General features: G+C 42.5%; 11 protein-coding genes across 48 annotated transcripts; 6 read left to right on the top strand and 5 right to left on the bottom strand.

Annotated features, from left to right (window-relative positions):
• The first annotated feature begins 7,486 nt into the window (after nt 1-7,486).
• Nucleotides 7,487-12,383, top strand: pex16 (peroxisomal biogenesis factor 16). The gene is made up of 11 exons (XM_028955711.1): nt 7,487-7,735; nt 7,944-7,979; nt 8,875-8,951; nt 9,805-9,938; nt 10,083-10,183; nt 10,286-10,363; nt 10,449-10,598; nt 10,735-10,807; nt 10,883-11,002; nt 11,416-11,480; nt 11,575-12,383. Exons 1-11 carry the CDS (start codon nt 7,609-7,611, stop codon nt 11,631-11,633), a joined length of 1,020 nt encoding a protein of 339 aa, XP_028811544.1. The 5' UTR covers nt 7,487-7,608; the 3' UTR covers nt 11,634-12,383.
• On the top strand, nt 12,072-18,890 carry LOC114765545 (para-nitrobenzyl esterase). Of its 5 annotated transcripts, none has more exons than XM_028955702.1 (10): nt 12,072-12,211; nt 12,409-12,572; nt 14,998-15,696; nt 16,204-16,311; nt 16,443-16,639; nt 16,707-16,906; nt 17,075-17,133; nt 17,244-17,411; nt 17,490-17,711; nt 18,189-18,890. In XM_028955702.1, the coding sequence occupies exons 2-10, from the start codon at nt 12,530-12,532 to the stop codon at nt 18,329-18,331; spliced, it is 1,839 nt and encodes a 612-aa protein (XP_028811535.1). In that variant the 5' UTR covers nt 12,072-12,211; nt 12,409-12,529; the 3' UTR covers nt 18,332-18,890. The 5 variants fall into 5 exon arrangements, with proteins under 5 accessions (XP_028811535.1, XP_028811536.1, XP_028811538.1 ...); XM_028955703.1 differs by having other exon boundaries at nt 12,101-12,211; nt 12,467-12,572; XM_028955705.1 differs by lacking the exons at nt 12,072-12,211; nt 12,409-12,572 and adding an exon at nt 13,637-13,827.
• Nucleotides 18,800-29,536, bottom strand: arfgap2 (ADP-ribosylation factor GTPase activating protein 2). Of its 4 annotated transcripts, none has more exons than XM_028955708.1 (17): nt 29,433-29,536; nt 28,711-28,829; nt 27,894-27,966; nt 27,667-27,798; nt 27,451-27,531; nt 26,739-26,844; nt 26,587-26,643; nt 25,981-26,025; nt 23,858-23,910; nt 22,303-22,439; nt 21,998-22,129; nt 21,784-21,912; nt 21,546-21,701; nt 21,310-21,436; nt 21,108-21,198; nt 20,888-21,009; nt 18,800-20,734 (listed from the first exon to the last, which is right to left on the bottom strand). In XM_028955708.1, exons 1-17 carry the CDS (start codon nt 29,502-29,504, stop codon nt 20,714-20,716), a joined length of 1,653 nt encoding a protein of 550 aa, XP_028811541.1. In that variant the 5' UTR covers nt 29,505-29,536; the 3' UTR covers nt 18,800-20,713. The 4 variants fall into 4 exon arrangements, with proteins under 4 accessions (XP_028811541.1, XP_028811540.1, XP_028811543.1 ...); XM_028955707.1 differs by having other exon boundaries at nt 21,310-21,469; XM_028955710.1 differs by lacking the exon at nt 25,981-26,025.
• On the top strand, nt 29,152-38,637 carry LOC114765544 (uncharacterized). Of its 2 annotated transcripts, none has more exons than XM_028955700.1 (15): nt 29,152-29,312; nt 29,904-30,102; nt 31,129-31,328; nt 34,191-34,319; nt 34,405-34,540; nt 34,749-34,941; nt 35,056-35,197; nt 35,322-35,477; nt 35,565-35,632; nt 35,720-35,895; nt 36,465-36,865; nt 36,995-37,091; nt 37,193-37,367; nt 38,037-38,085; nt 38,541-38,637. In XM_028955700.1, exons 2-15 carry the CDS (start codon nt 29,980-29,982, stop codon nt 38,575-38,577), a joined length of 2,082 nt encoding a protein of 693 aa, XP_028811533.1. In that variant the 5' UTR covers nt 29,152-29,312; nt 29,904-29,979; the 3' UTR covers nt 38,578-38,637. The 2 variants fall into 2 exon arrangements, with proteins under 2 accessions (XP_028811533.1, XP_028811534.1); XM_028955701.1 differs by having other exon boundaries at nt 37,193-37,342; nt 38,541-38,635.
• Nucleotides 38,638-42,317: 3,680 nt separating this feature from the next.
• LOC114766416 (mucin-5AC-like) lies at nt 42,318-51,749 on the top strand. 4 transcript variants are annotated; one of them, XM_028957188.1, is made up of 26 exons: nt 42,318-42,433; nt 43,127-43,192; nt 43,287-43,310; nt 43,557-43,613; nt 43,730-43,783; nt 43,879-43,938; nt 44,234-44,290; nt 44,526-44,579; nt 44,676-44,735; nt 45,031-45,087; nt 45,323-45,376; nt 45,473-45,532; nt 45,866-45,922; nt 46,292-46,351; nt 46,669-46,725; nt 47,044-47,073; nt 47,277-47,336; nt 47,546-47,602; nt 47,840-47,878; nt 48,435-48,512; nt 48,645-48,683; nt 49,680-49,801; nt 50,084-50,362; nt 50,638-50,730; nt 50,827-50,986; nt 51,233-51,749. In XM_028957188.1, the coding sequence occupies exons 2-26, from the start codon at nt 43,141-43,143 to the stop codon at nt 51,265-51,267; spliced, it is 1,755 nt and encodes a 584-aa protein (XP_028813021.1). In that variant the 5' UTR covers nt 42,318-42,433; nt 43,127-43,140; the 3' UTR covers nt 51,268-51,749. The 4 variants fall into 4 exon arrangements, with proteins under 4 accessions (XP_028813021.1, XP_028813022.1, XP_028813024.1 ...); XM_028957189.1 differs by lacking the exon at nt 44,526-44,579; XM_028957191.1 differs by lacking the exons at nt 42,318-42,433; nt 43,127-43,192; nt 43,287-43,310; nt 43,557-43,613; nt 43,730-43,783 and having other exon boundaries at nt 43,907-43,938; nt 44,234-44,295.
• A 10,384-nt stretch (nt 51,750-62,133) lies between these two features.
• ppfia1 (PTPRF interacting protein alpha 1) lies at nt 62,134-96,791 on the top strand. Of its 19 annotated transcripts, none has more exons than XM_028955982.1 (34): nt 62,134-63,025; nt 64,650-64,910; nt 75,419-75,520; nt 77,079-77,243; nt 77,591-77,665; nt 77,923-78,024; nt 78,627-78,839; nt 78,917-79,063; nt 81,052-81,186; nt 82,879-82,938; nt 83,772-83,855; nt 84,038-84,169; nt 84,288-84,350; nt 85,579-85,661; nt 85,790-85,940; nt 86,131-86,136; nt 86,253-86,476; nt 86,779-87,010; nt 88,658-88,687; nt 89,213-89,337; nt 89,437-89,606; nt 89,702-89,792; nt 90,409-90,420; nt 91,167-91,248; nt 91,357-91,557; nt 91,953-92,015; nt 92,242-92,268; nt 92,895-93,070; nt 93,144-93,241; nt 93,326-93,501; nt 93,897-93,965; nt 94,068-94,236; nt 94,478-94,550; nt 95,342-96,791. In XM_028955982.1, exons 2-33 carry the CDS (start codon nt 64,650-64,652, stop codon nt 94,522-94,524), a joined length of 3,771 nt encoding a protein of 1,256 aa, XP_028811815.1. In that variant the 5' UTR covers nt 62,134-63,025; the 3' UTR covers nt 94,525-94,550; nt 95,342-96,791. The 19 variants fall into 19 exon arrangements, with proteins under 19 accessions (XP_028811815.1, XP_028811816.1, XP_028811819.1 ...); XM_028955983.1 differs by having other exon boundaries at nt 95,364-96,791; XM_028955986.1 differs by lacking the exon at nt 94,478-94,550.
• Nucleotides 96,792-97,401: 610 nt separating this feature from the next.
• On the top strand, nt 97,402-109,001 carry cttn (cortactin). 2 transcript variants are annotated; one of them, XM_028956979.1, is made up of 16 exons: nt 97,402-97,544; nt 98,301-98,381; nt 98,723-98,796; nt 100,194-100,323; nt 101,064-101,174; nt 101,366-101,420; nt 102,315-102,425; nt 102,969-103,079; nt 103,562-103,672; nt 105,749-105,804; nt 105,961-106,030; nt 106,163-106,311; nt 106,827-106,895; nt 107,140-107,299; nt 107,371-107,439; nt 107,611-109,001. In XM_028956979.1, the coding sequence occupies exons 2-16, from the start codon at nt 98,301-98,303 to the stop codon at nt 107,745-107,747; spliced, it is 1,494 nt and encodes a 497-aa protein (XP_028812812.1). In that variant the 5' UTR covers nt 97,402-97,544; the 3' UTR covers nt 107,748-109,001. The 2 variants fall into 2 exon arrangements, with proteins under 2 accessions (XP_028812812.1, XP_028812813.1); XM_028956980.1 differs by lacking the exon at nt 102,315-102,425.
• A 2,119-nt stretch (nt 109,002-111,120) lies between these two features.
• shank2a (SH3 and multiple ankyrin repeat domains 2a) lies at nt 111,121-205,010 on the bottom strand. Of its 6 annotated transcripts, none has more exons than XM_028955920.1 (25): nt 204,832-205,009; nt 183,211-183,438; nt 179,184-179,387; nt 178,022-178,093; nt 175,568-175,676; nt 173,236-173,387; nt 172,929-173,096; nt 170,212-170,328; nt 166,569-166,646; nt 162,156-162,222; nt 154,515-154,800; nt 150,636-150,775; nt 149,964-150,077; nt 145,961-146,042; nt 142,837-142,919; nt 141,421-141,545; nt 128,300-128,435; nt 125,562-125,642; nt 125,377-125,385; nt 123,966-123,989; nt 122,692-122,751; nt 122,263-122,384; nt 122,049-122,160; nt 119,028-121,440; nt 111,121-114,433 (listed from the first exon to the last, which is right to left on the bottom strand). In XM_028955920.1, exons 2-25 carry the CDS (start codon nt 183,412-183,414, stop codon nt 113,884-113,886), a joined length of 5,508 nt encoding a protein of 1,835 aa, XP_028811753.1. In that variant the 5' UTR covers nt 183,415-183,438; nt 204,832-205,009; the 3' UTR covers nt 111,121-113,883. The 6 variants fall into 6 exon arrangements, with proteins under 6 accessions (XP_028811753.1, XP_028811755.1, XP_028811754.1 ...); XM_028955922.1 differs by having other exon boundaries at nt 113,884-114,433; nt 122,049-122,142; nt 204,832-205,010; XM_028955921.1 differs by lacking the exon at nt 125,377-125,385 and having other exon boundaries at nt 113,884-114,433.
• A 9,134-nt stretch (nt 205,011-214,144) lies between these two features.
• On the bottom strand, nt 214,145-218,112 carry LOC114765894 (actin, alpha cardiac muscle 1-like). Its single transcript, XM_028956414.1, has 9 exons — nt 217,974-218,112; nt 217,068-217,218; nt 216,359-216,487; nt 216,155-216,265; nt 215,984-216,068; nt 215,544-215,705; nt 214,795-214,986; nt 214,533-214,714; nt 214,145-214,427 (listed from the first exon to the last, which is right to left on the bottom strand). Exons 2-9 carry the CDS (start codon nt 217,194-217,196, stop codon nt 214,284-214,286), a joined length of 1,134 nt encoding a protein of 377 aa, XP_028812247.1. The 5' UTR covers nt 217,197-217,218; nt 217,974-218,112; the 3' UTR covers nt 214,145-214,283.
• A 708-nt stretch (nt 218,113-218,820) lies between these two features.
• On the bottom strand, nt 218,821-247,216 carry LOC114766102 (golgin subfamily B member 1). 2 transcript variants are annotated; one of them, XM_028956716.1, is made up of 30 exons: nt 246,778-247,216; nt 244,994-245,054; nt 244,014-244,169; nt 243,565-243,711; nt 243,293-243,421; nt 242,744-242,905; nt 242,253-242,438; nt 242,035-242,157; nt 241,797-241,910; nt 241,285-241,567; nt 240,735-240,850; nt 240,526-240,643; nt 240,344-240,435; nt 240,103-240,262; nt 237,140-237,243; nt 236,876-236,999; nt 236,008-236,141; nt 235,578-235,625; nt 235,127-235,236; nt 234,825-234,993; nt 234,612-234,716; nt 229,776-234,497; nt 222,337-222,494; nt 221,626-221,695; nt 221,406-221,531; nt 221,123-221,275; nt 220,873-220,973; nt 220,619-220,753; nt 220,357-220,471; nt 218,821-220,063 (listed from the first exon to the last, which is right to left on the bottom strand). In XM_028956716.1, the coding sequence occupies exons 2-30, from the start codon at nt 245,036-245,038 to the stop codon at nt 219,905-219,907; spliced, it is 8,364 nt and encodes a 2,787-aa protein (XP_028812549.1). In that variant the 5' UTR covers nt 245,039-245,054; nt 246,778-247,216; the 3' UTR covers nt 218,821-219,904. The 2 variants fall into 2 exon arrangements, with proteins under 2 accessions (XP_028812549.1, XP_028812550.1); XM_028956717.1 differs by lacking the exon at nt 235,578-235,625 and having other exon boundaries at nt 237,140-237,287; nt 240,102-240,262.
• Nucleotides 247,217-247,730: 514 nt separating this feature from the next.
• wt1b (WT1 transcription factor b) lies at nt 247,731-258,127 on the bottom strand. Of its 2 annotated transcripts, none has more exons than XM_028956718.1 (9): nt 257,395-258,127; nt 256,813-256,935; nt 255,889-255,991; nt 253,251-253,322; nt 251,704-251,806; nt 250,274-250,421; nt 248,726-248,815; nt 248,478-248,570; nt 247,731-248,327 (listed from the first exon to the last, which is right to left on the bottom strand). In XM_028956718.1, the coding sequence occupies exons 1-9, from the start codon at nt 257,798-257,800 to the stop codon at nt 248,206-248,208; spliced, it is 1,260 nt and encodes a 419-aa protein (XP_028812551.1). In that variant the 5' UTR covers nt 257,801-258,127; the 3' UTR covers nt 247,731-248,205. The 2 variants fall into 2 exon arrangements, with proteins under 2 accessions (XP_028812551.1, XP_028812552.1); XM_028956719.1 differs by having other exon boundaries at nt 248,487-248,570; nt 257,395-257,800.
• Nucleotides 258,128-264,372: the final 6,245 nt, after the last annotated feature.

Below are 264,372 nucleotides of genomic sequence, written 5' to 3' on the forward strand. Positions count from 1 at the left end.
TTGCTCAGTGGCCCCTCAGTGGCACCTCGGGGATCAGGATTCGAACCGGCAACCTTCTGATTACGGGGCCACTTCCTTATCCACTAGACCATTAATTTTTTTTAAAAAAGTGGTAGAGTAGTATGTCTTGTGTATGTGTCCTGTTAGATGTCTGTAGAGATGGTTCTCAAGTAAGAATTTGATTATACATGTCACAATAAGTTATATAAACTATGTGTGTGTGTGTGTGTGTGTGTGTGTGTGTGTGTGTGTGTGTGTGTGTGTGCGTTTTTTTTTTTTAATCAATAAAATTTGACCACAGTAAATAATTTCAAAACTTCTCCAGATTTAGCCTATGTTAACCTTGTGACATTCAACCTGTACAAACATACTGAGGGGCAAAAAAATATGTTACAAGAAAATAAACAACATACAATAAGCTAGTTGTATAAGTGTGCACATCCCTAAACTTATACTATGTTGTATAGATATGAGTCTTCTCAAAACCTCAATGAAACCCAAACTGATAAGACCCTCCTGGAATGGAAAATTGTTCTAAATGAGAAAGACAAGCTTTTTGCAACTTTCAAGACAAAGTGTCTTTTTTCGTGCGACGGCTAGATCAATAATCGTCTCCTCTGAGCCTTAAAAGAGAAGCACAAATCTACGCTCCTTTCAGTGCCTGTGATTATCAAATGGCTGCGCTCCTACTTAAGACAATTTCCCAATCACACGTCGACTCTTCATACAGCCAGGCGTTGTTTATAAGCCGTGATCCCATGCCGAGAAGGGCTGTGACTAAACAGGTACAGTAAATGCCCCAAATTCCCTATTGTAAAGGTGTGCTTTTCAAAGCCTCCTGCGGCATGTTAAAAAAGCAAACTAAATCTCTTTACCAAAAAGAAATAGCAGGCAGGGCACGGGGGAATCCATTTACATGGAAATTGTATTTCAGAATACATTATTTTAAGATGAACACACACATAAAACATTTCTTAATGTCTCAGCTATTGACCTGCTAATAGGAAAGGTAATGGAGTTTCCTGATGCTGTTACTTGAGCCCAGTAGAGAGAAGAAAAAAAAAAACAGAACTAAGTGCATCAGGCGAGCTTCGCTGCTCTTAACAAGCAAGCCTGCAACCAGAGACGGAGGATGGAATATTTGGCGAAAAATAATCTCTGCCCCGAGGGGCACAAGGAAATAAACAAGATGGAGAGAGAAAAAATTGAAATTCAAAATTCAAATGCTCAAATGTTCCTTCCGAACAGAAAACACATAATTCTCGCTCATCTCACGTAATGGCACATTTAGCAGTTCTGTTGGTGAAATGCATAAAGAACACTTTGTCGTTTGCTCCTCCACAGACATGGCATAAAGCATACTGTATATACGGTGTTCTTCAACCCATAAGGACTTCTCTTCTCTTAAAACGATTCTGAACCCTTGAATCCCCGCAGATTCAGCTTCAGCCAACTGCTCCTCATCCACCAGAGCTAATTACTTAAGGCACAATAAAGTTATCTTAAAAAGCGTCGCTTTGATTTATTTGCCACACTTGCGCCTGCTCTACAGAATTCCCACGCACTAACACTTCCACATTCCACATGCAGACATTCCGCCTGGCGGTCCAGACACATAAATTCATCAGAAAGGGAACAATGAGTAATTGTCTTTCTGGGAAGACTTGCTTATCTTTCACCTCCTGCAGCCGCAAGGACACACAACCCATGAAACACAAGCACAGTGAAACAAGCGGAACATTCATGGCCAATGTGAATTGCTCAAACCCAACCTGACCACTTTTTTTTTTTTGTCTCAGGGTGACCTTATGACATGTGCGTCTCCTCTCGGCTCGAGACGAACATTTGACTCGCGCTCTCCCTTGTACGGCAACAAGTTACTGATAATGAGGCATCTGAATGATTAATGAACAGTTAAAGGGAAATTTTTGCACTCGGAAAAATGCAAATGCACCCCCTCCCCACCCCCAGAGAGCTGTGCGGCTGCATGCGTTCCTGTGGGCGTGTAGTCTAGTAAGATTCCTATAATGGCTTCTGCACATTTAATGGGCTACAATAATGTGCTGAATTAATGACGCCGCTGCAGCTCGACGTCTATTTTTCCTTCACATTTGTTTGCTTCTGATTAGGAGGCGACTGTAACAATGCAATTAAAGGTGCTAAGGTTATTAGTCTTAATTAGTGGCATAATTGCTAGTTAATATAGTTCTTTTCATGCTGTCTACATTAAAATGTTGGCATTTCTACAAGCACGATTACCTCTTGGACGAGTCCAGGCTCCAATTTTCTGTATTTGTTCCATGTAGACGCTGCATTGATGGCCTAGCGGGTAAGAAAGTGGACTCGAAACAGAAGGGTTGCAGGTTCAAATCCCAAACTGCCAATGTGCCACTGAGGTCCACTTTATTTTCCTTTTTTTCCATTTAAAAAAAAAGAAAAAAGGGGCCTAGTGGTGGCCTAGAAATTAAAGAAGCCGCCCCGTAATCAGAAGGTTGCTGGTTCGAATCCTGATCCACCAAGGCGCCACTGAAGTGCCACTGAGCAAAGCACCATCCCCCAACGCTGCTAATCCGGCGCCTGTCATGGCTGCCCACTGCTCACCAAAGGGTGATTGTTAAACGCAGAAGACACATTTCGTTGTGTCACCATGTGCTGGGCTGCAGTGATGACAATTACTTCACTTTCTTGACTTTATCAAGGTACCGTCCCAATACACTGTTCCCCGGGCGCCTGTCATGGCTGCCAATTGCACACCTAAGGGTGATGGTTAAATGCAGAGGACACATTTCGTTGTGTCATCGTGTGCTGTGCTGCAGTCTATCACAATGACAAAAACAATCACTTTCGCCTTCCCTGCTTTTATGACGGTGGGGGAGCTGTCAGTGGTGCTGATGTTAAAGGGTTAATCTCACAGGCATTCTCTTTCTCCTACAACGTGGTAAAATGCCTACTTTCGCAACTTTCAGCCCATATCTGTGTGTGCAGGCCCAGGTGTATGCGCGCAGGGCTTTGATTACAGCAGGATTGGCCAGATGCGTGTGTAGCGGCGGGTTTCATTACCGCCAGATTGCTTTCCGAGACACGTGTCACGCTCTAACACAGACGCGCACACAGAGGCTGTCCTACTGATCGGACATGCTGCTCCATTTCCATTTCCCCTCCCAAAGCAGAGCTGGTGAAGGACCAGCACCTCCATCTGCACAGGCTGTCGTTCGGTGAAGAGAGTCACAGCAGACGAAGGGGGCACTTAACCGAAAATCAGCGCCGTCACTATGGCCCTCCTGATGGAAATCTATCAGGGGCTCCGGTTAGATGGGAGCCATGAAATATCTAGACCAGCACCAAGCAGTCTGAAACAAACATTCTCTGTTTTTTCTGTAGAGAAATATTTTTTTAAATGATTGACTGGACTGTTTTTGTAGAACTGTATTCCTCTCAATCTCTCACTCTCCATAGTCCTACTTGCAGCTGCCAGAGTCCAGCCCGGCAAACTGGGGCGACTACAAGGTGTACACACACACACCATGCATTCACACACTCACAGCTGCAGTCAATTCAGAGACGCCAATATACCCAGTGTACATACCTTTTTAGACGACAGGAAGAAACCAGAGAACCTGGAGAAAACCCGTGCCAACCTGGGGAGAGCATTGCAAACTCCTCACACACAAGGTCCGAGGATTCAAACAGTCTAGGAAGTGTGAGGCCATGTCACTGAAGGCCACACCACCATGTGGCCCAGAGCTGCACTAAAAAAAAAAAAAGGCAAACAGTGTAAAGTTAATCACTGTCTGTCCTCCAGAGGAACGTTATATAACATCGCCGACCCACGACCTCCCACAAAGCTGGTTGTACAGTCAGAAACGGTACAGATGTGTTTTAAAGCAAATAAACACAGAGAGAGGGGCAGAGTGAGAGGAAATGGTCAGCGCCCACAAATCCATCCTTTCAGACAGATATGACTCAAGAGCACTTCTCACCCATCACAGCTATCACTCATGGCTGACACGTGACCCCAGACTGAGTTCTGAAGGGACAGAGATGTCATCAAGCTGCTGTCTTCCATCACAAGGCCTATCCTTCATCTTTAAATCTGTAGGCTCCGGGCCAATAGCTCAGCTCCTGGGGGGAACCCCTACTGATGGAGCCAAGCATTTTTTTTTAAATGATCTAAAATGTCTTTCCTTATCTTACACAAGTTCTTTTTTTTACTTCTGTACTTGTCAGAAAATGATTTTTCTATTTATAGCAGATTTAAATACTTATCATTATTATTTTAAGTGTGTGCACTATTAATATATTTAGTAAAAGTGTCAGTAAAATTATCAAATTGCTGTATAACAGCAATGTGCAGGGGTTAAATTTGGTCATATTAAGTCAACATAAATTAAATACACAATAAAGCATATCCGTATTGCAACACTGTATTTATTTTTATAATGAATGAAAAAAAACTTTTGTATTATTGGAGTTTTGGCCCTTGACATACCTTAAAACAGACAAAGACTGCCTGACACCTAACCTGACCTAAATTTAATCTGCAGCAATTGTCCAATGTGAGATTCATTATTGCTGGTTTAAATCTTCTTATGGACCATCGCTACGACAAAATTGTGATAGATCAGAATGAAGAGAGCTGGCCCTCTCAAGCATCCTGTCTCAAAAAACTGTAAAGACTACAAAATAAGCAAAAAAAAAAAACATTTACAGAAAAATATGTCCCCAATCAAGCAGCCTGTCCCCCCCTACCAGAAACCAAAAAAGAAAGAAAACCATACCTCCCTCCAGAGGGCTAAAAATAGTTCCATGTCCCCAACCACCAAAAGAGCTCAACTGCTCTTAATCTAGAAAAAAGCACATAAACCATACTGTCACAGCGCTGGCAACGTGGCAGAGACTTCACGAGACAGGGTTTACTAAAACAACATGGCACAAGGACAATACCCACCGACGTAGACAGGGAAATACATTCAATGACTGGGCAGCGACAAAGCAGAAACTAGGGTGTCCAAGATACAACAGGCAAACTCACATAGGAAATCCAGGGCACACATACACACAATACAAAACTCTGGTCCGGAATCAGAGACCGGAGCACCTCCCAAAGTCCGAGTCCTGACACATACCTTTACCTTACATTTTGTGGTCTTGGTGCATATGGTTCTGTTTACCCCATTTAGGGGGTTATAGGAAGAGTCTATCTTGGGCTGGTTACAGGTTGGTGTTCCTGCCTGAAGCAGGCTCTATAAAAACCAGTTCGGGTCCTTTGACCTTTGACCTGGAGGCCCTGCAGCAGAGAAGACAACAGCACACACCGTTCCCACCCACACAAATGAGGCTAAGTACAATAAAAACAAACTTACACCACGGCTTGTGTTTGTGTGTGCTGTCGTATAACCAACTGCTGCTGCTACCACAACCTGCGTGAAAGTGAAAAGTTGTCACATGTGACACGCCTCAGCACAGCATGCAGTGCACACAGTGAAATCAGTGTGTGGGGAACGTACTGTGCTCACAGACACCTTTATGGTTCAGGATTCGAACCGGCAACCTTCCGATTACGGGTCTGCTTCCTTACCCGCCTGCTACCGCTACCCCACTGCATGCGCCTGTTTGAATAGCCTTAACACCATGAGCAGTATTTGTTGGACAGCTAACCCCTATGTCACAAAGAGAATGAATCATAACTAATATACCATTTTAATCTCTGCCTTTGCTCTGTGGTGTTGCGTTTTAACCACCTAGTATGTGATTTAAGAAGGAGGAACCGTTGTGTTCAGGCTGCTGTCTTGAATCCACAGACAGCTCCACAGTTGGCTATGTTTCATTACGATTTACTCTCTTAATGCATTACCTCAGGTAGTATAAATACATTCACTGGGTATCTTTAGATTTAAGTCGGGTCCATACTTCCCTTTCCAGCATCATGAAAAAACGGAACTCTCAATAAAATATTTTTGTCCACTAAGAAAAAAAACTATGTATATTTTGGTTAATATCCAGTACTGAAACCTTTAGTGACTAATAATTTTTTTCTTTTTAACCTCCAAACATTAACTGTGAAACTGTTCAGGAAAGGACAAATAATAAGGATTAAAGTAGTCTACTAACCAGAAGACCATAAAGTCCCAGGTTCAAACCCCACTATCATTGTGTGCCTGAGCAAGACACATAACCCTGAGTGTCTCCATGGGGGACTGTCCCTGTACCAACTGATGGTAAGTCACTCTGGACAAGGGTGTCTGATAAATGCCATAAATTTAAATGTAGAGATGCGCTACAAGAACTGGAAAAAGAGGGGGAGATTGCTTGAAGCATAGATTTGTATTGGTGCCTTAGACTTGTGCTCAGTACTGCATAAAATTAACTAAACTGAATAAACTAAACTTGCTAGTGGTTATTTTTAGTATAAGTTTAGTTTAAGTAATTACAGATGTATTATTTATTAATACATTGTTTATTAATACATTTTCGACTTTTACTGCAACGTTTGGTATGCAGAGGACAAAATAATTCCATGTCTATGAATGTTATTCTTTTTTTAGGTGACTCTAAGACCAGTTGGGCAGTGAATATAGTCATGGACACAAAATTCTGATTTGGATTTAGAGTTTCTAATGCTGCCACTGCAAATCAGCCACCACATTTGGCGTATAGAGATATAAAACTCATGGATGTTTTTATACACAGTTCCAGTGAAAATTGTGGATGCGCCTACTCTGTGGCGACTAGGATGGAGGCCAAAGCAAGAAGAATCAAATGCAAGAAACACACACAGTACAGGCCAAAAGTTTGGACACACCTGCTCATTCAATGGGTTTTCTTTATTTTCATGACCATTTACGTTGGTAGATTCTCACTGAAGGCATCAAAACTATGAATGAACACATGTGGAGTTATGTGCTTAACAAAAAGGGGAGACCTGACCTCCACAGTCACCGGACCTGAACCCAGTTCGAGATGGTTTGGGGTGAGCTGGACCACAGAGTGAAGGAAAAGGGGCCAACAAGTGCTAAACACCTCTGGGAACTCCTTCAAGACTGTTGGAGAAGCATTTCAGGTGACGACCTCTTGAAGCTCATCGAGAGAACGCCAAGAGTGTGCAAAGCAGTAATCAGAGCAAAGAAACTAGAATATAAAATATGTTTTCAGTTATTTCACATTTTTTTGTTAAGTACATAACTCCACATGTTCATTTATAGTTTTGATGCCTTCAGTGAAAATCTACCAACGTAAATGGTCATGAAAATAAAGAAAACACATTGAATGAGAAGGGGTGTCCCAACTTTTGGCCCGTACTGTACTTATGTATTTATACGAATATTTACTCTTTCTTTGATTCTTTATCTGACTTTTGTTAATGTCTCTGCTATCATCAAATTGACAGAGATTTATTTTGCTTTTTACGTTTAAATTCTGTGTGAATTTACGTTTAAGTCTGAAACAACCGCCTGCGCCTTTAAAGGAGCTTTGACGCACCGGAGGAAGCTCGACGGTCCCCGGAAGTGTTTGTAAGTGCGGAAGCGTGTCCGCCCGCGGAGACTGGGTCGGTTGGTTGGTGCTTTTTATGGCGTCCCGTCTGTGCCGGTGAGCGGGTGTCGTGGCGCCATGTCGGCCCGCTGCGTGGAGAAGGTGGCCCGTCTCTATGAGCGGTACCAGGACTACGTCACCCAGAACCCGGCGGCCACCGCGCAGCTGGAGAGCACCGTGCGCACCCTCTCCTACATCATAGCAGGTCCAATTTTCCTTTCTTTTTTTTTTTTTTAAATTGTCATCTTTTTTTGCCCGTAATTATGCTTTTTTTCTGACTAGATCTGAAATAAAATAAAAAAAAAACCCTACAGCTTGGTCGAGTTGAAGCAGAACCCTGTCTGGTTCTGAAGAGATCTTTGTGGCATGGCAGCGTGTTGAATGGATGCACCCTCTCCTTTCTCTTTTTACAGGTCGGTTTGCAGACTCTCATGAGCTGTCGGAGTTGGGTAAGTACCGTACTCCCCAGCCAGCAATTATTCCTCCATTCGGTCAGCCCTGTTTTTGGGTGCATCGCAAGTTCTCCGATGTTGTGTAAAGCATCACCTACAATCAATCATACAGTACGGGCCAAAGGTTTGGACACACCTTCTCATTCAATGTGTTTCCTTTATTTTCATGACTATTTACGTTGGTAGATTCTCACTGAAGGCATCAAAACTATAAATGAACATGTGGAGTTATGTACTTAACAAAAAAAAGGTCAAATAACTGAAAACATGTTTTATATTCTAGTTTCTTTGCTCTGATTACTGCTTTGCACACTCTTGGCATTCTCTCGATGAGCTTCAAGAGGTCGTCACCTGAAATGCTTTTCCAACAGTCTTGAAGGAGTTCCCAGAGGTGTTGAGCACTTGTTGGCCCCTTTTCCTTCACTCTGTGGTCCAGCTCACCCCAAACCATCTCGAACTGGGTTCAGGTCCGGTGACTGTGGAGGTCAGGTCTCCCCTTTTTGTTAAGCACATAACTCCACATGTGTTCATTCATAGTTTTGATGCCTTCAGTGAGAATCTACCAACGTAAATGGTCATGAAAATAAAGAAAACACATTGAATGAGAAGGTGTGTCCAAACGTTGGCCTGTACTATATACTGCTGTCAGGTAAAATGTTGGGTCTATGTTGATTGATTTGCACTTAATGCACTCAAAAGGATTTCTAGTGGTGCTGCCTGGCTTGTGTTGTAGATAATAGATTTGTTCAGTCATAAAACATTCTCAGCGTTCCTTCTTAGTGGTCCCGAAATAGGCAGGCGCCCTAACGTAACTGAACTATCCTGCTGTTCCGTAATAAACAATAAATACTTGTGTATTACAATCAGTCTTCTTTTTCCTCTACACACGCAGTGTATTCTGCATCCAACCTGCTAGTTTTGCTGAATGATGGCATTTTGAGGAGGGGTCTCTGCCGGACACTCCCCATGGTGAGTTGGCAGTGTTTCCTTCGTCTCTATGGAATCAGATCACAATCTCTTCATCACTACGAGACGGACGCGCTTGCACAGTGATCGCAGACTGAATGAGATTAACCGGTTGTCAGTATTGACAATTATGTTGATCATTGATGTGATTTCTACGTGATCGCTTATGTCTTTTAGAAGAGTTCCGGCAAAAAAGCCTGCTGGCAACTGAGGCGAAGCCCCGCCCACACAAGAGATCTGTGCCACAAGTGCAAATTAATTCTCAGGCAACGTAAACATGAAAAAACAGCAGTGAAAATGAAAAAGAGCGAGATGTAGGCAAAAAAAATAAATAAAAATTCCATATTATTTTACATTGCAACATCTTACTTTTCTTTGTTAGTATGAACGTTTTGTTTCAAAATTTTGGCACAAATCTGATTCCAAATATCTCCACCCATACTCACAATTGTCTCTTCCCTCTTCCCTCTTCGAGAGGACAAATCACATTGAGCACTGATCTGTGCTGTTGGCATGGTAACAGACATAAAATTATTTATTATGAAGACTAAAAGATGGATGTTTCCCCAGAGGGTGTATAAAGAACCTTGTTCCATACTGCACTATTTATTTAAACCATCATTATGATGCACAGCACACGGTGACACAACGAAATGTGTCCTCTGCGTTTAACCATCACCCCTGGTGAGAAGTGGGCAGCCATGACATGCGCCTGGGGAGCAGTGTGTGGGGACAGTGGCACCTTGGCAGATGGGATCTGAACTTCTGTTTAATCTAATCAATAATTTTCAAAGTTATTTTTGTTCTTTTGTGTGTGTGTGTGTGTGTCTGGAATGTTTGCTCGGCTGCACCTCAGTCTGTGTCCCATCGGAGGATCCTTACATGGCTGTCAGTTCTGGAATATGTGGAGGTCTTCACTGAGATGGGGGCCAATAAGCTGTGTGGGGAAGGGGGCCGCTGGCTGGTCATTGTCCTCATTCAGATCGCCAAGTAAGAGTATCTCACCGTCATCACTGCACAATTTCATATCTCAGTCTCTTCTCTTTATAGTTTGCCATTTGTGTGTAATATGATGAGAAAAAGTCTTTAAGAAAATGTAGTTATTTTAGTTTTGTTAACTTTTTGACTTCTCAGAGCTATTCTACGGATCCTTTTACTCTTTTGGTACAAATCAGGAATTCAGACGTCCCCACCTATCGTTCCCCTGGACAGAGACTCCAGTCTGCACAGCAGAGGTCTGATCCAAATAGACATTTTATGACTGATGCTTGTAAAGCTTCTTCATAGGGTTTCACCTCCATGTTGGACTTTTTTTTTTTTTTTTTTTTTTTATGTAGAGCAAGAAAGTGAGGAGTGTAACGAGGGGTCTTTTGTGGGACAGCGTTCTGGAAGGGTGATTCGCCCACTGAGCAACAGTCAGTCCCTAAAAACCTAAAGAGCTTTAAGCGAAGAGCTTTACGACAATCCGTTCTCATGTCCCTCCCTCGCTGTCTGTCTCAGCCCCGGCTTTGCATGCACGTTTGTGGGGAGCCCCCCAGAAGGAGAAGTCATCACACAGGCAGGACGTGGAGCTGCACCCCAGTCCCACCCCGCTGGGGCTGCAGGAGACGTTAGCAGAATCCATCTACATTGGCCGGCCAATAGTGCACTGTATCCGTTCATGATCATGCCCCCACAAACACACACAGTCACGTGCGTTGCGTTTGTGTGCTTTAAACGGACATTGTGTTGTTTGCGCTGGTTTTATTGGTAAAACTGCAGTTTTCCTGAGTTCGAGGCATGCCAGTACTCTCTCTTGCAGCGTGTGGGAGGCACTCTTGGAAGCCGTGGCTTATTTCCGGAATCCTGGAAATAAGCAGGTGAGCGATTGATGATGCAGCGGAGAAGGTGGGCTCCGGGGGGGGAGATGGGTGACGTCTTGTCTGCTCCCGCAGTTTCAGCCTGCTCAGCGACATGAAGACGCTGAACCGCAGGGAGCGTGCCGAGATGAGGAGGCGGGCCTTCCTTCTACTGTACTATTTACTGCGCTCGCCCTTCTATGACAGATACTCAGAGTAAGAACCCATTACCATTGACACTCACACTTACTCTTAGTACGACAGGCCTATCATGCAGCATGTAATTTTATAAGAAAAATTATTATTAAGCCTGTCAAAATTAGTGTTGCTATGATTGGGCCTCTTTTCCACAGTTATTTCTGTAATAGTTTTAAATGTGCATCTATAGAATGAATCATGTCACCAAATGGGCAATGGATGGAATTAGTGGGAAAAGGAAAAAAAAATAATAATAATTTTTGGTCTGTCGCTTTGGTTTTTAAAAAATTCTGAAAAAACATGAACATAAAATCTTTAAAAAATAATTGATTGGAAAATACTGAATATGACCTGAGGTGCTGGACTGGTGGCATTGAAATGGTTTTAATGGTCACAAAACCCACTGTAAAGGCATACACTTCTCTTTACAGGACAAAAATTCTCTTCCTGCTACGGTTCTTAGCAGATTACGTCCCAGGCGTTGGCTTGGTTGCACGTAAGAGAACTTTACCCTGCAACTGAACAATAACCCAATAAATGCCATGCGGCTGATAACTGATTGCCGCACACTCTGCTTTTCAACCTTTCAGGTCCTCTGATGGATTACCTTCCTGTTTGGCAGAAAATTTACTTTTACAACTGGGGATGAAATCGGCGCCCATGTCGTACGAGTCGAGTGGAGATTCTCAACAACACATGCACACAGTGTTCATGCACAGATGCAGTACCAGTGCCAGATTGTTCATTTAAGGAACCTTAGATGAGTGCATCACATTTTCACAAATTCACAATTTCAAGTCTTGTATATTTCTACCCGCACTATGTTTTTGTACTGACTGACCATGATTTTTTTTTTTTTTGCTGTTAATATTTGATAAACTGTTTAGCATATTTCACATTGCTTACATACTTTGTCAATGACTCATTTCAGCGTACGTTTTCCGTCACTGCTGTCCTTGGTCTGCGTTCTTTGCTTCGCGTTCTCATGTCACTGACTATTTGCCATGGTTCATTTTCTAAAAGTTCTTTGAAATCACTCGTGATGGAACGTTGGAAGACTCGTGGTGGCTTTGTTTGGTCGGCGCACTCTCAATCTGCACCAGCCCTGGACCCAGGAGCAGGATGTGACTTGAATGTCCACACCCCCCCATCCTTCTCCCTTGTACTGTGTGAAATGACAAATCGCTCCTTTACATCTGATGAAGTGAAAATTGTACTGGGAAGAAGGTATGAATTTGATCATAAATGCAATAATTAATACTTAATATAAACATTTTTATTGTGTATGTTAAATGCGGGTAGCGTAATTTATAAGAATTTGTGTGTGTACTTTTTTTTTTTTTTTCTCATTTTTGGTAAAGCCTTTAGCGAAGGTCTTATAAATAAACTGGTGACTTTATAAAGCAATTTTGTGGCGCTCACAGGTCTGGCAAAGATGAATGGTTTGTTCTCAATGGTCTAAAGAAGTCTAATGATGTTTAGAGGCTTATAGGAAGAGCTCAGTGATAACCCTAAGAGGCAAAACTGCATCAGTATGCAGAGGGAATGGGCCTGAGACGGACTGGAATAAAGATGATCAGCCCAGGAGGTAAATATAGAGCCTGCTTCACTCAAACTCTTCTCCACCGTGGCCTTCACTAATCAATCTCTCTGATAGGTCTCAGACTTCAGCTCAGAAGACTGTGGATTTGAACATTGAGCGTATCCCGTTCAGACATTTATATGCACTTCACACATATTTGCTCAGGATAGTTACATTCAGTAAACTCACACGGAGGGAGGAGAAATTGTCACAAGTTAAACTGGACCGCAATCTGGACCTTCCAGCTCTAATCACTCAGGCCCAATGCTGTATCATTACTGTATCAGTCATTATCTGTTAATTTCCATTCCCAAAGGCTTGGAGGAGGTTCAAACACACAGAGAACACAGAAACAGATGTGGAAGGGCAGGCATAAAAATTTGGATGGGGTATATATGGGAATTTAAACAAGTGTTGATTATATATATATATATATATATATATATATACACACACACACACACACAGACATACATACATACAGTACAGGCCAAACATTTGGACACACCTTCTCATTCAATGTGTTTTCTTTACTTTAATGGCCATTTACGTTGGTAGATTGTCACTGAAGGCATCACAACTATGAATGAACTTATGTGCAGTTATGTGCTTAACTGAAAATAACTGAAAACATGTTTTATATTCTAGTTTCTTCAAAATAGCCGCCCTTTGCTCTGATTACTGCTTTGCACACTCTTGGCATTCTCTCGATGAGCTTCAAGAGGTCGTCACCTGAAATGCTTCTCCAACAGTCTTGAAGGAGTTCCCAGAGGTGTTTAGCACTTGTTGGCCCCTTTGCCTTCACTCTGCGGTCCAGTTCACCCCAAAACCATCTAGATTGGGTTCAGGTCCGGTGACTGTGGAGACCAGGACTCCACTCCACAAGTACATAACTCCACATGTGTTCATTCATAGCTTTGATATGTTCAGTGAGAATCTACCAATGCAAATGGTCATAAAAATAAAGAAAACACATGAGACGGTGTGTCCAAACTTTTGGCCCGCACTGTATACACACACACACACACACACACACACACACACTGAGAATGTAATCCACAGTACCAGTATTAAAATAATTATTTCTTTCTTCACGTTTTCTCACGTTGCTTTTAAATGCTGGGATTTGAACCAAATAATAATAAAAAAAAAAAAGTTATTGACGTGGGTTTTGTGGCTTCGGGCCACTTAAAGCGACCCTCGTCTCCCAGGCTGTAAGGAAGCAGGACGTCGCCCGTCTGGGAATGCTAGAACTGCCGTAGTAAGTCCAAAAAAATCATTACTCCACCCGCGTCCCCCAACAACACCGCGCAGCGCTGTTACGAAGCTCTTCTTCCCCGGGAGGTCCGGTTAAAAAGGCCTTTTATCACCGTCCTGTTTTATGTATATATGCATGTATTTAGCCGCTTTCCGGCTATTATGCGACTGTTCCACGGGGAAAAGGCGGTGGCGGGATGGGCTGTGTTGTCACCGACCAGCATAGCAGCACCGCCGGAATAACTGGGGGGCAGCAGTGAAAATTGGAATAAAAAAAAAAAGTCGCAAGTCGGTTCCGCACTCAGTAAAGTTTGTTCGGTGAGTTCAGCGTTCGGCCGTATTCACGGAACTTCGATGCATTTCCTATCGCTCGTTAAACAGAAACGCAGAAATCTCCACTTTCACAAAATCACGTACGTGGGTGAACTTACACACACACACATTGGTTTTTCAATCGCTGCAGCCGATAAATTGTGAAAATGCGAAATAACAAGTCTGAAAAAGTATTTCAGACGAATCTAACACGCACATGCACACACGCTGCACAAAAAAAATTGCTTGTGTATTACAATTACAAAAAGTAAAAAACATTTTTTTTCCTCGTCTAGCACTTAACAATTTCCGAGCATGTTCTTTTTCTGACAAGTTAGACCATAACGGGGCTCTTAGTTTTGTAAATTCAAAATCTATAGAAATCGAACGAGAATTGCTGGTGTCTTCCTCTTCTAAGTCGCTTTGGATAAAAGCGTCTGCTAAATAAAGTGAAGTAAAGTAAAGTAAAATAACGCAGCCGCTCGCTGCGCTTTTGACAGTATGCAGCGTTTCAAAATAAAACCCCAAACCCTGCTATCTACGGCTTTCACAAGCGTGAATGTGCATGGATTTACACATGCAGTTTGACCCCAGCTGAAAGGCACGATATTATTGTAAAATAACAAATTCCCTGTCGTTCCATTAGGAACTTTTATTTTGAAATGTCGCATTTACACCATTTGTCGTCTTCAGCAATTGAGAAACAAACGTGTGTGTGTGTGTGTGTGTGTTTGTGTGTAAGATTTCCAGAACTCACTGCTAACTTTACTGAGCTCTGGTGTAGCTATTCGCACTGCGGACCCTGTATAATCTGTACAAATGACGAATAACTTGTGATGAGATGACAACTCTCCTTTCACAGAGAAGATGAGCGAGGACGTTTACGAGGTCCCAGAGGTGAACGAGTACCGTTACTTGGTGCACGAAGGCGGCGAGGAAGAGGTCCAGTACTGCAGACGTCACTATGTCAGCCCCTTCCTGGTGGTCTCCCGGAAGTGCATGTTTCTGATTGCATTGGGCGTGGCCTCTTTGCTCGCCCTTGCCGGTTACCTGGCTTACGTGGCCCAGACCCCGCCCCACGGCCTGGTGGAGGTGAATACGGATTGTGGTTGGCTACGTGGGCACTGGAAGGATGGGGCTTATTCCTTTAAGGGCGTACCGTACGCTGCCCCGCCCGTGGGCGGAAGAAGGTGGCGGCCCCCAGGTGACATGCGTGACGAGGGTCTCTGCTGGAGTGGCGTAAGGGATGCCACGCGCTTTCGAGGCGTCTGCGCACAGGTTCAGCCTCTGAGGAAGGATGGCCGGGTGATGGGGCAGGAGGACTGCCTGCACCTTAATGTGTGGACCCCCTCGCTGCGCCCTGCCACGCCCCTGCCGGTCCTGGTGTGGATCCATGGGGGATACCTGCACATGCTGAGTGGACAGGAGAAAGGCTACTCTCCCACCGAACAGCTCGCCGCCGCCACTCAGGCCGTCTACGTCAGTCTGAACTACAGGCTAAACGCCTTCGGCTTCATGGCCCTGGAACTGCTCAGAGATGGATCAACCTCCAACACCTCAGGTTCATCACAAAACCAGAAACACATGCCACATTTAAACTCTCGCAGTGCTGCTCCTCATATCCTCCAATACAGATAAAAGATGATGGGGTGGTATAGCCTAGTGGGTAAAACACTCGCCTTTGAATCAGAAGACCACACAGTCACAGGTCCAAACCCCACTTACTAAGTGAAAGTGAAGTGCTTTTCACCTGTGATACACAGCACACAGTGCACACAGTGAAATGTGTCCTCTGCATTTAACCTATCACCCTGAATGAGCAGTGGGCAGCCATGACAGGCAACCAGGTAGCAGTGTGTGGGGACGGTGCTTTGCTCAGTGGTACCTCAATGGCACCTTGGCGGATCGGGATTCGAACCGGCAACCTTCTTATTATGTGGCTGCTTCCTTAACCACTAGGCCACCACTGTCCCACACCACCACTGTGTCCCAGACCCAAGACCCTTAACCCTATGGGACTGTCCCTGTAATGACTGGATTAGCATTTAGCGTTGTCATTCTGTCACAGGGAACTACGGTTTCATGGATCAGATCGCTGCGCTGAAATGGGTCCAGAAGAACATCCAGGTGTTTGGAGGAGACCCGGGAAAAGTCACCATATTTGGGCAAAGCTCAGGTAACAAAATGGCAGATTTAGCTTTATAAGTAATTGCATTTCATTCATATTCAGTTTATTGATCAATAAGTAATCATTTAATCATCTAATTGTCCATTGAAAACCCACATATCTGCTTGTCCCATCTGTAGGAGGCACGTCAGTCTGGGCTCTCATGGTGTCACCGCTGGCTAAGGGACTGTTCCACCGGGCCATTGACATGAGTGGCTCTTCGTTGTTCAAGGCCTCCCTAGAGTCGGCCGAAAGGGACAATTTAGAGTTTCTCAGAAGGACGGGATGTAAAGACGCCGCCTGTCTCAGAAGGCTGAACATTAGTGAGGTCCTCAGGGTAAGACACCCAGGTTAGTGACACCTATAGTGACAGCAGGGAACACCACTTTGACTCTCCTGTGCAGGCTGTTCCATGGCAGGAGTACCCATCCTGGGCGTCCGACGATCTCACCAGTCTGCCAACCAAGGGGACGTTTGTAGGTCCGGTCGCAGTTGTAGACGGACACGTCCTGCCGGTCCCGCCGTTCGCAGCGTGGGAGGCAGGCAGCGGCTTCAGCGACGTTCCCTTTCTGATCGGAACCACTGAGCAAGAGGCAGACTTCAGGTAAAGTTCCCCCTTCCCCTTATTCAATAAAATCCACGGACTTCCTCAGCTGTGCGACGGATTTGTTCCGTCTGCGCTCTCGCTATCTTGGAAGAGAAGCCAGAGAAGAACAGTTTTCATTTATTTTTTTGCAATTTAACGATTGTTCTTATTACTCGTTCTCCTAAGCCCCCCCTATGATAACATCTCCATGTGGACGTGGGGAGATTACCGCTGGCACGTGACGGGTAAGCGCCTTGTACCGTGACCCCTTCCTGACCCCGAGATGCGCGTGCTACATCATTCAAATTATCCCTTACATCCCACAAACCGGGTGAATTTATGTAATGCGTTTTAGAGAAACTGAGTCCGTTTGGAGCCGGGATCCTCCTGAAGGCCCTGAAGCTGTACAACAGCTCTGCCCCCTGCCCCACCAGCGACCGCTGCCCCGAGAGGCTCTACACCACCATGGTGTCAGACCTGAGAGCCACCTGCCCCAACAACGACCTCGCCGCGAGGGCCGCAGGTACGAGACGCGCTTATCACTGTTTTTTTGTTTTCCTCATCGTGATTAGCGGCTCTCGCGTTTCAATTCCGAACGCAGGCGCGCTGCGGAGTCCGGTGTACCGCTACGTGGTGAATTACACTCCGTCCAGACAGGCCAGCGTCTCATCCCTGTTGCCCTTCCCAAGCCGCTTCTCCTTCCATCTGCTGGACAGCCTGGCCTTTTTCGGGGGACTGACAGAAGCCCTGGGGTCCCTGTCTCCATCAGACAGCGCCTTTCAAGAAATGCTTACCAAGTACTTGATGCATTTTGCCAGAGAGGGTGAGTCTTAAGTCTTTTAAGTTGCATGTCAGTGTTGCAAATTAAATATTATGAATCTAATGAAACATATGAAGGTGCTAAAATGTTGACAAGATGACATTTTTCAGCGGTTGAAAATTGGTCCAAACACCATTCACTGAGGAGCGAAAAGTCTCCTATGCGTCATATGTACCCCCTTGATGTTTTAATGCTAAGGCCCTCTAATCAGAGAGGACGTTCTCAGAGCCAATGTATGTCTCTCCCTGTGCCCTGTTTGGATTGTCCAAAATAGTACAATGGGTGGAGTTTGGCATCTCCCAAATGTACAAACCACAGCTTTGGTGTTCATGGGCCCGTGCCTCTAGAACCAAAACCCACTGAGCGATACATATTCCCTAAATCCCTGTGCAAGCACCAGCAGAAAACGTTCGTTTCGCTGAATTCTGTGAATTAAGCACTCATTACTGACCCAGTTTATTATTCCCTCTTCCCCGACAGGTAAGATGCCAGATGATTGGCCGGAGTTCCCTGCGGGAACAGCCCTTCTCTCCCATAACCTCACTGTTGCCCGGAACCCATTTGCTGAAAGGTGCAAGCTCTGGGAGGAGAATGGGTTCTACCAGTACGCTTGGGTCAACTAACCAAATGGTTCGAGGAGGAAACGTGACTTCCCATGAGAGCCACATTTTTTTGGTGTGTGCCGTACACGCATTCTAAATGTGAGGCATGAATATGCTTTGAACGGACAGGTGGGCGAGATATATCAAGTTATCATTATCAATATCTAAAAATATCAAATTGTTTCTACTGGTCATGTGTCACAAAGCACACAATGGTATTTGGAGATGGACGAAATCATTCCAAAAATGTTAATTCATTATATCCATATCATTTTGTATATTATAGGCCTGATATGTTCAAATATCAATCAGCAAAAATAACTACTTTTAACAGCACAAATTGCATGCTAAGAACCAGCACTCTGTTGACATTAATCATGCAGAACAGAAAGAGCCAGATGCCATTTTGTACATTGGGATTGATGGTTAATATGGAATTTTATGTGAATGCAAAAGAATGCGGACAACCCTTCTGTTGATTTACATGGGTGGGTTTAAGGTGATGTTTTAATGCACTTTTCTTTCTTTACATACATTAAAAGGGAATTACATTTGAATGTGTAAACACTGAAATTTTAAACTGTGCGTTATGCCTTAGTCTTTGAAGCAAATCTGTGAACCCCAGTTCCCAGGAACACATGAAAGGGTTAACTCTGTTCTTCCTGTGGCTAGGGGGTCATCTATACATTGAACACAAGCATTCATCTCACAACCATTTTATGATTCATACTAATACTCATTGAATGATGCACCAGCTTGAACTCACACCGGGACGCTTTACTGGAGGAATTACACCTTTATTGACAAATCTAGATAAGTTTTTTTTTTTGTCCCTGGATAGCTTACAATAAATATCATAAAAGGGCAGTCTGATAACATTTCTTTACTTAAAATCACTGTGTGACCAAAAGGACAGGCAGGTCAGTCTGTCATCGGGGAGGGAAGGAAGAAAAAAAAAAAAATAATAATAATAATACAAATAAAATCATCCCTAGGCAATCAGGCATAATGCAACAGTTCAATAGGGAAAATACAACCAGTCGGGAAATGCTCTCATTCCTGGTACCGGAAATTTACTGTGCATGCAGTATTCAATGAGTAAGTTAAGTTTTTCCCAAGTCTTTGTAGAGCTTACACTGTGTGTGCTTGCTTGTCCGTCACCTGTATTCAGCACTCGGATTTCACAACTTGCATCAATATACAATCTGTCCTCTGATCAAATGCAAAGCATGACTGAGAGAGACACTCTTTATTTGCACATGGTCGCAATGAATGTCATCAAAATAAAACCAGAATACAATATGGATATTAACACCAGGAGAAATACAAATGCAAGTTTACAGCAGTATTCAACAAAACAAGATCTCCATTGGTATGATTTTGGATAATTAAAGACAAAATTCAGGCGTTCGGGTTGCCATTCTTCTAGCTTCAATTATCAAACCAACCTGAGAAATCTTGTTGATGTGGACCCCACCCCACAACACACATTATGCAGACACACATTTTGGGTTAATGCAAGATGTTGATTCTGACAACACTGTTTTGGCAGTGCAGGAAAATTTAGCCTCTGCCAAGGTACAGAGTTCACTACTGCAAAATAGGCAAAAAAAAAAAAAAAAAAAGTGAAACAAGTGTGGACCTGCCCGATGATCGTATGCACGCATAACGCACAACGTCTCTGCACATACAGAAACCCCAGGCTCATTGCACAAGTTTGTTGTATAGATTTAAAAATTAAATTATATTGACAAAATAAAACTGGATTTTTCTTAGGATATTCAGATAATGAAGTAACTGCTGACTGCTTTCATCTGGGCCTGCTCCAAAATGTGTACATATATATATATAATTTTTTTATCATATGGGCATTTTAAAATATAAATCTCAGCCATGAGAATAATCCAGAATTCATTTCCTGGTGAAGTAAATCATTGCCGTGCTGCTCGGTTCATTGAGGTCACCATTGAAATACAAAATAAACCCATGAGAACATGGTGCAGCTAAAAACACGTTTGCTGATACATCTCGTACAGAACACTTTCAGATCAAATCAGCTTTTGAAATATGAGACCAGGGTAAACAGTGCTATTTCTGTCAGAACGTCAAGAACCATGGTTCTGAAAAATAACTTTCACACCTTTCAGTGCTTTTGTTGTTGAAAATTGTTGAACACCAGAAAGAGAAAAAGAAAAAATACTGTCCCGAGTGCCTGTTAACATCTACAGAAGTCAGGGTGGCCGCACTGTGACCGTGCCAACCGGTCCATGATTAAATTTATCTTTCCTGCGTGTCTGTACCTCGCTGTAAATATGTAGGTGAGCAGACACGTAGTCAGCAGAGTGGTACTTTCAGAGTGAATTTCTTTTTTTGTCCCCCCCCCTTTTCCTCAGGGCTGTCCTTTCAGTATGAACCGTAGCGATCCTGAAATAAGAAAAAAAAAAAAAAAAAAAAAAAACTCAGCAAATCCCCTCCACATCAGATACGCTGCAGCGGAATAACAGCGGGGAGTAAAAACAGAGACGAACACGCACTCTGCCACCAGAATAAGAGGAGGATATCCTCAGCATCATTTACCTGAATGGTGTTCATGACCCCGTTGGCTAGAACAGCCATCTTTCCAGCCACAGTCTTCACACCTTGCTTGAACTGTGCAATGTCAGGAGCAGAGGGCAGCACGCTGTCGAAGCCAGACGCTCCTACGGGAAAACCAACAGAGTAACGCCTTTACTGGGTACGCCACAGGGGTCCAGGTCCATTGTTCATGAGGGACAAAGATCTCACCACCAGCACTTACCAGAAGAGCGGTCCTGGCCATCTCCAAACAGGTCGGCTGAGCTAATGGAGGTACTACCAGCCATGCCCTCCAGACGTGTTTTTGCCTCGTACTGAAATTTAGAGAATCTAAATGTCACTTTGGCCTCTTCTCCCCTCCCTAGAGGTTACCAGTAAACACATTGAACTTTCCAACAAGGCTGAGAACAGCACTCGCGAAGTACCTCTGCATTGGACTCCCGGCCGAAGAACATGTCAGACGAGATGGCCTTAGCATTGGCAAATTTCTGCCGTGCCTCGCTAGATTCTGCCACAGCAGGAGTGGCTTCGGGCTTCCGCCGGCTGGGCAATCTGGAAGTGTCATACCTTACGTCAGAAGGTCTGCTTTCAAAATATACAGAGAATTCTAGTCAATTGAGATCTTCTGGATGTGTCGGGTGTATGCGTGTGGGTAGCCAACCTCTCTCCTATTGGCTGGATGCTAGAGATGGTGATTTCCGTTTCTTTGGGCTCCTCCTTTTCTAGAGCCCAGGATGTGGAGAAAGATGAGGAGCCTCCATCTGAATCCCACCGTGACCCGAATCCATCACCTGTGGAGAAAGGGTTGTCCTTGTACCTAAAAAAAATGATATAATTACATTTCATTTTATAACACTCTTTCAACAGTTAAAAGTTTTAAATAGTCCGAAAAAACGTACTTGGGAGGCCCAGAGGTGAACCCTGGCTCATCAAACATGTCCAGTTTGGAGCGTGGTGAGGACTTTGATCCAGCTGGGGTCTCTTGTTCGATCACTTGCATCTCTGACATCACCGAATGGGACACCGCACTGGGGGAAAATAGAACTGGCCTGTTGCTGCACATCCCATGTGTGTTGCAGTGAAGGTGAGACACTTTCAGGCTCCTCATCTTACCTCCTGTTGCCAAAGCCCATGCCCAATCTCTCTGCCTGTTCCTTCTTCTTGCCCTCCAAGCTTTGCATTTTCTTTTCCTCCAATTTTCTGTCAATCTGCAACTCTTTGTAGGCCAGGCGCATGGAGGCCACACTGTCAGTAAAAGCATTTTGAACAGGAGTCTAAATTAATATTTCGTTCGTTTTAACAGCCTCAGAATCAATGAGTCAAACTCCGATTTGAATTTTTCCGACACATAACAGCCCTTTGGCCAGCAGCCTGGTTTTACAACTCCGATCATTTTCTAAGGTATGTCTTGATCTTACATGGACTCCTCAGCTTGCTTCTTGGCTTCGGCTGCTTGCTCCTCTCTCATTTTTTCGGCGACTTGGGCCTGTTTCTCCACCTCCGAGAAGCTCTTGCTGCTCACTTTCTGAGCCCCCAAGCCTTTCTTAGCGCCAAGCTGGTGACAAAATTGCACTTCCTTTTTACTCGATAACAACCACAGAATAAAGCACACACACACCCCGAGATAGTCTGAGCTAAACATTTCAAAATTAGCTTAGCCTGCCACCTTGTGGTCAAACACCTCACAGCACTAGTTAAATAATGCCAAGTCAGAGCTGGCAATGAACATAGATTTCAGTTGTCCATAAGTCATAACCCTTACTCTGTGCATTAGGTAGTCATTAGCACAGCTGTTAGATGTAGCTTGTGACATTTTGTGGAGGCCAAATTAAAGACCTGTAAGGTCACTTTCATTGAGTGAGTTGTGAGGGCCAAATGCTCTTCTAAAAAAACACTATTTTAATTGTATTTTATCTTAATATTATTGTTTGATATTAATTTTCCTTCCAAATATTTGTTATGTTAACCTGACTCATATCACCTGTAGTGCAGAAAGCCAGAAGATGGTAATATTAAAGAGCCGAAAGTTATATTGCGATTATTGGGATCAAGGTTTCGATATGCGATATGATAAATGGCACTTGCTTGCCTAGAAATAAAAATGTTTTAAAAAAAAAAATCCATAAAATGAATAATACATTACATTACTAATACATTACGGCAAATGTTATTTTCCCAATGCTGAAGCTTAATAAAAATAGATAAATCCAAAAACAGGTAGAATGTTAAAATAGATAACATATATATATGTATATAGGAACTACTGGATATTAATGAGATGTTTTAGGTGCTGATACAAATTTGTCGTGTTTACTCATTGCATTTTTAACTACAAGTTCACCGTCGCCCGACAGCAGGGCTGGGTGTGGCTTTGAATCTGGCAAGAACTGAGGTGTGGTGTTCCGATAAAACCCTGTGAAAAGTAATAACCCCCTGCAATAAATAATAAGAAATAAGTAAGTATTTATTTGGCACACCACCAGCCACGAAAGAACAGGAGTTAGCTTCAGTTTTTTTTTTTTTATTGTCACTATCACCTGACGTAACCTAACTATCAATACATCTATTTACAACATGCAAACAAATTTACAAGCAGCAAGGACATTCACTATAGACCAGAAGCTTGTGTTTGCTGACCACGCATTTATGGAGCGAGCTTGACCAGATTAAAATCATAGCAATTCATTTCCCGCTGTACCCTGCCTTCCCCGACACGGCAGGAACGGTTAACAGATTAGAAGTCTCAGTTTAGTCGGTTGGTAAAATTATATATATATATATATATATATATAGTCACTTCAGTCACAATATTAAATCTGACATTGCGATTGCGTGGTGCTGCACTTTGTGAAACCGGAAGTGTGCAGCGCATTGTGACCACTGAATTACTGACAGATTGAAGGCTTGTTTCATTTGATTTAGATTTTTTTTTTTTTTTATTTCAGGAACATTTTTAAAAAGGTGGTGGCTCACCCCTTTCTTTGCTGTGGTCGGCTTCTTCTTTCCAATGATAGAGGATTTCACATCTGAACAAAGACCAAGAAATCCACATGAATGCACAATCCCTGTACAGAGCCATGGAGCTTTTCAAAATTGGAGATGTAGGAGGAAAAGAACACACACAGGAACAGGCAAGAACCCTGGCAGAAATCACACCTCAGGCAGCAGAAATCAACAGTCACCATAATTGCCATGCAAACCCCTTAGCTGTGCGGGGAAAGGGTGTGTGGTTAAGCACAGTGAAAATGCAGCTAATCACTGGTCGGGGGAAAAATAAAAATAAAAAATTCACACACACCTATAATTAAACCTAATGATTCACGTGGGCGAGAAATTTCAATTTCTGACACCTATGGTCCACACAACCAGAACCAAATGTAGTTATTCACCATCTAACCTCTCAGGGAGACTTGATGTAGGTAAATTTGTTTAAAATCTATCTTACTACTGAATGGGTGAGCGAGCTGCACATGTAATTGCATTGAGGTACTCAAAGTAGGTGAGGGCTGGGAATAGTACAAATACTATGGCGAAATAGCTTTTCTTTGATAGGAAAAAATGGATAAAGCCGATATAAAGTTGAGAACACTCACTCAGTCCACCAACAATTATGAAACAATTATGCCAAAATCAAAAGTTGTAGCTGTTCATGTTGTTGGATGGATACTGGGGATATTTCGGCTAGTGGTGCACCTCAACGATCAAGTGGGACTAGGTCCTTTTTTCCCCCCCAAACTGTATTTATTTACTGTGCAGATTCACTTTAAAACAGAAGAGACCTGCGCCATTCCCTTCTTCCTGTCTAAACACACAAGTCAACTTGTTCCACCCCCAAAGCAACTCAATCTCTCACAAGGCCGTTCATGCTTAAAACGAGGCTGTGGTTGGGAGAGGTGTCATCCCTTACAACTCGCACAAGGAAAGACTTTATAGTCCAGTCCCAAGTCTTCCCAATAAAACTGCCTCCATATCATATAGTTTACACTTTCACTAGTGCCAAAAAAAAAAAAAAGATTTCACAAATGCAAGTGCCTACTTTTAGGGGCAGTGGTGGCCTAGCAGGGGCAGTGGTGGCCTAGCAGTTAAGGAAGCGGCCCTGTAATCAGAAGGTTGCCGGTTCGAATCCCGAGCCGCCAAGGTGCCACTGAGCAAAGCACCGTCCCCACACACTGCTCCCCGGGCGCCTGTCATGGCTGCCCACTGCTCACTCAGGGCGATGGGTTAAATGCAGAGGACAAATTTCACTGTGTGCACCGTGTGTTGTGCTGCTGTGTATCACATGTGACAATCACTTCACTTTACCACAACAGGACCAAATGGAATTATGGGTAAATTTCGACATCATTTTCAAGGTTGCGTATTGTTACTGCAAGCCACCTCTGGTGTTGTCTTATGCACCTTCAGTACCCCACTGCATCAGCACATTGTTTCCATTGCACCCCTAATAATAAGCATGGTTGAAAACTCTACTTTCAAGCAACTGATTAAATTAATTACATTTCTTACTGTGGTGGTCCTATTGTACAGTTCTGCTCAACTTCAGCCAATAATTAATGCAATAAATAATATTTAAAATGAAAAAGAATTTTGTAGTTGCATCATTCTACAAATATTTATTACACAGCAATATGGACTTTGAACAAACATACCACCAAACATAGGCCTGAAAGAACCTCAAAGATAAAACAGCCAGCTAAACAAGTCAAACTGGATGCTTCGTAGCTAAAAGCAAGATGCGTGATGGTTGCACCAGCCCGAGCACCGCTTCAGATGCAAGAATGTGCACGCACAGTCACAACTCATTAACAGACCTGTTGGGAGTTCTAGTCTGCTTTGACATCGAAACTGGCGTTGAAGGTAGCAGTTATGTTTTTAATGTGCGTTGCTGCCCCGCAGCCAACGACAAAATTACAAAAGCTTTCTTTTAATGATCAGTAAGCTAATCAGTGGCTCGAGCAAAAGAAAATGGAAGTGCTGTTGACAGCTTCTGGCACATGTTATGAGACAAAGGGATCATTTGCACATAAGCAGAAACATGCTGATCATATCGCGCAGGCCATTGTGCCAAAGTCAAGAGCTTCAAGTGTTCAAATCACCTTTGGAAGGGAGTGGCTTGTCTGATGCCAAACGCATTGCCTCATCTACATGGCAAAACAGACAAGCGATGTAGGATAATGAGTTGAACCAAAACTCTACACCGGGATAGTACAGCCATGAAACGGTCCCCACACGTGATCGCACACTTTCACACATCATGTAATTTATCCTCTGCTAGAAGGCATGTACGATGTGAAGAGCAAATAAAAAAAGGGGTCTTTGATCAATGTGCATTTTAAAAAGCACTTTGTGTAATACGTAACAAAACCACGTCAAAGCCACAACATGACGCAGCTGCACCCGGTGGAATGCTCGGTTTAAGGGGAAAAGGAGGAAACCTTGATGACTGAACAAAGTTATTTTACTTGAGGGAAGACCTGCCTGAAAACAAATGCCACCTGCTACGTAGCCTAGTGACATTTTGAAAATAATAGCCTTTCTAGCTATTCTGTAATAAGCAGCTGGGCTACATCACATGACCAGGATGTAGATGCTAAACTAAATCAGTTTAGTTGGCTAAGTTTAAAAAAAAAAAAAAAAAAAAAAAAAGATATTCTTGTTTTAAAACTCATTTGAAATATTCCTGCACAAATATCATAACTTACCCAAAGCTGCTTTAGGAGAGGTGCTCAAACCTTCAATACTCGGACCATCTTCCAGGTCTGGAATAAAAAGAAAATTTGTAAAAGGGCACGTTAAAAAGCGAGAAGAGTGTGGAAAACGAATACAGGTGACTGTGCAGAAATATCCAACGCACGAGTGCTCGCACTCCCTGAACTTTTGGCAGAGTCTTCCTCCTGGACAGTGGTGGCGCCATTTTGCTCTGACAACGCAGTGTTTGAACTGCCCCAACTATCATCAGCCTGCATCAGAAATAAGCAAGGATTAAAGCAAAATATGACATTCATTCATTTACTTATATGAACGCAAATGCTCCATGCCACAGGCGCAAAATGTAGGCGTGGTTAACACCATAAATGAGCACCACCCTCACGATCCAGTCACATAATGCATTTTATTACTATACCTTATTATTTCAGTAAACTATCTGAAATGTAGGTATTATGTGCTATTTCTACACGACCAACAAAAGCAACTTTCACTGTTAAAACACACCTGGCAGACCTACAGCATCCAACATTTTCCTCCTTCCTCACTGTGTCGTGGTAAGACGATAAGAATTGAATTACATCACTAATCACTGCTATAAACGACCTCTCCTCCATCTTGGCGTGAACATCACTACAATACTTTGTTTCTATTGGTAGTGCATTAAAGAGTCACTAGGTGCAGGTCACCATGGATTTTGATGAAACTTTGAGAGTTGCTTTGCAGAAGAAAACTACTCTTCAGTCAATCACAGAAAACAATGGGATTCAGAGCACAGCACTGAGCTGGACAAGTTAGGACTGCATCCTTAGACGCTGAACCAGTTTATATTAAAGACCAGAGAGGAATATAGTGCATACCAATGAATGCTCCTCAAAGAAATCCGCCTCTTTCTTTTCAGGTGTTGGATTTTGAACACTGCCAGAAACGTCAATCCACAACTATTATCAAAAAAATAAATAAATAAAGTGAAACATGGAATTACCTTTGAACACTTCCACATGTCAAGAGCACAACATTTCAAAAGAACTGAACCATGAACCATCCACATGCAGAAATCAGAGCATGATGTTCACCTCAGTGCCATATTTAGAGAGCGCCGCATTCGCTTGCTGACGTATCTTCTCTCTGTACATCTGTGCAGCACGGCTGTTGTACTTTGCGTTGGTGTCATTAGTGGCGCAACCATGTTGGCGGAAAAATGCCGTCTGGACAAAGGAGCAGGAGCCAAGGGGGGGTGAGGAAAATTACTACAGGATTGTAAACAAGAGGAAAAGGGCTGTGGGGAGGGAAGAGGACTTACAGCATTGGCATTTCCTCCAACCTGCATGCAGCGTAGCTGAAACCAGCTCCAGTTAGAATCCAATTCAGTAGATCTAAAAATAAAGTAATTGACATCAAAATACTATTGCGTATAAATATTGGGGGAATAATGTGATTACGGCTGTCATTTGAACGCAATAACGGAATCCTTTTATGAAATTATTTTTTTTGCTTTTAAATCAGTTTTAGTGGTCCCCTAATACTGTATCTGAGGCCTGTTTGCGAAATTCAGATGCAGAATTAGAGCCACTTTGTCCCAGTCCCTTAATGATATTAGGGTGGTACTAGCCTAGTGGGTAACACACTCGCCCATGAACCAAAAGTACCAGGTTCAAATCCCACTTAATACCATTGTGTCCCTGAGCAAGACACTTAACCCGGAATTGCTCGGAGGGGGCAGTCACTCTGGATTTTTACCAGGAAAAAAAAAAAATGCTGATTTTTACATCCGATCACTGAGCAACTGCAATGCTTTGCACGTTTTCAAGCCATAATGGTCGGTGGAGCTACATTTTTAGGGGAGGGGTGGGAAATTCTATAGAAATGCTAAGCATGAGAAACAGGATGTAATCTTTCCCTTTATGACAACATATGGGGAGAAATTCCAGATCCGACTGTCTGAGCTGCCGCCCTCTGAACAGTGAAGAAGAATGACCAAAGCACGCTTTACACCTATCGCCATCTCTAGCCACTGCAGGACCATAGACAGGCCAGGGGAACTCGTATTAATGTTAAATAATCTCACTTTGTGAGATTTTCACAATAGTGGACCTTTAAAACATTCTGTACATTAATACCTGATGAAACTGAGATGGACTCCTAATGAGCGGTGAATCCCGGAGCAGTCAATGCACAGGAACACTCCATATGGAATACTGGCCCAGCTTGGGTTCTTAGCAGCACAGTCAAAGCAGGCCTGGACAGACAACAGGGGACATCACACACATCAACAATTAGCTTTACAACTTGTACACAGAAGGAAAATCTGATGAATGTGTTCTTTTCGGTCCCTAGGGCACAAGACAACCAACATCTGTCCCACTGGACATGTTTGAGAGCAACTAGTCCCATAACATTATTTTGGCACACGTTTAAAACGTAAATGAACATAATACATTGCATTGTCGTGATATAAAGCAGGAGAAAAATAATTGGGAAACTTATTGACGTTCAACGGCGCTTTAATTTCCGATCAGCCGCGTTTGGAAATGATGGGAAATGATGGCGTCGCGTTGCGCGCAGCGGACGTGGCTTCATTAGCGGGCCGACGCCGGAGCCGGACACACGGGCGCAGCAACGCGCTCGTCGACGCGGGCTGCGCGGCCCTGGCGCCGAGCTAATGGACGAGATCGAAACGACACGTCAAACGCGGACGCGGCGTTTATTTAGGCGACAGCAGGTGACCAAGGCCCCGCCGGCCGAGTTTATAGTCAACGCTGCCGGCTTAAACACACCAAGGGCAGCAACTCAAAAACAACGTGACACTAACACGGACTGGCACAAGACACAATTCCGTTACCTTGTTGGTAGGAATGGACCGAAGTCGTTTGAAAATAGTGAGAATTTCGGTCTTATTCGGGTCCGCCGCCATCTTGCCACCTCTCCATACGATTAGGAAGTGGGCTACGGGGGCCCGACTGGGTCTAAAAAGGCGAAGCGGACTTCCGAAACGCGCGGCCAAAACGACGCAGGCTGTATTTTAATCAGAAATGTTTGTACGTTTACAAGCGCCACTTCTCTCATCTTCACCCCTTCGTTGTAGATGTTCTGCCAAGCTGATGTCCAAACTCACAAAGTCATGATTAACCCAGACAGGCCGCTTCAACAGTCAAAATTAAACTAGAATAAATGTAACGTCGAAAAAGTTTCAATCGACATATTTACATCTGTACATTATTAACCCTCTGAACCCAACAAAACGTGACACAATGGTAAAATGGTACCATTGTAAATCCACCCTCCACATAGCATGTTGCCTAAATACTTGCAGAACCTGTTGCAGAATTGCCGCCTTTGGTTCCTTTCCTGTAAGAAGACTCGCACACGGGCTGAGAAGATCATTTACCATGGCCATCTCTCTGGATTTGTTGCTGTTCTGTACAGTGGCTGTTCAAATTGCTTCTACAAGTTTCTATGGTGGATCTATGACATTTTTCCCCGGAGAAAGACACCAGGATGGAACACTTGAAGTATGTAACATATCTTCATAACATATCTTCATATGATGTTCATGTAGGCTATGCATTTACACACAGTCACAGAAATGTTATCATTTTATTAAGTGAACAAAAAAATAACAAGATCAATAATATTTGTTATTACTAGGCAGATATTTTACTTTGCTTACTGATAGCACAACATATTTTGGGTCAAATATAAGAATGAAATACAAGAACATAAAAGTACAGCATGTATAAATAAACTCGAAAGAAACACATTAATTGTTAGATGTATTTTTAATTTTCGTTTGACCTTTGGTCTGCTAGGGAACACCTTGAACTAAGTTCTCACACAAAAGAAGGCCCTTAAAGCAGAGAATGTGTTTCTTTCTTACAGTAATTGCCTACCCTGCAGGCAAACTCATGGACGTCATTCGTCTGTTTTTGTATAGAAAACATCATTTTTGCATGAGACAGGATGCAACTGTATTCATCTAAAAAATGTTGTACCTGTTGCATCCCTTCCACAACCCTGCACCCCACCTGCAACAAAATATTTTTGCTATGAAATGCAATAAAACCTAAAACATGCCCTGTGCCCTATGGCTCTTACAAGCCATCTGCTGATCCCTCCCAATCTGTAATATGCAACCTTGAAAATACATCATAAGACACAACTTAACAATAACCTCTATATGCCATATTTCCTGGATAAACCTCATTGAACATCCCAGGGTAATATAGTGCTGACTAGAGGGTGTGTTCCCTTTGCTGAGCCCTGGTTTCTCTCCCCAGGGCCTTGAGCACTGTTCTGTACATTGTAAACAGCGCATTATAAATACAATTTGATTGATTTATTGATTATTTGTGTTCTTTTAAAATATGTAGGTCTAAATGCATAAGAGCTATTTTTTTTTCATTTGTTTATTCTGTCAGTACTGAACATGTATGTTCTGTACTTTTACACATACCCCATGCTCAGGTCAGTTCCATGGTATATTCTTATTGTTGTGCAGCAAGATATGAAATGAAACATTTTGACTTCTACTTTGGCAGGTGAGCGTCTACTACAGGGAGTCCAGCAATAAAAGTTGTGGGGGGCAACTCAACTGGGACTGTCTACATGGGGACTGTGGCAACCTCTTAAATTCTGAGGCATTTGTAACAGACCAGGGCAACTCAGATCTTTTCCCATGGTGCCAGTCTGAGGGCCACATGGCCAGAATCCTTGTGAATGATTCTCCCTTCATTTTGGGGTAAGTTAAAGGTCCCTTGTGACGCATTCAGATTGAACTGGTTAAGGCAGAATGACATCAATTATACTAAATGTTATCAAAAAATGTGGAAACAAATACACCTTGTCTTACCAGACAAGGTGTATTTGCTCTAATGGATAATAAAACAGTATGGCCAACATTGAAAGGAGTGAGGACATCCACGACTTTGACACCTTCACATTCTCTCCAAACTCTGTAAACCAATAAATGATCTCCTACAAGCAAAGGTCTACAAGGGGACAACATCTTTTGCTCAGAGAACAACAGGAGAATAGAGTCGCTTTCTCTACACACATTATGCCATTGATTTATGAAGATTAGGAAATTCTGCAATAAACACTTGCTTAGGTAATCAATAGGTGCTTAGGTAATCAATATTTGATCAGTGTTTTACTTTTTTGTTTTGTTATGTTAAGAAAATTGCATAGATAAACAGTGGATTTGTATTGGTGCCTTAGACTTACACAAGTCTGTCTTCAATAAATTAAATCATGCTGTATTTCAAGGAGGCTATGCCCTCACTACTGCTGAAGGCGCATGCATGCATCTTTTTACAACTGTGTGTGATAATTACGCCAGAACATCTCCAGTTTGGCAGGGTTGTTTTGTGAACAGCATGTCACATTGTGGATTTGGGCATTTTCTACCTCATTGAATACAAGTTAAATTTTTTGGAACCAAAAATATTTCGCATTCTCTGCAAATCATTCTTACGTCATGAAATCAAGACACATTCCACTGGGGTCAAGGAACAATGTTTGGGAAAAGGATGCAAGCCATGCTATTAGACCAGAGCCTTGGTCTTGTCTGCAGAGAACTCAGCTGTTGCCTTTTTAAACGGATACAATACTCAAAAGCACGCTGACATGTTGCGATAGTCACCTGCAGACAAAGCAGTCAGATCTGTCTAGACAGCGCATCAGGGGTGGTGATCCGATGTGTTTCTACCTCCTACACTAGTGCCACCGTTCCACAATCATTTTAAGTAAGTAAGTGAGCAAGGAAGCAAGTAAGTACAGCTATTAGTCCATCCATATACATAGTCCACAGTGAGACAAAATTGTTTAGGCACAATGGGTTTAGGGAGGTGCACCTTTCTTAGCCATTACAGAAAGTACAGGTGCTGCTGAGCACTTATTAGGGAGATCTTCAATGTTGAGTAGAAGGTGGCCAGCCTGGGTCTTCCTGAAGTCAACCATCTTATCAACAGTAAGATACAGATTATTATTCTCACACCAGACCCCAAGCCATCGCACTTCTTCTCTCTACGCCCTGTCATCATTGTCCCTGATAAGTCCCACAACTGTGATGTCATCTGTGGTGTGTGATGTGGTTTGTGCTGGTCGTGAGTTGCAGTCGTGAGACAAAAGCGTGAAGAGCAGTGGACTTGGTACGTGTCCCTGTACTCAGTGTGATGGTGGCATTACCATTCTGGACTCTCTGAGGTCTTCCAGTAAAAGAGTCCAGGATCCAGTTGCAGGTGGAGGTGTTCAGTTTGTTCAGGTCCAGTTTACTGATTCTAAGATGATTTTTGGGTTGACCCTGGCACGAGTCTCTCACGCTGATCGGATGGCAATAAGGCATTAAGCCAATCAGATATAGGGGCGGGACTTAGAGCTAGACCTGCCACTTTCGGACTGGAGTCAGGAATGCGGGGTAATTTCAAAATCATCATTGTTACATACAGCCCTTCATGGTCAGTCCCGTCATTTACAGTCCCTCAGGTCAACGAAATCACTCACAAAAATCAATGTGTGATGGTTAACTTTTTGCAGCTCTTTGGCCCAAAATTGAGGTGGTTAAAAACCCATTTGTTCAGACAAACATTGGGTATCTCTGCATCAAATATGCATATTTGATGTATCTACTGTGCTTTTCTGCATCAAATACTCCTGTTTTGCCGCATGGATTTTTACTACAAAAGGGGACATGGTCCTTCCTCCACTCATTCACTTTCCATAACAGCTTTGTCCTGCTCATGGTTTGGGCTGCTGCAGCCCATCACAGGACTCTGGGCACAGGGCGGGCACTAGGGGCATGTCAACAAGGGTACACAAATCTGATTATAAACAGTTGTTTGTTAATAAGTAAGTTGTGTAGAGTTTGCATAGAACTGCTAAGTTAGGGTGACCAGCTCTGCCCTTTTCCCCATACAGTAATGATTAAACATTCGTCACGTCATCGACTTCTACACACATATTCATACTAGTAATAAAATGGTGTGAAAATAACAGCATTCAGGCAGTGTTTACCCCACACTCATCCGCACACATGCAATCATCACAAACCCCCAGGGATGCGGCGCCAACAAAGCAAATGCCAGGAATAACATCAGGCAACGTTACTAAGATAAACCACATTTAGTCTCAGTTCCGCTCTGCCCTCCAGTGGTTGAGGCCCATTAGGTCCATGATGCCCTAAAACTACATAAATTTCACTTATTTCCTTACAATGTTATAACTATCAGTCACTTTTTAATGCAATAATAATACAATAATAGAGTTAAAAACTTAAAACATTTATTGTTGTTTGATTAATGTCATTTTGGTGTGACTATTAATGTCTTCACAGTTAGTTGGGACCTCGCCTGTAACTGAATTAATGCAGTAGTGCTAGTACAGCATGATCACTTCACTTTCACTTTGAGTTGTTCATGTAACTGCTGATAACTCTGGATAAGGCTCTGCTAAATGCTATAAATGCAGATTCACAGAACTTGTTTTATTTTCTGTCATAATGGGAGATCATTGTGTTAAGTGCTGAGCAGTTTTTTTCTGGCATAATGAAGGCTGACCCATAATAACCTAATACTGGGACTATTATTTTACTTTATATGGAAAGATCTTCAGGGTGCTGCTGGGATATTAATGCCACAGGATGGAGACTGGACACTCTTGTTGACATGGGAACACGCTCTGACACACAGCTTCCAAATTCATCCCCCATCACTGCTACTGTTCCAAAACTAAGGTACTGTATGCAAAGTGCATTCAGTTTAATGGTATACATCTAAATATGTAATTTACGTGTGTGTTCTTTTCACCACTTCCTGTAGAATTCCACAAAACTGCTTTTCAAATGTTAGCCTTCTGGCCTACGACCCAAATGGAGATGATGTGAGGTGCAGATTTGCATCAGATGCCGGGGTCAATTGTTCATTCTGTTCACATCCAGATATCAGCCTTGACCAGGTGCAACATTTTAGATAACATTGTTGATTGGTTTATTCCAGAATTTCTGTGAATCAAAATTTAATTTAATCCTTACACAGAGACTAATTATTATAAGAAAAAAACATTAATTCAATTTTGGACTTATACAGACATTACACATACACAGATGCTTTGGGGCATTGGTCAGTAAATGTTGCCTCTTCATGACCTTCGTCTTTTTGTGTAGGATCTGTGTAGTTTGAATGCAATTAATCCCCTGGCATTAGGGGTGCATGTGTTTGAAATGGTGCTGGAAGATTTCCCAACTAAAGACATCAACAGTACGTACAGAGATGGGTCATCTGTAGTCAAGCATTCTCCCAAACAGACAGCAGACCCCACACCACTGAGCAGAATCCCCCTGCAATTTGCTGTTGAAAGTAAGAAATATAGAATACAGATTAAATAATGATATGATGCACATTAATTTCTACAAAATAAATGTTGCTTTTAGCCAATGTAATATTAATAATAATAAATGGGCGGTACTGCAGTGCTTTCCCCAGTGGAAAACTGTACCTCTGGAGAGGTACAACCACGCTTCCTCACACCAACTCCTTCCCATGGGGATATTCAGAAGGCAACAGTGGGACAAGTCCTTGTCATCACCCTCCGAGCCCAGTTTGCCCACAGTCCGTATGTTCACTCTCATATATCTCTACGGTTCCTTACATTCATATTTTAATGGTTAAATAGCCATAGATCAATTATAGCTCTTGTGCGTTGACAGTTGATTAAATGCATGTTTTTTTTTGTTAAGTATCTTGGACTTCCAGGTGAGCGGGCCTTGGAATATGAGCAAGACAACGGTGAATCAGAGCAGTACGATTGCCATAGCAACAATAAGATGGACGCCTCAGGAAAGCGACACGGGACGTTCTGTTCCGATCTGTTTCACTGCTGATGCATTAACAAGGTGAGGAGGTGTCGACATGGCATTATTACATCACATTCATTCACACAACATTTACAAAGAATGCCAACGCGTTCTGTGGCCTTTCAGCCAGTCAGAGATGAGGTGTATACAAGTGAGTGTAAATCAGTCACCGATGCCTGAGCAGTCAATGACAGGTGAGTTTCACATGGCACATAACATTAAATATGTTTTTTGACAATAAGAAGCAGAAAGAAATGGTGATTCTTGGCTTTCATTGTCAGGTGAAGGTGCAGTGTCATGTAAGGGGAACCTTATAAATATTGTCCTGAGTAAAGCCTCCCTGCAGGGTGTAGACCTGAACTGGCTTCACCTGAATGACCCTTCATGTTCCCTAACTGCCAATGACACCCACATCATGGGCACCGTGTCACTCAACACCTGTGGCACAGTGATAGAGGTATCGCTGTATTCTCTATGTCTGGTTTTATTATTAATAAGTCAGTCATTGATGAGGGCATGAAACTATAGTCAGTTTCAAATTTTACGGTCAACTTTTATTTTAATTAAATATGTTTCCTTGATTGCTTGTTGCTTGGTTGTTAAAAAATACAGTTATTAAATCATTATGGCATTATTATTAAATTATTACATGATTGAGCATCTGTGGCTGGACATGTAAGTATCTGGGGGGGTTTTTTTTATCATGGAGTGTCAAACCTCAAACAGCTCTACGGAAGTCCAATTCTGCCAAAGTCATGAAAATTGTGAAAACCAATTTTTTTTAGCTAAAGCTTCAGCATTTTTCAGCAGGTTCAAATGCAGGTTAGAATGTTATTGTCTAAATTACCTTCAGGCTTAAATTTGTATTTATAATTTTGATCCTTCCATCTTTGTTACTTGGCAAGAAATTGGTTTCAGATCTGATACCTTTGTGAAAGTGAAGAATAATGTTTTTGAATCATATCAATAAACTTTTAATATGTTGCCTTGATATTCACCATAAATTCCCTTTCCTACTCTGTCTAGGACTCAGGTGACTTCATTGTCTTCAAAAATGAAATCAACACCTTTGAGGTGGCCAGTGCAGTCATCAGCAGGCGAAGTCACATCAAGATTGGCTTCTCATGCCAGTACCCTAAAGAAGCCAATGCAATAAGCCGTTACATGATTCCAGACTTCAACTATGTATTCACTGAGTCCAGTTTTGGTAGCTTTGGCTACTCCTTTGATATTTTCACCGACCAAACTTTTGAAACTGTGGTGGGACCTTCCAATTATCCTGTGAAGACCAAGCTGCTCGAGAAGATCTACATGGGTATCGAATCTCACTCTTCATTTCCAAACACACAGCTCTTCGTGGAGTCCTGCAGAGGAACACCAGACGGCAATCCCCAAAACCCAGTCTTCTATGACTTCCTCCAAAATGGGTAGGATCTCCTTTCTCCCTTTTAATTTCCTCAAACTAATGCTTAACTTAGTCCAGCTTGTGCTTTCAAATGAAATCATGTGTGTAAATCCTACTCTTAATGTTTATTGGTGCCATTTATATTCTTCAGGTGTTTATTGGATGAAACTATGATGGAACACTCTGACAACCCGAACAAATATTACTTTGAAATCGAAGCTTTCAGGTTTAGTGGAGATCAGAATCAGGTGTGTGTGTTGGTGTGTGTGTGTGTGTGTGAGATAGCCGGAAAATGGAATGATGTCGAGTCTCGACCATGATCCCCAACCTGACCTTTGACTTGTGGCAGGTGTTCATCAGCTGCTCCGTCATCTTGTGCGCTCAAGACGAGCCGAACTCGCGATGTTCTCTGGGATGTCTGCAGAGCCCATACAGACGCAAAAGAGACGTGGCCATGGAGACAGGAGTCCACTACTTAACCCAGGGTCCGATCGTGGTGGTGAGAGAAGACATGCATACTGAAGGTCATTGTTCACATCAAGAAATCTACAAATTTCGTGAATATAGTCTGTGTTTTTTTCAATGGTAGTCAAGTTGAAGATGTATTTGTTTGAGGTGAATGTCATGACTGAGAGCTGAAGGGGAATGGAAGCGCAGGAGAAAGACATTCTGGACCAAAAATGTATTAAAACAAAAAAAAATACAGAAAAGGCATGAGGGCCAAAGCACAGGAAGCAGGGACTAATAAGGCCCGATTCATATTGGCTGGAACAAAAGCAACAAACTTGGGTAATGCAAGTCCACATTAATGCAGCTGCATTCTCCTTCCTTATAACAGGGCCCTAATCATGGAATCAGTGGCACCAGTGCATGATTAGAGCCCTGTTGTGAGGGTGATTGGTGCAGGCTGGGAGACCAGTAGCACCAGCCGTGACAGTTTTGTGGGTTTGTTTTGTGTATTCAGTTACAACTTGATAGTTCTAGACAGTTCCCGTCTTCTCTGTAACAATGCTGTAGACTTATATTTTTAAATGATTTATATTCAATGGTAAAAATATTTGTGATTAAGTTCAGTTATGACAACATTAAGAAAAAACTATTTTGAATATATGTAACTCTGTGTATATGTACTGTAACTCTCGGGTTGATCCCTTATAGTTCTGTAAACTGTTCTTTTTTTTTTTTTCATGCAGGGAGAGAGCAACTGACACCAAGGATACAACAGACACTCAGTTTAAAGAGGTATATGAACACGAATGTGCAAAACATTGCTTTATTTCTTTTTTAGTTTGTTGGATGTTTGTGTGCTTGTTAATCCACACAGTTATTTTGACTAAAAGCAGAAAATGTCAGAAATAGGAGAAAGCTGAATTGAAAACATCTGTCCAGACCTAAATGGCATACTTATTTTACTATTTTGTTTACTATTTTCAAAAGGCTCTGAAATTATTATATATTTATGTGTACAGTAGTCTTTTACTTTTCTATAGAAGAATGTTAAGTGCTGTGAAAAAGCTGAGAAGAATTCAATGGCTATTTGGTGTCATCGAACATAGTCATTAAGAACCCTTTGTAAAGTTTATGGGGTAACAATGATTATTCAATGACCCAGTAAGTGAGTGAGTGTTTTGCATCATTTTTATTTATAAATTCTGAGCTTTGACAGTAAAAATGAGTTGTTTGATCTTGTTTTGTAGACGAAAATCTGGAAGAAAGCTTCGAGATGCCCACTGAATCTTGGATCAGCACATTTTTGTTTTGTTTCTCTTCTGCATCCAGTTTCCTACAAGTGAAGGAAGTATATAGTTTTCTAATATGCAAGTGCATAATTGCGTTTGAGTATTAGAGGACAAATACTACTCGTACTGTTATATTAAATTATAAAATAATATAAATAAATTTATAAACTGTTTTGTTAAGTAAATTCTGTTACAAATACATGATGTAATATTATATGCAAAGAACACTATTTAATCATGCATTTTTGTCTGGCCATTTGTTTGTTTGTTTGTTTTCTGCATGCAAAATGAATGTCAGTGCACTAAAAACACACTTGATATCTCATGTTCCAAGCCAATAGTTTGACTCATTGAACAGTGCATTACTACATGACAACAGGACAAGTGACTTTGCAAAACACATGGTTTCACATTGCAATTTTCCTGGTATGCAGTGATAAATACCTACCAAAGGAAGGCCAGTTGTAGAACCAGTTATTGTATCATGGGTTTTTGAGACTCACCAGGGACTCACCCACACTGATTAATAAATAAATGTTCAATGCATTTATTAGTATTGAATGAGCATGAACTGTGTGATTGCACAAATTTCTTCTCCAGAGCAACTTGGTCAAGGACCTGATCTGCAAATACCATTGATTTTTACAATAACTCAGTATCCTCATCCTGTTTTTAAATATAGAAATATAGCCATATTTAAATCAAGTTTTTCCTCAAAACAGGGGATCCTTCAAAAGTTTTACATTGAATTTTATTATATTTTATATATATTTATAAATATTATTGAGAATTACTAGTAATCCTTAAATCCAGAAATTAAAAATACTGCAGACACAATACATTTTTTACTGGTAACGTCGGAATTAGTGGAACCGGCAACATTTTCCGATTGTGTGTGGAAGGGTGGCTTGTTCAGGTATGCACATTAGCAGTTCGAAGTGTTCTTCAACTTGCAACATCTGACCCGAAATGGAAAAAGAATGGACATCTATGGAGCTAGACGGCTTAATATTGCACTCGCCAGCAGATATGTTCTGAGAGTGGGAATTCTCCTTATTTTATTTCTGTGATATCACTCTTGGATAAAATGTAGTTGACAACCCTGATGCAGGTCTTAAATATAATGAAAGTGGCCTTAAAAAGGTATTTTAAATTAGCTTTTTTACAGATTCCCTGTAAAAAGGATGGCTTTTGCTCATGTTTGAAGATGACTCTGTGCATTCAGTAAGCTGTTCGAACATCTTGTGGAAGTTTAATTCCACCACCCAGGAACCAAGTCAGAGAAGAGTCTAGATTAATGCTTTGTTAATAAATCTGCAAAAATTCTGTGTTTTTCTGTCAATGTGGGGTGCTTAAATTATTTGAGCAAATGCAATAAAACAAAGAGAAAAAACCGTAAGAAGGCCTGAATACCTTCCCAACCCACTGTATATATGTGTGTAAAGAATTCTGACGAGATATGAAACATAAGCAGACAATGTGAGTGTGTGAGTGGGGGGGAGTGTGAGTAGTGGTTAACACACTCGTCTATGAACCAGAAGACCCAGGTTCAAATCCCACTTACTACCATTGTGTCCCTGAACAAGACACTTAACCCTAAGTTGCTCCAGGGGGGGACTGTCCCTGTAACTACTGATTGTAAGTCGCTCTGGATGATGGCATCTGATAAATGCTGTAAATGTGTTGCCAATTTTGGTTTCATATGTTTGTTCATATGTTTAGGGACAGTGGTGGCCTAGTGGGTAAGGACTCGTAATCAAAAGGTTGCTGGTTTTGAATCCTTCCAAGGTGTCACTGAGGGGCCACTGAACTCCATCCCCACACACTGCTCCCCGGGCGCTTTTCATGGCTGCCCACTGCTCACCAAGGGTGACGGTCAAAAGCAGAGACACACATTTCGCTGTGTGCAGTGTGTGCTGTGCTGTGTTTCACAATGACAATCACTTAACGTCACAATTGACTTGTTAATCTTGTTGATTTGATGTTAGTATTTTTGTGTGTTATTTCCTTAACTGCCATGTTTGATAACCAAGAGCTTCCACTAGAGGGGATCATAACATTACCCAAACCCTTTATTCTGTCCTGACTCACTTTTGACTTTAACTCTCATCTGTCTCCTCAGTCGGCAGTCTGTGTGAACCCTGCCCACTGTAACGATCCTCCACTGAGTACAGGCCCCACCCCTTCCCAATTACCTTCACCAGAGTTCCAGGTCCGGTCTGCTCATTCTGTCCATCACTGTGTGTGCAAGCGTGGTATCAGAGTGTGTATGGTGTGTGTGTTTGGTGTTGTTGACAACCAAACTTCCCTGTGTGTTCCCATGTGGCCCACACCAGCCAGTCAAGTCACAGTCGGTGGGACTCTGGGGGTCTGGTTTGTGGAAGGTTGTGTTTTGAGGTGTTATGTGTGTGAGGGGTGTCCCCCATGTGAGACAGCCTTTCCTTTCCCCGTTTCCACTTCCTCTTTCCCCAAGCAGAGTCCTATGTGTTTGTTTGTCCCATGTTACAATAAAATTGTTACATTTACATTTACAGCATTTATCAGACGCCCTTATCCAGAGCGACTTACAATCAGTAGTTACAGGGACAGTCCCCCCCTGGAGAAACTTGGGGTTCAGTGTCTTGCTCAGGGACAAAATGATAGTAAGTGGGATTTGAACCTGGGTCTTCTGGTTCATAGGTGAGTGTGTTATCCACTAGGCTAATACCACCCGGTTGTTCAAGCACCTGCATCTGGGTCCTCCCTTTTCTTGGTGTCATGACACCCACACACATTTGCTCTCTTAATATTCAATATTTTTATTTTTAGTATTATTATTATTATTTAATGTCCTTGTCTTGCTGCCATAAGTGCACCCAGACCAGTAACTCCTGGTCACGTGAACTGGTTACTCCTGCACTCATTCCTACCCAAACCAGTGCTGCAATAATCCCAGAAACCCCAAACACAGCGGAACTCCCTTTGCCCCTCTCTCCCGACCTGCTCTAGTCTTTAAAAAATGGTCAGAAGGATCACCCTGATCTAGCATGGGGATGTGGTGGCTAAGTGACATCCTTAGTTTGTGCGTCTATTCATTTATCATTGTAACTGTCACAATTAATTTTGTCACACGTGGTTAATTAACTGAAAAGGAGCATAAGGTCCCTGTTATGTTGGTTCTGAAGTGGAATTGGACCTGAATTTCGAAGATTAAGGTCAACTGGACAAAATGTTGTGCTATCTGTTAGACTTGTATTTAGGCCTTTACGATCTTTTCCATGCTGCTTTGCATATGTTTTGTTTATGGTTTTCCTGGATGTCAAATGATGGTAATTAACAAAGAACTGGGTTGAACACACCTGAGTGCTGTGCATTTTTTCCCAGATGATGATCCACAGACAATACTCTAGTTTGTTATCATATTATTAACGTTAAACTATTAGGGGCATATGCATTTTGCCCAGTTTGTTTAATGTGATCTCTCCAGCCTCATAAGATGTGGCTCCACTGTCTGTAGATTATGAAGTGGAATTTGGTTTTGATTTTGGTATGTTCAAGTCTGCCAGGGCACATGCTAATATTAAACACTTTTGTTAAACTTTTTGAGTGGTCTGGTTCCTGTGAATTAGAAAATGCCTTTGACCTGGATGCTTGGTATTAAGCAGGAAATCAAGATGTTGATTTCCATACTGGTTTGCATATGTTTTGTTTCTGGTTTAAATTCCATTGGACGGGACTATAAATGTAGTTTGTCCAGTAGACTGCTTGCTGTGGTTACTAAATAAAGGGCATTTGTATTGTTGGAACATAACAAGAAGGTGGAAATTTACACAGCAGAAGACATCTGAAAACATACTGGATGCACCATCCTGGTAAGAATGAAAATGAAATAAATCATTTAGACACCTTGTACATACTAATGAACCTTGTGCATACTTTCACTTGTCTGTGTCTCAGTGTGTTTAAGTCTGCATTCTTCATCTGTAATTGATTCTTTCGTTGAGTATTATGTTTGGTTCCGGGTTCAAATAAATGGTCTGATTAATTTCCATTATAATAAAGTTCTTGTTATATGATCCAAGATAAGTTTCCATGATGAATAGTCAAACAGACATTTGGGGACCTTATACAAATTTTTTAAAAACATTTTTTTGTGGTCTAAATGATATGACGTTTAGTCCACCAGGTGTTTGAAGCATACAAACAGTGAACAACACAATAAGAATATTGAAGAAACATACATGCTACAGGAGACATTCCAACAATAACATAGCAATAAACCATTAAATATTAATTTGCACATTCTAACTTTCCAGTGCGGAGGTGTGCTGGAATGAGACGCAACAAGATTAGCCTGCTTGTGCTTTTCAAATGATAATGATATGGTAATCATCTTTGTGAAAAAAATATGCAGTTATTTTAGGCATTTTAACTGTGTAATATCTAAAACTTTTAGATATTACACATTTATTGGTTTTATTTGATTCCTGGATAATAATGTCCATTGTGGAACTGTAATAGCTCTCTCCATATTTTTTAGCTAAGAAAATGTTATCTTTTCACAGATCAATTAATTTGAATGACTATGGAGAGTAAAGCAGCATATGCAGTGGTTTGCCTTGCACTGCTTGGTAAGTTCTTTAGAACCCATAACATAACTCATAAACATATAAATAACAGTTTTAAGCATTTTTAACAAGTTTAATGTCACTTCTTCTTTAACAGTTTGTGCTTGTACAGTACAATCTGGTAATTATTCATTTTTGTATTTTTCACAAGAGATTTTCAGCTACCAGCTGCAATCTCAAATTTTAATCAAGGAAAAGATAATGTGATCAGGACAGGCATTGTTTTTCATATGTATGTAAAAGGTTCCAGTTTGCGGAATAAAAAAATATTAAGAACTGCATAATGAATGAACAAGAAATGGTCTAGTTCAAACAAATTACATTAAACAAATATTAATATTGTCCAATCTCGCCATAAATCTCATAGCTACCACCACAACAAGTAAACCAACAACAACCACCAGCACAACCATAAAACAGTCTGGTTAAGTATTTTAATTTAGATTTTTTACATTTAAATAAATTGCTAAATAAACATCAGATGAAGAACAAGTTTCAGTTTTAAACAAACATTAAAGGTTTCCATTGCAAATCTTACAGCTGCTATGAGAACAACGTCACCTATCACCATCACAACTACCATGCAGGCTCCTGGTAAAGCATTTACATTTTTTGTAGTTATATTTTAATTAAATATATTTTAAAAAGGTAATTATGTTTTCACTTGATGCTGTCATATGTTTTCACAGCTACAAACAAATCCAAACTAGCTACCGCTACCACCACACCCCCAACAATGCCACCTTCTGGTAAATTGTTGTAATTTTTGTCATTTAAAATGCCAGTCTTGCGTCTTACAGCACAGAGGACAATGAGGGGGTTGGAGTGATGAGCGGATGTGCAGTGCAGAAAGGTGTACAAAGGAGAGAAATAAAACATGCGGTCTTTCTGTATATGAGTTCTACTGAGCATTGAAATTTTGAAATAGTAAAATAAAAAATAATTTCAATGGATAAGTATTATTATTATTAGAACCCAGCCAGATCCTTAACCAAACAGCAGTTTCATTTTCAACCAAATATTAATACTCTCTTTATCTCACAGCTACCACCACAACCAGTAGAACACAGAATCTCACCACAAATGCCAAACAATCTTCAGGCAAAGTATTTTTATTTGACAACTAATTAACCGAATGGGATTGAATATTTAAAAAATATCATATACTGTACCATGTATTATCTGTATTATCTTATGAGAAACATTTTATAAAGCAATCTGGTTAAGTATTTTAATTTAGATTTTTAAAGACAACATTTATATAAATTGCAAAACAAACAGCAAATGAAGAATGGATTTTAGTTTTAAACAAACATTAAAGGTTTCCATCTTACAGCTGCTATGAGAACAACGCCACCTATCACCATCACAACTACCATGCAGGCTTCTGGTAAAACATTTACATATTTTTTTAGCTATATTTCAATTAAATATATTTAAAATAGCTAAATATGTTTTCACTTGATGCTGTCATATGTTTTCACAGCTACAAACAAATCCAAAGTAGCTAACGCTACCACCACACCCCCAACAATGCCACCTTCTGGTAAATTGTTGTAATTTTTGTCATTTAAAATGCCAGTCTTGTGTCTTACAGCACAGAGGACAATGAGGGGGTTGGAGTGATGAGCGGATGTGAAGTGCAGAAGGGTGTACAGAGGAGAGAAATAAAACATGCGGTCTTTCTGTATATGAGTTCTACTGAGCATTGAAATTTTGAAATAGTAAAATAAAAAATAATTTCAATGGATAAGTATTATTATTATTAGAACCCAGCCAGATCCTTAACCAAACAGCAGTTTCATTTTCAACCAAATATTAATACTCTCTTTATCTCACAGCTACCACCACAACCAGTAGAACACAGAATCTCACCACAAATGCCAAACAATCTTCAGGCAAAGTATTTTTATTTGACAACTAATTAACCGAATGGGATTGAATATTTAAAAAATATCATATACTGTACCATGTATTATCTGTATTATCTTATGAGAAACATTTTATAAAGCAATCTGGTTAAGTATTTTAATTTAGATTTTTAAAGACAACATTTATATAAATTGCAAAACAAACAGCAAATGAAGAATGGATTTTAGTTTTAAACAAACATTAAAGGTTTCCATCTTACAGCTGCTATGAGAACAACGCCACCTATCACCATCACAACTACCATGCAGGCTTCTGGTAAAACATTTACATATTTTTTTAGCTATATTTCAATTAAATATATTTAAAATAGCTAAATATGTTTTCACTTGATGCTGTCATATGTTTTCACAGCTACAAACAAATCCAAAGTAGCTAACGCTACCACCACACCCCCAACAATGCCACCTTCTGGTAAATTGTTGTAATTTTTGTCATTTAAAATGCCAGTCTTGTGTCTTACAGCACAGAGGACAATGAGGGGGTTGGAGTGATGAGCGGATGTGAAGTGCAGAAGGGTGTACAGAGGAGAGAAATAAAACATGTGGTCTTTCTGTATATGAGTTCTACTGAGCATTGAAATTTTGAAAGATTAAAGGAAAAATATTTTGAATGGATAAGTATTATTATTATAAGAACCCAGCCGCTGTTGAAGCATGTTATAGAGTGTTTGTTTGTACTTGTAGATCCTTAACCAAACAGCAGTTTCATTTTCAACCAAATATTAATACTCTCTTTATCGCACAGCTACCACCACAACCAGTAGAACACAGAATCTCACCACAAATGCCAAACAATCTTCAGGCAAAGTATTTTTATTTGACAACTTATTAACCGAATGGGACTAAATATTTTTTAAAAAGTAATATAGCCTGTACTATCTGTATTATCTTATGAGAAAAAAAATTATAAAGCCATCTGGTTAAGTATTTTAATTTAGATTTTTATTGACAACATTTATTTAAATTGCAAAACAAACAGCAAATGAAGAATGGATTTTAGTTTTAAGCAAACATTAAAGGTTTCCATTGGAAATCTTACAGCTGCTATGAGAACAACGCCACCTATCACCATCACAACTACCATGCAGGCTTCTTTTTAGCTATATTTCAATTAAATATATTTAAAATAGCTAAATATGTTTTCACTTGATGCTGTCATATGTTTTCACAGCTACAAACAAATCCAAAGTAGCTACCACTACCACCACACCCCCAAGAATGCCACCTTCTGGTAAATTGTTGTAATTTTGTCATTTAAAATGCCAGTCTTGTGTCTTACAGCACAGAGGACAATGAGGGGGTTAGAGTGATGAGCCAATGTGAAGTGCAGAAGGGTGTACAGAGGAGAGAAATAAAACATGTGGTCTTATTATATATGAGTTCTACTGAGCAATTTCTACTGAAATTTTGAAATAGTAAAAGGAAAAATCCTTTGAACGGATAAATATTAACGGATAATATTACAGCCGCTGTTGAATGTTAAAGAGTGTTTGTTTGTACTTGTAGATCCTTAACCACACAAATATTAATACTCTCTTTATCTCACAGCTACCACCATAACCAGTAGAACACAGAATCTCACCACAAATGCCAAACAATCTTCAGGCAAAGTATTTTTATTTGACAACTAATTAACCAAATGGGAGTAAATATTTTTACAAATTAATAAATCCTGTATTATCTGTATTATCTTATGAGAAATTGCAAAACAAACAGCAAATGAAGAACAAGTTTCAGTTTTAAACAAACATTAGTAAGAGTTTGACAATAAATTTTACAGTGTGTCTAAAGTAAATAGTATATGACTAAATATTCAAAATTTCCCATTTTATCAAGTAATTTTGATAATTTAAATTTAATTTAAACAAAAAAATAATATTTGTTTTAAACAAATATTAACATTCTTTCTTGTAAATGTCACAGCTACCACCTCAACAACTAGACCAACATCAGGTAAAGTATTTCAGGTTCTAGTACTGGGACACTTTAGGGGCCCAGGTAATATGGGTCCAGAACGCCCTACATTAAACATCACCTGATCACGTGATGCGTGACTTTTTTTTTATTTTATCAGACAAATTAATGTTTCAGATTGTGTAGTATAATTTGAATCCTTACAGTAATGACAGTTTTAAAATGTTTTAACACACTCACAGCAACCACCAGAACATCCACACTCTCTAGAACCTCAACGACCATGCGAACATCTGGTGAAGGTTTGAAATTTGACTTTCATTGTAGAACAAATTAATAAATGATCAAATGAATGAACAAATAATGTATGCATTTATAACTCTTAGATAAAGTTTTAATACTGAAGTATAACCTAAAATACAATGCCTAAAAAAGATTGAAAAAGACAAAAAATATTGAAAATGCTGCAATTAAACCTTACAGTCAATAATCTTCCATTTGAATTGTGCAGCTTCTACCACAACTGCTGCAGAAAGAAGCACTTCCACAACTAACTTACAACATTCTGGTAAAGAATTTATAAAACTGTAAATTACTTGTAAAGTAGAACAAATACCTTTTTTTTGTACCTTTCATTTTGGGAACCACCAGTAGCTCCACAGGTTTATGTGGACTGGTCCAACAATTTGGGGGCAGTAATTTTTGTAGTATAGTAATTTTTAGTTTTTATTTCCAGTTTGTATGAGATTAAAAAATGATTGTGATATGTCAGTGACAACATGCATGTGAATTTTGAATCTCACAGCTTCCACAACCTCTGATTTCCCCACCGTGGATCCTTCTGGTAAAGTATCTGAAATAGCATTTATTCATTTGGAATGGTGTTTATATAGAGATTAAGAACCATCTGTAGGTTCATTGACTTTCTAACTCTCATGTCCATGTCGTACTGGAGCAAGTCATGGACCATGAGGTACTTTACATGCAGCCTCTCCTTAACCTCCATGGCCTGGCCCAGCAGTATTTAGAACTAGAGGAATAACAGTTTCTGTAAAAGGTTTTTTAAAAGGTGCTAGCCATGTGATGCAGCTCACTTTCATCTCAATGCAGCACCCAGTCTACAGGGCAGTCTGCAGGGCCTTATCTGATATCTGATTTAATTTGAGCTCATCCTACAACAAAGAAATGTATGGGTGACATGCATTTAGTTTATAATCTGAATTCATTCATAATCTGTTATGGAGGAGATAGGAATGAGCACAAATTACATTTTGGGGACAGGTACAGTAAGAAGTCATTTCTGAAAGAGAGGATCAAACCAAACCCTTTCTTGCAGATTAAGTGTTTGAGTGGCACAGAATTCTATTATCAGTTTACATGACACTTTTTTCATGTTCCAGTCTCAATTTTGGATCACTCAGATAACACCACCAATACAACTTACGCTGCCAGACAGTGTGACAAAATGCCATATTCTGGTAAAGTATTTACAGCGTTTGAATTTCTAATAGATCCATCAGTTTATGTTATTATTATTCTTTAAGTTATTACCTGTGGTTGTCTATGTGTCACATTCTTGATAGTAATATTCTACATTTTGAATCTTACAGCTTATTCCACTGTGAATATCTCCACCATGCAGCCTCCTGGTAAATTACATTAATTAATAACAAAAAATAAGTAAAATAATGCAAACAGAACTATTGAATCATGGGAAATGTATCAATGTATGTTGACATGCATCCTATGTCATTTCTAATTAGTTAAATATATATAGATCAGTCATTAAACCTTAAAATTGATCTGCATGTTAGAATGGCCCCTGGCAAGGGAGAGGTTTTTAGACAGCACATTAATATTAAAGATGTACATCACATCAGTTACCCAGGATCCAGAAGGCAGTGTTGGGAAGATTACTCTGGAACTGTAATTAATGACAATTTGAAGTAACCCTATTTAAAATGTAATAGTAGAGTAACTTTTCAATTACTAAATGAATGTAAAGTAACTAAATGGATTGCTTTTTGATTACTTTTGTAAATTACGAGCAAGTATTCTAAACCGTTAAACATTTTGAAATTTTGGAACCTGGCAGTGTACCTTCCAGAACCTTACATCTGTTCTAAACTTTGACTACTGCCAAACTCCTTAAAGGTTCCATGACTTTGTGAGATTACTTTACATTAATAAAAGTTCCCTGAGCCTGTCTATGTTCCTGCAGTGGCTAGAAATTGTGAAAGCGTGCTTTGGCCATTCTGCTTCACCATTCAGAGAGCAGCAGGTCAGACGGTCGGATCTGGAATTTGGCCCCTTATGTCGAGAATTTAGCACCCTCCCCTAAAAAGTAGCTCCACTGACCGTCATGGCTTGCAAATGACTTGCATTAAAGTTGCTCAGTTATTAGATCAGAAAATGAGCACAAATGTATTTTTATAGTTCCGTCACGCAAGCCTCTGAAGAACCAGCGGCTTAGTTTCAGTTTTTCTGGAAAAACGCAGACACGACTTCCTGTCCAAGCCAAACATTGTTGTTGGTGAATGGTGTTGATGACGTAAATTCCGTGAATGCCCACTCAACTCCGATAGGCTGCTCTCCTCCTCATCATTACCATTTAAAGTTACAGACACACAAATTCTTTCTTTTAGGTGTTTTTTATCCATTTGGCCCTGGTGACTGTTGGTGTAGTCATACAGATGATGGGAGCTGTCCTTTGATCCCTCTGTCAGAGTCATTCCACTTCTTCGGACTCACATACAGACAAATATTTGTACGTATAATGAAACTGATGTCACACTTCACACTGAATCAGGTACTGAGCAAAAAAAAAGATAATGTTGCAGAATATATACAGTATATACACACACACACACACACACAGTGCAGGTGTTTAAGTTGGTTGAGGTGGTGATGTGAGGTCTTGGTGAGGTGGTCAATGTATGTAACCAAATGCAAAAGTTAAGTTTTAAAGTTGTTTTCTTTGCTCTTTTATCTTTTTTCTTTTTTTATTTACTATAAATAATATCATAACACAATATTTCCTCTGTTTCAGGTGAACAACAATGGTCATCTGACATTTAACACAGCTTCAGGTGCCTTTAGACCTGATTGGTTTCCTTCTAGTCCTGTCAGAGACATCATTGCTCCGTTTTGGACAGATATTGACACCAGACAGAATGGGAACGTCTACTACCAGCAGTACACCAGTGGGGATGTACTACAAGCTGCTACACTCAACATCAACCAATACTTCCCTAACGTGACTTTTAATGCCTCCTGGGTCTTGGTTGCAACATGGGACAGGGTGGCCTACTATCCAACTACACCAACAGTAAGTTATGTTTCTAACATTAAGTACAATTTTTTAATTATTTGAATTTGTCTGCACTGATCAGCCACTCTTGTTATGAATATATTTCTTTAGACTGTAAGAGTGATCATGAGCAAATCATGTATACAGGGTCTTTACCTATTTTCAGATCCAGTAGGATGATTTCCTAAGCTAAAATATGTGGTACTTCCTAATAAATGATTTATTAGATGCTTTTTGATAAAATATTTAGAAAAGAAGACTTGCTGACAAATAAATGATCTTTTGCCTTCTAGGAATCCTCTTTCCAGGTGGTTTTCATTTCAGATGGCAGTCGCTCCTTTGTTCTGATGAACTATGGTGACATTGCTCCAGCACACAATGTTGAGGTAAGAAGTATGTTCTGGAATTCCAGTGTTTGCATGTGTGTTAGTGGTGACAGACTGTAGTATGAGCAACTTGCTCTTTTCTTTTGTTGTGTAAAGATTGGTTATGACACAGTTGGCTCCAGAAGCTATTGCTCACTTCGAGAGACCTTCTCAGGCAACTTTAGTTCTACTACCCTGAAGAATGTCAGCAATGTGAATGTCCCAGGTCGTTTTGCCTTCAGGACAGATCAAGGCTCAGGACAATGTCCAAAACAAGGTAGATAAAACATACTGACAAAAAAAACTAAGAAAAGTACATTATATTCTTATGCATTCTGTCTATATTGCTGTTAGCATGAGAAATAAGACTGTACATATTATAAACAAATCAATAAAAATTACTTTAAAAAATGTCTACATAACAATACAAATTAAGCACCAGACTATGAATGTCAAATCAGTGTAACGCGAGTGCAGACCTGGCGCTGCAGTGGCTCACTATCTCACTATTCTCTTCTCACAGGTAACACCACAACTGTCCCATCTCCTACACCCTGAATATATCTCAGTTTATGTGGTTTCCACGGTCACTGACTCTGACCATGTACAGATTGTGTTTCTGTGTGTATCCCTGTTCTCCAGACATGCTTGTAGATATGAGTTTTGTCTTTTGTGACTATTAACCTTAGACACTGATATCCGCTCCAAATGATGTATGTGATGTGTTGAAGCATAAAATCCACTATTGAGTGTCTTACATATATTTGCTCATGGGTCAGCTCATGGTAATTAGGAAAACTTAACTTCCATGCCTTCCACAGCTGAAAATAGGTCATTTTAGAAATCATCGAATTATAACCACTTTTATGTCCTTATAGAAGCCTCCACTGCTTTTAAATAATTTACGTTTTACATTTGCATGTCTTTATATAAATGTAATTAGTTTTACTGAACAGTAACATTTGTCTTTTATATCATTTCATTTCATTAGTTTCTCTTGTAATGTACTAACGAATAAATATGCTATATGTCTATGAAAATCGGTTCATTGATTCATTCAGTTTTATTATTATTATTATTATTATTGTTTTCATGTCTGAAATTAAGGCTATAAGTCGAATTTTTCTAAAAGCATCCACTTACAAGGAATGTTTTTAGAATGCACAAGGCATTGGTCCCTAGTACCCATCTCTTTAGTTGGAACAGTGAGATACAGTTAGGCTTTATGGGAACAATGTATGACAGTGGAATCTTCCTCAAAGGTACTTCAGTATCACCTGGATGACCTAACTGGTGTGAAATCTACCAGTTAAAATGTTTACGTGCATTCGGCATGTGGTGCAGTTGCTGAATTTAGACCCTGTCTGTATCTATCAAAATCACTGAAGGGAGAAAACAAGTGAACCACCTACAGGGTCTATTACAATTACAGTCTTTAACAATTTTAGGCCAATCTGGCCTTTCTGTTAAACACCATGTTGGACAAATCCATGATATTTACCAGTCTTATCTTATTCAAATCTGTCATTCAGTCAAATGTGTCACCTTGTGTCATCAGTGGGGACCCCTGTCCTGGGGTGTGAACTCGACAGAGATGGTGAAGAGATTTCTCAGGGAAAATAGCATCTTTCAAAAACTGCTGGTGTCCTTCTACCGCTTTTGCATTGAGAGCATCCTGTGCTACTGCCTCTGCGAGTGGTTTTCTAGCTGCACTACAGCTTGTGAAGACCAGGAAACCATCGGTTGTTCTCTACCCTCTCCGGACAAACAGCACAGCTCACGCTGCCTCAAGAGAGCACAAAACACCATAAAGGACTCCTTACATCCTTCTTGGCAGTGCAACTTTTGTTTGGTCTCCAGACTGGGAGGAAATACAAGACAGACACCCGGTTCGCAGTAGCAGTCTACCCTGCGCTTCTCCGTGGCCTGAATGCTTTGTATGTCTTTGTGTCAAGGCTTAATTGTATTTTATTTTTTACTGAAATAAAGAGAAAATTCCCCTCCTCTTTACCAGAGCCATATTTAAACACAATAACCAGTCAGTGTGTAACAGTGGAAGAACAATTTATTGCAGAATTTCAAATAAACCAGACACACACAAATCCTGATAATTATTTTACAGTTTTATTTGACAAAATATTTGTCAGATAGGGATTCTATGAGCATAAAAAAAAACTCAAACCAAAATTAACATTTCATGTGTTTAAAGATATTCATATTAATAAATAGTTAAATTAAACACAGCAAAAATATAAATAAAGTATAAAAAGGCCATTTCAAAAAACAATGAGAACGCTTTACATAAATTTACAACAGTTTAGACAATGTAAACAGGACAGAGCTATTCTTTGTCCACTGCAGGACAGTTGGCTCTCAGTCCCAATCTGCCTCTCTTCCTCCTTCTCCTGGTCCTCGGGAATGACTGTCTGCCTGGTTTCCCTAGAAAGGATGGCAGAAAAAGAATTACTATGAACACTGTATTATTTGATAATTACTAAGAACAGGTTTTGGATGTTCTCTTGTTATCTTCCACATATTTTCTGTGATCAAGATATACAACACACTGGACCATATGAGAGAACATTTTGCTTTAGCTCCACATGCAAAGGTATACATTTGTTAACAATGTTCAAATTATCCACCCCACACCCACAGAACCTACTTCTGTCAATTCTACTACCACAGAATTATAGCAGAACAAGAGGACGGGACAGACGACCTGTTCAAAAGGATAAAAGCAGGTCTGGACAGTTTTAGTCAGCAGACCAAATGAAAGCCCATGTTCTAATGAGTGTCTCTCAGTCCCAATCTGCCTCTCCTCCTCCATCTTATCCAGCAGTGCCACCATGTGGCTACAGGATTACTGAATGTGTGTAAGAGTTGGAGGTTTATTGTTATGTTTGCTGTTGGTGAATAACCATGCGGACTCTCGACACGCGGTCTGATTCTTTTTCTCTTTATTTCCGTATACCCAGAATCCCTTACAGCAACACCCACAACCTGGAACATATGTAACATATGTAACATACGAACCCTGACCCAATCATGGACTGCCAGACAGGAAGGAGTCACCTTCCGTCGGCGATCAAAGGACTGCTTCATCCGGCGCTGAGAAGTCGAAACCCTGTGGCGCAGGGCCGCTGCAGTAAGCGGAGGAGGCTGTGGCCACAGCCGGTCTAATGGAAGCTGCAGCTCCCTACCCAGCATGAGGAGAGCTGGGGAGACGCCAGTGGTGGAATGGAGAGATGATCTGTAATGAAGCAGGGAGACGTAGAACAGCCTCCACGTTAGAATTTAAGGGTGTGATTCCCTCTCCAGACAGGCGAAAGCCCACAAAATCGACCGCTGACACAGTGAAGACACATTTGTCCCCATTCAGTGTAAGATTGTGACCTGCCAGGATCTTGAAGACGCGGTCCAGGTGCTCATCATGTGATGCGAGGGTTGGACCAGGCACCACAATGTCATCCAGATAATTCACTACCCCCGAAACTGCAGCAAAGATGGTGGACATGATTTTCTGGAAGCAGCTAGGGGCAGAGCTGAGGCCGAAAGGCATCCTAGTATAGTGGAAGACGCCCATGTGTGTGACAAAAGCAGTCAGGTTGCGGCTCTCAGGATGCAGCGGAACCTGGACATAACCCTGTCGAAGGTCTAGTTTGGAGAAGACAGTAGACCCATGGAATTTAGTGGCCAGCTCCTCCACAGTAGGCAACAGCTGTGTTGACCGACCTTAGATCCACGCACGGCCGCAGAGTCCCGGACTTCTTCCGTGCCAGCACCAGGTTGGAGACCCAGGGTGAAGCATCAATCCGCTCAATTATGCCCAGCTCGAGCAGGTTGTTGAGTTCCGCAGTGACTTCTTCACGAAGAGCCAGAGGAAGGCGGCGCAATGGCTGAATGGCCGGTCGCACGTCTGGTTTGAGCAAGGGCTGGTGGTTAAATGCGGTGAGGCAGCCCAGGCCAGTGAACAGAGAGGGCCAGCTTTGCTGCCAGGGTGAGCCCACCGTGAGAATGGTGGCACCATCCACATCAATCAGTGAAAAGCCCAGACTGCTGAACAAGTCCAGACCCATTAGGTTAGCCCCGTGGCGCGAGACGTGAAAAGTAAAAGACGGTAAAGTTACACTCTGATACTGAAGTGGTAGGGAAACTGTGCCTACTATGTCTATTTTGGAATTCCCATACCCACTCAGGGCTCACAGTCAGGGTGGAGACGGAGAACAGATCTTGTTCAGCGCCGTGCGGAGGTGGAGCAGCAGCCGCCGCGTTCCACTCACAAGGCCGCGCGTCACCATCATCCTTCTCGGCCTCCAGGGCTCTTCAGCCCGGTGGAGCCCGAATTCGTCTCGGGGAGGAGCGCTCATGGTGATGAAAAAAGGGTTAATAACACAACAGTGATATGCAACAACAATATCCTGAAAGAAAAAGCAAGTTAAAATTATAAGTTATAAGATGCAATAAAATTAACAATAAAAAAGTAGCAGTTCGTGATGAAAAAGTCGTGAAAAAAGCCTTGAAAGCGAGCAGCCGCAAGCAGTCAAGTGAGGTTGGCAAGCATCTGAAACTTTTTAACAAGTTTTGTTTAATTAAGAGCTCCTCGGCCAATCAGGATTCTGTGTTTTTTTTTACAGTAGTCATGGTAACCTGTCATGTCTGAACATGTTGGCGGGGTTTTTTGTTTGTGTGTTTTTTTATAAATTCATTTTTTTGCCCATCCACAGTCTACTTTTTTCCCCAACTGTTAAATTAGTGTACATTTAGTGTACATTTGCGCCTTCTGCTGACACAGTTTTGTCATGACTTTAGTTTAATAAAATCAGGAGCTGAGGTTATGACATATAAATACATATATATATATATACACACACACACACACACACACACACAGAGACTACAGGCAGCTCAGCAGACGGCTCAGTGTGTGTGTATATATGTGTGTGTGTGTGTGTGTGTGTGTGTATATATATATATATATACACACACACACACACACACACAATACAGGCCAAAAGTTTGATCACATCTTCTCCTTCAATGTGTTTTCTTCATGAAATCTTTCACTTCATGTGTCACTTAATGACATTTTTCAAAACAACACCATTCCCGTTTCAACCCCGAAGGCTGTCAGCAATGTTAATGTCCCTGGACGATTAGCATTCAGGACAGACCAAAGTTCAGGGAAATGGTGAAATCTATTTATCCTTTATAATTTTTTACATATAAAATCTAAAAATACTAAGCCAATCTACATATATTTAGTTATGTAGATTATGTTGAATTCTCTCATTTTACATCTACAAATACAACAGCAAGCACTACACAGATGACCAGTACCACCACCACATCTGGTAAAGTATTTTGAGTTTGAGTCAGAATAGCAACATATTCACCTCATCTCTGTTAAATGAAAACAAATGTTATGAACAGACCAAACAAATGCATTATGGTTTATAATGAAATACTGCATTGCAGCATTGTATGTGAATTAAATGAAGAAAGGTAATCAAACAATTTAAGGAACTGCTAAAGAATTGCAATGATAGAGGTGTTTAGCTTCTTTACTGGAATGAAGTAGTTGGCTTTCACTCTTAAGATTGATGTCACGTATAAAATGTTATATTAAGATTTTGTTAATCACTAATCTTCCACCATATCCTCCAGTGCAACATCTACCACCAGTTTGGACATATTTCAGAGCTGCAACATCACTCGAGTGCCCAAAAGCACAAGGTGTGCAATACTCAGAGACATGGCCAAGGTAAGAAAGGCTGAAAGATGACCACCACTGAACAAGACACACAAGCTGAAACGTCAAGACTGGGCCAAGAAATATCTCAAGACTGATTTTTCTAAGGTTTTATGGACTGATGAAATCAGAGTGAGTCTTGATGGGCCAGATGGATGGGCCCGTGGCTGGATTGGTAAAGGGCAGAGAGCTCCAGTCTGACTCAGACGCCAGCAAGGTGGAGGTGGAGTACTGGTTTGGGCTGGTATCATCAAAGATGAGCTTGAGGGGCCTTTTCGGGTTGAGGATGGAGTCAAGCTCAACTCCCAGTCCTACTGCCAGTTTCTGGTACAGGAAGAAGTCTGCATCCTTCAAGAAAAACATGATTTTCATGCAGGACAATGCTCCATCACATGCGTCCAAGTACTTTACTTTACTTTATTTAGCAGACGCTTTTATCCAAAGCGACTTACAAGAGGAAGACACCAGCAATTCTCGTTCGATTTCTATAGAATATTGAGTTCACAAACTAAGAGCCCTGATAAGGCTTAGACTTGTCAGTGAAGAGCATGCTCAGAGAACTCCACAGCGTGGCTGGCAAGAAAGGGTATAAAAGAAGAAAAACTAATGACATGGCCTCCTTGTTCACCTGATCTGAACCTCATTGAGAACCTGTGGTCCATCATCAAATGTGAGATTTACAAGGAGGGAAAACAGTACACCTCTCTGAACAGTGTCTGGGAGGCTGTGGTTGCTGCTGCACACAATGTTGATGGTGAACAGATCAAAACACTGACAGAATCCATGGATGGCAGGCTTTTGAGTGTCCTTGCAAAGAAAGGTGGCTATATTGGTCGCTGATTTGTTTTTGTTTTGTTTTTGAATGTCAGAAATGTATATTTGTGAATGTGGAGATGGTATATTGGTTTCACTGGTAAAAATAAATAATTGAAATGGGTATATATTTGTTTTTTGTTAAGTTGCCTAATAATTATGCACAGTAATAGTCACCTGCACACACAGATATCCCCCTAAAATAGCTAAAAATAAAAACAAACTAAAAACTACTTCCAAAAACATTCAGCTTTGATATTAATGAGTTTTTTGGGTTCATTGAGAACATGGTTGTTGTTCAATAATAAAATTATTCCTCAAAAATACAACTTGCCTAATAATTCTGCACTCCCTGTATTTATGTTTGCCTCATTTGTTTGTCTCTATTTATGCCCCCCAATTTGAATCACACAGCTTCCACCACATCCACCAGAGTAACATCTACACCCACTACCACAACCACCTTGCAGCCTTCTGGTAAAGTATTTGACATTTAACATTTTCATGTCAAACTATTCATTTAAATTATATGTCTGACCCCGAGACATCCTCATCGTAAAACTCTAGTTTCTGTGTATTTAAGGACAGTGTAATTACTATTCTGAATGTGAGGCGACGTTGCCCCTGGCCCATCCGGGTGGCCCTAGTTCACTGTTTGGCTGTCCTAATGACCCACATGTCTTTTCTATTTGGTTTGGTAATTAGAACTGATTTGCTTTTTAGCTCAATCTCGTGTGGGTTTCTTGACCCTGCTGTACGCCACATATTGTGTGTTTTACTTTGTATTTCCAGCCCATGAGTCATGTTCACTTTTGTTTATTACAAGTCACCACTTTGCACCATGTGCTTCCTCCTTCAAGCATAGTGGCATGGTACTTAATGTTCTCAATGTAACACTATGCAATACAATGTTATCGATTAGTTGCTTTTTATTATTTTCCGTGGTGGTCCTCTGCCTCTAAGATGTCATGTCCAACCAATTTGGCTCTGGAACATCCCCTGGCATACAATGTTGGTGAGATGATTTCAACATCGTCTACCCCCAACACTGAGCTGTTCATCGAGTCATGTAGTTCGTCTCTGTCATGATCCGGTCCGGAAGGGGTAGACGATCCGGTTTCACTGTTGTCCTGTGTCCTGTTCTGCACCATTAAACCCCTGTATCGTGACGTTGTGCGATTGCGTCCTTTTTCCTCATCATCTCGTCACCTCTTCGTCCTCCTCTGTTCACCTGCCTCGTCATGCCTAAAGGTTGTTACAGTCTCCATATGACAGCTCCAACTACCCAGATTCATACTACTTCATTAATAATGGGTGAGAGAAGCCAACTTTCAGACTACTGTTCTCTTCAATATTATGTACAGTAGCATACGCTAGACGGAGAATTCAGAATCATAATATGCTGATCACACAGATGCATCACAGACAACACTGCACAGATCTACACCTCCAATCTCCTTACCAACAACGACCAGGTAACACCTTACCAGAACTATTGTTTTTTACTCTAATTACTGTGTATAGCAGAGTTAGTTATCACCAGAGTGATGTTTCAACAAATAGGTGTTCATCCAATGCATGGCTGAGAATCCCAACAGCAGGTGCTCCCAGGGTTGCATCAGTGCCAATGATCCCTATTCAGAGTATCTTCACAAGAGACAAGCACCTCTTCACACTACTAGTCACATGATCTCTCAGGGGCCTTTGAGAATCAGGCGGAGCATACCCAGTTCTGAGAAAACCATTTTCAGGAGGTTACGTTTTAACAGCAAGGCTCTTTGGCTCATAACCCTCATGGGTTCAGCCTTTTATGTACTGGGGGTGTAAAGCCTCTGTTGTCAATCAGAAAATCAGAGTCATTAGTCAGAGTCACTAGGCTGAACATTCCTTCAAAGACAGAACTATTGTGAAACTCAGTTTTATCATCATAAATGAATACTCATTCACTTCTGTTATGTAGCGTCTTGCCCAAGACTGAACCTGGACATGAACATTGTTTTTGTTGGAGGATGTCTTGTGGCAGCCATTGCTATGGAGTGGTAATCTACAAGACAAGAGGCTCATATGCCAGCATTCTACCTAATTCTATGCTTTCAGTGCTAACAGTCTAATTTTTCTTTATTTCTGAAATCATTTATTCTGACAATAGTTTGAATACAGCAATTAAACTGCATCAGAAGAGCCTCCTGCATCGTGCTCGACCCCTCACATCCATCACATGAACTTTTTACACTCCTCCCATCCGGCAGACGCTACCGCAGCATCAGGTCTCGATCCTCCAGGATGCGTGATAGCTTCTTCCCACAAGCCATCAGGCTCCTGAACACACTAACTGCGCTCATACTTCCCCCCACACACACTCGCACTGTGGACTAACTCTGTTGCACCTCTGCACTTTATACCTCATTGCTGCAAATATGCACACGCTGCTATACGGACTACCTCTTCTTGTTGCACTGAAACCAATAACTGTACTATCACTACTGCTGTTTATTTGCACAGTCTAAACATGTATATATCACTGGTCACTTTTTAACACTTCATTTTTAGCTAAATTGTATATTCTGTATCCTATTTATTTATATATTGTATTTCATGTGACGCATCTGTTTTCTGTTTTTTTGTTGTCTACTTTTATGTTGCACTGTAAACTGGAGCCACGTCTTCTCATCTCTCTGTATATCTGCACAATATATAGAAGAGATGACAATAAAGGTTACTTGAACTTGAAACCATTTGCTGTTAATTGATTTAGTTTACTTTGCTCCATAGAAGATTTGGATAATTATTTAGATTATCTTATTATTTTATGTTGTGTACACGTACCTACAAATACTTTGTATTTTATAGGAATAATTCAACTTATGTCTTGTTTAAGGATAGACTTTATAGCATTTATACTGTAGGTAACACTGAAATGAAAATACAATGGCAAAATTATTGAAATCTGGTCTGGTTTCCTACATCAAAGTTTCACTCCTCTCTGTCAATTAATGAATGTTAATTTTGAACCAGTAATTATTACATGAACAATATGAAACAATTGAAAATTAATAAACAGAAACTAATTAAAACCATATTTGTCAGTCTGGTTGATACAGCTGGTTTGTCCTTTATTATAATAAATAATGACTTATTCTCTACTATGTAAAGTAAGCATTGTTGTCTATTTTCTGTTATCTAGAGGCTAGACCATGTCTGAAAAGGGACATGAGCATTTTTTGGAGGATGTCTTTTGGCTGCTAAGTTCCCTGCATCAACTGATTCCATGTTAGAATGTTAAAGAATTCATTCTGTGCGTGTTTTGGTTAAAGTTGTAATTAAGTACAGATATAGCTATTCAATCCTGGCTTGTGTGCAGACTTAAATGCTCTTGTCTAAATGCTGTTGTCATGGGTTTCCTCTGGGTTCTCTGTCACCCAAAGTCATGTGCACTAGGTGAATTGCCAGTGGACTGGCAAACTGTGCCCAGTGTACCAGGATGGGCTCTGGCAGCTGCAATCCTGAGTAGGACTAAGCATTTATGGAAAGTGAATGAGAACGGACGTAATTCCTATGTCAGCCAGCAGAAGTCACTATGTCAACAGTATTAAGGCTCTGTTCTTCCTGAGGATTCTGGGTAATGGGTATCTAACAGGCACCAGACATTAGAGAACGGTGGACAACCTTTTCAGCACTATAAAGGGTTAAATTAATTACATTCCATCTTGCAGTCAGTCCCATGTGGGTCTTTCTGCATGGCCAGGTCACACAAAATTATCTTGCATTGCAACAGTCACATCATATGCTATTTGACCTTTGACTCAAATAAATTGATTTTTGGTGATTTTGTAGTGCATTTGTCAAAGTAATGGACCTTCAACCAACAACAAATTGAGTGTTTTAAAGGAGATTTTAAAGTGCAATGCAATCAGAACTGAACACAGTGGAATCCTTGAATATTTAGAAATAACAGCATATCCTAATCCCCTCTCAGCTTCATAGCTGGAAAAAAGCTGTTGGAGGGATCTCATTAGAAACTGTTTAGGTAGAGATGAAAGGATAGCAGGTGACAGGGCAGGGGGTTAAGAAGGCACATCATGGCTGCCTGCCATGGCTATCTGCCAATCATATTGCACATGATAAAACCTTTGCAAAATGTTATACTGTATATAATTATTTTTTTTTTAAATATCACTCTTCTCCGATCCTCATACCTGTAGAAAGCCATCCAGTGTCAGAAAACAATAATAATCTAAATAATTCTAACATGTGCTTCTATTGTGCTGCTAACTCGGTAAACTGTAAAATCAAATACAATTGTATAAATAATATTTAACACTGTAAGGCATGCATGCTAGGTGCATTGGCAACTCTGAAAAATGAATAAATTGGGATGTTCACCTGCCATAAATTTCAGATTGAACATATTTCTGTGATCTCTCTAGCAGAGATCACAGTTATACTGTATATGATATTTGTGTATAATTAAATATATTAAAAATTGTATCTTATCTATCTACATCTATATTATACACCCATTTTCACACGTATTGTGCCAGTGCTTGAGAGGCTTTGGACCGGATTTTTATTTGATTTTATCTGAACCTACTATTAATAATAATAATAATAATAATCATTAATGTGGGTGTGCTAAGGTTTAGGCTCATGTTGAAATGTCCTTGTTTTTCTACTGAAGAATTATTTAAAGGGTTTGAAAAGAAAAACGAAATACAGAATTATAAATAGTCACCGACAACGTTTGAAGTAATGTTTTATTTATCTGTGTGCTGTTATTACACCAACTCACGCGCATGCGCGCTGTTCCGTGTTGATTTAAAGGGGCGCGCTTTGCGTGCGCTTTCCGCCCAGGCACGTACCAACGTCACCGGCGCGCACCGACTTTCCTGGGGAGCAGGAAACGGGAGGAAACCGGGAAAGGGACGGCTTCCACCGAGCCGGGATTAAATGCAGCCCTTGTCGGATATACTCGCCGCAACGCGCCCGGAAACGATGTGATCGCGGGAGGGCGCGACTCCGAACGTGGCTTTGGAGAGTTTTTTTTTTTTTTTTTTTGTCAGGGTTTATTTTGGCCACCGGTCAATCCGCTTCTCTTCGGCTTGGTGACGCGGCTCGTCGGCGGACAGGAAAACTCCGAGAAGTTCCGTCCGGATGCCTAATTTCTCCACAACTTCGCCTTAAGTCCCGAAATACGCTTCGGGCCGGGGCGTCCTGCACACTTTCGGGCCCGGGAGAATATTCCGGCCAGGTACTGGCTAAAGAGTTAGCCGGTTAGCAGCCAGGCTAACCTCGGGTAGCCGTTAGCTTGGAGTTGAAGTTAGCACTAAGCTACGCCTTCGCTCCCTTCCAGCCGTTCTCTCGGCGGCCGGCGTTGCGGTCGCGCTGCGGGCGAACGCCGCGCGTAATTATGGTCGAAAGTTAACGCAGGTCTCGCACGTCTGCGCCCGCTCAGCCCCCGCCGGAGTAGAATGCAGCGCGTCCCGATAGCAGGCTAGCCGCTCCGGACCGGGGTAATTGTCTGATGCTGGTCCGCCTTGTGCGGCCTTTTCGGGTTTTTTTGGAGAACGCTCAGCCTGCCCGGCGCCTCTCACCCAGCTGCGGGACGCCGCCGTTGCATGGCCGGGAGCTCACCGTTACTTTCGAGGCCGACGAGGCAGTAGGTAAACTGGATTCCGATCAGTCCGGAGATTACAGGACTGCCGGCTGCAACAAAAGGAAAGTGGACGCGACTGACATCCCCGCTATTCTGTCAAGGTAAACGGGTCTATAATAAGACTTCGGTGTGTTTTTGTATATATTCTATTCTGTTGCATATTGTACGCTGTCAATATCGAAATGGTCGCTGTCGCTCGATTTTTCAGTGCAATTGCTTGTTTAGGAATGAATATAGATCCTACTTTTGATTATGTAGAAGCCACACAACAATGGCGTATTGTGTTATGCCGTCGTTATTTCATTCACCCTACGTGTCAAAACCATAAAAGTTTGGGAGGGAAAAAAGCAATCGCTTTGCTTTGGGTTGCCAGGTTATAGAATAATTTTTGTTCTTTTAAAGTAATTAAATTTTGTGTTGTTGCTGAACTATTTCGAAATGCAAAGCAAGGTTTAAAATGCCGTGGAGACACATGTGGCCATCTCTAGATTTCAAAGTAATGATTTTGGGATTGATTTCACCTTTGACCCTATTGACGCGACTGAACAGTTCGGCCCCCAGTTGACCAATCGTCGTGTGTGTGGTATGGATTTGGTGGCGATAAGGGCAGGTAACGGTAACGACGTTGGATGCGATGCGGATGGCAGGCATCCTGCTAGTGCCATCTGTCAATCCGTCTCGTGCCTTCCAAAGTAAACCCCTCCCCCTCCAGCCATTTCTATTGTAGAGCTGTTGTCGCCTGACCTGGTTATGAGCGCGCACTTATGACCCAGACCATCTCTCTCTTGTGAAATGAGTTTTTTTTTTTTTTTTTTTTTTTTTATTCCTGCAGCTTTGTAACGCTTTGTTACGTTTTTGTTTGGCTGTCTGAAGGCTGATGCCAGGCGTTTTGGATCACCCTCGGCATCCTAGACTCACTACCTTCGTACAAATCTTTGCAGATGATTTGAGGATAGTCACCTGTATGGTATTGTAAGAGGTATTAGTTATGAATGTGGTGTCTTATTATAATTAATAAGTGTTGTATTACAAAAAATGATAGCAAAAATTTGTGCGAATTGGAGACACTGGTTTGGAAGGATTAAGTAAGAGCTTATGAAATGTCAGGTTTGTGGATGGCCAAGGGTTGTTGGTGTGTGGGACGGTTTGAGCCAATGTCAAACAAGGTGCTGAAAAACTTGTTTGTGTCAGAAAAATGAGCACTCTTGACTGCTGAAAGCTCCAGATGTCAAGCCTAGACCATGGAGCAACTGAAGAATGTTCTCTGACCCCCCCCCCCCCCCCCCCCCCCCTACCTGGGAATGGCAGTGGAATGCACTATTGGCTGTGCTGGAAAAGTTTGGTCCTCTCATTCAGGGCCGTGCCCTCAAAATTCATATAGCATGCTGCTAGATTATATTTTGTCCCTCTGTGCTTCACTTTTCCACTACTTTTTGCTGTACTTATTAATTAATTATTACTTATTAATAATTAATTATTCATAAGATGTTTATAAACATACAAATAGTCTTTATGTGTCTGCTGTGATTCTTGCATTCTTGCACACTACACACTCATTCTACAATAATTTTACTGTTCATGAATGATTTTTTGGACTTTATAAGCCATTGACCACTGCAAAATGAATTCGTTTTTATTCGGTTTTTGAGGTACATCCTGATTCACATCGTGTTTTCAAGCTTCATATTTCTCCCTCCCCCATAACTCTGCTTTTGTTTGCTGCAGATGATGTGCGAGGTGATGCCCACGATAAGTGAGGCGGAGGTCGGCCCAGGAGGTGGTGGACGCGGGTCCGGATTACCCCTGCAGTCGGACTCTGAGGGCCACTTTGAGTCTCTCATGGTGTCCATGCTGGAGGAAAGGGACCGGCTGCTGGACACACTCAGAGAGACCCAAGAGAACTTGTGCTTGTCCCAGAGCAAGCTTCATGAAGTCAGCCACGAGCGGGACTCTTTGCAGAGACAACTCAACACGGCCCTACCCCAAGTAAGTGTTCGCGTTGAGGCCATTTACGGAGGTGGGGGGGTTTACTCCATTCGTTTTCCTCAGCAGATGGCCCAAATGACTAAGATGCAATCGGATCTACAAGGGGGAGGCTTGAATTGCATGTATTGTCTTGACTTGTGTCCCTGAGGATTTTCAGTTTAAAGTCAGTCACCTTTGCTTCGCTCAACTTGTCCATCTTGATGCTTAACTTCTGTGGATGCTTAGGTCTTTTACGTGCACAGAAATATCTGCTCCCATCACAGTGATTAGATAAGCGCGATAAAGGGATTGCAGAACGATGATGAATAGCTTTAATTATCTTTCCAACTGCTGCTAATTGCATCACATAGCCTGCCAAAATGAGCCCAGTGACTCTTATTCCTGCTGCCTGGAATCTTTGGCGCAACACAAGAAGTTGCTTTTGAGCTGCAGGCTTTGCTATTATCTGTAATCACTCACTCCAGGTAATAATTACGATTCAGTTCCATCAATGCGAAGCGTGCACAGCAGGGATTCTGGACCGTTCAATCGCACAACCGGCGAATAGAAGATCGAATGCTATTCTATTGTGCGCATACGCTGTGATCAATGAGCGCAGACATGATGCCACGTGAACCCAAATGCACTGCGGTACGAGAGTCGGAAGTATATTTTCACAGGAGAAACCAAAGTATATTTTCAGTTGGTTTTTCAAGAGTCTCCTCTTTTTACCTTTATCAAGGCCACTTCATGAGCTGCTCTTTAACGTAAAGGAATGAAAAGTGAGTGTTCAGCATAAACCTTCAGGACTGTTTGCAAAGCCATCCCCGCTTTCTGATGTACGGTGGTCCTGACGCCTTAAACATTTTGCTTGTTTTGTGAACACATTCACACACCTTTTTCCCTTTATAGCAGCAGGTTACTGCTTGTTTTTATTGCAAAGATAAGACCAAGTATCTCTGGAATGTAGAGTTTGATAAAGCAGAAAATTAACGGGGTGTTGTCATAATTTGCATGTCTGATTAGGATTTTATCACTTGCATTATCCTTTGTGTATGTGTAGGATTTACTTAACAGATGGTTGCAATGATGTAATCTTATTGAATGAGGCATCTGAGTACCTTTTGAGTTCTGATAGTCTAAGCTGCTCTTACACAGCGTTTGACATGTTGCTCTTGAACGTCTTGGTAACGTCTAGGTGTTGTGGTGGAACGGAGTTCCCTCTCGTGTACTTGCATGTTTTGTAACCATTTTATATTGTGCGACTCAAACATGAGTGCTTATGGGAATGCTAATGAAAGCCATTTGATTACAGCTGTAAAGTGTTGCTTGGAATAATTTCTGCTTGTGGTTTGGATGTGTTTGGCTCTTGGGTCTGTTTTGGAACAAGGTTGTGTGATTTAGACCTGTGCAACAGAGAGCAGCTTGACTCAAGTGGGACATGAAAGAGCTGAATCAGGTGTTGTGCTCAAACTTGGGCTGCAACTATCGAATATTTTTGTAATAGAGTACTGATTTTTTTTTTTCCATCGAGTGCTCTGATAAATCATGATAGTTTCTTTTCTTAAACAACCATTTCAATAGTGTGTAATGCAAAAAAAAAAAGTTTTTGTTAAAAAAAAACACATACATCTTCACAAACAAAGGTTAAGTGTCCTTTGTTTTATTTAAAAAAAAGAAAAAAAGTGGTGTACACCATGCTATGTACAATGGTACAAAAGAGTAAAAAGAAAATATAAGTATTTCTTCAACAGTTTGTTTATCTGTATCCAATTTCCAACAGATTTTGAAATAATCAGCCTTTGAATTTAAAACACTGTTTCAATACCAAAAGAAAATCAATTTTTAAATGCCCAGCCCTATAACACAGGATACATATCAGTAAGCAATCATAACAATATGATACCTTGAAGCTTGAATGCAGTTCAAATGAGGATGCTTTTTCGGATGCTGCATCATTTTGCACTCCGATATCTTCATTTGCCACCATTGCCAGAAAGCGTAAAATAAAAAAGAAAAGTAAAAAAAGTGAAGTGATTGTCACATGTGATTCACAGCAGCACAGCACACGGTGCACACTGTGAAATTTGTCCTCTGCATTTAACCCATCACTCTGAGTGAGCAGTGGGCAGCCATGACAAGTGCCCGGGGAGCAGTGTGTGGGGACGGTGCTTTGCTCAGTGGCACCTTGGCGGATCAGGTTTCGAACCGGCAACCTTCTGACAACAGGGCCGCTTCCTTAACCGCTAGGCCACCACTGCCCCAAAACGCCAGACTGCGCCCGGGATTCGAACCTCATGCCCACGGACTGCGAGACTGGAGACTGGTGATATTACCCCTGAGCTACCCGAAATGTGTGTGTGTGTGGGGATGGTGCTTTGCTCAGTGGCACCATGGCGGTTTGGTATTCAAACCCAAAACCTTCTGATTATGGGTTTGCTTCCTTACCCGCTAAGCCACCACTGCCCCTAAAGTGCATCCAAGGTGATAATCAATCCCAGGGTCCCTCAGGCCAAAGGCTCACATCCTAACAGCTCGACTACAGAAGAACCGTTCTTATAGTCTACAAAGCTAGAGTGATACGATAGTAGATGACTAATTGAGCGAAGCCTCGAGGCAATGAATTTACCTCTAATGTTTTTTGTATTCGAATCATTCAAGTTACTTGAGTAATCATTTCAGCACTAGCTCAAACCCACAGGCATTATTGACTTCACTGTTTCATGCAAATTGCATTTCCAATACAAGTTGAATGGCGCTCACACGTATTTTGGTCCTTCTTGAAGGGCTAGACTGATAAAGCTCTCAATCCAAAAATAGATATCTGCTCCATAGATATTTCATAGAATCCCTTTTGTTTTGCATTTCAGGTTTAGACACACACACACACACATACACACACAGTACAGGTCAAAGGTTTGGACACACCTTCTCGTTCAATGTTTTTTCTTTATTTTTATGACCATTTACATTGGTAGATTCTCACCGAAGGCATCAAAACTATGAATGAACACGTGTTATGTACTTTTTATGTACATTTTTATTTGTTGTAGAATTAACTAATAGTAGTATTTCTTTGTGCAGACAGTAACCTTTTACCTTCTTGACTTTTTTTAAATCCCCCCCCCTTCTTCACTTTGTCCTGAAGCTTTTTGTCACACGTTCTTCAATTCTGCCAACAATCAGATTCCCTTTCATTCCCTTCCGCAACGTTGCACCTCATGGCCTTAATATAGTTTTGCGGAATGTCTGGTATTATTTAACAGTAACAGTGATATGATTTGACTCTTAAATTACTTTTGACTGGTGCATGCACATTAAAACTGATTGACCTAATTAAGAGAAGTTTGCATTTTTGAGGATTCTTTGTTTAATATTTCTTTTCCTGTGTCTGATTTATGTTTTAGCCTCTCCTGTACTTTACTCTGGACTGTCTTGCTTAATATGATCGCCCAGGGATTTTCATGATTTGATTCTTTATCTTTTGTTGTTATAGGTGAGAACAGGAATGACGAGTGATTTGTGGACAGTGTTAAAAAATAATAATTAATAGGCACCTTATCAACTCTAGTTATTTCAAGCTATTTCAATCAAAGTTTATGTTCACTTATATAAAATAATACTCAGAGTATAATGTGCAAAAAATGTGAACATTCCATCCTTTTAAACTAATTAATGGCTATAGGGCAAGTCTATGGAAAATGAAACCAAAATGCTAAAATAATTCTGCAATATTTGCACTTTTACTTGCCCTAATATTTGATTGGTATCGGAGATGGGTACTCAGATGATGTTAAACATTTAATTTCAGACATTTGAAACAGTTCCCCCTTTGTTGTAAGATTTTTACTTATTTCAATGCAATTCTATGCAAACGTTATCATAACCCAGACATTAAAAGTTCCGCTTATAGGTGTTATATTAAAGAGTGCATCAGGCTTAATTAAAATATTCATACAATGGATCATATTTTATCTCATAGTACTGGCTATCCTATGTTAAACCTAACAGCACTCGTGTAGCTGTTAGACCAGTGACATTGTTGTCCCGTGCATCACGTCCTGTGAATCACACAATCTTGGTCATTTTAGTTGCATATATTGGTATTGCATAAACATTATTGTACAGTTTTGACACCATTATTCATTGAAATATTTAAAAGTAACTATCAAAATGTCCGTGCATCGTGTAGAGAATTGTCCACTTTTGTTAACAATGTCAATTCAGTTCACCCCTAGCGTGTAGCTGGGTCTTATTTTTGCGGGGTGAAATCTGTACCAGTGTGTGACCAGGGAGACAATTTTAAAAAATATTCTCAATGAGCTAAACCTATGTAGTTGCTCATCTCTGTAGGTTTGTTAATTTTTTTTTTTTTTTTTTTTTGGTAAAACATTGCTGTGGATGCCTTCTGTGTAAATTGACCTCAGGGGGAAATGTCTAGGCTGGTCCGTGTGTGAAGCATGTGCATGATCTCAATCATCCTTCCTGTTCCGCTCTGAGAGACTTTTTTTAAATACGTTTTTGAAATGTTTCCCCCTTTCTGGCTCCCTTCCGGAGAAAGTAAGGTTTCGTTTAAAGCCTCCCTCCGTCTCATCTGCCTCTTTTTCTCCCCCTTCCTTGTGTTCCTCCCCTGGAGAGAACAGCCCTCGTGTGGAATGCACAAACATTCCAGGGTGGCATGCTGACACGTACGGTGCGTCTGATGCATCCCAGGCAAGTCTCCGTGGTGGGGCTTCGGTTCATCCTTTTTTCATCTGCTTTGTCTTTTTATGGGCTTCTTTTTGCCCAGTAGTCCCTTTTTAATTTTTCCTTTTTCCAACCAGTCACAATGTTTACACCAGGAGGTGGAGGTGGCCAGTTCCCAGGGTGGACCGTGCATGTTTTTTCCACCCCTCTTCTTTTGGTTAGGCTAATTTGGCCGTTTGCTGTGTTTAATTAATTTGTCTGATTTGTCTCTCTGTGCTGGTGAATTAAGCTACAATTCACTATTCTTTTGATCCAGAAATAACGTCAAGTGGTAATAAAGGACGAAATAAATCAGAAATGTCACAGAAAAATACGTCCCCTCTCCTCCACTTTGTCCACCTTTCTTCAGATGTTCTCACTTCCATTTTTACCAGCATTCCCCTCTGATTCTCCCTGGTTCCTTGTTGAACACACATCACACTAAATGGAAAGTCTGGAAAGTGCAGTCCCCTGCTTTCTCCAGGGTTTGGAAGAATGAGGAATGTTTGCCAGGGGTGAAGTAGGTGGGGCAGTGGTGGCGTAGCGGTGAATGAAGTGGCCCCGTAATCAGTCCGTCAAGTACCGTCCCCACACACTGCTCCCCGGGCGCCTGTCATGGCTGCCCAACGCTCACCAAGGGTGATGGTTAAAAGCAGAGGACACATTTCACTGTGTCACCGTGTGCTCCAGTGAATCACAATGACAATCACTTCACTTTCACTTAGTATGAGAGCTGTCAGCGAGGAACACGTGTTCATCCTCTTTTCTGAGTGCTTTTGAGACCTTTTGTGAAGCCCTTGTTTATTTAACATTTTAAGCAATTAATGATCATGATCAATGTAGTATATGTATTATAAAGCTTGAATATTTGGAGTCAGTGCGTGCACATATATTTGCACGCTTGGTGTGTCTGTGGTCTGATGACAAGACATGGTTTACCAGTCACCCTGGTTTAATTAGGGATGCTAGTAGTCTAGTGGGTGACACACTCGCCTCTGAACCAGAAGACGCAGGTTCAAATCCCACATACTACCATTGTGTCCCTGAGCAAGACACTTAACCCTGAGTGTTTCCAGGTGGGGACTGTCCCTACTGATTGTAAGTCGCTCTGGATAAGGGTGTCTGATTAATGCTGTAAATGTAAATGGAACGGTCCCAGTAACTACTGAATGCAAGTCTGATAAATGCTCTAAATCTATAATCTTACATTTGCCTTGACATAGCAAGTGCTGTTTAAACCATTATAAACTAAATAGAACATTGTGTGTGTGTGTGTGTGTGTGTGTGTGTGTGTGTGTGTGTGTGTGTGTGTGTGTGTGTGTGTGTGTGTGTGTGTGTGTGTGTGTGTGTGTGTGTGTGTGTGTGTGTGTGTGTGTATATATATATATATATATATATATATATATATATATATATATATATATAAAAAATATACACACACACAAAGTTTGGTGCAGCTCTGAGTTTTGCATGTTTATTGAACTTGGGATTTTTTTGCTCTGTGTATCATTTCCAGATTTACAAATGCATTCATATGTAGGTGTATTTACCCAATTGTCTAAAATTTCATGAAGTCTAGTTACTTCGTTGAACGGTGATAGTTTAAAACTCGTCTCCACAAAAAAAGGAACACAGGAGTGCATTCCAGAACTCTGAGACGTTTTTTTATTTTTGGCCTTTTCATAAAAGTAATTATGATGGAATGTACTACAACGAATGCTGTACTGCATTAGAAATAGTAACAGGAGACGAGGAAAGACACGAAGAAGTTGCCATACCTTGTATGTTCAGGAATTTCTTGAACAAGGTTTTATTTTTTTATTTACTTATTTTTATACGACTGAAGTCAATAAATGAGTCTGCACTCTGGCTAAAAATATGAACGAGAAGAATGAGAAGGTGTATGGAAATAGACAAAGGCCAATTTGTTCCAAGTGCTACAGCAGTTTGCCAGTGCGTTTTGCTGCCAGATGTGCATTTAAGTAGCCAGCGTAGAGCAGTGCCAGTGCATGCCGAGGCGGTAGCAGCAGCGGTGATGGCTGTGGGCCCACACCGCCTCAGCAAACCCTCTCTGGGCCCCTGAACTTGGGGCCTGGGCCACCGTTCCCTGTGTCATCAGCCCAGAACTGTGCAGAGTTGTGGATGTGCGTTTGTGGGGGGAGAGAGAAGTCCGCCATACGCTCTCCGTAGTGCATGAAGAGATTTCCCAGAGGCCCAGAAACGATGTGGCGCTGCGGCAGATGGGGCCAAGTGGTGAAATCCTGTCCGTGGGTTTTCATGGGGAGGAAGTGGACCTGCCGGCAGAGCGCCTGTGGTTTGAAGTGAACAAAGTCATTAGCAGTCAGGCAAAGTTGCGGGGGGGAGAATATTGTTAAAGGAAGTTATCAAATGCAGCAGTGTTTTAAAAGGTGTGCAGGGTGTGCTGTGATACAGTAAAATACGAATGTAGTCCATGTTAATGACTGTTTCTGATATAATACAAGACAATACTATATGATAATATGGCTGTAACTGAAGAGTTTATTATAATATTTGACATTTGGAGCAATGGAGAATATATTTCCTGTCTTGTAGCAGCCTTAAGTTAATTTATTATGTATTTTAATGTGTTGAAGGAATAAAAATTTTTTTTTTGTCCTTTGATCGTGCTCGTGGCGTTGACCCTGGCGAAGCGGTCAGAGCGACAGGCAAGCTGTCCCTCTGTAACCCCATCCTCATGCTTTTACCTGCTGAACATCTGCCCAGCGAGAGAGAGATAGATGCCCAGCATGCGCCAAGCTCATTAGCGCTCTATGCACTATTGTGCATATTTTATGAGCAGGTAAAGGTGCGCACGGGCTGTCGTAATGTCTATACTACTGCTCTCCTTATTACAAGCAGTCGGTTGCAGTAGGTTGCATGAATTGCTAAAACAGCTTGGTGATTCTTGTCATCAAACCAGGCTAAAACCATTAATTTTACAATTATTTTTTGGCAGTGGGTAGTGTTAGTTGTCATTTGAGCCGTTTTCAGCCCTCGCTGAATTGATGAGATCATTATGTCAATTGCCTGGCATGCAAAGGTTGCGGATCTGTCAGTCAAACGGCATGCTGTGACCCCCACATACCCCTTGCTGTGAGGAGAAATGGATCCACCGTGGTGTGTGGCCCCGCTCCAGATGCGGAAGATGCAGAAGACTGTTGCCGATGTCACCTCCCCATGCTGTGCCTCAGATCCCATAAACCTGACACCTGTTAACGTGTTTGGAGTTCGGAAACGGTCAAAAGTCTGAATACAAATTGTTTGGGTCTCTTGGTGCAATTGTCTGATGGGCATTAATTTATATATATATATATATATATATAATGTTTTTTGATATCATGTATGCACTCATTGGGTTTTCTTGAATTTCAAAAACTAATTAAAGAAATGTAATTACTTTGTTTTTTTTTTTTTCCATTGTTCCAACCTGATGAGATGAGCCCTTGTGGACAAGTAGATATCACGTTTTGCATAAAAGCCCACCCAGGACACCTGAGTCATACAGGAGGTTGTGCAACGACGCACACAGGGTTTGCGGCATGGGCTTGAACAAACAGGCTCTGTTCTTCCCATGACTGAGATAAAATGATAGGAGCAACACGTGTAACGATTGAAATGACATCGAGGCGGCAGGCAAACCAGTCTTTTTGTCTCTTCTTCTGAATCATCCACTTTTGAATCAGTTTGACTCATCTGAATCTTTAATATTTGGAAATGTGACGAGCACATCACCAGTAGCGAAGTACTTAACCTTGCTTTGTTTCAAGTCAGTTTAAATTCAGCAGTCTTTTAAGAACTTATTTTTTTTCCTCCTCACAAAATGCCACTGATGCTTAGAATATTTTCCAGAGCAGTCGCAGAGCAGTTTTTTATTCATTTGTTTATTTATCTTTTTATTTATTTATTTTTTATTTACATAGTCTCATTTTGCCCGAATGAAATTACCTGTTTTTTTTTTTATTTTTAATTTTTTTTGTTTTTTTTAATTTTTTTTATTTACATATTTCATTCGGGACTTACCTGTTTTTTTTTTTTTTTTTTTTTTTTTTTTTTTTTTGGCTGGCGCAGTAGCCCCCCCCCCCCAAGTTGGTCCCTATCATCCAATTACAGACAGGCTGCCTGGCACAGGACTCATCCCCCTGCATTTCCAAATGAAGCCTTCATGAATGGGAGCCATTGTCCAGTCTAATTAGTTTCTGCGTCTGAGTCACTGCCTGGTGACCTGGACTTGCAGAGCAGATCCTTGCCTGATTGTCGACAAACAGGGTTTCTGAAATTGGATATTGCCCCCCAAACTGGTGGGGCAATTATTTCTTTTTTTCTCTTTTTATTTCCCCCCCAGGGCAATTTGGAAGTCAAGTGTTTTTCTCTACGTCCCTGCGGAGTGTGGGATTTAATAGGGCACTGTCTCTTTAAGAACTTGGCACACATATACGTTTCCCCTTAATACCCCTCCCCCTCGCTCGCTTTAGGATTACTTGTCATCGGAGCCCATGTCCAAATCCAGCACGGTATGGTGATCTTCAGACTTACTGGCTCGCTCGGGCAGTGCGGCAACACTGCTGGATGTTCAGTGTCACCGCCCCATGGCTCTCATGCTATTGGAAACTGGTGACAGACCCCATGTTCACAGACCACCTTGCCTGTTGAGGTCTCTGTTTGGAGCTCACGAGACATTGTCAGCGATGGAAGAATTTTAATTTTTTTTTAATTAAATTTTTTCTTATCGGTGTTCCCACTCCTTTTGGTAGGTACTCTTTGTGGGTGGTAGTTGCCTAGTGGGTAACACACTTTCCAATGAACCCTAAGTTGCTCCAGGGGGGACTGTCCCTGTAACTACTGATTGTAAGTCGCTCTGGATAAGGGCGTCTGATAAATGCTGTAAATGTAAATGGTAGTGAGGCCTTGTGGCAGTGCTGGAACAAAACTAGTGAGTTCAACGTGTTGGGAAACATGCTTACAGAAGAGGCGCTGCTAATCACATAGGCGTACCTTTCAGCGAATGAATCATCTATTCACTAATGAAAAGTGAAGTAATAGTCATTGTGATGCACAGCACACAGTGACACAACGAAATGTGTCCTCTGCTTTTAACCATCACCCTTGGTGAGCAGTGGGAAGCCATGGCAGGCGCCCGGGGAGCAGTGTGTGGGGACGGTGCTTTGCTCAGTGGCACCTTGGAAACCTTCCGATTACGGGGCCACTTCCTAACCGCTAGGCCACCACTGCCCCGAGTAAGATGAATCTGTAAGATTGTTAAGATACAGATACAAACTCACTGCCCTGTTCCTTTTTATCTGGTTAAAGAACGTACATTGAAGTGAAAAAAAATGAATATAGTGTTTAGGTTCTCATGTTGAATTCTGGCCTCTTAGCATACAATTTGTTAAAAAGGGTTGCAGAATTCGTCTTCGTTTTGGAGTTGTAGTTTTACTTCTGAGTGTAATAAAATCCATGTGTTAAATGTGGCTGTTATTGCCTGGAAACTTTCACAGAGGTCCCAGCCCTTGTATTTTAATGTGCAGTACAAAACTGCAAATGTTTAAAAGTTAATTACTCTCCGGGTGGGCCTCTTTTGTGTCATCTATTAGATTTGTTTTAAAATTAGTACAACAAAAATACTGTAAAATCGAAAAATCGTGAATTTTTGAGGTGAATATCATACAATGATGACCATGTCAAAACTTTGGAACAGTTCCTCATCAGTCAAGACTCCTGGTTTGGTTCAACCTTACTGTACATGGTGGTGCAGAAGACTGATGTGATTCTTCTTTTGTGTGCAGGAGTTTGCCGCGCTGACGAAGGAGGTGAACATGTGCAGAGAGCAGCTACTGGAGCGGGAAGAGGAGATTGCGGAGTTAAAGGCAGAGAGGAACAACACACGGGTGAGCAGTTGGACCTTTTTATTTTCTATCAAAAGTGAAATACAGACACAAAGCAGTGTGTGTGTAAAAATTATAGTGAAGACCTTTTTGAGGTTAATGTCATATTTTCAGAAGCGTGTGAGGTTGTATGTGCTTAATGGTTGCACCCATTGCCCTGCGGGGTTTTTCCTAGCCTCTTGTTCGTAAACTTCATGAATTATGAAAAAGATGCAATGTTACGCGGATTAGCCTACCTTATTTCACTTGACTTCATTTGCAACCCATGTCTCAGCTATTTCCAGCCATAACCTCAAAACGTCGTTATAACAAGTAATGTAGTCACTTCATGGAACAGAACCATAACCAATTGTAACATATTTGATTTTCACCATTTCTGACATTTTAGGTTTTACTGAGCGATTTCCCAGGGTATTTCTTGTGAGACAATTAGTCTTCTTAAAAGGCCCTAATGAATCAGTACTTTGCAGTTTGGCTTAAATCTCTAAATATGTAATTAGGCTCCTGAGTTAATTGGTTCCTGCTAAGTGTTTTGATGTATTAACATTTGAAATTCTGCCCTCAGTCTTTGTCAGTCCGAGTGCGTGGAGCTGCAGCTCTCCTAGTTTAGGGGTGTGTCTAGAGGAACCAAATCTTTGGATGAGTGATCCGGACTGTCTGTGTTTGTCGCTGACCTCCACCGGCATTTGCTGTGTGGATTTATGGGGCTTTTTTTTTTTTTATCAAGAAAGTGATTGAGCCCGTGCAGGATCACAGCACAGTCCAATACAGGTTAATCTCCCTCAGTTAGATCAGAATGCGTGGGCGGGGTTTCCCTCCAGTGTGTACCCGGTATGAGCCCAATTTCCCCCAGGTTCAGAATTTCTGTGGATTTCCAGGCAGCCTTTGCGCCACTCCGAAGTAAAGGGGCGGTGCTTGGCACTCAGGCGTATTTATCATGGGTTAGTGCAGCTGTCACTCAGACGATTTGACACAGTTGGCTGTGGCCCAGCTCGAGAGGCGCAGGGAGGATTAAAGCCAGCCCGGGGAGAGGATGAGTTTGGGCTCTGTCATTCTGTGATTGGAATCCCACTGTGATCCACCTCAAGGCAGGGTGATGCAATGTCGCTCCAGTACTCCACGTGTTTCTTCACTCTTAATGTTGCACAGGCTATTTTTATGTGCAGAACATAATGAAATTGTTTTAGGATCTGCTCACAATGTTGAATTGGAATTTGTGAAGATATGCAGTCTTTAGTCAGTGTTTACTCTACACTGGTTCATGCTGCGTCATAAAATTTCTGCTGATGTGCATGTGCAAGGGTATCTCCATGGTAACAACAAGGATGGTAATATGCACGTGCATCATTTTATCACCTGCTAGTTGTATTAATATCTTTGTCCCAGACTATTATGCTACACAATTGCTTTGTCTTGACATTTCTTGCTGGTAGTATGACGTGCAAGCCGATTGGAATGGGTTTCATTTTGAAAACATATTTGCTTACCCTGCACGATGGAAAAAGCTTGTGATTTATTTACACTGACTGACCTTGATGTGCTCTATACTTACTGTCTACAGTTGTTGCTCGAGCACCTGGAGTGTCTGGTGTCCCGACACGAGCGTTCTCTGAGGATGACTGTGGTGAAGAGGCAGGCCCAGTCCCCAGCAGGCGTATCCAGTGAGGTGGAGGTGCTCAAGGCCCTGAAGTCGTTGTTTGAGCATCACAAAGCCCTGGATGAAAAGGTGAGTTGATCAGCATATGGTTGATCTACATCTGTATCCCACTACTAAGTGATTGAATCGAATCTGCAACAGTATTTATGTTTGTAAGAGCCTTCTCTTAAGTCACCAATTTTTCCATTGTATTGTGTAGCACTAATGGAAATGTATAAATGCTATCAAATTGTCACTTTGTGTAGGTGTGCTTGTCAACATATAATGTCTATACTTCAGCGTACCTCCAAACGTTCGATAAATTGTTCAACTGGGAATGAATTAGCTTCTGTTTACAGGCACACTTTACAGAGAGGATTTATAGGTTAGTTTGACATAAGTGTGTTGCTAGCTTGTCTTGCCCTTGACTTTTGCAGGTCAGGGAGAGATTGCGAGTAGCTCTGGAGCGATGCAGTGCATTGGAGGAGCAGCTTACAAATTCTCACAAAGAGGTAAACATACAGAACTTTATTACATCGCAAACCCGTCCCCCTCTCAAACCCAATTCCAAAAGTCCTAAATGTACGCTGAAATTGGAAATTCCTGGGATTTAACCTGTTTTGGTGTTTTTTTTTTTTTTTTGGTTTACATTGAAATTAAACCGCTAATATTAAGTCATCTGTCACCATCCTTCTTACTGGTAAAGTTAATTACCATCATACCACATATCAGTCACTCGGTTATTGTGTTCTTTATGACCGTTTTCTAGCTGACCTACTTAAGGGAGCAGAACAATCAGAAGAAGGTGATAATGGATGGAATTACTGAAATCAACCACAATTCAGAGACCATGCCCAGCACCAATGGCAAGGTAGGACCTTCAGCCCAGAATCCATGTTTGCCGCTGTTTTTTTTTTTTTTTCCTAATGGTTACTAAAAGAAGTTTCAAGTCTAGATGTCCGTACCAGCACCTGTAATTCAAGTCGATACAATGAAGTCTAAATTGGATCACCAGCTCATTAAATTAAGGGGAATGTAGGGGTTAACTGTTGCTTACAGTGGGGGTTACTGCTTTAGATCAGATTTTTTTGTGAGGGTTTCCACAGGTAAGGGAATTTATGGAATATCAGTGGGAAATAATTAGGTGATTGCTATTAGAATGGCAATGAATTTCTTTAAATGAGAGTTCATGGAAATTCAGTTTTTTGGTCAGGAAATTTTCAATCTGATTTGGAGTGGGAACCCTGTTTTGTAACCTTTTAGCAGGGGTTATACTGTCATTACCTCTGGTTAGCAGCATTTCAGCGTTTGTTCTGTGTGACGCACCCTTGTGGTCATTATGCATGTTATCATCTAGCACAGACATTAGCCTCACTGATTCTTCAACACAATGTTCATTCTGTAAACCATAAATCCAGCAGGTCAATAGAATGATTATTTTGATAAATCGGCGCCTTTTTCCTGTCTGGGTAGCGGGTGTCCGACGGCTCAGAGGACGATGCTGTAAAGGTGTCTGAGCTGCAGGACGCAATGGAGCGACAAAACAAGGAGCTGCTTCAGATGAAGGAGCGGGTTGTTGCTCTGACCAGTCGGGTGGCTGAGCTGGAGGAGGACTTGGACACCGCCCGCAAGGACCTCATCAAGTCAGAGGACATGAACACCCGCTTCCAGAGAGACATCAAGGAGGTGAGGGAGGAAAAGATTCCGGTCTGTATAGTTTCGTGTGCTTCTGTGCATGTGTGAAGACTTTGTCTTTTTTTCAGTCCATGGCTCAGAAGGAAGACATGGAGGAGAGGATCACCACTCTGGAGAAGCGCTACTTGGCGGCGCAGAGGGAGGCCACCTCTGTACACGACCTCAATGACAAACTGGAGAACGAGATCGCCAACAAGGACGCCATGTTCCGCCAGGTCTGTTGTCACCCCTGTTGTTTTATATTAATCAGTCTAATTTGGTTCAGTTTAATGATGTTGTTTTTTTTTTGTTTTTTTTTTTTAATTAATCTGTCAGGCTTCTAAAACTCCTAGATTTAGATGATTCTTTTTATTACATCACATGTTTCTAATTTTCCAACAGCAACTGCCGAACAGCATCAGGAGGATTTGTTTGAGAGGAGAGTGTCTTCTGTAAACAGTGTTAAACACGGGGGAGTGATATTAGATGCTGTTTGATTAAATATTAAACCGGCGGACCTCAAGCTTAATTTGAGACTTCTGTGTTGAGTTATACAAGCCTGACCACAAATTGGCGTACTTCTCAACTGAAACAACTTTTTATCCACTACAAAATGCGTTTTATCATAAATGGTTTTACCGCTTTAGTAGTGGTGCACAAATTCTTTTTATGATTTTTTTATTTATTTTTTTTTTTCCTCCCAGTTTATCTTTTTCATCCTTCTACTGTTCTTTCTGTATGGAGTAAAGTGGTGTTTTCTTTCTTAAACTCATTCTAATTTCACAGAAGCAATATTTTGAAACAGGAAGTGAATTTTACAACCGCCTATGCTGGTGGTCAAATGCGCCTGTGCATAGCATGCTATTTGTATCTTAGTAGGCCTCATTGTTGAGACCCTCTGCCCCCGTTACCCTAGCCTCTCCCTTTGTCTTGGGCTGAATGAGTACACTGGGACAGGAACTTGGCTGGACTACAGGAAGAGCCTGCGGTGCTCTGGCCATGTTCGGACCCTCTCTGTGCATTCACAGGCCACTCACCATAGCAGGCACTCAGTGGGATGCCTGCAAGACATGTTAGTTTATGGAGATGCTGTTCTTAAGAGTCATGGACTGTGGTCAAGGGCCCTGAGCATGTTAGCACATTTTCACCGACTACTTCTGGCCCTTTAGTTTTCTTCCCCCTACCCTTTCTTTCACTGATGTCAAACTAAATAAAGCTGCATGTTTCAAGGCTAGCTGCAGTGCATCACTCCCTGAAGCATCTCTGAATTTGAGGTAAACGTGTATTAACATTTGCATTTACCCTGCAGTGTCAGACATGATTGATTAAATGCAGTGTAACAGCTTTCAAGTGATAACCTGATGGTTATGATATATATATATATATTAGTGCTGCACGATTAATCTAATCGCAATCGTAATCGTGATGTCAGTCTGTGCGATTATATGAATGCAAGAAGCTGCGATTTAAATGATTTAGTACATGGATTGGATCGGATATGTTGCTGATCCATTCTCTCAAAGTTTGCAAGCTGACTGAAGTCTCACATCTCACTTCTCAGTCGGATGTGACGTGTTTGGTCACATGACTTTCGATTCGGAGACATATGGTTAGACGTCGCATGGCGCGCTGCATCGTACCTCAACGTCGCCGCCATATTGCGATTGGCTCTGCAGTGGCGTGAAGCATATACATGTCTATGGAGAGAAGTGCATAAAAATGACTCACTCTTGTGCTGCTTGGGGCTGTACAAACCGCTGTACGCTCCAAACCAGATCCCAGGGGATTACATTTCATAGGTAAGGCTGGACAATTGATTTGAATATATTTGGCCATTATAAAATCCCATTTTATAAGTCTTAACCTTAGCTAAGCTAGGCTAAGTTAGCGAAGCTATTCATTCCTGTGTTCAAGTCAGCCTCCAAACAACATTTTGGTTAAACGTAAGAACTATAATACGGGATTTTATAACAGCCAAATATAATCAAAACAGTTGTTTAGCCTTACCAGGGTTTGTCGTTCGACAGTAATGTAAAATAGTTTTTGTGATTTATTTAATTTTGTAGAATATTGTATTTTGAAAGCACTGGGCATTTCAGGTTGTTTATAAGTAGTTTGTATGTTTCACTTTGAAATTAAACATTTCACTAGTTTGCGACTTTTCATTGATATACAATGTATTTTTGCATATGTGTTTGTCTCATGCTTTGTGTTTGCTTAACAGACTGAAGACAAGAACAGGCAGCTTCAGGAGCGTTTGGAGCTGGCAGAGCAGAAGCTCCAGCAGACCATCAGGAAAGCAGAGACCCTGCCTGAAGTGGAAGCGGAGCTAGCACAAAGGGTGGCAGCGCTCAATAAGGTAATCCCTGCCCAAGCTGGGATCTCCAATTAAGCACAATAGCTCGGTTTCAGTCATGTGGTTATGATTTATGTGCGGTTTCTAATGGATTCAAAAATGGAGATAACGTCTATGGAGGAAAGCGTTGCAGAGAGCCTGAATTGAGCGGATTTAGACCCATCGTCTAGACACCAATATAAGCAGTTAATTGAAAAATGTGTAACATGACCCCTGATATCATGAAGATGAGTGAGTTTTTGACAGAACCCAAAGATTTGTCGCTGTCCGAGGCTTTTGATATTACATACAACTCCAATGCTTTTGTTAATCGTTTCTTTGACCCGTGATGTCCCTGCGGGTGACCTTGCGCATTCAATGTCGGGTGAGCTATTGGTGGAAACTCGTCTTGCCGCATACCGACCTGCTATTTGTGGGGAAAGAAAACAAATCCAACAAACCTTGTGAAAAATGCAATTTTTTTTTTTCCCCACTCTTGCCACGACAGAATTATTTTTGATGTTTAAGTTGCAAGGTGTAACCACTTCTCCTTTTCTCATTTAGAACGATTAGAGCAGGCGGAAACTACATTAGCTACATTTCTGATAGCAGATCCTCACTACTTCACTTCCTGCCCTCTACCTGAATTTCACACCTTGGCATGACGTCACATGTAATCAACCTATTGGACAAGCACGAGTCATATTTTGTGCTTAATGCCTGGGACTCTGAAGTAAAACATTTCCAAGTATGCAAAGTGCTTCAGTAGCACATATCCATCAACAGGAAGGGAAAACTATTAACACACCACACGCGTTCTCAGTCACGTCTACCTTTTTCTTAGTGGAATTTTTTTCCGGGCTTGCGGCCTGCTGTGGGTAATGTATGTCCGCTCGCCAGAGAGGGAGGGGCTGCTGGTTCAGCCATTGGCAAGGACGTCTTCACTTCAATTAGCATTAGCACGCTGGAGAGGCCCCTGTGGTGTCCGTTTGTTTGTCATTCCTTGCCACGCTCTGCCCTTCTCCGCTTTGTCCCCCTCAGTCAGGCTCTTTCTGGGAAGTTTTGTGTTTTTTTGATTTATTGGTAATAATCTGTGGGTCAAAAGCACCCGAACCTGCTCACTCAGCACTCGTTTGTGATGAATCTCGTCTTCTCAGTGCAGGCTCAGCCATTTTTGAGGCGCTGTGGAACGAGGCAGCAGCTTGCCGTTTTAACCCGTGACTAAAAATTCCCCCGCTTTTATCCGCTGCGGCTGAACTTCATCGCTTGGTCCTGCCAGGTCTCCTCCTGCTCTGAGTTCTGTTGTCCCGCGTCCTTCCTTCTGTTGCTGTGTTTAGCCTAGTGACTGTGCTAAATTCTCGTGTGTCCCTTTTCTCTCCGTAAAGTTGTGTTGTCTTTCACCCGCTTTCTTAAATGGGGTCGGCTTTGTCTATTAAGAAAGTCCCTTTCTTTCTCTGCAGTTACGTGAAGAACGCCAGTGTCTACAAGTATGCTGTTTTGTCCCTTTTTTTTGTTTTTGTCCACACTTGTCGCGCCTTCCCTCTGTTTCGGCCTAACTCCAGCTCCACACCTTCAGATCCCTTCCTCTGCCTCGTTCTAACCTGTTGCCTCCTTTTTTTAAATTTTTTTTTAATCTTCTCTCCCTTTCTCTCGATCACTCTCTCCCCCTCTTCCTGACTCCGTTTGTTTCTCCCTGCTCTTCCTGGTTGTCTGTAGCCTGAGCGCTCTGTGTGCACTGACTCTAAGGACCCAAAGGACGCTAAAGCACAGAGGAAGGTACACCGCAAAGCCCTCCTCCTTCTTTCTCCAGTGCCATGCCTGCCCTTTTGCCTGCTGACTCATTTCGTTTACTTGTTTATCTTCTTGTTTTCATCGTTCGTTCCTCTCACTCCATCCCTCGCGTCCCCAGCCCCTCTCAAAAGTTTGCAATCTAACCATAACAGGAAGTGTGGCTGCTCATTTACGTTCCAGGAAAGGTCTGTCCCGCCTGCAACAGTCAGGGGTGTGGGACACACAGTTGGCATGACTATTCCCAGAAGGCCTCAGGGGCGCAAAAGTGCCCAGCCACGATGCCGTACGGCCACCCTCCAGAGAGTTTTACCATTTTAAATCCACCAAGCTTAAAATGTATTTATAGACTCGGTCGTTAAAATGTGGCAAAGGTTTTTGGAGACTGGCCGTTCATACATTCGTACGCGCTCCTGGGTTTTAAGGGGTGTCTGCCATGGCGCCGGCAGATGAGCGTTTTACCATCGGCCCACATCCTTCTCCAGACCCTTTGAGGAGTCTTTTGTTGCGTGTGGGTACGTTCATGTGGGGATTTTGTTTGTCTTTGTGCTTTCAGCCGGCCCGGCTTTGTGCAGCAGCTCTGGTTTTGTGTGTGTTTATTTATTTATTTGTTTTATTTCTCTGTCTGTGCTTCATGGCGCATGGTTGCCTGTGTGCTGGCTGGGTCTTTTTTTTTTTTTTTTTTTAACCGTCACTGGTTCAATTTGTGGGATGGGCGTTTCTGTGGTTGTCGTTGTTTTTGTTTGCTGTGTTTTATTGGAACGTTGTGTTGCCGACAGCTCTTTTACATGGTTCTCTGCTCTTCCCCCCTCCCCTGCCAGGCGGAAGAACGGCATGGTAACGTGGAGGAACGTCTGAAACAGATGGAGGCTCAGTTGGAGGAGAAGAACCAGGAACTGCTCAGGGTGAGAGGGCCATATTTCACCACCTGTCAGTCACTCGGCCGACGTAGAACATGAATCAGTGCTTTGACTATATTTTTAGCAGTTCTTCACATGCTCTCCTTATGTTGTCCATAGTAATATAGAAAAATAACATGCTGTCTGTTATGCGTTTGCATTTGTTTGTGTTTGGGACATTTTAAAAGGCTCGGCAGAGAGAGAAGATGAACGAGGAGCACAACAAACGTCTGTCCGACACTGTGGACAAACTTCTGTCCGAGTCGAATGAGAGGCTGCAGCTCCACCTGAAGGAGAGGATGTCTGCTCTGGAGGACAAGGTGCTGCTGGGTTACCATCTTTCTGGATGTATGCTGTGGATGTGTTTCCATACTAATTTAGTAACTTTTTTTTTTTTTTTTTTTTTTTTTTTTTTTTTTTTACATTTGTGCTCTTCAGAATGCCCTCATTCGTGACCTGGAACACACTAAAAAACTGATTGAGGAGTCTCACCATGAGAAGGTTTGTGAATATGGACACCTCATTCCCACAGACGCACTGAAAGATGTGTGTTGTAAGATGGGGAATGCCAGGTCCATGACCCCCAATTTCTCTCCAAGTCTTTTGGGGGGTGGATGACCACTGTATTTCTAGATCATGAGTTCTGTATGGACAAGGCAGAAACATCAAAGGACAATCTGATTAGTCTGTGGCAACCTGAAGGGAGATGCTCTCTTCACTGTTACCGTATCACTCTTACATCCTCCATCGGGGCTCTCGCCCCCTCAGCTTCTGTGCTTTTCTAAGGTGTAAACTCACTTTCTGGAGCTTGGACCCCTGCTCTCTCTTTCTCTCTCTTTCCTTTAATTTAGTTTTTTCTTGTAGCATTGGTATCAATTTTTCCATTTAACTACAATAGTAAACTACCTGTGTTTTATTAAATTAGAAACTCTTAATTCCTGTAACTATTGTGCCATGCCTCTGTACATCCAGGTAACATCAGATGATTTAAATATATTGCTATTAATTAATAGTCAGATTAACAAACTCAACGTAATGTCTGATGTCTACCTTACCCTTCATCGATGGATTTTCCTTTTTCCTGCACCATTAGTGGTGTTATTAGCATGTTGATGACATAAATCCAGTGAGGAAGTATTACTCATTTCATGTTGGTCACTAGCATTATGAACATGCTACTGAATTATAAATTATCTGGTCATGAATCGGTGTCTCAGGATTTAAAAAATGTATATTAAATATTTTGTTTATTAAAGGGACTAAATAGTATATTGCTTGTAATCATTGGTGCTTCCTAGCAACCCTAAGCCATTAAATTAATGAGTTTATCACATGTAGGAACACAAAAAAAGTCTGTGTTATTAGTAATTCATTAACCATCGTTGATGTGCTGAATCATTGCAGACCATTACATTACATTTACAGCATTTATCAGACGCCCTTATCCAGAGTGACTTACAATCAGTAGTTACAGGGACAGTCCCCCCCTGGAGCAATTTAGGGCTGAGTGTCTTGCTCAGGGACACAATGGTAGTAAGTGGGATTTGAAACTGGGTCTTCTGGTTCATAGGCGAGTATGTTAACCACCTTTATACTCTCCAAAGGTTATGCACATTCTACATTAATAATATTTTGCCAATATGCCCTATTGTCCTGTATGTCCTAAGCTGGAAAAAAGTTAAATATGTTAGTTTAAGCTTTTATTAATAATTTTATTTTATTTTCTCAGGAACAGCTCCTCATCCAAATTGAGACCCTGAGGGCAGAGAACGATCAGGGCAGGAGCCGCAGTAACTCCCTGCTGCATCATGGGTAAGATGTTCATTTGACCTATTTTTTTTTATTTTTCTTCTCTCCCATCTCCTTGTTAAATCACATGTAGCTTCCTGCAATCATGCTGCTTCCATTTCTATGCGCTAAATTGCTTTTGTCATTCACAGGCGGTCCCATATGGGCAGCACGCCAGACTTCAGGTACCCAGTGTCCGCGTCCTCTATGTTGGACAGCCACTCTGACCACTACAGTGGGGCACTGGTGCTGAGAAGGCCCCAGAAAGGGCGGGTTGCTGCACTGCGTGATGAACCCTCAAAGGTTTGTGTATTTTAGTACCCGGAATGGTTTATTTTTATTCATTCACTAATGGGATTTATGTAAAATTTTCCCTTTCTCTGTTAATTTGTGTCCTCACAATTAATTCAAATGATAATGCAAACAATATTTGTCTCCTGCTTTTCTTTCTTTCTTTGCCTCTGTCTGTCTTTGCTTCCTTTGTGGACTACAGAGGCATGTAAGTTGTGACTGCAATGTTTTTCTCTGCGGTTTAGTGTCTCTGAGCTTAACAATCAGCAGTGAATTGGTTGCTGTCTCGTGCATACATTTCTGATTAAACCTTTTCTTTTGTAGGTACAGACCCTGAACGAGCAGGAGTGGGAACGCGTTCAGCAGGCTAACGTGTTAGCGAATGTTGCCCAAGCTTTCGAGAGTGACGTGGACATGTCTGACATGGAGGATGACCGGGAGACCATCTTCAGCTCTGTGGATCTGCTATCCCCTGCAGGCCAGGCTGATGCCCAGACACTTGCCCTGATGCTGCAGGAACAGCTTGATGCCATAAACAATGAAATCAGGTCAAACTTTTCAATTATTACTTTTGTTTTGACTATTACAAGAGAAATTGAGTGACCCAATACATTGTTGTATACAGTATCACCTCATGACAAAATATTTAGTGCTCTTTTTGAACTAAGCTGTTAAAACCCTGCCCCCTGCTGCCTGCAGGAGGTTTTTCAGCAAGTCATAAATAATGATATTAATAATAATAGAAATGGAAGAACAAATTCTGGATAAAATATAAAAAAAAAAAAAATTCTTAAAATAAAAATAAAATCAAACTTTTCTTAAAATAAAAACATAATGTTAATTTTTGCAGGATGATCCAAGAGGAGAAAGAGAACACGGCACTGCGAGCGGAGGAGATAGAGAGCCGGGTGGGAAGTGGCGACAACCTTGGGGGGCGTTTCCGCTCCATGAGCTCCCTTCCCCCCTCATTTGTGAGCTCCACCCATGGTGGCTCCTCCCCACCTGGCTCTGGCCACTCCACGCCCTGCAGGGTCTCTCGCAGCCCCAACCGAGACATGGACCGCATGGGCGTCATGACCCTGGTGAGGACCCTGGTCCTCATAATTAACCATCCATCAATCATCTGTCAATGCAGTCCTTACTTGTCTTCATCATTTTAATAAAACAGCAATTTTTTTTGTCAGTGGTCAAGTCACCATGCTGCTAGGAGGACCAGTTTAACACCCCGCATCAAGCGGATGCTGATTAGCTGGATGAGGAGTGTTAAATTTGTCCTCAATGCGTAGTATTTCTTTAATTTGCTTCTGCAGTGTGTGTGTTGTAGTAAAAGCCTCGTGTTTGTGTGCCCCAGCACTATTGCTATGACCCCTATGTGATCCAGAGCTCACTGTCCCATCAGACAGTAGCTTACCTGCCCTACCACAGCGCTAGCATCACCCCACTGTATAGCTGTCCACCATACTATGTCCAGGTACACCTCTCACGTGGCGGCCCAGGGATCTTGCTCTCTCTTCTGAGGCTGGGATCTGACCATATTACACAGATCTGCTCTACTAAACACTATGACCGTTTGCCCCCTTTTGACCTTTTTATTTATTTATTTTTATTGAATGGCTTCTAAATCTCCCTGCTTTTCCAACAATCTCATTTCCTGCCCAGTGACCATTTTGATTGACGACGGAAACGAGTAATTAGGCCACATTTATTTTAATTTTTTTTGCCAAAGGGTTGGGAAGCATGTTTTTGCGGAAAAATAGCTGCCCTTAATGTGATAAACATGCAGGCGCCTTCTGTTTATTTTTCCACCTAGGTATATCATTAACAAACCAATTTACAAAGAACTAAGGAAGAAATAATACCTAGTTCATGGTAAAGCATGCAGATCTAGAGGATAGTTTCCGTAGTGTTTTTCAATACTTAAACCAGAACAACACTTACTTTCCGTATTGTGCCGTAAATTGATTATTACCTAGTGTAGATCGAAGGTGCCATTTTTTTCGACTGCATTAGTAGTGATGCCTTGTGTTATAATAGACATGACTGTGCAAAGTTTTACTTTGAGAGGAATTCAAGTGTTTTCGTAAATTATTAGTTTTCTTTCAATTTTTAGTCTGTGTTTGGAGCTCTGATTGCGATGTGACTCCATGTGTTTGTGTGACCTTTGTTATGCAGCCAATCACTTAAGATCTGTACTTTTGTCAACAATATTTATAAACACGATATTTGAATTTGACAAACTATAATTATTAGATGTTTGGTAAATTCTGAGCTTCTCGTTTGCTTCCCAGCCCTGTGCATATTACTGAACAGTCTCAGAGTTGAGAGCTCATTTCTTGGACCGCCTCCCTGTGTGCTGTGGACCTGTCACCCTTCATCTTCACCTCGTCCATCTGCCTTTTCGTCACCATGTCTTAATGTGTGTCGGTTGTGAGTGCTTGTAGGCTTGTGTCCTGAATGTACTGAAGGGCATATCCCTTCAAGTGTGTGCGTGTGATTCTCTTTCTGCACTCTTGGTGCTAAGTGCAAACGTGTCCTCGTTTGGCACAAATGAATGTGAGTGAAGTGACTATGGGAAGTTATAGGAAGGCCTACTAGATGTTTTTATCATTGCCCTTTTAACCTTTATTTTGTGTGTGTCTTTTGCTGTGTCTGCTCTTCCTGCTTTTGTCGTCTCTATGCCACTAATGCTACTCCTTTTGTTCCCTTTCGGTTTCTTATGCTTCCGACAGCCTAGTGATTTGCGGAAGCACCGTAGGAAGGTAATCTAGTTGGAATGCTATTGGGTTCCTGCCCAAATGTGTTCATAGCCTCACCCCACACACCCTTACACTTCGCTGAGACTTCTTTAATAGCTCAGTTTACAGCAAAGGGTGCACTTCTTTCCTGCATATTCTGTTATTCTGTTTGTCTTTTATATTAACAAATTGTCACTTGATGCTTTTTATGACTTTAGTGCAAATTGTGCCCAAAGTCGCTGTGCATTTAATAAGAGTGCTGTAGCCTTAAAAGACTCTAATCCCACACTAATTGGTTTAGTCTGGATGCTCAGACTCGTGTTGAACCCCATTTTTCAACTCCTCACATTTCACCAGAGCAATGTTTTTGGAGGTGATAAAGGAAAATGCAATTTGCTTGTACATAATCATTTTGAGAGACCAGATTATAATGCAAAATTGCAATAAATCCAATGTTATGTTCATTGACAGATTTTATTTATTTATTTATTTGCTGACAGATATCTGCAAATGTAGTAGTGGAGATTTATATGATTGTTATAATTTCAGTCTGACCAGGATGATAAAGCAACCATCAAATGTGAGACTTCCCCTCCCTCCACCCCACGTTCCATGCGTCTCAACAAAGGCGCGATCCATGCTGCAAGCCACGAAGACATCCGTGACATTCGGAGGTAAACCTCCCATTAGCTGAATATGGTTTCATTTTGGTTTGATTCATTTTTCTCTGTTTTCCAAGTGCTTCTTTTTTTTATTCTTTCTACATTCTGCAGTTTTGGAGGACTGCAGGACAGTCAGGGCAGTAACCCCAGCAGCAGCAACAGCAGTCAGGACTCACTCAACAAGGCAGCCAAAAAGAAGAGCATAAAGTCCTCAATTGGGAGGCTTTTTGGCAAAAAGGAAAAAGGGCGGCCCAGCCCCCCCAGCAAAGACTCCAGCCTAGGTGAGACCCTTATAAGGCACCTTTAATCAATGTTCTAGTTTCTATAGAGGTCTCCTTTAATGCACATGGGCTTTCACATTTCTTTCTCTAATCAGCAAGTACACCTGAAGGAGACAGTTCCCAAGATGCACTAGGCCTCAGCAAGTTAGGAGGCCCCGGCGAGAAGAACAGGAAGCTGCAGAAGAAGTAGGTGTCCCACTTCCTGCCGCAGTGATATACCACTGTTTCTGTAACCACAGATACCACATTACAAAGAAAAAAGAAACACTATAGCTATAGCTATAGTAGCACTAGAGTAACTAGCTCAAACCCAGTTACAGACTTGTCAGTATAGATGCAGATTTTGTGCCTGTTGCTTCACTCCTTCAGCCAAAGCTCCATCCTATCAACATGACTCAACCACGCCCACTCATTGTTTGCATATAGTGCTAGATTACCTGAGGATGCCAAATGTGATTTTTTGCATTTGTTTGTTTATTTATTGATAAAAATGTACATGAGCGTTACAGTACTAGATTACAATCATCTTTGGCCTTTCCTCAGTTTTAATTTCCTGAGCATCTTAATTTAGCGCTTTTCACTTTTTTTTTTTTTTTTTTTCTTTTATCACATTCATTCAAGCCACATCCTTTCTAATCTGATGTATGTGCATATTATTTATTATAGATCAGTGTGCCACCATGCAATCACTAGAATGCTCATTTGCTCCTGTTTGTGCTCTTGATCACCTTTTTTGTTTTGCTGATTTATTTTTTCCCCTCCCCCCCTTTTCTTATTTCATCTCCTGTTCATGTAATTATAGTCCTAAAACTGGGTAAGTAGCTCCATTTTTGCTTTTCGCTTTGGCTTCCTTTCACACGCTTCTCCCAGACTGCCTACTCCAGAGTGTGGTTGGCACGGTATCCAGTTGCCTGCATCCTCCTACCAGTATACTAACATGAATGCTGCACAAAGACTTCGTGAGGTCTGGGTTCATTTCACATACAGTGGCTTAAAAAGAAGATTGTTGCCTGTCTGCCAAGCAAAATTTGAGGCTCTAGTGACCTATCTTTTCATAATATGAATGCATTACAAGAGATTTGTCTATACTGTAATGTGTTTGGTTTCAGTGGCAAAACCTTTTGTCATGTGCCCGGTTACTAACTTTATCTTGAGAACTGTCTTCTGTTAAATTACAGTGCCATCGTGTCGGCCACCAAACACAGATTTCTGATTTGTGGTTACATGAGTTGACATGGATCAGTGTAGGGTCAGTCAGCATCCTGCTCCTCAGCCCTGATTGGTGCAGGAACTTGTTTAAACGTGCCAGTTTTCTGGTCGTTCTGGGCCATGTTCAGTAGTGTTGTGCAGTGCACAAGGGACTGTTAATTTTGGACGTAGTCCTTGTTTGCATGAGCGAATGGGGTGTCACTGTCTCAGCTGCCGACATGTTTCTCTCTTTCCTGGGACAGTTCAAGCATGCACTTTCCTCTCTTTACTGTCTGGATTGGATTTTTTTTTTTTTTTTATGTGTTTAATTCTGTTAAAGTCTATGCATAACCTGACGTGTGTGTTGTTCAGACACGAACTGCTGGAGGAGGCTCGTCGACAAGGCCTGCCCTTTGCTCAGTGGGATGGGCCCACTGTCGTTGTCTGGCTTGAGGTAGGGGCTTCACTGGCTTAATCAGAATAATGACTTTAGCTTAGTTATGAAGTGAATCCAGCATGTTTTGGATTTTGATGGGAACTACTACTTCTCTCCTTTTAATAGCTGTGGGTGGGCATGCCAGCCTGGTACGTGGCTGCGTGCCGAGCCAACGTAAAAAGCGGCGCCATCATGTCCGCTCTGTCGGACACTGAGATCCAGAGGGAGATCGGCATCAGCAACCCGCTGCACCGCCTCAAATTGCGACTCGCCATCCAGGAAATAATGTCCCTCACAAGTCCCTCAGCTCCTCCTACTTCTAGAACGGTAGGATGGACACACTCACACTCAAACTCACAAAATATCCAGAGACAGCAATTCATTTTTCAATTCGCCTCCACGTGACAAAGCAGCCCGGAGAGATATTATAAAATATCTACGTAAAAACATGTTTTCTAATTAAGGTTTAAACTGGAAGCCATTCCTTTCTCTTGGAGCATGTCTGTTTCCCTTCACACTAACCACGAAACCGACACATTACTGCACGGTGCACACAGACTTACTGGCTTTAATTTTACTATTAAAGTCATAATTATGGCTGCTGCTCAGTAACAGTTTCTTCTGCTTTCGTTCCATTTTTTTTTTTTTTTTTTTGCACTCTAAATTATTTTGCTTGACACTCACTTGGTGGCTGGTGGTGCTCTGTCCGCTCATGTGATTAGTCCACCGGGAACGTATGGGTGACTCACGAAGAAATGGAGAGCCTTGCAGCTACACCTCCCACGGTTAGTTCTCATTGCTGCGGTTGGTGCCAGTGGACTTGAACCCTGTCCCATTTGTAAAAGAAATAGTTCTGTGACCTTTTTTAGGATTTTCATTTTTATTTTTTACCCTGTTAATTTTCATGAAACGTAATTTAGATATCAGCCTGGATTTCAGGTTTCTAACTACTTTTGACTAACAGGCTTCTCTCGATCTTTTCCACGCTAACGCTAACCCTGCTAATGTCAGGAGGATGACGAGGGCAGCTGGGCCCAGGTTTGCACCTTCATCCTTTCAGCTGACAGCTCTGACTTCTCTCATTTCCTTTTTAGCAGTTTTTCTTACCTTTTCACTGTGGTTTTCACTGTTTAGTTTGTGTCCTCTTATAGATTGTGGAAAAGGCTTCAAATGTAAATATTACTTCATCCTGCATTCTATTTATCGAAATATTGGCCGTGCTTGCTCTGCTTTCTATAACGCTTCACCATGACACTTTATTTGGCATTTGTAAGGGTTGCATAATTAGCACCAAATTGCAAGCAAACTTACAACTATTCCGTGACTCATTTACATTTTTAATAATGCAGGTTATTCACTTAATGTTCACATTCACTTTTTTTTAAGATCACTTCTATTTGTTCTCTGGCATTGAGACGTTTAAAACTGATGATTAGGGCTTCCAAAATATTCTTCTTGTGTTCTCACTACATGCACTATACGTTATTTTAGCCATAATGGTTATGGGATAGAAATGCCGTCCCTTTGTCCTTGTTTATCCCAGGGTGCACTTCCTCCCTAGTCCACCTGTAGTGGGTGTCTCCTTGTCTTCTGTGTAGTAAATCTCCTTCCATAAGTGCTGTGTGCTTTTCGTGAGCCACTAACAAGTCATGTTGTGGGTGCAGACGCTGGCGTACGGAGACATGAACCACGAGTGGATTGGGAACGACTGGCTGCCTAGTCTGGGCCTTCCTCAGTACCGTAGCTACTTCATGGAGTCTCTGGTAGACGCCCGCATGCTCGATCACCTGACGAAGAAGGACCTCCGCGGCCAGCTGAAAATGGTTGACAGTTTCCACAGGTTGGTCCTTTCGCCACCGGAGCACTGACGTGAGGTATTGGTTTGACACACACTGTGTGTCTGTGTCCTACAGAAACAGCTTCCAGTGTGGTGTCATGTGCTTGAGACGGCTAAACTATGACCGGAAAGAACTAGAAAAAAGGCGAGAAGAAGCCCAGCTAGAGGTCAAAGGTAATGCTAGTATTGTCATGAATCTATTAATGGTCCTGGTCTTTCTGCTCATTGCTCGAACCCTAACAAAATGTCCGCTTCCAGATGTGCTTGTGTGGAGTAACGAGCGGCTGATCAGCTGGGTTCAGGCCATTGGGCTAAAGGAATACGCAAACAACCTGGTGGAGAGCGGCATCCACGGGGCCTTGCTAGCACTGGACGAGACGTTCGACCACAACACCCTGGCACTGCTGCTGCAGATCCCCACACAAAACACGCAGGTGCGCAGCTGATAAAGTGCGGAAAAATGCGTCCTGATGCCGCTTTCACACCATAGTTCATACGTTTTGAAAATGTAGCACGTTTATGGTCTCAAAACAATATGCTAATGCAAAGGCACATAACTAGATAGGAGGTGGAGTGCGTTAATCATACGGAACTGTGTGGGGGCGGGAAAACTACATCGAAATTTACCCATAATTCACTGTTCTCAAATCGGTACTCCGTACTCGTTCTCATCAGGCGGACCACACCAGAGTTGATTCGAATCAAGACCGCCTCTTTTTGTGGGTCTCGGTGCGGCTGTTTTGACGTGCGCGTGAAGAGGAAACGAACCTGAACACTAAAGCCTGTAGGTGTGAACGCGCCCTGAGGTTTTTTCTGCTTGTGTCCACAGGCTCGGGCTGTGCTGGAGCGCGAGTATAACAGTCTGCTGGCCATGGGCACGGAGAGGAGAATGGAGGAGGTGAGTTTCTTTCTAATTGTATTCAGAGGGAAAATCCCTGATAGAGACCCCTTTTGTATAGGTGCATAGGACTCTTTAAGACATGACTCTTCTCCTGTTCAGGACGACGAGAAGAACTTCCGGAGAGCCCCGTCTTGGAGGAAGAAGTTCAGGCCCAAAGACGTGAGGGGGATGAGCATGGGCTCTTCTGACACGCTCCCTGCCAACTTCAGAGTGACCAGCAGCAGCACCTCCTCACCTGCCATGCAGCCAAAGAAACTACAGATGGACGGTACGGAGAACAACAACGTTCTGCGCGTGCCGTTTTAAAACTTTTTATTAAGTCATGGTCTAAAGTTGCTGTGAGCGTTTGATTGCCGGTGTGAAGGTTGTTTGTGTGCAGCGTCTACATGTGTGTCCGGGCGGGCGGAGATGCTTAGATGCTGTGCTGCTGGCCGTGCCGCTGTACTGCTCTAACTCTGTGCTGCGTTGTGACTAACCGCACGTCCTGCATGTTGTTTGCTGGGCTACAGGAGCGCAGAGGCTGGACTCTGCCGCAGTCAGGACCTACTCCTGCTGACCGGCGTCCGAGCTGGCAGAGCTACGGTGAGTCAGACCAGCAGCTGTCTGAGGCTCCCATGTCAAACAGTCAACAATTGGTCTTTGTTGGACTCCAGTATCTTGATATTGATCTAATTGTTCAACGGTATATAAGCAGTAATTAACAGTTCATTATTTTGCTGCATGGCTTACTAAAAAGAGACTAAACACATGAACCCGCTGGGTTGCGTGGTTTCATTGACAAAAAAAAGCATAAACCACATTCTCTGTAAGACCAAATAAAGACCATGATAAATATGTATTTTGCACATATTTGTTTCTGAGAAGTTTTCATGCATCAGAAACATGGTGGTGTTTTAAGGGTTGTAAGTGATTTCATTTGTGACCATGAAGGCACCACTGCTACCAGTTCCACAAGCCTGGTTTAAAAATAAATAAATAATATATATATATATATATATATATGGAACTGCTATTTTAGGCCTGGATGTCAGAACAGAAATAAGACTGACTGCATCCTGCTTTAAGATGAAAAATGAAAAATTATAAAATACGATTGATTAAAATACCAAAGAACAGTGCGAATACAAGTTAAACAAAATGCTGATTGTATTTGAGTGGCTGATCATGTGTGGTAGAATTCGTGGCAATAACCCATCTCTGTCCCCTGCCCCTCTCTCTTTCTCTCTCTCTTTTTCTCTGTCTGTCTGTCTGTCTGTCATCCCCCTTTCTTTTAACATGATATCTTTCTGCCCTGCTCTGTCAACATGTTTGCTTGTCATCGTCGGCCCTCTTCTCCCTCTCTCTCCCTCTACACCCTTCTCTTTCTCTCTTAGTTTATCCTCATTATCTCTATAGGTGATGGCGTGAAGAGGTGGACTCCTCATGAAGCCGGTATCGAAATGGAAGAGGACGACTGAGATGTTTTAACAAGGAAGAGTAAATTCAAATCCCTCAAGTACTCTAGAGAACTTATTTTAGATTTATTGATTTATTCTATTTATGTAAACCAATGGGACATTTCATTTATTTTCTGTTTGTTTTGTATCTTTGCTTTTCCTTGCTTTTTTCTGATCTTGTTCCATATCAAGCTTAACTCTTTAAGATGTAACTGAATGTATAATTTGTCTGAAGTTTGTATATTTATCTACAGACATTATCTAATCTTTTATAATCTTCACCTTGTTATTGACCAGATGTACTTTTTCTCCCTCAGTCCCTTTTTTTAATCAAACTGAAGCTCAAGTGACTTTAATGTGTGATTTTTAACTTAATTTTGTTATCCTTTTAGTTATGATTTAAACATATCGGTGTTGTCCTTGTTTTTAAATGCAGCTCTTAGGTCAAAGGTATTATGTGAATATCAGAAATGGTGCAAATCCTTAGACTGACATTTCTTCTACAAGCTGATGAAGCACAGATGTCTGTTATCTGAGCGTGACCCTGGGACGATCGTGTGAAATGTTCAGTCCCTGATGTTTCTCTCTCTCTCTCGCTCTCTCTCTCTCTCTCTCGCTCTCTCTGGTAAACCAAAACCGAACTCTTGAATAAGCCATAAACTGTAGCGACAATGAGGGCTACTTTTTTGATGCAACTTTCTTGCAAAGGTGTTACCACAGAGACCAGGTTGCCTGGCAGTCCTCGTGTGCTGAAACCCTCCATTCCTCCCGCCTTTATCTCCCGATTTACCGGAGACACGGGTGAAGGCAGACGTGTGACCCTGTCTCTTCCATGGACCAACCCCACTGTGGGCCTCAGCTCAACCCGCACGCCCCCCGAAAAGAGACGTGCGATCAATCAAGTGACTTTCGAACACCTTTGTACCCTTTATCAAGCCTTATCGTTTTAACTAGTTTTTATTTATTCATTCTCCATTGTGTGGTGTCCTCTGTTTAGGAGCTAACATGCATCCTTTATTTTTCTTATCATTTAAAAGCCTGGATTTTTTTTTCTTCTTTCTCTCTCTCTCTCTGATGAGATCCCGGTTTGGTTCTTCTGAACCTCATAAGCGTGTAACTACTTTAGAAGCTCCCACCCGCCCACTTCCAGTGAAGTGCTGAAGTCACTAGTATTTTTTTAATGCACAATTCAATTCATGTTACTGTCCTGTTTTTAAATTGTCTCTTTATCCCAGTTCAAAATCTCCTGATCTTGTAACAAATTATGTACAGTCTGAGTACTTATGAATTATTTTTATCACAGTATTATTTATTGCTTCCTTTCAATAAAATACTGAAACTTATTTTCCACTGCCAATAAAAAAAAAAGACTAAGTCTTTGTGTTATAACAACAAAAAGCCTCTTTTTCCTCTTACGGGGTCTAGCTGCCAAGTTGGAAGATCTTCAGTAGCACCTTCACTCTCCATTCCCTGCACCAAAGACAACGGGAGCCCAGAAACATGTATACAATTATTATAGGGACCATTCCCCCTGGAAGTGTCTTGCTATTAACACAGCTATTCGTTTTTGGGTTGTTTGATTTTTTTTTTCACATTTTTATCTGAATATATTGAAGTTTGGTGCTGAATGTGAACACACAAAGGATTACGTGACACGAATGAAACCCATGCCAGGCCTGTCCACCTCAGCAAGATGAGACCTTCATTTCCCTCAGTAAATACAAAGAGGAGAAACGCTTAATCATAACCGTCCTAAGGAGTTACAGGCAGAATTGCATCTACTGGGAATACAAGGAATCTGATTCTCTCAAGCACAACAGTATAAAATCCTGTCTAATATGTGCAGGAAAATACAAAGATTACAGAAACAATACCGCGCGGTGTTCATCAGCGTGACCGTTCGGGATTTTTAACTAATAATTTGGACGTAGTGGCTTTTAAAACGCTCACGCCGCGGCGCGGCCTCTCCCACGTTCGGGCACCAGGTGGCGCTGTGGCGCCCGGAGCAGGAAGTCGGGATGGGACGGCGGGAGAGCCGGAAGAGTGGGGAGCAGGAATATTCCACTAAACGTCGCCTGACGGGACGGGCCGCTCCGTGTCTGGTGTAACCGCGTCGCGAAGGAACGAAGCTCCGGGGAACGTAAGTCGGCGACGCGGCGTAGTGTTCGTGCGGGTCGGGGCTTCATTTTTTCCGTCCATTCGCCTCCTTGGAAGCGTCTTGGAGGGACGTGAGGTGCGGGAACAGGAAATGCCTCCACCAGCAATTCCCTCCTTTCCACGTTAACGCGCTCCTCCCTCGCCAGAAATGTGTATATTTCTGTATAAATATTGGATGCCGACAAAGAAAAGGCGGACGAACCGTGGCGGCGACCGTCCTGTACGCGAAGCGGGGAAATCGGACGTCGCGACGTGTAAAAATGTCCGCCCCGAATCGGAACCGCACCTGCGTGGAGTCCCTGGGATATTCCTCTCTGTGTAATTTTATTCGTTTATCGTTTATTTTATTTTTTTTGTCCACTCGGGAATGTGTGGTCGCGGTTCCACGGGAAGGGAGAAGATCGTATTCCGTCCCCTCGCCTTCCACAGGCCACGGCCAACGGTAGTGTCTTTCCACAGAGCCTGATGGCGAATAGCGAGAAAAACGTGTGGAATGTCAGCAAGGCAGGGAGGGAGAAAAACGAGCCGGGAACCCGGGTTCCGAGGCCCTTCGGCCCGCCGACTGGATGCAGATGCGCCGGGCCTGTTCGGTTCCGCTGACATGGCCACGCCACTGCCGTTCCATTATCATCATCATCATCCTCCTCCTCCTCCTCTTCTCCCTCCCAGAGAAACGTTCATGCACTGAATAAAAACGCTGACGGCTGCATGTTGCGTGATGGTTGCTGGTTTGTTGCAGATGTGGAAGGCGACCGCTGGCCAGTCGGTCTCTCTCAGCGTTGATGAAGGGGAGGACTGGGAGACGGACCCGGACTTCGTGGTAAGTTGGGGTCCAGACGTGGCCTGCAGGCCTTCGTGTGAACTGCGTTGGAGGTCTTGGTGTGGAGGGGACGTATGTGACGTTTCGGCGTATTTGTAGGGGGGGTCCAAAACTTCGTCAGAATTAGTGTCCTGATTTATGTAATTAACTTGAACTCTTCGTTTAAACCTGCTGGTCAGTAATGGGCAGTAATTTAGTGGAAATACCTTTGTGACCAGTAGTTTTGTTCTATGTCTCGACGTCGTGATCAACGTCAGTCTTGCCAATATTCTGAATCCAGAATTCCTCCTGGTTTTGTTTCCCTGTCTGATCTGCGAAAAACCCGGTTTCCCTGGTAACAGAACGACGTGTCGGAGAAGGAGCAGCGATGGGGTGCCAAGACGGTGGAAGGATCGGGGCACCAGGAACACATCAAGTGAGTTCGGCGTTGTGCGTAGAAGCAGCGTGCTTTTATTTAGGACTCATCGGTCAAGTAGACGGTGAGAATCTCATGAACGGACAAGGATGTTGTGTTTGGACCGCTAGTCACAAAACTGAATTGAACACGTTTGCTGGCACTCGAGACACAAAGCACAGGCTCCATTACAGAGCTGGCATTCTACAGTCAAATCCAGGTATGGGCCAGTCACATGACACTGGCTTTCGTCCGTCTGTGGTTTAATTTAAATGAGTTAAATGAGTCCATACGTTCCTTTTATCACAGAGTAGTCTGTAAGATGCCATCACATTGGGGCAGTGGTTGCCTGGGGGTTAAGGAAGCGTCCCCGTAATCCCGAGGTGCAACCCCACACGCTGCTCCCTGGGCGCCTGTCATGGCTGCCCACTGCTTACCAAGGGTGATGGTTAAAAGCAGAGGACACGTTTTGTTGTGTGCACCATGCACCACCACTTTCACTTTCATCACAGGAAAATGCTAATTTGACAGGCAAATCGGAGCAGCCTAGTGGGTGACTTACTACCACTTACTACCATTGTGTCCCTGGGCAAGACACTTAACCGTAAGTTTCTCCAGGGGGGGACTGTCCCTGTGACTACTGATTGTAATGCTGTAAATGTACTTTGCTCAGTGGTAACCTTGACTGATCAGGATTCGAACCGGCAACCTTCTGATTACGGGGCCACCACTGCTCCAACCCTGAGTTATAATGACTGACTGGATAAGGGCACCTGCCAAATGGCAGAAATGTAAATTATTCTGGAAAATATGGAAGTGTTTGCTACCATAATCAAATGTAAAATAAAACATTAAATTTTGAAAAAGAATGTATGGAAGCATTTTCCCATGTACATTGCATGAGGGTGGTAGTAGCCTAGTGGGTAACACACTCGCCTATGAACCAGAAGACCCGGGTTCGAATCCCACGTACTACCATTGTGTCCCTGAGCAAGACACTGAGTTGTAAATACTGTCCCTGTAAATACTGATTGTAAGTCGCTCTGGATAAGGGCGTCTGATAAATGCTGTAAATGTAAATGCATGAGGAAGGAGTTTGAGTCTTGGCTTATCAAGGTCAATATGGAGATATTGTAAACTGGGCTTCGGATGTAATTTTTGAAAACCCTATGACTCGCAGAAATGCCAGATTTTTGACAGATTTTCGGGTTCTCACGCCGTGGGGTTTGTGTTGCTTGTATGTGGATAAGGTGCGTTTGAGTTGCTATGGTTTGGCCGTGTGTATCAGGGCCGGGGATAATGAGCTGTGATGAGATGTTTTACATTAAGGGGGGATTATAGATTGCGGACTGAGTGCCCTGGCGCCAGGTAGAATCTGGGTTTGATTGATTGCCCCTGTCGAACGCACGCTGCTGCAGCATTCATCATCTGAGGGAGAAGGTGTCCACGGAGCACAGCGACCTGAAGATGAAGGAGCTGGACGACATGCCCAAAGCCTCACATGGATACGGTGGAAAGTTTGGCATCCAGCAGGACCGCATGGACAAGGTCGGTTCATTCTCAACCAGAACAGTTTACCCATTCCATACATTCCATCTGTGCAATTCCTTTTTTTTTTATTTATTTTTTTTTTTTATATATATTTATATATATATATTCATCCAGAAGGACTTTCAATCGGTAGTTACAGGGACATTCCCCCTGGGGACACTGTTTTTCTTGTTAGTTGTTAAATTCGCACACTTGTCCATTTAAAGTACTACGATTTCTTAAGCGTCATATAAGAAAGCACAACTTTGACTTGCATGATCGGGAACCTGTAAACTAGTCAACTGCCCCCTTGTGGTCTCCAAAAGCTACTATTCCAGACTGGAGACCAACTGATGGACATTTTGTGCAATAATAATGTGCAGATCACTAATCAGTAGTTTGCATGGACTACGTGCCCTAAAAAAATGCTGATACGATCTGCTCGGTGTGAGGCCAATTGTGTAATCTGTATCATAGCGTATCCTGTGTGTCTGCTGCTGACTGTCCCCTCCCCAGTGGCCTGTGCGGACAAGTGTGAACAAGTCGAGGCAGAAGACAATTTGCTTGTGCATGCCAATCCCGCCGTTCGGTAAAGGCCAGCCATTGTTTCCGGCTCGGTAGAGCAGGGCCAGGGTCAGCACATTAACTGGCAAGCGCACACGTTGGCAGGATCCTACACACAAACACCGCCCGAGCAACACTCCTTCGTCGTGGTAACGATGACGCGGTGACACCGCTTTCTCTCCTTCCCTGTCCAGTCTGCTGTAGGGCATGACTACCAGAGTAAGCTGTCTAAGCACTGCTCCCAGACAGACACCTCTAAAGGCTTCGGTGGGAAGTTTGGTGTGCAGGCTGACCGCGTCGATCAGGTACCACCACCACTACCACCACTTCAGAGTTATATTATTCTAGAAATGCATGGAATATCCTGGTAGCACGGTATAATACATGAGCCTTTTATACACTGGACATGTGTAGTCATATTGTGCAACACTGCATTGTAATGTTTTAAAAGTTTGTCTTTTTTCGAAGTAACCAACTTCCCGTCCTTTGCTTCCAGTCAGCCGTGGGCTTTGAGTACGCAGGAAAGACTGAGAAGCACGCCTCACAGAAAGGTACCGGAGCTGCCTACTGTTCATGTGACATGCCACGTCTGTTAATGCACATTCTGCAGTACTCCCTTGTAGCCTGTCTTCAAGCAGCTGTGGCTCAATAAAACTAGAAACCTTTTTTGAAGGTTTCTGCCATGTTGTGCTCCCAAAGCCTCCCAAACAGTGCAAGAATCTTCACATGTGACTATGTGCTGACGTGATGAGCACTGTTGGGAGCACTGTTGACACGTTTGCTGTGTGCTGCTACTTAAGCCAGAAATACACTTGCTGTGAGCTACATATGCATATCCGTACACGGTTGCAATGTTAACATTTTGTTCTGATATACTTGTTGTCTGTGGTGCATACTCCTTACCACCAGGGGTCAGTGTCGAGGCCACAAACCAAATAAATAAATGAATACCAATATCTTAAAATAGTCATCTGTTGAGTGCAACACTGCCCCTATAAAATTCCACAGGCATTGTTTCCGTATCCGTATACATTCCATTACAAAAACCGAGGCAAAGAACGCAGGATACGGAACACGGCTGTAAGTACGTACGTACGTAGTTAACAGCAAGTATGTTTTTGCCTTTAGGCGTGCTTTCCTCGAACATATGCCCTTACCATACACGGCCCTCAGCTCACATTCACAGACTATATATTTCTGTATAGCAGAGTTCAATATTATATATATAAAAAAAAAAAAAATTCACAAATGCATCTTATTACAGGTACTCCATACATGCAAATATAATGGGTTCGAGTGGCCAGGCCCTGCTGCTGCTGCTGCCTGCCGTGCTCAGTTCCTTTTAATTTTTCTATTTTATCATGCCTTCTCTTCCCTCCATTCATTGATCCAACCATCCCCCTGCTACCTTGCTTGACCCTGCTGTGCTGTATTGCCTCATCCAGACTACTCCACGGGGTTTGGGGGGCGCTATGGGGTGCAGGCTGATCGAGTGGACCAGAGTGCCCTTGGCTTTGATTACCAGGGCAAAACCGACAAACATGAATCCCAGAAAGGTTTGTTCCCAACTTCCTGCCACCCCTCAGACACATACATACACGATTCTACAGACACAGAGGCAACCTGGGCATACCAGTCCCACACTGGATGGAGGAATTTGGGAGAGCAATGTGCCAATCCAACCCACTGCCTTTTTACGTTCTCTTGCTTTTTTATTTAATTTAATTTTTTACGGAACAGCAGTTCATGGCTTTATCTTAAGGCAGCTATACACTTCTCAACAGCCACAGAAGAGCAGTCTCAGGCTTCAACATGCACGGTGTCAGAGATTTTTTTTTTCACGGTGGTCCTATAAAATATGTGAACATTTGGTCCTAGCCACTGCCACATTTTGGCCCTTGTGTCTCTCAAAATGGCTAAATTATGACTGTTCAGTGCCTAGCTGCCTTTAGTAGTTTTAGATGCTTGGCTATGTAGCTGTGACTGCAGATATAATATCCAGCATTGCAGTGCTGTAGGTGCTGTTACAAGATCCCTGTTTGGTTTCAGAGCTTCAAGCCAGACATCTGTTATACTCTCTGTGTTGTGGGATTGTACAGATTATGCCAAAGGTTTCGGTGGCAAGTTTGGCGTTGAGACCGACAAGGTGGACAAGAGTGCTGTGGGCTTTGAGTATCAAGGCAAGACTGAGAAACACGAGTCCCAGAAAGGTTTGTTCTTGCTTGTTTCAAACGTTTCTGTAGCAGTTAATGCACGAGGGTGGTGGTAGCCTTGTGGGTAACACACTCGAAGAAGAACCAGGTTCAAATCTCACAGGGGGACTGTCCCTGTGACTACTGAGTGTAAGTGGCTCTGGATAAATGCTGTAAATATAAATACAGTTCTAATGATAATAAATCATAATTACATGTTTTTAATCAACTCTGCTAACTGTGGCATGAACCATGGCGGTCTAAATGAAGCCATTAAATGATAAACTACTGAACAGGCTATGCTTGTTTTGCATGACACTGGAGGAGAGACTCGTTCTCATGTCTGGGTCGTGTTGCTGCTGAGACTGAGTGCACTGTGTTCAGATTCATGATGCTGCTTTTAATTATATATAATACACTCACACACACTGTTCTAACCCTGAATGTGGAAGGGTGATTTGCATAAGATAATCATCTGATTGTACTGGATATGTTTGAAGACTATGTCAAGGGATTTGGGGGGAAGTTTGGAGTGCAGAGCGACCGACAAGACAAGTCAGCTGTGGGCTGGGACCATCAGGAGAAGCTGCAGCTTCACGAGTCTCAGAAAGGTATTTCTCTTTTACACACACACACACACACACACACACACACACTACACTCACTACTAACTCATTTCACTCACTCTCACACACCCACATACACACAAACCCAGTTCCTCCTCCACCAATGCTATGATTAGAGCACTTCCTCATCTGTGATGTGTTGCAGTTATCTGCCCTGATTTTGTGTTTTTTTTTTTTTTTTTTTTTTTTCCCTCCTCCCATTTCGGTTTTACAAATGATGTACGCATGTCTAACTTTGTTCAAAAGAGGAGATGGAGTCCACTTTTTTTTTTTTTTTTTTTTTTTTTTATAACTACGTTTCAACATTTTAAGTGGCTTTCCCTGGTAACTACTTACTTTTATAATGCTGAAACTAAGTAAATAGTAACTAATAATAAGTTTGTTTGTGTGAATTTAAATACATTACCTATGCTTAACGTGAGAATCAGGAGTGAAACCGCGTCCTCCTTACGGAAGGGAAACCAGTACCGATACATCTTTTCTCATGTCGGGCTTGTTTTGGGGCAGTGGTGGCCCAGCGGTTAAGGAAGCGGCCCCGTAATCAGAAGGTTGCCGGTTCAAATCCCAATCTGCCAAGGTGCCACTGAGCAAAGCACCGTCCCCACACACTGCTCCCCAGTTTCCTGTCATGGCTGCCCACTTCTCACTCAGGGTGATGGGTTAAATGCAGAGGACAAATTTCACTGTGTGCACTGTGCTGCTGTTTATCACAAGTGACAATCACTTTTGTCATCTATCTGCGGTCTCTGGGTGTGTTTTATCAGTTCATGTGGACTTGTGATGGGAATAACTGTGTTATTGGGGGGAAGAAAAGTAATTACTGTTCCATCTTTACAACTCCATTATTGACATTAACGTATGACACTTTACTGTAGCTGTAGCACTTTAGCTGTGGACTGGTTTTGTTTCATTTAAACAAAAATACACAGTAATGGTGGGTTCAAAAGTAGCATTTTAACTGTGGAAATATAGACATGACCTAGCCCTTGTTGGAACTAAAGGTAAAGATGTATGTGGTAAATTCTTTATCCACGTCAGTAACAAGCAATTCAAATCTGATGAAGCTCCTCATCATCTCATGCTTCGTTAAAACTAGCTTCCAACAACATGGAATCTGATCGCAGCCCAAAGTCCAGTGTGGCTAACATGAGCTCCACTAACAAAGGAGTAGATGGAGTCACACCATCATTTTAAGTGGCTTACCCTGGTTACTAATTACTCTTATGAACTGTAAGGAAATTATTGACTCAGTTACTTCTTAAATAAGTTCTAAGTTGTTTTTTTTGTTTTTTTTTTTAAATATATAAACCCAACACTGGGTTTTAGCTTCATGCAGGGCACTGTAGCTTTCCAGACAAATCCCCTCACTGGCACGCCGGACTGGGTTTATCCAGAGCTTTGTGCTGTTCGGACGGGGGCCCGTGGAACAGGGGGTGGGAAATTCGGTTCAGTGAAAGGCTGCTTGTTTTCATTGTGTTGCCAGGGAGGAGGCAAAAGAGCCCAGCCCCCTCACTGAGCCTCAAGAAGGACAGAAACAGGTCGCAGGTGTAGTTCTGGCTCCTAACTCCCTTCACAACGACCTTACTATCTGGTTTATTTACAGCCGGAACCGCAATCGACGTGTTCTGAGCCCATCCAATTACAATCAACACACAGAAAACTCTGGAAGTGACGATAATTAGGAAATGGTGTGCAGTAAGCAGACATGCTCTTTTCTGTCCTGTTGTCCCCTCCTCTTTTGAGTTACCTTATGTCCATCATCTGCTGCTGGCCACTTTGTGTGCAGACATGCCCATATGTGCATGACGCAGAGCCGCAGTGCATCCTGCCCGCCCCCCTCTCGCAGAGTCATGGCTGCCAGAAATGGTCTCTGCAGATCATAGATGGATGTAGAGATGTTGTCTCTCTCGCTGTCCTGTAAAGTGACTTAAGTTCTTAAAGGATTGCATGGGCTTCCTTTTTTTTTTTTTTTTTAACTATTCATAATTTTATCCAAAATCAAGGGGATTCTATGAATGATTTTAGCACTGGTTAATTTCTGTGTTTCGACTCTGCTTCTAGATTATTCCAAGGGATTTGGAGGAAAGTATGGTGTCCAGAAGGATCGGATGGATAAGGTCAGTTGAAAGTTTGGTTAACCCTTTAACCTTGTAACATGACCTTCTAAAAATGTGATTTCTGTCTTTCACACACGTTTCTGCGTCTGGCGATTCGGGATTAAACCAGTGAGATTAAAATTTAGCTGACAGGAACTGTTTTCTTTCATCTTTTAGTGCGCTGGGACCTTTGAGGAGGTGGAGAAGCCAAGTCCTGTGTATCAGAAAACTAAACCTGTTGAAGCAGGTGCTGGTTCTTTTTTTTTTTTTTTTTTTTTTTTTTTTCCGCCTTAGTAAAGTCAGAATCTGATATTCGGTAATAGTGCATATTTAGTCAATGAATACGTTTACTTTCTGTCGTTCTCTTTTTGTTCTCCAGCTGGTGCCAGCACGGGCAGCATAAAGGCTCGCTTTGAGAACATTGCCAAGCAGAAAGAGGAGGAGGACCGTAAGAGGGCTGATGAGGAGCGGACCAGACGGCAGACCAAGGAGAAGCAGGAGCAGGATGAGGCTCGTAGAAAGATTGAGGTGAATCCACTGCGCTCCCGGTCTGCGGTGTTGCTGTTTTCAGTGAAAACTGCTCCCCGGGCGCCTGTCATGGCTGCCCGCTGCTCACCAAGGCTGATAGTTAAAAGCAGAGGACACATTTCGTTGTGCCACCATGTGCTGTTTCTACACAGCTCCATTTTCCGGATGATTAAGTGTCTTTTTGTAGGCTGTGAAAAGTTATTGTATTCAGTGACATACGAGGAAGTACGATGAATCTGTCTAACTTCTGTCAGGCAAACAAGCTGAGATTGTGTGATAACCGCACATGACGGATCTTTCAGCCTGGAACTGATATACTGATCTGCGTGTTATTTTATGATATCAGGGTTTTATAACATCCCAGGTGTATATGTAGTCTTATTTAATGATTTTAAACTTTTTTTTTTTTTTTTTTTTTTTTTTTAAATACAAAGCGAAAATATATTTTTCTGTCTTTACAAATGTTCCATGTATTTATCTTGCATCATGGTAAAACGACCATCGTCTGTTTTCAGGAGAAAGCCAAAGCCAAGCCGCCGTCTCCAGTCCCGAGCCCCACTGCCACCGCTCAGCCTTTGTATGAGGTAAAGGCTGCATTACAGCATTATTCTCTCCCAGCTTCTCAGGTGCAAAAACACAGAAAAATATCACAGCATGTTTACCAGGCACTGGGTTGTAGCTCATTAACACCATTTTTAGAAGATTAAGTAGACTTGGTACATTCATCTAGTCAGGTAAGTGGTGTCCAAATGATCTTGAGGCGGATCTCTAGGCGGATTTTGTCCAGTGTTGTGTAGCTCTGACGCCCTCTGCTGGTGTGAACGTTAGAACTTCGTCCAGGATGAGGAGCCAGCCCGTGAACGCGCAGAGAACGGCTCTCACCACAACGAAGCCGAGTCTCCTTCCTCCGCCAAGGGACCGAGCTACGAAGAACCCACGCAGGACGAACTCTACCAGAACCCAGACGATGGCTACCAGGCTGGTGGAGGTGAGGAGATGAAAACCTGTGGGGAAGGCGCAAATAACCTGCGTCCGGACTAATGGCCCCTCTGTGTCTAGACTCCCAGGGGTATGACTATGGAGAAGACCTGGGCGTGACCGCTGTGGCCCTGTATGACTATCAGGCTGGTGAGTGGAGTAGAGCTGTGGTTCTTTGAACAAAAGAACTATGTTCAGATTTTGCATCCACCTTGGGTGATGAGACGATTGTGACCGACAGCTATTGATCTGAAGGGACCATTGATGATGGGATGGCGTATATTTCTTTATGCTAATCCCTCCTCCCCTAACTTGTTTAAGCTGGCGACGACGAGATCTCCTTTGACCCAGATGACATCATCACCAACATCGAGATGATCGATGAGGGCTGGTGGAGGGGCGTGTGCCGAGGGGCATATGGACTCTTTCCCGCCAATTACGTGGAGGTCCGACAGTAAAGCCGCTGTCACGACTACCGGCCTGCCTCCCTGGAGGAGAGAGGTCTCTCCTTATGCCTTTCCATCTACTCCGTCTTTTGGTTTTTAATCTCTCCCCTATCGCTGCCCATCACCGTGCTTCTGACGAGTGTTCTGGCATTCTCAGGCCTTCAACTTGCCGCATTTTCCGCTCATGCCTCCTTCTACTTCCAAGAAAGCTCTTCGATTCAGCCCTGTAGAAAAGCTGAGAACAAACGGCCATAGCCGTTTGAAAGCAGCAGTACTTATCCCACACGTGAAGCGTCGTTCAGCCTTGCTGGAGTCCTGCGGAGTCTTCACAAGCCATAGCGAGAGATTAGAATCACCAAAGAAGTGCAGAAATTTCAGGACAGAGGAGGCACACATTTCTGTCACGCAGACACACCAGGTCATTCACTGACACCAAGGCTTGCTTCATCCAAATCATGCAGTTCATGGACATTGTAGCTTATTATGTTGAGCTGGTCACATTACGTAACACTTATAGTGGCTTTGGGGTTTTCACTAATTTGCTGTGATTTGCAGGGAAGCAGAATTATGGTGTTCTAGACCTTTATCTGAATGAAATCGACTCCCATTAATGTTAATGACAGATTAGATTATTGATATGGGGAAAAAAAATGATTTAAAAAAATCTCTATGGTCCAATGAAGGCTAAGAATTACATATCAGGACTTGTGTAATGTGTATAAAAGAAGTATTATGTTTTAATCATGTTTTTCACGAGACTTAAAATGTATTTGGCAAACAGCACATGCTCTAATGTCCTGTAGTGTCCAGTATAGAGGCGATGTGTGTTCCATGGGCATGCCATGATTTGTGTTCAGTGTCCAGTTCTGTTCTGTATTTTTTTTTTTTTTTTTTCTCTTGTATGGGGTTTATGGGAAAATCTTTATTTCCTACAATGAACAAACCATTGAAACACAGCAGATGTATGGTTTGATTGAACCCATCTGTACCTGTGGTCATATGAAGAAGACACCATGGCTGTAATGCTTATTGATTTTCCGGCATCTGCAAATCTTGACAATCCCCAGTTCTGATGCCGTGGGGTTCTTCTTTGGTAGCACTGCTTCTATAGATTAAGTGTATGAGTGTTATAAATTGGGTTGGGTTTTTATAATAAAGTGACCTTTACAAATACTTTTGTTTATGTGTGTAATGCCATGCATTTCTGTGTGTGTGTGTGTGTGTGTGTGTGTGTGCCCATGTATTTATATACATGTACAGTGTTAGTCAAAATAATTAAGTCGGTTTTCATCTTCCCAACAGTAACTCTTACATAGTCCAGGAAGGGGTGTAAAACACACAAATGATGAATTGTGAAAGTGGTAATGTTCATGTAGAGACGGTGCAAGACGAACTGGGCGTCTGTCTCTCCCAACTCCATAAACTCAAAAATGATCTCCCACAAGAGGGTAGGAGATGAGGTAGGACATCAAGAGGGTATTGTATTGCTGCTCAGAGAACAATAGACACATCATGCCTGTTTCATGAAAATAAAGAGATTTCTGCAATAAATAGGTAAATCAATATTTCATAGATATTTGACAGTTGTTTTTCTTGCTTACTTTTGCACAGTTCTCTGTGTGTGTACAGTACAGGCCAAAGGTCTGCACATACCCTCTCATTTAATGTGTTTTCTTAATTTTCATGACCATTTACCGGTGGAGTTTAAAAAAATGTACTTAAAAAAAGTGGAGACCTGGCCTCCACAGTCACCGGACCTGAACCCAATCCAGATGGTTTGGGGTGAGCTGGACCGCAGATTGAAGGCAAAGGGGCCAACAAGTGCTAAACACCTCTGGGAACTCCTTCAAGACTGTTGGAGAAGCATTTCAGGTGACAACCTATTGAAGCTCATCAAGAGACTGCCAAGAGTGTCCAAAGCAGTAATCAGAGCAAAGAAACTAGAATATAAAACATGTTTTCAGTTATTTCACCTTTTTTTGTTAAGTACATAACTCCACATGTGTTCATTCATAGTTTTGATGCCTTCAGTGAGAATCTACCAACGGAAATGGTCATGAAAATAAAGAAAACACATTGAATGAGAAGGTGTGTCCAAACATTTACATTTACATTTTACATTTATGGCATTTGGCAGACGCCCTTATCCAGAGCGACTTACAACGTGCTTTCAAGTTACCATCGATGAAGAGATCAATTCTGGTTCACTAGGACCCCAACTATGAATACATCTATTTAATTCACTCTGTTGTAGATTCTGTACACAAAGTTTGACAACAAGAAAATTACAATTTAATCTAAATATTCTTTAAAGAGGAAGGTCTTGAGCTGTCGTTTGAAGGTGCTCAGTGACTGAGCTGTTCTGACCTCGAGGGGAAGTTCATTCCACCACCGAGGGGTCAAGACGGAGAAGAGTCTAGATGAATGTTTTCCTTTTACCTTCAGAGATGGAGGGACCAGGCGAGCAGTACTGGAGGCTCGGAGTATACGAGGTGCAGTGCGAGGTGTAATAAGGGCTGTGAGGTAGGATGGTGCTGCTCCATGTTTGGCTTTGTAGGCCAGCATCAGTATTTTGAACCTGATGCGTGCAGCTACTGGGAGCCAGTGGAGGGAACGTAGCAGAGGGGTGATGTGGGAGAATTTGGGAAGGTAGAAGAACATTTGACCCGTACTGTATGTATAACTGTTATTAGCTCACATTTATATAAAAAAAACCATAGAATTAAACATTAAATGATTTATAGGGTATTGACCAGCACATACACAGATGAATCAGTTTGTTGAACCCTGCCATTTCATGATGCCTACAGAACAGGGCATCACCAGCAGAGGACAGCAGAGTACAACATGACCAGCGGTCACCACAATGGACCAACAAAAGTGTGGTTAATGGTTGGTTACAAGTCCTGTCCAGGCTTAAATTTTCCTCCTTGAGAAGGGACAGATCATCTGGTTTAAACTACAATGGCTAAAAATAATAATTATGACGAATGAATGAAACTACCCAGAACTCCTTATACATATCAGGGTCGTGTGTGCCATCCTAGGACATTGCAGGGCAGGGACTCGCCCTGGGTGGGGCTCCTGCACACAATTCACTTGCACAAGTTTGACCTTACAACCTTGGATCAGCAGTACCAATTCTGTGGACACAGACCAATTCCAATGCATTTACTGCTCCAAACAATGTTGTTCAGGTTAATAATCCACTGGAGATGAGCAGCCTTCTTGGAGGTCTTGTGTTCAATGTGGCTACCACTGCTACAATCTGAACAATTAATGTTTGAATGGTATAAACTTTATGTAAGAAATGCAGCGCAGTTAATCATCTGTATTCATTCCACTCTGCTCATGTATTTGCTCTGAAGAACGTCAACAGCCATAATGCCGTAATATATTTATTTCTTACAGTCAATTTTGGTTGCCATACAAGAAGTGTTAGATGGAGGGGGGTGTGGAAGAGTGCAGTTACAGGATCATCTCGTTTTCATTTTTGAATAATTCATTCGTTCTAAATAAGAGGATCTGGTAGCACAAAAGTTACAGCAACATAGATAACATGAACACAGGTCTTTTACACAAAGTAGAGCGAGAGTCGCCTCAATATCTATGAAAAAAAAAAAAGAAAGAAACCAAAGATAGATCGATAAATAAATAAACAGAACTGTAGCTGATTGCTGGAGGAGGTCGACCAGTGGTGAGTAGAGTGTGACATTGCCAGTTTCACAAGGTGATGAACTTCAGCGCTTCCGTTGAACTCCACTAATACTTAGGTCTAAGAAACATTAGCCTGGTGATATGTTGTTCCATAAAGTCAACAGTCACATCTAGTCCACTTTTCTTCTTCGGTGGATTTAGAATATAATATACTGTAAAAGTGTCATCAGAAGTAACCTGATTACCTCATGTATACATGTACAGCATGTGATATTTTGGTCAGTTGTACACATGTTATACACAAACTAAGTCTTTGTAATTACAATATGTATTAGAGGCAGGGGCTGACCATTAGCACTTGGGTGTCTCGCATATTCTTAACGGCGAATTGGTCAGGTTCTCTGGAACAAGGGGGCGGGGAAGCAGATGAAAAGCACATCCAAGGAGATCCACTCAGTAGAAATATTGCTTCTTATCAGTGTACTTACTCATATTTTGTTACTTAAAAAAAAAAATGAGTTTGGCAAACCACACTTCACTTTCTTCCAAATACTTTTTTTTCATATATATAAAATTTCATATAATTCTATATAAATCATTAAAAATACTGTGCTTTTTTCAGGCATTCTTCTATTTTAAAATAAGATCTATATATATATATATATATATTTAATATATATTTTAGATAGATATATTTAAAAATGATATAACCGTAGCAGCGCAAAGAGTGCGAACCTTTTTGGAAAGCAGGCCCACAATTTCCACCCTTCCTCAGATTATAGTCTAAAATAATCTCTACGTCACTCATACGCACTACTAAAGAGCGGACCCAGTGGCAGGCACAAAGCTTGAGACGCAAGAACCCACGGGCAACCTCGTTGTCGTTCCAGTCTCTCCTGGTGCTTTCTCTGTCTGGGCAACGCCACCCTGCCTTTTCACGAGATGACGCGTCATGAAATGGTACAAAAGGCTCGCTTCCAAGCTCTTTATTGAAGAAGAAACGAACGTAGAATCTTTAACCACTAAATAATAATCCAATCTCTTTTACAGACCACCTAAAACAGACTCAGGAATTAGACCACTAATATATACTTCTTTATATATAGATTTTTTAGGCTTCATATGTATTTATATTTAGGTATAAACTTCTCCAAAACCATAATCTTTTCAAATGTTATATGATATATATATATATATATGAATAAATAATATATGAATAAATAATGCCGACCTGAGATCCCTCTACAAGGACAATACTAACTTCTGGATGTGAAAAACTCTTCTGTTCACAGCAATATTGTTTTAGAAAGTAAGGTACGGAGGCCGACGCGGAAAGTTCCGGTACAGCGAAATACTCACAGGGCCTCAGAACTGGTATTACAGAAGAGAGCATCTGTATCGATCAATACCGCGTGGCATGAAAACCGAACAGATCCCCCCTCGCCTTTCGTGCCGAAAACACTATTTCTGTGGCTCCATAGCAGCACGTTTCTCCTCCTCTGCGTTCCGACAGTATCAGTCCTGTGTCTTCGAATTCCACCCGCGTCTCGTCCCGTATCTGTCTTACGGTTAAGTTGCCCTCGACCCTCAGCACCATCCTGCCTGGTAATGCAAAATGTCATTTTCAACTATGACGAATGAGTGTAAAAACAAGGCTGATAAATAAAGAGTGTCGAGATGAGCAGAAGATGCTGCCGTGTGTGGCTGGGGACGAATGGCTACGAGTGAGAAGAACTCTCGTCTTCCTGCAATGTGGCACGTTTTTTTTTTTTAAATGTTGGTTCTCCACTCCTGATCACCTGCACTCACGTGGAAGACGAGGAGGATGCACGCTCAGACTCTGACACACACCATCCGACCAACGGGCCTCGGGAGGAAGGAGAAAGCGACGGATGGACAGAAGGCCTGCTACAACGGTGCCTGTGTGCTGTAGGCGTGTTTCGTGTGTGTGTGAGTGTGTGTGCAAAGAAGGAGACAACCGTGAGATCGTGTGTTCATGTGAGACAGATATGCTTAAGACCGAGCCGAACCCTCTGCCAGGTTTTCATGACCACACGTGGTTGTGAAGTGACAAGTCACGATTTTTCTTTTTTCTTTTTTCCTGTAAATTCATGTGTGGCTTAATCCCTAAACAGCTGCTGCATCCATAAATATAACCCGGTTATCTGAATGAAGAAATATTCTCTGAAGAAACTCTAGCAAAGATAGAAAAGGAGCCCCCAGCGCAGCTGGTTAGGTTCCGCCCCCACGGGGACTGGCTTGAAAAAGTCGGTATTCCAAAGCGGGGTGATCGTGAAGACTCTCTCCTTTGCGGGGCGGACTCCGGATAATCCAGGCCTCGGTCCGGCAGGAAATGGTCTTTGTGCTCGTTCGTTCACAGAGAGAGAGAGAGAGAGAGAGAGAGAGAGAGAGCGCGAGAGACGGGAGAGTCGTAGCCCCCCCTCCTTATTCCGTTATTCCCGGCCCGGACGGAGAGAGAGGAGGCTCTCTTTTATCTGTCCAGCAGCAGTTTGAGAGCTCGCTCTATGTTCATCCTGTGACCCACGCGGGTCACGCCCAGGTCTATGAGGTCCTCCTTCTGCAGGTTGGGCAGGTGGGCGCCCTCGATCTCGTTGTCCATGAAGGCGTCCCTGTGCTCGGCCAGGTTCAAGCTCTCCAGCCAGTCTGCTACATCGTGCTTGGTCCACAGGAGGACAGGCTTGCTGGCGAAAGGCTTGTTGGAGGCGGCCTGGAGCAGGGTGAGGGGCGAGGGGGAGCGGCTGCTAGTGGAGGCCAAGCTGAAGCGGTCGCTGCCCCCGCTGCCACCGCTGCCGATGGGTGGGGTCGGCAGCCCAAACATGTCTGTCAGAGTGGGTGAGGAGGTGGAGCCGGGCAGAGAGCAGGCGCGGCCGCAGGAGGCGGGGCCGGAGTCTGGTGGGGAGGAGATGGGGCTGGAGAGGTGGTGCTGGGGAGGAAGGCTGGCCGGAGGTGTGCTGGGCGTGGCAAAAGTGACTGTGGCGCTGCGTTGGGGACCTGGGGCTGGAGATACACCCTCGGGTGCCCTGAAAAAGAGCGACAGGGGAGGGAAAAGAAAAATCACCAAAAGGCATCTGTAAATCTACAAAAAAGAAAACAAGAAAAAAGATTCACAAAATAATCACACATGCTGTTGTAATTTTATAAAAAATGTCCCCACATCTTCCCCATAACCGCTTCAAAACATGCAGTAGCTGTAATGGGATATTTTCAAAATGTCGATAAAAGGAGTCCTCATCCATCCAGAAATACCACGCCGTGTATTTTAGAACAATTGTGCTAAATACGTCTTGCCATTCGCAGTTTCAGGGGGGGTTTACGGAGAAAGTGCCGCTCGGCTGCATGAGAGTGTCCGTCAGAGTCTGGCCCTACTTCCTCTGGGGATGTTCAGCATAATCTCCATCCAGCTTTACTCTTCATTACTTGACAGACTTACTGGAAAGATTACTCTCGCCGAGGATTGGAGGAGGAAAGGCTTCCACAAAAAGATTTCCAACAGGAAATCCGTTCGCCTGGCTGCCCGTGTGCAAATAAACTCTTTTTCTTTTATTCGTTGCCATTTTGTCTGTGCTGTAAAGGCGCGTGAGGACAAATGCTGGTGCGGAGCAGATATGAGTGTGGGGGAGAGTCTCGGCCAATGTGTGCCAGGTTTAGATACCCATCAGAGGAACTGGAGCGTGGGGCATCATGGGTAGGGTGACAGATGGGGACCCGAGGCGGACGAGAGACTCCGCCCCCTCAGTGTATGACCCGGCACCCTTATCCCCACAGCAACCTACTGTACATTCAGTGTTTGTGTGTGCAGAGTTGCCTCAAATAAATTTAATAATTGAATCAACGTCATGTATTGTATTTGAGAACATAATTACTGGATTTAATTATGCATTTTGCCATAAGGGGGCGGTATCTGCAATGCCATGGCTCCAACTCCAGCCAGAACCCTCATTTACATGAACAGAAAGAATCACAACACTGCTTATCTTCAGACAAACAGTTATGTTATGTCTGTTATCTTCATTAGTATTAAGCACAATATGTTTTGCACAACATTATAACAAAACCTCCATCCTTGCACGCTGTCGTTGTTACAAGCTGACAAATGCAAGTGAAGGGGGCGTTATTACATTAAAAATCTGTTCCTCTCAGGCATGCAAATGAAATGAAAGCCTATCTTGTGACAGAAGTGGCCATCTCTTCTCTTCTTTTAGTGTCTATTTTGAGATTCTGTGTGTGTGTGAGATAGAGAGAGCACGAGAGAGTTGTCAGTCCATGATGGACCTGGTAAATTAAGATTTTTGTAGTCAATAAGCAGCAGTTAGTGAGCAGACACACAGACCACACCCAAGCACCCATCAAACCACAGGGCGAAAAGCAAAAAGCCGTCCATGTCTTTTGTGCTTTTCCCCCTTTTTTTTACTTACGGCTCCTCAACACACGCTGCTCCGAGCGCAGCCAGCATGGATGCAGACACAGGGTGGGCAGGAGACAGTCAGAGACGGCATGATACGAGGAGATCACAACCATACACAGTTATCAACGGATCGCGCAAACACACATGCACATGGAGACCAGCAGGACAGCGAGGAATGAAATGCTGCAGGCACCATGGATCAAAATGAATGGCAACAACAAACTACTTCATTTTGCAATGAAATTAAACCTTTTACTAAGTCTACAAATAAAACAATCGACCTAAGCATTGTGTGTGTGGCTCTGGCCACACACACATAAATCAGTATTTATGTGTGTAAATCAGTAAATGAAGTCATCAAAGTCCAATAACTCTTGGAGAACATAATGATAGTCGTCATTATAGAATCTTAGGATAGATGGACAGACTAAGCAAACACTGAACAATATTGGGGTTTTCAATAATCTATCATATATTCTGAAAAATGAGTACAATAAATACAAAATTGTCCTGTGACCCTGTGACGAAAATATTATCCTGTGTATCATGTTTTTGGTCCATCGTAATCTATAAAGTCATGAATTTAGTGTATTGCAGTGCTCATCTGAGTCACAATGTTAAATTAATATTGCACTGTATAAATATAATACCAATCCAACATCTTATTTATATAATCCCAATCCAGTGTGTAAATTCAGTCTGTAGAAGAGTTAAATAAGTAACTCCGCCCCCCTTTACATATGCCCCCCTTCACATACGTAACTCAGACAGGGTAGATAAGTAAAAATATATATACATAACTGATAATGGTATCATTAGCAGTTATTATTAAATGTGGTTTATTAGAGGCCACTTAAATCAGGCCTGATCAATCCGATCAAATATAGATGCAGTGTCTTACATACATTACACTAGGATTACACAGAGCTACAGTTACACGCAGTCTTGCACCACGTGTGGCCTAGTTGCTATGCGAGCGATGAATATTTCAACTGCTACCAGTCAGGCCAATTTTCTATTAGGTCCCAGCACAACATGGCCTACAGAATCATCCCAGGAGCACGAGGACCAGTGCTTCTCCTCCAACAGTACTGTTACCCTCCTGCTTCTTTAGATTTACTTCCTTCCCATGAAATTTTCATACCTATTTATATTTGACTGACCTATGCACAAAGTCTATTTTTGGATTCATGCCCATAATTAATATTACATGTGTATATTGAATAATAAAATAATTAATATTTTGATTCATGCACGCTGTCCCCTGTTACATAAGCAGTAGTTTAGCGAGTGATATGCACGTGCAGCGGGACGCCGAGATGATGCTGAACTCTCATGTGGTTAACACCCCCCACACCCCAGGCGGGGCGGTTCAGGCTCCTCTAATCAGACTGACACTGTAACCAGGCCCTACGGCTGCGCTCATCAGCATGTTGCTAGGCAACTGCTCCGTTCACCGGCGAAGCACACACTAATCTGTGAACCTTAGGAAAAAAAGAAAAACATGAAAAATCTCATTGACGGTGTAGAGCTCGTTTGGTGCCGGTGCAGGAATGATTAAAATTGAGATTAGACATTCCTGGTGACCTGGCTTTACAATGATAGGGAGAATATAGGGCAAGTCTCCCCACTCTGCCAGGGTTCACATACGCACTACGGCATATCAGCCATAATCATTAACCCTCCAATGATACTGTACACAATATCAAATGCCAAAAAAATAACTCATATCAATTGAAAAAAGGAATGTACACATTTACTAGATATAAATAAGGCACAATTTACATTAAAGTGCAGAACAGAGCAATACTAACTGCCAGCATGAGTAAACATACATAATAGGATTGGCCAGTGCTTGTGTATTCTTCAGACCTAAAGCGCCATACATAAACCACTAATGTAACACTCTACTTTGTTCAGACAGCCACAGTTTAATCTGTCCAAATTTTTCATGAGCAATGAGGGAAGTCATCACACGAGTGCTAACTCAGAACATCTCAGAGAGAGAGAGAGATGAAATGATCTTTTCGTTTTTCTCTCTTACACGTGAGTGCTGAAGATGGATCCCTTGATATAAAATGTATTTGAGCTGTGAATAATTTATAAGACCTCATGTTACGCAAGAGACAGCGATATGAAATGTAAAAGGGGGTGGGGGGCTGAAAAAGGTGCAGGGTCGACTGGAGGGTACTATTTCACGTCTGTTAGGTTTTTTTATCACTACAGAAGCCATCATTTAAAGTAAACAAAAGATCTATCTTTTTTTATGAGGCCAAATCCTAAATGCCAAGAGTAAACTTGTTCCTGTGAATTTATGGCAGCACCATGGCAAACACACACTGTACACCAGCTACCATACACCCTCTGTACATAAAGATATGAACAGAAATCCAGTAAAAAAAGTTTTTATAGTTCTTTGGTCTTTATAGTGCAACCTTTGAAAAACTTCAAGAAACCAGTGTACCTGAGCCAGTTGCATTATCAGGTGCATGAGTGTTTGGGGGTTAGAATTGCTCTGCAGGCACAGTTCAATGTGACAAAGGCACTTTTTGCAAATCCACCATCCATCACAATGATGGGCCAAGTGAGAACAAGGCTGGGAACTGGAAAATGCCACGGAGTCTCTAGAGATGATCGGCCAGTGGGTAAGGTGCTGAGTTGGTGATTGGATGATAAGGATATCAAGGTTTTGACATAAAGTAAAAAAAAAAATCTTTTTTTTTGTCTCGTTTTAGAATGCCAATAGCAAAAAAAATTTTCAAACTTCTTATACTATATAGTATATGCTGTACATTATGTCTGGGAAAGAGAACCTCATTGTAAGTATTGAATATTGTCCGCAGAGATAATGAATAAAATGTCACATTTTACATTTCTACAATACATTTCGATACAAGAAATAACTAGGTGAGAACGTCTTACAAAACACTTTCAGCAGTGATCTACAGATCTACACCACGTGACCCAGCATTCAAACATTCAACTACCTAAAAACATCCAAATTTATTATTTATACCTGTGCATGAAAAAAAAGAAACTCTCGATCAAGCACAATGAAGTTAGGATCTTCTTTTAATAAAAAAAATGTACACAACCATAAACAATAATGTCCCACAGCCAAATTGCATTTTTGGGGCATTAAGATATTTCAGACATCATCATTGTCTGTAGTGAAATATTCTGTTTTAATGCACAAAACAATATCTTACCTGGAACCAAAGGTCCTGGCTCCAGTGGGCGAGTCAAGTACCTCCCCCGGCTTGGGCAAACGTTCCCTGTTCATCTGCTGCAGTATGGAGCTCAGCTCACTGATCATGTTCGCTTTAGGGTCAGGCATGGACGTTGGAGGACTTCTCAGCTCTGGTGGGTCACCCCAAAGCTTTGAACTCCGCTGGGTGGGTGTTTTGGGGGGTTCAGCTAAAGCAGCACCACCTGGAGGTGGGGGTGGAGCTGGCGGAGGAAGCCCGAATGACTCTAGGCTTTCCTCGATCAGTGCGTCCCGGTAAAGTGCATTGCTCTTATTGATGATGGGCTTGATTTTTGGCTTGGGCGGCACAGGGGGCCGATCCACCAGAAAGGCCTGCCCATCTGCATAGACTGTGCAAGTGTCCAGAGCCTCGCTACCCTCCGAAGAGAGGGTGGAGATGCTGGACACGGTGGAGATGGTACTGGTTGTCTCCAGGTGAGGGTCCCCACTGCTCCGGCTGTCCACCTCCTCGATGCCGGAGTCGGTGACATGTTCAAAGCTCTCCGGGGGTGGAGGCGGATGGCTGGGAGGAGGAAGGCAGTTCGAAAGCCCAATTGGCCGTCTGGGCTCTGCATTGATGGATGGAGGTGCGTGGGGGTGATAAGGGGGCAGCAGCCCTCCTGACACTGATCGTCCATTTTTGCTTTGCTTGAGGAGCTCCGCTATGGCGCCTGCTTGGTCCTCTGCAATGTCAATGCTGTTGGCAAACTCCAGTGGTGGAGGCAGGGGATCAGAGAACTCAAACTCCTCGTCAATGTCTACAGAGGCCAGAGGTGGAGGGGGTATGCGGAAAGGAAGTTTGATAGGCTCGTCCACTGAGCTGACTGTGACGATGGCCTTAGGGTGGCTCGACGCAGGGCGTTCAGGGTTTGCAGGGAGCTTGGTGTCGCCGTCCCTTGGCTCAGCCAGAGCACTGTCCTGAATCGGTGGCTCTTCAGGCACGCTGTTCTCTTTAGCCTTGAGCCCGTCTACTGTATGCACCATGAGAAGCCCGGCGGACTTGTGCTGTGACGTGTCCACAATGTCAATCAACATGTTTTTCTTTTCCTCTGACTTCTTGCTGTCCTTTACTCCCTCTGTTTCATACTTGGATTCTGTCATCTGCCTGCGTAAGCATCCCCGTCCTGCCGCTCGTCCTATGGTGGCCGTTGCCGCGAAATTGGCCTCAATGCCAGAGCGCAGTTTAGTGTCGATGAAGAGAGGCTGGATGAAGTCTGGTTTGGCAGGTTCTCCTTTAGGGGGTGGAAGTGGCGGCTGCTGGACTTGCTCTTTCATGGCTCGGTCTCGAGCTGCCAAAGCCAGTGCCAGGGGGGAGTTGGGATCAAGTGCTTTGCCAGTGACAGGGTGCAGGTAGCCTCCACCGTTGGAGGTGTATGTCTTCATGGCAGGAAGGCTGACTGGGCTGTCCAAGTTAGGACAGTTACCAGTACGTGTGCTAAGTGGTTCCCGCACTATTGTTGGTTCTGGGCTGTTAAAGTCTGTGACGTTGCCCGCACAACCCCCTTCTTCACTTCCACCTCCACTCCCTTCCCTTCCTTCAACTCCTCCTGACTGTGAGACCACCATTAAAGATGATGGAGGAGCCATTAGCTTACGCAAACCCTCGTTGTTGCTAAACATCCCCTCGTCAATAGATTTTGACTGCCGTAAGCGAGGGGTCGGGGTGGGGCTTGGGTCCTCGTCCCCCATGTCTGTGGATAAGAAGGACGGAGAGTTCCTGCGGGCTTCCAGGCGCTTCTCGCGGTCACGTACGGCTCCAGCAATAGCAGCAGCGAAGGGATTGCTAATGCCGAGTCCATCCTCTGGCCGGAGCTGGCCAGGATGCTCCGGGGTCGTGGGTTCAATCTCCATGCTGCTGCCCTGGCTGCTCTTGCCACTGCTGCTGGTGGACGGCTCTTTGATGATGATGGTGGGGATGGGGATGGAACAGGTCTTCTCTGGACTATCCTCCACATTTGGTTGCTTAACCAGCATGCCCTTCCTACGAGCCGGCTTGGCCGGGACATACAATGCCTTGTTGCCCACCTCAGAGTAAGGGTTCTCTGGCACTGGGGTGCGGTTGCGGTTACGGAGGGTCTGCTGTGATGTGGAGTTTTGTGCAGCATCGCACTGATCTGAGTTCTGGTTATGGAACGTAACCCGGTCTCTGCGCAAGGTACCCAGTCCTGGGTCTGCCCGATTTGGGTGGCTCCGGACATTAGTGCTTTGAGCTCCATATCCCCGTCCCATTGTGGCGTTGGCAGGGTGGAAAGGTGGAGATGGTGGCGAAACTCCAGGTGGAGGAGGGATGTCTTCTGATGTGTCCGGCATCGAGAGGCTACGGGTGAACTTCAAGAGGGGAGGAGTCAAGAACTGCTTCTCCTCTTCTGTGATTCCTGTCAGAGACATATTGATTAATGACACCGTACTGTACAGTTTGCCCACATTTTTGCTCATGAGTCTCTGGGTTTGCGTCCAAATAGTGGCCGATCACTGACGAATCTGTCAATTATTATTCTAAGAATAGAGACATGAGATACTGTTATAAAACCCAATCATGAAGGATGAAGAAGGTATCTCCTCTTTGTCAGTTCACAGGACCGCAGCAGCTCTCATACTAATGGGCACTGCATTAAGAAAGCAGAAAGAATGAGCTTTGAGTCTCCCTAGGCCATTTAACTGAGGGAATGTCTGATAAACAGTGCGAGAAACATTAATCTGCAGACTGCCTCAGGCCATAGGGTTTGAAAGGCGAATCTTAAAGACCATGACACATTAAAATACCCTCTTTGAGCATATGCATAATTAGTTATAATAGCACAGCGCAAGAATTAAAAATGGCACAAAGATTATTCTAATTCACAGATAATGGAATTTAATGACGTTGGTTAAAGCCATGTTCTGAGTTATGGTGACATCACACGAATGGGCTGACAGAATTTATTTGAAGAACTGCCACAGGAAAAAAATTACAATAAACTGACTTCCTTGTTGTTGACCTTACCTATAGATTTTTGTCTCCTAATGGTGCCCTTTGGGATTCCCAGATATGGAGCACCGGGCATGCCTGGCACAGTAGGTGGCACCACTGCCACGCCCTGCCGTTCATACATGGACTGCATTAAGAAAAATGCAAATATCACTTGGTCATAACAGACAGCACATAAAAACTAATTATTAGATGACAGGTATAATGTGGGAACACAGATTCCACTGACATTGACGTCCGTGGCCGTGGTCAGACAGCGGCTTGAGGGACGCGGTTTGATGGTCGCCACTCTCATGTCCACTGAGGAGTTGTCCCGCATTGCTTTCTGGGATGGCACTTCATCCACCTTATCTGAAAGACACGCCCACATAAAGGAATGACTGACATGTGTTGGGAGCAGACATGCTTTCGGCCTACAAACAAACTAAAAAAGCCAGTTGCTTGTTTTGTTTTTCAATCAAACAAAACCGCAAATGAAACGGATAACAAATAAATGAAATTGTACTGAATGTGGTCAGCCCCCAAAGCCGTGCAAGCTCTTTAAGTGTTGAGTAATTCCGACTTATTTTTAGCCACTGCCGTTGAGCCACATGCTAGAACTTGTTTGTCTTTTCTTTTGTCTTTTTTTTGGAAAGCCTCCATGCATTAGGATGATTACTTAGTGTGACTTGAAAAACAATCCTCTTCTTCAGACCCTCAATATTAGAAGGCTGAGCATCTACACAGAGATGGGAAGAGAAGGAGGTTCAGCACAACAAGTCTTACACTCTAAATAACACACACACACACACACACACACACTAACAGCACCCAGATGTGCGTACAGATAAAGAACGGACTAAACACAGATTATACACAAACTTACTCGAAATGAGTACATACACAACACATCGATTATGTAAATTAATTATTAGTACATACACAAACGTGAACAGGCCCACTCAGAATTCAATAAACACACATGCAAGAGCCTCATACATACACACACTTTTTAGTTGTTCTTTTATAGATTGTTATTGGCACTCTGTGCCCAGGCACCATGCAGGATGACAGAATTGTGATTTATGGAGGAAAATGAAAGAGCTTTATTTGGCTGCATGAACACTGCCGTGGCAGTGCAGCATGGCAGAATGCTATGTCTTTGCCGAAACAGTACTGCTTTTGTGGGTTTTGTGTATTTAATGTTTTGTTACCAGCATCTGGGCCTTCCAGGTAGAACTGTATCAAACAAATGCAATCCTATTTCCATGGCAACTGCACTAAAAAAAAAATGGGCCAAGACACCCGTACACGCAGACACACGCATGTACACACACACACTCACATACATACTGGCTTCAAATCTTGTTGAAGACTGTACAGCTAGTCCTGCTGCTTCAACAAATACAGCTAGTAGGATATCAGTGTAAAATCAATGACTGGTTTCTTTCACTGCAGTATATCATTTCAAACCAATCAAAAATAAAACAAAATATACCTGTGGATTTTGGGTTCTATAATATTTTTTAAAGATTTACAGGGTGAATTGAAGTCTACCGAGAGAAATCATGGCTACACACAAAAACAAACCAGTTACATAAAGACAAAATTCACATGGAACTTGTGTGCACAGGTAAATATGTCATATATTAATGCAGGGAACCTTTCTTTAACTGTAATCAGTTACAATATTACAATAAATTGTACTGACTTGGGAAGCAGAAATTAAAACAACATTTCAAAAATTATAATAATAAAAAATAAAACTTTGTACAATCACATAAATTATTATTTCAACAGTGTCTAAACAATTAGCATGCATTAAAATCACTAATGTTAGTGTAAATTACAAAGTATGATACAAGCACCGTGCAAGTAAAAAGACATTGAAATATCTAAGATTTAAACGAGCATAATGTAACTCTGTAGGTTAAATATCCCTCTTCAACTTACCACCTTTCTTTTTCCTTAAGGTGGCTATGAGAAAAAGAAAGATATTTCTCAGAAATGCTCTCTCATCACACACACACATTCTGCAGTTTAGATGAGAACAGCCTCTCTGACTCAGCTCTCACCCCATGGTTCTGGTAAAATGTGCAGAACAGCCATTAAAGGTCAGCTAATGAGAAATTACTTCGATGCATGAGCATTATTCCATTTCCGTGCGTTCATATGAGTGTGCACTGTGCATGACATACATGTAAACAAACTCAGCGTACCACATTAATGATCCATCCATCATGTATAATGAATTATATAAAGGAATTTAGAAAAATGTTAAGTTTACCATCCCTTGTGGAGGGGGTTAAGAAAAACCTCAAAGAAAATTACGAAGATGCAAAAAAAGCAATGTAGCATTTTAAAGTTGAAAAAAATTTGAGAAGTGATAATAAATGTTAAGGTAATTGAGGACTTTGTGTGATGGCTCTGATCAATCCAAGGTGAGACCAATTAGGCTGGATTGATCAGGACTCTATAAGAGCAGTCAGTTGGCATCCAGGCAGCGCTGCTGCACTGACACAGAGAGAGACTGTCATACGTTATGTTTGGATTTGTTTCCTCCTGTTGTTGTAGACACATGCCTTTGGGTTAGTTTTAGTTATTTTGCTGTTCCCATTTTTTTTCTTTGTGTTTATTATACTCCATTATCCTGACCATGTCCCGTTTCTGTGCCTCAGTGCCCATCCATCCTGGAGTCGTGACATTTTCATTTAAGTTTCCTTCTTCATGAACCTCCTGAAAAAAGCGGGCTTCCTTGCTTTCGACCTCCTGTTCTCCATCCTGGTCAATATTCAGAGCAGACGCCACAGTGGGAGTGCTGACTGTTCTCCTCCTGTCACGTTGTGTTAAGTTCGCTATCACACTGATGTAACACTTAGGAAAATGCCATGTCCTCAACTTCAGGGATATTATATTACGCTCATGTCCATCACCTTAATAGTGTATTGGCCATAACAAATCCGACTGAAACATTATTCATCTCTCTGGGTTCAACCTGGCCCCATATTTTTAACCTTAATGTGACTACAGAATGGCATACAATGCAGTGGCAGTAACATATGTCAGTGTTGACCTGGTTGGGAAGATGAAGAATGACAAAGGAGAAAAGCAGCACATTTCTACTGCGCTTTCATGCTGCGGACAACGGTCCGTTCACCAGTGAAGGTGACATGACAGTTCACAGATGAGGGCTTACATGAAAACAGCAGTGACATCTGAGCAAGTTTAAAATCACAGTGACAATTAAAAAATGAGCAGTTCATTTAGTGCTTCAATGAATGTATCACATTCCAGAATGCAGCTTTGAACAGTGTGTAACATGCAAAAGTGTATTAAAAAATGCAAGCACAGCCCCACGGCTTACCTTTATCCACTATCATGAACAACCAGTGGTGAAAAAAAAAAAGAAAATAAATCAAATATATCCAAAAAGTAACAGTTGAAGAGATAATTGAAAGAAGAAGACAGGAGAGAACCACGTAAGATAAAGAGCCAGTGAACAGTGGTTCTTATACATGCAACATGTTTAGTGAATTGACCTTATCTTACCTAGCTCCTCCAGTTCAGAGGTCATGGACTTGGAGCGCATAGACAGTGCTGTGGTTGGGGCTCTCTTGGGAGGAGGAGGTGCTACAGTGAACAAAAAGAGCAGGAGAGGAGAATTTATCAGGAAAGGGTGACAAAGATCTGCACAAATTTCACAAAATAATCATGGCTGAAGAATCAACCTAATTACCATTTATTAATCATACAGTAATGCTTGATTGTTACTTAAGGTACATGTGCAGCCTTCTGCATTTCTTTGTTAGAAAGTGAAATATTTTTTATTATCACTAGGGAATAATAAGGGATGGAAATTTAGACTTGATGGAAGTCACATTGATTCCAATTTCAATACTGATTGTGCTCATTGGTCAGACTTGTTTTCTATTCTATTCAAATTCAAATCCTATTAAAATCCTATAATAGACATTGTGCATGGGGCTTGTTCACTAGTGTATGGTCAAAGGCATCCTCAGGATTTATATTGTGTCTATTCTGCAATTATTATCACCAGAACACAATCTTTAATTAGTTATTTTTTTAATGGCCCTACTTCATTCTGGCTGTCAAAGGCACAAGCAGTGTTGCCAGATAACTAATGTTTTAAAACATGTGCCAAAAAAACACAAAACTGCCAAAATCTCCTAATTATCTTAAATCTTGTAAGTATTGACAGCGACAATCAAATCAGACCCATGTCTGATACAAACACAGCACACATATTTACATTTATGTAATTTAGCATTTAGTCTCGCTCCAGAGTTACTTACAACCAGTAGTTACAGGGACAGTCCCCCCTTGAGACACTCAGGATTAAGTGTCTTGTTCAGGGACACAATGGTAGTTCGTGGGGTTTAAACCTGTGAATTTGTGGTCTTCTGGTTCACAGGCGAGTGTCTTTACCGACTAGGATACTACCACCCACTAGTGTGAACTAGTGAATCTGACCCCATCCAACGTCTTAAATACACCCCTAAGCCTCTGTTGTGAAGACTGACGAGTCATATATGGATGCATCTATCTGTCTGGTTGTGAACACACCTGCATTTTGTCACAAAGTTGTGGAGTGTGAGGTGCCGTTGTTATCGTTCTTTTGGGATGCAAAGCTATACTCTTTTGAGAACTTTTGCCACGTGAAACTGTCAGAAAAAGCAAACAAACTGAATCAATGACCTGGGAGGCCTACGATGCCGGTCGACCAGATACCCACCCCTACAAAAAAATGTGTGTAAACATTTGTCTCATTATTAATTCATTACAGAAAATCGAAGCAAAGGAAAGCTGTCTAGCACGCTATGGTCCTGCACTCTGGAGGCACGGAGCATGAGATTAAAATCTATACAAACTAACTCTATATAAACTAGACATCATGCTGATTCTGACAGCTACATTTTAAAGGAATAAAAACCCTAGAAAACATCGGAAGACTCAAAAATCGTTCATAATAAATATTACTTTGGCAATGTGCTTGATTGTTCTGAACTGAAATGAAGTCTGTCTCCCAGGCCTGTATGGCTCTGTCTGTAAACGAAGGCTGGCACTGAGGTGCTGGCATTGCCATCAGGATGGGTGTTTGAGTGTGCCCATGTCCGGGAGTGTAGCCGTCTGAAGTGCCAGATGCCCGCTCTACAGCGGTAGGCTGGAAACGCCAGGACGTTGCCAACAGAGTGGCCGGCAGTGCTTCCCTGCTGAGAAGCTGGCACTGGCCCTGCCCTTACTCTTGCCATGCTCATTATTTCTTTATTTCCCAACACTGGGCTCTGATCCCGGACGAGTCTGTTTTTTTAAATGTGTTTTCACACTTGTGTACAACCTGGACAAAGTTTGATTTAAGTTCTGGCCAGGCTACATACATAACATTATGACCGCTCACCTAATACTAATGGGGTCACCCTTTTGGCACTAAGACAGCCTTGGCCTGTTGAGGCATGGACTCCACTCCAGACCCCATGTTGTGGAATCTGGCACCAAGCTGTCAGTAGCAGATCCTTCAAGTCCTGTAAGTTGCAAGGTGGTGCCTCCAAGGCTCAAACTTGCTTTTCCATGCACATCCCACAGATGCTCAATTGGACTGAGACCTTGAGAAACAGAGGCCAAGTCAATGCCTTAAGCCCATTGCTGCATCAATCAAACAATTCTTGATCCTTTTTTTGCAGCGTGGCACTGTATTATCATGCTGAAACGGAACATCGCTTTTGTGGTCCTTTGTGTCAAAGTCCACATAAATGCATGACCCAAGTGCACCCTGGCACTGCCTTCCTGAGATAACTGATGTGTCTACTGTAGGCACTTCTAGTGGAAAACATGGGTCAGTGTGGCTACATGGTCTCATAAGCCAAAAATTGAAATGCACTGTCTGTTCTGACACTCAAAACCACAATTAACCATTTCAGCTATTTGAGCTACAGTAGCGCTTGAATTGGTTCAAACAACACAGGCCAGCCTTCTGCTCATCATATGCATCAGTGAGCCATGGCCAGCTATGACCTGATTCACCATCTTGTCTGCCTTGGACCACTTCTGGAAGGTCCTGACTACTTCAGATCACGAAAATTCCAAAAGAGCTGCAGTTTAAGAAATGCTTGCCATCATAATTTTGGTAAAATCCTTATGCTTGAATATTCTTTTCTGCACACATCAACCTCAAGGACAAAATGTATCCAGATAATCAGTGATTTCCCCTTCACCTCTCATGGTTTGATGGGTGTATATGTGCAATCCGCTCCAGGATGATGACGCCTTACCTTTTTTCCTCGACACATCCTCCGGGTCCAAGTTCCTGCTGACCGTAACCACTTTGATGATCAGTCGATTTCCTCCCTGCCGGATCATGTTGACCACCTGCCTGTGGCCCACTTTCACCACATTGTCCTGATTCACCTGAGGGGACAACAACACACAAGGCCCATATGTATGTAGCTGAACCAACCAATCATTATGTACATTTCTGCTTTTGAAAGGGTTCGTTTAGAAATGATGACGAGCATTATAACAATGTACAAAGATATGGACGTACAGAGATATGGAATATTTTCCACACCAAACCAACACAGTAAATCCATAGAACATTTATTTGACAATATTCGGCAGAAACAGCATTGCCCTTGCTTACAAACCTAAGGTGAAGAATTTCACCAGCTTTATAGAACACAATGCCACTACATCCAAAGAAACGAAAGAGGAGAAAAAAGATCATAGATTCGAAAAAAAAATACACAGACAAATAGACTTCCTTTAAGAAGGCTAAGCACAGGCACTCCCCCAGATGGATCTTGAGCTTCACCAAATTGTTACTTTTGGAAAAAAAAAAGATTTACAGATACACAGATGAAGAATTGAGGCATTTGGCAAAAAACTGTCCCTGTAACTGTCCCTGTAACTACTGATTATAAGTCACTCTGGATAAAGGCGTCTGATAAATAATGTAAAATGTAAAATGCTTCCCTTTACAAAGCCCTGACAAAAATGACAAAGACGGTCCTGCTCAACAAGGGTGGCAGAGTTTCCAGTGGTAACATTTACCCATGGCTGCAAAACATGGCAATAAATGCATTTTAAAAGCCATTTTAACCATTCCTTTAATATGTCAGATTCCCACCGATGGAATAAGGCTACGTTACTGCAACTGAACATGCTAATGCTAATGTCCTACAGTTTTCTGTAGAACTGTTGTCACGGCTGTAATTAAAAACACACTCATGAAAGTGAAGTGATTGTGAAACACTGCAGCACAGCACAAGGTGACACATCCAAACGTGTCCTCTGCTTTTGTGTGGGGACGGTGCTTTACTCAGTGGCACCTCAGTGGCAACTCGAGGATTCGAACCGGCAACCTTTGTAATGATGAAGTGTTTATCTCCGTGGATCGAGAGGGAACGTCACACTGATGCTACCCCAGCTGTGCAGAACCTTGAGGCAGTGATGTAATAGGAACTCGGGCCAGCGTTGAATGGACCTATCAGGGCTGGTCCTGCTGAGAGGAACACACTAAATTGAGGATGCATACAGGATTTCATTTGAAGGACTTTGTTTGTCATAAAACTGCATCATCTCGGTGCCAGAAATAACCAAGAAAAAAAGCTTTTTGCTATTTAGACATTTTGTTTATATCTGTTTGCTTTCTGGAAAAGGGACATACGTGATGTGGCTGCTGAAAGTGACGCACTGGTATTTCTGTAAGCGCTTCCCTTTCCCACACTGTCATGTGACGTTCCTGTGACATCAGCCTCCTGGGCTGTTGCCTTGGTTACACAGTGCTGTGATTCCTCTGCTTTATGCGCGTGCAGACACACACACGCACACTACATCACACAAAAACAGAGCTTCAGCTCTGTATGCTAACCCACTTTTATTGCTCACAGCTCATGGGCTGCAGCAGTGCACTGTGGGTAATGTGTGCATGTCTGCCCACATTGGCGTATTTGCGTGTCTGTATGTATCACAGGGCTCCAGACTGCACCATTTAATCATTCCAGCACATCCCAGAGCCGCCCTCACCTTCCAACTGCAGTGCATTACGGGAAACAAGAGAGGCATATGGGGAAATCTCCTTCCTGTCCTAAGAGAAGGCTACGTTACACACAGCAGTCTTGATTGGGGTGGGGGATCATTGTGTGCTCTGTGTGTAATTTCCCTGCAGGGCAGGCCACTGCTGGCTGACCATCATAGTTCTGATGTGATTTTACGCTGAATAGCCTCCCAACGAGACCCCCTCCGGGTTGCGTCTCCTGATCGCTTCAATTGACATGGTGTTTTGCCAGGCTGGCAGGAAATGGGATGCCATTTGGATCCACTGTATTAGGCCAGCCAATCCAGAACCAATGTCAGATGATATAAAATCCTTAAATGGATATTTGCTGTGCAAATAAATAACAGTAATGATAGTACAGTCGGTAAACATGTATATATCACTGGTCACTTTTTAACACTTCATTTTTAGCTAAAATGTATATTTCGTGTCCTATTTATTTATATATTGTATTCCATGTGCCGCATCTGTTTTTTGTTGTCTACTTTTATGTTGCACTGTGTAAACTGGAGCCACGTCTTCTCGTCTCTCTGTATATCTGTACAATATATAGAAGAGATGACAATAAAGTTTACTTTGACTTTGACTTGACTAAATTTCTGAGATAATAACTGTTATTGGTCTTAATGCAACCATTGGTATCTTAATGCAACTTTCTTGTGGGCTACCGACTTCTCTTGAGCCTCAACTACCACTAACTTGTCGTGAAAAATAGTTCTAAAAAATGATATGCTGCGGCAAGACTGTGCAATGCGCTTGCCAGGCAGAGTACCACATAAGCAAGAAAGGGCATCTGTTGTGTTGATAAAATCTCATTAAGCCCTAATTTAATTTAGATGCTAATCCGCGTGGCCCATCATACTCCCATCACAACATCTCTGACAGTCAGCACTATATTACTGCTGACCCCAATCACCAGCAGGACCGAGCAGTGATGTTTGGTGCAGGGCTGCATGACCAACCAGATACTTATCAAATTTGCAGATCAAGTTAGGAAAAGCTTTGCATGTTGTGCTTCTATTTTCCTCAGCCTACACACTTTTACCATTAACCTAAATATAATGAAACAGTAATAAAATGTGCTCTATAGTTTAATAAAACGTAATATCGACAATCATTGATATAACAGTCAGCATTGCCAATAGCATGCAGCACTGTTTGGAATATATGGACTGTACAACACAGGACCACGAGATGGCCGAGTGCAATAAGATCAGGGTGAAACAGAGATAATCAAAACGATTCACAGATTGGCGGGGCATTAAATCAAGGTAGTGAGAGGACGAATCACCTTACATAATCCTGTCTCTCTTTCCTGGTTACATAATGCCACTGGGGGAGCCGCCTTTGACACACAAACTGAACACGCAATGGACCATGCAGGACGTGCATCAACTCTCCACGTGCCAGCGTGGAAAAGAGGCCACAACTCCTTGAGGCCGACCGGCAGAGGCTGCGTCTCTACATAGCACCGAGCAATAGGCAAGTGTTTCACAGCGAAAAACAATGTGAATCGCTTTCACATTCACCAGGATATTACCAGCCTAATAGTGACATGCCCTTCAGAAGTACAGTCATAAGTCACAGGCAAGAATGTAAAACTACAAAAACTGATTCCATCATTCTGCTATGTTCATCTGTATTCTGATATAATAAAGATGCATTTTATCACCTTCGTCAAAAAAATGGAGAGTGACATGCTGTAAAGCAGATGATAAATGGCCATCAATGTGCTGTATAATTCTAACATCACTTCTATACCTAAGACCCCCGTAAAGACCCCCGTAAAACACATGGACAATTTCAAACAAATCTGTTTAATTTAAAAAAAGTCCTTTAATCAGAGACAAAGAAAAATGTATTCTTCAAGATCATCATCAAGATATGAACTTGCTCTGTAGGGCTTTCATAAAAGAGACAGATTTCAGTCTTATTTCAGAAGGAAACAACACACACAAACACACACAGACACATTCAAGACCACAATTCATGAGAACTTCAACTACACAGTAATGAAAAACTTGCTAAACGGTTTCCAATTCAGCTTTTGTTTCTAGGCTACAATTAATGACAAGCTGATTCACTGGCCTTGCAAAACCGCAGAGCTAAAACATGATCGATTTCTGTAATTAATACCTGATATTAGCGGGGTAATTGGTTGGCGTAGTTTAGAGTGCATTCGATCGGCAGCGTGCTGCGTCGATGAAGGCCCTGCGCTTCCTGCTGATATGTGTACAAAGATCGGTCACAACGTTTAAAACCCCCCCACCTACTACGGAGTCTCCGTCCGTCTCTCTACCTCAGCAACACACAGTACGAGACGTGAGGAAATCTCAAACAGGAGAGAGGATGAGGGGAGACAGCGGAGACATGATGAGTAACAGAACGAGGGAGGTGAAAGGTTTTTAGAAATAAATATATAGAATATTCAATATATGCAATATAGAAATGAAAGATGCAGCATGATTCATACTGGAAAGTGATAATTGCCCATTTAATTGCCCACTAATTAGGTTCTGGACAATGATCAGACAAATCACAATACAATGCATATCCTGATACAAGCTTGATATTTACCAGGCCGGTGAAAATGAGCAAGTTAACCAGTGTGGGGTCTGACCTATGACATGGATGCAAAATTAACCCTAGCCAGAGAGAATTAAAAAAATAAAAGTAATTGCTCGAATTAGTGAGAAAACCAAAGTAATTTGCACAACATTTTATTTTCATTTTATGAATCTGCAGGGTGTTTATTAAAAACAAATAATGATTTATTCATTGCAAAATGTGCAATTAATAAGTTATACAATTTTATTTGACTGACAGCCGTAATATTTACACAATATACTACAGTGTACACTTTGAGGATTCCCAGGAGCCCCAGCCTTCTGATGCAGCTCTATTATTACACTGTGTAAGGTCACAGTCCAACATGACTGTGGTACACACCAAGCTCCAACACTGGAGGTCATGCTGTTGTGCGATCTTTAGCTCTCAGCCTGCAACTGCAGCACAGCAGTGATGACAACCTTGACTGTCTTACTGCTTATGCAACTGACATTGCAATTGATAGCAATACATGTTCGTAGCAAAAGAAAAAGAAAAACAAGCATCACCACCTTGAACAGGCAAATGCAACCTTTATTGGACTCTTTTACCAAATGTATTGAATTTTAACTGGTCACTACAGCCAAGTGTAGGTGAGGCCGTGTGAAGTACAGATGTGCCACGCGAGCCAGCAGCAAGGCTCAGTACGAAGCTCCACGCAGTTTCGCTGGGAAACGAGCCATGTGCATCTCAGAAGGAGAGCGGACAGAGTGATGTATGTGCAGATTCAGGAGTGATATTTTTACATTGTCATGGCCATGGATCACTGTCACAGCGATTCTCTCTTCCGTTCACTCTGTCTACCTCTGCTCTCTGAGTTCAAATGAAAAAATTCTTCCACAGCCGGCCATTTCTTCACTTCATCTGTGGCTCTGTGGAGTAAAATCAAATCTACGGTGAAAGGGTACAGGCCGTTTCTCTTGACAGGATCAGCTAAATTTGCATTCTGTACATTGCTGACTCTCCAACATGCCTAATGTCACACAATCAGTGGCAGGCACATTCACTGGAGGCTTAGCAGGAGCACCAAGAGCTTCACAATGGCCTCATTACACGACGCCCGCTCTGCACGCGTTTCCGATTTAAAAACAGGGCTGTCTGGGTGCTGAGAGTGTGAATGAGCAGTGGAGCTGTGACGCACCCACAAAGCCAGCAATATCTGGCAACTGATGATTCACGCTGGTGCAGACACTTCTGAAGCAAGAGGGTCAGCACAGACACAGAGATAAATAAGAGGAACGTTACTGATCGACAGAATGAACGGATCATTGTGGCTGGGTTATATCAGCAATCCGGAAAGTATTTATCCATCCCTCCAAATGATCCATTCCTCCATCCATCCTGCTCCAGGCCAGGGTCAGAAGGAATGATCCCCATTTGACCTGACCTGCACAATTTTTGACCGTGTGCAGTCCTTCTGGAATATTATTCATCCATATTTTTATAATAAGAGAAATTACACCGTCAGGGAGGTTTGACCTTAGTTGACGGTATTCAACCATACATATCTGCAGCACTCCAACACTACACCTCATGACCTCCCTATGCCAATTGCACATGCTCAGACGGGCACTTCCAGGCGGCCGGCATGCACTTTCAAGCTCCTTCACAGCTCCTCAGTGCACCAGTGGTTGCTAGGTGACTGTTGCTGCGCATCACGTTAGGAGGCGGGGAGAAAGCACGGTGACAGCAGCGCTGTAAATATGGGCCCTCCATTCATTATTAAAGATGGAGTGGTGGTGTGTGTGGGGTGTGTGTGAGGGGGCAATCGGAGGGATATGCTGTCGCAAACTCCTCTTTCGAAGCCATGCTTTGTCAAACAGTTGCCTCTCACCATACGATCACACAAGCACCCTGCCTAAAATACCAGGGAAGAAATAAATAATAAAAAAAATATCTGTAAACAAAAAAATGGGGTAAACTCTGGCCTCTTCCGAGTAAATGATTTATGACATGTGGGTACATCGGTAGAGAGAGAGTGTGTTTGAATTTTAAATAAAGGAAAACAATTCAATTAGATTCTCCCTGTAGGAAAAAAGCGTATAAATTGTACACATATAAAGGTTAAGCCTAGTAATTTATACAAAACTATCTAATCTCACCAACTAGCATACTCACTATCTAAGTAAAGTATATATATATAAAGTATATATAAAAGCAAGTGTGTATGGTGAATGCATAGAAAGATTGAGGCATTCTGTACATGAACTGCAGGCCTTTATTGAGTAGACAGCAACGCCTAATGAAGCATTAAGTCGTTAGTTACTCATTATATTACAATACTTCCACAGTTTCTTAAAAGTTACAACAAGCTTGACTAAATGATCGCACTTCATGAATAAATTAAAATATGGTCAGCAGCAGCATTTTTTTTATTGCTACAGAGGTGTCAGATGTTAAAAAAAACTTTGATGTCGCTTTTTTTTTTACGCAATTCAAAGTGCCTTGCTGATGAATTTGACTACAAACTCCAGATTTACAGGCACCATAAATACCTAAAATGCTCATCATCTTATTTCAATTTGGTGAGCACAGGGAAGTATTTATTCCCACAGCAACGCTACGCATTCTGATGATGCTTCCACATCGAAAACTTAAATGTGTCCCGAGAGCTGTGGAAATATTAATATTAAATATTAATATAGAAAGAAATATTAAAGACAAAAGCGCCCGCTGTAAATAACAAATCCACAATACCTAAACAAATACTGCAACATAAAGATCTTTATAGGACACATATTATTCATTTACCTGCATGCATTCGTTTTTTTTTAGGGCGCGTGCCCTGGAGAGACAGGATGTTTGGTTGGTAGCTGGTTGCTACACACAGTTGCTGGCATGAGAACACTGCGGCAGGACTTCCCCCTAGATGTTCCCCCAGGTTGGGCCGGTCATGTGGAGCGTGCGTGATTGAGTTATATCAGAGGAGAAGCATCTGGGGTCCCGCACGCAGCATGTTCTTCTTGCTCAGGAGCTCGCGGGGAAATGAACACAATATGTGTTCATTTCACGCTCGGTTCTCCGCACTGAGAGGACTCGGCCAGCCCTTGCGTTGCCTACAACCGAACATCGCGGTCTAATTGAACAACGTCTCTGTCCAAAGTTTAATACTGATCGTTGCATCTTTCAACTTCAATATACGTTTTTTAAATGCTGCTTATGAATAATATCCTGGGGTGACAATGTCAAATGTCGGTAAAACATCCAGTACAGTCCACACTGTTTAATTGGGTCAAGGGCAACACCCGCAATCGCATCAATATGAATCAGGAGAGGGGTCGCGCAGTGCAACGGCTCAGCAGGTCGGCCGGTGCTGCCAGAACAAGCAATTCTATTGCAACGCAGACACGAATAGCATTATCTGCTCATTAAGGCTGCTTGATATAATATTACTGTATGGTAGGGTGAGCATATTAATTACAACATTAATTGCATCCGTTGTTACAACGTTGTAGCTACCATGCTACTGCTGCAACCAACACTGATCTCCACTAACAGAGGGCTAAATAGCTACAAGGACAGACAATACAATAATCAGAATCCTGATGTTTTTACTGTCCAATGAAGCCAGGCCTTAAACCAGGTGCTCCGAACCATCCCCCTTTCACGTTCTTTCTAGTGTTACTAAAAAGTCAAAAATAAAAGTACAGCTTTTTAAAAGCCCAAACCTGACATTTTTTTCTTGCGGCGGATGCTGACCAACATGCTTTGCGCATGTTACAGGTCATTTGCCAGCTTTTTTAATGGCAGCATCCATTGTTACGCTGAGCATTCAAGCACAAGCCTGAGCCCGAGTAAGATGATAGAAATTAAAGAATGAAAAGTACAATGCATCTTTAAAACACATTACATGCAGCGATAAAATGTACTGGCCAAATGTCCCCTTTTTCAGCAACAGACAGCAGCAAACAGCTCATCAGGCCGAGATAATCAAGATCAAGCCTTTAAAACACCAGCACTTTTATTTTAGATTTATTTAATTTATCTTGTTTTTATTTCTTTAACTTTAAGTTGTCTTTAAGTTACCTTTCTTGCAGAACTGTGCTTCTAATAAACCAGATTGCTAGTTAATCATTTACAAGTCAATATTGCCTATATGGAAAAAAAAGTGCACCTGTAAAACTGCATTGCTAAATGCCATGCCATAGGATACCAAGGAAAAAAGTTAGGCACACCAGTGCAACCAGTGCAAAAAGTTAGTCTAGAGGCCTGACTTTAGTAATACATACATATATCTTCTTACTTTCAGGTCAACGTGGTGTGTAAGTAGACATTACTAAATATGTTATTAATATATGTTGAATAAAATGTACTTTTTCAGTATATCATCAGCCAGGCACTTTGCTGGAATCTCTGAACGTGGACATTCTTCACTGCCCACCATGCTGAGGATGAGAGCGAAAAAGACTTTTCTGCAATTTTGGGGCTGAATGCTGTGGACAGTAGAACCCGCGGTACTACAGAAGTCTAACAAATGTCTGGATTACTTAGTGACAAATTAAAAGTTCATGCTACTGACAAACTGACTTCAGTTTGACTAATGAAATACTCCCAGTCAAGGGTGGTATTAGCCTAGTATCTATCACACTCGCCTATGAACCAGAAGACCCAGGTTCAAATACCACTTACTACCATTGTGTTCCTGAGCAAGACACTTAACCCTGAGTGTGCCATAAATGTAAATGTAATTATTCATTTTCAAATGTTTAAATGTTAGATTTATTGTGTGGATTCTTTTGGTTGTTTTTACAGTGCACTGGATGAGCTTTTTAAAATACTGTTGAGTTTTCAACAATAAAGTATATCTAGAATATGGAGATGATAAATGGCATTGACCATGAAAGCAAAACCAGCACAATTTTACCTCGCGGCGAGCTGACATTCCGAGCTTTGCACCTGCGACAGCGGGTTCCAGCACAGAAACGGGCTTTTAATGATTAATGATCGCTGGAACGGGCCAGGTAAAGGTGTTTCTCCTTCTGCTGGGAACAGAGAGGACTGGGGGGGTGATAAGTGGTTTTACTCTGGCGCCGTATTATCTTCCGTCACCATGCGCCAGGGAGACAAACACATCAATCTACGCAAGGTCCCACTGTCATGTTATTTTTCACTGTCTCTATTATTCACACTTGGGCCCGTCTCATCTGTCCCTCTTCCATCCTCTTCTCACATTCCTTACTCTCCCGGTGTCCCTCGGTTCTCTCTACTCCTTTCATTGTATTCTTTTCTCGTTCCGAGGTCCGCCGGATGGATATGAGGCGCTTGAAGTGTCAAGGGGGCAATTGAGAGGCTGAGCTCATCTCTTCTTCACTTTTACTGCTCTTCAAACCAACTAAAACCACAGAGCCCCAGCACATCCCACACCTACGAGTTTTCAGGGCGCTGCTAAAACTGCCAGAGAAGAAAATGCAGCAAGCTGATCTTGCTGGTGCTGCAGTCCCACCCAGGCAATATACTGAGAGCGCTGGCCTGGACTGACCTGTCTCCTTTTCCCATCGGTCCCAGTGGGTTAGAAGCGAGGACACCACACCGCCGCTGCTGCCAGATATGAGTTACTGACACTCCGGCCAATCTGATGAGGCATGGGAATCAATCAGAATCTGGTTTTAAGATGGCATGGACGCATTTTTTTTTTTACGTTACAGAACAAATCCGAAGACACAGGACTTTGAAATAACACATGTGAGGTTATGTAATAAAAAAATGCAAACAGGGCAAAAAAGGTTGAACATTTGCATATCTCCAAAGCAGAGAGCTCTTGCTGTGAAGGCAGCATTTCACACTCTTGGTTTCTCTGCACCACCTTAAGTTAGACAACGGGGACGGTTTACGGCAGTCCTGAAGTCTTTTGCATCCAAACTTTTGACTGGCAGTGTATATGGAGCCACAGTGTGCAAGGGACATTAGGTGGAGGAAAATGACGACTAGAGGACATGGCTCACACACTCCTTTATTTAAAACTACAATCGAAAGAGCAGCATCACTCACCATAAAATACCGAGGCCAGCAAAGATACAAAGACAGTGGAAATCGGTGGAAACACACGGCACCATTCCAACCCTGTCTGAAATCAGCACAGACTTCAGTCTGCTGAATCTCAGGTAACCGGAAAATGGAGCTAAATATATAAAAAGAGTCAATAAGAATCCATTTCCTGTCCGTGAGTATGGGGTTTGTGTGTGTATGTGTGTGTGTGCGTGTGTGTGTGTGTGTGTGTGTATATTATATATTGACACACACACACACACACACACACACACACAGTACAGGCCAAAAGTTTAGACACACCTTCATACACACAGTGTATAAAGGCAGTGGTGGCCTAGCGGTGGGGCAGTGGTGGCCTATCGGTTAAGGAAGCGGCCCCGTAATCAGAAGGTTGCCGGTTTGAAACCCGATCCACCAAGGTACCACTGAGGTGCTACTGAACAAAGCACCGTCCCCACACACTGCTCCCCGGGCGCCTGTCATGGCTGCCCACTGCTCACTCAGGGTGATGGGATAAATGCAGAGGACGAATTTCACTGTGTTCACCGTGTGCTGTGCTGCTGTGTATCACATGTGACAATCACTTTACTTTAATACTCAATGTGTTTTCTTTATTTTCATGACCATTTACGTTGGTAGATTTTCACTGAAGGCATCAAAACTATGAATGAACACATGTGGAGTTATGTACTTATCAAAAAAGGTGAAATAACTGAAAACATGTTTTATATTCTAGTTTCTTTGCTCTGATTACTGCTTTGCACACTCTTGGCATTCTCTCGATGAGCTTCAAGAGGTCGTCACCTGAAATGCTTTTCCAACAGTCTTGAAGGAGTTCCCAGAGGTGTTTAGTACTTGTTGGCCCCTTTGCCTTCACTCTGCGGTCCAGCTCACCTCCAAACCATCTGGATTGGGTTCAGGTCCGGTGACTGTGGAGGCCAGGTCTCCACTTTTTGTTAAGTACATAACTCCACATGTGTTCATTCATAGTTTTGATGCCTTCAGTGAGAATCTACCAACGTAAATGGTCATGAAAATAAAGAAAACACATTGAATGAGAGGGGGTGTGTCCTAACTTTTGGCCTGTACTGTATACACACACACACACACACACTCATTGCCTCTCACTCTCACAGTACTTTTGGTTAAGTGACTCCTAACAGATCCTGGCCTGTTTTTTTCGGTCGGCCCGTGGATGAGATAATAAATCTTCAGCAGCAGGCAGTTAAACTGCATTTGTGACATATAAAGTGTTTTTAGCCCCACTTAATTACACCGTCATCAGCTAAGTGAGGCCAGTTGGCCTATAAACACAGACACACACACAGTTTGAGCATGAAATATTTATTCTAAGCCACGTACTGTACTGAACTGAATCATGCATGCAGATGAATGCGTTAAGGCAGCACATCCGCATGAACCAATGCGCTGCACACACTATCTGTTTCCTTACATGTGTGTGAAGCAAGAAGAGACACACTTGCACAGAAGTCACCATTTAGGATTTAGGCTGATTGACACACAGAGAAAGGGTCACCAGCCAGAGGGAAAGACAAGCAGGAACAGAATTAGGAATGTCGAGTTTAAAAAACGTACGGGGCCGGCTGGACATTATCAGACCTCGGGTGGACCATAGAAGACCCCATGGATCTTCTTAACGCTACTTCAACATACATTTTAAAAACTATATGAATCTTTTCTCCTGGTTTATTTCAAGTTACATTGGTGCCAGGTAACAAGTTGGATGCGGGTTTAACCTGTGCAGCTACAGAAAGAAAGGAGATCGTCACGAATGCTGTGTCCACTTACCATTTCAAGCTCCATTTAACAGCGAACTGCGTTTCTAGGTCTCGCTAAATGATGCTTGTGTTTCTAAACTTTGCACAGGACGGCCCCGATGAATAATCCGTTTGGACAGCATTTTTTCTCCGAAAACAGATGGGTACTGACAGGTCCTGCCGTCTTTGTATGTACAATCTGTGAGGCGACACCAATTTCCATAAAATTACCAATGACCTCTGCACCTTCTCGCTATGTAAAGGTTAAGCGCACAACATCAGGGATATAATACATTAGTACCGTCGACATAATGACAGATTTACTCAAGGCACTGGTTTTTAATTGATCATATGCTGGCCTAATAAGAAACTTAATGGGGCGAATCAGAGGAAGGATCTTCTGATCGCACATTTACCCTTCCCTCTGCATCATAACTTAACGCTGTGAGCGGCACGATTCATGCACGCCGTCCCTCAAGCAGTTACCTCCTTAGGAATCACGTGTGGTTGCTGTTGTCTGAACATACCTAAAAAGCTATTTTTCATAATTGAATCTGCACAGATGTAGTGGTGTCTTCAGCTGCAACACGTTGTGGCATATCGTGGTATGCTTCGTATCGTAGGATTCTTTCCTACGCACAGCCCTAATCCAGTGTAAAAAGTGACAGTAGGTGGTGGAGGGAACAATGCCGAAATGCTCCATTGCCAAATGACGCCCATAAATCCAGGCAAATCCTTGCAAATGTGGACTTTAGTCCGCCGTAAACCACGGAACGGCTTTACAAGCCAGGACACAAACACCATTCAACCAAATGCTGCAGCAAATTAGCCACCTTGATTAGAAGACAACTGATCAAAGGTCAGAAAAATGTCATCCCAATTTCCACATTTCATTCGGCGAGGACTGGGTTCACGCCCATCAACCGCCGAGCTTCCTTCCGGAGCCACTCAGCGCTGCTCTTACCTCAATAAGGAAGTCGCCGGTCCGAAGCCCCGCCTGCCAGGCGACTCCGCCTTCATCCACAGATTCCAGATACTGGAGAGCCGGGAAGGCCGGGGTGGGCGTAAATTCCTCAATAGGGGTGTCAGCTGGTGTCAAAACCGGAGGGGTTAAAAAAAAAAAGAAGGAGAAAGGGACAGGGCATCAATCAATAAGCCGCTTTTTCCGGCATGTGCAAGGTGAAGGCCTGTTTACATACGTGACAGAGACGATGGCCCGGTCACCCTCCCTTCCCCCCACCCAGCTCCACTAAGCCAGCGGGGACAAGTGACACTTCTGATAAAATCACTCTTTTACTGTACCGGCCCCGGCCCCGGCCACATGTGCCTTGTGCATTTTCCCCACTCCGGTGGACGTGTGGGCCCGTCTCCATCACGTGCACAGGCCAATAAAAAAGCGGCGAGTGCGTCGACATGTGTGCATTCATGCGCGGAGACGCTGGAAAGCGTAAAGACGTGACAGGCGGCGAGGTACTGGCAGACCCGGGCAGATGCTGAACCGCAGACTGACAGACTCACACACTGACTCACATGCGGCGTGTGGGTGTGTTTGTGCAGCGTGTGTATGACTGAGGATTCGGGGGGGGGGGTCTCGGCTGTGGGTGGAAGGAGGACGGGCGGAGGCCAAGCCTCTCTCTCTCTCTCTCACTCTGTGTCTTCTCGGCTGGTTTTTACAGGTTGCTCTGCATGAAACAGGTATGGTGTCCATTTGCTGGACCTGACAGTGCCTCGGTCCTCAGCCGTCCACACAGATAGCCAGATTGGAGCTGCACCGAAATGTCGTCAGGAGGAATCATTAGAATCTAGGTTGAAACCAAACTAAAAAGGCGCTCGTCATCTTTTACACTGAATCCGTAGGGAAAGATGGAACGTCACCGCAATGTCGATTAAACGTTGAACCTTAGGTGCCATTGATGTGAATGAATCTGTTTCAACATTTAAATTGAAAGTGCGGTGAAGTTTTGAACTTCATCTGTATTTCTGAACACTAATTGACGTGGAATCAATAACCTTGACGTCTCTGAGTCTCTCGCGCACGCTCACATATGCACAAGAAGGGGAAACTCGTGCAAATCCTTTAGGTAAATGACAGGGAAAGCCTCCATGGTCCACAACACTCATGCAGGGGTTTTTTTATGTTGAAAGGGCTGTACGGGAGTATGGACAAGTGAGGAGTGTGGGTGGCTGGCTGTGGGGGTGGCATCAGCAACAGTTTGGTGTTATGCATTAAGAGGATATAAATCTAATCCCCATGGTGATGGGAGAAGGAAAGCAATTAGTCTCTTTAAAAAATAAATAAATACAAATAAGTTGCATAGAAGTTGATGTGGAATTATGAAAATGTGACACAGATGTCCATGAAAGAGCATCGCTCGGTTACCTTTGGCTCCTCGCAGCACAAAGCCGAAGCCCTCGCTGTCCTTCTTCTGCAGGACCACCGTCTTCTCGTCGACCACGCAGTCGCTGCGGAGGAAATTGCGCGCGTAGCGCCCGTTATTGCAGCCCATCATCCGCATCATCGCCACGGCGGCGCGGCCCGAGTGCAGGTTCATCTCGGCGGGCACCGCTCACTCGTCCCTCCCCGAATTCGCGGTGCTGCGGCTGCTGCTGCTGCTGCGACGACGACGACGCCGCCGCCGCGTCTCCTCCTCTGGCGCTGCGAGCTGAGCGACACGCGGAGGCCCGAGCCAGCGACACGGCGTGACGTGGGGGCCACGAGCATTACCGGCGGAATAAATGATGAGGGCGGCGGCGGCGGAGCCCGGCTGGGGAGGGGGGGAGGCCTGGCGAGCCGCGGCGTCTCCACGACAGTGACATTTTCACTCGGGAATGCGCAAAACTAAACTGATCGCAAAAACAAATAAAAATCCGTTCAGAAGGAGCGCGCCGTCCCGGTCGTCCCGTACGCGCCGCCGACGCTCCGCCGAGTCCATGCGCGCACACGGGACGCACGCAAATTCATGGCTGGTCCGGTTCCGATGGTTCGCAAGCATCTAAATACTGGCGCCGTGGTCTCCCGACCAAGAAGTTGGTGACCCCGGCGCGCTGGTTGCCGATCCGCAAAGGAGCAGCCCGGGGAGGAGCGCGGAGACTTATAGCCGCTCGTAGTCTTAGCAACAGCGCGGATGCTGGGTTGCCGTAGCAACGCGGCGTCCTTTACGGGACGCGGGTGGATGAGCGTCTGTGAGGTGGTCCGAGATATATATATATATATTTTTTAAATCACATTGAAGTCACCGCTGCAGGTTGGGAAGCACCTTGGAATAATGTTTCAAGCAGGTTCGCCCACTGGCTAAACGTGGCAGCTCGAAATTTGAGGTACGGCCCCTGTCACTCATCCACATCCTGACCCACTTCTGACGTGGGTTCTAGGCAGTGAACTAGTTCTACAGTCAACTACATTTGAAAAGCAATTGAATCACTAAGCAACAATTGAGTAAGTGTTGTGGTAGTAGCCTAGTGGGTAACATACCAGAAGACCCAGGTTCAAATCCCACTTACTACCATTGTGTCCCTGAGCAAGACACTTCAGGGGGGACTGTCCCTGTAACTACTGATTGTAAGTCGCTCTGGATAAGAGTGTCTGATAAATGCTGGACTTAACTACACCTCGAGTAGATAAATAATATTAATTAGACATCGTTCCATCCCTGACCCGTCCCTTTTGATCATATTTGAATAAAATTCGCCGTTAGCAGCTCGTCAGTGTTGGCCCTTTTCCGGTGCTAAACAGAAGCGTCTGTGGGATAAGCGTCCACTGCTTCATATAAACACGGGAGACTGCTCGTGTTTGTTCAGATCAGTGTTCAATCTTGTGTGTGTGTACTGTGCATGTGTGGTAGTGCTGTGAGCTTCGTGCAAACTCATACTCACAGGCTCACACGGACCTACACATCATCCCATTAAAACTGTTCGCTTAATGAATAAACTTCCATGAATGGCATTTCCTGGCATGTAGTATTTTATTCATGTACTTATTTGCATGTTTCATCAAGTTAACATTGTAATAACGTGTCTGTGGACTATTCTTCATTCTTTCCTCATTTCAGGATCTTTGCTAAAATGATTGAGCTGGGATGCTGCAGTTCTGAGGCCAGGCCCCCGGAGTCTTAGGTTCTAGATTCGTCTGGGGAATAGATCCTGGGACCTTGCCAGCCGTTCAGTTCTGCGCTCCTGACTGGCTTGGCCACCTGCCTGATGAATAATAAAGCCTAAGCTGATGTTGATGCTGATCAAGCACAAGCTAATTGCCAGACACTGATTTATCCCCATGTATGAACAAGGCGTTTGGCTGAACCCCATGCCGCTTTTTTTGTTTTGTTTTGTTCCTTTCCATGTCATGTGATTTGTTATAGAACAGATAACAGGACCCCAGTGGCTGAAAGCTTGGCTCATTCTTATCATTAATACAATGAGCTGTTATCTACATTTCGACTGGATGAAACACTCGTAAAAAACACACACTCTGCTTTCCCATGTTATCATACTGGATAATGACAAACATGATGCTTTGGGCTAAGGGCCAGTCCAATAAAGGCAAATCATCGTTCCCATTCCAGATGATGCTGTAACTTTACCATGCCACACAGACGGTGCACTGTTTTACGGCAAAATATTGTAACACCTCCTGGGTGTTACAACTGAGATTAGTAAATCTCTATTGCAAAAAAAAAAAGAGAGAGAAACTGAAGGTTCTGGTGTTCAGAAATCTTAATTCATCTGGCTAGACATAACTGTATCTCACACATGTCTCTTCACAGTTACTTCCATTCTTTTTCTTTTAAAACCTCCACTTTGAAGCCTCTCTCGGGAACAGGCATTCTGGTGAAAGTGATGAGGGAGACATCTTATAGTTTTTTATTTTTTTTGAGGCAGGTCTGACTCATAAATGCAGCACAGAGATTTACGCTTGCAATTGCATTCCCAAGTCATTACGCTGGAACTTGAATTTGGAGGGGACCGTTTTGAGAATTCTTCTGAGGCGGCCGTAGTAAGAGACATCTGCACGCGTTTCTGAAGTTCCCATAAGCGAAGGTGTTTTGGTGTTTTTTGGTGGTTCGGCATCAGCTGGTCTAGTACAGACGTTCAGTTGTGCTTTATTTGCTCTTGCCCATGCATGCTGAGGCTGCCTAACAGTTGGCAGGTCTGGTTCTTCATAAGTGAATGATAAATTCTTTAGTAATTCGGAAAGAACAGAATTATTCTGCCGAACCCCTGGTTATCATTTAATGCGCCATACCGTGCTGAAATCACATCACGATAAAATAAGCACCCTGGTCGCCTACGTCATGAAAAGTTTCTGAAAAGGATGAGCAAGAATGCCTAAAGATAAAACATCATCCAAGAACAGTGCTGACGATCGCCAAGCTGTTGTCTGTGGTTACATTGGTGCATTTTTAGCTCAGTGATCATGTGACAACTACTGCACCCCCTTCCTTTTTTTTTTTGCTCCTTTACTATTCTACCAGAAAGGCCCTCTTTACATATATTTGAAATAATCTTACCTGGAGGCATCAAAGCTGTCATAGGACCCCACTGTATAGTGTCTGAAGAGCTTCTTTTTGTCTGTCCGGTCTGTCCTGCTCTCTGTTTACAAAAGAGAGGGACCAAACATGAAAGAGTGACACAATGACAACGAACCCAATGAATACAAAACCAGCAGCAGAGAAGCAATGTTCCCACCACATCTCTGAGGAATAATAATGCATAAAAAGAAACCAGCTCCTATACAGTCCTACGTGCCCACAAAGGGCCGTTTTCAGGAATGCAATGCACACTGGTTACAGACATAAACAAACCCACTCGATGCTTTAAAACTACGTTAGCACCATGCTGGGCCCGATGGGAACTTTTAGGACCTTTCATAATAGTAAATAAAAGAGTGTTGCACTTTCTACACTATCAGTTACCAGCCAGAGAATACAAAATAAGAGCCAATCAATCCTCTACCTCTAAAGGAGCCTCTAAAGGCATAAACCATAAAAAAGTGTCAGAGACAAACTAATCACAACCAGGTCTGCACCATAGCAACCATTGCTGCACATTGTATGGGCTGTTTCCATGGAGATCAATCAGTCGTACTGGTCCAAGTGTTGAGCTTTCTCTGAAAGTGCGCATACTGCATTTCTTCTCTGGGTAGATCAGAGTGCTCCATTCTTTCATCACCAAATAAAATAGTGGTGTGCTGAAATCCTCCAACTTCCTTTGCTCGTGAGTTCAGTGGCAGTGAAATGATCCAAAACAATGATGTATTAAAACAGCTAAACGTATTTTTGAGACTATGTTCATTTCAACTGGATGTTATTAAACAAAAAAAGCAATTTACAAAGTACAAATTTAGATAGATAGATAGATAGATAGATGTGTGTGTGTGTGTGTGTGTGTATTTTTGTTTAAGGCGCTATGACTGAATAGTGCACTGATCTTCCAGCCTCTACGGAGTAACTACCCACTACCAGGCTGAGAATTCGAAATAGAAGAGAGATTCTGAACAAAAAAGGGGTCAGTGGTTCTGTTAACATTTGAGGTCTGAGGACCTCGGAAGAGCCTGTAGGACATGTGCAAAACCTCACACAGCAGAAGATTCCATAAGGGCTGTAGGTTTTACCACAACGAACGCACTGCAATTGGGCTGTAGAGATTTCTGACTCTGAAATGTGTAATAATGTGCCTATGCATCTTGGCAAATTAAGATATATTAGCACCTCCAGAAAAAAATGGCTTCATCAAAAGCACACAGTGAACTGAGCTAAATAGAGCAAAGCTAAACCGAGTTCTGGAACCTGCCACTGAGAGCACTCTCAACAAAGTCCACGTTTCGCATATATCAGCAATTTTGGAGCATAACCACGTTGAGAGATTCATGACTAAATAAACACGTTGCATAATGGGACGATGACATAATGGGAGGTCACAGCAGAGCTCAATTAGTATATGGCGCCAACGTGCACATGGCGAAATGCAGGCATCTGGCCAGATAACGGACGATATCGAAAGACTTGCCTGAAGAGCAACTGATGGAGGCATCGCAAAATGTGGCCATCAAACATGCAAGAGCGCATGCACACTTAGGCACCGTGCAAACACACATGACTTCATAAGTATGTCAAACATACTGCGGGAAGTGCATTAATTTACTATACAGACAATTTGCCAAAAGAAACATCGATTTCATGTTCTGAAAAAATGAACATTCATTATCTTTTTAAAAAAGTGGGACCGGAAATTGAGTCGTCACAAGAGTGAAGGTAAATAAGCACACACCCACACACACCTGAGGCCAGTTCATGGATGAGAGACCTCGTCTCTCAATTTCCTATTTGCTCTGTTTGTGCAGACCTGGTTATTTCTGAAACGTGGTACAGAATATACTACGTTCAATCACCAAGGCACCCAGGGTGACACACAACTCAGCACAGGTCAAAGTGCTGTCTGCATCAGGATATATTCGCGTCATCAACGTCCACATTCTGGAACCTGGAACGTCATCGTCTGGACCAAGTCAAGGGAGAAGCAGCAGCCTGAGGATGAAAGCAGCTGGAAGATCACACCTCACAACTCGCTCCCTGGGTCACGAAGAGGAGGAGGAAAATAGGGACATCATCTTTATGAAATGCATCCATCCTCTGTGAGTGTGTGTGTGCACACAAGTCACATGTGTGTGCATGTGTCTTTTTTTTTTTTTTTTTTTTTTTTACGTGTACGGGCATATTGCATGTGAGTATTATTCAGTTTTTTCTGTCAGGCATCCTCAAGGGCAGACCTGAACCTATTCTGGCACTGAGAGGCAAACAATTGTGAGGCGCTTTCCTCCATCCAACAGCCTGCGGTGAGGTTGTGGGCCAAGGGGCAAAGACTGCTTTAGCTAACGTGCCCATAGAGGAAGGGAGGGGGGACTAACCAGGAGCAGCTCGGAGACAGGAAGTGATTGGGATGGTAGGACGGTAAAAGAGAGCGGGGGGAGAGAGACAGAGGGCCTCGTTTGATGAGCGTAGAGCGTGATGTGTTCATTAATGCTCGTCCCGGAGGACATGAGAGCACAGCTGAGTTAGCAGGGCATCGCAGCGAAGCGGCGTGGAGAGGGAGCGCGGGAGACGAAGAAGCCCGGTCACGTGCGGCACATGCGGCCAGCACGCGCCACAGATACAATATTTTCACACACTCAACCTCTCCTGCATGTAACCAACACAGCCAGCACCAGAAAGATGCTCAGCAACAAAAGAGTTATTATTCTGTTATTGAGACTTGTGGATTTCCACCAACTGCCATGTGAGGTACCCATAAGGCCTTGCACTGGGGGTGGGAGCAAACGAGTGGGGTTTGGCGCTCACGTTGGTGGGTTCTGACACAAGTGCACAGCCTGCTCCCATATGGCAGCTAGCTGACACTGGCAAAGAACAAAATAAACCAGGCCTTCGTCTCCAGTCCTTTAAGCCTGGTTCACACACAGTACAGGCCAAAAGTTTGGACACACCTTCTCATTCAATGTGTTTCCTTTATTTTAATGACCATTTACATTGGTAGAATCTCATTGAAGGCATAACAACTGTGAATGAACACATGTGGAGTTATGTACTTAACAAAAAGTGGAGACCTGACCTCCACAGTCACCGGACCTGAACCCAATCCAGATGGTTTGGGGTGAGCTGGACCGCAGAGTGAAGGCAAAGGGGCCAACAAGTGCTCAACACCTCTGGGAACTCCTTCAAGACTGTTGGAAAAGCATTTCAGGTGACGACCTCTTGAGGCTTATTGAGAGAATGCCAAGAGTGTTCAAAGCAGTAATCAGAGCAAAGAAACTAGAATATAAAACATGTTTTCAGTTATTTCACCACTTTTTGTTAAGCACATAACTCCACATGTGTTCTTTTGTAGTTTTGATGCCTTCAGTGAGAATCTACCAATGTAAATGGTCATGGTTAAAGGGTAGCCTAGAGGGTAAGACACTCGCTTGTGAACCAGGAGACCCAGGTTCAAATCCTACTTACTACCATTGTGTCCCTTAACCTTAAGTTGCTCCGGGGGGGACTGTCCCTGTAACTGATTGCAAGTCGCTCTGGATAAGGGCGTCTGATAAATAATGTAAATGTAAATGTCATGAAAATAAAAACACAGCGAATGAGACGGTGTGTACAAACTTTTGGCCTGTACTGTAATTTTAAGGTTGCTAAGGGTTAACGGCAAAAATCCCTATTCAGAGGCAACCTGGTGGTAAAAGGCCAACTGCATCCAGACATGTAGCATGCTGAAAATCTGGTTAAGTTGTACACAAGTTACAGCCAATAATATCACAGGGTGAAATTGAAAAGGGGGAAACTGCAAGAACCAGACATGAGTGAGAGCATTTGTCTCAAGTCAGAACTTTGTTTTAGAGATGCAATGAACCTAGTCGGAGGCGTAATGTGTGATCCCCTGCCGATCAGTCCTCGACTATAGACCCTTAACAAACCGGCCACAAGTCAAAAAGAGAATATCTCTCACCCGTGTATTGAACGTGCACACACTTACGTGGTCTCTCCTCATTGGGTTTGGCAGGGATCTCCTCCACGCAGTCGGCAGGGAACCAACCTACATGCCCCCGGGCGCTGCCTTCCCAGTATCCCCCTTCCCCGATGCTCAGAACTGGGGCAAGAAAAGGGAGAGAGGTGTAGAAGTAGGCCATATTCCAGCAGGAGGAGCAGCAGGGCCAAAATTGAGATTTTTTTGAAACATACACATATTGAATCTGCCCCTAAATGCACTTACAATACAGACCCAATCTAAAGTTTTGACACTTTCTTTACATGCAGAACTGTGAAATATCACAGGCATGTAGTAAACTTTTGCAGTGATGACAGCATTTCTAAACCACCTCAAGTGGGACCATGATGATGGTTTTCTAGAAGTCCTGAAAGAGTTCCTACTCTGAGGACTTGAAGCTGGTCATGGTGATGACTGCAGTGTGCAGAGCAGACGTTAAGGTAAAAAGAACTCTGAAGATCCTGATTGTATTAAAAAAAAAAAGCTTCTTCAAAAAAGCCTCCATCATATCCTCCATAGCCTGCGTCCAGACGTCTGACCGGTACTTTTCTCTACTTACATTTTAAATGTTTTGCTTTTAATCAGTAAGAATTTCAAAAACACAGAACAGTGTTCTGTTCACATGAGAGGAGTTGCTTCAAGCACACAATGAATACTGACCTTTGACCCTGTCGTTCTTGTAAAGGGGAATCTCGCCGTCTGCCTGCGGCTGGTAGGAGCGCACCACCACAAAATTCCGTCCCGGAACCGCGCTGTACAGCTTTCTCCTTAATCCCTGACCCTCCACGCTGGTGTTGGGACTGAGCAATGAGAGCAGAAGACAGGAATGAACAGGACGATGAAGGTCCTTGTGTGGACATAATGAAAACTAGTCCTTGGAACTAATCAGTCGTTAGTAAGCCAATTTATATTGTGTTCCGTTGAGTGCCTGAGCTACACTGTGATTTTTTGAAATTGCAGTATACAGTATGGAGTCATTTGCTGCGTCCTTCACCGGGTCCCTGTAGCATCCTAGGGGGTCACAGTCTTCCAGGAAAAAAACCCCTCTGATTTATGTGATGTAGAATTGGGTCACTGTTCCTGTGGCCTACATCCTACAGAGCTGTAGTGTCCTCTTCAGCCCAGGATGCAGACAGGGTGTAGGGTTGTCAAACCTGCCCCTTTTTAAGTCTGGTTGCCACAAGACCACAGGAGAAGACTGAGAAGTGAAGGCTGTGATCAGCTCTGGGCGTTTTGTTCCGAAATGAGACTCCTATCTGGTCAGGCACACAGCTGGTGAGGGGTCCAGAGATTCAGTTCCATAAATGTTCCATCTCTTTCTTTAATTAATGGGCTTTATTACCAAATTAAGGCTGGGGTTGGCTGCGGAATGTAAGATATGACTGGAGAGGCTGTGACGTGGCACATTGTGCTGAATATTTGTCTGAGAGCGCCACCTGGTGGACACACACACACACACACAGGCACACACTCACACGTCCTCCCTTCAACACCAGGCTCAAAAACAGAGCAGAGATTTCGGTTTACATTAATCCAGGAGGAAATAATGGTCACCATAAAGGTAAAGCCTGGACAGAGGGACGATGTCACTGGCTTACGGTGACACTGACTGAGTCATGCACCATATGACCAGCACTGCCATTTACAGACGGAGGCTAAGAGTCCCTGCTGCTGGCCTTTCCCTTTTATATTAAGCAGACAGTCATGCTGTAGTCGAAGAGACGGGAATTCAGGGAACGCTTAGGATGCACGAGCCAACGGAGCAGGAGAGGTAATACCGAGGGTACAGGACAAAATGTAAGATTACAGAGAAGTGGTTTAATGCCCCAAGAGCCTGCCGTATGTAGCTCACACAGAGCTTGAAGCAAGGTTATTCAAATCATTACCCTCGCTGTCCAAACACAGCTGTCCTTCCGCTTTCTTCATACCTGCCCCTGAAACACCAGCATCCAATGGCTGAGCCCAGAGAAGATATTCACAGTAAAATTCTGACCCCTGGTCCAGATTTTAGCATCACAGGCTTATAGGATAACAGCACGAGAGGATAGAAGACCATCTTGCTGTGCACATAAACCAAAGCTGACAGATCCCACACACTCTGCCGGCCCCAGGGCCGAGGCAGGGACACCCTTTTAGACAGGGACGAGTAAAGCATGCAAAAGTGACATCTAAAGGAGATTTCTTTTTTACCCCTCCCACGACAAAATTCACACGTGCTCATACTGTGAAAATTGGTAGTCAGATGATAATGCCACCGCCGAATGTGTCATTTTAATCTGAAATACTGTTGGAGGGGCATGTGTTTTAATCACCTCAGAGTCTGCATTACATCACTACTAAATAAAGCTTCTGTATCGCAGAGTTGCACACACACACACACACACACACACACACACACAGACTAATCCTTCAGAATGAGAAATATACAGGGGAAAAAAAACAATTCAAACAGCTGTGTGAGCCCAGAGTCCACTGTCCAATGTGACACAGCAGATAAGCTCTGAAGAGAGCACGAGGGATGAATAAAGCGAGGCAACTGCATACACACATGCAGAAACACACATACACATGCCTGCACATGACGTGGACGTGGAGCAGATAGACAGCTAGTAAAGTTAACTAGCCTGGGCTAGGTTGGTCTGACAGCACACGGGTTACGAGGTAACGTTCGGCCGGCTGAGGGATCAGAGGGACGTGAAAGACTTTGGCAGCATCACAAAGACATGCCCACACACTTTCACACTGACAAGTACACACAAACACACACACACACACACAGAACTGCTTGCACAGACATCGTCACATGCCTCTGGAAGCATGCACACGCACACACACAAATTTGAAGGCAACCATGGCAACCGCTGTGGTAACTAGGGCGAGTGTCCCATTCTGACACTCGCGTCCCCGTGGCAGGGACGGTAATATATTCACACGCCGTTGCGGCCGCCACACTGGCCCGGTTCAGCGCAGCTCTGGTGCTACATCGGCCATGTGTGAGCGCGGCAGGCCAGAAAGCGACAGGCTCTGCAGGGGGGGGGGGCGCTGCTGGGGGATCCAGCTCAAACCGCTCACTTCCCGAATTCATTCATTTTTCTCTCTGTTCGTCATGGCCCAGTTACTGCATCTATTCAACCCCCCCCCCACCCCGTCCCAAGAGAGTAAACGAGTCTCTCTCTCTCGCTCTCGCTCTCTCACGCACACACACACACACACACAAGCGGTGCATGAGTCACACTTCGACGCGGCTCCACAGTCACACTGTTAGCGACATCTCTGTCTTCCTCTGATGAGTGGCATCCCACCAACGCCTCGGTCTTCTGTTCTGCTACTCGCAGCACGCAGACTCTCGACGCAAAGTCACGCGCCAGCGCCAGGACCTTCGCGTTCTACACGCTGCCTGGTCTGAATAATAACGGGCGGTTTCTCTGTGGAAGGCGTACAATTAACAGACGAATGATATAATGATATAATCCTTTAGTTGAACTGTACAATCAGTGCTGTGCTAAAGCGGACTGTTGATGTGATGTGAATATTTCGCTCTCCGCTTGTTATATTGCAAATAACAACATCTGAATCACAGTTGACCATGAAATGTTTGCGATGTTACGAAATGTATTTCAGTCAGAGTTGGGAGAGGACGAGAGAGGTTTCTGCATCATGTCCAACATCTTCTGTGTGGGGTCTCAAGCTCCCTGAACCACTCTTTCACGATTACAGGCTGATGAATCCTGGCACTGCCTTCTTGATATTCGCCCGTCCCACCAGGAGGTGGACGTAGGGTATATTCAGGTAGTCACATTAGGGCAGTGGTGGCCTAGCGGTTAAGGAAGCGGCCCCGTAATCAGAAGGTTGCCGGTTTGAATCCCGATCCGCCAAGGTACCACTGAGGTGCCACTGAGCAAAGCACCGTCCCCACACACTGCTCCCCGGGCGCCGGTCATGGCTGCCCACTGCTCACTCAGGGTGATGGGTTAAATGCAGAGGACAAATTTCACTGTGTGCTCCGTGTGCTGTGCTGCTGTGTATCACATGTGACAATCACTTCACTTTATTATTTTTTTTTACATGACCACATTTCTGCTGAGACGATGGTTCTCCACTATCTTCCCAGGATTTAATAATGCTTCGGACAATTCTTAACCCAGTTTTTGTCACCTCAATGATCTCCTTACTTAATTTCTTTGCTTAAAGCAGGCCATCAATTTGAACTTTCTGAAACCACAACTGTCTTCTGACACGTTGAAGGTCTTTACTGCCTCAGTTAAAATTAAATAACATGGTGACAGCTCAAACATACTCATCACAGCAGTAATTAACCAATCAAAGGCTCTTGCATAAACCGAGTCATTTTTTTTACACAAGTCTCTACTGCGACGAAGTAAATCATTTTTCTCCTCTCTTTATGTATATCGTTCTGTATCCTTGTTCCAGAAATATGTGGCTCGTGTGCAGCCTCTTCCCTTTAGATCCACAAAATGCACTTGAAATTGTGTGTGTGTGTGTGTGTGTGTGTGTGTGTGAAGGTACTGATCGTCCTACCGCTGCAGCTGTCGTCGCTGCTCCTCTCCCACCCGGCTGAGGGAGGGCGATCGGCTGCGTGGCGCCCGGACGCCCCGGCCCATGGTCCTCACCGTGCCATTAGGGTTCCTCTGCATCTGCTGGAGCAGCTGCGGGGAGAGGCTGCGCTGTGGGTGGGAGTCGGGGGTCACGGCGCTGACGTTCAGGTTGTTGTCGCTGTTGGAGCGCAGCAGCACCCGCGGGGCCGCCAGCGAGCTCTGGGGACCCCGCCGCCGCTTGGAGTATGCGGGCGCCTCGCGGAAAGGCACTGAAAGGACGAAAGAGGGGAGGAGAGAAACGGGCAAACTGAGAAGTTGTGTGAATAAATAAATAAAGAAATAAATGCCACAGGCACTAATGCACCTCGGATGCAACAGAATTCTCATCGTGACCCCTGTTCCCGCCTTTCGCTGCGGCTGTCAGCCCCGATGATGTCGGCGCCAGTAAAAATGTTCCATTTCTCACCATCTCCGCAGTCACGTCCCATAGCAGGTGGCATCTATAAATAGCACACGCCATTGTGTTTCTGTCTGTTGGGGAGCGAAGGATCTTATGTCTTGTTAAGTCAAAGTAAGGACATGTTACTCTCTGAAGGTCGGGCGCGCCCAGCCGCCCGTGCACTAAATAATATGGAGAGTTTACTCTTCGGAATGAACGAATAGCAAATTGAGCTCTACTCAACTCCGCTGGGCCTGTGCCACATCACACGGTGAGACACACGGTTTCTGATCTTCCAGGAAGTTCGCAGCATGGATGCATCAGCAGCTGACATGCACGACACCTTTTTAGTTCTCGTTGTTTTAAGGTTTTAAGGTTATTTTTCCTCACCTTGTCTGTGATATCTGACATATTAGAGTACATAAATGTAACCTGACAAAAAAGATTTATTGATAAATAGGGCTGGGCAATATGGCAAAAAAACTGATCACAATATATTTCCACATATTGACTGATGTTTGATGTTTTATTTCTATAAATATATACATACACGTGTATATATATACATACACATACATGTATACATTATATATGTGTGTGTGTGTGTGTGTGTGTGTGTGTGTGTGTGTGTGTGTGTGTGTGTGGTGGCCTAGCAGTTAAGGAAGCGGCCTCATAATCAGAAGGTTGCCGGTTCAAATCCCAAACCGCCAAGGTGCCACTGAGCAAAGTACCATCCCCACACCTGTCATGTCTGTCCACTGCTCACCAAGGGTGAAGGTTAAAAGCAGAGGACACATTTCGTTGTGTCACCGTGTGCTGTGCTGCAGTGTATCACAATGACAAACACAGCTCTGATTTCAGTCATTCTGCTCTTTTGTAACTTCTAACAGCTAGGATTACGTGTGAAGTGGTGCGGTTGTTGCATAAATTTCTACCATGCCTGACCGAGTAAATATGGCTGTGGTTGACCCTGAGTTTAATCACAATTACTGATCGCGATTGTATAATAGCCTAGCCCTAATTACAGCACAGGCTTAGACAGGGTGGTTAGAAATGAGCATCAGTCTTCATCTGCACAATCCATGGAATTATCAGTCTCGTTACACCAGTATACTGGACTTCCGCATGAAAAAAAAAAGGCTCAGAATTCAACCTGGCTGTCCAACGTTCATGCACACGCACGAATACAGCCACGGGTCCAGGCTCGGACGGCTTCCTGCTCCTTTTTAAATGACTGGACATTTCTCTCAGCCTCCGAATCATTATTATCACTATTATGATTGCGATCATTATTGCGCTGAAGCCCGTGGAGTCCTCCTCTCCTAGCTGTGATTGGCCTCTAATGGACGCTACTGGAGTTGGCTAGCCCTCCGGCTGATTATGTGATTGAGCAGGAAGGATGCCAGCGCTTATTTCCCCACGGAGCGTTTGAGCCGAGTTTGAATATGAGCTCACTTCTTAAAAGTTTCCTGAGGTTTCTCCTTCGTCGAGGCTGCATGCCGGTTATGTTCGACGGCCGCTGCGTCATTCTTCTGTGACGCACCGAGTCATAGGCGGCGAGCATTGAATAAAACGACTAATGTGGACCGAGGAGTTATGAAACATTATGTCGCCTTAGACACAGCCTCTTCCTGAGTCATCACCTTTCTCCATTTCTCGAGAGTGCAAAGACGAAAAGAGGTGCTAACGGCTAATGAGGTAACATGTCGAGGTGCAACCAGCCACCGTGGCAGCGCGGAGATAAAAATGAGTGGCGCTTGAATTGAGAAGTCGAAGGGATTAGAGTGGGTTGCAGCGGCAGACAGTTTATCCGAACGTCAAAAGGCCGTAGGAGGGCACCTGCTGACTTCCAGCCGGTGAAGATGCTTGTTTTGGCGTGAAACGGTGTCACCATCCATCTCGGCTTGGCTTCAGATAGCCGCATGTTTTGCGCTGGTATTTGTGCACTGGGCCAGAGGCGTGGTTAGTCAGGTGGTGACGGGAATCTGGGTCCCCGTTGGCCCACAAGCCTCAAACTTTGAGCATTAGTATGGATGGAGCGTGCATGGGCACGGTGACCCCCCAGTAATTCAGGGTCACGCCAGTTAAATCTGCTCTGGGAAACAAAATATTAACAAGGAGCCACATGACTTTATATCGTCTCATAAAAGCAATTAATTGTCACTTCTAATTTATTTTTACAGCACAGCAAAGTGTCTCCTGCATTTTATATTCTGAAAGCGCAAGGATACCTAAAGGAAATGTCTGTTATGTAATGGTGGGAGCCACCAAAGCAATTTACTACACATCATTAAGGACTGCTCTAATTCTCAAAGTATTTGGTCAGAGAGCAGGCGGATCAGCCTGTGCCTACTGTAATAAAAAAAAAAATCCCATGAATCAAATAGCTGCAACTGGATATTAATGAACGAATGAATGAATGAATGAACGAACAGGGGTTTTAAATGCAAATTTCTACAGAAGCTCAATGCAACGTCTAATCAGATCGGCCGACGTGGAAAATCTGGCGACGCTCATCCCCAGAGTTGCATCGGACGAACGTGCATGGAGAACCAAACGCTGCCGTTTTACGAGTCAGATCTTTATTTTCCCAATAATTCAGTTATCTGCACGTGGTATAGTGTTATTCGTCATGATAGAGTTATTTAATCAGTTGTTCAAGGTTTTAAAACGCATTATAATGCGATTCAAAACTTTGCAATTGCATGCGTAATAATTCTAGGTCGTCACAAAAAAGCACTGAAGTTATTCTTATCATGATTATGAATATATGAATTAGAATTTCTGACTGTGCACATCCTTACCTTCCTTCTTTAAGGCGTTTAGGAAAGACTTCATTTTAATTCCTGGGGATGAATTTGACGCACGCTCCCTGAAATCCGAGGCGGGACGGCTGCAGAACTTTCAGCCCCCGATGCGGCGTAGGACCAGCGGCAGGTTCCCCGTCCTGCGCCGGGCGCCGAGTGCGAGCGCGCGCGCGCGCGCGTGGAACGGGGATGCGCGTGCGGGCGCGTACCGGCGGCGCGAGAGCACCCCACATGATCCCGCCTGTCAGAGGCGCATGAGCACCCTATGGTGCACCCCCCCCCCTCTCTCTTACACACACATACACACACACACACACACACACACACGCATACAGACGCGCACGCGCACCCACACAGACGCACGCACGCACACAGACGCACGCACGCACGCACACACACACACACACACACGCACGTGCGCTTGCAGCCCAGTCCACTGTAAATAGCCTACGCTACCTTCTCCTACATAACTTGATGACGATTTCATATGCCGACAGGGTCGCCGACAGGAACGAACGCTCCACTTTTTAGAGGTGATTGGGTGTAAAACTATGAATACGAATAACTATGAATAATGATGATTTCTCTGCGGAAACCAAACAAATCTCAGCGGTAAACAGCTGTACTGAAACACATCCCATCCTGGGCGTTGCTAGGCAACCCGTGTGAGAATGCCGTTCCCAGCAGAGCAACTTCCTTTTGTCGGAGCATCAATGAAATTCCGGACTGTAGCATTTGTCTCTCCATTCACCAAAAACACATTTTGTTCAACACGAAGCAATAGTTTAAACTTAATATGCACATCTTAAATCTAAAACAATTCATTTAAAAAATAAAAGAAAACAATTGGAATGCATTGGAAAAGTTAAAAATAAATGCTCATGTTCCCAGAAGGTGGAACGTGTAAAGCATCAACTACAGATTATTTTTATAATTTGGCTTTAGGGGCGTCATGTAACAGACAGAACATGAACACGCAGATGTTCTTATGGCATCTGGTGGCCATCAGAGACTGCAGTTATCTGAGCAGACTGGGCATGAGCACACCTGCTAGCCTGAGCCCAGTGCAGAAGGGAAACATCTCCTTCTTATTTTTGGTGGTTTCTGTGAGACTCTGAAGACACATGAATGCACGGATTCATCATAACAGCCACATCAACCTCCACCGAAACGTCAAGATATCATGCTTATCATGCGCAACGTTGCTGTCAGTCTCATAATCATTTAGACATGGGCTCTAATTTAATTAGGGTTAGTGACCAATGTAACAGCCTCGTGATAACATTGATAATAATGCCGTGCCCACATGTATTAAAAGAAAAATACATGGCTATTGTCATTAATCGTCATCTGAGCTGTCACTTACTTTTGAATACAGTAAGTGTCAGGACAACAGACTACAGTCTGGATTACAGACATGGTTTTAATGTAATAACATACAAGAGCAGCAGAGTAGCACGGGTTATTATGCATGGGAGGACGTTGTGCTGAATATACCCTGTGAAAGGGATTCACAAGAGAAAAGTTTGCAATCGCACACATAATACAAATACACAAATAAATACACAAATAGAATGTCTGGTGGAACAGTTTGACAGTTTCACATCCTTTCTGTCTAACCTCAGGATAGACTCTCGACATAGAACTGGAGCATCTGCAATTTAGCCTTTTTAATTATTTTAAAGGCTTTGACTTGATCATAAACTTTATGCAATAAATAGATTAATTGCAACAGCAGCTGTATAAGCTTGTAAAACAGAATTCACACTTTCACAATTGACCATGCTGGGCCACATTGAAGATAATGTGAACACTGCCGGGGTTTATTATTTGTAGTATTAGTGAGTGCACAGCAGAATGTCTTTACTAATCCATGACCGCAGACCTCTCTATCTGCAGAGCACATGGCCCGACACCATGGCAACCCCAGGGTGCTATGAATGAAGTGTGGCGGTGGGCTGAATGGCTCAGATTGACCCAACTACACAAACGCACAACAACAAACGGTCATAAAAAAAAAAAAAAAAAAAAACATTATTAATGTGACTCAAAGCATCATCCATCAAGAGCATGGCACAATCCAAGCAATGGCAATTGGAATTGCCAGGGCATAGGTTAGGGTTTTGCTCTGGCCTTACCATCTGTCCGTTGGATCAGAGCAGCATGCATTGTGTATTTCCTCTGTTTTGTAATTATCTATATAGGTCACTGTTTGCATGTGCGAATGTGTCTATAGGCTGAGCGAAATATGGCTTTCCTCCAAATCATGCATAATTCAAGGGCTTTATTATTCATATGCTACTATAAATCGCATGGGGACGTTTCCAAGCCTTGCACTCAGCGATGCTGAAGGAGCTGCAGGAATTTCTGACAAGTACTGGTTGTGTACTACATGTGACAACAACCTTCCGTGTTGCAACACAGAAGCCTTTTCTTACAAAGAAAAACATAAAGACTCCCAAAAGCATGTGGTGAAAATGTGTTATATTCTGATGAGACCTGGGTTACAACACTTTTCCCAAAAGAACATCATACCCACAGTGAAGCATGGTGGTGGCAGTATCATGCTTTGGGGCTGCTTTTCTTAAGCTGGAACTGGGGCAGTAGGTGGAGGGGATTGTGAACTGTTCGAATTACCAAACCTTCAGGCAGCTGCTAGGAAGATGAGGATGAAGAGGAATTTCACCTTTCAACATGACAATGACCCCAGGCATTGGAGCCACCCGGCAAGAGCCCAGACGCGAATCCAACAGAAGATCTGTGGTGTGACACGAAGAGAGCTGTGCACAAGAGATGCCCTCACAATCTGGCAGACTTGGAGCACTTTACAAGGAAGACTTGGCAAATATTGCCAAGTCAAGATGTGCCATGCTGATAGAGTCCTACCCAAGAAGACTGAATGCTGCAATTAAATCAAAAAGTGCTGCCACAAAGTAGTCGTTTAAGGGTGTGCACTCTTATAGACCCTAACAGTTAGTTTTTCAATTGCATAGGTCATAGGTCACACTAAATATGGGAAAAGTTTTGAAAACTTCTGCAAAATAATTTCAGCATGTTTGCAGATATTCTGAGATGCCCTGCATGACAACATGTCATTGGTTTGTAGCTTTATGGTGACATTTTTAGGGGGTTGATGTAACGTTGAGCACAAACGATGCTTAATAATGCTTGATTCTCCAGCCAGACCAAACACCCCATGGGACAATATTCCGACTGAAAATTATAATTACAGCCAGACGGAGAGAACATGGCACCATGAGGATAACCACACACACACACACACATACACACACACACACACACACACACACACACACACACACAGGCTAATGCACTGCCAGGGTTGGGGGTGAGCGGGAAAGACCCACCTTTCTCTGCCGTGCAGCAGGCGGAACCCATGGCCGATTTGCCAAAGGGGGAAATGTCCCATCACCGACGGGTGAGGTCAGGGGTTTGTTGGCGAGAGAAAGCAAGAGGGAGGAAGCATGGTGTAATCCTGCCAGGCAGAGGCCGGGGGGCTCTCACGGCCCTGCCGGAGCAGCGCCGCACACTGCCGTGTGGGTCCGGTTCGATTCACAGAGGGGCTGTCGAGAGGCAGATGACGGCTAATCCTGCACCGCCTTTCTTTCTTTCTTTTTTTTTTTTAATTTAGTCGTAGGACAGCTGTGGAGCAAGGGCGCTCCGGGAAACAATCACGGATTACCACTCCTATTTATTTATTTATTTATTTATTTATTTATTTATTTATTTATTTATTTACATTTTTCTCTGGCCTCTAATCCACCCCACTGAACTGCTTCCCTCCATGTAAACTTGTTCAATTAACAACATAAAAAAAAAAAATAATAAAACGCTGCTGGGTCGGGGTTCAAAAGCATGGCAGATATTGAATCATTTATATATTCCTTTCCCAACTTCCTTCATCCATGCTCCGTATATATTCCTTCTCCCTGAGTGTCACCTGAAGCCTCCCAGATTCCCAATAAAGTAGGGCACTAATCCCTCAAGAAAGAGGTGGAGCAGAAGGCGGGATCAAGGTGAAACTCAAATCCAATCAGATTTCGTATTATCTGTGCATACCAAAGTGTGGTTGCGGACAAACACGCACACATACGTATAGTCAGACATCACATATTAATCCATAAGAACAAGAACTGAGAAGACAACAAGTAAATGACTACGTTTACTGGTAAACATTTATCCATTGTTGCATTTCATTTTCTAGGAAATCTTTTACGACTCCTTTGCCTCCTTTCACTAATCTGTTTGTCTGGGATTTTTCCAGTTATTTAGAATGATCATTCTGGACTGCAAGCATGGTATTCACATGCAAAGGGGCTTAAACCACTCTCTGATCCAACCACGGAGTGACACTCACCGATATCGGTCTCTTTGTGGTTCTTAATGAGCTCCGCCAGCTCAAAGTTCCCTGCAATTATTGCCACCTGCAACAGGAAAACAGGAACATTCACATAAAAATGATCATAACCATGTGAAATAATTAAAATTAATGAATTGTATGTGCATACTTATATTTTGGTTGCATGCACAGTGTAAATAATGGAGCGCTAAGGAGACATGGGCTCCCCTGAAAGCCTCACTTTGAAGTGCCCGGATTTATAGTATATTTTATTTCTTTACGTTGAAGTACTCGAAATAAAAACACATAATCTCTCCACAAACCAAATTCCGTGTCCATTCCTGCAATGGCATCATCGTGTGGCATCAATGCTGAACTGATGTTGCTGTTACTGTACATGAAATATTATAGGATATAATACCTGTAGTCTGCAGCATTAACAGCAGAATGTTGTTGGCTGTAACCGTGCTTCTGTAATGTATCGCCTTGCACATGATTTATCCCCATGTGAGGTATTTAAAGAGACAGGCCATTCATTTCTAAACACTGTACGCCTGATCAGTGAATACCTGTCTGCAGCAAAATTATTAAGAAAGAAAGAAGAACAAAAAAAAAAAAAAAACAAGAAGAAAGAAAGAATGTCTCCACTGGGAGGAGACAGAGAGGTTTAGATGCCTTTCCCCACACAGTGCTGCTGTAATACACTTCTTTTTCTTCGATGGGTCAGACACACTCTGAAGTTCAGAGCTCAGAAATCCCCTGATGGGCAGACACTGGGGTCATGTGGAGGCTGACTCTCTGAAGATGGTGTAATTGGAAGCTGGTCTGGAATCCGAGAGCTACACCTTTTCCTGAGGGCAGGGGTCAAGGCTATTTCCTTTCCCCCAACATCAAACAAACAGAATGCAAAAAGGACTTCACAAAATCTTCAAATGCCCACATTAATCAATCAGTACTATTTAAAAGATCAACAATGATGGAGGATGAGGCAAAAGCAGTTATATACATATATATATATATTTTATTGGTAATAATGTGGATGTTTAAAAATAAATGCACCAATGAAGTGGATTAATTTTTAAAAGAAGCTAGTAATAGATAAACCAAACAAAAATAGTAATAAAAAGTAATAATAATTAAAATAATAATCAGAGTCCTTACTTCAGATGACTGTTCATCAGGACAGTTTTTTACAATGAAACACTAAATATTTGTTCTGTGTTGCTCTAAATTGCATATACCTAATGAGGTACTACATTATGTAAAGTCTTAATTTCTGTCTTTTTTTATTTATTTATAATTTACTTTATTGCTTCGATGGGTTCTGGGGACAATGCCTTTGAATCTTTCTTTGAATAGTTCACGTGGCTATAAACTCTTTTCACTTGAGTGGATGCTGAGGCTGAACCTACTTTTTGTTCTCCTCTCATTTTCTATAGGCGACATGTAACAAACGAAGCAGTAAACGAAGTGTAAACTGTCGTATCTGTAAAGGACAGGCCTGAGACATGACAGCTTAACCCCTCGCTGCATGCACCACAGAAACGCGGCTGCTGGGCTGAGCTGGGGTTGTCATGGAGATCCAGTATGGATAGTGGTGGGAGGAAAGTCGGGAGAGGCCTGGAGCTACGTTCAGAGATGTGGATTCTTAATGAAGACTGATGAGGAGAAAAGAGGAATGACAGAACAAAAAAAGAGGAGACAAAAAGAAGAGAAAAAGGAAAGGGGCACACAGGTAGCCTAATTTATACATTTATAACTTATACATTTATAATTTCTATCATTTCTAGTCAAGCATTTATTTTGTTCTCTGGATGTCACGACATGCAATATCACAATAGGAGCACACACTCTAACCTTGCACAGATGGAATGCAAAGGGTTAACTCTAATGAGCAGCAACAAAAGCATCCAATGAGCTATTTCAAGCACTAGTGCATGTCTCAGTGATTTTCACTACATGCCCGGTTCCAGCATCTTATTTAAGCATCGGCGAGTGAGAGAAACTGACTCATTCCTGGAACGGTGTATGAAAATGAGAGAAGGGAAGAGCAGAGTGGCAGAAAAAAGGATGAAGGAACAGTCTAGATTAGCTACAGTTCCAAAAAATTAATACAAAATATGTATCTAACATTTTGCAGACTTGTTTGCAATAAATTATTTTTTTTTAAATATGATTCATTTAAATTAAGCGTGCAAGATGCGCTTCCCACTTTGAATGGGATGACATCATGTATTGCCAAACTGAACTGTGGATCAATCACTTCACATTGGTTGCGGCAGAAAGTTAAAAGGTGTGGCGCAAGCGCCAGCCAATCAATTTTCCCCCTACACATTGGCCAATCCGTTCATTTTTTTGCCAGGCAAAGTGGCTATGTTGTTGTGAGAGAGAAATGGCACATCCATGTGTATTAAACAAAACACTGCTGCGTCAGCAGAATAACACAGCATTACACATTACATTTTTTAAATATATCTATTTTAAATATAACAATTATTATTAACCCCACATAAAAATGCTGGTAATTGAAGTGTAATGGATCCCTCAGTCTAACTAAGGGCCGTCTACATTCTCACCCGAAACAGGAAAATTCTGATTGATAATATTCATGCAGTTTAATATGATGTTGTTTTTAATAGCTTCATTACTTACAGTCATTTGATTTTGTATACAGCTTTAAAACATATTTAAGCATTCAGTAGCTCTTATTCCTTTTAATACTGCTTTTGATATATGGTCCTCATAAATATTTATTCGACATGATAACTAATCATATGGACCAATGAAGAGTAAGACCACATCCTCTGTGGTTGCCCTAATTCATGTCTGCTCTGTGCAACTCAGGCAACTGACGTGTGCGCAATGCATAATTCACGGCTATTCTCCATACTACTGTACTGCAGGGGGGATCAAAGGGGCTGAAGTAACGAATTCATGTTTTAAAAGCAGTCAGCAATCACGTGGCTGCATGCATCACAATCTCCAGATTCATCTGTGGGATTTAAAGTGAACTTACTCAACAACAGTAATATGTCGTTTCAAACTGGGGACATTAAATAATTCAGTGAAGAGTCACATGCTAAGCTAAAAAAGTGAATTATTTTCCAATTTAAGAGACACAGTGTGGTATTACCATGCTTATTGGTACTAGATTTTGTAAAGGCAAACCCAACTTACTATTATTGTGTCCCTGAGCAAGACACTTCAGGGCGACTGTCCCTGCAACTACTGATTGTAAGTCTCTCTGGACAAGGGCATCGGGTAAAATGCCGTAACGCAAATAATTTAGCCAGTTTCATTGGAAAACAGCAACAACAAATCAAAAAGAAAACTGATACATGACTCACTCACTAAATCAATATCCCTAAGTTTGTCAGTGAGTGAGATATTGTGAATGTGGTGAGCATCAGCTCACTGCAGGACACATTCACACACCAGTCATTCATTCCGCTAGTGTTCCTGTCTTTGGATGCCTTGTGGATATGGGTGGTAGTAGCCTAGTGGGTAGCACACTTGCCTATGAACCAGAAGACCCAGGTTCAAACTTCACTTACTGCCATCATGTCCCTGATCAAGACACTTAACCCTAAGTTGCTCCAGGGGGACTGTCCCTGTAACTACTGATTGTAAGTCGCTCTGGATAAGGGCGTCTGACAAATGCTGTAAATGTAATGTAAATGGAAAGGAGGATAGATTTAGGTTCTTTCAGCTGTTTTAAAGATTATTTAGATACTTTTTTAAGATTATAATCATGCTAAATGTTTGAAACTTCAAGTCTTCAATAAAAACATTTGAACGGTTTAATGGTGAAAAGTTTTTAAGTAAAACATATGTAATACCTTGAATTTGCAACATAAGAAGAGCATCATTGAAAAATGGAATGGAGCCAAATAATTCTTAAGTAATTTTTTTAATTACTAGAGGCAAGCAAGCACATTTTAAACTTTGATTAAAGTGGAAATGCTACACTTTTACCTCATTGACTGTAAGATTTTTAATGTAAATATACCTGGTTTTATATATAGTTTTTAATGTTGTTGTTTTTTGTTTGATCAAAGGATGAGACGGTTCTTATCACATAATCTTTAACTCACTACTGCCTCCTTAGGTACACAGTGGTAGTATATGTATGCTAACATCAGTAAATATTGCTGCAACACATTACGGTCACTTTATTAAGACTGTTACTTCTTCATATTTCACATTTAAAATAAAAATCTTGCACCATAACCATACCAAACAAAACTAGCCAGAACGGCTTAGCTCATTCAATATTGGAAGTTAACCATATAATGTGACACATTAAAAATGTGATTATTGCCTTGAGCAGTTAAATGATAATCAATAAAGCTTTTTGTTTCATATTGAACTCAACATAGCACACAATTGAGGTATCGATTGCAGGAACATGCCATAAAAACACACAAGTACCTGAAAGGGAGTCTGACTGTTGAAGTTCTTCACCTCCTTGTTGGCCCCACGGACAAGAAGAACCCTGACGCAGTTATCCTGTTGAGCAGAAGACAACACAGAGGGGCATGAATTGTTGTGAATGAGATGTTTTTCCTCAGCAACACAATTCCCTCACCCACCCATGATCAAGCTCACGTACACTTCAAATCCCAAACGCCGCGGGAGTGACAGCAGAAAATAGAGGAACGGTCCTGAATCAAGTTTTCATTCTACTCCTGTTAAAACATTTTCTGACAGAAGACTCCCTGCTGACCACGCCACGGCTGTTTGATAAAGAAAACAATCAAACAGAGGTGATACCTTCACACAATGACATGCCCAGAAGTATAACAGTCTGCTGAGAAGCTACAGCAGAGGAGGAAAATGAAATGCACATACATATACACCAGGTCTGTTAAATCATTGCAATTCATTTATACATATTCAACCAGTTAAAAAAATTCTATTAACAATGACACCGATAATTCCTACATCAACATGTAGACACAGAGTTTTTAGGGTTCAGATTACATATGACCGGATGAAAATATTTCAATGCACTAACTAAACTAAAGAGAAAAACATTTGCACCAAATTTTATTTCCATTTTATTCCCCGTCTTCCCATCTGAATCACATTTGTCTCCGTTGTACTTATACACTAAAATTTAAGAATCACTTCATCGCAGGCCCTAATACACACACCTCATTCTACCTCATTCACTGCACTGACACAAATGTGCACATGTTTGCAGCCATTCCAATGTTGGCCTGACCATGTGAGTGTAGTTTTATATGATATATGATGTGTTTCTTTGTAATGTCAGCACTATTATACACACACACTGGTCCAATGTTGTCTAAATGCTAATGCGGGCGTGTACTTTGCATTAGAGTTTATGCGCTTTGCATAAGTGTGCAAGTGTGTCACGTTACTGAAGTAAGGCAAGGTGAAGTATGCTTCATGTGCAGTTTATCCTCAAGTTTGCCTAAGGTCACTGGGGATCAGTGTGTTACCAACAGCGTCACCACCATTACGTATAAAACCAGGTTCAGTTCCGATCACTGCTTAAAGCCACACATAAGCTGAAAGAAGAAAGAGATTTTTTACCAGAATTTAATAATAATACAGATAATTTAAAGTCTTTACAGGTGCTCATCTCATAAAATAAACACACAATATCTGTCTCACTTCTTTTAACACAATATAACGTAAAAAAAACAGAAAGTTTAACAAGAAATGTGAAAATGAGGGCAAAACCAACACATACATACAAATGAAAAAGGAACATTGCAGCAAGTTTTTAGATTTCTCATCCTCTATTTCTTCTTCACACGTAGTTATTATGCAAATGAGAGACACAGCTGTTTAATTCCAGAGGAAGGTAAGGGTGTCAGACAGTCCGGGGTGCAGAAACGTCTCAGCGATGAAATGCATGGGCTTCTGCACCGTGCCATTAGCAAATGCAAATACAATGTTTCCTCCTTGTCAAACCAGCAATAAGTAAATGACTAATTTAGAGTTTCAGTGATGAATCTTGAGATTTACGAATGCCCTGAGAGTGCTCCAGCTACACGAAATGGGAGGAAAGGGCTTAATTGTGCAGATAATGAATACATTTATTGCTAAATTCTAAACAGATTAAGCCATAAGAAAAAGAAGAGCTAGAGCCTGCCAATCTGAGACAAATAAAGGAAATTAAAGCAAAAATACTGGCACCACTGGACTCCAGGCAAATCAAATTGTCTGCAGCTTAGCATCTGTAAATAACATCTTAGGTTTACCGTAATCACGGGGTAGATAGGCCAATACATTTCATGTCATTTAAGAGGCAGAAAATTGCAATCATTCTGTGATCGAAAATGGGTCAGCTGATGATCGAGATCTCTCTGGCCAATTTGCAGAGCCACAACCAAATAAAACAGCAAAACGAAGGCTAGAACTGCATGGCTGTATTTGAAATACAAAATAGTATTTGCGTAATTACTAACTTGCATTTCATGATTTTGTAAAAAAAACGGGAATACTGAAAAAACAGTAAAAAAGCATTTCACTAAAAAGATTATTTATGGAAGACTTCTAAACTGTACAGTATGATATAAGTCTGGGAGCAGTAAATATATAGCATCTATATTTAAAACTGCTCACAATTGTTCTGGCAGACTGTCAGATTGTAAATCCATTTTAGTCACCTCTGAAATACAAAAAAAAAAAAAAAAAGCACTCTTTGCAAACCTTTAAAAGCCCACACCAAACTAAAACAGTACTGAAATGAAGACATGGCCAATATACACATTTCAGGACTGGGCTAGAATGATCAGTCAATTTGCAACATCAATTAATGCTGAATTCTGGAGTAATTATTTTCTCATAAGGAATGGATAAGAGGAAAAAGTCTCCATGGACTCAAACACTAGGTCAAGACCATTCAGCCATGTTGACTCTGTCTATGTGGGCCAGCCTTTTATTTGCATTTAAATGACCGTCGCTATGAGCTGCCATGGGACTCATTTTATGTTCAGTCAGGCTGAAACTATAACCATTAAACTTCAGAGTGTGACCTAAACATCTCTCTCCTCCGTGGCACTCTCTCCAACCGGAACAAAATGTTCCAGGCATAGCAGTGTACAGTAGATGTATTTTCTGTGTAAAACTGCAGAGTGTATGCAAAGAGTGCAGACCCCTAATGTAAAAAAATTCACCACAATAAAAAATTCCCCCACCTTTACAAAATGTCCAATAAGATGTTTGCAGAAGTGTGCACTATTAGTATAAAATAATACTTTGTGAAAGCCTTTTTTGGGGTAAGAGCCTATCAGCATGGAGCATTTATGTCCGAGCTCTAGCTTGGCTATTCCAAAGCTGTATTTTTCCTCTGGGAAATCCACTCTTTTGTCGAATAGGATGTCTGCTAAGGGTCATTGTCAGGCTGAAAGGTGAAAGTCATCTTCATCTTCTTCAGGTAGTTGCCTGAAGGTTTGGGGCCAAAGTGACTGGTACCTCCATCTTGACTAAAGTCCAAGTTTGCCCACAGCACGGTACTGCCACCACCATGATTCACCGTAGATATGGGGTTATTTTGGAAGAGTTTCCGCACCAGAAAGATTAACATCGGTCCATAATACCCATAAAACATTTGGGTATTAGCTTAAGGGTGTGCAGATTTGTGCAACCAGCTTATTGTACTTTTTACTATTGTACAATAACCTGGCTTATTAAGAGGAATGTGTACATGTTTATATCAACTATGTAAAGAAAGGAAGTAAGAAAGAAATAAAGAAACTGAGAAAGAGAGAGAGCGAGAGAAAGATAAATAGTTGAAAGTTCCCTTTGCTCACTTCTCTGGATCTTTTCACTCCATTAAACAAACCACAGCAAACCGAGTCAAAGCCAGCCAACCTTTCACACACAGTAAACCTATAATTTATTTAGAAGTGTCCACGAGCCATACACAGCAACAAAACCATCATCACAATGGATGCCTCCACTTTGCTGTCAAAATTAAAAATGATCATGAACTGCATCACTGACACACTGCTGCTGGTGGGAGTGGGGAGGAGAGGAGAGAGGAAACACATATGCGTGCACACACATGAACGCACACACACACACACATATGTACCTGGTTGTAGAGAGCACAGATGTGGAGCGCCGTATTTCCTGAGGCGTTCTGTGCGCTCATATCTGCTCCGTAGAACAACAGATGCTCCAGGTGCTGGACATGGCCATGCCGACAGGCCTATACACACACACACACACAGAGTCAGAATCAGTCGGCAAATTGATAACAACCTACAAATTCCTATATAATTAAAGCAAGCAAAATCCTGAAATTGTGACTTGAAGTCTGTGTGGCCCCTGTAAAGTATGAAGATGTCATTTTAAAGGGCAGCCACAGAGACCACCTTTAATTACCCACTAATGATTAGACAATATTAAAGTGTGATGGGACGTCAGGGGCACCTGGTGTCCCAGATCCAGGTGGCAGCAGGCTGCAGTACCCGTGTACAGCCACTAGATGACAGTACTCATTACAAGTACATACCGTGACATTTCTTAAATGTCAAATTGTCCCATTTAGGTAATTCTGGCATGATAAATCTATATGCAGATAGATGCTAAATTGATGCCGCCTTCAAACTAGATTGCAATGATTAATAATGTGAGACGTCTCTTCCAGAGGTCCATATTATTTAAAGCACATGATGGGAATGTTTCCTCAACGTTTTCTCAACAGAATAGTATCTGTCTGCTCTTTGCTTTATTAAAATGTGTGTAATAGAGGGCGAGGCCTTTGACTAGGTAACTGGTAACGTCGATGCCTATTTTTGCTGGCTAGCTAGCAAACTTTTAAAGGATCCTACAATAGTCAGTTTTACCAGGATCATCGCCATGGAAACTACTCAGGTTGGTTACAACAATCAGTGGTCGTAAAAGTAGGTAGGTAATTCAGGGTAGACCCACACTGAGTAAAAAGAGCTTTTCAGGTGATTACGTGTCCTTTAGGGTCACCAAAGCCTACCAGCTTGTTGTTCATGAGGGAAATGCACACTTTCACATACATGCACATCTGCGCATAGCCAGTATACTGAATAAACAACATAATCAACGGAGCATTTTTTCTTTTTTTTTTGCTTGCTAAAAAGGAAGTGAGACTGGCCGCTGTTCTGAGAACAGCGCCTGCGTATCTGATGGAGCTGGCAGCCAGATGCCCCCGTTCAGCTGAGAAACAGAGGAGGCCGTCGGTGACTGACAGTGGCTGATACGCATCGCGGAAGACCTGCAGCGGGATGGGAAACTGTCTGCTATTCTGAGGTGATCTACGGTGCACTATCTGAGATAAGAGTGCACTAACACACACAGATGTGTGTATGCATGTACGTAGGAAAACACATGCACACACAGCCAATTATTAGCTCACAATTAAAAAATTAACAATTAGAAAAAATTACACGCTCAGAAGAACACCTACAGTCTTTCTTTTTATCTTGGCAAAGGTTCAAATGCACACACACACGCAGTATTAAGAAAAGGAACAATATTTGGACTCCCTGCGGCACAGAAGCAAGTGCACAGCTGGTTTATCCGTGGCTTACTCTGCCAGAGACACAGAGCTAAACACAAACAGTGAAATGCACACCCATAAAAGCCCTGTCTGCTGTTTCTCCCCTCGCCATCACACACGGTGACCTCCGCCTGCACATTTTTCCAGGCTTCATTTGTTGCCAAAGATCCGTCTTAATCTGTTCTGGCAGGGTAAACCCATTTATGAGATACTTAAGTAAGTAATGAAGCAATTAGCTGACTACTGAAGACATGAGGCTTGCGGTGTGCACAGGCATTTGAATCACTGCTCCATCCTTCCTGTTCCACTAATAAACTCTAGCGAGGGGAAAGGCAGAGAGAGATAAAACATGCTGTGCAAGGTCAGGTAGTGATGGAAGGTAGTATCAAACCACAACAGTAATTGACTTGTGGTGATAAAGGTTAAAATGCAGAGAATGTTTGATCTGAAGGTTCACATAGTACTGAAGATCAAGCATGTTGCTAAAAGGTCAAGGGACATTCAAACAGGGATGTAAGAAACCACACTGGGAAAAGAAAAAATGGGCTGTATTTCTCATTTTTTGTACTAATAAGAAATACATTATTCTGTTCTGACATGTGATGCCCTCAGGGGTTAGATTGGCTCTTATGTGAGACAAACGAAATGACTGAAGAATTAATCCATTCCTGGGAAGGGTGAAGTAAAATATATAGAATAGAATCTACTTGCCATTACTAGAAAACAAAAAGCAAATTAGCAAACATCCAGTAGTGGCTCTTCATCTACAGTATTTTTGTGTCTCTAGGGAAAAAAGACATGTTGACGTAAAATGCTAAGTTAATGGCTGGGGTTGTCCATGTGAAGATGAAATTATTTCAACTTGTTGATTCGAGTTCGACTTTGTTCAAAGATAAGTCGATCTGATAAAAATTCTCGCCTAGGGGGGACACATGACTTGAGAAAAGTGACATCCATAGAAGGTAAAAAGAAAATGATAAAATAAATAAAAATATCACTGCAAATATTTCTCATTTGGAATCAGCTAATTTTCTATAGTACGTGCAAAAAAAAATACACAATATAATTGTGTATTTTTGTGTGTCAGACATACATGTTAGATTGAATGCATCCGTATGCATCTCTGGCAATACAATTTTGGATGTACACAAAATAATGCTGTGCAATTGTTACCTAAAACATTAAAATGTATTGCAATTTCACGATGTAGTGGTTTGATTATGCATTGTAGAGGTCAGAGCTTAGCCTTTTGCTGGGATGGATGTCACTGGTACCTGATGGACTTCGTGCCATCCATTTTCATCCTGGCAGCAGACAGCTGCATGCTCATGGAGGAGCAGCTCACAGCAGTAGGGGTCTCCGCCGACCATGGCAGTGTGGTACAGCGCCGTCAGCCCTCGACTGTCCTTATAGTCCGGAGAGGCTCCCAGCTCTAGCAATGTCTGCAGACAAACATGAGAGTAAGATAAGAAACTATGACGGTCACGTGTCTACAGAGTAGATGATGGGCCGTTTGTCAGCCTGAGACCCAAGGGCTCAGAAACCATGTGACTGTGTGAAGAGTGTTGTCACCACACTCACTGTGAGGGCAAGCTGGTTCTTTGAGCGTGCTGCTTTGTGTAAAGCGGTCATGCCATCTTTTGCTCTGAAGTCCAGATGTGCCCCGCCATTCTTTAGCACTTTGATGATCTCTGCAACGTTGTCAAGGTGAGCAGCAAAAGTGAGGGGCGATTCTAGGGAAAAAATAAATGCTGTGGTGACCACAAATTTCTGGGACTACGGCCATTTTAAATTGTTGATTGTGGGTTATGCTTTTTACTGTCTATTTAATTTCCTTTCAAAAGTCAATTAAACCTATCCTTCAACGTGCTTCCTTGCTGTCATACATAAAGCATGTACCAATCATTCACTTCCCAAGCTATGGCATTACATTACATTTGCAGCATTTATCATACGCCCTTATCCAGAGCGACTTACAATCAGTAGTTACAGGGATAGTCCCCCCCCTGGAGCCACTTAGGGTTAAGTGCCTTGCTCAGGGACACAATGGTAGTAAGTGGGGTTTGAACCTGGGTCTCTTGGTTCATAGGCGAGTGTGTTACCCACTAGGCTACTACCACCCCATGGCAAGAAACTAGCAATGATTACTCACCCACTTTAACTTTATATTTGTCTAAATAGCAAGCAAGACTTCTGAGGTAATTGTTGAATCAGTGAAATCAGCTGACATCAGTTATGCAGTACAAACCGTATATGTGTGTGTGTGTGTGTGTGTGTGTGTGTGTGCATGTGTATATATATATGTGTGATTTTATATATACCAATATCTGATATCTCTATGGCTGAACCAGATTCAGAGCAGAAAGTTGATTTTAAAATGTAAAAATCGTACAGATCCCCTGGGAGGAGTTTCGAAATCCATTGAATTCCATGTTTATTTAAAAATCTTACTGACAGGGGGTGCCGTGTGCTTTGTGGCGAGGTGGCATTCTATGGGCTGATAACAGATGGGGTCTGTCTGTGATATCTATTGATATGGGACAAAAGACAACAACTGAAGAGCCACCGAAATGCCAGAGATGCGTTTATCTGTAGTCATTCACAGTTTGAAGCCATCAGGGTTTCCCAGTCACCCCCATACAGAGCATTTTCCTCACAACCCCATCTTGATAAGACTCAAGCCACCGTTAGTATTGTAATGAATCATTTGGAAGGGTGGCAGTAGTGTGGCTTGGACCTGGGTTATTCAAGGAGAATCACTGGATGACTCGATATTTTATTACTTAATGTGCCACTGGTGTTCATTTCTAAGTTGGTATCTGATTCTCTACCTTTGCTGCATCTATTATGCATTTTGGGCCAGTGTAGGTCAATGTAAGGTATTCATGCAAACGACTGTATGTACATACTGCAGTGAAACCAGTACAAGTACCAGTACATTAAATGGTGAGAATCATATGGGCGTAAGTGATGTATTTGCAAATTTCAGATACAATACGCATCCATCACTTCTACTGAAAGTAGCAAATCAATAAAACGTAAATTTCATTTTAAAATAAACTTTTTGTGTGTGTGTGTTTGTGTGTTTCTGTTCAAAGAAGACCGAGAAGACATGGTGGGTATGGTGGGATTTTGCACTGACAGGAGAGATTCTGGAGTCATCAGCTTTATTGGTGCTTTATATAGTTCTATTGTAAATCTACCAAAATGTCACTAATGCACTTTTGGTTTTCACTCCTTGATACATTAAGGGCGCTTTCACACCATAGTTCGTTTGCTTTGGTCCAAATCAGTCGGTGAGTTTTGAACATTCCCTCCCGGTTCCCTTTCACACAATAACTGATTGGTCCGATGTATCACCAGGGGAACAACAAAAGTAAATACCGGAAGCAGATCTGCTTTTTTGGACTGACTCGCGTGAAATTGGATGTACGGAAATTTACGAGGTTGGTGATTTTATATTACATTGTGCATTTAACACTTTAGCCAAAACGTACGTTTTGAAAATGTAGCGCAGTTACAGCTTCAAAGCAATATGCTGATACCAAAGGTGCATAACAAGACAACACAGGAGGTGGCGTGCATTAATAATATGGAACTGTGAAAAACCTGTTAAAACATTTTTCCCATCAAATCATGTGATAGCATTTGGTCCTGTTTTGGTTTGGTATGCATTCTCACGAGGCGGAGAGTTCGCGGTTTGATTCAACTCCACCTCTTCTTGTGGGTCTTGGTGCATTTTTCATGCGCACTTGAGTGTGATTACTGTGTTCACACCGGACGAAACAAAGCGAAACAGGGGAAACAAAGTTGAGATCGACTGAAGTGCACTAAAGCCTGTAGGTGTGAAAGCACCCTAAATCAAACATGAAAGGGATCTACTGCAGCGGTTATTCAGGATATAAAGCCATACCACCAGTGTCAAGGTCATGGTAATTAGGGTCCAGCCCTCTTTCCAACATTTTTGCGAATTTTTCCACTTGGTGGTGTTGGATGTGGTCCATAAATTTCCTCAGGTTGGCCTAAGGAAGGAGAAACAAATGCAGAGATGAAGATAAACACGAGTGACTGAATGATTTTGGTCCGAAGATGCAAGACGTGGAATGCACTGTAGGACGAATGTTCCTTCGGCTTTCCAGGCCAGTTATAAATAGATAGGAGAGCAGCTCCCTGAACGCGGTTATAAGAGTGGCAGGAAAAAGCGAGGAAGATAGCAGGAGAATGCAAGGAGGGACAGGGATTATGGCTCAGAGTGGCACGGATTAATATGATTGCTCGCAACATCAACATATTATCACCACGCAGCATGTCAGAGGTCAAACGTGTGTGAACGTAACCCCAGCTCAGAGAGGAGGTGACAATCTGAGACATTTAGTTGCCCTGTTGTCTCTCGTCTTTCTTTGTAGTCCCTTGCTCTCTGTTCTACTGCTAGAAAGGGAACCACGGTACTCTCAACTTTTAACAAGTCCTGAAACACAACGTAGCACAATGTAGGCAGTTCAAATAAATTGTCCTATAAAGAAAAGTACAGCATGACAATGTGTTCTAGTTCAAAAGTGAGCCAGCAGTGGATGTGTTAAAGGGAGAGACTGGGCATTTCTGTTCCTCACTCCTAAAAGAGAAAGGGTCTCGGTGTTCCAGAGGAGAAAGGTTAAGGAGGAAGAAGTCATCCAATCACACCCGAAGCACCCGAGATGCCCGGTGTCCAACCGCCTGTGTACCGACTGCTGGAACATTAAACAGGAAAACCTGGCCTTCAATAATTCACGCCGAAACCCAAGCCTTCGTCCTGATCACCTGCCTAAAACCATGCAACAGGCGCGCACAGTGGAACGCTGGACTGGCTTCTGACGAGCTTGCGGGGCTGCTGTAATAACCGTGATGCTAATGGCCACTTCACATTCAAACGGCCAAAAACTAAGCTGATTCGCAGACAGGCACACAACAGACTAGACTTGCATTCAAATACTCCTACTGCCTTACAATAAACAGCAAAAATAGAACTGAATCTGCAGGGAATCCTACTCATTTAGGTGTTACAAACACCCACAGTCAAATGTTTGATGTGCGTAAACCTGCTGCACTACATTGTCCCGCAATTCAGCAGCAGGCCAAAAAAAAAAGAAAAATTCCTGGGCAAAATAAAAATAATAAAGACTGCAGCCCTAAACGAAGCCATTTATAGCAGCATCCAAGGGGCTTGTCAGGAAAAGCTTTATCGTGTTTACCAAATGCCCAATAAAGCAGAGGTCAATTTTGGCCATTAATAAGCAGAGTCCATAAAGGGACTTTGGGAACATGGACTCACCCCGGGTGCACACACGCACACAGCATTCACTCACACACTCACACCTACGGACAATGCAGTCGGCAACTAAATGCACCTTTAGTTGTCACGTCGGCGAGCTGATGGGGGAAGAAAGCACAGAGACGGGACATTCTGGGAACAAGGAAAATGGCGCGATGGCCGAAAGCGGTGGAAGCAAAAAGGGGAGAACTGAAACTAGCCTGCAGGCGTGTGCCGATAGCCAGAACTCAAAGCACTACTAAACACAAACAGTTGCAGGGTCCACTAAAGAGTTCACGAAAATGTCGGAGCCGCCGAAGGGCGGAACCACGGCGCCTCTTATCCTCAGCCTGGATTGGCCACAGGTGATGTCTCCAGAAGCCAATCCTGACACTAGTGAACAACTGGCAACCGGAAACTGGCAAACCCAGACGAAACCCGTACCATTCGTATGCAGGAAGGAAAGAAGAAAGAAAGAAAGAAGAAAGAAAGAAAGAAGTATAGAATTCGCTCTGCTTTTGACCCAGAAATGTCAGCTGTCAGGGGACTCTGAGCAGAGAGAAAGAGGGCAGCCCTCTAACCCACGCTCTAAGAGCAAGGCCTCTTAACCAGTCACACACACACACACCATTACTCCTAACTCACACGGTACACACCGCAGCCACGCCACTCAAGCAGCGGCGCACCGCAGCTCATCTTTCAATCTGTCACATGGCCAGTAATTCACTGATACAATACGCATCCATCACTTCTACTGAAAGCAGCAAATCAATAAAACGTAAATTCATTTTAAAATAAACTTTTTGTGTGTGTGAGTGGGTGTGTGTGTGTGTGTGTGTTTCTGTGCGAAGACAGAAGATCGAGTATGGTGGGGTTTTGCACTGACAGGAGAGATTCTGAAGTCATGAGCTTTATTGGTGCTTGGTTCTGGAAACACTGAAATATTTAATAGATTACAAAGAGACCAAAAAATTTAATTTCTCCATTATGAAGTTTTACTGTTGCCTAAACACAATGAGAAAGTCAACAACGTTAACATAAAAAAGTTAAATGATAGATCTGTAATCTAAAACAGCTCACCTTTGTGTGAAATTTGGCAATTTGCTTCTCATCCACATTGGGTTGCTTGTAGATCCTGCTCTTGTATCGGAACTGTAAAAAATGCACAATAAGCAACGAACAAAGGTCAGTTTGAGAAGAAAGGTCACGTACACAGAGAACTGGTCAGTGTTATTAATCATGTAATAGATTAATTACATACATAACTTGATATTATAAAACTGTTATTTATAACCTGGATTCTTGTTTTGCTCGCACAGGGATCTTAGGAATGACAATATCTGATAATAATGCAATTAAGGGGCATTTCTTTAAATTCTCTGTTCCTGAATGAACAAAGTTGCTTAGGAAGGGGTGGAACTATTTCAATGTTGCTGTTGTGGTAAATATTAAAATACAAATAACTATTAAAATGTGTGACGCCTGTGCAGTACTGAGCTGGGCAGGAACTGCACATCAAATGCTCACAAGGGTTCTAATCCCCCCCAGCTTCTGCTCGTTTGGGTGGTTGAATAGAACAATTAATATGTTTTTTTCCCCTCACTCCCATGTCCTGCACTGTTAAGTGAGCAAAGTGATGATTGTCATTGCGAAACACTGCAGCACAGCACACGGTGACACAACGAAATGTGTGCTCTGCTTTTAATTATCACCCTTGGTGAGCAGTGGGCAGCCATGACAGGCGCCCGGGGAGCAGTGTGTGGGGACGGTGATTTGCTCAGTGGCACCTCAGTGGCACCTTGGTGGTTTGGGATTCGAACCAGTAACCTTCTGATTATGGGGCCACTGCACCCAAATCTGTTTCTGCGCGGTTTTGAAACCGAGGACCTTTCGTGCGAGGCGAACGTGATAGCCACATCACTACAAAAACCTGAAAATCAGAAACCTTAATGGTAGAGCTACATGCCGTCTTTGTGTTCTTACTTTGGCCATCGTGCCGTGTTTTCTTTTCATTTATTAAAATCCACGTTTCTCGCATTTGTGCCTCCTCTCCTTCTCACTGCCGTGGCATTACAAAATGTTAACCATTTTTCTTTGTGCTCCTGTTCCTTCTGCAAAACTGTGAGCATGCCGTATTTATAACATTTCATATCAAGTACATGAATAAACTTTTATGTCATTGTATGTTTTAAGTAATATATATACATGTATTTGGATCTGTTTTTGACTGGTCGCACCGCACCTCAAGTGATGGGACGCCCTTGCTGATGGGTTGGGGGTATTCCCGCAGAAGACGCTCCTCGTCCAGGAATTTGCCATCCCGGCCGTTGCTCGCGGGCTGGTACAGGCCGTAGTTCAGGACATCCTTCAAGCTCTGGCTCAGTGTGCACAGGATCTGTTGCTTGGCAACCCATACGGTGGCATCGGGGTTGAATCTCATACATTTCTGTCAGGGGGGAAGGCACATGTGGGAGTGGGGGGGTTACCCTCTACAGTTTTGGCAGAGATACCAGAGTTGGAATGCTCCCAACACACCTCTTTTTACCCAATGAAAACCCACCTTGGACACACCAATACAAACAATGCATGTAGCAATTAGACATACTTATAAACAATTCTTTGCCTTTTTTAATAACTATTATATACACTGGCAAATCATTCCTGCCTGAATGTGTCCCCTGTGCTATGGCAGGCTATGAATAAAAACACATACAATTGCCTGGGTAGTTATGGCAAACAATGGGAGATTAGGAATAAGTACAGTGGCGCTCTGCGTATCACTCTCGCACAGCTGATGATAGTGGCTTTCTGTGCAGCGATAAGGGAGAGTGCATGAAAATCCAGTGAATGGAGCAACCTTAATCCCACCGCTGGCTGTGGCGGCGAAGAGGGCGAGCAGAGGGACAACACGATGGAACAGATGTCTGGCTCATCAGATGAGAGTTCAGGAATACGCTTTTTCATCATGATTCCTTATTCTTGCCGCTTCAGGGCCTTTCGTAAATCTTATTATTGCGTGGTCTAGCACAGTGACCCCTTCAGCTCAGGTTAAATATGGATTTGCAGTACTGAAGATTCAGTTTTTCCCTCACAAGCAGAACATATATACATTTATAAACATAGTCTTGATATAAACAAAATCATGCATAGTCAAATGTACATACATCCCTCAATCTTCTAATGGTATGCTATAGTCCTTCAGTGACACCCTCATTCAGCAGGTGTGATGTTAAAATGTTCATTAAAATAGAGTCTTGCAGAAGATCACACAATTTCAGCAATACATTTTATTATTATGTACAGCTTTCAAGCCCATACATATGTAAATACCCAGGGAATAATCATCAAAATTGTGTAATGTTCCTTTGAATCCATTTAGGACAGAAGAAACAAAAAATTGTTTTCCTGCATAATGGATCTTAGCAAAATGATTAATATTTGTTTTTTATAGTGGGGTGTGTATTAAGATCATGTGATTGCCAACAGAAGCTAAAAGGTGCATTCGTGCATGAGCAGAAATTCATCCTACAAACACACATTTCCCCAACACACACACACACACACGAACAAACAGATGCACAAGCATATGGTTGACTCGTGCAGACAGGCATCCATACAATGTAGCTTGTCCATTTATACACACACATGAACGCAGATGTACCCAAGCTATAGACTAGCCTCATCACATCACTTTCCACTTCAGCAGTTTGCACTTGCATTACACATTTGGTGACATGGAGCCTGTCCAACTGAATGTATCCACTGATCAGCCACAACATTAAAACCAACTGTCTAGCATTATGTAGGTTCCCCTTGTGCTCTGATCCACTTTGGCAGATTGTGAAAGTCTTTTTACATTGGGGGGTGAGGGCACCATAGTTCTGAAAACCCACAGATTCTAGATTGGATTTAGACCTACAGAAATTTGAAGGCTGAGTAAACACTGTAAAAACTTGAAAAACTTTTTTTCCCATTCCTGAACAATTGTTGTGGTGGTGCATTACATTGTGAGCTTACATTGTGGTCAATTACATTCTGCATTACATTACACTTTATCCCTCAATCATCCTTAGTATCCTTAGATGCCATTAAGATTTGTGCCACTGGAGCATACTGGAAGCTTTGACTCACCAGATTGGTCTTGGGTGCCCCTGACCCTTTTGCTGGTATTTTTAAGGATGGACTAGTCCAGTCCTCCTCTTACCATTTGTCCCATGTCAAAGTTGCTCAGATCCTTGTGCTTTCCCATTTTCCTGTTTCAAAAACAACTTCAACTACTGACTGTTCACTTACTGCCTGACACATCACAGCCCATTATAACAAGGAAACTAATGTTATTTCCCTTTACTTGTCCATGGTTTTAATGACGTGATTGATTGGTGAATATATATACGATCTGTTTCCTACTGCTGATTACATTTACATTACATTTACATTTACATTTACGGCATTTGGCAGACGCCCTTATCCAGAGCGACTTACAACGTGCTTTCAAGTTACATTTACATTACATTTAAGTCAATGGCTACATTTCTGAAACTTTTTAACAGTTCCTAATGGAACCTGGAATGTCTAAAGTGGATTAAAACCAACACAGTACATAAGTATTATGTCTACCATAACACAATCTGCATCACAATGTTTCTTTTTTCCATTTGCATTGAGCCACCGCATCATAAAACTGGTAATGACTCTCAAAAACAATGTTTTTATAATAACTAAACATCAGTTAATTTCATTTGCTTCCCAGTGAATTGGTTCTCATTTGACATTCTTGAAGAAAGAATCGTCTGCTTCATTTCATGAACAAAAGAAAGTGATGTTTCCGAATTGGTTTCCATAAGCAGTTATTCTCTGAACTCTGGCTTTCATTAAGTAGCTGAAAAAAAATTATCCTGCCAGAGTGTGATGAAATATGTCAGCAGAGAGAAGAGAAGTTCACACCCCCCCACACACACATTCCAGTCCAAACAACGGAATCCTCTCTAACAAGTGGCCAACAGGATTTAGTGCTTCAAGTGCTTCAGAAAATCAAGAATTTGCTGAAATTAGTTTTCTTACAGATATGTAGATGAGTCTCTGAGGTCCCATCCACACGGAAACATTTTTCTCTGAATGGGTAACATTTCTGTCCTTGAAGCCACACGGAGACGGTGTTTTAGGGGCCTCTGCCCCTTTTTGGTGAAAATGGTGAGGTATTAGAACCACGGCCTGGGAAGGCGGAAGCAGTTGATTCCCACAACATATTAAACCAGCATCTGGCAAAGATCGTCGACTCTGCCGCGTGTCCCTGTCGTATTAGCCCAACCTCCAACCTGATCTATAACCCCGAACGCGTCATACATACATCAATGGCGGATAACACATTAATGGATGTGATGCAGCAACTGCAGAACCTCATAAAGCAACTACAAGAAATCCTCTCAAATGAAAAGACAAGACTGGAGACGTGTTCTGGCACTTTAACACACCGCGGAGGAGAACTAGACGCAAAACAACACAAGAACGGAGAGTTAGGTGTAGAGGGGGTTAAAACAGCGTTTGGGACGTTCTCTGCTTCTCCGCGTGGACGACAACATTTCAGATAAAACTCCGGGTGGACGCAGGTTTTATTAGAAACCGCAAACCCATTTTAGAGAAAATCGTTTTCGTGTAGACAGGGCCTAATAAGCCTTTTACAGCTCAAGGTGAACACACAAGGTGAACGACCATTTGAGTCAAATACCAGTAGGAAAGTAGTAACCGAGCCATTGGGGACACATGTGACAGTGTATTTTCTTAGTGACGTCCCAAGCCTTTGCAAAAATCTTTGTACGGACAACCAGACTGTGGACGGGAGGAGGCATTGACTGACAGAGCTCTTTCAAGAAATGTTTGCCAAGGCAACCAGAACTGGGACAGTCCATTAGCACCCAAGATAGGTGCAAAGGGCCAGAACCAAATCGCTCTATACATGGATGCCCCTTATTTAAAGTCAAATTCATTATGCAATTGTGAATTGTCAATGAACTACTGCACAAGTCAGACATGAATCTTGTTATTTTCTCTGAAAGCTGAAATAAATTTCTTTAACTAAATTCAGAAAAAAAACATGTAATGTAACTGATGAATCCCACTGTTACAGCCTACAAACTTTACCTTGATTAATAGAATGAATATAATTAATTATGTTTATATAGTAAATGTCTTAGTACTGCTTGTACAGTGTTTAAATAATGTTAATCTAAGATGTAATAATTTAAAATCCACATATTCAGTTTTGTACTCACTGTTTGCTGGAGGTCAGGTATGACCACTCTGATGACCAGAGAGTTGCTGTGGATGTCATCCATTTGGCTCAGTGGTCTCTCGGCCGTGGCTCTTATGGTCTCGTATATGGTCTCCTCCTTGGAGCTGTCGGAGACGGAATCATCGGAATATTCGGAACAGCTCTGAGCCATCTCATCCTCACTAGACGTAGGGCTCCGGGGCATAGTCAGTGGGCCACACCGACTGAGCTGCAATCAGAAACACAATGTTTCAGAAAGGACAAGGACACCTGCAGCTCAATAACCTGGCCCAATCCTCAGAGATGCTGCTCACCAGAAGCAGATATTTGAAAGAAAACACACGCTACGCACACACAAAAATCAAAATAGCATGTACAATGGCAGCCTGTTCATTGAATGGGGGTTACAGCACCATGGACAGCTCTACGAAAAACTCGAGTTTGTGTGAACGTCATGTTAATTTCAATTTCCTTTCATTAATCATGCATGAAAGCACTTTTGATTTACTCATCCCTTCCCCTTCGTGCTCCTCTTGTAACATGTAAGTGTGAAAATTAGAACAGTCTGACCTGCAGAAAAGGGCTGCAAAGGCCATTCTCCCACGGGTGCTGAGGCTTTAAAGATAATGACTGTGTAATGACAACCCTTCAAAAAAGCCTTGAAAGGGGGGGAGGGGCTCAAGACCAGCCAGGCATTCCTGAATACAAGGCACACAACAACAGCAACATTTATTTCTTATATAACCCATAATCACATACAGTATGTCTCAATGGGCTTTGACAGACCCTACAGTTGACACCCCCCACACTTGACCCTTCTGCACAAAAGGGAAACCTCCACCGACATAAACTCTAGGAGAGAGAAAAAAAGAATGGAACAAACCTTGGGAAGGAGTGATACAGAGAGGAACCCCCTTCCAGGGTAGCGTGAGCCTGCAACTGGAGTCACTGCAGGGTTCGTGATGATTTGTCCAAGAAGAGAAAAAGTCCTACAGTTCTAGTGGTGGACAAGTCCACAGCGCAGTATAGAGCATCTGTCCATGTCTGGATGTACTGGACAGTGCAGAGTATTTTTTTAGTCCAGTGTCATGGTGTACATTACATGTTGATTATATTGCTACTGGTCCATTTGAAGATCCCTGAAGCTGTAGCTGTTACACGGTGGTGGTGGCTGTGGTGACCTTCTGGTTTGTTTCATGCTCATTAGCAGTTCATTGCTAGGGACTAGGATTCATATGGTGGTATCTTTGCTGGAGTCTGCAGGTCGTCTTGATGCAGTGCCTCGGAGAGAATAAACAGAAGCACTGTCTGTGCTTGACAGGGTGACTGTGTGATAAAGTGGACTTGACACTGTCTGGGAATTTAACCGAGTAAACACCACGCTAAATGCAGGGTTTTAGTAAAAATGATTGTTTTTGTCATTGTGGCACACAGCACACAAAATGTGTCCTCTGCATTTAACCCACCACCCTTGGTGACCAGGGGACAGCCATGAAAGGTAACTCTGGGGTGGAGCTTGTGGGAATGGTAACTTGCTCAAGGGGACCTCAGTGGCTAATTCCTTGCCTGCTTGGCCACCACAGCCCCACAGTGATGTTTTGTCTTATTTTTTCTCTCTATGTTGATGCCGTCATTACGATTACAGTTGGACTGAAAGTTCTGTAGGCACACACTGGGTTTGAATCTATGGGGGCTTTTCTATAGCTAAAGAACCGATACTAACATGCCAAGGAACACCACCACCGCAATGCAATTCCAGCGTGACGCCACTTTGCTGACGGGTAGGAAATAAATAGCTATGTTTTCCTGAGGGAGTGAGAGTTTTGAACCCATAATGCAACCACATTCCAGCTCATTATTCATGGGATGAGGGGTAGAGGAACAGCATAGACGTTCATGCCATAGTTTTCTGTACCATATCTCTCCATCTTCACATTTTTGAGTGAACAAATTGGCTCAATATGTTGATGATGAAAAAACATGAATTTCCACATTCCACTAAAAGTTGCAATGTGTGCAATGTGAAAAATTGCACTAGAAAGCCGCCCACGTCTGTAATAACAAACAAGGGAATAATTGGACACCCCCCTTCTCGACATGCAGTAGCTCACTACCAGATTGATGTCAGTGGTATCAAACGATAGCGCGAGCTTCTGCTGGCTGGCTTACATGCTAATTTCAGAAAATAACTCCTAAAGATACGAAGATGTCTCTGACACAAGATCAAATCTGTTTGGATTTCTTCCTTTGATAATTTTGGTGTTTTTTAAATGACTTGGGTTGGTAGTAGCCTAGTGGGTAACACACTCGCCTATGAACCAGAAGACCCAGGTTCAAATCCCACTTGCTACCATTGTGTCCCTGAGCAAAACACTTAACCCTGAGTGTCTCCAGGGGGACTGTCCTGTAACTACTGATTGTAAGTCGCTCTGGATAAGGGAGGCTGATAAATGCTGTAAATGTAAATGTAAATGACTTGATCAGGTCGCAATCAAAAAGATCATGGTGTGCATGTACTGTAACAATGCTGCAAAACCCAGAATCCAATTCTGCACATGGCACAAACAGAGATTTACCATTTTAATAATAAACAGGTTGACATGGTAACCGGGGGGATGGAAATTTTATGAGACACACTGTGGGGGTTGTGGGGAGTTGTCACACAAATGCAAATTAATTACTGCAACTTACACAAAGCCATGAGCAAAAAGGCTGAACATATTCATGCAGAGACTGCGGTGGACTGTGTATAAATCACGTTCGGGGTATTTCCTATGAACTTCATTCAAAACAATGCAGTCTGCTTAAATCCCCATATCCCTGACAATGGACTTATATGAATTATTTATATAATTATTTTAAATTATATGAATTATTAACATACAAATGAATTAAGCACACGATTTAAAATTTGCATAAAAAAATCATTTTAAATTCATTTCATTAAGAGACTAATTTGGATGTTAATCACAGATAATCCGTTCCTCTCATTTTACTCGGGGGTCAAGGGAAAATAATTCTGTAAATAAGCCACTTCCAGCCGCTATAATCAGTTGCTCTGAAATGAGAGTACCTGTTCATGCTGTTCGCCCTGACAGCCACTCCACTGAGCCCAGAAATTGTCTCATAAATTTCATATTCATGAAAACTGTGATTAACTGTGCGAATCGTCCGGCGGCTTGGCTGGCACATAAGCAGACGGTGGGATTGAATGGGAGCTCCCTGCCAAAGAAGATGCTGCTCAGATTTTGCACAATAGGACCCGCCAAACCCCAATGTCCGTGTGTGTTTGTGTGTTTGTGTGTGTTCGAAAGGGGTGCATGTGACAAAGTGAAATTCAGTTTTCAGTGTCTGGTTTGATTTGGACCATAAAGCACCGGGATAAGATTTCTTTCAAGGGCCACTTCTTACAATTTCATCATTTTATGTTGTTGCTTTACGTGAACTCTCTCATTTCTTGCCCCATTCTTACACTGCCCAATTTAATTAGTCTTTTACTTGATTGATTTTGTATATGAGCATGATACAATAATAGCATTTATTCTACATCCTTGCTCTCTCTGGGGCAGAATGTACTGCCCCAGGGTTTCGGAATTGTCTGTAAGTAGGATCTTATGTTGCGTTTGAGACAGTCTGGTAAATCTGATCAGGTAAATTAGGTAACCAAACACAGTCTGCATTCACTTTTTTTTGCATCCAGTGAATTAATTCACAAGAGCTCACCGATGCCATAGAACAAGATGCCATAGAAGCCATGATAGTGCCATGCAACAGTAGGAATGTAGGTCAGGGCTCAGACTTTACCTCACTCAAAGTGGCATTCTTCTAACATAACAACAGCAGTTCTAGCACCTGAGATTTCATCTGGCTGATGCCTACCAGCAGTGACGAATGCTAGGGTCAAAGGAGGGTCAGAGTTTAGGGTTCCTGTTACGTCCATGCACACATAGCGATGAGGACAAAGGCACAGAGATATCTGTCGACAGGCAGGTGAGGTGAGCAAGCAGTCCAGCTCAACTTACTCACACAAAAAGATAAACTAAACTGTTTTTATAATGAGGCCTTTTTCGTATTATGGTACTGTATGGGTGCAACAAAGTAAACATAGCTAAAATCACCCAAATTAACTTTAAATTGGTACGTTGAGGGGCAATCAACTAACAAGGAGATTTGCCCACGTCAGGAAAACCAATGCCGTTTTCATCTTATCTCTAAATGTTCTGTTTAAAATTCAGCCCATCCCTCAAAACAAATGACAGAATCCAAGGTAGAGGAAGTGCACTGCAGTCCCTCTCATTAAAAAGTGTAGAACAGAAGAGTTCTTTCAGTTGTTATCAACAAAACCTCATGTCTGAAGTCGAATACAACATTCAGAAATGTACAAATTATTTATTCCATTAAAAAAACTTTAAAATCTTCCAAATCTCACTTACAACTGAAAAATGCAAAATGCAGCTTATTTCAATGAGTTAAAGTAAAGTGATTGTCATTGTGATACACTGCAGCGCAACGAAATGTGTCCTCTGCTATCACCCTTGGTGAGCAGTGGGCAACACTGGCAGCTTGGGATTCGAACCAGCAACCTTATGATTACAGGTCCACTTCCTTACCCGCTAGGCCACTACTGCCACTAGGCAGTGAGAAATTCTTGTTTTTTATCCCCATAATAACAAAATCAAAAACACCCAATCTGGCAACATGGAGTCTCAGCCAACAGGACAGCATGAACGAGTATGGGTTTGTCAAATCTATTTAAAGCAGGGTATCAAATGTCTTTAATTCAGGGTATCATACATAAGGTCAGGTAAACATTTAACATTATTGCCTGCAGATTCCAATATCTTCTGAATATACACAATAGCTGTATATTACACAATAGACCTGCATTTGGAGCAGCATAAGAAAAGTTCAGTAATCACTACATCCCTACTAGCTAAATATGTTATTTATCTAAATATTTTATTATTGTAAATATATAAATTATATCGTAAAATGTAAAAATGAATAGTAGCAAATAGACACTGATCATTGATGGATCTTGTGTGGAGATTGTCAAAGTTCCTCAATGCTCAGCTAGATAAGAACCTCTCCTGGGCAGCTCAACAGGCAAGGAAGCCCAGCAGAGTCTTAACCTGCTTTGGAGAAAACCCGTCTCCCATCACCCATCCTCACCACCTTCTATAAAGGAACTACTGAGAGCTTTCTGACCAGATGCATCACTTTGAACCACAAGACCCTACAGTGGATAGTGAGGACAGCTGAGACTGCTGAGTCTCTCTTCCCTCCATAATGAACATTTAAAGAAAATGCAGTGGGCTTTTGTGTGGGGAAGGTACTCTGCTCAGGGGAAAATCAGTGGCACCTTGGCGGTTCGCCTGCCCCCCTACCAGAAATTAATGTCGAGATGTGGAGAATTCGCAGGGGTCAGTTCACTTGAACTTGAACCTGAACACCAGACCGCCAAAAGTATTGGGACGCTCCGACAAAAGATTGAGTTCAGGCATTTCAATTACTTCCACGAACACAAAGCAAGCACTACGAACATTAATGCAGAGACAACTGCACCCCCTGCACCCCAGCACACAAAGCAAGGTCCATAGACATGTGGATGAGTGACAACATCAGTGCCCAACCACACAAATGTTCTTCTGAAAGAACAGTCAAAATTCATATAAAAAATTGTATTAAAGTATATAGCTATAAAGGGTGGGTCACCTCCACATTATTAGAGTACATGTGTGGAAAGGCATGCTTTCCAATACTTTCCAATAAAAAATATAGTGCATCGGCTGGGAGGAAAGTGAGTCCACATGAACATGCCGTCCACCTATCTCAAAAACGCAGCTGCGGCCATGTGTGAAAATTTAAAACTCTGCTGAGTTTGACTTATCTAATGTGCTGTAAAAAGTGGCAGATGGACAAAATGTCTCCAATGAAATTTGATGTTCACGCTCGCTGGAATATAATGAGTGGTGTGCTGAGTTCTGTCCCTGGTAAATATGACTCCTCCATGCTGAGATTAATAAATACCCTTTGCTGCATTCCACAGTTTCCTTCCAGCGGCATTTTGTGCAACACAAAAACATGTGACATGTGAACCTTAAATGAACTCTTAAGGCTGAGGGCTGTAATATTTACCTGAAAAAGTCAATCTTGGCCTTTAATGAAGTACTTGAAAATAAGGAAAACAAAGGAGCAAGGATTAACGATGACGATCTGAAGTCCTTCAGAAGTTCACTTCATTGTGGTGTCTCTATTGCTTGCTATTAAGGACTGTAATGGCCTTCGATCAATTCCCCAAAGCACACATCCTGTCGAAGCAAGATGTTCATATCGTTCTATAGCAAAGCAGAGAGATGCAATGACAAAGGGAAACACAGAGCTGTCAGGACAAGAATTGACAAGGTTGCCTAGTAGACAGTAAATACGTCAGTTTTTTTGTCTTTATCTTTTTTTTTAGAATTATCTTTATTCATGAAGAATGTAGCTCAATCTAAAAAGAGATGTGTCTTCTGCCTGAAAACAAACTGCCCAGTCTGGTTAGAATGAAAGCAAAACTGTCCTGATATGCCACTGTTTCATCTTGACTCATTTGCCTGCTGAAGTCATTTACTTGATGTACCTGTAATAGGTGATGCCACTGTTTCATTTCAAATGTGAAGCAGTCTCATGCCAAAAGGGTGTGATGAATGACCTTATCAGCACTGTTATGAATTGCAGGATAGAAAATGGCACAAAAAATCTTCACCACGGTGTTGCCAGAGATATGATTTTTTAATCCCCAGTCTAAAATCTGCCAAAACAATCTTGCTGTACCAAACTATTTCTCCAGTAACAGACCACCCAATCTGGCAACACTTTGACAGCACACAATGCTTGTTCATCTTGAAATTTTTGTGCATCTATGTGTTAAAAATCATTGAGCATTTTAAAAAAATAATTCTAATGGCTTTTTTAATATGTATATATTATGTATGTATGTATGTATGTATATATTATATGTATATATATATGTATATATTATAAAATCAGTTGATACATGCCATATTTTGCCATATTAATATTTTGTCTATTGCTTCAATTGTGAGACAGAGGTAGCGATTCATATGGTAAGACGAAAATAATTGACATTTAAAGTACAAGCTACATTCACATGCCTTATTCTAGTCCAGGAGTCTGGAACCTTTAAAACTCAATAAGCCATTTAGACCTGGTTTACAGGAAAGAGAAAGCAATGCAAATAATTTTGACATTTGAAATGAATATAACACTGCATATATCATTTTTATTTTTATGCTATGTGTAAAAAACAAGGCTAGTGTGTTGCTTGTGAAATTAAAGTGACAATGTGATAAAGTGATAAAGTGACAAATTGTCTCTATGCAAAGAACAATTTTTTTTTTATGCCGCTTCATTACTAGCACAAATACGCCTGTAGAATATGATGATGTGACAAATGTTTAATCAATCAGACAAAAAAACAATCACTGCCAGACTGTGCAACAGCTTCCTTCCACAGGCCATCGAACACCTGAACACTCAGGGACTTTTCTCTACCTCTTCTATGTTTAGAATATTGTAATATTACTGCACTGTTCCATTTAACGCAGCGGTACTTGAACTACTTTTACTTGGCGCCTTCAGTATCCATTTCAATAGTTTAGCGATGTTGGTCTTCTATGTTGTCTACAAGATTTCGTTTGCACTGCTTATGTCTCATAATTGCACTGTACATAGCCTAGTTTGTCTCTGTCACATGTGTGCACTTAATGTCAGTTTGTAATTATGTTTAAAGGTTACTTGCACCTGGTCCTGAAGAAACACTCCATTTCAGTACATGTATTGTCTAACCTGTACGTAGATGACAATAAAGCTCACTTGAACTTGATCTCTTTTTCTCCACCCTGAACGAGTGTCAAAATGTCAGCCCTGAGACAACAGGACCTTCAATTGCCAGTAACTGATTTCAAACACAAAGCATGGAGAGCACTCCATGGAATTGTTCAGGATATCTTTTTTTTTTTAAGGAGAACGCTCTGGACGAAAAAGTGTGTGTGAGTGTTTCTGTGTTTGTGTTCCCTCCTCTTGTGCAAGGTGAATGTGTCGCCAGCCCCAGCCACCTAGCTGCCCACAGCTTTGATAGGGGTTATAGGTTCCTCACTGACATTCTCAAGCTCTCTGATTGCCAAGCAACCAGAGACGGAGAGGGTGGTGGCTGTGGATGTCCCTATAGGGTCTGAAATGGCGGGTGTTAATGAGCATTTGAGACATTTTAAGAGCATACCTTAGCTGTCAGACCCCCAGCAGCAGAGGCATCCACTCATATTGGTGTTACTGGGTTGTTATAAAAGAGCACAATTTTTTTTTTAATTACAATGAACCCTAAAAAGTCTTTCACTCGCACATCTGAACAAATTTTGTCTGAAATGGGCCATAGTAACAACTGACAAACTCACAGTAGACAGAGATGATGAAGCATACAGTGGGTAGAGGGGTTTGCAGACATGCACAGGAGTATCAGTCTGATGGACTGAATGGATATCAGCCACCACACTTGCAGGACTTGTGGATAACATGCAGTTTCCAGGCTGAAGGTTGGATTATAATGACTTAAAGATCCAGGCACAATATTAACGCTGTCATAATATAATCTGAAAGATATTGCATCATATAATACCGCACTGAATGCAATAACACAGTAATCTCCAAGGATATGAATACAAAAATGACTGCATTTTAATGGCAAATGAAACTGTCTAATTGAAAAGTCTTAGAATGAGTCAACAAAACAATATTGCTGAAGAAAGTTTGGCTGTTTATTTAGAAAGATGGGAAAAGATCTTTTAATGAAATTTTCTCTGTCATTCTTCAGGATACACATTTTGTCAAATTTCAAGTGCTCCAATCATGACAAGTCTCCTTCTATCCTAGTACCTAATCATTTGCTTTTTGACAAGGAGATGCAGTGATACCCCTGTGAACACAAAACTTCCCTACTCAAACTTTCCTCCATTTAAACATGCAGACTCAGTTGTGAAGGGCTCACAACTGTTCCTGTATCACCATTGATACCATGTTACTTAATCAACATAAGCTGGTCCTTAAGAATAATGCATGTAAGGGTCAAATGTCCTTGGATGTAATCAAAATCATGTCATGACTCACAGAGGACTCAAGAAAATCGGAATATTCACAACAAAAGACAAAACAAAACTGTACAAAACTCTCAGCCATCATGAACACAAATCCGATAAAAGGTATATTTTGGGTGTTCACAACTCATTCCCTTTAACCCCTCTGTATGGGGTGTACACCACTTCTCATGCATCAGAAGTGACATCAGTATCATCACTCATGACATCAGTAGAGACTTAATGGCTTTGACATTTAAGCAAGAAATGCTAAATATGTGAAAAGATACATCTTACATACCACTCTTGTGCAAAACATTTATACTTAATTTTGTCTTGAATGTTTCACAGTTCACAGTTGTTTTATTGAATTGCTCTTAATTTCTGATTTATGTGATGTATGATCTTTCTCATTGTTGAGAGCATTGTTCAACTCCTCTTGTTTCAACAATCTCTATAAATAAACAAGTCTTCATGTGACTTGAACATCTCAACAAAGTGCTCCGTTATACATTTTTGATCAATAAGTAGATCATAAATTATTAACATAAATGCTCTGAATGAATAAATAAAAGGGTTTATTCCAAATAAATTCTCCAAACAAAAAGCTTTCATATTTACATGTTGTAGATTGCTGAGGGGCAGCCACTCAAAGGGGAGAAATCAGATTTTTTCAAAAATACCATCAATCAGCAACACAACAATCTTGTTTGTGTTCTCAAACAAGAAAAGTTTCCAGACAAAAAGTATGAAGCGAGTTAAAGTACGCTAATCTGCTGATGGCTGAAAAAAATCACGATGAGAATTGTGCCGTGGTGCTTCTCTGAGCAGCTCCCTGATTAGTTGAGGATACAGGCTCTCCCATTCTCTCTCCACAACCAGCAAGGGGGCGACCCACTACGGGGGGTGAATCCTCTCAGAGCAGTTTTCCTCTGATGAACTGAAGATGCGGAACCAGCCTCTTTCCACACCCTCCAACCCGGCAGGATGCCCCTGAGTTCAACTGTCTCTCTGATTGGCTCAGGCATTGGCTGAACAGCATTGTAGGGCAGCTGATGCTTCCCTTCTGTGCATATCGTGGCTGTGGATGAATGGGGACAGATGACAGCGGGGCATAATGTTTATGGGAAGGGATCTCAACATTTACATTAATCAGCATCCATTCAGGAGAGGCTTGTGTTAAGCCAATAATCACCAATCATTCTTCACCGAAGGGCCTCCACCAGTTCTTTTCAACTAAATTAATAAACCCTGAGTACACATGCTGTGTTTGTAGAGTATTACCTCTGTTCAGGAGCCGAAACGCCACTCAACAGAAACACACATGCTAAACCTTTCATAGTTTCCATATCTGAAAAATAAATAAATTTCAGAAACATTACCATTAGCAATGTATTGATTTACAGCAGCTGAACCAGTAGACTGAACTGTGTTGCAGAATATGCAACATTTTACACCAGTTCCATGAATACATCCCATGCAGTAATACATAATTAATCATATTAAACTTGTTCCATATTTATTATTTAGAGATTCCTGGTCACACGACCACACTAGCACTCATTTCATAATGTTGTGGATTATCTTGGGCTGAAAATATCATTCTTTTTACAGCATGTTGGCCAAAATGGCAGAATGTTTTCATTTCACCCATCCCTTAATGAGGCTCAGGTGATCCCAGTGCTGCCATGTTCCAGTTTGGAGGCGCAGAAGGTTGGACTGAAATGTGGATGGTTAGATTCCAGGGACAGACTGGCCAATGTTACTCACTGGAGGCTTAAACAACCAAGTACAGACTGACAGTGGAGCAAAATATCAGAAAATCATGTGAATCACTTAACATTTTACACTGTATTTGGACACCCATTCCATGTATTTTCAATATTATTAATGCATATTGTTGATGTATTAATAAATTGTAGGAGCTGTCCATGGTGCTGATTCCTGGAAACTTAGCAGCAGACCTGCGGCTCAAAGCTGTTTAAGGTTCATTTCTAATTCATGGAAGAACTGGGGGGGCCGACAAGCCTTTAGTGAGACCAGAGTGGTAGCTCTGCCTCGCGCATCCATTTTTTGCCCAACTGGGACAAGCGGCTTTTGTTCAATTAGTCCCTTCCCCACAGCAAATAAACCTGCAATACAAGGGCTTTTTAATTGGCCAAGTGGACACAATATAACACACTGTTGACGCTGGACATAACAGGCAATTGACTTTCTGGGAGGATAAGGGAAAAGTGTATAGTAGGCAGGTTAAACATTCACTGGGGACTTCCTGCATAAAGTAAAAATATATCAAATATAATGCAGAAAGCATTTCTCTTTTTCCATCAGAATCCCATCACTAACATTCGGAATGGCACCCATTATTGTTTGATAAGTGCGACTTGAAGTGCATACTTTGTGATTTCGTTGGCTTTGAAGTTCTGCATACAGTTGGATCAATTCCCAGTCCCGAGTGCTCCACGGTATGAGAAGAACATTGTTAGGTGCCGTTAATTCATATTGCCCCGTTCCAGCTTTTCAGCAACGCAGGACCCTTCCACTCTCTCCGCAGAGTCGGGTATTCTCAAGTGCCACTTTCAAAAGCTGGGCAAAGATGAAAGCGGATGAAGGAGATGAAGCCGGGGCTGTCTAATGAGAATCCACAGCATAGTCAGCATCAAGGTGCCAATCCGTCGTGACCCCATGTCCTTGTGGGATGTCACCGAGATGGCAACACACCATTCTGCATTTTGAAGGTATTTACCCAGACGAACGCATGAACAGCGCGCGGCGCCACAGGCAGGATATCAGCACAAAGATGTGTCATTCAAATTTAATGTGCCGCTCATTTATTCACATATGGCCTACTTTAGCACATCTGGCTTGCTCCACATGACCAATGATCACCTCGCATAAGACCATCCTGATGGAGCAGCCCTCACGTGCAGTGTGGACTGGGTACGAAGGGCTGGGTGCGACTGGGGCTTGTTAGCCTCTACTTCCTGCAAACTACCGAAAGCGCTGGCATGTCCTCGGGGTTTGTTTAGCATGCAAAGCTGTCAGGATGAGGTTTCTGTGACAAGGATTCATTTCTCGAGACTGACACTGGTCTGCTGTAAACTGTGTCACAGGGTGGATGTGTCACAACTTTTCACCACTAGTAATATCTGTTTTTAGATGATCAAGTCATACAATAATCAGATTAATAACTTAATCAACAAATAGACTCGAATATGCTGATATCATCCTGTTAGAATCCATTGAAGCTACTGTGGCAGGAGGATCATGGGTCCATGTGATGGGAGAAACGATACTTGTGGCACTGTGGCACTCAGCAGTGTGTTGAATGCTTATAAAATGCCAAGTACGAACAAAAATAATCTCATGATTAAATTTGATGAGCAAATTTAATATTTCATTTACGGCATTTATCAGACGCCCTTATCCAGAGCGACTTACAATCAGTAGTTACAGGGACAGTCCCCCTGGAGCAACGTAGGGTTAAGTGTCTTGCTCAGGGACACAATGGTGGTAAGCGGAATTTGAACCTGGGTCTTCTGGTTCATAGGCGAGTGATGTCACCCACTATGCTACTACCACCCATAATAGGGTCATCACAAAAAATAATCTAAGAATCTGAACAAAATTGGATGCTGAAACCACAGATGAATTACAATTTTAGCATTGTAATCAATATATTCAAACCTGTGGACGTGATAGACACTTGGAAGCCAAAAAAATTTAAATGAACAGGATAGAAATAGTAAATACTGATGCTACTGTTCACGGTCTTCAGCTGCGGAAAGTCTTGAGCACCAAAGAAACCAACTAAAGACTTTACTTGACACTTTTCTGCGGGGCTGGAAGAGGTACAATTCCCATAATAGTTTCTGTAATCCCTTTAAGGGCTTTTTAAAATCCGTCTGCAAAGCAAATTTGTATGTGTCTGGATTTTAACTGAGCAGAAAGGGGAAAAAAAGAGAGTGACAGCGAATACTTCCCATAGTTAAAACAAAGAGAACATCTCCCACCAATCATAATCTCAAAAGATTGTTTTGTGAAATTATTTACATAATTATTTACATAATTTCACAATGCTGATGTTAAGATTTGAAATTTGCATGAAAAATTAGAAGCATCCTCTCTCGCTCTCTCTATCTATCTATCTATCTATCTATATAGATAGATAGATAGATAGATAGATAGATAGATAGATAGATAGATAGATAGATAGATAGATAGATAGATAGATAGATAGATAGATATGTGTGTGTGTGTGTGTGTGTTTTGTTATGTATATGTTTGTATATGTTATATTGTATATGTTATATTGTTTGTTTGTTTTTTGTTTTCACTTATTTACCAGATCACTTAATTGGCTCTAAGACAGACCTTGCAATGTGCATAGAAAACCACGGAAAAGTGCCAAAAACCTCTGTGCTTCCATATCCAAAAAGGGAGAATGGAGATGGAGAACGTTGAAGGATAATGAATGAAGTGCTTCCTGACCAGTTTGACTTGAGTGTTTTACTGAAATGTTCACGGTGTTTTCCCTCACTCAACAGTCTCATCTTTTCCCAAAGCCCACCGCTCATCTGCGTAAAAGCCGCCATAAAAGACGATGCACTTAACAGGCCATATGGAGAGAAAAGTACAGGTATAAAAAAACACCCACACAAGGAGCTTTTGATTAAGGGTATTCTAAAGTATATGCCAAAACCATTTATTATTTTAATTATTTTCAGTAGTTACTCTCCATTTATTGTGTGTATATAAAGCAAAGGTTGAACAAAGTTGAAATCTTGTTCTACATTGTCCACCTGAGGGAAGAGGTGTCGAGTGGTGAGAGACGGGCTTTGATTAAATATTTCAGACTGGCAGAAATCTGCCATGACCAGACTTGCTCTGGGTGTGCAGATGTCCGCGATATTCACACGTAGCTCAGAAATCACCCAAACTCGCATGATACCATGGCGAAAAATTATTTGCATCTGTATTAATTCAATTATGTGCATCACCCTAACTTTTGCAATGCAGACTCACAAAGGACAGTCTGAAAAGAGATAAACAATTGTCAGTTGGTGGCCCTAATCAGGAAAGTGGGTGAGTTAATCTGTTGTGCATTAGAAAGGCCTTTATTTGGTTTTAATTTGACATTGTAATGATCAAATTTTCTATTTTTTTTTTTGGACAGCCACATGAATAAAGGTGCTGTATGGGGACCAGCCTAGAATTAAAGCAATTGCTGTGTCCCATTTCTCCTTCAAATGGCTGTTTGCAGACCATTTTCTCAGGAAATCCATCACACATACGAACCCAATTAAATTTCTGAAAAGCCCAAGTAAGCATTAAATGGAAGAAAACACCCTGAAGAAACTAGATAAGGACGTATTTAATAACAACAGTGATTTTGCAGACTTTTAACGTCAACATTAAAAAACTGCAAGACATAATTGAGGGTAAAAAGTCATGCAATTTTTTAACTATGTAATCGGAACATAGCTTGTAATACTATGTTAGAGATTGTGCTCTGCAAAAAAGGGAAGCATCTATGCTGACAGAGAGAGAAATTAAGCTTGTGCAACAATGGAAATGTAACAAAGTGGTTGATGGTTGTTCTGTTCAGTAGTACTTGTACTATTGACATGGTATATTGCAACAGCAATGGTTCTCATCATCATCAACATCAAGTATACAATGGAAACAAAATATAAATTATATATAATTACTACCGAACAGAATACAATTATATGGACTGAAAAATTGGGGAAAAAATGGACTGAGAGATCTCTCTCACGTTCTCTCCGCTGCCATTCGGTATTTGATTCTATGTTTCCATTTTAAGTGTTATGCATTACTAAATAATACATTTTGAAATAGTTCAGAGCATAGTTTTATTTAATTGGAATGATGTCCGTGGCCTGGCTGCTGTCCCTTGCATGGCTGCTACAATGTGTTTTTTAATCCTATTCAAATTAATTTGAAAAATATGCATGTTTTAATACCTTCACTGAACTAATGAACTAATAAAATGCTAATTAATTGGTTTAAAAAACAACTAGATATTTTTATATTTTGTAGTCACTCACTAGATCTGTGATTATAACTCTATTATTACTGATGACATAATGGTGCGTGTGTCCTGGGCTATGCTACTATTTGCATTAAATGTTACAACTATCGGCACCATGTAAATATTGTATTAAAGCAACTAAAGTTGTCAGGTAGAGGATATAGATGGCTGCTATTGACATGTCAGCGCCTCCCTAATTTCCAACTGGACTTTCTGGTTTGTGTTTGCATTTCAGTTTTTGAATCACCTGCCTTTGACGTATACAGATTTCTCCCTCTTTATTTAATACTTATTAAATGAAGACCATGTTTTATTTCCTGTTCAAGACAGGAAAGACCATATCCTGAATCAACCATCTGCCCTATGCAAGAGCGTAAAATTAGTATAGCTGTTTATCATCCTGCATTTCAGAGCAATCAAGGAACCACCACATGACAACGCCTTTATATAACCGGGTCTGAGTTTTGAGGTCAACACCCATAGAGTGCCTATAAAAAGGCCAGTACACCAGCAACTGGCACATAATCAGCAACAAGACCCTTCCCTTTCAAGGGGCTTAAACTACAGCAACAAAGATCCCTTAGCATACAACATCATCCATACTCAAATTCAATCATCATTTTTAAAGTTTAAAGGAGTAAATTCAAGTACTGGAATAAAGTTACATATATTTTATTGACCATGTGAATTACATACAGTACAGGCCAAAAGTTGGGACACACCTTCTCATTAAATGTTTTTTTCATGACCATTTACATTTGGTCGATTCTCACTGAAGGCATCAAAACTATGAATGAACACATGTGGAGTTATGTACTTAACAAAAAGTGGAGACCTGGCCTCCACAGTCACCGGACCTGAACCCAATCCAGATGGTTTGGGGTGAGCTGGACCGCAGAGTGAAGGCAAAGAGGCCAACAAGTGCTAAACACCTCAGGGAACTCCTACAAGACTGTTGGAAAAGCATTTCAGGTGACGACCTCTTGAAGCTCATTGAGAGAATGTCAAGAGTGAGCAGAGCAGTAATCAGAGAAAAGAAACTAGAATATAAAACATGTTTTCAGTTATTTCACCTTTTTTGTTAAGTACATAACTCCACATAAGTTCATTCAAAGTTTTTTGATGCCTCCAGTGAAAATCTACCAACGTAAATGGTCATGAAAATAAAGAAAACACATTGAATGAGAAGGTGTGTCCAAACTTTTGGCCTGTACTGTACATAACAAAGGTTTATTAGGAGCAAACATCAAAAGTAACATTAATGCAAGTATTGTGATGTTTGTGAAGGTCGCAACATGGAAGAACCACCAGGCCTTCATTCCACAGAGAGGAAGATTAGACTTACAAATGCTGCTCGTATTGATATAAATTAGAAAATTATTCATTATGAATCAGATGTCCCTGAAGCGCACTTCAAGGGACTTTACAAGTGACTTGAAGGTTAGTCTTAGGCCGCTCCCATCGAATGTGGCTGTGTGGAAAGGCCATAAGGGGGTTAGAGACTGGCCCTCACAAATCCGCCAGCAGTGGCACCAAAGAGATTGGCATGTCTGCCATGAGTCCAACCAAGGCAATCCAATAACGGCCAGCTCCAGACATGTTTACTGCTGATGGACATTAATAAACTTGTAGGCAGATGAGTCTCCTGCACTGATTGGGTGCTCCTCAGTCACATGACCACTCCATTCATCTGTACTTACTTCTCACGCTGTCACATTTTCACACATCGCAACAATCTGGACAAATAACAAGTAATTGTGGAAGAACAATTTTTTAAAATAATAATCATTAATTTACCAATTATGATTTGCACTTGAAAACAACTGCACTTTAATAGTGCTGCCTTCACTTTCTCCAATACTGCAGCATGGATCCAGTCCAGCGGTACCACAAAACAGCATGAAATCAGTGAGAGAATGTGGTCGATTCCTCCAATTGGTGCAATCTATTGAAGAGAAAAGAACCGCTCTTCACATCACTGCCGAGAGTCGCAGCTGGGTCACCCAAGCAAAAGACCTCTCCATAACTGGTAAAACCCCAAAGTACCATTGTCACTGTCGAACAATGCGCCTCTGAAACTCACGGTCATGGAAATCCTGTGCGTTTTTAGAACTAGTCCGTGTGACGTCACCAGTCTCGCTCCTTTGAATAAGGAGCAAGGTAAAGCAATTAAGAACAAGCCTGCAGAGCTCCGGCATTACATTAAGATCTCCGGCATCTCCGAGAGCGGTACCTTCATAATTATTGCTAACACACCTAATTAGCCAGAAGTGTTATTCTTTGCCTAATTATATTTTTAGCCGAGTCGGGATGTGCCTTTTCACAGGCAAATTAATCCGAATGCCTCTTGAGGTGTCAGAGTAACCGCACATCAGCCAAAAAAGAGATGCAGACGCCGGGACGTTGGCGTCCTACCATTCAGAAACCGCTTTACTGTATGTTATAATTAGCTCTCTCAGAATGAAACCGTTACGCTATGATTAATTTGAAATATTTTACGCGTCGCGCCAGTTGTCTCTGGCTGTTTAAGCTCAATCAGTGGGACTGTTTTGCCGATGCACTTGAATAAATGTATTTGAATGGCTGGCGCTTGCTCCACCTTTGAAGAGCTCGGCGTTGTTTTACTTTCTGTCAGAAGAAATGAGAAGCAACAGGCCGTCGGCGTGTACATTAGATATCATAGCCTGCTTTACTCTCAGTAATTAATCATTAATCTTGGCTTAGTAGAATCACAAACCGCTTTTGTTTTTTTTTGTTTTTTCGTGTCACAGATTCCTCTGTGTACCCATATGCATTTGTAAGTGAAGTGTTTCCGAGTAAGGACACTCCGATAGGATGATAAGCAGAACGCACAGATGGTGGAGGTGAGACGCAGAGCGCCCAGAGCGTATCTCCAGACACCCAGCCAAGGGCTTCACGCTCGCACAGAACCCACAGACACTTCAGAATCGGGCTTCAGGAGAGGCACAGGTGGTGGTCGAGGAAAAAAGAACGCTTACTTGCAGTAATTTACATGCATTGAAGCTTTACATGGCTAGATTTTGCCAATAAAATTGATTAACCAAAACGTACGATTGCACAAAAGGCGTGAGAAAAACCCATAGACCTGAGCAGCGTGACTCATTGTTCTGTCAGGTTGATAATTTGCTCTAAATGAATGAGTAACTTGTTACTGCACCCATTTGCTCCACTTACAATTATCATAAAAGGCCTGTGTGGCATCTCGACTCAAATTATCCCTGACATTAAAGCATGGAAATAAAAAGCCCGCTGGCACTGAGCCGTTCATCAATAGGAGCTCCGCAGACAAGACATCCAGCACAACCGGCAAAACGATCCCAAATAATTCAGTCAGTGCTGTTAAGCGCTCAGCCCGTCCTCATCTCTGCATGATAAATCAAATAATCTCATGTGTAAGCCTCAGATTTAGCATTGGTGTTGGAGTCAAAACGTAAAAGGCAAACATTTGTGGGAGTGAAGCAAGATCCACTTTGATCCTACACGAGAGTCCGCTCTCCAATTTATTCTTAAGTGTGTCAGACATGTGGAGATGTCTAAATGCAATGCTTGTTCTATTCTTTTATGTGTAAATAGACATGTTCCACCTTAACGGAATGGGAAAATGACATATGCAGACAGCTTCTGCAGTCTCATATGAGTTTTATATTTTAATTGAGATGAAATATACTAAACGCAATGTTTGGTGCTTGAATTTTTCTCTTATTGGGGTTAATATGCACAGTAATATGCATGTCTAAATCAAAATATGTGAAAAGTGATGCATGCCAGTCCAGTCCTATTTACTCATATGTGCATGTGATCCATTTAGTGAGCAGAGATTGGTCTACAGGTTAAGTACAGTAACAGGAAAAATTTGTGAATGTGTGAATGTGTGAATAAGTGCAATGCAATTCCACTTAAAAAAAAAAAACACATTTCACATAACTGAGCATGCATATTTTGGAAATAGGTTTGATATCACCACATAGTGACAAAGAGAGAGTGGGATGTGGAAGAAGTGAATTCGATTTTTGGCAAATAAGTGGCACACACAGGCAGCGTTCCCAAAAAACAAATGGCAGCGACGGCAACAGAGGATGAATGTCAGACTCGGTACACCACCGCCACTGTTAGAGACAAAGGCAGGTCATTTCCACATGAATAAATAAAACGGCCTTTGTAAAAGTAGAAAAAGCAGCCATTGCCTGCAACGGCTCAGCAACAGGGCCATCGCGGTGCAGGGCAATATAACAGCACAAGCCACTTCAATCCTGACGCAACACGGCTATGAAAAAGCCGTCCTGAGAACGTGGCAGCGGGTAAGGAGGGTCACCAGCTCCAGGATGGAATCCTCACGGGGGGGGGGTGGCAGAGTATACCAGAGTATACCCCCCCCCCCCCCCCCATTAGTGTTAAACTGTGTACAGAGTAACAAGTGTAGAGTGTAAAGTATTAAACATGTAGACAGAAGAACTTTATTATTAAGTAGCTTAATTTTATTTATGCATTAACCGCGTGGAGTAAACATGTCTGGTGGGGCCAGAAGAGCTCAACTGGGTAAATTTGACAGTGACACGTGTTAAACCGAGCACAGGAGCCAATAACAAGTGTGCTGGGATAAAGAAAAATGAACTTCAGGAGCATGATGGTTTATTAGTCCTATGTTATTATTCCTATCAATGGAAAAAGGGGTTTATACAGTTTCACGTGACACCTGACATGAGTACTGAATTAGGTTGTCCCTGAATTATTTATGCCTTCTTATTTAATTTCAACAGACACGGAGCAATTCACATCGATTAGGTTCCATGTTCCATGTTATTACTGCATTATTAATACATATTTACAGTTAAAAGATAAAAGTGGTCTAGTGGTCAGAGCACAATTTGCTAAGTTGGAACACCACGTGAGTAAAGTATGCCACTGCAGCGGCGCCGAAGCTGTAATTAGTGAAGAAACGTCACTCTGGATAAGAGGTCGAGATAAACGAACAAATGCAAATGTGGGTTAGGCAGCAAATTTTCTAAAAAGCGGCAACACTTCTATAACGGACCTGGCGTGTGTCACCATCCCCTCCTGATGATTATAACGACACTGTCCGCACAGGGGTTCACCGCAGCAGTTAAAGAGCAGCATTTTCCCAGCAGGAGAGAGTCACGAACAGGGGCCGTGGCCGAATAATAGATGATCGTCACGCTGGGCGTTCCACAAAAGAAAAGACACAATGGCCACATCTTCCCTTTTTCTTTCCTCTTGCCGACAACATCTACACAAAACCTTTCAAGCAATTCAGTGATAAAGCGTCCTGGCTGGGTAGGAAACAGGTAAAAGTGTCTCTCCAGGTAACGCTGCTCCCTGCTCTCCATTTCACACACATATCAGACAGGGTCAGGAGGCGACATCAGATTTTGCCGTAAAGGACACGAGAGCTCGGAAGAGCGGGGACACTCTTCTGGAATGACGTCGCCCCGTGGAACGGTAAAAATCTAGCAGGGCTCGGGTTTTATCCGATGGGTTAAGAGATGCACAAGAGGTTGAAGAAAAGATCCCAACTTTGGCAAAAACACCCTGAAAATCCTGCACTGAAGGTGATTACCAGACTCTGAATGGAAAATAGAGCCATCCAGTCCAACCACACAGACCCAGCGTTCCGCCTGTACAGTTCAGAATTATTGATTATGATCGCATAGATTTTGCTCGGGGGGGTTTTGCAGCAATTTCTCAATCTGAACGTGAAATTACAGACACATACAGACACAACAACCAGAAAGCTCTTGTATGCTTCACCAAACTGGACATTATTGCAGCATACAGTTACAGGTTTAATGTACAGATCAAATAAGAAAAATAAATTAAAAATGGGTATTATTATGATGTCAGTGTATGAAAAAACACAGGCAGAATTTGACACCTATTGCTCATGTAAACACTTTGCATGTATGAATATATACTTTACCTAATGTAGCATCTCCTGTAGCTGCACAGTCACAACTCAGTGTTGGAAACTATTTTGTTAAAAAAAATCTGTATTTATTTCCATTCACAGTGGAAATTCGTAAGAACACACACACAGGGGGGATTGAAATCGAGAAAATATTCCAGGTTGACTCGACTGGGTTTCAGGAAGTTCTCTCAACAAGTGGAAAAGCTATAAATGCATTATTTAAAAAAAAAAAAAAAAACTAAACTAAATGAATAAAGAGCTTTTTCACAGCCACATTAGGAACGAATATCATGCGAGCGGCCTGCTGCCAAAGTTGGTGGAGATGTTGGATGTGGAGATGCAACAGAAGAACCTGCTCCAGGCTGGTGTTACGTTTCAGCGCGTCGCACGACACCTGTCCGTGGAAAGCGACCCAGCCAGCGAGAGAGAGGACTAAAAACTGAGAAGAACACACACACACACACACACAGGAAGGGGTAAAACGGCGTCTACCTTCAAATCCGCTGCCTTTTCCTGTCACTTTTCTCAGCTTTCCGCTCCGCCGGGAGGAGGTTCGGGAGTCCGGCGAGCCTCGTCACGGTGAAGCGGCCAACTTGCGGCGCGCCGGGGCGCTTCGCAGAGAGAGAGGCTGCTGGTGGCGGCAGGATGAGGAGGAGGAGGAGGAGGAGGAGGAAGAGGAAAGCTCCGGAGCTGGGGACGCGGGAGGAGAGAAATGCCCGGCGCGCACCTGACTACCGGACCCTGCGCGAGTGGGAGGAGCCGGTGGGAGGAGCCAGTGGGAGGAGCCTGGGGCCGCACCTGGGGCCCACGTGCTTTCTGGGCTACTTACCTGAATCTACCGTCTTGGCTAGTGAGAGTTAAGGCCATACATATTATTCTCATTACTCCTCTTCACCAAGTGTTGTATTCATCTCTCATCTCCTCGGAAGTCGCCTCCGGCAGACACAGGGGGTGTTTCCTGCAAAATGAATGGTCTATAGGTTGGTCGCCATAGCAACCGGCCTATAGGTTCAACTGATGTTCGGCTCCGGAATGAGTTACTGCGACACCCCCAACCAATTAAGACACAAGCGCTGTGTGTTCTGTTTCAGGTCACGTGACGTTGAGTAGCTGGCAGCAGTAGGATGGGCTCCTTCATAATGTTGCATTCACAGATGTAATATAACACCAATAATACTTTGTATTGTGCTGTAAACTCCTGATTAGTTTTGTTTGTTCTGAAAACATTGAGAATATGTTCTGTTCTTATTGCAGCAGTCCTAAACAGCTCAGCCCAGGCTGCTTTGTGGACATCATCTAAATGTCAGAAGTGGAAAGGCTTGGTCAGTGAATGCCAGCAGTCCTGCAGCCATGAGGGCACAGCAGGCTGCGGGCACAGGGGAGTCCTGTTCACCATGACAACAAGGTGGAACCAGGGCCTGCCATTTGTGGAGACAATCGCTAATCAAAGTTCCTTTTTTCCCCCCTAATGAACCTTAACAATTCAAAAGGAGAATTGTCTTACACTTTTCATTCATTTCAGTTCATCATTTTTATTGTCCCCTCCAAGGCAAGTTAATCAGCGTGTTGATGGCGGCGAGGGAGCGTCTCGTAAAAGCATCACTAATGAAGGACCCCCTTGGAGTTTTGCGTTTGTGTGCATCATGGGAATTCATGGCTTCTGACGGAGGCTGTAATTGCGCCTGTAATCTGCGCTGAGATTTCCTTCTGCAGCACTTTTGAAATTCAGATCAACTCTGTTTGACTTCGCTGAGCTCAGTATGTAAATAAACAATTAGCATCAGGAAAGTCAAACGCGGGTTAATTTTCTAACATTTCTAAACTGGATCTGGTGTGTGCCACCGTCCCCTCCCGATGATTCACCGCAGCAGTTAAAGAGCAGCATTTTCCCAGCAGGAGAGAGTCACGGACAGGGGACGTGGCCGAATAATAGATGATCGTCACGCTGGGCGTTCCACAAAAGAAAAGACACAATGGCCACATCTTCCCTTTTTCTTTCCTCTTGCCGACAACATCTACACAAAACCTTTCAAGCAATTCAGTGATAAAGCGTCCTGGCTGGGTAGGAAACAGGTAAAAGTGTCTCTCCAGGTAACGCTGCTCCCTGCTCTCCATTTCACACACATATCAGACAGGGTCAGGAGGCGGCATCAGATTTTGCCGTAAAGGACACGAGAGCTCGGAAGAGCGGGGACACTCTTCTGGAATTGTCCCGTGGAACGGTAAAAATCTAGCAGGGCTTGGGTTTTATCCGCTGGGTTGAGTGATGCACAAGAGGTTGAAGAAAAGTTCCCACCCTGAAAATCCTGCACTTAAGGTGATTACCAGACTCTGAATGGGACGCACGCAGGGAAAATAGAGCCATCCAGTCCTCCCACACAGTGATTTTGTTTGGGTTTTTTTTTTTTGCTGAATGTGAAATAAAAGACACATAGAGACATAACAACTAGAAAGCTCTTGGATGCTTCACCAAACTGGACATTATTGTAGCATACAGTTACAGGTTTGATGTACAAAGAAGTAAAAAAAAAATAAAAATGGGTATAATTTGATTATTGTCAGTGACAACTAGAGTCACAACTCAGTGTTGGAAACACAGACTATTTAGTTTTTAATAAATCTGTATATTGATACGCATTCACAGCGGAAAATCATAAAATCAAGCAAGTATTCCAATTTGACTGGGTTTAAGGAAGAAACCCAGTGGAAAGGCTAGAGATGCATTAGGTGTAGAGTGTGTAGACGCCGGGCAGAGGAAGTTGCATATGGCCAATTCCAAATCTGAGCCACACAAGCTCTACTGTAGCTTCGTCTGGGCCTGACAGCCACATTGTTTAGAAGGTCATAGATTCATAATTCATGTGTTTTGTACGCAGTAATGATCACCCTCAGAAGTGTCTTTTATTACTTTTACCTGGATTTACATATGGCCTTCTTCAATTCAGTGTTTATTGTCCAAATTCGCCACTTTTTTCTTGGTAAAGGATGACGTCAGAACAGCATTTCTATGAATACCTGCTAAAAATAGGAGTTTAATGTATGCCATCTTGGCGGCAGATCATTTGGGCACATTACGTGATGCTTTAGTTCATAGACCATACGAGAGCTAACCCAGTTTGAAACACATTGACAAATCTGTGTGAGGATCCATATGAAATAGACTGGCGGAACTGTGGGGGCATTTTTCATCTTTATAAAAAATCAACACCACATTTTGGCCATAATATATTTTTAATCATCACAGATGCCAGTGCTACGTTGGAAATGACCATCAATTATTTTATTATGAAAATGATTAGCCATAACATTATGACCATGGGTGCTGGGTGAAGTGAAAAACACTGAGGCAGATGGTGAATAGAGAGGTGACATACGAGATGGTGGCCTGGACTGATGAGTCAAATTTTCCATCATGTGGATGGAGTGCATTGCTTGCCGGGGGAAGACATGGTGCCAGGATGCACTATGGGAAAGAGGCAAGCCAATGGAGGTAGTGTTTGACTTTGGTAAACCATCTTGAAAATGGCGTTCAAATGGCGTGGAGTTAACTTGGCTTCCAGGTTCTCCAGATCTCAATCCAATTGACCCTCTAGAAAACCAGTTCTATTCCATGGAGGCAATGGATACCACAGCACACCTTCAGATGGCTTTAGTCATAATCTCATGACTGATCAGTGCACAGTGTAACAACAAATCTGACACACAAATCGGCACAGTGTTACAGCAAGTTTTGGTGCAGTTTCCTAAAGAAATTCGTATTATATAATCTCTTTCTGGTTTCAACTGGGACGTGTGCCATGGCTAAGCACTGCAATTTCAGCGCTGGACATAATGGACTTGGTTACCACAGAAACACCTGTCCAGAACCTCCCATCTACCGACCCTGTTTCCCGCCTTGGCGACTCACTCCCAAGCAGGTGCATCGAACTGAATCCTGGAATCCAACTCTTCACAGCATAGAAAATGCTTATTAGGCACAGGCTGTCGTGAGCTATCATGCGATGGATTCCCTTTTTTTTTTGCCAGAGCAGAGAGCGACTTAAAGATCTTGGCCTCATTTAGCAGTAAAACTAGGCCACCTTTGCCTGGTATAAAAGTGGATTGTTTATTTTATTTCTGTTACACCTAAGGCACTCGTCACGGGGAAATAAATGAGGTCTAAGAGAAAACCGTTTGCTAGTTATGTAGTTTTAATTTTCATTTCCTTTAAAGTTTAAATGGGAGGAGGATGGCAGCTGCAGCCAACATGTTGCCAGATTAATAATTGGTTCGTCCAAAAAAGAGACAAAAAATGTAAATAAATAAATAGATACTTTGATTTGGGCCAATCCAGCAACACCAAGCACAAAGTCCGTCTCTGTTTGCCTCCATTTTCTTTGCCACTTGTTCATGGTGCAATCTTATGAAGGTGAGAGCCAGGTCACATCTCTCCCTCCAACTATCATCTAGCGTCTGATATCATCTCCCCCATGCCAGCCCATCTATTAAAAAGAGACATCAGATGTGGCTTTTTGGTGAATCCGTGTATAAATACTTCATTGCACTCAGGTTTCCAGGCCCCATGTCCGGACGAGGCCTTGCACTTTTGACCATATGACACTTCCCTTGTGAGAGGGACGGGCGGCAGATCGGGTCTGTTACAGCTGATCCCAGTTCTTACAGTGTTACTCTAGCCAGGCATGAAGCCCCAACGTAATCACCACAGAGACCGGAAGAGCACACCAGGCAATCTGTTCAAATATGATCAAGGGGCTATGAGCATAACAGGAAATGGGAAGGGCTACAGATGAAGAGAAAAGGAGAGAAGAGAAGAGAAGAGAAGAGAAGAGAAGAGAAGAGAAGAGAAGAGAAGAGAAAGAGAAGAGAAGAGAAGAGAAGAGAAGAGAAGAGAAGAGAAGAGAAGAGAAGAGAAGAGAAGAGAAGAGAAGAGAAGAGGCTGCAGTCTGATCATTACCCTTAAAATGTCAAGAGACAGCTATCAGGGGCTAATGATGAGTTTTTATGATTGTTGAGTGTGTCAGTGTTATTAAATGCAGGAAAAGTCTGTAGGAGTATAAGTTTACATGAGCAAACAGGTTAATCACAGCCTGTCACTGAGCGCCGGGTACCCAGGAGGCAGCTGGCGTTGGTTGGGAGCAGCTGCACGCGTGACATAATCAATGGCAAACATCACCCAACATCTGAACACTTACACAGGCTGAATGAGTTCTGAAGATTCATTATTGACAGGATCACCTTCGGAATACTATTCTTTTCAAACAAAGTTTGGTCTGTTGCATTTGCTGAACTGCCACCTCTGCCACCGCCTAGATACTCGGGTATTCTGTATGCTCTCTGATTTACTCTCACAGTCTAAAGGCAGGGTGTTCCTGGTTGAGTTCAGGTCTACAAGGCAATTTCAAGGATGTTTGGTTTGGTGGACCTGAGATGATTAAAACACGCATGATGTCTACTGACAGGGCGTGAACAAGAGTTATTATAAACGAAGACATCAAACTCTGGAATTCGATTTTTTGTGATTTGATTGTCAAAAATAGGTGCTGAGGAACCCAATTGTCATTAAATATTTTATTGTGTGTTTTTATTTTATTGTTAATTTTTAATCGTTCCTCCTAATGATGTATAGCACTAGGCTAAGCATGTCATCATTCATATCTGCCTATTCTGGGAACCAAAAAGGTGGTGGTTTGATGGTGTGCACCAGTTCTGATGTGATGCAGCAGCAGAAGATACGACATTGTGTCTAAATAGCACTTTTCTCGAACAGTTTTGTGATATCAGAGCAGAGTCTGACAATTCAAACGGCTCACTTAAGGACTTACTTTGTTTCTGTCGGTGTCAGTCCCTCTTAATTGTTCTTACTCAGGCTTTCTGTCTCAATGGAAATGCTGCATACGAGTTTTTTTTGGAAGTGGAAGATCTGCAATGTTCTCTTTGAAATATTAATGGTAGCTCATAACATGCAGTAAATATTGAGAGGACGAAAAGCATTTCACTACCCACTAATTTCTGGCAGTATAATAAATTATTAATTATCATGTAGTTACTGTTGGTGTGTGTACCTTTAATGCCAAGTTAGTGTCCTCTTCTGGTCCACACCCTGTTGGGTGTGTTAAACGTTATCTGTAAAACTAACAGTCCAGGGCCGACAGAGAATACTAGAAACAGAGAAATGCCATTAGAGGAAACACAGAAGAGACACGTATAAGATGTACAAGACAAGAGAAGAGAAGAGAAGAGAAGAGAAGAGAAGAGAAGAGAGGAGAAGAGAAGAGAAGAGAAGAGAAGAGAAGAGAAGAGAAGAGAAGAGAAGAGAAGAGAAGAGAAGAGAAGAGAAAGAGAAGAAAGAGAAGACACACACATCTGATGAGACTCTGAACCAAAAATCAATTCGGAAGGTGAGAAGAGGAGGGCAAGTAGGAGGGTGCAGAAGCAATTCTAGACCTGCTCTCCACAGCCAGTCTGACCTCTGTGATGTACAGGAGTGAGACAGCTGATGAGAACAGTTCAGCACATGTGGCCTTAATGCACCTTACCTTCCACCACGTTGAAGAATGTCATGCATCTTTTTGTTGGCAGCCAGTTGAAATAAAAGCTCCCTGAGGACCGAAAGCCAGTCAACCCTCCTATTATTTTGAGGGTCATTTTGACCTGTTTTCACATCTGAGTTTCCCAAAGTGCCTGGTTGCCTCACTTGTTTTCGTCCAAAATTGCTTGACTTGTGGCCCTGACCCTGTATATCAGAAGGGGATACAGTCGGGCTTTGTGGATGTCTGTGCAGATTTTGTACACAGTGACTAGAGCGCTGAAGGATTTTCAATCCCTCTTCTTGGTCCAGAAAAATACTTAATCAAAACTTTTAAGAGCATGTAAATTGTTTTTTATTAATTATGACGTGTTTGGTACATCTGACAAGCTGAAATGATGTTGTAATTTATAAAAAAAAAATTTGTCTAGTTTTGTGTATGTTTAAAATCCACCAGTTTGTTTGACCCACAATATAATGGACACATTTATAAATCTTTTTGTAACACAAAACGTGTATTCTGAGCTCCTACAAGGAAAATTACATCTGCATGTCACGTCTCCCCTCCTCACTACTAAAAGACCTCATTGTAAACTGGGCCAGTATTTAGGCCAAGAGAATGAGAATAAAAAAAAACTTAAAGAAGCTGAAATAACCATGACAGAGGCAGACAGAGAGCAGATAATCTGGAAAAAAAAACATGGATGTCCCTCCCGTCTGCTCACAGCACAAAAAGCAGCCTGCAGCTATCAGAACGATTGTCCGTTTTCAGAATTTCTGACTTCCACAACGCACTTACATTACATTTACATTTGCATTTACAGCATTTATCAGATTCCCATTATTTAGAGCGACTTACAATCAGTAGTTACAGGGACAGTCTTCCCCCCGGAGCAACTTAGGGTTAAGTGTCTTGCTCAGGGACACAATGGTAGTAAGTGGGGTTTGAACCTGGGTCTTCTGGTTCATAGGCGAGTGTCTTACCCACTAGGCTACTACCACTTGAGATTCTTCTGACCAGACCCCTAACCATGCTAGTAATGTAGCATTATGTCATTTTACACCTTGTTCCCCTGGAGTGAGGACACAGCGTTAAAAAGTAACTTCTCACTTTGACACGCTGTTGTCCTTCTCGGGGTGAACTCTCCAGCATACCGTGGATGCCGGAAACATTTTCTCTCCACTCGTGCCCCATCATCTCCTCATTCCTCTCGCTCCGATGAGGGAAAGCTGATTAATCATGCCCTCCTCCCTCCTGCTCTCACCTTCATTTGTCTTTGCGGGAGGAAGTGGGTCACTGGCAGCTGCAGGACTAAGTTTGGCACTGGCACCCTCGACGCCCCACACGTTCTCTCTCACACGGGGAGATGGGGAATGAAAGAAAAAAAAAAAGAAATGAAATGAGAATGGCATTTGTGTAATAATAGCCTCGGAGCAGTAGTTTGTGTATAGTCAGAGGGATCATGGGTAAAGACTGTGCCACCTTTGTATAATACAGAGAATATTTTGCATTATATGGTGAGCAATAATCAAATGAACAATCAGAAATGTATACTTTTATGATCCGAAAAAAAGGCATTTGCCATATAAAGAAAACCTGCCCTGTTTTGATGTCCTCCGGGAGGGGAATCTATGATGGGACAGGACATATTTATGATGTTGATGGACACACCACACGTTCACAGCACGCCTGTAAAAAGCAGTCCTCTGAAGTGGTGTGTGGAAGCCGCAACACCATGCATTTACCTGTCTGTGTCCCACATGGTTATTAGCGCTTACCTGGGGCAAACGCCATACATCACTCTGATGAGAACAAGGACGAAAATGGTCCTTCTGTGTACACCCAACTGCAACAAACGCCTTTCATTTATCAGAACGTGACTGACCTTTTAAAGACATGTACATAGTTTACGTTTGCCGTAATTACAAAAAAATAGTTGTAATTATGTGTAGAAATTATATATGTCAGCATAGACCTCAAATAATAATTCGTTGATAATTGAGCCACTTTAGTAGACAGGAATGAAGCACAAGATTGACGCACATAATTGATGCTGAAGTTCTTTGTCATTTAGAGTTGTAAATGTAAATTATCTATGAATCAGTAGATCATTTTCATGATGGTCAATGCCAATTATTTTGGAATTTGCTAATTAAATAATAAGTACTATAAACAAACCCAAATGCATGAATATTTTAAACAATGGTCTTTCATGATGATGCATAATATTACTTTCTAAAAGCAGGTCATTAAGCCACCAATAGGAAGTTCTGTTGCATAATCTACCATCTTTAATAATGCAGATCTGATTAATCAGCGCTGTAAGGAATAGTTAATAGTATTGAAATAGTAAATATTAACTCATATAAACCTGTCAAGGGTAAGGGTAATAACGAAGTGCCAGATATCAGTAGACCATGTGCTTTAGAAGAATTGAAAAGAATACAACAGCGACCTCTACTGTTAATTACAATAAACACAATTTCACTACATACAGTAGACTGCATAAAATATACGTGGCATATGGTATTTTGCAAGTACCTTTTATGCTTTACATCATCCCACTGCAATAAATAATTGCATTTTATTTTGTGAAGCTAATAATGGATATCTATACATGATATTCATGACTGTAAAAGCTAGCGTAGCAGCCATCTCTCTCAATATAAAGGTGCTTGTGAAACACTGCAGCACAGCACACGGTGGCACAATGAAATGTGTCCTCTGCTTTAATCAGCCTTAGTGAGGAGTGGGCAGCCTTGTGTGTGGGGGCAGTGCTTTGCTCAGTGGCACCTTGGCCATTCAGGATTCAAACTGGCAACCTTCTGATTATGGGTCCACTTCTTAACCCTCTCGAGGCAGGCGTTGCTGATTCCCTGATTCCCTGAGTTTTTTTTACTCAGAATTTCCACTGCAGGACTTAGTTGTGTCCTGTTGCTAAAAGTTAATTTGAGCCTGAAAGGGTTAATATGATGTCCTATTATATTAAATAACCCCTTATGCCGTGTGAATATCCAAATCAGTGTGACTACACTGTGAAATAACTATAATTATAATTTAAATGACAATGATCAACAATGATAACTGTCTTGGATAATATTTTAATATACGTGTGCATAGTGCATTTTGTAAATGTTGTGGTAAAAACTCTCCCTTGTGTCTCTGCCAGATTGCTGTGATAATCTTTTACCCTGACAACAGAGACAAATCAAAGATTTTTTTCACCCAGGTTACAGCAGGTACAGCAGAGCAGTCAGTAATTTCAGGTGTCTCTGGAGTTTGAGGAACAAGTAACATTTATTATATGAGCAGATTAACACTGACAGAGAACTGTGCTGATTTAGTCCAAGGGTCTTCAGAGTGGTGAGGCAGATGAATGTGGTCTGGAGGAAATAATGAGGGGGATGGCACGGCTGCTTAGAAGCACTTCCTGTGGACGATGGATGGTCCAGCCTCTTCATATTCATCCTTGCTGATCCACATCTGCTGGAAGGTGGACAGGGAGGCCAAGATGGACCCTCCAATCCAGACAGAGTATTTACGCTCAGGAGGGGCAATCATCTACAAGCATTGAGAGAGAAAGGCAGCCTTGCATAAGTACTACAGTGCATGATTGGGGGGTAAGTGTAAGTAACAAGTTTTGGATTGTGAAGTTCATGTCTCTACCTTGATCTTCATGGTGCTGGGCGCCAGAGCTGTGATTTCTTTCTGCATTCGGTCACCAATACCTGGGTACATGGTGGTACCGCCTGAGAGCACGTTGTTGGCGTACAGGTCCTTGCGAATGTCAATATCACACTTCATGATGCCATTGTAGGTGGTCTCATGGATCCCGGCAGACTCCATACCTGGTGAGAGACGAATGAATCCACTGAATAATTGTCATCGCAATCCTGCGGCCAATTCAGAACTGAGCGCTGAGACTCACCGATGAAAGATGGCTGGAAGAGGGTCTCTGGGCAGCGGAATCTCTCGTTACCGATGGTGATGACCTGGCCATCGGGCAACTCGTAGGACTTCTCCAGGGAGGAGGAGGAGGCAGCGGTGGCCATCTCATTCTCAAAGTCCAGAGCCACGTAGCACAGCTTCTCCTTAATGTCCCTGACGATCTCGCGTTCGGCTGTCAGAAGAAAAGGTGTTGCAAAATGTTACACAATGTTACTGTAATAACTCAAATGACCTATACATATTTCATTAGAATTACCATCAAACAAAACTGTTGTTGACTTCACCCCCTCACAATTGACTCTTACTATTAATATGTTTTTTCGTTAATAGTAAAAAAAAAAAATGGTGCTGACTTACATTTATGGCACCAAACACAAGCCAGTGTTTCAATTAGTCTTGAAAAAAGGGAATAATCTGTATTTATAAATACAGTATTCAGTAAAGAATTTTTATGAGCCGTCCAGTGCAAAAACTCCCCAGTGCCATTTCATGTTTTCCTATGTTTGTGGGGACAGCTGTTGCCCTCTAATTATGGAGCACTCTGTCTCTCTCTTTTCACACTCACACACACACACACACACACACACACACACACCTGCTGTCCATTCATTTCAGCACTTGGTACTGAACAGTGACCTTCCTCGTTAAAACAGTTGTGTACTGAATATATCAGACATCGGGCCGTTCGTAACAGAATACGTAACAGGCGTGCTATCCTTCGTTTGTCACCTGTTGTGACGAAGCTGTAGCCTCTCTCGGTGAGGATCTTCATGAGGTAGTCGGTGAGGTCGCGACCGGCCAGATCCAGTCTCATAATGGCGTGGGGCAGAGCGTAACCCTCGTACACCGGCACGTTGTGGGTCACACCATCGCCAGCATCCAGCACAATGCCTGCAGGTGCCATATTAATTACATGCAATTACTGTGTTTATTAATGATAAAGGGACGCTTCCAGTCTGGCTCATTTCCTGCTGAATTGTTAACTATTTCTATGTCTTAATGACAAGATACTACAAGTGCTAAATGTTAATGTGATTTTTATAACCACACAGGACACAAGTGGACTGGGAAGAATTGAAAACCATTATTGCTGAAAATGCAGGGGGATACAGTCCGTATATTTCCTGCTGTCCAAGTGTACTGTCCCTGTCTTGCACACACAGACTCACCAGTGGTACGGCCAGAGGCGTAGAGGGACAGCACAGCCTGGATGGCCACGTACATGGCTGGGACATTGAAGGTTTCAAACATGATCTGCAAGGAGGAGCCAGAAAGGTGACCATGTGAGTGAAAGTCGGACCAGAGAAACAGTGGGGCAGAAACGGTCTTGGGGCAGCTACCTGGGTCATCTTTTCCCTGTTAGCCTTGGGGTTGAGAGGGGCCTCAGTCAGCAGGACGGGGTGCTCCTCAGGGGCGACGCGCAGCTCGTTGTAGAAGGTGTGATGCCAGATCTGAGGCAGACGGCAGAATCGGATAGGGTTTCGTAAGCAACGTTCTAACACTCGACAGGATGATGGATGGATGCCTGGGCACCACACCCTCACCTTTTCCATGTCGTCCCAGTTGGTGATGATGCCGTGCTCAATGGGGTACTTCAGGGTCAGGATGCCCCTCTTGCTCTGGGCCTCGTCTCCTACATAGCTGTCCTTCTGTCCCATACCCACCATCACACCCTGAGGGAGAAAAGATGAGCACAAGGGCCATTTTACCTCATCATGTGGGTCGCAATAAAAACAAGCACGACTAAAGCTGTGGCAGGCAGAAGTGAAGGCATCTTACATTTAAATATTATCAGAATGAGCCACATAGTGCCTGTCCTTTAGATGTTGCAGTTAAATTCCAGTAATGGTCAACATGCCTTTGTCCAGATTGTGTCCTTGACGGCAGTATTCCCTTAAACAGATGTCTCTGTGATGTGCCTACTTTGCCATGGCTGTCTCTGTGGTCTATAATAGACTTTACTGTTGTCAGTCATCGCCGGCGCGACTATAAATATCACACGCAATGTTCCATTGAATTTGCTCGACAGATGAATTGCGGGATCTGAAGCTCTAGCGCAGGTGTGAACAGCAACGTGCCCCGAGCCTTCACTGAACACTCCAGACTGAAGGATGAGAGGACATTTCCTAGATCTGGGGTCAGTGACCCTGTTCCTGGACGCCCTGTGGTGTCCTGGGCTAATTGGGCTCATTGGCTGCCTATTTATCCATGTGGCACAGGCAAGGAATGACAAAATGACAGTCGTGGACTTACCTGATGGCGTGGACGACCAACAATGGAGGGGAAGACAGCCCTGGGGGCATCGTCTCCGGCAAAACCCGCCTTGACCAGGCCGGAGCCGTTGTCACACACCAAAGCGGTGGTCTCTTCCTCATCACACATGTTCACTCACACAGCTGTAGACCTGCAGAGAGAACAATAAACTAATATTGGTCTAATATTAGCCACATTCTTTTTCAACAAAAAACGTAAAATGTGTTTAATCAGCTCAGTACAATAAAACAGCTATAAAATATCATTTTATCCTTAATTGTTCTTTAATTTGAAGACAAATGTATAATGGTGTCACACAAATGATACACAGACCTGCTGCAGACATAATGTGACTAAATAATGTGCTAAATAATGCACCAAAAAATCTGTCTGCTGTCTGGCTAATATAATATCAGCATCTCGAACCAGTAGTGTTTAATATGATGGCTGTGGCTGTTTCACAACGGTTGGTGAATTCTTGAAATCATTAAATCATAAAAACAATGCCAATGCAGTGTCCTTGTTATAATCACATTATTTCTGGCGAGTTCTAAATTGTGTGGGATTAATGGAGACTGAGTGAGTAGTGACAAAGAATTCAGCAGGTTAAGACCACTTTAAAGAAAAGGATGCAGAATGCATTATGTGCACGGCAGCTTGTAACTGTTGACGGGTGTAATAAAACTCTCAGCAAATATCAATGCACTCTAAAATTATGAATTGCACATATTGGTGCATAGTTTTTCATGCATAATTATTTCACAATCGTAAGTATTCTAAAAAGTAATGTCTTTTGGAAGTGGGCAGTTTTTTATACTGTGTATTTTGCTGTACGTAAATGACTAGTAATTTGTTGGTTTTTTTTCCGATATTGGAAATAGATTGACTTGAGTATGTACTACTTACCCAGAAGAGGAGAGGAGGCTCACGTGCTGTCGCTCCCTTGAGAGAGTAAGGAAGTCACTCACCTGGTTTGTAAATATATAGACTGTCCTCCCTGCACCATGCCAGCTGCGTCCCCCGTGGGTGGGCGAATGCCACCATACACCCCAGGCCTTTTTAGGATGTGCACTGTTTCGATTTCTCTCTCGCCCCCTCTCTCTCTCTTCATAAAGGCATAGTTTTCCCTCCATGGGAAGGACATTGGATGGGAGGGCCTGGAATCTGCTCTCCTAGGACAGGTTCAATCTAATATGGACAATCAGGGGTGTAATATTAGACTGCTATTTATTATTGCGGTTGGTTGAAGGGTGAAGGAATGACTTTGATCCGTATCCTGAAGTTTCATTTGATGCACGGTGGCTGATTAAAACAGTGAGACCAGTTAGCAGCTACTAGCAGCATGGAGACAATCATTCGTCCATCACACGTGTGGACAGACATAGGGTTTCATGGCAACAGCGATTTCACATCACAAAGGCATGCTGTTGACCTGCAGCACTACTCACTATAAATAAATGAGCTTTTGTTCAGCCAGAATGCACAACTACGGCCTTGTGTCTCACTGTCTGGCTGTCAATCAAGCATAGGAGCCAATGTCATTCCAGCATGTGGAAATACTAATGTCACCGTGGAGCCTCCAACTATCCCACACTACCTTCAAAGGAAATTTGCTGGTAGACCCCACCAATAGTGTGACAGGAAGAATGATGAGACAACTTGCATTAGAAGGAAACATATATACCAAAGCTTGTAACTCTTAAATTAAGAACACAAGAAAAAACAAGCAAATAATCAAGTCAAGCACAAGGAATCATTTTCATTTATCTTTATTAAAATTAATTGCACCACACACCCAGTCCAGAGAATATCTCCAAAGTATTGCACACATTTCAGCCCTAAACAGTGTCACAAGGCCACTAAACAGTGTCTCTAATGTATCTTACATTCAAGACAACTCAGAACTGAGAAACCATTATTGCATTAGCAATGAGAGGGATGGCAGGCATTTCTAATTAGTACAGTAATAGCATTAACTATCAGGAAACTATGGATGTGATGGTCCAATCAAATAGAACATTTCCTGCAGTGAAAACCGCAGGTGCCACGTTCCTGACAGACAGATCTGTGTTGTCTTGAATGTAGCATTACATTGAAATCGATTCTTGTCTTACAAAATAGACCATATGTATAAAATAGGACTTCCTGGATGCACATAGCAGTTTTCTTTTGACATAAATTTTCTTTAAATAATTTTCATATTTACAGATCAAAACACAGAAGCCTGGGAATGAGCCCACTGTGGGACAGCATTATTATGTGATTCAGCATGTATGTAAACAATCAGAACACAATTATAAATACAATGGAGTCATTAAACATCGTACCAGTCCCAAAAAAAAAAATTGGAAATAAAACTTAATACAGTATTCAATGATGTTAAATATACTACATCATTCACTCTTGAACATATGATACAGGAATTCACGCTCATACAGTTTTCAAAGAGATGTTGAAAGAAAGAGGGGAGAAAATACCAGCCCTGCTAGATTGCTCAGAAATGACATAAATTATAAATTAGGGTTCAGTGCATAGTTTCTTCAGCAGGTAGTAATGAGGGAGACCCTCAGGGCCACAAAGCCTCTGATGCGGTTGAGATGAGCAAAAGGTCTGTGGGTGGTGGTAAGCAGCAACACAACAACCTAATGCCTTTATTTCGTGCAGGTGAACATTGAGCTGTGCAAGCTAGGCAATTGTAGTGTAGTCATGTACGTACAGGCATTTGTGTCGATGCGAGTCAACATCAAAAAGGACTAATCTATTTAAATTGCTTATTTGTTAAACGCTGCTGCTCTCGGTGTCCGACGGTTTCACGCTGTGACAGTGGTGATGTGTTATCAGAGGACACCGCTGAGGCACATAAATACTAGAACATGCAGGATGAGCAGGTAGGAGAGGAACAGGTAGCGTGACTTGGCCCTGGTAGTCAGCAGCTTGGAGCAGTACAAGCTCCGCCCACGCAGCCACCGCTTACAAGACAGAACCCCGCCTTTCACCTGAAAGGAGAGGGAGAAACACATTGACCTAATTTTCCATATTATTACTAAACAATTATTAATACAAAACTAAATTTTTTTTTTTCCCAATCTTTATTTTTAAAGGGAAAGTGAAGTGATTGTCACTGTGATACACTGCAACACAGAACCGGCAACCATGTGATCATGGGACCGCTTCCATAGCCGCTGGGCCACCACTGCAAGGCCTTCTTTACCGCTATTTTCATGGTAATTCAGGCTAAATCCAATTTTTGAGGGGTGCGAGAGTGTCATGCTGGAGTTAATTAACAGACCTTGCGCATTAGTACGTGTTGGTTAGGATCCAGGATCAAAGCCTCCCACTCGTCTTCAGTCTCGAGCTGGATGCTGAAATCCCTCAGAGAGGATCTGGAGGATGTGGCATCCATGCTAGAAAAGCACAATAGAATATGACAATACTTTGATGAAAGAATATGCAAATGATGAAAGGTAAATGACGGAGGGTGTGTGTTGCTAGCTTGTTTATTGATGAAACAGGGATTTCAATATATTCAAAGTTCAGTGAGCCCCCCAAACCTTTTCACTCTCTCCTCTGTGAATCCCAAAGCCTCCTCTGCTGCCAGCCTCCTGGCTCTTTCATCCTCCAAACGATCATTGAGCTGGGATACAATCTGCTGGGAAGATGCCAGCTGACATTCTGCAATTGACAATCTAGAAAAAATGTGTAGAGATACATCTCAACCACAACAACCTAAAGTCAAAGTTCAATAATGCTTCATTTAATGCACTTCAGACAACTAAAGAAATTCATATTTCATGCCCAAACACACCTGTTCCTCAGCTCCTGAGTCTCTGTTGTTTCAATGTCAACTACAGAGCTGCTCTTCTCCTGTGGTGCTCCTGGGGCCACTTCAGCAGACACTGACCCTCGCTGGACAACACAATTTTATCACTACATTGTGTGTGTGTGTTTTACATATACATATACATATATACATACATACATACATATATATGTGTGTGTGTGTGTGTGTGTGTGTGTGTGTGTGTGTGTGTGTGACCAGTAAAACAGAAACTCACCTGAGTAGGAGCTTGCTGAATTTGAACTTGTCTCTCCAGCCAGTAGCAGCGATTCTGCAGCTCATTCAGGTTGAGCTGGGACTCTCTTAGTGTCTGAGATACAGCCTTCAGCTGGGAGGAGACGCCATTCTTCTCATCAACTGCCTGTTGAAGCTAAAGACACCAGACACAATGACCTACACTGTAGCCTAGAGGCTATGATTTCAAGGCAGTCGTGAGGTGTGTAAATTAATATCGTGAGAGGGAGGTGAGTGTGGAGTATTCAGTGTTTGTGAGGAGATACCCTGGCATTGAGCTGCTCAAGGAGTGCTTCTCTCTGATGGATTTCCTGCACGCAGCTCTGGAGGTCTCTCTGTGGCTGAGCTAAGTGCTCTGAGCAGTCAGTCTTACCCAGAAGAGCCACTGACTCCTATGGATTTACACAAGAAAATAAAACTGTGTGTTGATCTAAAGTTTCTTTACTTTCTTTACTTTAAAGTTTCCTTATGCACACAGACAACCACCTTAGCTGGGTAGGAGGACTGGATACTCTTCCAAGTGCGCTGCTCCGAAAGCAGTATGCTCTTTTCAGCCCTGGAAGAAAAAACTAAATTTTATATATATATTTCTTAATTCATTGGATTCATCTTCCTGTTTGGCACAGTGATTCTCCAAGAAATGAAGTCGAAGTTCCTAGTACCATGAGCCCACAGGGGGCCAAATGGAACTGTGCACTACTGCCAACTGCCCATGCCAAATATATTACTTCCCACCACAGACACCCACTTCACTACCAAGCCCAAACCACAGCTAAAAAAAGGCATGATGTTGGCAGTAGATGGGCAAACTGTATTTTTACCATAAACAAAATAAAAGTAACAGTTGACATAGGGTTAGTGAGGTTTAAGGTAAGTCACCACTGTGTAAGAGGTCAGCATGGGAAAAAGCAAGGTGAAGGGGGGGGGGGGGGGGGGGGGGGGGGGCAGCCTGTGAAAGTACATATCAGCCATGCCCCATCTGTCACTAGGAAGGCAGATTTACAATGAACCAGTCAACAGGAGCACAGCCGAACACTGTAATATAACACCTTAACGGCCTCTGCTGCCTAGAAGGACGATTGCCATTTGTGTATGTTTACCTATGGCGCCATGAGGGGAATTGCCTACTACTCAGAAAGAGTATAATTCTCATGATATGAACTTTTTTTTTTTATTAATGCTCAGAGCACTGCCTACCTGAGTTCAGCCAGTTCAGCTTTGTAACTAGTGAAATCCTTCTCACACTGAAGCCTGTATGCCTGAGTCTGGTGTAGCGCCCTCTGCTGGTCGTCACATTTCAGCCTCAGATCCTTCAGCTCTGCATTTTCTGCCTTCAGACTTACAGTTTCCTTCAGCTGTGAGGAGAAAAGGGGGGGAAAAATCAACAAACAGTGTCTCCAGAGACAAATGAGGCCTGCCTGAACTAAAACGTCTCAGCATGCCAATGCCATGTCAAGCCAAAGCACTACCACACGGGCCACATGCTGCAAGTGCAAAACACAAGCCACAAACGTATAGTACGCAGCCTTGCGAAACACGTGGAGACTCACCAGCCCATCTCTCTGAGTCTGAAGGGCATCAACACTGCCTCTCAGGCTATTCAACTCCTCCACTGCTACAGGAGTGTTTGTGTCAGGAAATGACTGCTGCCTTGACTCTAATGCTCTCCTAGCGCCAGTTAACTCCTCAATCAGGCGGTCTCGGTCGTTCTGAAGACTCGCCATCGCTTTAGAGAACGCAGCAATTTGCTTGCTGTAAGTGCTGTTCTGCTCGGAGACTTGCTTGAGCGCAACCTCTTTTTCCGAGGCTGCCCGGGACAAGTTGTCTACTAGGCCACACAACTGAGCATGGGGGTTGGTAGCCTCAAGAGCCACAGCCTTCTGGATGAGCACATTTCGTTCTGAGGTTAGGGTGGTAAGTTCTGAAGTGGCGTTTCCAAGCTGCTTCTCGATCTTGTTCCGGGAAACCGCCATCTCTCGGAGCTCCTCATCATATCGGTTCTGCAGAACTTTAAAGTCATCAATGAGCTGGTCCCGGTCGTTCTGGAGCGCAGCCATTGCTTTGCCCAGTGAATCATTCTGCGACTTCAAATCCTTGCATTGACTCCTGGATTCAGATAAGAGCTGCTCAGTCCGCATTAGATCCTTTGCCAACTCTGCCACCCTCCTGTCTGCAGTCTCCCTCTCGTTTCTCATTAGGCCGACCTCCCTTTCGATAGCTTTCAATTCACTGCTGTGCTTGTTCTTAGCCTCTCCGAGCGTCTTCTCCATCTCACCCTCCACTTGCTGCAGGCTCAGTTTAAGGTCATCTACAGCAACGTTCTGGGCAAATAGCTTCTGTTGAAGATCATTGCATTCAGAGGCTTTGGCTGCAACCGCTTGCTGTAAATCAGCAATCACCTTGCCCTCATCCGCCTCCAACTTCTCCTTGTGCAAGGTCACCAAGCTGGTTTCAAGCTCCTGGATCTGAGATTGCATCTTTGAATTTTGAGTTTTCAAGACTTTGATTGTCTCACTTTCCCCCTCAAGCTGAGCAAGGTATTCACGGTGCTGCCTTTGAAGTACAGCATTCTCTTTTTCCAGATTTCTTATTGAGTCTTGCTGCTTTTTGAGAAGTTCCTTTAGCTGGTTGTCTTTCAGGGATAAGACTTGATTTAAGTCTTCTCTGTATCTGATTAATTGTGCTTTTAGCATGGCATTTTCTGAATTCAGGTCATCCATTTGATGAAGGAGGGTCTTTATTTCCTGCTTAAGACTCTTAGATGCACCACAATCTCCTTCTGATGACCCCTCCTTGTTCTTTGCCCCACTCTGCTGAAGTGCTCGATACGCTGACATTAATCCATCTTTTTCACTTTGCAAGGACACTACAGAATTCTTCAAGGAGTCTATCTTCACAGACATCTGCTCTTTTTCCTGAATAGACTTTTCAGTTTTCAGGTTTATGGTTTTGAATTGGCCCTCCAATTTCCGTAATTCTTTGTTGGACGTTTCTCTATCTCTGTATAGACTTTTTATCCTGCTTTCGTATCCTTCTATCTGAGCCCTATGATTAGCCTGAAGCTGTTCCAAATAACCTGACATCTGCCCATCCCTAGAGGACAACAATGAGGAGATTTCAGCATCTTTGCTTTTAAGTAACAATTTCATGTGAGGCAGCATGGCCTCCTGTTTCTCAAAGTCAACCAGGAGCTGGTCATACTGAGACTGCAGCGAAGTCAGCTCTGACTTTGAGTTTGACAGCGCCTTCTCCACATATTCTAGATTAGACTGCATTTGGGTGAATGAATCCATTTTCTCACTCAGCTCTCTGTTAAGAGAGCTTTTATCATTTTCGACTCTTTCAGCATAAGCACTCTGCTCTTGTAGGCGTTTGCTTAAGCGCTCCACATGTTCATTAAGTTCTGTATTACTTGCTCCCATTACAAGGAGCTGTCTTTGCTGTGCTGATGCAGCTAATGTGTACTCACCCAAAGATCTCTCCAGTCTCTTGCTGGCAACCTGCAGTTCATTTATTACCCTCACTTTCCCTCTTATCTCATCAAATAGTCTGTTTATTACATGGCCTTGTTCCAGCAGCTGACTGTCCTTTTCATGCAAAGTTTTTTGGAAAATTTCTTCCCATTGCTTTAAGGCGCTGGCACTTTCAGGTCCAGCCGAGAGGACAGCCATTTTGGCAGAGTTGGTCTCTCTATCTCTCATTAAGGTTTTAATCTGCAAATTTTGGGAGTCAAGTTGCATTCTTAATGACAACACAACCTCAGCTTCTTTCTCTTTTAGATGCAACAATTCACCAATTTTATTCTGTAGTTCAGTCTGTTGATCTTTCTGAAGGGATTTTTGCTGCTCTAGTAATGCTTCAAGTGCTTGTTCTCGCTCAAGAAAATGACGCTCCAGAAGTCTGTCCTTTTCGGTCACCTCTTGGCGTAACTGATCTCTCTCGATGTAACTGGCGGCCATATGTTCCATGGCTTCGTTCAGAGAATTTTTGTACCTACTTATTTCATTTTCTGTGTTTGTACTTTGTTCCAACAAGTTGTTAACTCTTTCAGACTTTTCTTTTAGCTCTTTCTCTAGCTTGTCCTGTTCTGATTGTGAATGCTTGAAAGACCTTTCAAGATTCAAAATGAGTTCCTGGTACTGAATGCAGTCATGCTGAAGCTGGTTTATCTCTTGGTGCTTCTCCTTCAACAGCTCTTGAAGTTCTTTTTTCATGTTCCTTGAGCCTTCATTCCCTCTTTGGTATGTCTTCAGTTTTTCATCATACTCTCTCATCAGTTTGAGCTGCTGTTCCTCTTTCTCCTGGCATATCTTCACTTTTTCTTCTTTACTTTCTGACAACTGTGTAGACAGCTGCACATTTTGTGATTGCAACACATTCACAATCTCAGTCAACTCATCAGTTCTGTTTGAATTCTTGACAATTTCAGTCTCTAAATACTCATTCTCGTTTTTTACTTTGTCAGATATCTCTTGGGCATTCTCAAGCTCCTCTTGGAACAGACATTTGTCATCCTCCAGAATTCTGACCTTCTCGTTTAAGTTTATGATCTCCTGTTCATTTCTACTTATCGTTTCTTTAAGTTCAGCCACAGTGTTATATTTTTCTGCTAATTCAGCATCATGGTCGGTCTGCATTTCTTTGACTTTTTCCATCAGACCTTCTTTAACTTTTTGGAACAATTCAAGAGTTTCCTGCTGAGCTACAGTTTCTCCTTTTTGAGCCTCAATCTGTGAAGTCAATGAACTATTTAAACTAAGAGCATCATTTAGTTTGAGTTGCAGGTTATTTTCACACGTTTTTGATTCAGTCTGCCATTTTTCCAGCATTGAACTTGTTTTTGCTAGTTTTTCAGCCAAAGTCAGATTTTCAACCTGAATTTCACTAAATCGGTCTTGAAGATCATCTGAAGAGTTTCGAAGCGTCGCAATTTCTGTTTCTAACCGCCTGTTCTTTAAGGTCAGCTCTTCAACAAAAGAGTTCTGTTTTTCTTCATACTCATCAAGGACTTTTTTAATTTTGCCATTTTCTTCTTCAAGCTCTTCGATCTTCTCTTGCTTGGATTTTGCATATTTTCTCATTTTCTCCTTCATTTTCTCATTTTCTTCTTCCACTTCACTGAGGCGTTTCTCCAGGCTCTCCTTATCTGATTCACACTTGTGAGCTTTAAGGAGGGTTTCTTGTCTCTCTCTTCGGGCCCCTTCTAGAACTTGCCTCATCTTATCCATTTCACTGCTGACATTTTCATACGCTTGCAAGAGAGATTCATACTCTTGTTTCAGCTCTGTATGCTTTGATTTCCATTCTGACAATTCCACAGTCTGGGAATCCTTCAATGATTCCAGCTGACATGAGAAAGCTTGCTTCTGTTGAGTAATGTTCTCTATCGTAAGTTTAAGGCTCTCACAAGCTGCTGAAAGATTGTGGTTTTCGCTTGACATTCGTTCGATTTTTGAAACAAGTCTTTCTTTTTCTGTGTTGAGAGATGACAAAATGATTTCCTGATCCATTTTTTGGGATTTTAGCTCAGCTGCAAAGCATTCAAGAGCTGAAGACGTGGTACGTAATTGTTCATTTTCAGTTGACAGTGCCTGGACACTCTCTTTCAATGATTTATTCTCTTTTAAAGCTTCTTTGCGGGAGATCAAAGCAGCCTGAAGTTTCTTTGTCAGCTGCTCAGTTGATTTGTTTTCATTCATGGCCTGATTCAAGTTTGCCTCTGGTCTAGAACTTCTCTGGAGTTCGCTCACTTCTGTTCTCATCTTCTCCATCTCAAGCTCGTGAAAGTGGATCTGCCTTTGTAGCTGCTGTTCCAGAGAGGCTATGAGATCATCTTTTTCTGCAATCGCTGTTTGAGTAACCAGATCGCGTTCCCCCTCATTACCATTATCCGTACGGTCTATTTGTTCCGGGGGAACTCTGACAGATTCACACTCCACTGCTGATAATTGCTTCTCTTCCATTACTTCCACTTTCACCAATAGATTGTAATGTTCTTTCTGAAGCTCTTTTAGACATGACTCAAGTGCAGTCACTTTTTTCTCTGCGGTTTCCAAATTTGTGATGACACAGTTCTTTTCTTGTTCTAGGGTTTCAATGTGCAGTTTACAGCTCTCTACCTCCGCCTGGGAGTCACCATACTTCGAAAGAACATCTTTAAGTTGGAGCTCAGTCTCAGATGAAACGTTCTGGAGAGTCTGGAGTTCCTCTGATTTTTGGACAACTGTTGCAAGTAAGTGCTGCAGTTCAGATTGTATCTGGATCTTTTCTTCTTCATGGTTTTTAGCAGCACTTTCCAATTCACATGACTGCCGTTGTCGTTCAGTTTCGGATGCCTCAAGATTTTCTTTAAGTTCATCAACTTTAAGGTGAAATATGCTTAGGTGCTGCTGCTGTTCCAACAGTTCTTGTTGTACTTGGTCATGTTCCTGTTTGAGTCTGTCAATGGTCAACTCATGCTTTTCCAGATGACTGTTTTTCTCTTTAATCTCATCATAAGCCTTTTCTAATACAGACTGCATGTATGCCAGTTTAGAAGCCAGGTCTTGGGACTTCTGTTCCAGCAATGCCAGAGATTCATCTTTGTGTGCCATCTCTGAAGTGACGTCTTGAAAATTAACCTGAAGGAGCTCCATTTCTTCGAGGATATTAGAAGAATCTTTGGCTCTTCTCTCATGCTCAGATAAGGCCATTCGTAGATCTTGCAGCATGATGTCTTTCTGCTCAACATCAGCTCTCAGCATTTCCAGGTCATTCTGACTAGATGAATAGGTCTGTGTTATGTCCTCCAGCACTTGGGCTGTGTTTTCATACTTTAACTTAAATTCATTTGTCTGCTGACAGACCTCTTCTAAACGTTCTTTTAATTCAGATATCTCTTGCATGTACTTCTTCTCACTCTCCTGGGTCTTCTTCAAGGTTTCTTTTCGAGCAAGTAATGCAGCCTGTGCCTTCTTCTGCAGAATGCCCTTTTCTTTTGTTACTTTGGCTAATTCACTTTCTATATCTGCGGTCGTGGCTTGAGAATTTGTCACTTCTTCTCTGAAACTTCCTTCTTTTTTAGTCATCTCATCTTTGAGATGCTCTAGTTCTTTCAGCAGTTGACTGCTTGCTTCCTCCTTCTCCACGATCGCAGTCTTAAGTTGGTCAATAATGCCTTCCTTCTCCTTGAGAGTATTATGGACAGCCATAAAACTGCCGTTTTGCTCAAGCAACTCAGCCTTTAACGTTAGGAGGATTGTTTCCTTCTCCTCGGTCAGCTGCTCTTTTTCAGTTATTACATGCACCAATTGAGCAACTTCATTATCTTTCAATTTAATCTGTTGTTGTAGATTGTCAACATCAGCTTCATATTGTAGAGCTTGTACCGTGAGCTGTTCAACTTTCAATTTCATTTCTGAAAGCTCATTGCCACATTTTGCACCATCTTCCTTGTAGTGTTGTAGGTCTTCAATTTTCTTCAGTAATTCCTTCCTTGCAATCAATGCAGCTTGGAGCTTCTTCTTAATTCCATCCTTTTCTTGTACTAATTTGTTGATCTGGGTTTTCAGATCATAATTTTCTTTCACCAATTCTTTATTCTCGATATCCTTTGCTTCCAGCTGACTCTGACAATGAGACAGATGTCCACTTTTTACTTCCAAATGAGCACAGATATCCTCAAGTTCTTTAGCTGTGTCACCACGAGCCTTTTCTAACATTTTTATTTGACACATGAGATCATCTCTTTCTTCTGTAAATGTCATCCTTTCATTTAGAGCCGATGTTACCACTTGTGTAACAGAAGCTTCTCTCTCTTTCATTTGGTTGTTGAGACTAGAAATCAGTTCCTTTTGCTGGCTTATCTGTATGTTCATGAAGTTAATCTTATCTTCTTTGTTTTGAATTTCAAGGAGTGAAGTATTCAGTTTCATGGTTAAATCACTTTGCCGTTCTGTCTCGTCCAGCAGCTGGCCCTCAAGGATCTCTACCTGTTCCTGCAATGCAACAAGCTGCTTATCCTCATGCCTACATTCTTTTTCTTTAGCCAAGAGCTCCGATTGATTTTGATGTAACTGCTGCGAAAGACCACTTAGCTCCTCTCTTAAAGAGGACACTTCTAAACTATGATTCTCTTGTAGCTGAGTAATGTAAGAAAGTAAGGACATCTTTTCCTCCTCAAACACAGGTAGCTTATCTGACATGGTTTGCGACTGGTCAGACCAATTTTGATCAAAACACTCTTTACTTAACCCTAGATTTCTTAATGCCTCCTTGGCTTCCTGTACAATCTGCCTCAACTCAAGATTCTCATTCTCTTTTAATTGTACAATTGATAAAATCTCCTCAAGTTTATTTCTGCAAGCTAAAGCATCAGCCTCCTTCTCTTTCAATTTATCAGAACCAAGTTCAAGTGCTAGGCTAGCTTCTGTCAGCTTTTCATTCAGACAATCTAAGTCCTGTTTCAAATCCTGGACTTTTCTATCTTTTGATGTTAGTTCATTCTCAAAAGTCTGCAGCTGCGCTAGGAGATTACTCTTTTCCTTAGTCTCCTTGTCAAGGACTGAAAGCCATTCGTTTTCTGACTCCTGCAGAATCTGCTCAATTCTTTTACTTTCAGATTTTAATTCCATGATTTCTTCAGCTTTGACACTAACCTGGGCATGAAGATGTTCCTTTTCCAACTCCATTTTCTTCAAAGTCTCACTCATGTTACAGGTCTGCTGCTGGATTTGGGCTTGGAACTGATCCTCCATCTTTTGAATGAGATTTTTGTACTTCTTCTCAAGTTCTGCTTTATCTTTAACCGCAACTTCAGCAAAAGCTTCCTTCTCACTAGCTTCCGTGTTAAGCTTCATCTTAAGATCATCTTCTGTTAGTCTGAATTCCTCTTGTAGCCTCCTGTTTTGTTCAGTTAACTTCTCTACCTCCAATAACAGATGCTCTGCGTGTTTCACCTGAGCAGAATACTGACTATTAATAGCATGAAGAGCCATTTCACGCTGCTCAAGATTCTCTGTCAAAGCAGTGACCTGAGCAGCCACATGAACATGCTGGGATTTGAGCATCTCAATTTCAACGGTTAAAGAGCTGGAATTTCTTTCATGTGCTGAGAGCGCATCAGTCTTTTGTTTTGAGAGTTCTGCACTGGAGGTTCTAAGGTTTTGGACTTCATCCTGGAGTAAGGCACACTCGTGCCTAAGAGAGTTGGCAATGTTCTCAGCAGCTTGAGAGGATTCTGAGCAATCTTTAAGGGCTTTCTGGAGATTTGAGATCTCTTCATCCCTTTGAGACAACAGAGTCTTACATTTGTGCAGCTCCTCTGAATGAGTGGCATACTTTTCTTGAAGATTCATTAAGGCACTTTGCTTTTCTTCAGCCATCTCCTTCAAATGGGTAGACTGCATAGAGAGCTCCTGGATCTGGTCCTGTAACTGTGCAACCAATTCAGTACTTTCCATAAACTGAGCCTTGAATAAAGCAGATTCATCTGCCTTTCTCTGCAGGTCCTGAACAGCTTTGGTCTGCTCCAACAAAGCATCTGTGCTATCTTTGAAGGCTTCTTGAAGTGAAGAAATTTCTGAAGACTGGGCTCTGAGGCTAATGTTCAATTTTGATATTGTGTCATTCAATCCAGAGAGTTGTTCTTTTAAACTGTCACACTCAGATTCTTTGGCTTTTAGCTGCTCGTTTAGGCTAGTAGTGCAAGCTAAAGATGTGCTCTTCATATTCAGAATGTCCTGTTCTTTTTTGGTCAGAGTTTTCTTGAGGTGATCACACTCTGAAGTCAGATTTTGCATTTGAGTTTGTATTTGGGAATGAGAATCTTCCAGGCTTGAAATGTGTTCCTTTATGGTCAGACACTCATCTGCTTTCTGCTTCAACTCAAGATCCAGTTGAGATATCTTCTCAGTCAAGTGGTTGGACGTTTCCAAAGCTACCTTCAGTTCCTGCTGAAGTTTAGAAATAATCTCATTGGAAGAACTCACTTGTGATTGAGATTTATCGGATTCAGAAACTAACGTCTCTTTGAGGCAAGTCAGGTTTCGTTCTTTCTCTAGCAGCAACATATCTTTGCTCTGTAGTGCAGCCTGGAGGCTCTGTGCCTCTTTCTGTAGTTCAGTGATGGTCTCCATCTGCTGGCTCATTTGGCCCTCGCCCTCTACAGACTTAGCCTGCAACTGCTTGATGAACATCTCCTGTTGCTTGAGAGAGTCGTCTTTTTGTTGCAATGTCAGCTGCAGATCTTGCTTGGCAGTATTTGTGGCAGCCATCTGTTCTCTTAAAGTGTTCAGAAACTTATCTCTGTCAGACAACTCATTCTTAAGAAAAGTCATCTCTTCCAGTTTTACTGATGCGTCTGTTGCAAACTTCTGGATTTCGGCTTTCAGTTTATGAGTTTGTTCCTTCAGTGCTTGATTGCTGTCCTGAAGATCCACAAAATCAGACTGCACTTTGGTCATCTCCTCCCTGAGCCTGGCATTTTCTGAACTGTAGTTCTCCACAGAGCCCTTTAACATTACATTTTCTTCATCTAATTTTGCCAAATTTTCATTTATATCAGCCAACTGTCCGCTGAGTGAGAAAACAGACTCATTCCTCTTGGTAAGCTCATCCATATGGCTTTGGCACTCCTGATTCTTGCTGCTGATGATCATGTCTTTTTCTTCCAAATTCTGGCTCAAAGAAGAACACTCGCTTTTAAGAGTGTCCATGTCATTCTGAAGTTTAGAAAAGGTGTCTTTCTGCTGTTGAATTTCAGCCAGCAAAGAACTGTGTTCCTCTGCTTTTTGTTGCAATAGGAGGTCCTTCTCCATGAGGCCAGACTTGAGGGCCCTTCCTTGTTCCTGAAGAAGATTCAGGGTTTCCTGGTGTTGATTTATTTGGCTCTGTTGGGATTCTTTCTGGGCGTTTTTCTCGGCAATTTCTTCCTCTTTCTCAGCAAGAGTGCTTTCCAGGTTATTGGCCCGAGTGTTGGCAGAATCAGCCTGTTCCTTTAGAAAAACACTGTTTTCCTCAAGGTCCCTAAGTAAACTTGTCAGACGACTACATTCATTTGTCTTCTCCAGCAAATTCTCTGATATGGTTTCTTTGTTTTTGAACAACTGCTCCTTGTCCTTCATCAGACCTTCAATAATTTTCCGGTTTTCAGAATGCTGCAGCTCCAGACCGCTTAATTTACGCTCTAAAGCCACATTCTCCTGTTCCGTGTCAGAAATTTGCTTACACTTCTCATCACGTTCCTGTCCGAGTTTCTCATTTTGTTCTGTTAGACTGCAGATCTGAGAGCTAAGTTGACTGTTCTGCTCCAGCAGGCCAGCAGCTTTATTATCTAGCTCGCCCACAATCTGCTGCAGGCCAACAAACTCTTTTTCTTTAATCTGAAAAAGGCTTCGTAATTGCCGATTTTGTTCTGTTACGGTCTGAACATGGTTTTGGAGAGCAGCAATATCTTCTTGCCTCAGACCCAAAGCTTCACTTAATTTACTGCTGTCAGAAACATGAGACGCTAGAGAAGCTTTGAGGTTTGCATTTTCAGTCTCCAGCTTCACAAAAACTTCGTTCATATTTCCCAACTGACTGCTGAGTGAAACCACAGACTCGTTCCTCTTGTTGAGTTCATCTATATGGCTTTGGCAGTCCTGATTCTTGGTCTGTAGTAAACTCTCTTTCTCGTCAAGAACCTGAGTCAGTCGCGAGCACTCCTTTTTGATCGCATCCGTCTCATTCTGTAGCTCAGAACAAGCCTGTTTCAGCTGTTGGAGTTCAACCTGCAACGATTTGAATTCTCTTGCCTGCTCCTGCAACATGTTGTCCTTCTCAATGAGTCCTGATTTGAGAGCAGCCCCCTGCTCCTGAAGCTGACTTATCTGGCTCTGTTGGGTCTGAATTTGTATATTCTGGTCAGCAATGCATTTATCTTTCTCTTCCAAGCCAGAATTAAGATGGTCAACCTGAGAATGAGTGTTTTTGACTTGATCCTGTAAACTTGTACAATGCATTTTACTTTCATGAAGCAACTTAGAGAGATGATTACATTCATTTGTCTTTTCTAACAGTCTGTCATCTACTATTTTACCCTTTTCTGAATGCTCCGCTTCAAGAACACCCATTTTGCTCAACAAAAAATCTCTTTCCAGCATAAGTTCGGAAAAGGACTTGAACTTTTCTGCTATTTCCTGCTGCAGGTTTCCATTTTCCACCATTAGCTTATTAACTTCTAACTGCATGCTGCTGTTCTGCTCAAGAACATCTCTAACTTTTTCTGAAAGCTCCTCCGCAAGTTTCTTCTGAGCCATAAACTCTTCTCTTCTTTTCTCAAAAGCCGCTTGTACTTCCTGGTTGTCAGCCCGCAGAGAATCCAGCTGTGTTTCCAGCTTCAAATATCCTTCAGATTTATCTGCAAGCTCTTTATTCATCTTGTCCATTTCAATGTCTTTGGCCTTAAGGTCTGCACTGAGTTTCAGCCTTTCACCTTCTGATTCCTTCTGTGTGTCTTTCAGTTTTTGTTCCAGTGAAGTGATCAGTCCTAATTTTTCTTCCACCATTCTTTCAACCTGTTCCTGAGATTGTACCTGCTCCTCAAGTTGCTTTGACAGAGACTGAAGCTCACCTTTATGTTTAGAAACCTCAGCAAGAAGTTTGTTCTGCTCATCCTTATAGGACTTCAGCTCTTTTTCATATATTTGCGCCTTGTCATGAAGTTGATCTTTCAGTTTCTCATTTGATGCAGCAGTCTCCATTAGTTGTGAATGGAGACTCTCTGCCTCATGCAGTTTCTTTGAGGCCACGGAGAGCTGGTCCTTCAAGGAGGAAATCTGAATTTCACATTCTGTGAGATGGCTACAATGATTTACATTTAACTTTTGTATTTCTGTACGAAGGTCTTGAATGGTCTGTCTGTCCGCCCTGACTTGTTTAGTTAAGTCCTCAGCTTCCAGCATCTTCAAATCCTTTTGCTCTCTTGCTATTTTCAGTTCACTCTCCGTGTCTTTCATCTCTTCAAGCAATTCTGCTACCTTAGCATTCAGTGACTGCTGGTCAGATGACTGCGTTTCTCTAATGATCTGAGCTTCACGCTCTGCTTTTCTCAGGGCATTCTCTGTGCGCAGGAGGTCCTCATCTTTCTGCTTTATCTCCTGCTTTAACCCATGAATTTGATCAGCATATTCTGCCATGTTTCCAGAGAGACCATTGATCTCTTTGTCCTTGTCAATCAGAATGTCTTTGAGGTTGTCAATCTCTCTTTCACAGCTCTGGAGGTCATGAATTAACTCTGCTCTCTCCTCCAAATGTGCAGTATTTAACTTGTCGAGCTCCTCATTTGTTTGATCCAATTCAGTCTGCAGTGACTCATTTGTAGCTTCCTGCTTCTGGGTCTACAAATTTTAGATAAAACGTGAACATGTTAGTTTTACTTAATTAAATATATGTAAAAATGTTGCTTACAATCAGTAATCATTCATAATAAAAATATACAATGATAAACTAACCTTTTCTTTGAGCAAAGACAGCTTATGTGTAAGCTCTGTGACAGTCACTTTCAAGTCAGTGCACTGCTTCTCGAAGGTATTAAATTTTTTTGTCATTTCAGACAGCTGAAATGAGAATCATGACGTGTAAACTAGTTACATATCTGCAACAAAATCCAAAACAAAATGTAATGAGAAAGAAAGAAAAAAAGATAGAACAAGATAACTGCCTACATTGTGCTCTGTCTGTATGAGCTTATCAGCCACATCCTTGTACTGCTCCTCCTTCTGCTTCAGAGAATCTTGCAGACTATCGATCAGCTCCAGTTTCTCTGAGGTTTTAGCAAGAGTGTGCTCTTTCTCCATGAGAGAGCTTTCCAGGCACTCCTGTGTGTCACTTAGTCTGAAGTCAGAGACCAATTAGTAGAGATGATTTCTGTTCTCATGTAATTAATTTCTGAATATGACGTCAGAATAATTAATTATGCCAATATTAAAACATACAGTAATACAAAAACTGTTCATGACATGTTTACCCTTTAAGTTGCTCATTGAGACTTGAAACAAGTAGCTGGTGTTTTTCTGCTTCTCTCATCTGCTGACTGCGAAGGCTGGACACCTGAGCCTGTAGCCGTTCTGATTCATTCTGCAGAATAAAAGCAATAAAATGCACGTGATTAAAAAAAATGGAGGGAACTCACTAACCATCACAGCACACAAGCAAGTTGCAGGATTCAAACTTACAAATATTCCCCATTTTTGATTGCTTCTTTTTAAAATTAAGTACACATGAGATTTCACACCCGGTGAGCTGGTGGAAGATTAGGTTCAATTATGTGAACTGACACCCACACAAGTGGCACAGGACAGGGAGTTTGAGACAGTCAAACAAAATAAAAGCCCAGAAAACATATTAGCTGCCACCATCAGAGGTGTTTCATCAGCGCACGAGCACACACACACACACACACACACACACACACACACCTGACAAACCCAAAATGGCCGCCCTTCTTCATCTACATCAAACGTCACCTGTGTTAGAGGGGTGCATTACAAAATCCTTGTTCTTGGGCAGAAAACATGCATTTTTTTAAAAATATTTAAAATAACAGAGATATGAATAGTAAGAAAGCAAATAGAAAAGGATGCACTAAATGGCCACCTGAATGAGTGAAAACTCATTGCATGTCAATTTGCAATTTTGTAATCTTTTAATGTGGTAAATGGGGTAGAAAAAATAAAATATATATTAGAGGGGTTCCATTAAAATGTAGGTTTAGCCATTTTACGTTTTTGTCCATTGCACATGCAGGGATGTGCATTAATTTTTCCCCTAACAGATGTGGGAAAAAATAATTACCATGCAAGAACTGATTCTGTGCACAGGGCATTAGGTTGTAAAAGAGTACTGTACCTGTAGGGCTTCAATACGGGACTGCAGCTGCCGCCGGTCCTCCAGGTCCTGGCAGCGCTCCTCCAGAGCCAGTATTTGTTCCTGGAGCTGGTTTCTCTCCAGCTCTAGCTCCTCCACTACTGACCTCAGGCCTTCTACAGGTTACAGACACAGCCAATCAGACCCCACCAATCACATCTGAAACACCCATAATGAGTTTCAGACAGGAAATTTTCAACATAATGCATGGCACATCCTATACATACAAAGGGTCAGTATTTGGCATCACTCTACATGCCAAAAGAACTGCAATAGGCATGGCCTTCTGACCAAAAACACAAGCATCTCCTGTCTGAAATGTGTAATACAGCTATAAATAAATATTCATTCAGGGTCACATGCAGTGTTTTGACAAAATGGCAAGTGTAGCATGAGTGATTAAGGGTTAACTGAAAGTCAAATGATAAATACTCATGAATGAGTATTTCTCATTCCTTAGAAACACTTAGAAACCCTTAACCGGTTAAACAAAATGAGAAACGTAATCATAAAACTTGCAACTTACCAGCTGTTGTCCTTTTGCCAACCAATTTTTACAGGACAACCGACAAAAGTTCAAAGTGCCCCAAGTGGACTACAGCAGCACGCTCTACTGAACCAAGACTAGGCAGTTCAACCAGCACGCACATGCCCCATATAAACGCTAAATCTATAAAAGGCAAACTAAAGATATGAGTCAACCAAAGGTATGAACACACTGGGTTGACATGTTAGATACAAATGAAAACCAATGGCAAAAAAATAATCCAAACCATAGTGTTATGCAGATACACAAATGGTGACACAGACAATGGGCATGCTAGCTTAAACTGTCTAGTGGGTTTCACACCTGTATCAGGGGTACTGTACTCGGGCCACCAACCTCCCATGTTCTCCCCCTCCATGGGGGTGGTGCTGCCCGAGGGGCTGCTGGGATCTGGGAACGACCGATGTCCATCGAATTCAAAGTCCTCCTAAAGAAAAGAGATCAGTTTGACATTTAACTGGGGATAAACTGAGCTCCCTAGCAAATCTGGTACTTAAATGCATTTTGCTATTCCCTACACCCTAATTTCTAACTCAGTATTGTAGTTTCCGGAAACCCTTTGAATACCTGTATGCTGCGAGGCACAGGATCTCCCAGCTTCTTACTTGCTCGACGGAGCCCTCGTTCCCGAGCCATCTCCTCCTCCAACTCCTGCTGCCGATTGGCCAGCGCTGGATCGGAGCAGCCAGGAAAGAACCAGTCATCCTCAATCAGTTTTGTGCCACAGGAAGGGGAAGGGTCAAACAGATACAAACTAAAGGGGTGGGGCAGTCAGAAAAAATGGAGGCATGAAGAAACTGAAGAGGTAAACAGGTAAAGGTGAGGGGACGTACTGTGGGTGGGGGCTCTATTCAAGTTCAGGAACATAGGATGTGCTTTAATATAGTCAGAGATCAATCATTCGATATTTTAGTCTTCTGCTTTCTTCCGCTAAACTGTAATGCGCACATATCACACTAATGTAAAACTATATGTTGTGTGTTTGTTTTGTTTTTTTGCTCCTTGGACACATACTGACAGAAGAGAAAACCTCTGTCCTATGTTTAAATTTGGACGCACAAGGCAAGGCTTGAATAGAGCCTAAAAAAATGAAAACCGAACACGATAACAGAAAAGACACATATATAAGAAATAATAGAATGATAAGAGCAACAAGGGCAAGGAACATTCAAAATGAATGTTCCTTGCAAATGACTTAGAAAGAACTGGAAAAGAAAGTGACCACAGATATTTCTGGGAGTGGGGAAAAATATCCATGCAAACATCAGTGAAAAGAAAAGCAGCATGATGTCTATGAGATACTTTAACATGTCTGTGAATGTGCTTTTACTTTGAGAACTACATGAAGCAAGTCACACATGCAATCGCAACACAGGTACAGGTCTAACAGTCAGTGTACACTGCATTAAAACATACATGGCAAGCGAGGGGCATTCACTAAAAACCACGAGAAGCACCACACCACACCACAACAGTCTACAAAATGAATCTAAAACAAGTTTTTCTCATTCTGATGAGGTCACAAAGATGTTGACACTTGGGTCAAAAATCATATGTAATTTTACGAGAATGGTTTTAAAAAAAACAAAAAAAAAGTGACAAAGTTACACAAAATCAACAAGCACAAAAACACATTCCCATCCGTTTTGTGCTTATCAGGGTCGGAGCAAACATACACAGGCAACAGCATAAGAGGAAAAGAACTAGGGGATGTGATTATCAATGCAGGCAGGTGCGGTTGACATTAAAATTAAAATAAATATTACACAAACTGTAAGGACTGCCTGCATTGAAGATGGATGTGACAGCATGTAAACCGATTAAGAAGGCCCACAACATTTTACTGGAGACACTGCGTATATATACAGTTTGTCCACCAGTTGACATCATTTGACAATTTTTTGGCACAACTGGCACAGTTCTGCCAAAAAAATAGTTAAAATTTTATCAACAGAGTACTGCTTGACATGAATTCTAGAAGACCAGGGAATTTGTAATAATTTTGTAAAACTTTTTTTTTTTTTTTTTTTAAGTAATTACAGATTTTAAATGTAGTTTGGCAGAAAATTTAGAACTAAATAAATACAAATGATAGGGCTGTATCAGAAATGTTTTTGGAAAGGTCTTCTAGTGCATGGGCCAAGAAGTTGATTGAATTAATGTGAGTGCCAGACAGAAAGCAGTGTTGTTAGTAGGTATTAGTGTATTAAAATATTCTTAATAATAATAATAACTCTAGCAGCCTCACAATGTTGAATCAATCGTGAACATGATTTCTCAGCCTTAGCTCAGAACTGTGAACTGCAACTTTAATATTTACTTGAAATTCTACAAAACAGTACTGCTATTTATACACAAGCTCAACGGCTCAGTGGTGGCCTAGCGGGTAAGGTTGTGGGTTCAAATCCCGAACCTCCAAGGTGCCACTGAGCGAGGTACTGTCACTATACACTTTCAAGGCTGCCCACTACTCACTAGTGAGCAGAGGACATTTCTGTTCTGTGCTGTGCTGCAGTGTTTCACAATGAGAATCGTGGTATTTCCATTAGACTAATGAGTGAACTGGCGTTTCAATAACGTAGCAACAATAAGAAAGGTACATAACTCACTCACTAGTTTAAGAGATATTATACCCATGTGATCTCATATCAGGTTCCCACCACCACCACAACTGTAGCAGTCATTCAGAAGGTTAATGCTGCAAGGATGTAGCACTTGTGAAGCAATTACAAATCCCTGGATAAGTAGTGGAGGAGAAAGAGGGAAATAAAAGAGGGAAATAAGAGTAGGGAAAAACAAAATTCTAAGTGCCAGCCTCTACTGCACTGCTAGATGTTTACCCAGACAGATAAAGGATTCTAGCAAACAGCCAGCAGTGCAGCAGATGAGCAGACACCTTGGGGAGGGACCTGCATGCACAAAACTGATGGGAAACTGTTCTCTGTGGCTGCACCCATCACACAGAGCAGGAGGAGAGGTGGAGGTGGTCTGGGGCTCAGACCAAATGCTCGCCATGGTGATGGAGGAGGAGAAATAAGGAAAAAAAGGTGTCATGCTTCACCAGACAAAACACAAATGGTCAAAAAATAAAAAACAAGCCTTCATTTCCTCTTATAATGGGGGATCTCTGACAGGCAACATGTTGCTTAAGTGTACCATTTTAATGAATCAAAAAATGGAAAATGCTAAAACCCTAAAATCAACAGACCTTCAATGACATAACAAAAATCAATAAAAGGCGGGGAAAGAAATATGGCTGTGACTGGGATGACGGGAGTAATGAAGTGAAGCAAGTAAAATGCTGCAGTTACATATTACCATGAGTGGGTTAATTTGTGTTAACCAACTGGTACACTGTGCCTGGAGCTTTATCTCTGGTATGACTGGAACGTGAAGCAGCACTACAATCAATCTACAATCAATACTGAGCAGGCTGTGGTAAGCGACACCTGACAGGAATTTCTAGAGAATCTTTTACCAACATAAATGTGAGTGTGCATATCATTTCTAGCCTCTTTTTCTTTTCTCACCCTCTCTCTCCTCTTCGATGTGGCTCATCCGGAGGGCCATGGCATTCTTCTCTTCGCGAGCCTGGTCGCGTGCCGCTTCTGCTTCGGTCACCATGGACACCATGTCCTGCCACTCCAGGACCTGACTCTGGAATTCCTCCACGCTGCCTGATTCACTGGCCTGTAGAGATCAGAAGAGCCACATGAAAGCTTGTATGATTACTGCAGCAGTGCATTGTGGAATTGAAATTGACTTTCTAACCTGAGACGCAGCTCTCTTGGTGACCTGCTCCAGGTCTGCCTGCATCTTTCTTTGCTGTTCCTCATACACAACCAGCTTTTTCTCCAAAAGATCTGAAACAAGAAAAAAAAAAAAACATTTCAAGAGTCAACTAATATATTTAGAGAAAAGTATCAAAACGCAAAATAAGTGAGGCACTTCACCATTTCTGGCTTTGAGCTCATCATATGTTTCCAGTTTACACAGAATCTCTTGTCTTTGCTCCTCCAGTTCCGTGATGCGGCTGCGGAGTGAAGTCACATCCGGTGCAGCGCTTCCAGACTGGGGTCAAGTGGAGGTGAGATTTAAAAAAAAAATGCATATGACAACAGCTACGAAGGATTACACAAAAAAAAAATGCAGATACATTTACCTGTGCTTTCTTCAGCTCATCTTCCAGTTGACGAATGCGAGACTTGGACCACGCCTTCATTTTCAGAAACTTGGTTTCTGACTTGCTGGCCTCCTCTGCTTTCAATTTAACTTGACCTAATTAAAACAGCATGATATTAACCTGCAAATGTGTTAATTACAACACTATGGGGGCAGTGGTGGCCTAGCAGTTAATGAAGCGGCCACGTAATCAGAAGGTTGCCAATAAAAATCCCGATCCGCCAAGGTGCCACTGAGGTGTCACTGAGCAAAGTACCGTCCCCACACACTGCTCCCCGGGCACCTGTCACGGCTGTCCACTGTTCACCAAGGGTGATTATTAAATACAGAGGACACATTTTATTGTGTCACCGTGTGCTGTGCTGCAGTATTTCACAATGACAATCACTTCACTTAGTTATAAGTTGCCATTTAAAAGCATCTAGAAGACCAAACAAAACAAGAACCTGGAAAGGCTAGGACACCCTATGACATCTAGGGACACTGGCAACTTTTGAACTAGGAACATGAACAAGGAATAATTAGACTACCTTCCAGTTCAGAGAGTCTCTGAAGTGAGGGGGTGTCCCCAGCTGCAGGGGCGGAGCTGAACGGAGGGGCCGCCGTCCTTTTCGACTCCTCCAGCTGCGCGCGGAACGCCTGTTCTTTTTCCGACATCTCATGCTCATGCTTCTCGGCAACACGCAGCAACTCCACTTCGTGTTTCTGCATGAGGTCAAGTAGTTGCGCTCGCATGACGTGCTTCTCGGCCTCCAGCTTCGACTGCAGGTTCTCCCTCTCGCTCTGCAGACGCCGCATACGCTCCATCAGCTCCTACCGAACAGGGGGAAAATGAGAGACAAGAAAAAGTGGAAAAAGTGCAATGGTCATCCTGCTGATCTAGAGACAAAATGGCACGACGACAGGTGTGATCAAGTAAACAAAGTGACTGAATTCAAGGGAATTACAAAAGTAAAAATAAGACATTTCACAAAAACCCATTTGCTGAGGAAATCCCCTGGATTTCCTTTTACAGAGAAGACAGTGAAAGACTCATTGTCACCTTTATTTGCTGGTCCCTGCTGTCCACCTCTCCCTGAAGAACATCAACGACCTGGTTTTTCCCCAGCAAAACCTCCTCCTTTTCATGAAGCTTCTGTTTCAGTGCCTTTAGAAGCTGAGGAAAAGCACACATTAATGTTTCACATTCTTGAATGCAATTTGTGGACGAGACACCTAATTTCCATTTTGCAATAACTAATCTGCCAGTACAAGCAGGTTGCTCAGGACATGAAGTTTACCTGCTCAAGGTCTGCACTCGCATCTGATTTCGCAGCCAGCCTGAAGAGCTCCTGCTCATGCTTCTGATTGAGCTCCAGCAGATTGTTGTCTTTTTGCAAGATGATGTCCTTGAAAGTCTGAATCTGAAAATGTATCCAAATGCAAAACCATGCAAGTGATTCTAAACTACTGTCATATCATAAAGAAGACCAAGTATTTTTAGGCATTAAGGACTCACATTTTGCTTGTACATGTTCTCCTTCTCCTCATACTGGGCTTTCTCAGTCTCCAGCAGTGCTCTGAGGCTGTCAGCCTGCTCCTGCAAGAGACTGTACCTCTCCTCTCCCTCCCCCACTTTTTTGGTGAGGCTCTGCACGAGCAGCTGAAGCTCCTGAATGGAGCTACTCGCATCAGACGACTGCACCTGATTGACAGAAGCAACAAATTCAGCTTGGCAATTTAAACTGATCTCATTATTATTTTATTATTAAAGAGCATCCTAGTTTCAAACTGCTTATGTGCCCACGCAGCTTGCCATAGGTATTTGTTGACCTATTGCATCAGATGTGCTGTTAAAATGCATCAACATTAACTCAATTAATTAATAAACAGCTCTAGTGGAAGTGGAATTATGCAGGTTCAGTACAGCTGATAAACTTCTTGCATTAACAAGCCAACAAGTCAACGTTGTCAAGCAGAAATGTAATATCAATACACATTGATTCTTGCCTGATGTTCTTGTGTGGTTGTGTTTGTCCCTGTCTGCCCTCCAGACAAACCCATCTGCAGGTGCACGATGTAAGCCTCTTTCTCAGCCAGCTTTCTGTCTCTCTCCACCAGCATGGCATCCATCTCCACACCTCGCTCTCTCTGGGCTTCCAGCTCCTGTACCTAATACAGACAAATATTCACCCAAATCAAGACAATGACCATAGGATTACAATAAAGACCACAATAAAGACCACAATATAATCAGTTTAAAGGCTGATGGTGCTACTTTCCCAGCATTCCTCACATTCTTAGACACTTTGAGAAGGTATTCCAGTCACAGGACTAACAAAAATCCTGAAGCGGGATGCCAGCTCTAATGAGATTTATTACTGCAAATTCAGAGTCACAAAACACTGGCTCTATCTGGAACCAGTTTGTTTCCTATATGGCTCAGCAAGAGAACCCAAATCAGCCAATGCAGGTTAATAGATAATTATTGTACAACTTGGGCATAGAAATGGTGAGACAAAACAAACAAGAAAAGACTTGAGGACATGAGGATGGCACCTTTATTCCCAAATCTTCATCTCTCTGAGACAGTTGGTGCTCGAGCTCCTCCACTTTCTTCTTCAGCAGAAGGATCTTCCCGCGACTTGCTGCAGGAACCTCGCTGTCGCCAGCCTCTCCGCTGCCACTCTACAGGAATGCAAACAGTAGCTTTTCACATCCAGCAATCTGACTTTCCCCTCATGTCAAACCAGTCACAAGATTCATAAAAACTGATGAGTTCTAAGCTGCGTGTTTTCCATATTGATATGTAGAATAGGCAGTCTTTTTACCCGTTTGATCTTGAGAGGGCTGTCCTTTCCCTTGGCGTCACCCTGCTGCTTCCTGAACTCTTCTAATTGGGCATTCAGGGACGTGACCTTTGCCTTATTCTGCAGCCGAATCTTAGACAACTTTGCCTCACATGACTCCTTCTCCGCCTGCAAGGGGTTAAATTGCCATTAATTAAAAAAAAAAAAAAAAACTGCAGAACTTTGGGAATTTTTCATGTGTTTAATTTCTATTGCTATTTCATCATTCATGTCTAAAGAGGAGCAGATCTCAAACAGATAGGCAAATGGGAAATGAAAAGTAATAGTCTGCTTTAAATAGTCCTAACCATTTGCTCGTTTATGCAGAAAGGCTCATTTCTAAATTTGCAGGGCATCAATCCAGACATACTTCACATGCTCATCCAAGCAATAAAGAGATCTTTGGATTTGGACACCACCGTACTGTTTACCTTCAGCTGCTCATCTCTGGAACGCAGCTCTGCATCCTTCTCTCTGATGAGCTCTTTCAGCTGAGCCACCAGCTGCTCTGTCTGGGCCAGGCGCTCGGTCATCTCTGAGACGGCTGGGCCACCCCCATCTGCACTGCCCTGAGGAGAGCCAGGGGCCTGTACAAGGTAGACAGATAGAAACCGGACATTGACACGGAGAAAACCGCTAATGGTGCTCGATATGAAGGACTATCAAGATTTATATCTGTCACATACATAGTTATAGCAGTACAACAGTGAAATGAATCCTGTTTATACTGTGCATAGTTAAGTAAAAGTTATATGATTGGATAAAATAGTATAAATAATTATGTTTAATGACAACTTGAGAGAAAGACATCATGGGTAGTGGATGTGTTCTGTTAAAGTGGATTCTGCAATAACCAGAAAACCAGCAGTAAACAACAGTTGACATTCAGGGGGTCGGCGTGTGAGGTGTGGTAACATTGTGCTTGTTGTTGGGGTGTAATATGTCTTTTGTTGGAATGGAATGAATTGGGCCTGATGATAAAATCATGGAAAAAAATGGAAAATAATGGGGATTCAAATGAAGGAAATTGAAACAAACCATGTAAGCAGTGCATCAGGCCGCCCAAGAAAAATGTGAGCTCAGCACTCTTCACAAGCCCCGCCCCACCCATAATCTACCCTCTCCCTAAACCCTTCTGTCTCATGAGCAAGGTCCAGACGTCACCAGGCCACTGAGCCCAGCAGGATAAACACAAGCTTCACTGCCAGATCCGGTCAGCGTGATCCCGGAGCAAACACAGGCAACGGCCTTTTGGCTGACACTATTCCATAATATGGATCTCAAGGCAGGTTTTGGAAGTAAAAAATGGTGTACAAGAATCCAGAAATATGGAGACAGAGAAAATTTATGTAGAAGCCTCCACCCCCTTTGAAACAAACAAACAAAAAAATAACTAAAGTGTCATACTTACACCCTGCATGGCCCCAGCTTCCTCACCCGAAAACCACTTCAGCATGGTTTAAAGTGCCAGACTGAAAGGATGGCAGAGTATTTGAGATCATTATTTATCACCAGATGCATGGTTCAGTCAAAGATTCTGGCATTTCACATTTCAGCTTCATATCGGTTCACTGCGGACACGACAGCTACTAACTATAATCACATGTGCGTGTATTGCTTTTATATATGAATTGAAAAGAAAAAATTCAATTTAATTAGAATTACGTATATTACAAAAAAATCTTGATAGTGTTTAGTGTTTTTTGGTGACACTCATGGTTGCTTGTTTCACTATTTTCTTAATCAGTGAATGATAAGAAATTGTTTCGCAGTTGGAAACTGTCCCCGTTGTCTAACTTAAGGAAGTGGAGAAAAGCCACAGTTTGAAATGCTGCTCTCACAGCAAAAGCGCCCTGATTTGGAAAGCCACGTGTGCTTTTTAAAAAAATTTGTTTACTACATAACATCACATTGGTTGTGTTATAGTCCTATGTAAACAATGTAAAGAATACAAGACCCACAAATGAGTAGGTGCAGCCAATCTTTTGACTGGTAGTGTATATTCTTAAAAACATACAGTACATACAGTATTCTTAAAAACATACAGGTTTGGACACACCTTCTCATTCAATGTGTTTTCTTTATTTTCATGACCATTTACGTTGGTAGATTCTCACTGAAGGCATCAAAACTATGAATTAACACATATGGAGATATGTACTTAACAAAAAACTGTGACTGTGGAGACCAGGACCTGAACCCAATCGAGATGGTTTGGGGTGAGCTGGACCGCAGAGTGAAGGCAAAGGGGCCAACAAGTGCTAAACACCTCTGGGAACTCCTTCAAGACTGTTGGAGAACCATTTCAGGTGACGACCTCTTGAAGCTCATCGAGAGAATGCCAAGAGTGTGCAAAGCAGTAATCAGAGCAAATAAACTAGAATATAAAACATGTTTTCAGTTATTTCACCTTTTTTGTTAAGTACATAACTCCACATGTGTTCATTCATAGTTTTGATGGCTTCAGTGAGAATCTACCAAATGTAAATGGTCATGAAAATAAAGAAAAAAACACATTGAATGAGAAGGTGTGTCCAGACTTTTGGCCCGTACTGGATAGATCTAAACGAGTTGCATGTGCTCATGAGTAATGGTGGCGCACTGATCCCTGGCCTTCCACCGGCCTGCAGCCACAGCAGAGATCCTTGTGGACACCGGAATAAAAATAAAGCAGTCGCGTCGGTTAGTCGTTAGCGGATTCCTTCCCAGAGAACCGACATTTAGCGTCGTGCGGCCTAAATAAATCTAACATTCCGTAACTCTGTCCAGGCAGCGAACGCCTCCTGCAGCGTCAGTAGGCAAAACACGCGGAAGCGGAGCGAGTGTCGCCAGAACCGAACGGCGGGGCACCTTAGAAATTCCGTCTCATTAAAAAATAAAAGCATGAACATGCCGGTTAGCAGCAGGTGCGGGTCCAACGTGTCGCCGGAGCAACTTCGGGCAAACCACGTCGCAGCGGCGATTACGCGACGCTGTTTTCCAGACACGTTCGGACACAGTTTGCGCTACAGACGCCGCCGCAGCACATAAACCTGCCACCTCGTCGCAACATAAACGCAAAACACTCGTTCCACTTGTTTCGGCACAACACCGGGCCGTCAGCTAAATGCTAGCTGCGCATTCGCGAACTCGATCTGTCCGGCGGGGTTGTAAAATAAATATGTAATAAAAAAAATACAACAGCGTCGTACCTACTTTTTTTTTTTTTTTAATTCACCATGTAGATTCGCCGTTGCGCTTCGAGTGCAGAAAGTGGGGAAAATGCACGTGTGTTGCGCTACGTGTTTGTTTGAGGTGTAAAGGGCAGCGACATCGTTCTCCACTCGCCACCACCGGCCATCTTCGTCAGGTGGCCAAACAGCGTTTCCGCGCATGCGCACAGCCGCTGTTCGGCTCTTAAATGACATTCCCAATTGGAGCATGTCCACGCGTTCGGGAATGTTATAGGGTGTTGACGTTACGTTTTTTACGTAATTAATGTTTTTTTTCTCTCTCTGCTGAGCTGCACTCTTCTCCTGGGTTTGGTTTCCTCATTTGCTTTGTTTGTGTATGTGCGTTCTGAGCTTTGTAACATATCAGAAACATTTGTAACATATCAGAAACATATCAGTAACATATCAGAAACATTTTGTATGAAAAAACACAGATGCATTGAAATAAGCTGCCTGGGAAAATCGTTTGAAGAACGTGAACAATTAGGCAACGATTTATAGTCTGGTTATGTTAAAAGTTGAACAAGAGCTGCTTTTGTACTTTCTGTTTTTTTTCTCTGCATGTATTCTATGACCTGTAACTCGCTGGGTTGGTTAACGGGGCTGAAGCTCCTTATATGAACACCTTAAGCGAACTACTCCACTAACCTTGAGAACATCAGTCTTTCAATATGGATGGTGAATAGATTTTTTTTTTAATTTGCATATCGTCCTGGGTCTGTTAATCCTCACTCGTTTTGCTTGCTGCCTGCCTGGTTAAACATGCCACACATTGTGAGCAAGGACTTCAGGCACCGATTTGTCCCTATGCCTTATATACCAGAAATGACACATAACTACCAGTAGATGGCGCTATAACGATATAATTCATTTAAAAATCTAACAAATAAACAAAATCGGAAAATCGTGATGGATGTGAAAACATTGTTCTTTAGCTTTTAGCATATCATTTAATATCAAAAGATATTAGGGTATACAGTGAAAAACATCTAGCTAGTATATACAAAAGAAAATTCATGTAAAAGTGTAAGTGATGTTATAAAATGTTTTTGCACAAGTTTCTTTTCCAGCAATGATTACAAAACAAATCTGTATAAAATCAGTTTTATATCAAATGATACCTTAGGTAAATAATACCTAGGTAAATAAAAAAACTTGCAGTTATTACTGTTTGTGTGACCAGTGCAATGATGTTCATCACTTTCAGCATTTGGAAAATGAGATGACAAAGTTAAGGCAGGAACAATTCACTCTTTTGGTCCGGAAAATTAAGTCTGTTGGACATATTTGATACACCAGGCTAATCCAGAGTGGTCTATCTGACTCAAGCATATTAATGCCCCCGTCTCATCTATTATTAGAGGCGCCACAGCAGGATGGTTGGGACTAGTCTGGTCGGAGCATCAGGAGCTCACAGTGTGGCCTGGAGCTTGGTTAGGTTTCTCTGGTGCATGCTGTGGTGGCGCACCAACTCGTCCGACCGGGCAAACCGCTTCTGACAGCCGGGCCAGCGACAGAGAAAAGGTTTCTCGCCTACGAAAGAAAGATACAAATAAAATAAAGAACTTACTCTTTCAACACATCAACAGTTTGGGGGACGTCACATACACGTGAATCAAATTCAAGAATGAACCCCTGGTTGACTGTGAAATAAGTAAATGTGAAGAATAAAAGCGTACGCACTTGTTTTACCTGTATGAGTCCGGGTGTGGGTCTTAAGGTGGTCTGAGCGTGAAAACTGTCGCTTACATGTCTCACACTGAAAGGGTTTCACTCCTATTTAATGAAACAAGTTTTGTTTCAGGGGGTGTTGGGGTGGGGGGTCAGGTGGATAGCAGAGAGAGAGAGAGAGAAAAGAGATGGAAAATGTAGACACAACAGGCTTATGGATTATATCTGACCATTAGCTGTGATCTCGGGGAAAAGCTGACCTGTGTGTCGGCGCTGGTGCCGCTTGAGCTGGTCGGATCTGGAGAATCTGCGGCCGCAGTCGGTGAAGTCGCACTGGTAAGGCTTCTCACCTGTACAGGAAAATAACTGATCCAGTCACACTGGTGGGAACAAACACTATTTCTGGCTTTTGTCAGCCAAATAAGTGCTGGGATGAACTGCCTCAGTGTTTCGTGCCTTTTCATTTCTGCTGGCAGAAACAAACAAAAATCCGAAATCTCTCGTGAAGTCGCGTTTTCTCGAGTGCACAAGAATTCCCGTGTTTATTTAAAGTTCCCCGCGGAGTCGGGGCCAGATGCGCGATCTCTTAAATACGCGGCCACAGCTCATCCGTCTGCAGCGGCCCTCTCAGGGCCTGGCCCCTGAACAATCAGCTGACGGGTTACGGTAGCATCCACATGGGCATGCCATCCTCCGCTGATGGAGTGTGTAACGGAGACAGAAGGTACCTCAGCAGTCTGACGACGGGTTCAAGCTTCAGTTAAGGCACCGGCGGTCACTATCGGAGACACATTACTTGCATCACACCTCTGCACAGTGCAGACGCCCTGGGATGGCTTCCCTGAGTAATTAGGTGATTCCTGATTGGTGCCTGCTATAAGTGACCCCGGCGGAGTTGCCGGGGCAACGCAGCCTCTGGGTGAACCGGCGAGTCATGGAAGTGAGCTCAGGGACTGCGGGGCTGTGAATCACTTTTACCAGACTTCGCTGTCGCAGCGTTAAAATAGAGACAATTCCAAGAACCTGGGGTCAGTCTGAGGTTTAGTGATAGGAAAATCTCACATCTGCTGCTTCAGAGGGGTCCAATAGACGGCTGAGCCACGAGATAGCAGAAGATCACGCTGCACGCAGTGAAAGTGAATAAATGCGTCACTTCACCAGTCCATTGTCTATGCAGAAAATTGCCAAATTTGTTCAGTAATAATGGGTTTTCGGAAAAGAAAACAGAACATTAATTCTATTTCACTTCCAAAAATGCACTTTGGCCTCAGTAGCTTGCTGCAGTCATAGCATGAGTTTGGTTTTGCAATTTTATTACATGGCTTTGGTGCTAATAAAAGAATTGTTTTGTAGAAGATCGCTGGATCAGTCTTGGCTCCTGGTTTATTTGCCTGCTCTGGATTAGGGTTGGATCATTAATATTTTTACATAATTCACTTTTTATAAACGTATTTGAAGACTTTTTGAAGCAACTTATTTCAATCTTATTTCAGGTAAATAACTAAGAAAATGTGTTAATTAATAAGGACACATAGCCAGATTTAACTAATGCTACAGGCAAAAGCCAGAGACATTTTCTCTGGCTTTTGCCTGCATGACAGTCTGGATAGCACTGCTTTAAGGACATAATATGAAATTTGAAAGAAAAAAAAAGTATGTTTAATTTTTAAGTGAATATTATAGTGTATATTAGTTGAACCTAAAGCAGGAACGGAGGAAATTTTAAGGAGACCTCTGTTCAGGAGAGCCTCTAAATTCACAGCATGCAGAAAATAATGTGAAATGATGCCCAGGAGCCACCTACTCACCTGTGTGTTTTCTCCCATGCATCTGGAGGTGGGACAGTTTGAAATACCTCTTGCTGCACCCGGGATATGCACACACAAACGGCCTCTTCTCAGCGGTCCCTGATGATCTCATTATCGTGGTTGTGAGGCCAGGCACCTGTCGGACATCCTAAATGAAAAGGCAAAAAGAAATGCTATTGTTCCAAAAATTACCAAAAAAAAAAATGTATGTGGCTTTGATGAACAAACCAAGAAACTTTGAAACTTAATTTATTGAACGTTCCAACTGAAACATTTAGTAAAGGTTTCAAAACCACCATTGCTGAAAGAAGGAGAGGGGAGGTGTTTAAGTAAATATACCACACAAGGGTCCTGAGCTGTCTTCTTGATGATCTCGGACCGCTTCGGACCGCTGACGGATATTCATTAAATCCTAAAGATTTATCTGTGCAGGCCAGCGCAGTGCAGTGAAACCCAATCTTTAATGCTAATGGAGTTCTGTGAAAGACGATCATTCTTCTCTTCTCACTTTCTGACACACCGTTTTTCAAACACCTCCACCATTCTGGAGACTTTTTTTCTTAATCGAATGGGCTTGTGCATGTACATTTAAAAAGAAAAAACAGCTTTTTAACTAATACGTGATCAAATAAATGACCAATTGTATTTTTCTGTCTTGCTTTATAACATAACATACATTTATACAGTACATTTCCAACCACATCCCTACTGAAATGGGGGCATTGAGAAAGGGCTGATTAGGTACTTACACTACTATCAGTAAACTGCGTTAAACCTTTGTTAAATATTTTAATTAGAAAAAGGCAGACATCTTCAGAGATTGTGTGTTTGCTAGTGCGACTGAATAAGGCACAGTGTACAGAAATACTGCAAGCAGTATACCACATCATCTATTAATCCACCAAGCATGTGGTGTCAAACCAACTATAATGTCCACAAAAGAAAATCCTGGAGTTCTTGAGCTCAGTCTGGATGGGTTCAATGCAGGGCCCTCCAGGCCCCTTTTGCCTGTAGACCCCAGCGTGGGCAATACATATTACGGTAATTTCCCAGGAGAAGCAACAACTGCAGATGGCCTTGGAAAAATGGGGGTGTTTCTAGGTGAGCTCATGTGTTGATTCGGTTTAGTTTTTTAATGAAATATGCCCAATAGGAAGAGTCTGCTGAGCAGGCTCGACTAATCAAACAGATGCTTCATCAAAGGCTTCATCATGCGAGGTGAGGGGGATGTGCTCAATGCCCAGTGTCCTGGCCTTGGACCCCAGCAACGCTTGGCAAGAATGGTAGACTGCTCATGGCAGGGAGGAACCCGTCAAGATAAACTTCTGTATGTGTGCGAATGGATATGAAACTCTTGGCACGACTGAGATGAGAGATTTTAAATCAACAATAAAGCTGTGAGCTCATATAAGCACAATAAAAACACAAACCTGGAGTCCTCTGAATACTCCATGAGCGTGGATGTGATACTGGGTGCTGCAGCTGTACACCATGGGGGCTGTGCCACCAGGAGGCTCAGTCTCCAATGCTGAGCTGGCAAAAGGCAAAGAAGGACCCAATTAACCATTAACTGTCTTATAAAAAATAAACAATGGCGACTGCTATGTAAAAATATTTTTAATCATTCACTCACTCACTATTCATAACCACTTATTCCTAAACTGGTTCGTGGCTGCCTGAGTCTGTCAAACACCAGTCACTCACACACTCGTACCTATGGACAATTTAGAGTAACCAATTCAGCTAGCATGCATGCATTTGGACGGAAGGAGGAAACCAGAAAACCTGGAGGAAACCTGCATGCAACCTCGGCACAGACAAAGCCGAGGCCTGGATTTGAACTCACAGCCTTGGAGGTGCTTTAGGAAATCAGTGGCTAAACATTTAGTGTCTAAACGCAGCATGGTACAGTGCAGTAGGGAAATTATTAAATATGTTCATAATGTTCCCAAGTGTGGGGATTAGCGGAGAGAGTATATGGCGACTGGTGAAAGTTCCGTGTCGCTCCACCTGATGACTGATTACCAGCCCATAATGATGCCTTTGTCCCCCTGGCCACACACCGGAGGCAGCGAAGAAGTAACGCAGAGCAGACGTCGCACAGTTCATCCATTCATTTGTGCGGGAGATAAACACCTCAGCGCTTATGGCAACTGTGAGTGAAAGGGTTGGGAACCATGGCGATTATCTCGACAGCGTGCATAAATATTCTGGCTTGCATCGCCCTCCACCCTTAAAAAACTGCCCCCAGCAAGAGGACTGTATATCCTGAACGACCCTACCATGCCCTGGGAGAGGAGCAACATCTGAGTTTTGGATTTTTTTTTTTTTTTTGTAGATAAGTCAACCAATTATGCCTGTGTCTTCGTCCTTTTTAAAGCGGGGGTGGAGGCGTGTGTGTACAAAGTGGTAGTGATACTGGGGGGGGGGGGCTAAACCCTTTGAAAAAGAGAGTCTGGACAGTGTTTGTTCAAGCCTAGAGTGTCGTGAGGACAACTGGATCTGCTCCTTCTTTGTGTTCGGATCTGTTTCCTCCGTTCCCCATGGGTAGGCTGACCTGCCAGCCGTCCACTCCCTCTGGTTCCGCCATTATGCCTTTTTGATCAAGGCCACTGTTCCATTTGGCAAATATATCACAGGAAGAACCCCCCCCCACCCCCAGACAAAACAGAGCGTAGCTGTACGTACAGGAAAGCCCAGAAAAACAACTTGGCAATTAAACAGCGATGCGTTTAAAGCCACAGATTTGAACTTGCCGAGAAGAAGCCCACAGCCCATTTAGAATGAATCTCCGACAACCTGAGCAGCTGTGAGGTGACCGAAGGCCACAGTGTCACAGCCTGACTGGACAGTGAACAATCAGTGTCACACGTTGCTACACTGTCTGCAGGTGTATTCTGGTGAAGGACGTGGGATATAAGACAGTAGCGGGTTCAAAATGAGAAAACATGGCAGTAAAATGCAGAAAAACACTTACCTTTTCATGCTGGGTGCCATGGGATTCCAGGTCATACAATCCAGTTGAGAGGTCACTTGGTATAAATTATCACTGTCGGGCCAGAAAGAAACATTTACATTTACATTTCTAGCACTTATCAGACGCTCTTATCGAGAGCGAATTACAATCAGTAGTTACAGGGACAGTCCCCCTGGAGACACTCAGGGTAGTAAGTGGGATTCGAACCTGTGACTTTGTGGTCTACTGGTCGTGGGTCTGTTACCCACTAGGCCACTACCACCCCCACATCTGGGAGAACGGCATTCATTGACTGATCCCAAAAGAATGCTGGTTATTCTCAAAACAGTGGGATTATTGCATTAAATGGTTATAATGGCAAATTTATCAGTAAACATTACCATGTTTATCGGTTTCTGTCACACCGCTCAGCATCACACTGGTTCATTAAAACAGTTTTTGTCCATGTAGAACACTTTCACCCACACGCTGAAGGCTTTAACAAATCACACAGGTTGCGAATGTTTTCCATCAGCCCGAAAGCAATCAGAATGTGGAGCAATGGAAGTGTTTTAAATAACATTTCTTAACTTGGCCATTACCCTCCGCTTACACAAACACATATTTCTGGAGTCATCATGTGCAGCCAAGCATCATCGCAGTTCTGCAAGGTCACAGAAACCGGGGAACATTTTACGCTCCGTGCCTGGTACAGCGTGGTGGTGGAATGACGTCAGGCCTGCTCTGCTGTATCAAAAGGGGGGTAAAGCGTTGCAAAGTGGCTGCTTGTTCAGAAGGATATTAGGAAAGTACGGAGGGGAGTGCCTTTAGAAGAATTTTCACATAAAATCATATCTCTATTCAGCAAGCAGATCGTGTAGATCTCACACAACACATAGTAACGTGCCACTCTCTGGGGTGCAGAGGTAAGCGGGATTTGTGGGCCAAAAGGTTAAAAGGCCTCTTGTCACCACACCTGAAATTAAACTGCAAATTTATCCTAACATTCAGGTTAGCAGCTAACATAATTTGACTCAGTCATGTTTTAGAGAGGCCATCGTATAAAGATTGCAATTTGACGGAAACTCTGCCCCGCAGAAAACACGGCGAAACCATTTTGACATGTACGCTTCCCTTCTGAGGCTTGTTTTCATTCATTTCATTCTTGTGCTGAGATATAGCATCTCGAGCCCCGCACAGAGCTGTTAGTACCAGTCAGGCAGCGATAACAGGATGTGTGCTTTTGATTTGAGGGTTCCCATCCACTGTCTCGGTCAAAAAGCACCAATTTAAGACGATGTGTAGGGGGGTTTACGGGGTTGGAAGGGTCTTATCAAAGCCCACTTCTGTTATTTTGGGTTCATTGTGTCCCCTTCTCTGCAATAACAACTTGAGAACGGCAGTGATGGAATGCAAGCCCAGTGGAAAAGGCCTTGTATTCTATTTTACACTTCTTCATTCATTCTCATTTTATTTGCAACCTCTCCTCGACTTAAAAATGACATTTTCTTTTATAATCACACCCACATCCCTCTACATCCTTCTGTCACACTTCACATTTTTCCCCTGTCTCCCACTCATCGCTCCTTCTGTTCTGGTCCTGCCCTCTCCTTTTCTCTCCTCCTGGGAAATCCAAGGCTGGGATGAAGAATTTCTGAAGGAAACGGGCTGTAGATCACGAGAAGTTTACTTTGGCCTGCTGAGCGGTGCTCCTACCCCCGTGAGCAGACAGCTCCAGCGCACCGCTGTGCGGCTTAGCGTGGATTTACCCGGGCAGTCCATCCCCGAGCTGGACCGTCAGCATGCTGTCGGGCCTGTCAGGAGCTGCAGCAGACATGATGGAGGATGGAGGAGAGAGCGTCCTCCTCACAGACTGCCAGGAATGTGGCTCGGCATTGTTTGGTGCCCCACTTTGATCAATTTAGTAAGATGTTAAGTGTTTAGTTTTAAGTGTTTAGTTTTAGTCTGAACATAGTCAAACAAAAGAATGTCAAAAAATCAAACAATTCAATTTATGAATTTATTTTTAGGATTTATTCTTAGTTTTCACCTATTAAAAATATTAATGTTTTAGATGGGTAGCGGACTTTGAGGCTTTGAGTACGGATGCAATTAGGTGAATAAATAAGTCAGAAACACCATGGTGCCCTATTTCATAATAAAGACAATCATATAGAGATATCTATTTCATTTCATTCTTTTTTTTTAAGTTTCTTATATGAAATTTGTGGAAGCAGAAATGTTCCATTTCGTCTCCCCCACTTTTTTCCTTAATTAAATGCTATCCTTTATTCTGCGGTTTGGTCCAGCGGCCGTCTTCCTTCCTATCTCTGTCACTTCCTTTTCCCTCTGTGATTTAATATCCATCCACCCACTGGCCGTCTTAATGCTGGAGCTGGAAAACATGAGTCTCTATGTGCTGAGAGGGCCTGAGCAGAGACAGCAGTACGCCTGCAGAGGGCATAGGTCAGTGTCTGACACGCTGCAGCTGAAGGGACATCCTGTGCTGCCTGACTTTTGGCTGTGCTTACATGTTTTAAAAATACTTTTATACTTTTTACGCTGTTGGTTTTTATGAGATGGTTTTAATATTTTTTTGTCTTCAAAAAACAAACTTGTAAAACAGAAAATTCTTTTGGCTTTTTAAAGTTTTTTTTACCTATTATAGGGGTTTCTCAGGAGCAGGGCGGGGCTTCCTCCACAGGGGTCCGAGGGGGTGTGGCAGCTATATACAGGGGGAGGAGCAGAATATTGCTGATCACCTGCAGGCACCAGAAAACGTCATGTTTATTCATTAGTGAAGGACAGTGTCACTGCTGCATTAATAACCTTAAGGCAAGTAATAAAGCCAATTTATCAAAACCTGTTGGAATAAAAAAAAAAAAAATAGGATACTGATTTGGATACTGTAATTGTCTTATTCTAGCCTCACCATGCACAGCATAATTTAAAAAAACTGCATTCCGTGTCATCTGAGTGAATTACCTGTTCAGGCTGGCTTGTGGCATTTTTTTTTTTTTTTTTGTTTACCCATGCAACAAGGCGTTTGGCAAGATGAATAACAGAGACCTCAGTGGAGCCGGGATAGTTGAACGTGGCCCTTTCCTCAGTAAAGTTATCAAAACAGCGGGGTCCTGTCCAAGGCAATAAAACCTGCCTCCCTCGCCTAAATTTCAAAAGACCAATGATGGATCCCTGACTCTCTCTCAGCGGTTCACGCTGGGGATTGTCCCCTGGTGACTCGTAACATTCCAAGTGGACTCTCATTATGCTGTTTCCTCCAGTTAACATTTACACAAAATTTACACCGGCTAAAAATGAACAGCGAAAACATGCTCGTGTGGGGAAAGGAGCACAAAGAGCTCAAGAGAACAATTATTTACGGCCCTGATGCGAAAACTCCGTTTGACGCTTAACCTCGGTGTGACTTCACAGCAAATGGCTTCAGTTTCTCAGAGAACTTAATGGATGTGTGAGTCTATGGTAATAAATTAGAAAACAAACTCCCACATGCAGATGGGCGCTCCCACACACACATACACTCATATTGCACTCATATTTAAAGAAAATGAGCTATTCTTACCCATTGTTGACTGTGGAGATGTTGGGTCTTCATATTTGAAGGGGTGAGTCTGGAGATGAGGAGAGGGGTGTGATGGGGTGTGGCCATAACTGGGAGCACCATCCAGAGATATGGGTCCATAGCCTAAAAAAGAGTGTGTGCAAGTCATTTATGTTAACATATGTTAAAATTTGTTTGCTATCAATTTCATTCAAAGTATTTCCATGGAATTCCATTATGAAATTAAAGCGTAAGTGATATAGTGATCTAATTTGCATTTCGTCTACTTTTTGCAGTTGAATTAAAATAAAGTTCTATTCAATTTAATATATAATGAAATTCCTTAATAGACCATTTCTGACAGGTGTGGTGTTTTGGTTTAACTGCCCCACTGCCCCCTGTTAGCACAATCGGTGATCTTACACACATCAGCGACAAAGCTAACGGACCTAAATCAAACTCACAAAATCACATGGTTAAAATGGCACTCTTATACATTAAGCATGAAACATCACTCGTCGCTAATTTTATGTCAAACTATAAAAATATGCTATGATTTTTTTTTCACCACATGGAAATGAATCATGGGTGAAATAGACTTACCTTGGTTCCGGGTAGATGGTGGCGTTTCCACACAGCCTGGTAAGTATGTGCTGCTGGGGAACACCCTGGCCTGGCCAGGAGGGGGTTCTGTAAACGCTCCATGTCTGCAGCCACCGCTTCCAGTGAACTGCCCAGAGAAGTGGACAGTGAAGGCTCCCAGGCCACAGGGTGGGTCCTCGTGTAGGTCAGTCGGCCCCCACCCAGGCTCCTGTTTGATCAGGGAGGTGGAAGGTATGGAGGCATAAGGAGAGCTGGGATGGAAGTCCAGCATGGGTCCCCACTGAGAAGCCCCTCCGACTGGCAAAGAGCATCCACCGGTCCCTCCTGGAAGGGTGGGCACCGCTGGCAGGAGAGCAGTCAGGTCTCGTATGTCCGATCCCATCAGCCCACACGGATCTGTCAGCATTTATGGAGAGCAACTTTGGTTCTGTGTGCAGAAATAAGCGCAGGAACACAAAATATGTCTTCAACTCTCGAGCGAAAATACAAGAAAGGCTCAAAATTGAGCTCAAATGCAGGAGAGGCAAAACAACGGAGAATGATGGAGCCTTCAGACTTCTTCACGATTTCTGACAGATGGACAGAGGAGCATATTTGACAAGAAAGATCGTCCCGGGTTCAGTATTAATCTGCGGCTCCTCTCAGCTCAAAACGCGACCCGCAAAATGGTGAACCATGCGGCAAAAAACGTGAACATGTGAGGCGGAAGCGCCCTGCTTCCCTCTGAGTGGAGTTTTTCTTGATGCCTCTGAAGACTCTAATACAGCCCTACTCAACCTGGAGGAGGAGCCACAATGGAGAGGAGAAATGAGCCCTTCATTTTTTTTTTTTTTTTTTTTTACTTACTCAACAAAAACGGCATACTGTAACCTCTGACTACAGACAGGGGTTTGCCCTAATGCCCAAATCCTCCTGGGGATGAACTGAAAAGCAGTAATTCATGTTCAGACACTTTTACAATCTACAATCTGTATCTACTATTGTTTTTTATGTAATGTCTTTTATTGATTATGCAATTTTTTAAATGTCATGTATATAACTATATAGCTATATATTCTATGCATGTATAAACAGTTAAACATATTCTATGTATAAACATACACACACACACACACACACACAAACACACACATACACATGTATATACGTGTATGTTTATACATAGAATGAGTGAAATGCTTAAAAAGAGGTGCTTTGTTTGAGAGATTGCCTCTCAAGAAAAATACGTATACAGTCCTGTCTGCACATTTTGGGATCAAAAATTGCCACAATTGTACTTCACAGCTACTCTATGTACGATGGAGATTTCTGATGTGCATAATGAAGTGGCCACTTACTTCCTCCCATACGAGCATTAACACGGTTTATAGAAATGCTCCGTGTACCAGTACATTTCCTGTTGAGTCATGAGGGCTCCTCCTAGGTCAATCCACTTTGGGCTTACGAGTCCAGCTCCAGACACCAGTCAATTGACTGTGGTGACCTCTGTGGTGACCTCTAATGGTTTTGATGCACAGTCAGACATTAAGTGTTGCAATATATTTTGCATGACAACTTATGCAAAGATGAAGTTCTGTTCAAAGTCAAAGTTAAAGTCAAAGCGAACTTTATTGTCATCTCACCACATACAAGTACACAGATGTAATTGCAAAACTTTGGGGATTTAGGGTGTGCAAAAAAATGTAGTGCAATTTAAAGTAGCACACAACCAAGGACATTGCAGTGCAGGTTTAGACAAACCAAATGGACAATATGCAATAGCAGCAATATGATTATCATCAATATATAACATGATAATAATAACACTATTAATAATAAACAACACTAATAGAATGTTGTAATATTACAATAAAAGTAAAATAATAACAACAACAATAATAATAATAATAATAATACAGCAGCACGGTTTGAGGTGGTAAAACAGAACTATTATGAGCTACTGTGCATTTATTGCTGTATTTTAATGTTATTGCCGAATGTTACAGCTCCATTTCGTTTGCTGACCCGTAGGTATGACAGACGGTGGTGTGGCCTCGGGACATCAGGAGTGGTGTGGGCCTCGACATTTTCCCCAAGACTTTTGGCCTGTGGTCTCATGGAATCAATTAAGGAGGACGTGTCTCAATTTGTTCTCTGTCTGGGCCTTGTGAGGCCAACCTGCCAAGAAAGATACGAGGTGGTTCCAGGCGGTGGACTGACCGCCCCTCCCGTGAGGTTTGGTTCCCTACCTACCTAGCTCACATCTGGAATTGCAGTCTGAGGCTCCACCTCAGAATTGCTAACCGGAGATTCAACTTCTGCTGAAAAAGGCCTGGAATGGAATAAGGGGGTTGGCCTGAAAGTCAACTGAGTCAAACTGTCTCAGAGCCCTTGCATCATTTTAGGGGATGAACACAACCCTGCTGCAAGTCCTCTTCTGGTAAAAAAAAAAAGCAAAACAATGGCGTTAAAATTATAAGGAAAAGCTGTGTCAGTTGTGAAACTAAGGTTAGGACAAATTCAGCATTGCATAGGGTTATGTTCCTCTTTCCGCTATACCACACAATTTAAAGTGTATTTTGTGTTCTTTGTGTAGGCAACCTTGCACATTTGTCTTTTTTATTAGTCTCCTATTGATTGTTGCTGGTGCTTGTTGCTGAATCCAGTTGCTGGATGTGATTCACCTTCAAACCTGAGTAGGTCTGAGCAGAAAAGTTCTGTACTGACCAGGTTTCCAACCCTGGTCCCATATGTCTGATGCTACACATCATACAATGACGCTGCCGTCTTGCTCCTCATATGTATTCAGCTCGATTCTCCCGTGATCATCTCCATGAATGTTCATTAAAAAATGCATACTGATAATGATAATAACACCTACAAATAAATCAGACATTCTAACGTGACAAAGACTGTCCAGGCAGTACAGAAGTCAGGCACATTTACTGCTGACATACCGAGAAATTGAAACAAAAATAGAACTATTCCTAATCAGCATGATTATTTGTGGTCAACTTACTCACAGACTATCAGCAAAGTGCTGAGAAGCAAACAGCATGTGAAATTGTACGTTTCTTAAACAGAGAAGAACAAGGCTCATCACTTCTTCAGCTGCGTCCAAGTTTTGGTGTTTCAGATGCTGGTTCCCCAACTATTAAAATCATGCACAATAGTTGGTGTTTACATCTCTTTGGGGACAATATGTCTCTAAATAGAGAAGAAAAGCTGATTTGTCTTTTTACAAAGTGATCAAAACAAGGGACATGAGATTTATTTTTGGGTTACTGAGTTTGTCACGGGGCGCCGTGAAGTAAAGGGCACATTCGCACAACTCCATGGAACATACAGGGGATTTAATTATAAACAACACGACACAGAACAATTATCGCACGCCAGCTTGACACATCCAGAGTGCAGTCAGAAATCACAGGACAAGGAGTGTGTGTGTGTGTGTGTGTGTGTGAGAGAGAGAGAGAGAGAGAAAGAGAGGGGGGGGATCATGATCTCACTTCCTAATCACTTCCAATAAACATAACTGGTGGGAATAAAATAAAACATTTATGGAATCAAAACACAATCCCCGCTATCTAACTTCATTTCGTGAAAAGTGCAGAGTTGCGCCATCTCAGTTCTTTGGCTTTAGGTCAAAATGCCGAGAATGTTTTTTTTTTTTTTTTTTCTCAGCCAACTGTGAGCTCTTTCTGTGTTTGGGTCTGCAGTTCTACATGTTACAGTGGAAGGGTTAACATTACAATCCCATTAAGTTATTAGGGCACAAATGTTGTGTGAGTTTAAGGTTTTTGTTTAAAGATTTCATAAATGTTCGGCCGCTGATTTATGCGGATGAATCCATCTGGCCTGTGCTCGACAGAAGAAAGAGATTTTATCTCCACGCAGATGGATTCACAATGCCCGATCACCGTAGGAACAGATGAAAGAACTCCGAGAACAGGAACACAAATCACAAGCCAGCACTTATCTCCTGACAACCAGAGTCTTGGGAACTCTCTCTCGTCTCTGCATTGGCTGGGGAGGGAGAATGGGAACGTGAATCCCGTCGTCGCATCAAAGCGGAACCGAGTGAATCCGCCGTCAAGGCCGGCGGTGCGAGCTCAGGGGCGTACGTGAACCTGGATCAGCGCTGCGGTTTTCCCCCGGCCGCCGACTCCCAGCGTCCGCAGCAGGTGCACGTGAGTCAGGCCGCAACGCGGGGGCCAAAGATCAGCGTTCGGCCGACTCGGCCCCGACACGCCCGGTCTGCGGGGCCGAAAACATTTCATACAGATGAATGTACTCTGCCACGTATCTTCCTGAGGAAGCCAGTGCTCTCAGAGCGGTCCTGTTAATGGACAGAGCGCATCTCTGAAGTTCTCCGGGGAAAAGACAGAACACGCTCACCCCCGCTCCACCCCGTCAGCTCCAACTGAACTGTCACTGGGCCGGTTGGTGGTGGAGATAAACTGGCCGATTTCTGACTTGCTAATGCAAAAAAGCGTCTCTATAAACAGTCCTCTGCAACCGAGCCACTAGATTAAGACATCTGTCTTTTCTCTTGTCCTGGGAGAGCGGTGTAAGCCAGGAGTGGAGGCGGGGTCAAAAGGTCTGGCGGTCTACTCGCCTTCACGTAAGGAATACTCGAGAATCTATCAGGAAAAACTCAGGAATGTGTGATAAGTCATCATTTCGGCCGGCTTTTAAGGACACGGATTGGCATGTTGATGCGGCTGTGATTGAAGGTTTTACCGTGGTGTAAACACAGTTAGCTCATTCACTTTTATAAACGCCTCGGCCAGTGGTTGGGCCATCCATCATTCACGAGCCATGGCCATCCCACGCTGAAGTGTTGAGATCGCCAACGATTGTTAAAAAAAAAAACACACATACACGCAAACACACACATTCCGCAGAAGGCAATTTAATGGCCATTGTATCTCGTCCGATCGCAGTCTCCCTCCTCATGATTTATGGGCTCTCACTCATTAAGTGGAATGGAGGCCTAATACGCCTTCCTTTGCCATATATCTACCTGTTCCTGCTACATGTGACCATTAAAGCTGCTTAAACGAAGAGGTGGGGGAATTAAAAGGCATTTCTGCATCCCCTTCTCTCTTACTAAACTGATGTTCCCATTTCTTATTAATTAACAATAAGCAATTTGCCATGTTTGTTCTTAAGTTTCACTTGGGGTCACAAACTGCCACAGCTGCATACTGCTAACAAAAAGACGGGCAGCTCAAATGGTCGTATCGCACGTAGTTGCCACCCCTCCTATGCATCTCATGGACGTCACAGAGCGAGGGAAAGCCACGGCTCACGATGGGACAATTAATGTTGTGTGTTAAGATTAATGCTCGGCACTTCTGACTGTTTACGTGCTATTATCTTCACCACTACTCCCCGGTCCGCAAAGCTACCAGCTCCCAAAACACTTCGGGTCTCCTGCCCGGCGCTCAGTCACCCAGAGTGCAAGTGGCTCAGTGAGGCGAGGTGCTTTCTGATGAGGTCAGCGACCCCACTGATATATCAGACAAACCAAGTTAATGGGAGCAGGGCAAGATGGTCGGGGGAACTGTGGGAATCCGTCTATTAAAGAGTTGGCCGCTCGTGAAGAGACGCGACAGTTCGGGCACGTATTGGTAAATTTTTGAAGGACACGTACAAGCCATCAAACGATGGTCCGATTCTTTCGGTGCAAAAGAACATCCACTGCGCCTGGTTCAGGGGAAGAAACGTGCAGATGACAACGAGCGCAGAGCAGCAGCAGCAAAACCCAGAGAGAAGCAGCCATAAATTTCTTCGGTCGACGCTTTAATTGGTTGAGTACAAGGAGAATCTGGTACCAAGCACCGGCTGTCTGCCGATGACGTATCATCGCTGGCCCCCGTGAGCGATATTGTGAAACAGTCCTCTGTGGAACGGCCTCATGAAATACTTCAGCGCGGCCAAGAAAGCGGCTGAGCAACACAGCTCACATTTTCTTCATTCCTTCATCCCACCTTTCATTCATCTGTTACTTACTAATCGTGTTTGTATTGTGCTCAAATTTTATTTTTATTTTATTTTGACTCAAAACCAAGCATTCCGTTTCTACTTATCATCCTTGAGATGTTTCTGCACATTTCTTAACGTTGTAAATTCTTTTTTTTCAGTTGTTTTAGTTGTGGAGCAGCAGTCCTGCTATCATATTCCAGCACAGTTGACTTGAAGAGATACACGGGTGGACTTGTGCTGTGAGTGTGAGTTCCCTCAATGGACCAACTTTTTTTTGTCAGTATGGGCCTAATCCCAAAATTACAGGACTGAAAATAGAGCACAGAAAAAAATTATTGGTCAGTGGAGATGGACTGTGTATAACAAAAGCATGAAATAAGTGACATTTGAAACCCCGTGTGACCTTTTGATGACAGTGAGAGGGCTGACCGTTACACATTCCAAACTACGTGGAGACATCTAGAAGAGTCGCATTAAAGGGATTCATGATAATGACCTTCAGAATAGCAAATTTGGCATAACAGAGATTACAAGACGATACTGTATTATGCCACAATGTTATTGAGATGGTTATATCTGACAGTTCCATTGCGTATTTGGCTTTGAATTCATAAAAAGACACAATGTGTTATTTAAATAAAACAGGAGTCAGTAACCACAACACATAAACATATTTATATAGTCAGTCAACAGTACAATTAAAAAAAATTATTCTGACACCCAAACTCCTGATTAGAACCGGTGAGTAGTTGTTCTGAAGGTTTCCACAAGATGATGCTCTTCAGCAGAAATATCAGACGCGTACAAAACTCTTTGGAGGACTTAGCTGTAAGAGCTTGTTAAAATCTAATTATATTTTCTGCACAAATTAAAACCAGCTTTTTTTAGTGTGCTGTGAACTGAGCAATTTTTTATTACATTTATTTTAATTAGAAATTGGTTCCTGCCGCAGGGGAAAAACATAGTTTTGAAACCCACTGGCGAGTGTGGGGTGTGTCAAAGAGTTGA

This window comes from Denticeps clupeoides, chromosome 16 (assembly GCF_900700375.1).
Source record: "Denticeps clupeoides chromosome 16, fDenClu1.1, whole genome shotgun sequence".
Lineage (NCBI taxonomy): Eukaryota > Metazoa > Chordata > Actinopteri > Clupeiformes > Denticipitidae > Denticeps > Denticeps clupeoides.

Excerpts from the sequence above, each read along its gene's own strand:
- pex16 (XM_028955711.1), top strand. The coding sequence starts at position 7,609 with ATGTCGGCCCGCTGCGTGGAGAAGGTGGCCCGTCTCTATGAGCGGTAC. Across the intron at positions 8,952-9,804 it reads TCTGCCGGACACTCCCCATG|TCTGTGTCCCATCGGAGGAT; the intron begins GTGAGTTGGCAG and ends GCTGCACCTCAG. Across the intron at positions 10,364-10,448 it reads GATTCGCCCACTGAGCAACA|CCCCGGCTTTGCATGCACGT; the intron begins GTCAGTCCCTAA and ends TGTCTGTCTCAG.
- LOC114765545 (XM_028955702.1), top strand. The coding sequence starts at position 12,530 with ATGGGCCTGAGACGGACTGGAATAAAGATGATCAGCCCAGGAG. Across the intron at positions 15,697-16,203 it reads ATCAACCTCCAACACCTCAG|GGAACTACGGTTTCATGGAT; the intron begins GTTCATCACAAA and ends ATTCTGTCACAG. Across the intron at positions 16,640-16,706 it reads ACATTAGTGAGGTCCTCAGG|GCTGTTCCATGGCAGGAGTA; the intron begins GTAAGACACCCA and ends TCTCCTGTGCAG.
- arfgap2 (XM_028955707.1), bottom strand. The coding sequence starts at position 29,504 with ATGGCGGCGGACCCGAATAAGACCGAAATTCTCACTATTTTCAAACGA. Across the intron at positions 27,967-28,710 it reads GTCCATCTCAGTTTCATCAG|ATCTACTGAATTGGATTCTA; the intron begins GTATTAATGTAC and ends CTTTATTTTTAG. Across the intron at positions 21,913-21,997 it reads ATGGGCTTTGGCAACAGGAG|TGCGGTGTCCCATTCGGTGA; the intron begins GTAAGATGAGGA and ends ATTTTCCCCCAG.
- LOC114765544 (XM_028955700.1), top strand. The coding sequence starts at position 29,980 with ATGGCCATCTCTCTGGATTTGTTGCTGTTCTGTACAGTGGCTGTTCAA. Across the intron at positions 34,320-34,404 it reads GCTACTGTTCCAAAACTAAG|AATTCCACAAAACTGCTTTT; the intron begins GTACTGTATGCA and ends CACTTCCTGTAG. Across the intron at positions 34,942-35,055 it reads CCTGCAATTTGCTGTTGAAA|TGCTTTCCCCAGTGGAAAAC; the intron begins GTAAGAAATATA and ends GCGGTACTGCAG.
- LOC114766416 (XM_028957188.1), top strand. The coding sequence starts at position 43,141 with ATGACTATGGAGAGTAAAGCAGCATATGCAGTGGTTTGCCTTGCACTG. Across the intron at positions 43,939-44,233 it reads CCCAACAATGCCACCTTCTG|CTACCACCACAACCAGTAGA; the intron begins GTAAATTGTTGT and ends TTTATCTCACAG. Across the intron at positions 49,802-50,083 it reads TCACATACAGACAAATATTT|GTGAACAACAATGGTCATCT; the intron begins GTACGTATAATG and ends CCTCTGTTTCAG.
- ppfia1 (XM_028955979.1), top strand. The coding sequence starts at position 64,650 with ATGATGTGCGAGGTGATGCCCACGATAAGTGAGGCGGAGGTCGGCCCA. Across the intron at positions 79,064-81,051 it reads AGGACGCCATGTTCCGCCAG|ACTGAAGACAAGAACAGGCA; the intron begins GTCTGTTGTCAC and ends TTTGCTTAACAG. Across the intron at positions 81,187-82,878 it reads GGGTGGCAGCGCTCAATAAG|CCTGAGCGCTCTGTGTGCAC; the intron begins GTAATCCCTGCC and ends GGTTGTCTGTAG.
- cttn (XM_028956979.1), top strand. The coding sequence starts at position 98,301 with ATGTGGAAGGCGACCGCTGGCCAGTCGGTCTCTCTCAGCGTTGATGAA. Across the intron at positions 98,382-98,722 it reads AGACGGACCCGGACTTCGTG|AACGACGTGTCGGAGAAGGA; the intron begins GTAAGTTGGGGT and ends CCCTGGTAACAG. Across the intron at positions 103,080-103,561 it reads GAAACACGAGTCCCAGAAAG|ACTATGTCAAGGGATTTGGG; the intron begins GTTTGTTCTTGC and ends ATATGTTTGAAG.
- shank2a (XM_028955920.1), bottom strand. The coding sequence starts at position 183,414 with ATGCCCCGGAGCCCTACGTCTAGTGAGGATGAGATGGCTCAGAGCTGT. Across the intron at positions 154,801-162,155 it reads CCACAAAGAGACCGATATCG|TGCCTTTCCGCGAGGCGCCC; the intron begins GTGAGTGTCACT and ends TCGTCCTTTCAG. Across the intron at positions 128,436-141,420 it reads CCGGCGACTTCCTTATTGAG|GTGAATCAGGACAATGTGGT; the intron begins GTAAGAGCAGCG and ends TTGTCCCCTCAG.
- LOC114765894 (XM_028956414.1), bottom strand. The coding sequence starts at position 217,196 with ATGTGTGATGAGGAAGAGACCACCGCTTTGGTGTGTGACAACGGCTCC. Across the intron at positions 216,488-217,067 it reads TTGGTCGTCCACGCCATCAG|GGTGTGATGGTGGGTATGGG; the intron begins GTAAGTCCACGA and ends TTTCTCCCTCAG. Across the intron at positions 214,715-214,794 it reads CTTCCAGCCATCTTTCATCG|GTATGGAGTCTGCCGGGATC; the intron begins GTGAGTCTCAGC and ends GTCTCTCACCAG.
- LOC114766102 (XM_028956716.1), bottom strand. The coding sequence starts at position 245,038 with ATGCTGAAGTGGTTTTCGGGTGAGGAAGCTGGGGCCATGCAGGGT. Across the intron at positions 240,644-240,734 it reads ATGAGCTGAAGAAAGCACAG|TCTGGAAGCGCTGCACCGGA; the intron begins GTAAATGTATCT and ends ACTTGACCCCAG. Across the intron at positions 222,495-229,775 it reads AGGAACATCTTCATGCCCAG|CTGAAGGAAACTGTAAGTCT; the intron begins GTTAGTGTCAAA and ends TTCTCCTCACAG.
- wt1b (XM_028956718.1), bottom strand. The coding sequence starts at position 257,800 with ATGCTGACAGATCCGTGTGGGCTGATGGGATCGGACATACGAGACCTG. Across the intron at positions 255,992-256,812 it reads ATCTCCACAGTCAACAATGG|GTGATCAGCAATATTCTGCT; the intron begins GTAAGAATAGCT and ends TGGTGCCTGCAG. Across the intron at positions 251,807-253,250 it reads ATGGCACCCAGCATGAAAAG|CTCAGCATTGGAGACTGAGC; the intron begins GTAAGTGTTTTT and ends GCCTTTTGCCAG.